At 39.5% G+C, this 288,358-nt stretch overlaps 3 protein-coding genes across 8 annotated transcripts; 2 read left to right on the plus strand and 1 right to left on the minus strand.

Moving 5' to 3' along the window:
* Window positions 1–10,779: 10,779 nt before the first annotated feature.
* MYRIP (myosin VIIA and Rab interacting protein) lies at window positions 10,780–215,665 on the plus strand. 4 transcript variants are annotated; one of them, XM_058804823.1, is made up of 19 exons: window positions 10,780–11,010; window positions 24,760–24,909; window positions 102,719–102,940; window positions 161,106–161,242; window positions 162,898–162,981; window positions 163,586–163,683; window positions 163,997–164,077; window positions 165,637–165,786; window positions 177,999–178,176; window positions 179,072–179,167; window positions 182,634–183,283; window positions 190,539–190,778; window positions 199,298–199,360; window positions 205,300–205,494; window positions 209,265–209,426; window positions 211,059–211,163; window positions 211,260–211,320; window positions 212,096–212,214; window positions 212,903–215,665. In XM_058804823.1, exons 2-19 carry the CDS (start codon window positions 24,800–24,802, stop codon window positions 212,933–212,935), a joined length of 2,784 nt encoding a protein of 927 aa, XP_058660806.1. In that variant the 5' UTR covers window positions 10,780–11,010; window positions 24,760–24,799; the 3' UTR covers window positions 212,936–215,665. The 4 variants fall into 4 exon arrangements, with proteins under 4 accessions (XP_058660806.1, XP_058660779.1, XP_058660798.1 ...); XM_058804796.1 differs by lacking the exon at window positions 179,072–179,167; XM_058804815.1 differs by lacking the exons at window positions 179,072–179,167; window positions 211,059–211,163.
* Window positions 215,666–217,059: 1,394 nt separating this feature from the next.
* Window positions 217,060–222,148, minus strand: LOC131567732 (prolactin-releasing peptide-like). The gene is made up of 3 exons (XM_058819456.1): window positions 222,120–222,148; window positions 219,173–219,341; window positions 217,060–217,588 (listed from the first exon to the last, which is right to left on the minus strand). The coding sequence occupies exons 2-3, from the start codon at window positions 219,318–219,320 to the stop codon at window positions 217,410–217,412; spliced, it is 327 nt and encodes a 108-aa protein (XP_058675439.1). The 5' UTR covers window positions 219,321–219,341; window positions 222,120–222,148; the 3' UTR covers window positions 217,060–217,409.
* Window positions 222,149–231,032: 8,884 nt separating this feature from the next.
* EIF1B (eukaryotic translation initiation factor 1B) lies at window positions 231,033–239,551 on the plus strand. Of its 3 annotated transcripts, none has more exons than XR_009276014.1 (5): window positions 231,033–231,316; window positions 233,470–233,633; window positions 234,329–234,430; window positions 235,007–235,192; window positions 236,557–239,551. XR_009276014.1 is itself a non-coding variant. In XM_058825413.1 (4 exons), the coding sequence occupies exons 1-4, from the start codon at window positions 231,286–231,288 to the stop codon at window positions 235,049–235,051; spliced, it is 342 nt and encodes a 113-aa protein (XP_058681396.1). In that variant the 5' UTR covers window positions 231,034–231,285; the 3' UTR covers window positions 235,052–239,551. The 3 variants fall into 3 exon arrangements, 1 of the variants encoding a protein (XP_058681396.1); XR_009276012.1 differs by having other exon boundaries at window positions 231,034–231,316; window positions 235,007–235,236; XM_058825413.1 differs by having other exon boundaries at window positions 231,034–231,316; window positions 235,007–239,551.
* Window positions 239,552–288,358: the final 48,807 nt, after the last annotated feature.

Genomic DNA, 288,358 nt, shown 5'->3' on the forward strand with positions numbered 1-288,358 from the left:
TTGCTGCTGGGTACATTGCTGGTGCTCTTTATTATTCCATTCAATGAAAAGCTAACAAATCGTAAGTATATGTTATAGTTTCCTGACTGAGAAAAAAAAAATGACAATTCAATTTGAGAAGCAAAGTTTTAGTAGTCAGTAGCTCAAAAATGCACTGGAATATTTCACAAGGTAAAAAGAAACTATTTGCACATATGAAATGCTGCAACTCAAAAAATATAATCTTCTGAAGGTGTATAAGGTGTAATATCCCAGAAGACCATTAAAGAATCTTTGAAATAATAAAACATAACAATAAGCAAGCTAGTAAATGTAGTCATATACGGATTTTGAGAAGTGATTGAAGTTATCACTGTCATCCATGATAGATTTGGTACCACACAGGCAGAGAGGGGTAGAATAACTCGCACAATCAGACCCTACAAGAGAAGGAACAGTCATTTATGATAAAAAACACCGAAGGAATCAGAACTATAGAGTAATGAGGTTTTCTGAGACTCCTTCTTGGTGCCACTGTTTCAAATGTAGTTGTTCTGATACAAATTCAGATATCACTCTCCTTGCACAATTCTCATTTCCTTGTAGAAACAGACGTGACTGTCATTTCCAATGTTGTGTGTTCTTTCCTTCCCTTGGTGTCTATAATATGTGTTGCAAAGTGTCTGAATCTGATTGTGTTTAGTTTAAAATGCAAATAATATCAAACATAACAAAAATTTGAAGCAAGCAGCATGATTTTACAGCAGAATGCAGATGACTCTCTCAGGATTGGCTCCATAGATAAGCAATACCTTTGGGAAGATCTGTCCCCTGCCAGGGCCATAACAGGGGAGCTTCAGAGGAATAGTCACCCTTGATTTCTACCCCAGAGCCTCAGAGACCTTTTATATCCTACCTTGGGTCATTACAGACTGGGAAGAAAAGAATGAGATGCTATGCACCATGGTAATTCCAGGGCTACATCGGGCTTCAGAGCTGCATTGCAGTGTCCTGATGTTGCTGGAATTTCTATAACAAGGCCAGAATGCTGTTCACTGCTTTGGGATGGAGCCTCTTAGTTAAAAGGAGATCCTGTGATTCTGGAGTGGAATGCCAAGGAGGAATTGAACTTTGGTCCAAAAGAATGGTATGAACTCTCCAAAAGTGATGTGGGACTCCTGTAAAATGAGAATTTGTTGCTGCTGAGAGCTCTTAGAAATGTTTTTAGAGATATTTTTCTTCCCATACATCTGTACAATTTTGTCTTTCCCGAATTCAGATTTTGATGGATGAACTGGTCTCAACCAGAACCTTGGCTGTTTCACTGTTGCTTTTTTCTTGTATTGCTGAAACAAACTTTTTACGTAACTTTTACTTGAAATAATAAATTCAAGTAGTGCCATATGTGAGTGGTAGTCCTGCAAAATATGACACAAATTATGTCACAACACAGTCACACAACGGAATTTAGAAAGATGTGAGTTTATTTTCTGCCTACAGGAGTCATTGACTGTAGTCTCTCTCATCAATTAAGTACCATCTCTCATAACATATCAGGCACAATGTAAGCAGAAATGGGAAAATTGTAGATTATGTGATTTTTATCTCTTCATCTAGTGACTTTAAAGAGACACTGAATGAGTGTATGTGTATCCATACATGAAGATTCTCTTGGTCAAGATGCCGTATTAGCTACAACCTATTGGGAAAAGACTTTAAAAGCTTTAGCAGATTTCCTGAAATCTACGAACCTTTCTTTATCTGAATGGCAGAATCTGTGGTCTAAACTTAATTTAATGCTCCAGTGAAAGTTAGAGAATGGATTTCCCCATTAACAACTGAGCACCAATGTATTTCATTTGTAGTATCCGTTTTCCCTTTCCCTGAGTTCCTGAGATTTGAGATATCAGCTTCCATGAGTGTGTGCATCTGGCTCCCTATAATTTTCTCAATAGGCAGGAATGAATGTTGAGGTCCTACAACTGACCACCAAAGCTGGTGCACATGTCCTGCTCCTGAACTGCACTTGGTCAACAGACTGAAGGAATTTTATTATTCATGTAGCTGTAAAACTGTATGCATTTCTGTCTTCTTATGAATAATTCATCCTTATCCTCCCATCTGCTGTTCAGAGAACCTCACGTCACAGACAAAATTTTGTCTGGGGCCTACAGAGATCCTGAATTTTCTCTGCTCATCCCTTTGCATTCCCCTTCACTTCTCCACTGCCAAAATATCCCCTTCCACCAAGTGGAGAACCTTGATAATGCCTTTGAGAATAGAGTAATTTTAAATTCTTTGGTATTTCATATGGAGATGTTTTAAAATGTTTATGCATGTAGTAGAGATAAGATTAAGTTGCAAGAAAGGGCAATATTGCTGCACGTGAAACAAATGAACCTCAGATATAAAAGCTAAAGTCTTACAGCAACACTGCCTTGACAATTTATTTGCTATTCTATTTGAGGGTTTGGTTGGGTTTTTTTTTTTTCAAAGAGTTATAGCTTGTGGTAGAGCTATTTGCATCAAGTGCATCAACAGGGTATAAAAAGTGTAGCTGAAACTATTCCTGTTAGTGCCATTTAATATAGACCATTGAATAGTTTTGAAGTAGTGAAGTCACATAATGCTCATGGTGTATGCTGGGTCACTACTAGTAGTTGCTGTGGAAACCTTATTGTCTCTTCTACCACAGCAGCGCATAATTGTAGCAGGTTTGTTCTTTCAAGGACTACATTCCAGACCATTTCAGAGAAAAAGAAACATTAACCTTCACAAAATGCAGTTTCATTAAAGGAGAGCAAATTTCTCCCCTTTCTGTGGCAGGTGTGGTAGTGGGAGTGAGGCTGCATTTCAGAGGCCACCTCAGGACCACTCCAGCTTTGCTGTTCAGGCACAAGGATATGAAGCCTACAGAACCAGGAACACTTGAAGTAAAATGGGCTGAATTCTCCAATAAGAGGTATGGGCCATCTGCTCTTCCAGAAGTCAAGCAATCAAGCAGTGATGGCTGTAACAGCTTTATTGCTCATTGATGGAGGCCTGTTCTAAATGGGTTTGCATACTGGGAGGATTCAAACAATGCCAAATTGTTCCAGAGAACCTGAGCAGCACACATGCTGCACATGTGCAGCACACTGGTACCAACCGACACATGGAAAACTCCATGAAGAAACCTGCCCAGGAAGGCTGTTGATGGCCATGCTCTTCCTACATGTATTTAAAGAAATATTGGTCTGCAACTTAATATTTACAGTTGGGGACTAATGCTTGCCCACCTGGGCAACCATCCTATTAGCCTTCCCAAGTCCTGCTGTGAGGGCCACAGGCATCTTTCCTGACACAAGAGATGCTTGTCAGCAAAGAGCTAGAGCATAAGAATAATTCCTCATAAGAATGACAACAAGAAAACAACTGAAGGCTTTCAAAGTGAATGCCAAAGGGTTTTATTTATCTAAAAGCTGTTGGATTAAGATTTGGCTGCAGAGCTTTCTGTTCCTTGTATCACAGATGGTATCACAATAAGACTTACTATTCTCTGTGCTAGACCCTATTTCAGTAAAAATTATCTATAATTGTTTTAATGACTTTGTTAATGATTCACAGATATCTTATATGCACTATTTACTCATCTGTCTTCATTACCCCATGGCCTAAAGTGGAGATGCCACCAAGAAGAACAACAATAATTGGCTCCCATAGGAAAATGAACAGCTCAAGCTCTGCAATTAGAGACTGGTCTCTCCCCCTTAAACACTTAATTAATAGATATGGGTATTCTAGGTTTTAAAATTCTAGTGATTGTATTTTTATACATTCACCAGGAACTTGGATAAGGAAATGAAGCTCAGTGTGTAAATATTTGTCTAGAGAGACACACCCTGTTGGTGTGTCTGAGAGCTGAGAGTTTAAGAGATGAGCAGGGAAACAGGACATATGTAATCTGGGCCTGGGTCTGCTGGAGGGCTGGTGTATGCCAGTTTGCACACTGGAAAAGTGTTTCTCATAGGAATTATAAAAATGAGAAATTCCTGAAGTCTAGCTGTTGCTAATTTGGGCAGAGTGGAAGGGGTTAAGGAATAAGTCTTGCAGGGCTGATGCTGGTCTTGCAGAAGAGGGCATGAGTGCAGTGCCTGCAGCCCTCTGCAAGGACAATGCAAGGTGAAGTGACATGGTCCTGTCAGACACAATACCTTTAAAACAAGATGGAAAAGTAAAACGGCTGATCTGAGGTCCCAAGGCAGACACAGAAAAAAGAAACTTGTGTGTATTTGGGACAATCCCTGGAGGATTTGGTTTGAATAAAACCACACAGTCATTCCTGCAGCTTGTGACAGATATAATCCTGCTCCAGTGTACCCCATGTTCTTTTGGGGGTAAATTAAATGAGAAGAATTTTACTTTGTATGTGAGAAAGCACCAAGTAACAAACTGATTATAGAAAATCCAGGGAGAGGAATTAAAGCATTCATGGGGTAAGCTCTTTGGAACAAGCACAATGAATTTTCTATGCACAGAACAAGCTCAAAGGGTACTGAACATAATTAAGGCATGTGAGAGGTTGTGCAAGAATATGTCAAACAGTAACATGATTAGATGTCCCAGCATCAAACACATCTACTTTCACAATACTTTGACTCAGTCTTTTTCTGGAATGAGGCGCTGGTAGGCAACTTTCTTTTAGTTGCTTTGACTGTTGTTGCTATACATTTGCCGCTAAGATTTGGGTTTGGGAAGAGAGAAACTACCTTTCTAAAGAATCATTGTGGAAATAGATTTTGTTTGATGATTTTTATTTTAATGTCCATCTCTGCTAGATGTATCATGGAGAAAATAGTCTCAAAATATCTGTTACTTCTGCTCATGGGGAAACCTTACCAGTCGTCATATCTAACTAGCAAGGCTCAGAAACATTAATGAACTAGCCTGTGTCATTAGCAAAGAGCTTGCCTCACTCTCACCAGACATTTTTGCTGTTTGAAACATCAATTTTTTCCTCAGCCATGCACTACTGATTCTGAACAGATGAATATCACAGAAGAAGGGACTTCAGTGTAAGATGTCTGCATAAAAGTTTTGTAAATGTGGACAAAATGGTACCTATTTCCATCCAATGGTCTAATGGGAAGGGGAAGAAAGTGAGAAAACTTTTTCTCTTTGAAAAGACAAATTTTCTCTTTGACTCAGAAATGGTTAAACCCTATATCCCCAAACAATTGGTTGGAAAATTCAGCTGATCTGGTTTTGTTGACCTCATTTCCATGTGGAAATTACTGTCAGGATTAGGGTTTCTTTCAAAAAGAAAAAGAATTTCTGAAAACTACTTCATTCAGGATGTACTAAAATATAAGAAGTTAATAGAAAGTATTTTAATTTTGACTAATCTTCCTTAAAGGAATTCACTGTTTTTGTACTGACTAGAATTTTTAGGGCTCTGTTCATAAAGATTTATTTCATTATTGCTGGGGTTTTCCTTGTAAAATATCAGCATATAATTATATAATGTATACTATATGCATCTGAGGATACTTTTTCTGTGTAGAATTATAATAAGGGACAGAAAAGCATTTAACACTACCACCTTCATTTATCAGCTTTAGCCAAAGGCAGTTGGGTTGATGACAACTTAGATTTTAATAACTTCAAATAATGAAAAACTTCAATTTATTTGAATAAGAAAAGAATTTTATAGTTGTTTTATGAAAAAAAAACCTTCTAGAGTGTATTCTTGTAGTCTGGGTCTAGGTATCAGAGGTGTTAAGTAAAACAAAAAATTCCTGATTGTGCTAGAGAATTGAAGCAATGAACCCAAAAGAGAGCTGCAGGCATAATAGTTTTAGATGGGTTTGTTTTAAACCCAAAATTTCACAGCTGTCTGTTGATTCTGGTACAAAGAAATCAAATGAAGCTGAAAGAACATATCACTACACAAGAGATCAAGAGCTAAACCCACATTTGCTCCTGTTTGTTCAGTGCTTGAATCTGTGAAGGCAAATCCTCCTTAATATGAGCATTTTCCTGTTTAGTTGGAGACTTGCATGGTTTTTCTTATTCCTCCCCTGGGCACCACAGAGCTTTTTCTCTTTTTTTTTTTCAATTTGTGGAGAAGAGAGCAGAGCTGAGCCATACTAGAGATGCTACCACATCCTCAGTGCCACTTTGCCCAGGACACAAATGTAGCTCTAAAGAAAAAGCATCAGTGGACCACATCCCTCCTGCTGCTTGCTCATCCTCGGATTAATGACTAAGAAGGAGTTATTGCATGAAAGGTGGGGCTAAATGGAGAAAAAATAAACAAAGAAACAAAAAACCACCCCCTGAGGATGAAGGACATCCTCACATTGTTTCATATGTTTCAGCCACTGCCAAGAAATGAAGTCTGTTCTTCAGGGAAATTGAAGACGTCACCACACCTTTTTAAGAATTTTCTTTTTACTTGCAGAAATGTAGGAACTTAATGTTGTTGCCCATACCCATTTAGTGACAGTCATAAGAGAAGAGCACCAAAAGAGTCTTCATTTCTTTGCATGCAGCTTCTTCTGCAAACACCTTCAAGCTTGCATTTATGCACCCAGAAAGAATGAGGAAATCTACAGTAACAGCAGCATCATGTTCTCTTCTACAACTTATTAGCATTCTGATTATTCCCATTCTTTCCAATAATCATGGAAAGAATTTCTCTTACTAATTATGTATCGTATGTTTTTTCTCTACCATCTCTCTTATGAACTCATATTCCTGTTATTGCCTTTTCATTGACCACAAAACCACAACAAAAATAACAAAAAAAACCCCTCCTTTCTGTCCTCATAAAATGTTCTTTCTGCATTAGTTACAGTTTGTCTACAACTGTTTTCATCCCAGTTGTGAGTGTTTGGTAAATTTGTGTCTTTTCTAAGTGTTAGCTTGCCTGAATTCTGTTGCTGCTTGGTAAATACCAAAACTTCCTCAAGCTCTCTCCCTAACTAGTGTAGGTATATAAACCTTATCCTGTCTTCTCTCAGCTTTCCTTTTACTCTTTCCACACTTAGCATTTATCAGAGCTCCTCCATACACTGTGAGGCTTGTGGGGCAGGGAGCATGGCTGTTGAAATTTCCAAAGGAGAGTCATCACAAAATGTAATATCAAATGTTATGCCCTATATACTAAGTAGTGTTAAAAATGTGTCCATTCTTTTCAGTTCTTTCTCTTCGTACTCATTTTCTTATGGCCTATGAATAAATTAAGTATTTTAACTTATTTATCATAATACTTTATGTTTTGCATGGAAATTTTGTAAAATTATTTACGTTTATGAAGTTCTTTAGGACCCTAAGATAGAATGTTACAATGACTTACAAGTTATTACCATCAAATTATTGTTACTTAGACTTTGTGAAAATACTCTGAGGTCTTAAGAGATCAGTTGAAATTAAGAGAAACTTAATTGCTTATTACTGTCTTCATTTGCTGCCCTAAGATACCAGTAGGCTGGAATAAATTCATAATTTGTCCTTGTGGCTAACATAGCATCTGGTGGCAAATCAGCAGGTATTGTCCATATTTGCATCTCCAATTTCCCTATAAAACTCCATATTTTTATTGAGAAAGTTGGGACACTCAGAAAGCAAGCTTCATAAAGGCCTCCTGGAGTGGTCTGTGATTGTCACTGAATAATCCAGCATGACTGTGCACATTGGCTAACATCATATTTCTGCACCGCCCTGGGTATCCTCTGAGGGAATACCAAACCAGCAAAAATCTTATTTTCCCAAAAAACTATTTATTTGAAGGTTTTGCAACAATCATATGCTGTAAAAAAAAAAAACTGGCCAAAACTCATGATCATACGAACTGTGCTGCAAAAATATTCCTATGACTAGCAGCCCCATTCCATGGATGCTGAGGGCAGAGAGTTCTTTGTAGAGTGGGACCTCTGACCCAGAACTGCTGTCCGGCTAAGGCAGGGTCCCACAGGTCCTGGCAGCAGGCTGCCCTGACCTCCTTACACCAGTGCAGCCTGCTGGTTACACAGCACAGCTTGGGGACAGCCTGAAGAGTCACCTCTCAGCCACTGCAGCCTTGTAGCCACTGTTATGGCATCACCGGATTTAGTGCTGAGCATTCCAAGAAATACCAGCCTGCTTATTTCAGTCTGCATTTGGATGACTTTTTTCTTTATGGAAAAAGGCTGTATTGTGACAAGAGAAACTTACCACCAAGAAAACACACTATTTTCTTGTCCTGCACCCCATTATTACTGGATCTACCTCCCATTTTTACAAGATTTTTCCCATGCTGCTGCCTAAACAGCACCATGGTTGCTGTTACTACACGTGTTCCCTGGGTCCGACTTCTTTTTTGCTTGTCTCCCCACTGAGGTTATTATCACTGAAAGAGTGCATGGTCTGTAGTTTATCTTAACTGTTGTTAATATATGGAGAATGGGGAATTTCAGAGCTATAGGATGTGAAATAAGTGTGCAGGGCAGTCTTCTTTCCCTGATGACCACTCACTCTTGCCTGTATCCCTTGCACCTCTCAGTGCCCTGCTCCCCTCTGCAACTGCCAGGCACTGGCAGGGGAAGGTGCTTGGGCATGTGCTGCTCATGGGGTAAAAATTGCCATGCCATCACTAGGGACTTGCCTCTGGATAGTTTCTCTTCCTTTGACTTCTGTTTATTCTGCAGGCTTATTTAGATACTTATTTTTATTAGTCAATGGCTGTATCTCATGTGATTTCAGGGAAAGCCTGGCATATCTCAGTTTCCCCATCTACCTATCCCTTATGATTTGGCTTGTAGGGGTGAAAAAGAGATTTTATGCAGGTTTGGGGTTTTTTTTTTTTTTTTTTTTTTTTTTTTTTGTTTTGTTTTGTTTTTTTTTTTTTCCTACTGTGAAACACCTGCTACAGATGTAAAGAGAAGCTGTTTTCTCTCCAAGTGAGACACCAAAACCTGTAGATGAGGACAAATAGAGCATCTAACAAGTAAGGTGGGGAGACATACAGTCAAATTGAGAATTCCAGCACAGTATCCACAAGGTAATTACAGTATTTCTTCACTTTTGCATGGTTCCCTTTCCCCTCTTTCAGCGGCACTCTGTCAGTTGTTAGCGGCTGGCTTATCTGTGTCACTGATTAATGCCCTCCCTGTGGAGTACTCTTGCAGTAAAAACATGTAAATGTAAAGATGTAAAAATATACTGATTTACATGTAAACATGTAAAAATGTATTGGTTACTGTACTGGTGTGGAATGAAGGGTCTCAAGTCCAATGCTTTATCTCCAGTGGTGAAAATGTGAAATATTACCCTGAAAGGAAAATACACTCTGTGTACCTAACTGCAGAATGTTGAGGCAAGGGCGAGACATTACTCTTGAACTCAGTATTAGCTTAGTAGCTTGAGTGTGAGGAGCAGGATCTCAGACAGTTTTATCTGTTTAACTTCATTGTTGTATAATCATAAGAATTACTGGTATTGGTGGCTGACTTTAAAACATTATTTTTCCTGTGTTTCAGCTGGAATATTGGAGAGGGGCTTCTATCCAATTATTAAAAGTGCTCAAGTGTGTTATCGCTTACTCTTCTAACACAGGCAATGCGTGACCTGTTGTTTAAGTCAATCCCTGATTTGTTGCCATGTCGTGTTGCTCTTGAAAAAATGTTACTGCTGAAAATGACTGCTTCTTTTTCTTGTTTTATTTAAAGAAGAAATTTCTTCTGTTTGGGAAACACTGAGACATGTATTTACCAATAGATGTGTTTGGGAAATACAAAGTGATGTCTGATGCAGAGTACTTCCTAAAGTTGTTTTTGTTTGTTTGTTCTTTGCATACACATTTAAAATGAATGTGATGTCTGCCTCACAGAGTGGCACCCATTTCACTAACAGAGGCAAGTGTAGGTTAGCATAGAAGTAAACGTTTGCTAAACCAGTTAATTTGTTATACCGTGAAATTCATGTAAACAAAAATACTCTCCCAGAAAATGTTTTCTTTGAACACTTGCCAAAGTTTATTGAATTCATCTGTCTTGACAGAGCACTTTGGCTGAGATCAAATAAGTCCATACCTTGCAGTGAACAGCTGCAGCTACTTTAAAATGAAGTTAAGCAAGCATGGAAATAAAACACAACAACAAAAAAAGGGGAACGAAAAATAATACCAGGAGAAAAGTAATTAGCCTGATACAATAAAATCTGCAGTGATTCAGGACATAAAAAAGCGCTTCCACGTTACAGCAGTGACTCACAGATGAGCTGAGCGACTGACCAGGCCGCACCTTCCTTACGACTGCCCGGTGCGCCGCATCCACACGGATGGAATTCTCGCCCGTTCCCAACAAAACGGCCTCTCCTTTCCTTTGATAGACACCCGCCACGGGCGGCCCGCACCCGGCAGGGCCCGGACAGGCACCGCCGGGCAGCACCTGTGCCGCTCCCGGCCAGCTGGGGCTCAGGTGGCGGCCGGGCCGCAGGTGTCCCCCCTGGCCGGCGGGTGTGACAGTGGCAGGCGGCCCCGGGGCACTCGCCGGGGCGGCGGGAGCGCGGTCCTTGCCTGTCGGGGGCGCAGCTTTGGGGATGGATGCGCACCGGGGCGCGGAGGTTCGCGCAAATCCCGCCCCTGCCGGCCGCGCCGCCTCCGCTCCTGCCCGGCCCCTTGCCGGCGATTGGCGGCAGCGCCCGGGCAGGTGCCGGTGCGCGGCGGGAGCTGCCGCCGCTGGCACCGCAGCAGCACTCGGCGCGTCCGGCGGGGCGGGGAGGGCTGAAGGCGACAGCGACAGCAGCGGCGGCAGAAACAGCAGCAGCAGGAGGAGGAGGAGGAGGAGACAGCGGCTTTCGCCTTGCACCGGCCGGTGCGGAGCGGGATCGGGGCACCTGTGCCCGGCGGCTCCGCGTAGCTGGTGGCCGGGGGCCGGCGCGGGGCGGCCGCAGACCCCGCTGTGCATGAGGGACGGGGCGCAGCCGCCGGCGGTGCCTCTGCCCGTGCCCCAGAGCGAGGCGCTTCCCGCCCGCCTGCCATTGCGGTGCAGCCCTCGCACTTGGCCGGGGGTGAGTACGGCCGGGGCTGGGGCTGGGCTGGGCTGGGGGCCCCTGCCGCGGCAGCGCGGGGCCGGCCGCGCCGTGGGGCGGCCTGCGGCAGGGCCGAGGTGCGGGGCCGCAGCGCCCGTCGGGGCCGGCCGGGCTCGGGCCGTGGGGGGCCCCGCGCCGCTGGGGAGGGGCCGGGCAGGGCCGGGGGTCCGGGCGGGCCGGTGGCCGAGGGGCCGCCGCTCTCCGCGGCGTCCAGGGGCGAGGCGGGCCGCTCCTCCGCGGCAGCGCGGCATTAGGCTGTGTTTTAATTACCGGACAGATGTCTGAGCAGCTTCGTGGTGTTCTGCTGGCCGCGTGGCTCTTCGAGCGCTGTCACTGCAGTGCATCATCATCATCGTTATCACTGGAGTGTTTTACTCTGATCAACTTCCCCGGGAGCCCGGGGAGGGTTTCAATGTGGCGCTGCCGCTGTCCCCGTTTCGTGGGAGCATCCCGCCACGCTGCGCTTGTAATTTATGCCTCAGACAGAAGCAGCGTGCGTTTTCCTAGTATCAAGGTCAGTTTATCGTAACTGCTGAGGAAAATACCATATGGCTCAGACTGACTTTTCTTAGGGAATCTAATTAAGTCGGAGCCTGTGTTGTGCTGGGATTTGTGTTATGTTTCAGACAAGCGTAACCGAATTAGATTGCAGAATGCCTTATAGCGCGTGTGTCGCTCCTCAAGCGTGTTTGCGGGGACATTAACTGTAACTAGCAATCTGTTTTGACAAATTATGCTTTTTTTGCCTCATACCTACCATTTTACTATTTCCTGCGTTTCTGAAAAGGTGGGTAGCTGCCTCCCTATGGAGCCAGGAGTTTTTTATAATAGGCACAGCAAAGATTTTAGCAATAAAGGCTTTCACTCATTCCTTTTGTAAGCCTTTTCTGGAAGGCTAGAGAGTGAGAATGGAAGGATAGTTAGTCTAGTTCTCATATTACCAGACATCTTTCTGATTTTGATGGACTGTCATCAAACTGGACAGGTGTTTACAGTTGCTTATTTATGGTGATAGCTCTTCTCCGTTAACTGCTTTGGGACCACTGACTAAGCCTCTGCTGTTAAATGTCAAACAGTAGTGTTTGCTGCTTAATTCTACCTTTAGGAAATGAACAGAGCTGTGCAAAAAGCAGAAGATGCTGTATCTTGTACGTAGCCCCTCAGGCTACTGCCATACCTGTCATTGCTCAGGTATTAGATTGTATCAGAGTGTATTTACTGATGCCTTATGCCTGAGCATTTTAAAAGGTACTTGGCTCTTGTGTAGCCTTCCTGGGGAATTTGTCAGCTAACTTAGTACATTGCAGTTAGAAACAGGGGAGTAGCCCTCTCAATACCTGTGATATGTTAGTTAATTGCCAGTGGTGAGAATGCACACAAGTCAGTTCCGCCCTGGTAGCCCTCACAGGGGTGAGATGTACTTAGAGCACTACCCCCTGTGACAGGATTTGCTTCTTGGACCTGCTGCATGTTCAAATGACACAATATTGTCTTTTCAGGCAGGGTAGTGCCTTTTTGTCTTCGTCTGAACTACTGCTGTCTGGATGTAGAAATCCGAGTTAGAACTTTCATTTATTTTCCTGAGTTGGTTTCTTGCTTCCATGCTAACCTGATGAATACATCTGAGTGCACTACATAGCGTGTACCCAAGTGTATGAGCACAGTAGGAGTTCACCCTTCTCACTTCATAGTTGCAGTAAACAGAACATTTGAATGGCTTGTATTTAAGTAAAGAAAAAAAAATCCCCAAAGCATGCATGGGTGATGATGGAGCAAGGCTGTATGTACCAAGTGCACTATTGTTCACAAACAGTACATTGGTATGAAAATGCGACTCCTTTGTATTGCTGCCAGCGTTAACATGCCCTATTGTTATAAGGCTGGAAACCGTGGTTTGGCAGTGTAAACCACCTTAACTTGCCCTTGGAAAGCTGGACAAGTTGAAAGAATCTAGCTGAATATAATTCCATGAAAACCACAGGGACAGCTTTTCTCTTTGAGAAAACCCATTGAATTGTTTGAGCAGATTACTGCTGCCTTCCTGTGGAATGCTTTATTCACCTTCCTTTTGGATTCAGGTAGGTTATTTTTTTTTTAGATAGATTCTTAGAGATAATAAAGGCTTCTGACTTACCTGTGAACCACTGACAGCCAGAGAATAAAACAGCTCCAAGTTTCTTATACTCAGAGATTTATAGCAGCTTACTTTCAGAAGAAGCTTTTAGGGCTTAAGGATGAGGCAGGTGAATGCTATATTTTGGTGTGAAGTGAAACACACCACACTATTCCTCAATTTACCAAAGAAACTTCTCCGTTATGATAAAACCAGGCAATTTTACAGAAGGGCTAAATACAGTGTAATTTGATATGATTTTAAGCAGTGGTCAAATTTTGCACATTTCTCTGTGAGATTAGTCAAAGATGCTTGTGTCTGAAATGTTGTGGATTTACAGAAACTGAAGAGGAAAACCTCCCATATATATCTGATACACCAGGAAGTTCTGCCACTCATGTGGTAGGCTAGTGATTATGATGTGCTTGCTGTTTAACTTTCAGTTAAAACATGCTATCTTTTTTTTTTTTAACAATCTTGTAGACAAATGCCGTGCTGTATTTTTTAAAACTTCATTTTCTGTGAATCAACATTATGTTTGGCATCCTGTGTCCTGAAAATAAATAAATGATGCACATGTAGTGGAAAGCAGTTTAATCATAAACATTAGCAGCTTTATCATAGATGAAGAGGGTATAAAGACTGCAATGGCTTGATTGGTCAAAAGCTAGTATCAGCATATTGCAATAATGACAGATTTTTAGATCTTATGCATACTGTTTAGGGAATAGAAACACAATAAATTTCCAAGCCAATATGTATTAAATTTCAATACCACAGCAATGTATTTATGTGTATATATAATACTTCTTAAAGAGTGTTCTACTAGTAAAACACCTCATGCAGCAATTTTTTACTGACCAATTACCTCCTGAACTGAGTAAAAGAAACAAAATCTCTTGTTACTTTTTATCATTTTATGCTTCATTTACCTTTTGATCCATTGATGATCAGAAAAAGAAAAACTAATATTGATGTTTGGTATTCAGATTATTGGAATTATTTCTATCTACTGGTTGTTTTAAGATATAAAGCATTACCACAGGAAGTGAAATACACATTCTTCAAGGCAAAGTATACCTCCAAATAAAATATCATGCATTGGGGTGGAGCTGACTACTGTGGAGATCAGTCTTGGAGAGACACTTTGAATGGCATTGTCCCCGTTGGCTCATGGTAATCAATTCTGGAGTTTTCTGGAGTTTTGCTGGCATTGAGTTTGCAGACAGGCAACTCTATCCTGTCCTCTTGCTGAGCACCCAAGCTCAAGTTCTGCTATATAGCAGTTTCAAGAAGCTCTTTCTAGACTCTTTTTTGCAGAATGTGCTGCTTATTGATGGAGAAGAATAAATGGGGCAGCCGTAGTTTCTGGATTAAGTCTGTTTAAAGGGTGCAGAGATAATTTTCTGTAGAAAGTGTATTATCTTCTTGTGATAGCAATCTGAAGTGTAGGCTCACTCAAAAGCTGTTAAAGTTCATGGCGTTCCCACTGTCTTTAATGAGTCTTGAAGCCAGGCAATATCCTGAGGTCTTTGGGTTCTATTAATAACCAAGCAATCCCTTCCCCAGCACCCTCCACCTGTTGCCATGCAGAATAATAGGTGGTTCTGCTGTTGTAAACCAACTTTCTGCTGTTGGAGGAAGACAGTACATAATCGGTTGTTTTCTTTCTTGAAAGCAATATATGTTTATAACTGGTGGAATAAACTTTCTGTTCTGCTCGTGATGAATTTTATCTCTTCTGAAACGAATACAAGAGCTTATTCTTTGCTTATTAGGCATTACTTGTGGGACAGAAGATGTTTTTAATGGGGTTTTCTTCTGGCCCCTTTTGAGCTGTATGAACAGGATTTTGTGTCCCAGGATAATAAAAAAAACCCACTGGTTTGTGTCATCAAGATTAATTGCTACAGTGTGGATGTGCAGTGAATGATTTAAGTGCAGTTGACAGGGATGCAACTAGCACTGACCAGAAATACCTCAAATTTCAGGGATGCACCTATTTTTCTATCCATTGTTAAACTTGCAAGAAATTGATTACTTTTTTTTTCCGCTTATGAGAACTGAATCCTTTTGCCTCTCAGGGATCATCCCCAGGAGTGCTTGGTGTAGCTTTCTGAAGTTATCTCAGCGCTTGCATCTTTCTGTCATAAGTGCTTTGATATTTGTTTGACAGACCGTGACTTGGATTCAAGTTAAATCACAGTGTGTGAATTGGAGCACCATCAGGTTTCAAAAACAATTGAAGGAGCTTTGAGGAGGATTCAAAAAGGTGATGTTGTTTCTCACTATCTCAGTTGGTCTTGATCTAAAAGTGACACAAATCATCCATGTGTTGATCACTGCAAGCAGAGAAACCATGAATTGAGTCCCAAATGAGCAGAAAGCAGTTTGCCTCTAGAGGAGGACAAGCCTGATTATTCCGTCTCCCACTTCTTTTCTAATGTTTAATGATAAGGTTTCAAATTCCTGCTCCAAGGTAGTATCACAGGTCAAAACAGGCAAATCATTGGAAATACTGTGGACTTGGGTTCCACACATGATTAAGTGAGGAGCCCTAGTTAGTTCCTAAAGGTGGTGGCTTGGCTTGATTATGCTGTTCAAATAATAAGTTCTGTGGGACTCAAAAAGGGGTGTGTGCTGGCTGGATGATTTTCTGGGCCTGTAGGAGGATGAATTGGTTCTGTAGTTAAAACTAAAGGAGCTGTGATTCTACTCCAGTTTAGTTCCAAATACCAATGAAACAGCAGTCAAAACCTGACACTGAAGTTGGCCTTTGAACTCCAGAGAATAACTGACTGTGTATTCTGCTTGAATATAAACATGCTTTATTTGTATAAATTTATGATCCAGAACTTCAGGTGTGTGTTTATTGGTCTAGGCTCAGGTTATCTCCATTGTGCAGTGTCAATACAAAAAAAATCAGCTGAGCACTGGTCCAAAGCAGAGTGTCTTCTGAGTACAGTGTGGAGTAGGTCCCAGTGTCAACAAACGGATCCATTAACTCCCCCACCTGGCAGATTAACCCAGGTATTTTGGTTTTCACAGGCTTTGTAAAGCTCTGGCTCTATTTAATTCATGTCTTATGTCACTTGACAAATGGTTACCTAAACAAACCAAAGACAACCTGCTACTGAAACCCTTTTTACAGTGCACAGGGCATACGGTGTGTGTCAGCCAACTGCAGCTCGTCACAAGTCTAAGTGAAATGGGAGATGTGGCTTTATACATTTCACTTCATTGTTGTGTATCTTGTGATTCTTGCTTCTTTGAGGGTAAATCACGGTTAGAAGCATTTTGCAAATGTCACAGTGAATGTGGAAGGCACAGTCTTAGGAATTTATTTTAGCTTTTTATTTTGTTAATTTACTTGCTAATCTGTAAAATTCAGTAATTTGCAGTGGGGTTTCCTGTCAGTAGTTTGAATTAACAGTGATTTACTGTATTAAATTTGTTTTCACATCTGGCAGCACTAGAGAATACTGCCTCATTGTGGCAACTGCTGTTGGAAGCATTTTCTTACCTCTAAAAATAGAACTTTTGTCTTTCTTCTAGTCCTGCAGGAAGATTCTCTCAGTGAAAGTTTAGTTCTTGGATAAATTTTAATTATATGTTCATGGGTGGTATTTCATAAGAGGGATGAGGGATATCAATTAGTGCAACAGATGTTGTAGGGAAAAATACCAGTTTTACTGTATAGGATATTTTAAGTGTGCCTGTGGTATGTTTGCGTATTGGTTGGATTTTATGTTATGGATGTTTTAGTAGCAGCCAAGCAATCCACATTTAATTGTTTACTTTTGTAGCTTGCAAGGATTAATCACAATATGGCTTTCAAGTTATGATGAGTTTCTTATTTTGTCATAACTCTTTTGCCTGTATTATTGAAATGCAGAATTAAACTCAGATGCAAAATCTGTACTGCTTCCAGAGCTGTTTGACTTTAGACAAAAGCTTCACCTTTTCTCTCTTTTTTTTTTTTTCATATTAAAGCTGTTAATAACTCAGATGAGAAGCCTTGTCACCACTTAACTCAATAGTGATGCTTTGGCATTGTGGAGTTGAAAAACTTATCTTAGTGAACCTATTTTCTTGGTTAGTTTATTGAATGTTATCTCTAGTTGCTCTAACAAATAGTGACTGCTGTGGTATAGGGGAAGGCATTTAACTTTGATACACATACTTGTCATGTGCTGCTCCACAGCTTGTACGGCAGGGGACCTTCTGTATCGTTCAGTTGCCTCAGGTCATACAGGAAAACAGGATGTTGGCATCTGAAATAGGGATCTGCACAGTAATATCCAGAATGGGTCAAGTTGGAAGGGACTATCTGGTCATCTGGTCCAGCATCCCTGCTCAAGCTGGGCCATCCTAGAGCACATGGCACAGGATTGCATCCAGGTTGTTTTTGAGTATTCCTGATGAGGGAGATGGCACAACCTCTCTGGGCAGCCTGTTCTAGTGTGTGATCACCTGCTTGAAGAAGCTCTTCCTCACATTCAGGTGGAGCTTCTGACCACCAGTCCCTGTCCTTTGCCTATTGTGCGGTTTGGCACCACCGAGACAAGCCTGGAAACATCCTCTTGGCATCCTCCCCCCACACCTTCAGATACTTACAGGCATTGATGAGGGCTTCTCCCACTTGTCCTCCACAAGGAGGGAGATAAACAATTGAGCCTTCCCAGAATTAATATGGCATCTGACCTGAATTTTTCTGGGTGCCAGTACTAGATTGGTATTTGCATATATTTATACTGGTAAAGTAAGTGCTCACTTCTCTGTCTGCCTCTTAGAATGAGAGAGAAACCCTGCAATTCTTTGAAGGAACCAAGAAGTATTCACTGTTTGTTTCATCTCCCTTCAACCTATGTAGCTCATTTGAGCGTGATTGATTGTGAAATGCTGGGACTACAGGTGTCTCAGGAAAAGTTGTGGCATGTGTAATGCAGCACAGGTGGGTGAATGCATTTTTGCAGTCCTCACTCTTGAGCTGATGCTGAGGGGAAAGGTAGGAGTACAAATGAGCTTTTTGTTTTGTATTCTTTTCATGCTGGCTCAATCTTAGCAAGTACAGTGTGAAGCCTGATTTGCCAGGTGTGTTCTGGTTTGTGTTTTGATGCAAAGGTGGAAGAGGCATAACTCAGTTCAGTGGCTGCTGCTCTCTCTGTGCAGGGAGTCCAGGCATATAGAATTAAGCTCTGAGCCCCAATTTGCAGGTTAGGCATTCAGAGGGAAGCCCTGCAGTCTTGTGCTTACAAATGTGCAAATTTCTGATTGTGTTGGACTGTTTGGGATCAGTTGCATTCCCTAAGTGCACACGCTGGCTTTCTTGCTGGCCTGTGAGGATTCACTCTGGAGTTGGTTGACAGTCCATTACAGTAATGAGCTGGATTTCATGCTTTAGATTGAAGGCACATGGAGAAGAGGCAAATCATCCAAGATACAATTGTGTGTCAGCACATTACTTCTCCAATTTTGTCTTTTTCTCCAAGCTGTCTTCTTCATTTCTGGAAGAGTGATAGTCAGTCTCACACAGTCAGAATATTGTCAGACCCATCATCTTTACGCACTCTTCCATAAGACAGTTGCTGTTAAATAGAGAAAATAGAACTGAACATGATTTGCCTAAATTCACATAAACAATGGAAGAGGAGACTGAAGTAGAATGAGAATATATGCTAACTAGAAATCCACTTGCATGTGAAATATGTGAAATCAGTATATGCCAGATAAGCTATGATCTTCAGCAGCTGCGGGGATTTTTGATAAGACTTGACTCAGTTTTACCAGTGAGAAAATTATTCTGGTCCATCAATTTAGCTTTTGTATCACATTTTGAGTCCCCAGTGCGATTTGTACTTGTGTATTAGTTGTAGGCCTGATACATAAGTCTAAAATGGTCATTAGTTGCTATACAGATTCTCTTTTTTAATATGACTTTTTTTGAACCCTCAGAGGTAGATGACAAATTAGGTTCTACAGTGCAACCTTTAGTCTTTTCTAAATTTTTTTTTATTTAAATAAAATAGGTTCTGTTTTTTTAGAAACACTTTTATGTGCTGTGTTCTGCCATTAGGAGAGTGCTATCCTTATATGAGAGATGCCATTCTTTCTTGAATGGAATGGGACTTCACTAATATTTTTAATTCTGTGTCATGGTTTAACCCCACCAGCTACTAAGAAGAAAATGAGCTCTATCCCAGCTGTCACATTCTGCTATTTCATATTCAATACTTAAAATAACATAAAATATACAAGCAAGAAGAAGAGCGTGAAACTCCTGTTTATTTCCTAAATAGCTTAAAATTTAAAACCATGCAGTACTAACCTTTGACCTGTAAGGTTTAAAGTTTCACCCATTATGGTATGTTCCAGCAATATTTTAGATAAATGTACATACAAGTATTGTAATAACTTGCATTAATAAGAAACATTTCTCCCTGAAGGAACTGAATGAACTTCATGTTTTAAAACCTGCTGCTTCACCCCTCACACTCCCCAGTGGAACAAATGTAACTTTGCTCAGGAACTTGCCAGCCATTTGTTTTGCTGCTTGCAAATCTCTCATAAAATTAGTCCAAGGCTGAAAGCAAGATAATTTTTTTTTGCTTTGGTTGTAGACCAGAAAATATGTGCAGTAAAACTCAGCTAAAATCAGTGTGGGTACAAAGAATAGCATTGTCTTTGAGATCTTTATCTTACATCTCATTTAAAATGTGATGCACCAGATACGAGTCAATCCCATGTTGAAGTCAGGTGGGTTGTATTTAATTTTTCAGTCAGAGGTGGCCTTTTATTTCTGATGAGTATATTTTCCCTTTTCTTATTTTGAGACATTTGTTCATTTTGAGTGTAAAGAGAAGAATACTCAGTGTTTTTTACTCAAGCTTCTAGACATTCTTGGAGTTTAAAAAAGATTAACAAATCTGTGGCCAGAGTTAATTATGCCTCATTTCGGACTTAATGATGTGCTAGCTGTAGTAGAACTTACTTTGGACAGTGATGTTTTTAAAATGTTGGCTTGTGGCTGAAGTCTGTTTTATTCAAGTGTGTTGACATAACTCAAAGCACTATTAGCTTTTATTTTTCAAATTAAGAGTATGACATTATGTCACAGTTTCGTGATATTTACTTTTAAAAATTATCATAATGACTTCACATGATCAAAGTAGCAATTTCTTTTGGACAATTCAGTAAACAAAACTTCTTAAAATACGAGGGTGGTGAAGGAGCGCTGTTGAGGACAAGGTGATCGTCTTCCTCTCTCTTAGAAAGGTGACTATATTGTATGATTTGAAAGGGGAAAATGTTCACCAGCAAGATTATACAAGGAATTTCTTATAGTACTAAAAGAATTCTGGAAAGAATGACAAGAAAGATTGAGTAGTATTATTTGGGTCCTGACAGACTGCTAAAGGAAGGCAAGATGAGCTTGTTGATGACAGAAGCAAAGATATAATTGCTAGTAGGTTTCTTCTTGATCTTCTTCCTGGAAATTTTCGAAGTGGTAGAGTAGCAAAACAGAGTAGAACAGTTCTGATTAAGAGTTTGGTGACTCTAAAGCTGAGACTATGGGGGGGGAAGGTGTTGTATATGAAATATTTCAATTGCAAATGACTGGGTTGAAGGAGTTTGTGGTCTTGGTTCCTCTGGTGTTACATTTCATCAATGCACATCAACAACATTTTAGAGCAAAACTTATACTGTCTTGTGACAACCACTGAAATGTTGATTTAATATGTGCTGAGAAATTGAAAGAATTGTAGGATATTCTTGTTTAGAGAGCTCTTTTCCAGATACCCACTGTATATACCCCCCAAGCCTTCTCTTCTCCGGGCTGAGCTGTCCTATTACTCCCAGCATCACTGCCTGTGAAGGGTGCTCCAGTCCCTTAACCATGATTGTGGACATAAGTATCTTTCTTGTCCTGGGAAAGCCCAAACTGGACACAGGACTCCAGATGCAGCCTCACTAGTGCCGATTGCTTTGCTTCAGCATAAAACTAAGAGGTCTGTGTTGTACAATATTCAGTGTGACCACTTGCATAATTAACTTTATGATGTAGTTCTTTGTCAAGCCAAGAATCTGTCTTAAATATTAGTTGTCACTTAGCCCAAAAAACTTTTTTTTTCACCCAACCTCCCAGTAATGCTAATTATCTGCTGAGACTCCAAGTCTAAACAGCTTAGCTGTCATATGGGTGAGTAGAAAATGCACTACTTGCCCTTGTTTCTTGTGTTGATGCCCTGGTGTGTTAAAACCATGCATTGCTTGCAGTTCTTGAAAAACATTTCATTTGCTTGTTTTTCTTTTTGCTGGGGTTTGGTTTTGTTGTTGAAGTTAAACTCAAGAAAGGTTTTCAATGTGGAAGTTTTAATTAGATTTTAAAATAGACTGTAAGAAATGTGAAGATTAGAGTATTACTCAAACAGTACCCAATCCTGTTTTGTAACCCTAGGCTTTTCTGTTACAGTGTTTTAATTTGTTGAATAAAAGTTTTCTAGGGAGTGATATTATTCCTTATAAAGTCTGTGAGATCTTAGATTTTGTATTCAGTTTGAGATTTACCAAAGAAGTACTCATGAAGGCAATCATCTGAACAGCCTCATGTAAGTTATTTTAATTCAGGCCAGAAGTTATTTTAGGCTTAGAAGCTATTTTGTGTGTTTTAAGGTAGTTTTAAGTGTAACTTGTTACATTTTCTCTAGAGGATTTGCCATTGTGTATTTCTAAAATGCATAATCTGGATCTACCACAGAAAGGACTTTTGAGAATTGTTCATAAATATTTATAAGCTGCTGTGATACTCCCAGATCAGAGGTGATTTAGTAATGTGATGAAAAATTATTTCCTAGGAAAACATACAGCATTCCTTAGAGGTTAATGTAGTATTGGAATGCAAACTGAGAATACCATAGAGAACTAAACCACATGAAAGTCTAAAGTTAAAGTTGCTTTTGATTTTAAAGCATATATACTTGAAATGAAGTCTTTGCCAGCCCCAGAAAATCAGAGGTGGTGGGGCTGCCCACTTATTCCCAAGCTTAGGGGTAAACTTCCCCTTTCTAATACATGGTCACAATTGGCATTGGCAGCTGAATCAAAGGGACAATTTTCTTTACTGGTGGACCAGTTTGCATCTGTGGAAAAACATTATTGGTTTTTAAACAATTTCCAAAAGGGTTTTGATGAAGACCTGAAGGGAGAACTTATTATGAAAATGTTAATTACAGTTGTTGACTTTATGCTTAAGATACTAGGAGATCAAAGATGAAATTCCAGTTACCTTTGTCATCTTGTGTCTCAGAAGACTGTAGCCCTAGCATGCAGGTGTCTCTACTGGCTCCAGGAATTGCTTAAAAAGGTTTTATTTCCTTTTACTGTGCATCTTATATTTTCCCTTTAAGTGTATATGCATGAAAAAAGTTACTTGGAAAAGCCCTGCTTACTTCCCCATGGATGTGGCTCTCCTTTAGTGAAGCCCTTCCATGATTTCAGAAAGGCAGAAAAGCACTCAATTGCTTTCTTTGGGAAGAGCTGAGCAGATATCCCTAAGCCTGAAGGGAAGGATGTGTCCCAGGACATTTCATGCTCTTTGAGCTTCAACCTGAGTGTTACCTCAGCAAACCCTTTTCTTTTCCTTGCCAGTGCTCAGTGAGGCTTTGGTGCAAGAACTGTAGGTGAAAGGACAGAGGAAAATCTTAATATTTCATTGAAAATTTTGCGAAGATTTATGCACATGTGGCATTGAAACAAAATCATCTTGCCAGTTGTTCCTCGCTATGTTTTAGCCAATCTTTAATTTAAACATATATTCTTGGTCTTGCAAGTGAGATTAATGAAGACTACATACAGCCCTTTGTTTCTTTGGCACTTTTCTTCTATGCAAATCAATTTTTTTTAGAAACAAATTTTTAAAGCCTTTATTAAGTACTCATTGTCATCCTCCCTAGTAGATTCAGAGTCAAGCTAGAACATTGTGACCTTTTTTCATCTGTATGGGGAACATATATCTTGTTGGAGGCATCTTGTTGTCTTGATTTCACCTAAGCTTGTATACCATCAGCTTGGTTTTAGTGAAGTGTTGTGTTCTTGAGCAAGGAGTTTAGAATAAACTTCATGAATAGCTTAACCAAAACAGCCTAACCAAAAATACACAGTTCCCTCCTTTTGTGTGTGTGTGTGTTTTTCTTGTTTGAAGAATGGTAATCAGATAATTGTAGAAAGGTAAATATTGTACTAAAAAAACCTCCACCAAACCAACGAAAAAAAAAAACCAAACAAAAGCCAACCAACCACATCCCACATCATTATCTGAGTAGCAAAAGAAATGTTGAGAAAATAAAACTGACTTTTTCCCCCATGCTTCTACTTGCAGTAGTACTTGTAGTACTTAATTGTATGCCTTAGCAGTTTTCCTTAGAGGTATGGTATTTTTGAGCCAGGACCAGCTTAGGTGCTTTACATAGTAGCCTCATCCACTTGCCACTCACCATGGATGAAGAGTCAGTAATAGTTTCCTCTTGTATTCTGTGGTAGGAACTGTAATGTGTTCATGGTTATTATGTACGTTGCTGAGGGCTCATAACAAAGATGCAAAGACTGTCTTGTGCTTCTGAAGCTGTAACACAACATGGAGATGGACACCTCCGTGATTGCCCAAATAATTGCATAAATCAAGTGACACAAGTTAATACTGAGAGCTGAATTCATGAGAATTCAATTAAATGAGTAAAAGTCATGAGAAAATAAATTAGAACAAACTTCATTAGTGAAACTTAATGGACCAAGCTCTAGTTCAAACTTTATAGTACCTTCAATTCACACATAATATTAACTACTTCCTTTTCTCCTCCAACCTTATAGTGGTGACATCTAAATATAGATAGTGACATCTAAATCTTTTCAGTCACTCTGGGAAATTAATTTAAAATTTATGTGCTTACTTTTATAAATGGTGCTTTAAAATAATTCCTGATTTCTTAGTTGGCAGTATAAAACATTTTTGAGTGTTACAGCAGAATATGTTCTCTGTTCATAGACAGTGGCAAGGATTGCACTGCAAGCAGTTTTATAAAATCTTAAGAAATGTATAAACCTGATTTGACCTGACTTAGTTAAACATTTTCCTTTTTGAGAGCTACACTGAGGTCTGACCTCAGCATCTCTTATTATCCCAAATAATTTATCTTTTTCATTTATATTTGAATGGGGGGTGATTGCTTTCAGTGTGTGGAACCTGCCAAATAATTCTGAAATAAATCCTTCAAGTTGTACGAGGGAAGTTTAGATGGGATTTTAGATGTGATTCCATCACTGAAGGTTTGTCAAACATTGAACAGATTGCCCAGGGAAGTGGTTGAGTTGCCATTCCTGAAGGTATTTAAAAGATGTGCAGGTGTGGCACTTAGGGACATGGTTTCATGGTGGACTGGGCAGTGCTGGGTTAGTGGTTGGACTCAGTGTAAAAGGTGTTTTCCAGCCAAAAAGATTCAAATGTTTTCTGATGTTTATGGCAGCAACTTTCTTTTTGTGCCTGTGATCTCCACGCACTTGTGAAAACTATGAGTGCTTTCAATTTATTTTTCTATTTTATTTTCTTTTTCTGATTTCAGGTGTTCCTTATAGTTATTCATATCCAGGACCCGGTGTAGAATGGGGAGAAAACTGGACCTTTCTGGCTTGACTGATGAAGAAGCAGAGCATGTGCTCCAGGTGGTTCAGCGAGATTTCAGCCTCCGTAAGAAAGAAGAGGAAAGGCTGAGGTAAGGATAAAAACAGGATTAAAAATATTGGTGTATTTTGATTATGACAAACTGGCTTTGGAGGAAACCTGAGAACACAGCTTTTTTGTGGTGTTCTGTGCATTAATAATCATTCCTGTCACAGAGGCAAGAAATATTCAAACTCCTCCACATGAATTCAATTACTGAGTAGTAATTAATTTCTGCATTGAGTCTGTCTGAGATTAAACCACAGAAATGGTCTCTGAATCACCTGTATATATCTCTTGGGTAGAGGCTAAGTAGTGTTTGACGTAACAAAAGCAGAAGTTTATGTTAAGAGAATTTTTTCCCTGCTGTAGTTAGTTCCATTTTTTTATTCAGAAACTTTGTTTACATACAGACATCTGAAAGTGAAGAAGTTCAACCCATCTCTTTCCCCCAAAGCAGTCAATGGGATGTGTTGTCCATTGTGTTGAGATAACTTTGCTTTCAGTAGTCTGTGTACAAAATGATGGCAAACAGAAATAATCCAGAAGAAAACAGATGGAACTTGTTGGCAAGGTAGCTGAGGAAATTTGGTATGTGACAAGGGGACTATGGATAGAGACCTGAATTGGTAGATGCACTATTTTTCTTTCTAGTTTCAACAGTATTTCCTTGAATTATTATGCCTGATTTTTTACTACTTTCTTTGAACACATAGTTATTTATTATCCAGAATGCTCTGAAGTCTCTATCTATGGTTGGCAAATGCAAATTCTCTTACTGTGCTACTTTTATCTCAGGCATCATCTGTTTCATTTATTATCAAGCTGAAGTCAACCGAGCAGGAAGATGACTGAACTCAACAGAAAACTAGGCATATATACCATGTGCAATTGAAACTCCCTCACCTGGAACATTAGGAGCAAGAAATGTGTCTTGCAGCATAGGCCTACTTCAGTTTTAGCATGCTGTGAAAGTTCTTGCTTGGGTTGGTAGTGCAAGCTTGCTGCAGGGAGAAACAACTGCATGAGGATGGAACACAGATTTTTTGTTGGTTTTTTTTTTTTTTTTTTTTTTTGACTGTTTGTTGTACCATAGATTGTTCTGATTACTCTGGTAATTTTTCACAACGCAGCCAAGAGATTCTAGAAACGGCTTAAGGAGGGTGAGTGTGTGAGCTCTGTCTGCCTTTTTGTACCATGACTGGTTGTATCTTACTGGAGCCAGCATACCACATCTGGGAAGTGCTGGGGCATCTCGCCTCTTCTGTAGGATAGATTTATAGTAGGAGGAGGAGGGGCAAGGATGAAAGGCCTGCACACAGAAAATTGACCGGAAAGCCTAGATAGAGAAAATTTCTGCTGGTGTTTGTGATTTTCATTTTGCTGCTGAAGTTTTTTGTGACACCTAATTTTCATGACACAAGTAGAAAGCTGGTGTGAGACGACAGCTAAAACACTGGGAAGGTAGGTGTATTTCAAGTATATATGACTTCTGTCTTCTTACAAAGTTATGCCTTTTGCAAGTATTAAAGTATGTTAAAGTGCTGCTGTATAAGGAGCTGTAGTGACGAAGCAGAAGTTCTGAAATTCAGCTGTTATTTAAAATATGAATTTAAGTAGTTTCGATGACACTAAAATTGCAAGCGAAATTCAAATCTTACTTCTGACTTAAAAGCTATGACCTTTTTTATTTTCCTTTTTTTAAATCAGGCTACTCTGGTAGATTTTGGTTGCTTCGTTTGCAGCGCACCTTTTTGTCTTACTATCTGATTGAAAATATATAAGAAAATTACATGATCTTGCTATAGATTAGATTTTTCAACATGTAAGAAAAGAGATTAGATTTGCTTTGATGTTCTTGGCTCTATTGTGTTTGTATTTAGAATGCTATCAACTGGCAAAGTTTACCATATAGTTTCACTTTAGAAGTGAAACTCTTTAAGGATCTGTAATCTTTTCTGAGATAAAAAAGCTGGCGCATATATATATATATATATATATATGTTAGACTTTTAGACTTCTTTTAACAAATTCAAAACCAAGCTATATCTAAAGGTATGGTTTTGAATTTCTTTTTTTTTTATTCTTGTAATTAATTTGTGGTAGCAGCATTAAACTTTAAATGGAACTGTTGAAGCTTTTGCATGTGATACTTTCTTAAAATAGGGTTTCAGTATAATTCTTCATATCATTGTTATTTTTGGGTGCTTTTCCCCACCAAGATTTAAGTAGCTCTTTCACATATCTCTCTCTGTATTATTTCCATTGGTAACAATTATTTCTAAAGATCAAGAAATACTTAAAGGAATATATGCTAGATTTCCACTGTATCAGGAGAGTAATGAAAGCTAAAAATCTGTGAGTGGTTGATAACTTCAATTTTGCTTTTCTAATGGCAGCAGAACAGTTAACTAGCATACTACAAGAAGTGAAGCTTATCTTTGCTTCTGATAAATGTTTTAAGGTGGTAAAATAACAAATGTTTTAGAGCTAACATTCCAATGTTTTTTATAATATTGCTGGGTTTACATGCTAACTAATTTTTTTCATATCCTGTAAACAAAATGACACAATGCATGGAGAAAGGCCATACTGGTGATTTGCATTTTCTGCTGCAAAGCTGTTTTGAATTTCTCTGCAGTGAGGATTTTTGCAGTGGTTCTCTAATTTAAGTCTTTCTCACACCTATATCTCTGCTGTTATCAGACAGTTTGGTCTTATACATTTTGTGACAAAATTACTTGGCTACAGCTGGTAAGATAACAATAAGATAAACGTGTACATGTTTAGTGAGTAGTGGTTGGTTTGTTATGCCTTACTGCTTCGTATTGTTTTAGTTTCTTTTTTTGCCATGGCTTTCAACCTGATATGAGATTAATAATACTTATTGTTCCTTGACACTTGTTCACTCATTATCTTTCTGGTTTGATTATGTGTTTGTTGTTGTCTTTGGCAGTAGTGTTATTTACCCCTGTGTTACTGTAGTCACCCAGAGCAATTGTGGCTAAAATTATAACACAAACTTGCAAATGGATGGGCTGAGTTTACTGTGAATCGGTTGAAATAGACAAACGAGGCAGATCTGGTGTAACTAGGAAGGTGATTAGTTTGAATTTCTTGGTGTGTATGCTCAGGACGACCTTGTGTACATCCCTTCTGCCACTGAAGCTCTGCAGGCTATCTTTCAGCTCCTGGGACACTAAGAATCATACATGGCTTTTTGAGGAAGTTGACTGGACATGCTAATGACTTGTTTCCTCATCTACAGATTTATTAATCTTGAATTTCAGACTGCATGCAGCTGCAGAATGTCAGCAGTGGAAAAGACTGGACTGTGTTGAACATTAAACATCTAATATTTTAATATTTTGCTGTGCATAACATCTTTGTTGTCTGCAGTTCAGGAAGGACTGTGTCCTCTTTTTTTTTAAATGTTTATTTTTTTGAAAGAAATGACAGAGGAGAGCTAATAAGAGCTTCCAAGCCCAAATGCTTGTGTGTGAGGTAGGCTTTATACATAGCCAGATGTGTAAAAGTGTTTGCTGTCTTCTATTTGTTGCTTGCTTATTCAGTTTTCAAGACTGCCTAAATATGCCACTGTTTATTCTCATCCACTGTGGACAAAATCAAGTCGCCCTTTGGTTTTGTTTTTACAGTTCCTAATGTATTTATAACACATGTATCCATTTGTTTTAGGTCAGGAATGCTGAGAAGTCAAGGTGTTTTAAATAACTGAAATTATAATTTCACAGAAAATAATTATAATTTTGTGAAATTATAATTTCACAAAAAATAATTTCACAGAAAATAATTGTGGATCACCTTATTGTGGTAGATGTTCCTGATCTGTTATGTTTTAGCCATGTGGACAGGTTGAAAAGTGGCTGTTCTGATTCTAGCATTCAGAGTGGGTGCAAAGGGAGGCAAATTGGAAGGTCAGAAGGGTTCAGGCATGGAAGGACCTTAGTGGACATCAGCTGTAAACAGAGCAGACTGCAAAAGGAGCAGATGCTTTACCTGTCAGCAGCTGCTTTACCTTAGGGGGCCATGGTTGGAGTGACTTAAGCTGTCTTTTTGTAGTCATTGGCTAAGAAGAGTTTCCATCACCATAGTGAATGCTGGATCAGCCATTGGCACGCTGGTGTTTTAGTGGTAAAACTTGCACTGGGCAGGGATGAAAGTGCTTCTTTGCAGGCAGCAGAGCTCTCTTTTGTTTGAACCACTGCTGTTAATCACCTGAGAAGATGTATTTATAAAGAAAAACTACTGACCTTCTGGTGCCACATGGGTATGTGATCATAGCACTTTAACAACTTAATATATTGATGTGGGGTTTGCTGGAACAGCACAAGGGAAGTGTTGAGAACTGACTGTTGCCCACAGGCAGAAACATCACCATGTCTTGCTTGATTTTGTGTCTTTCATAGCTGGGTTGCTGTATATCAACTTTGCTGCCTTTATTTATAAAGTCACATTTTCAGTTGTAGTAAAGGCAGATGCAGTGATTTGTGATCAGTTTTGCAGAAGTGTTTTATTTGCAGAAAAAAATGAGATGTCTATGCTCACAGGAAGGCCCTCTCTACTCTGGTTGTTCTAATTACCTTTTTAGCCAAAGAATGAGTAAGGGATTAGGACAGAGATTTGTGCAGAAGATTATGAAATGGTTTAAATTACTTTTACCTACTTTATTCTTTTTGCTCCTTTTGCAGCATATCCTATTGTAGCGTGAGTAGGCCTGTGAAGAGGCTTCTGAAGAAACGTACTTGACAAAACCCAGAAACCAGTTTGGCACTTTCTTGTAAAACTACAGTAGACTTCAGTGTTTTTACAGTATGTGTCATGGGTCTTGTAGTGGATAAAATATTGAACTCCTTCCAAAGCTTGTTAATCAAAATATTGCCAGTGTGAGTAATATCAAACTGGCAAAATGCCAGTACAGACATTTGGGTAGCTATCTGTTGATTCTACATATCAGTCCTTGTTCCTCCTTCCTGTGGCAGGCTTGTACTAAATACCTTAAACCAAACAAAAACCAATCAAAAAACCTCTCCTGTCTGTTTTCCCTCTTCTTTCCTCCAAACAATGCCATTTTATAGCTGTTTTCCTAGTGAGGAAAGAACAGGAGATTGGTCTTGTTGTGTCAAGCTTCAGAGTTCCAGCAGATGAACTCGTTGATCAGTACCTTAATTGCTTGCAGTGATTTCATAAGGTCAGCCTTCCTGCCCTTCACTCTGATGAACAGTGTGGGGGAAGCCCATTATGCTGACTTTTAAATTTTTTTTATTTGAGCTGGTAGTCACTGTTCTGCTTCCTGGGTTGTCCTGACAGATACGTTCTCTCCCTGTGATAGAAGGTCTTAGAGCAGTTAGCTCCTCTGAGAAAGTTGTTCTTTGTGATTCTCGTGTTAAAACAGCTGCACGCTTCTCCAGTGTAAGGTTCTGCTGAGCTGTCATGAGTTTAGCACTCATATGCCTGGAATTATTTTTGGCTGCAAGAAATGATTCATCAGAATCATAGCTGCTGAATAAATAGATTATTTTGCTAGGGCTTTGACTTATAAAACAGGATGATTAAAACATATGTAGGGCACTACAGCTCTTCCCTGGAAGTAAGGGTTTATTAACAAGATTAAGAGCAAGACATCTTTTCTTTCTTTTTTTTTTTTTTTTAATAGCTTATCACCAGTTTTGTTACATAATGTTCCAAGATGCAAACCTGTTTTCTAGCTCATGCAGCCTGTCAGGATTAAGAGTTGTCAGTAACTGCATCTGTGTACTAGATGCTTAACCCTGCTACTGTGTTGCCCTCTCTCAACAGCTGTGTTTAATATTTTAACAGCTATCCCTTAGCAGTGTTCTCAGGTCAGGATAAGTTGCTTATCAAAAAATGGCTACTTGGATGAATTCTGCATGCAAGTCATAGCTAATGGTTGCTTTTGCTGCAGTCAGTAAGGGTGCACTTCAAAATTCATTTAGAAACTGTTAGTTGCTGCTAATTTCAGGAATTTTGATCCAAGCGTGCTGCTTGGTATGGGATAATGCCGTGATTGGGGTTAGACAAGGAAAGAGGTGTCTCAGCAATGATGCAAGGTCTTACCTTGTGCAGTGCAGCAGCATTTTGAGTCCTTTCTGTGGTTTGCCCAGAACTCCCTGCTTTGACACCTCAGGGTGCAAAGGTGGTGTCTGTGTAGGTTCTGCTGACTCTGATGTTGATCCCAGCCTCACCTGTAACTGGAGAAAGTGATTGCAGCTGACTAAACAGTAGGATCTAGTTTATGCTTTACAGGAGAGAAACCAGGGCACTGGGAAGAATCTGGCCTTTGAAGCAAAGAACTGAACAAAGAATCTGTTTCAAGTTATAGATTTGGGCCCAGTTTTTTTCCTGATTAATGGAGGAAAAAATGCCAGGCTACTTCCAAAGAGCAGCTTATGCTTAGTTGCCTCTAAAACTAGTTCTGTGCATCTTGCTTTTGAATATCATGGGAACTCACCATGAAGTTTCTTGCTATCTGAATGGCATGTAGATGCTGTAGGAGAAGTGCTGATGGAACTTCTCAACAAATTCTTTCTGCCAAGTATTTGAATATAGGCAGTGCCAGATGTGAGTTTTGGCTTTTTCAAAATGTATGTACAAATGCAGCTTCAGCTGAGAGGAAATTCTGGTGAACCAAGCATCATCTCTCATGTTTCTTCATGCTTATGAAAAAGTGCAAAAAAAAGCTTAATTTTAGGGAATATTCAAGAAACTTGTATAGAAAGAAATGTTTCCAGCTCACATTTTTAATATTGGACAGGCCATAAGCGATGTAGCTGAAGTACATCCCACGTTCAGTGTGCCAAGCTTGCATAAACTGTGGCTAAGTATTTAAAGAAAGCAGCATGATGTCACAGAGATGTTATAAAACTTATTGCACAATTTTTTTGTGTAATTTGGTCTTCATTGTGGGTTATGACTAATCAAATTATTGGCTACAATTTAGCTAAAAGCAGTGAGTGTTCCTAGTGATAATGAACAGCTATAATGTAAAATCAATATTTAATCTCCGATGTCTCGTGTATGAAAAGTCTGAGTTGTCAAACGTGACTTGTCGTAGTAATCTTCTTTCACCTGACTGGCCCTGCAGTGCAGGCAAGGGATGTTCTCTTGCATATGAACGTCTGTCTTTACAGTTTAGTCTATCTTAAGTGTTAGTTTATCTCTTTGCATGTTATTATAGCAGTACAATTGGTAGTACTTTGAAGTTGTGGCAGAACATGTAAATAAACATGAGAAAAATGGCTGCATAATGTATTTTATTCAGGATTTATTCTTCATATTAGATTTTAGAGAACAGGGATGCTCTGAGTGCATTTCCATAAAATGTTCAATAACTTGTAAGTAGTGCCAAGTGTTACAGTTTTGAGGTGTTGAGCATATTAATATGCTGTATTTAAAATGCGGGTTGGGTTTTGGTTTTGGGGTTTATGGCAGAAGAGATAGGTTTTACTGGAAATTTCTATTGCACCATGCCATAGGCCTGCCCTTGTCTGCGCTAATCTGGATGGAACTGTCTGAAGCTGCAAGCCTTCCTGTCTTTCTTATACTCACCTTTGGTTCTCAAGAAAATAAGAAATACTGCTCATGATTATGAGGTTAGCTTATTATGAGTCTGAGCTATGACTTTTCATTTAGATGTGAAATTTGACTTGTAATCCCTTTTTTTAGAAATATGCATTATGGAATTGTAAAAGTATACTTTTGAGAAACACTGATGATTCTGAAAGTAAAAGAATTTTGTTTCTGCCTACAATATATAGAAGTATTATAATATTTCAGAGACAGGACATCTAAGGAAATTAATATTGACTTGATTTACTGATGTTTTTATTTCCAGTATTGTTGGTGAATCAAGGGATAATATTTGCTTTGCTTATTTCAAGCATTTCCATGCTCTGTGTTCTTCATAGACAATGAAATTTCTCTCGTCATTTTTTGTGGCCAGTTCCTGTGCCCTGAATTTGGAGTAAAACCAAGAACAGCTGTAAGAAACAGCACAGGAAGGTGACAGAGTGAAAAAGGGCTGCTGTGAAGTTCAGTTGCCCTTGCAGCTGAGCAACTGACTATGGAGCTGTATCCCACTGCTTTTTGTTATAAAAAGGTGCATTTTGAATACTTCCTAATACTTCTTTTCTGAAGCCTATGAAGAGCTGAAAGCATCTTGGAATCCCCATGACAAATAAATCTTCTGGATTTAGATAAAATTTCTGGGTGTGGAAGGAGCACTTCGGGAGGTAAGGCTGCTGTACTGAGGAAAATTGGGAGTTTTGTTCACTGTGCTGAAGCTCAAGGGTGTATGTCACGAGATCTGCCTCAGCCTATTGAATCAGCAGAGGTGAACGCTAATAAATTGCTTTGGTGACTTTGTATTCACCTAAAACCTTATCCTTCAGGTTCTCAAGTACTCTTGTCTTTTGTGGCTTCCTTCTCAAAGCTGTGCCAGAGGAATAAGCTGTGCTAAAGGATATGTGGTTTTTAGAAATTCGTCCTGAGTCTAAGAATCTGTGTCTTAGGAGGTCCGTGGAAAAAGAGCTGCTTTATAAATCACTTGTGCCAGGCTCTTCACTGTTATACTTCATTCCAAAGTGAACTATTGCAAACTAGAATCTGCTTGCTTTCCAGAAATGTCACCATGTGTTGGTTAAGGGGAGTTCAATTTTTAGTGTTTATAATAATGTTCTGTGTTTATTGTGAGTTCTAAAGACTACCAGTCAGCTTCTGTGAGGAATGGAGGTGACTGAGTTAAGGTGTATATTAGAGATCGGTGATCTCTGTTTCCAAAATGCCGAAATTTTCAGCATGAAATTTTCTAAATGAAATTGTTGAACATTTTCAGCTAAAGGAAAGAGGGATATGCATGTGTGGGAGAATACCACAGATGTCAAAACACTTTGTCAACACTTCCAAAGTGTAGCTTCAGAAATATCTTTGGAGATAGTTTTTAACTGTAACACATTCTGCCACTTGTTGGTTCATATTTGACGTAAAATGGATTTGTTTTGGTTACTTCTGTGAAAATAATAGAAAAAGAATAGTAGTAGTAGAAATTAATAAGTCAAGTTTTGCATTTATAATATTTTAAACATACAAAAATTGTCAGGTGTATCTCAGCTGATGGTATTACTCAATATACCACAAAGTTTTGCTGCAGTGGGTGTTGCCTAAATACATAAACCTACCCTATGATAAATACAAGATAATTGTAATTTACCCTTGAGGGGTACAGTAAGGAAATTCATGTTTGCCTAAGGGAAGGAACTAACATATGGACAGTTACTGCAGTCATACTTTTTGCTGTAATTTAACTTGGGATAAGTTGTTAATGTACTGTTGCCTTTATTTACAGTTGGTATATATTTGGCTCTGTGCCTGAGGCAAGAGCAAGTCTTTGAACTGCCCACCAGAGTTGTTTTTTATTGGAATGAATTATATCTGCTGTCTATATTTGCTTATGCATCTTTTCCTTTATTGATATAATAATTTGATTCTCTTTCTAGTTATAACTTCAGGTTCTCTTGAAAGCAGTTGAACTCAAACATACTTTATAAGCTTTTTCCTCTGTGGTACTTATTTTATCCATTCTGCTATCCTAATTCCATAAATGAAAATAAAAATATCTCTATAAAGCTGGTTTACAACAGAATTAGTATCTTAGAGCATCATAGTAAGTCTTCATTAATGCTGTTTTTCAGTGCATTAGGAAGATGCAACCCTAGTGCTAGTTTATAGCAAATTACCTGTGGTTCTTGGTACAGTTTGCGTTACAATTTGGCTAGTAAATATTGGAAGGTGTACTGCAGATGATAAGGTGTTTCTGCAGCACATTCAGCTTGAAATGATATTCTAAATTTATCTTGGTTTTGTGAAGCACATTGGAAATGGAATGAAGCACAGAAGTCAGTGTTTGCATCTCAATCAAAGTCTAAATCAGGAAGTAATTTAAAAAGATGTCTGATGGAGGTGGCAGGGATTTCATAATTTTTTTCTGCTGTACAGAAACACTCTGATTGAGCTTTAACAAAAGAATGTTTAATTAATCTCTCTTGACTACTGTGTAGCATTTGTCAGTGAGGGTGGCTGATTATGTGCTGGTGGCATCTCTCTCCTTTATCCCTCTTCAGTTTTCATCAGTGCATGATGGTCTTTATGGTTTTTCTCAGCATAGCACTAGGAGGGAGGGGACCATTGTATTTTGGTAGAAGATTTATCATTAAAGGGGGGAAGGTCATTAGTGCTGCGCTGGGGTTCTGTGGTTTCTATAGTTCTCGAACCTGCAGGAAATGTTGAATTATTTGCTTCTGTTTTGATTTTTTGGGTTCTTTTTCTCATTTGCTTTCCTGTTTAAGAATAAAAATAAACTTGTGTTCTTCCAGAAGAATGTTGAACATATGATGAATTTTAAAGGCTTTTTTGGAGCTGCATGTAGGCTGTCAGTTATCCTGGAGATAATCCTGTGGTAATCCTTCCACTATGTTGGTCTCACAAAAGAATGAACCTGTCTTTTCAATTGATGTTCCTTCAGTTGATAGCAAGATGTCACCTATGACTATCTTTTGAAAACTTCGTTTTATTGGATTGTGGACTAATGTGAAAATAGTCACATACTTGTATGGCAGGTATGGAATATCTCTTGTTAGATAGGAGACTGTAATCTAAATAATGTCACTAGTAAAGAAACCTGCTCCATGCCATGAAATATTGTTTGGAGTTTCTATACGTGTGATAGATTTTGCCTGTTGTTATTTCACTGTTAGACTATTACAGGTAGCCAAATTTAGTGCATAAAAGGGGAATGTGAATTTGTGTTTCATGTATAATTAGTTGGTTATCTAGATAAAAAGTAATTTTGTTGTAAATCAATTAAAATTACTGTGAATTTGTATTTATTTTACTTTCATATTTTATGCACCGTGGTTCTTGAGAACAATTCTTCATGCTAACATGAAACCTAGTTAGCTAGTGTGGTCTGTGAACTGACAGATCTGTTCTATGGTAAGTGGTGAATGTGTGTAAAATTCGGTTTCTTCAGTTTCAAGAAGGAGCTCTTAAACAGTTTATAAATCAGTCCAGGACTGGTAAATTTTCTGTGTCTCAGCAAGCAAAGTATACAGTAGCCTGAGCATTGTTTTCTTCTCTGCCACGCGGACTTTTCATTTCTTTCCCCCAGGAGCTTTACTGTTCTGTCATTATAATACAATACTAATAATATTGACTATTTACTAGTTTTCTACTAGTATAGCATATAATGAAATGCTAATACACCCACACTAGCAAAGTGTGCCTTCAGATTGCCAGAGCAGGTGAGAAATCAGAGGAAGACAGCCTCTGAAATCAGAGGTTTATAATGAGTCAGACATGTGTGTTCGTGTTTGCTGTTAACACAGGCTGGACTTGCAGCTCTCCAGAGATGCAAACTTGTGATTTAAAAAGCTAGCTTAGAACTTAGGAAGTAGCCCAGTTTCAGAAAGGCTGGACAGAGATTGAATTAACTTTCATGTGTTTGCAATTGTCTTAAGCACCGTCTTTTGGATGGCACTTCTGTCAGCAAACTGTAAATGAGGGTTTTCCTGACATAGAGTACATCAGCTCTCTCTAAGTTCCTGCTTGAAGGAATTTTTAGTGTTTTATAGTGGTCTCAGGAGGAATAGTCTTTAAATCCTTAGATTTGCCAAATTTTAGTTCCTTTTCAGGCTGGTATTCTTATATTTTTGTATTCTGAATAAAAATAAGGACAGAACACAAGTATTAGTAACACAAATGAGGATAATTTTTCTTTCTAGTCAAACAAAATATTATTCTAGGCCTTAGTAGAGTGTATGATCTCCAAGAAGTGTTTTTCTGGTTGACAGTTCTCTCAAACTTCATTTCTTTAATCAATCGATGAAGCAGTTCCAGGCACTCTCATGCAAGCCATTTCTGCCCTCAGGTAATGTAAAAATATGCAGCATTCCATTAATCAACTTAGGACTCAGTTTCATAAAAGGAAGGCAGTAACTCCACTGTCACAGAAATTACTTTGTCCACTTTTCGAGAGTACTCTGCTTTGACCTACATGTCTCTGGCTAAGTTGATAGCTTTGGCATTTTTGTGATAACACAGACTATTTTTCAAAATTTTCCCCAATCTCATGTTTACAGTAGCTGAATTAAGTAAGGTATGTTTCAGATGCATATCAGTAATGACTCCTGCTAGGAATAGCAAGTGAGACTGCTGGGTTCAGTAGTTAAGTGGTTTTGTATGCTATTGAACAGGAGATTCCTGACAACAGGAAAGTCCTGTAGAGGACTCTTCATTAAAATGTTCTTTTAAGCAAATAGTCCTGGCCATACAACATCTACTTTTAATGAATTATAGCAGACGATAATGTTGCAAGAGGAGAAGGTGATATCATCACTTTGAGCAGAAATTATGATCTTAAATACATGTTGTCTTGGCATTGAAATCATTGCTGCTTTAGCATCAGTTATTGACATTACCATTAATTACAATTAATGTGATGAGTAAATCAGCAGTACATAATTGTAGTGTATATGAACAGCTAACAGTTTTTAAACTGCTGTGATGCTTTTTTCATTCAGAGGAACAATCTTCAAATACTGATGTTTGCTGCAGAATAGCACTCAAAAATTTGCAGAGCATTTTAGTAATGTATTTGATGTCTCCACATTTAACTTGCTTAATATGGTGGCATTTTCCTTTGATTAGTTTGCTTCATCATTTTACACTTTGTAATGGTGATTTGGGTTATCTAAGACAAGAGATATTAGGAAGGAGACAGAAGAAGAAAGAATATCTTTGAAGTCACTGTTATCTAGTAAAATCTGATGTTCCCTTTCTTTGCTTATTTTCTCTTGATTTGACTGCTTCTGTTGTGGCTGGCTTATGAGTTCAGCTCAGTTGGCTTTGCATAGATTAAACTCCTCTTCAGCACTATGGATTTCTTTCTTCACTCAAACGAATACGTTAGTTTTAGACAGCAGCAATTAGCTTGGAGGATGTAAAGTCAAGACCTAGTCTTTTTTTTCTGAATAATAAAAACCAAACCATGAGGTACTACAACTCCAAGATACATATATATTGAAGTCTCTGCATTTGTAGTTGCCTAATGTAGCAAAACTTGAGACCAAAATAGCTTACTGTAGATGGTAATGGATGTTAGGCTTCATGAAGCAGTCAGAAAATGAAGCAGGCAGAAATCACAAACACTGTATCTTTTTATATGCTGCACATTTTGATAAAACAAACATTCTCCATAGATATCTGTGGTGAGAAAAAGTCTGTCAGTGCTGATTAGATCTGTTGATACATGTTATATGGGTTGTCTCTCTTTTTGAACTCTTCATTTGTTTCCAAGTATTCTGCTGTTTTGCAAAGCTTTAAGTTGTGCTCTGTGTTCATTTTTACCTACATGGCCCGTGAGCTACTATTTACTACCTCATGTTGATCACACCTGATGCACTTCCTAGAGAAGCATTTAGGTTGCTTTAATAGATAAGCAAATGTTGAGAAGATTGCACATATTGCCATAGTTTTAAAGATTGAGACAGAAAATATGTTTGTATGGCCATAATAAACGACATAATAAATACAGTTGTATTTTTTGCAGAACCTTTTAGTTATATAATTACTCTCTCTGTTATCAATGTCAGAAAAGGCAATGAAAATAGTACATTTAAACAAAGCATGTGCATAGTCCTGATGATGGGTTGTTTGAAAGTGGATGTTGCTTCCTGGCAAGAATCATTTGTCAGGGTGTCCATTTTCCCTCTACCTTTTGAGAAATCTGGTGAAATTACCCAGGAAACTGAGTGGAAGGGGAGCCTCATACAGAAGGAGCTGTGCAAAGAGCAGCTGTCATTAAAAGCAGAAAAGCCTGTTTCCTGTGTACCAGAAGCTAGATGCCTTTGGCATTGGGGTGATCCTGGCTGTTGATTTAAAGCACTGGGGGTGTAGGAACTTTCTTCTTGTGTCGGGAAAGTCTCAAATGGCACTAGGGTTTTGTCATGCTATCCTTCGTATCCTGCCTCATCCTTGGCTCATGAAGTGTGTAGTAGGGGAAAAGAATGCACTGATCTCACTGAGTGCCTGTGTGTGTGTACACGGAGGCTTTGGGGTGTGGTCTGGAAGCTCTTCTGTGTGATGCCAGAATGGACTCACAAATCTGTCCTACCTTGGGGAAGAGAGGAAGGCTTCGCAGAGTTTGGCTGACTGATTTAGCAAGGTGTGCTCATGTGTGACTTAATGAAACCCTTTAATGTACCCCTACTTCAAAAAACTTGAATGAAAAAATTCTTATTCAAAGTTCCATATTCACTGTTTCTTGGTATTCTTTTATCAAATGCATTCTCTACCCCCTTGATACTAACTGCAAACTTGACAGCTGCTGCAAAAGTTGGTCTGAGTTCTTTAAATTTGATTCCTTGATGTCCTTTTAAAATCCCTAAAGCATTGGTGAGATGGAAGTATTCACTTATGCAACCTTTTCATCACCAGTAGGGTTGCATGACTGTGAGTAATTAGATTTTTTTGTAGAATATTGCACAAGAAGTAATAAAGCCATCTGTGTTTTCAATTTAGCAATGTTATGTCTTCAGGGCTTCTGAGGAATAAGAAGTTATATACTGATTTTCATCAAACAAGTATGAATACTCACTGGGAGAGAGTCTGCAGTATAAAAAAAATAAGAGAGCTGTGTTTCAACTCAAGTTAATATTTCTGGAACCATTATCTCACAAAGCCACGCCTGAGATAGTAGCACTTCAAGAGTTAAAATTTTAGACATAATGAGCCTTTTGTTTAAGACCTGTTATTTACAGTTGTCCTAATTAATATTTTTAGTTTCCATGGGTTAGATGCAAATGAAGTACCATTTCTGTGTCTGTTAGCTAAAATGAGCCTATCATATGAAAGGCTTTAGCTTTCATTACAGACCTAAATCTTCAATAGTTAGAGAACTGGGATTGTGTCTTTCATCTATCCATTTACAATTGTCACTCAGTGTTAATTACAAAGAACAGAATTGTCACACAAAAGACAATTTTTGTTGATTGCAAACATGCATATTGTGTGTGAATTATGTTAATGTTTACCATACCTCAGGGGGTTTCCACTAGCATGGGCAGATAATCTGTCATTACCTTTTGTAGCTAAAAGTGAATTGGTTATTTAAATGGTTAACAGTGAAGTAGGCTTTTAAGGTCTTTGCCTACTAATGTTTGTCTTGTGTGAGAAACAAAATTCATATAACATTGCAAATTGTAGTATAAATACATCAAATGGATTTTTTTTTTGAATTTCTGAACTCATTACAAGGATTTGGTAAGACTCTTCCGGGTGATACAACTGCATTTTCCCCTGTTTCCTGCTTTGGGCAAATGCAGTGTTCATGCCTTCAGTCTGCTGTACCTTTTTGCTAATGAATGACAGATTTGTTTATTATTTAGTTACTGAACGCAGCAGTGGAGTGTAGGCATTGTATTGATATCTGGCACTGAGGCAGTGTTTCAACATTCCGTGTAGTTGTTATTCTTGTTAGATCTATGAATAGGAGTAGTTAGCTATCATGGGGATAATACTGTAAAAACTTTATTTCTCATCTGAAGGGAATTTTAGATGGCTGAAGCCTTTATCTTCACCAGCAAATGACTGTTTGAAGAAGTTTATCTGCTTATATAAAAGAAATGGTTCCAAACTCAGTCGATAGTGGCTAAAATACTGCTTTGAAGAAGGACAGGCGTTCACTTGAATGTTCTTGAAGCCTTGCCATAGGCCAGTTTTCCATCTTGACAGAAAGAGGAGAGGGACTAATCTTCTGGGTCAAGACACTCTTCCAGGGACAAATCAAAGCTCTGTTCACTCACTTGCATCTTCCTGTACTTCTTTCCAGCTGGTCTGGTATTATTTCATTAACTCTGAAAGGAGGAGAATGGAAGATTGTAGACAATTAAGGTAAATGATTCCTGATAATGAAGAGGTGGGAGAGCCTGCTTGTCTCTCACCTGTCTCTGCTTACTGGTAGGAGGTTGAGAACACTTGCATAAGAAGGGTCGTTGTTGCATTTACTGCCACATTCTCTTTTCTCCTTCAAAAACTTTCCTTTTTCCCTACAGATCAGTGTATCTCCCTACAATCCCCTACAGATGGTTGTATTGACTGGGAGGTGTACCTTGTAGTTGTTAATCCCATGAGCATGTTTTGTTCTTGCCTTTTGCTGGAGGAGTGAATGCCTGTTCCAGGCACTAAAGAGAGATCAGTGCAGCAGCACTGGGCCCCACCAAGCACAACTATGGTCTCAGGGCTGAAAGGGACGTATTCCCTGATAAATCCCTGCAGGGCTTATTAGCTCCCAGGCAGTACAAACAGGACTAAATTGTTTCTGGAGTTAAACAGATTTGTTGTGCTCCTGACTGTGCTCCAGCATGGATGCAGTCCTAGAAAAAAAATCTGTGAAAGTGCCTATGTGAAAGAACCTTGCGCCAGAGAACCAACTGCTGTTGTGTAAATGGTGTTTCACTGAACTGTGTGTAAGGGAGGAGATAAATCACCTCAGTTATTGTCAACTCAGGTACTAAAAATACAACGCACCCTACAGTAAATAGCTTTTCAAAGACCTCTGGTTAAAGAAGGCGAGAGTTAGTAACTTTTCTTTTTACGTCCAAAGGATGGTATTTCCTACTCTGTGTAGAAAAAAAACCCCTAAAACATTTTATGTTCCTAGGCAAAAAGAACTTTGCTTTTTTGGAGTTCTTCTGTCATCTTTCAGAAACACTTGGGGAGACTAAAAGAAGGGCAATGTCAGTTTCTCATTTTTATGTGCCTCATCTTGTTCAATAAGAACTTCAAATGTGTTGCAGTGTTAAATAATGTATTCCTGACCTAAGAAAATTGAACTTGGCTCTTTTGAATGTAAATATTAAAACATGGCTGTGTTTTAAAAAAATGTTTAATATTGTAAGCAGTATACACAGACTCTTATTGCTTGCTTTCACATAATTAGGTTGATGTCAGCTATAAGTTGCTCATTCAGCTGGAAGAATGGACCTTTACAGTGTATCAGAGAAGTCTTTCAGTTTGGTGAACTCACCAGAACTGAAGTTGTGCAGTGATAATTGGTTCCAATACATTTAGCTGCCAAGTGTGTTAGAGTGGCCTTTTTTGAAATGTGAGTCACACATCCCTGGCAGGATAAATGCAGGATCATTAAGGGTTATTTAAGTTCTATAAAATCCTCTGTAATCAATTTGATAGTACTTGAGGGACCATAGATGACAGAGGCATGGGTCAGAGGGAGTTCAGAAAGGTTTCTTTGTTTTGGGGAAATAAGCTTAATCTGAGTTGAGTGTGCTCTTTGTTTTTCCCTCATCCCCTGCAACTGATTTTAAACCAGACTTCTGATAGAGCCTTTTATAGTAAAAGTACTCTGGGAAAATTTTGTAGTTCTTGGAATAAAGTATTTCACGAGACAAATGCAACCTTCACACCTCTGGCATGTTAGTGCAATTGCTCTTGTCTCCATGAAATGTTTCTGATTGCTGTTGCAGCAGCACTGTTTTGACCTCATCTCTCTCAGCTGATCTCACTGCAAAGCTCTTCAAAAATGTCACATTCATGCTGTATGTCTAATTCTTATCTGTTTCTGGTTAATCTGTGTGTGCTGCCAGCCTCTCTCCCTTGCAGCTTTTCTTTCCTGAGCATTTGAGCATGAGTCAAGACACAGAAGAGGGTTGAACTTGTCCAAGGAACGAGGAGTGCTTCTCTTGATGTAGCCAAAGGGCAGCTCTAGTACAGTGTAAATGGTTGTGCATTTCATCTGAAATTAACACTGCTGCTAGCTGCTATGTTAATTACGCTAATTCAAAATTGGTCTCAACTTGGCTCTGCCTCAGGGGAATGTGTGGCAAAGGAGTTGGTTTGCTTTGTGGATCTTTGATCCTGCTCTGAAACTAGCAGCCCTGTCTGGTTCTGAACTGCACTGCTTCTTGGAGGTCTCCAGTCTGGCTACTGACCCTTCATACAGGAATTTGAAACCAGACAGGTTCAATGTAGATTGATGAGAGGCTGGTAACCAGTTTAAGCATCCTGGGAAATAAACATGATCCTCATCTGGTAGACTTGCAAACTTAGCTGAGCACATTCTCGACCTGAGGAAACCAGTAGTGATCTGTGGGTACAAAGACTGTAGCTGGGCAGAGACCTTTACTTAGCAAGGGATTAGCTGGGTTCAGTGACCTGGGCTCCTGCCTCAGTTGTCCTGAGAGTGTGTTGGGGTTTTCTTTATCTTCTTGAATTGAGTTAGGACTTTGGCATTTCTTGAAATAAGCTTATGTATCTGATTTAACAAGGTTTTGTTCTTGCTCTTTGTAGTATTAATAAAAACCAAAGGTTTAATCTTGAAGACACAAGCTCTATGGAACCATGCACGCATGGAGATTTGTCAGCTTTAATCCTGTACGTGACCTTCTCAGTAGAGCATAAGAGGACCATTGTTGCTGTCTTGGCTTGTACTCTTTACACATTGTAGCAATGGGACCAGTGATTTAAACTTCAGTTTTTTCCTTTATGTATTAAAGAATTCTGTCAATAAACTATAAACTCCATTTTAATTTTAATTAGGTAATATATAAATTAGTATTTTTTGCTTGCATCACTTCTCCCCCAAATTAAGGATATTCAGTTAATAAAATAAAGAAATGTTGGAACAGGGGATACTTGGCAGAAAGAGAGTTTGTCAAGTCAGAAGAGTTCCTTTGAGGGAATGGACAAAGCAGGACAAATAAGTTTTCCTGTGTCAGGCTGCAGTAGAGGAAGCAAAGGAAGTCAGATTAGTGTTGCATACAGATTTTAGTGTGTGAGTGTAACTTCAACACATTAACATCAGTGCTAACAGCTAGAAGAGTTGGGACAAAAAAGTTGGGGTAATAATCATATAAAGGTGTGAATGTTTTTTTGTGGGGTTTTGGGAGAGAGTGGGGGAGTAGTAAGACCGGCTTCAACCTGAATATAATTTTATTATGTCTGTTTTGCTACCCCCTTTAGTTTCATTCTGTTTTGCTATCATGATGAGTTCTTACTCATATCATTCAAGAATTTGTGTATTTAATACTAGTTTTTTCACTTTGAGCCTTTCCTTCATCAACATACTGTCTTGTTTTCTAAGTCTTAAAAATGCTAAAAGATACTTCGAATCACATTCTTTACATTTTGTCATCAAAAAAATCTAAAATTACAAGAGGCTGTATCTTTTGGGGAGCATTTAATGCATAGATATTCCTGATCAGAATGAGACTTTTGTGAGACTTTTCACAGGTGGAGTTGGTCATTGCATTGAATCTGTCCTTTTTTATCTGTTAATTGTGATGTTCATTTCAAAAATGAAGTGGAATGTGCCTGTAAAGAAAATATATTCGAGCTTCATGTTATATGTGCTTCTGCTTAATATGTTTTTATTATGTTTTTTCATCATGTTACCAAGAATTAAAGTTAGTTGCTGGCATACTGACAGCTTCATTCCCAAGTGGGTTTCAGCATCTTTTGCTCTAAAGTATTGAAAAAAAAATTTGTGTTTCAGAGGTGCCTTATCTTTGATGTTTGACAACCTCCACCCTCAGCTAAGAGCATTGAAGTGCAGTATTCTGTGGGCCAGACATGTCATGCTTAACTAATGCCTGTGAAACTCAAGCATCCACATCCTCCTTTGAGAAAAGATATATTCCAAGTGACAGGTTGTCTATAAGTATATGTGTTCTTCTTTTAAAGTCTGGTTGGGACATGTTCTCTGCCAAGCTGCTGACCTTGGTATGAATACATCTATAAAATGTGATTTTAGAATACGGTGTTGGAATAGCAGCTATTGTTGAAAAATAGATGGAGGAATTGAGGTTTTGATTTTCTTCATTGTCTTCCACTAAATTTCAAACCTTTAATTTTTAATGTTTGGGAAACACTTTAAAGTGTGGCAAAATCTGTCAAAATAATAGTTATCTTTCTAGTAAACTGAAGTGTGTGCTGCAGTAATTCACAGCAGGCATAGTTGCAGCAGTTCATTTGATGGACATTTAACCTTCTACCCATTCAGTAGAAGTATTACCTGACCTTTTTTTTTAAATTTCAGTCTCATTACACGAAGGCCACAGGGATAATGAATGTATTTTTTTATCTGTGCTTCCTCAACAATTTGTTGTAGGCTTCTGAAGCCCCTTACAAAGATGCGGCAACATCCCAATTTGTGCTGTGTTCCCAGTGCAGTGGCTTTGGGTGAAACTGTGAGCTGAGCACTGAGTGGGCTAAATTTCCTGTTGTTTTTCTCAACTTACAGCATCCCTGATCTCTTGAGGTAGTGGTAGGAATTTGCCTAGGTGAAGTTCATTTGAATACAATGTCCTGTAAAATCACTCTTCCCTTGTGTGCTGGACTAGCTGTGGCCCTAATGCCTGCACTACTCCCAGCGCATGACAGGTGCCTTTGGCGGCCAGGCACACCGTGGTGGCAGGTGCTCTTCTCAGCAAGGGTGGCTGTAGAAGAATGCTATCTTTTTTTAATACATGGCAGTTAATGGCTATCTTTCTGACTGAAAGTGTCAGGAAGCAGATATGTTAAGTAAAACTGTGTCCTTTCCCCGCCCCAGCTACAGGTAATTTTGTAGTGAGTAACTATTCTTTGATCTGTTTGAAGCTGGCGTGTATTATTCATAAAGGCTAGATTGGTTTTAATAAAGATAATTCTCTTCACATAACATAGAAAAAATTACTCATTTATATGGTTCAGGTTCTTTGAATTCCTGGGGCACTGGTCGTGAACAATAGCTCAGATATTTTAGCTTTTTTCTTTGTGTTAAATTAAATGGTCTGGATTTTTTTTTAATTTTATGTTTTTAACTAGACTCCTTCTATAATTAAAAATGTCTTTTGTCCTTCCTCCTTCTATGTGTTGGCAAACATCCACAAAGTTAAATGGAAGCAGCATGAAGTAGCTAGCAAGCTTGAGATGTCCAAATTTCTTTCTCAGCTGCTTTTGGGACACATTTAGTTCAGGCTCAAGCTACCTTTTAAACTAATGACTGTTGGGAAAATTTCTCTTGTAAGCAAAGCTGATATCTTGTAAATATATCTATATAGATATAGATAGACGGCCTAGAGTGGTTTATCAGCCTTCTGATACTGGTGGCTTCTGACTACAGCATGGGAGATAAGGGGAGCTTCGTACTGGAGGTACCTTATTGAAGAGTGAAAAATACCCTGAAGGTCATCAAGACTGTATCAGGGGCAGATTTCAGGAGTATCTTGAAGCTCTAGCATGAGATAGTGTAATTAAAAGCTGACTCCTAATGTAGAATTAATTAATGACACATTCTGTCTGAATTAATGTATTTCCTGACACTTGTTAAACCATGCAAGCATGACATCCTGTGGTGCTACTTTTTTCAGTAGAGTGCTCCTTTGTTTTTAATTGGAAGTAAAAATAAATTTCGTTGTCTGGAAGAATTTTCTCATCATTGTTTTTTCCATGCATTAGGCTCAGTAAATGAAGTCAGGGGTGCTTCCTAGTCCTGTCTCAATAAGAGACTGTATCAGAGAAGTACTGAGTGTTCCTAGCTCTGATTCTCTGTCTGAGAGCTGAAGGCACAAATGCTTGCACAGCAGATGAAGTATATGACCCCACCTCAGTTAGGAGATGCCTCCTGTAATGTTACCTTGTTCAGGAAGGGTGCAAAATTGTAAGAGTTGCATTTATCTGTGGTTTTAGAAATTTTTTGGGGGTTCCCCCCCCCTCCCCCCCCCAGAATCCTGGGCATTGTAATCAGAGGGCATTTGTAGAATAGCATATATTCTGCTTAGAGTTGTATAATAGAGCCTATGAGTTTGAACCTAAGCAAGATGTTTTGGGTAGTCAAACCAAATTAACAATTAAATTCATGTGAGACCTAGAACTGCTGGTGGGGCTGTTCCAAAAGTTTTGATTGAATGCCTTGGGGCATGAGGGAACATGTTTTCATGTATTTGTTTCCAGATTTTTATTCCATCAATGATTATTAATGGATGACTTTAAATTTACAATGAGGAGAAGCCAGTGATATTTAAACTGGCATGCTCTAGATGGGTATTTCCATTCAAATGCACTTTAACGTGAAAATTGATGAATTAGAGTTATTGTATTAGGTGATGCATTATAGTAGTCTGTTAAATCTTCATCTTTGTACTGTGCTTGTCCAGCTCAGGGTCTCATTTTGGAAACAACGTGGTCTTTGCCTGTTTAATCTTTGATGGATGTCTCTTCTTGTTCTCTATTTCTGCCATGGGTAGCATTTGTCCCATGATAATTTCATGCTTGATTGATATTGCTTTATTAATTAACCTTGCCAGAGGCTTATTCAACACTGTGATTTATATTTAATATCAAAGCATAGTAAGAAAGGGAAATTTTTTGCCTTATTACTGCAAAAAGTAATTCTCAAACATAATTTCATCCATCTTAATTAAAGTATTGATCCAACAGTAATGCTTAGAATTTTGCCAATCCATACATATTGAGCCACCTTCTAAAGATTGCTTCATTGATGAGACCTACAGCTCAGCATTTAGTAAGATTGCTGAGGTTTAAACACCATGAGAAATTTAGAGTGCAGTTTATCCTGAAAATGATAAATTGCCATACTTCTTTCATTCTTAGCTGCTGTTCACAAAATCATAGCATGGTTGGAAGAGACCTCTGGAGGTCCTCTTGTCCAATACCCCTACTGAGGAAGGACCACCAAGAGCCAGTTTCCCAGGGCCATCTTCAGTGACTTCTAAATTGCTTCAAGGAAAACTGCACATCCCTGGACAAACTAGTGCTCTCTCTCTCATGGAGGTGACTGCTGTTTCCTGATGTTTAAGGGTAACTTCCTGGGTTTCAGTTTGTACCCTTCATCTTTGATCTTGTTACTAGGAGCCTCTGAAAAAAGCCTGGCTTTGTCTTCTTGGTGCCCTCCTTTCAAGTATTTATGAAAAACTGATAAGATACCCCACTGGGCTTTCTCTTCTCCTGGCTGAACAGAACCAGCTCTTTTTATAGGAGAGGTGCTATAGTCCCTAAATAGTCTTAGTGGGCCTTTGCTGTACTCCTCGGGATGTCCATCTCTCATTTGTACTGGAAGCCCAGAACTGTTTCTTATGGATATCATAAATACCCCATTTGTTTCAAGGTTTGATGTCCACATTTTTAAAATGGTAGCTAATAGATGGCATGATTTACCCATAGCAATCAGTCTCCTGTAGGACTTTTTTTTCCATCAAGAGAGGAGAATAGCAGCTAGTCCCATTAGATGTCAGCGGGATGTCTCGTATTTTGCATCTCTGTAAAGCTAGTCCCACTGACAAGATGCAGCTCTTATGTGGGTCAGCAGGCAGGCTGACTTTTCAGGAGCCATGGTATTGAGAGGTGGTCCTTGAGGAGTGATGCTACTTACGTGGAAAGTTATCACATTATGTATGAAAATGGCTGAGGAAGAATGACCAGACCTCAATTTGCCCCTTTTTCTTTTTACTGAGGACCCAATTTCAAAGAAAAAAATGTATTTTGAAGACAAAGGTCAGTCCATTTAATAAAGTGCCTCAAGTGGAAAACTTGTTAATAGCTTTGAGAACACAAGTCAGAGTAAAGCTCCTTTCAACCTAAAAGCTCCTTTCACCAACCTTACTTGGTGCTTCTAAACTAGAACCTTCCTGTCTGCACAGTTGCTTGGGGCTAGTTCTGTTGTAGAGAGCTGTAAGCATATTTTTTATCCAGGTGAGTGCTTGTTGCTTTTCACTTTTGTTTCTAAGGATAGGTGTGCAAATGGTCTCATACTGGTTCATTTTGCTCTGGTATGCTGTTACATGAGGATTAAATCAAAGTGTGACTTGTAGGCACAGCACAGCCTCCTGTGAATTCTTTGCAGAAGCAGGACTCAGTAAGTTTGGCTTTCTGTGCTACTTGGAGCGTTTCAGTAGTACTCTGCCCTTATTACCTTCCATTTGTGTTTTGTTCTCTACTTTTTTAAAATGTTTATTTTAAAAGGATCAATAATAAAAAATTTTGCTATAAAATATTCCTGCTACTGCATTCTGGAAAGTGTAGGGAAAGATATGCTTGTGTTCCTTCCATAAAAGCTGGATCATCATTCTTATAAATCCTTCTGCTCCTGATCACTTCCAATGTGACGTCCTAATCCTCTCCATGTGACACACAATCCTTTTCACAGCAACCAATTGTGAAAAATATTTAGGATTCACAACATTAATATAAATTGGGTTTAGACCTAATTAATTGTCGTTAATTATTAGATGTTTATTTATAGGGAACAGAATTTTAAAAGTTGTTGTGAAGGTACCTTAGGCATATGTTACTTTAACATTGGCAAGTCAGTTTTCGCTGTCTTTTTTTCATTTATTGAGCTCCAGCTTTTTAGCTCAAAAACCATTCCTCAACTGCATATAATCAATATTCTCAAAATACAAATGGTCACTTAGGTACGGTTGACTTGCAGCAAGTCATCCTGGAATACTAATTCATAGTGCCTGAAAGACCTACTGCAAAAGCATTTCTTTCTTATTGAAAGAAAATGAAAACACATTTCTCAGGTTTGGATTGGGTTGATTTGTTTCTTGTTGGTTTGGTTATTTCTTGCTAACCAGCCGTGTTTGTGTATTGCAGTTACTGCTTATTTGAACCTCTGTGATTTATCTTTTCTTGGCAGAAAAGAATTTATGCTCTACTGTGTGCCAAGGAACTGTCTTTTAGGAGTTTGGTCTTTTATGATCTAAAAGAACTATTTATGCCAAACAAGCATCTGATCAGAATTTATGTGGCAAGACTGAGCCCTAGAGATCACTGGAGAAGTAGCATTAAGAAGAGTGAACAAGCCCAGAAGCTTTCATATTTTGTATTTGCATCAAAAATGAAAAATTAAATAATCGCTGTAGGTATGTGGTTACAAACCTTTAGTAAATAAGTAAACTAGAGTGAAAAAGATTATCTAATATATTTTACCTATTTAGCCAAACAACACCAAGCCCATGCATGTTTGATATGTGTGGAGTTTTGTTACCACTCAATGATTCCAATTCTGTAGTAATTTAAGAGTCATAGAATGGTTTGGATAGGAAAGGACCTTAAAGATTGTCTAGATCCAAGCCCCTGCCTTGGGTAGGGACATCTTCCACCAGATGGGGTTGCTTAAAGCCCCATCCAATCCGGCCTTGAGCACCTCCTGGGATGGGGTATCCACAGCTTCTCTGGTCAACCTCTTCAGTGCCTCACCACCTTAATGTCTCTCTCAGTTTAAAGCCATTCCCCCCTTGCCCTGTCACTCTATGCCTGTATTAAAAATCCCTCTCCATCTCTCTTTTAGCCCCTTTAGGTACTGGAAAATGCTCTGAGGTCTCCCAGAAGCCTTTTCTCCTCCAGGCTGAACAGCTCCAGCTCTGTCAGCCTGTCTCTGTAGCAGAGGTGCTCCAGCTCTCTAATCATCTTTGTGGCTCTCCTCTGGACTGGCTCCAGCAGGCCCGTGTGGATCCTGTGCTGGGACTCCAGAGCTGGATGCAGCTCCCAGATGGGATCTCACCAGAGCAGAGCAGACAGAATCCCCTCCCTCACCCTGCTGCCATGCTGCGTTTGATGCAGCCCAGGATTGGATTGGCTTTCTGGGCTGAGTGCATATTGCCAGGTCATGTGCGACTCTCATCTAGCACCACCCAAAGTCCTTCTCAGCAGGGCTGCTCTCAATGGATGTTTTGCCCGGCCTGTATTTGTGCTTTGGATTGTCTCAGCCATGTGCAGGACCTTGCACTTGACCTTGAAGAAGTTTATTCTATTATTTAGAGGGGATGGACTTAACAGACTTAGTTGTAGAGGTGCACAACATAAAAATCTTTTTTTTTTTTTTTTTTGGAGGTGGGGAGGAAAGAAAGGATGAAAGGCTTGAAATTTCTAGTAATCTTTATTAATTAAGGATAGAAATACTTTGCATTGCAAAATCGAGTCCATATGTAATCCTTGAACTGTTGTGTTACAAGCACACAATTTTGTTTAACTTGCATTCAGTGGTCAGCAAGTTTGGTCTTCATAGTTATGTCACTAGTTGAACAGTTGAGCAGTGTCTCTGAGTTTTTAAAGCTTTTTATTTTTTTGGACTAGATCTTATGTGTCATTTGCCTGAGACTGAGGAATGATGGCTGTGAAGCCTTTTATTCTTTCAGAGCAATTTCTACAGTGGAGGTAGTGACACTGCTGTACCGTTTTTTTACTTTTCTCTAATGTTTTGAGTTATACAAAGGATTTTAATTTTAAAAAAGAAATAAAAGGAACAGGTAAAAGGAAAGGTGCTTGGAGTCAGGATGAATTATGTTGAAAGGTAGAGGCTCAAGAAAATGTGTCTAATTAAGGGTAAAGTCTAAAAAGAAAGAAAAAAGCATCAGAAAGCTGAATGAAAGATTTGTTGAAAATAAAAATGCTTCCTTTAAAAAGTGAAGGCAATATCCCCTGAAGAAAATGGAAAATATGTAAACCCTGCCCTTTTAAAGACAAAATAACAAAAACCAACCCCCTAAACTTGTGTGTAACAGCTATTGATACATAATAAGCAAGAAGAAAGTTTGCCAGGAGTCAGCAAAGCTAATAATTATTAAGATGAAAAGGAGCTAGTACAGGTGGATAATGTGATTGCAGCACACTTAATTTAAATATTTTTTCTTTGGAGTTCATATCTGAAAAACTCAAGAGTGTTTGCTCCATTGAAATATTAGAAAAGAAGTTGCAATATGTTGACAATTTTTCATTATAGAGAAAGATTCTTGTGACTCAAAAGCAACCATGAAAACTTTGAGTTTTCATTATTTAAGTGGGGGCTTTGTGTTTTCAGTATTTAAGTGCAGATGGGATAACTTTGGTAAGTACCAAGCACTTTACATGGTGAAGAAAGGAAAAAACTTACAAACCATAACCTTTAAATTAATAAATCAGCTGTTGCCATTAAAGAAGGACTTATGTCTTAGGAACTGGTTCAGTACTCAGTAGTTCTGGACTATCTAGAAGGAATCTAAAAGGATGTTGATGATAGACTAGTAAAGGAATAGAGAACAAATCAGAAAACTTCATTAGTACAAATGCTTTAATTTCTACTGCATCCACATTTCAATATTATGCACTTCCCTAATGTTATAGTTATCTTTAAAATATGACAGCAGTAGTAAATAAATAGCAAAGATTGTCATGCTTGATCAAAGGTATGGAGTATTTTCTGTCTGAGGACTAAAACTTAGTGGAAAAAACCCCAGCTGTTTAGGGACAGTTTAAACAGGCTTTCAAAACCCTGAGTGTAGTGAAGAGTGTGAATATAGACTTTGTTTTCATCATTTTGCATTGGTGGTGTGAATTATACTGCATGGGGAATAAGGAGGAAACAAGTTCTTTAAAAAGAGCAAATGAATGCCAATGACTCTTCCGTCAAAGACCTGAACCTGTTTCTACTGGTGGTATGGCCAAGATTGTCTACAGAAAAAAAAAGAAGATAAGATCTGTAGGAAGAGGTTATATCCTTCATTACACCAAAAGTCACAGTCACTAAAATCAGACTTGTCTGAAAAAATTCTTGTGTGTTGGAAATACGTGTCCTCCTTCTTCACCTCCCCTGCTGCATGAGCTCAAATAACCAACTTGTGGAAGTTACCATGGATTGAATGAACATGTACATTATGTTTAAACTGCATAGATTAAACAAAGGTAAAGCATTTCTTTAGAACACAGATTTTCTTGCATCTGTACCTGGTTCTTCTAATGAATCCTTGTCTCTCCATGACAGTGTGAGCATTGCAGACTGATGGGTTTGTGTCAAAGGCTCCATTGTTTCACTCATTTTTAATCTCTCTGGCAACTGTTGTGCCAGTAATGCGTTTTACTGTAATCGTGTTTTTAGGCTTTACCTTTTAAGTTTGACAAATATTTAAACTGATTATCCCCATTTCCAAATATGTGGCCTAGTTATTGATAAAGGCTAAATGTTCTTAACATGCCCAGTTTTGAAAAGCTGTACAACTCTGTACGGTGTGTAACAAATTATTAGATCCATATTTATGGCTAGCTGTGGTCCGACAAAAGCTCAGATGTCTTTTGTGTTGTTTGCATATTTCTCTTGAGAAAAGCCAGTCTATTCTGAAAGAAAATCTAGTTGATATGTTAGATAGAGTCCCTTTAGAAAGGGAATTAAAGGAGGCCTACTAGTAAGCAGGGATGTCTGTGAAGCATCTAGTCTTTGTACCAGATATAAAAACTGTTACTGCATCAAATGGCAGAAGGATCTGCGCTCTCTCTGCTGTTCTGTAGGTGAACATCTTGCAGCTAATCCTTTTCTTCTTGTCCCTAAGACTGAACCAACTTTGATTTTCATTCTGCAGTTCCCCTAAAGCTTAAATATATGGCCTGTAATCTTTCAGATTTCTAAGTCTGGAAATGATACTGTTCTCCACCGGTTAATCTTTTAAATATATAAATATAGCAGTGTTATTTTAAGAATAATTAAAATAGTCTTGTTTAATTAATCACTGATCTGAACAGATAGCCCTCTGGCTTGTCAAATTATTTTCATTAAGCATGAGTACTGTTAAGAAAAAGATAAATTGCAAATTTATTTTGGTTTTCCTTCTGAAAGTTAAAATCTGACGTACTTATTTCCTGAGGGGTAAAATGGACCATTTCAATACTCTTGTTCACCAAGATCTAAAGATGAACAGTACATCTTGCTCATCCTAGTGTTTAGATGGCCTGTCAGATTTCAATTCACTTAATTATTTTCTATTTTTTCTGCTTATATGCATATGTTTGTTCTAGTTGTTTCTGCTATTGTGTTGGTCTTTTCGACTCTCAGTGTTTTGATTCCTTCCCCACTTAATGTTTTCAGCTTTTTGACCTGTAATTATATGTGGTTTTCCTGGTTTTGAATTGTACTGTTCTTCTGTTTTACAAGAACAGCTTCTGGCTTCAGAAATGTCATGCTTAAGCCTTTCCTTCCTCCAATTGTTGCTTACTTCACTGAGAAATAAAGAAAATCTCAACTAGGAAATTGCTTGACCCTTTCACTCACTTGCAGATAATCTTAGTTACCCATACTTGTCAGGTTGGAAAATTGTGCAGCTTTAATTCTTAATTCACAAAATACTTATAAAGGTATATGGAGTTGACAGTAGTATTTTTATGTTTTGAAAAATACATAGAACATTAAGTCAAAGAAGCAAACTTTTAGTTTGAGAGAATAAATTTGAGGATTTAAGTCATTCTCTCCTTGCCCCTTAATCCTTCCTCAAGTGGGACAAACACCCCTGTGAGATGGGCACTGTTGTGCTGGATGTGGACAGCTGCCCAAGCTGACAGTGTACCCAGCATCCTCATTTTCCTAGTGCACCATTTACAAGCTCACCTCACTATTTAGTTACAAACATGCCTTAATCTAATAGAAGCATTTATATCCTGTTAAGTGTAAGGAAAAAGTTATACTTTTACATGCCCAACCTCCAAATGGGCTCCTGTTTCATGATCTCAGGGGCCAGACAGCCCTTGGTGCTTTGTGGACATGATCCTATAGACAGAAGAATGCTTTGAGTAAGGCCAATATGGATTCTAGCAGTCACTATTAAGTAATGGCTCAGCTACAAAGGGCAGACTTATTTCAACTGAAACTTTCAATTGAGGCAAAGAACTTCTAGTGTCTTGTTTAGTTTTATTTGTTATTTACTTTTATTTCACTCTAGTTCTTATTTGGAGAGCTGAGTGTACAGTGAGACTGTTCAGAAATTCCCTGTGGTTGCTACAGCTTTGAATAAATTTTTAGAGTAGGGACAGGATTAAAGTTGCTTGCCAAAGTGGGATTTTCTCCTCAGCTCCCACTGTTGGTATGTTTATTTCCTTGAGTAGTTGGTGCATTCAGGGTGTCTGGGTTATGTGTGTGTACCTGTGTTACATCTCTAACACCGGGAACTGGATTTGATTCACATTTTACTGTGAAAAACTTATGGGGAAGGCAGTGAGTTTGTAACGTGTGAAGTGTGAGAGTAAGAAATGCTCTGTGCCTTTTAAATAGTGCAGAAGTTGTTCATATGAGGGTATGGGAAGGGAGAGGTTGCAGCTAGCAGTAGTGCAGGGGGAGAAGCTGGATACCTCTGTGGAGAGAGCATTCTTGTGAGCAAAGCATAGCCTGCTGATCTGTTGGCAGCTGGACACAGCCTTGGAGCAGTCTCGGAGCAGAAAACTTGGTTCTGTGTTGCTTCTCCTTGGCTGTTCTCTTTTGTAGCAGTATTAATTCTTAACTTGGAGCTCCAGAGGCAGCATTTGATTCAAAAAACTTTCTGGACATAGGGAACCATATGTGTTGCAGTTCTCACAGAGTGTAATGACAGACATCTGTATTCTGACAGTATAGCTGACAGGAAAAACCCCTCCCCAAAAAGACTGGAGAAGAAATATTGTCAAAACAGAGGCAATAAGAGGAGAAAGAAGCAGTTGGCATCAGCTGGTTGCACACACAATATTAAAATCTCTCCCTGGTTATCCTTTCCTTCCTCATCTTGGGGGACTCCCCCTTTGCTTTCCTGTTCTATGTTCTTCTTGGAAACCACTGAAGGGTCAGACCCCAGTGGACCCAGATTAAAATTGGAAGTCCTGTTAAGTACCAGTCAGCATCAGCATCTGCAATTAAGAGCCACTTGGATTCTGAATTTATAGTTCTATTGATTTTTTTTTTTTCCCAAAATAAACTCGCAGATGTTGCCATGTGGTACTTCAAAAAGACAAGAAGCAATCAGTGCGCTATATTTAAACATTGCAATTATAAATAGACAAAACTGCTGTCTTTAAATGATTCATTAAATATAAATAATGGAGCAACTTTGCCTTTTTTTTTTCCCAAAGAAGAAAAAACAAAGTGCACTAATGCTTGACTCAAATTTTACTTTGAAAAGACACTGTCAGTACTGATGTAACATACTTACTCTTAATTATTCTTTATCTCAGGATTAAGATAGGTTAGCTAGAACTGGTTGGTGACTTCTGATCATTTTTAACTGTAATTCCATAAAGCTTCAAAAATTTTATGTATGTCACAAAGCACTGGATGTTAGTATAGGTCTGAGACTAAAGAGCAGCATTCTTTCCTGTCTCCCTGTCTCAAGAGTTTAATATAATAGGACAAAAAATGAAAAGGTATTTAACACTATGGTTTAGTGATGCAAGATTTGGTTGTTAGATAAATGTTTGAGTACTGAGGCCTCCGTCTATTTGAAAGTGAAGTAACCAGCCAGTGGCTGGGGGGGAAAGAAGTCTGTGTAACTTTTTTTAAGAGGAAAGAAACACAACAAAATAATACAGTTAAATACAGAACTATTTTTTTTGTTGTTGTCATAATGGCACCTACTTGTTTCTGTGTCATATAATTTAAAATTTGGGATTAAAATGTTACAGGCATACTAACTAGTACTTCTAGAGGAAAGGGGAGGAAATTAGCGTCCTCACCCAGGTGGAGGGGGGCAGCTGATGCTGTTGGAGTGCAGTCCTTGCTCTCTTAGAGCAGCCCTCAGGACAAGGCATGGAAGGGAAGGGCAAAGGAGAGAGAGAGCATTCATTTCTGCCGCCAGGGCTCAGTGCTGAGGGCAAGTGGGAAGCATGTTCCCTCCTTAACTCTGCCTGGCAAAACTTGTTGAGTTTGTGTCATCCCAGGGTTGCTTAAAGCAGTGGCTTCAGTATTGCCTTGGGTTGCTGACTTGCAGCAGCGTTGTGCAGAGGAAACCATCCAGGTTACCAAGATTATACTTCTTTGAGCAGAGGGCATAGAAGGGGTGGGGGTGAGTGAGGAATGAGAAATGTCTTTCAGGATTTAACTGGTGCTGGTAGCTATGAGCTGTCTTCTTTACCCTTCAGAGAGAGAAGAAAAAGATCCTATGACTTTCTTTTCTGGTGTCACCCATAAGTGCTCTCTCATGGGGTCAAGATTGTCCCCAAGTTTACTGAAGTGTAGGTAATTAACTCACCTCCATTAATCAGCATTCTCCAAACAAATACTCGTGGCTTCTCTTGCAACTCTAAAAAATTTATGTATATTTCCAATCAAACAGCTCATGCAAGTCCGGTGTTTTACCTCTGCTGTGTTTGGTTCCAGTGCCTTGATGGCCCAGTTGAGTTGGCTCAGCAATTAATACACAATCTTCATCTGGTGATGGAGAGTGAGGTGGTGCTCTCATAGCTGATAACAAATCATCTTTGGCTCTGAGGAGGTGGCATAAGTTAGACGAGCTGAAATGATGGGAATGAAAAATAATTGCAAAGAGGGGATAAGCACAAAGTGGGAATGTGTTTTAGGTGTGTGCCCTGTAGGTTGCAAAATACCTGTGATAACAAAATGCTGACATGAATGGTAGAGCAAACAATAAAAAGTCCTTTTAAATGAGAGTACTTTCTTGTAAATTGTTTTAGTACTGTAGTGTGAAAAATAATGTTTACCAAAAAAAGTAAAAAAGGAAACTGTTTCTACAGTAATTTTAGAAATTCAGAAATGGAAGAATGGGTGTTAGAATTTGCTTGGCAGATTTTTGACTGGGCTCTGTTTGTTTTAAGTTAACAAGAAACATTTCTCCTAGGTTTACAGTAGCTAAATCATTAAGGTTTTTTTACTTTATGAATGTAAGTTTCTTGTTTTTGTCAATGTCCTGATACTTTCCATAGTCCTTGTGAAAATAAAATCTTCTGTTTTGTTTCTAATTATTTCCTTAGTTGAGCCAGTGAATTTGGACTGCTGTTGACTCAATATATTTTGTTCCAGCTTATTTCATGTGGGTGCTTTCTTTTTTTATTACACATTACAGTGTGTACTGTAATGAACTCTTTTGTATCAAGTTTGCAGTTTCTACTTCATTTAGGGTCAAATGAGACTTTGCAATGAGTCAATTTTCATTCAACAATGTCTCCTTCCTGAAAGATTCCATCATTTTGCTTTCATTTACTTCAGTTCTTTCTGCAGTATTATATGCAGTTAAAAATAGCATCAAAACCATCTCCTTTAAAATCACACAGAGTGCAGAGAAACCTCTCTGTGAACAGTGAGAGCCTGCTGTGTGTCCTCTCTACCACTGCAGCACCAGCTCCCCATGTGTTTTCCTATGGCTCCCAGGCAAGGAGCAGTACTGGAGGGAGCTCTCCTGGTGCTGTTGGGGCACTGGGATGTTCCTGCTGCCAGGCCTGTCAGTGATTACCAAGTCAGCAGGGGAATAGCTTAGCTTTCACTTTAGGCTAAACAAAACTGCTGTCCTCTCTGTTGGAGTCTGACCCTTCTGGTCACCTAATGAACTCTGTGCAGTCTTGACTTTACTGCTTACTTTAAAAATCTTGAAACCTGCTAACAGTCTCAACTCATGTAAAAAATACTGCTCTGAGAGAAACATCTTGCAGCAATCTACTAAATGCAGACAGATCCAGATTTTTTTGTCCTAGATAAGAGTATTCAGATGCTCTTGGACACAGCCAGTCTTGGGATTATGCTGTGTCTGTTAAGAAGTGCTTCTTCAGCACAGAGATTCCTTCAAGTTTCTTTCTGTTTCATAAGTTTGTCCTTCCTATTCTGTGTCTTGACATTGATTATGTTGGCAAAAATTTGTTGGTCTCTGAGTGTTCTCCAGTTTTGCGAAGATGAAAATGTTTTCTACATATTAAAATTGATTGGAAATAGACTAATTTCTGTGTTTCATCCATTCAGTACAAATTTGATATGCATAGGCATAATTTACAGGTCTAGTATATCATTGTAATTTGAACTAGAAGCAATGACATTCTGTTTCCATAGTTGCTTCTTAGACAACTTAGAAACAGTGTAATTTTTCTCTATATAGAGAAATGTATGATCTTGTTTTACAAAGTAATGGATCATTTTTGACTGTTCCATTAAGGAGAGAAAAGGAAGTTAATTATCCATGATATTAAATCAATGTTTATTCTTCAGTCCCATTTAGCTGAAAGGTTACTGTTAAATTTTTGTGTTGAAAGTAACTTTCATTAAATTTCAGTGCGTGGCTATGTAGGAATTCAAAACACAATAATAGACTCCATGTCCTTCATTCATACTTTCTTGGAGTAGGGATATGGTTCACCAAGGGGAAGTACAAAGTCTTGCACGTAGAGAGGAGCAGCCCCAAGCACTGATGTATGTTGGGGGCTGCCCAGCTGGAAAGCACCTTGTCAGAAGAGGACCTGGTGAACACCAACTTGAACGTGAGCCAGGAATGTGCTCTTGCAGCAAAAAAACCCCTAATGATGCTCTGGGCTGCTTTAGCCAAAGCACTGCCAGCAACTTGAAGGTGGTCATCCTCCTCCTCAGTGCTGGTGAGGCTGCACTTGGAGGGCTGGGTCCAATCCTGGACTCCCCAGAATGGGTGAGATATGGGCGTACTGGAGGGTGTCCAGTGAAAGGCCACTGAGACTATTAAGGAACCAGAGCATCTCTGTTATGGAGAAAGGCTGAGAGAGTTGGGCCTGTTAAGCCTGGAGAAGAGAAGACTCAGGAGTAACTAATGTACCAATTTCTTATAAATACCTCAAGGCAGGGCACCAAAGGGGATGGAGCCAGGCTCTGTTTGGTGCTTCCCAGTGACAAGATCAGAAGCACTGGGCACCGACCAAAACACAGGAAGTTCCCCCTGAAAATCAGGAAAAATTCTTTCCCTGTGAGGGTAACTAAGCACTGGCACAGGTTGCCCGGGGATGTGTTTTGAATTTAGAATCCACTGTAGTGAAAGCAAAGCAGAAGTGGTAGGTAGCTAAATGGTGTTATACAATAGATTAATATAATGGAAAAGAACAAAATAAAGAAGTAGCATCCTGTTGTAGAACTCTAACATGTACTGTGGTAATATAAAGGAACAGGAACACACAGGTATGTGTACAAGCATACATTCACTCATTCTGGGGGCTTAATTATGCAAAACATTTTATAATTAGGAGCACTGCCTCATTAAAACTAATTGCAGAATATAAAAGTTTAGAATATCACATACATTCATCACTCTTTAGGAATGAAACTACTGACAAATAATTAAATTGCCAGTAATAAAGCCATACAGCGGTTAAAAAAAACCCTCACTGTAATTGGATAGGATTTTGCTTTGTGATAATTAGTAAAATATGAGGAATTTTTGCTCTTTAGTAACTTCAAATGAAAAAGACAGCATGTCTACATCATCTGTATTGCTGAGAGCAATGGATATCACAGGAATATCATCAGCAGAGGAACACAACAGCGGAAAGGTACACTCTGTGCATCACATTTTTTGGCAATGACTTCACAGACCCCTTCCTCCACAATTGTTTTCAGCAGACTTTGCCGTTTACATTAGTGTTCCTATATTTAAAGAACGAAATAATTATTATACATTGATGACAAGGGTATAAAACTTTTTGCCTGAAGATCACAAGTTCAAATTTAAATGTAAGTGGCAATGACAGAGTAGTTGCCCTCTGCTGAGCAGTCTGTCTTAGAGGGGCTCTTGGTCCTAGCCTCGAGCTCTGTGGAAACATGCCCATGTAACACATGGCATGGGAGTGATCAAGCTTCCCAGAGGGTATGAATTAAACAGGCATCTGGACACTTAATTATTCTCTGACTCCTAAAAAGTATGTTTATTTTTGAAAATATGTGGTCAGAACAGCAGTCAAACTCAGATGGATTGCCTCTGAGTATTTTTTTTGCCTTGACTCTTTCTGAAGCTGAGACATTATATGAACACAAGCTCAGAGATGTGTTCATGCTTCTTTAATGTAATGCATAAATGGATGTATTAAGTGAGATATGTTTAGGGAGAATTAATTTTTCATGTGTTTTACTTCAACTAAGTTTCTCCAGTAATGTCAACTTCAAAGCTGTCCCGACTCTTATTATTCATAAATAAAATGTCTTGTTCATTATTATTTATAAATTTTTTAAAAGAGCAGTTATGTGGATGAGAGATGGGTTTTTTTCCCTATTTAAGTATTAATGAAGAGTTTTTTGCTTTTGTCAACCCTTTTTTATAACTGTAATTCTGTGGCCAAAATGTATTCTTGTAAATGCCTCTTACACACTTTTTAATCTGATAAAAATATCCATTGACATGTTCAAGTTGCACTAGAAAAATTCGGGGTTAAAACTGGCTTCTAGAGCTACAACTGCAATCTTCCAAAAAGACACAAAGCTTTTTAATGTTACACTTCTTCTGCCTCTCACTTGTATTTCAAGTAGGTATTTATTAAAAGGCCTCAATGGATACACCTTGGGCAGTACAAGAGCCCAGCCAGGGCTACACCCAATATGAACCCAAAATACACGACCGGTCATGAGGTCTCTCACTTTTATAAGTTCTGGTCCATCAGCATATTGGAATTAACTGTCCCATTATAGCTTTAGATTATGAAGTTCCATCCTTCTTGTTTTCTCTTCAGTCTGCCATTGTTTATGATCTTGGGCCTGAAACTTGGATCAGTTGTCCTTGGTCCTAAGCTAGAAAAGGAGTTGTTTTGTCTACCTATGCTGGGAAGAGAGCTTACCATCCCTTAATATGAAGCTCAGAACTACACACTAAAGCAGCACAGAATCAAAAAAATATAGAAGCTAAAACTCAAGGTATCAATTGGTTCTGAGGACAATCCTTCCTGTGCTGTTTCTTCCTTTTTTCTTTTTTCTCTTCCATAGACAGTAGTTGCCGGTATACTCTTGTATTGCAGATGTAAATTCACAGATGTTAGAGAGGACAGTGTATTTCTAACTCTTTGAAATGATATAGAAATCAGTTTTTTTAATACTGTTGCTGATTCCAGAGGCTTTATCAGATTGTGGCCCTTATTTAGTTTGTACTTTATCCATGCAGAGAGAGAGAAAAAACGTTCCTGTCCAACATTTTGACTATTCCATCATGAAAAAATAAACCACTGTTACCAAATTGATAATATACAAGGCCCTGAACACAGGGATGTGCATGGGGTTTTTTGCTGATTAAATCATAACAATTATGTTGAAATTGGAGAAAAGAGTTAAGAACATAAAATTAGGCAGAAATTAAGAGCATGGAGGTTGATTTTGCTTGTTGACAACAGTGTTCCGAAATGCTGGAAGCAATGTCTGGAAATTGTTTGTAAGTTGTTAATTTTTTCAAGAAAAGGCATGATAAAATAAAGAAGTTAAATGGAAATAGTTTATTCTATGAAGATACTCCTTACTGCACACAAAAGTGGTAATTTCCAAATAGATATGCTTTAGTTTGTGGTGTTTTCCAGGGAGATTTCTCAGTGATGCTAATTTGGGAACAGTGCAAGAGAGAAGGGTAAAATAGCTGAGATTTACAACTGTGGTCTACTGAATTTTTTAATTTGTTTTGTCAAAGCTGAGTCTCGATAGTTTCCAAAATGTGCCTGTTCTCAGTCTGCTGCCATGTCTCAGCTGACTCCTTCCAGTTAAATATGAATTTTTCATTGCATTAATTCAGGTCTTTTGCAGGCTACAAAGACAAAATTAATCAAAACACAAATTTCCAAACATAGCTATTCCAACAAAAATTAAGGACTAGTTTGTCAGTTTGAATTCACCTTTTATTTGGCATTTCAGTATGTAACATATTCTAGTCATAAGTTATGCTTCATTTGTCTGGATTAAAGTAGGGATATCTCTTACTATGGCAAATAGAAGTGTGTTATTGGCAATGACAGTCTCCTTGACTCAGGATTGTCCTGAGTTTCCCTGACCAGGTCTCTTTGTTATGTTCTGCACCCTCTACCAAATCTGTTTATTTCCTCTTTTATTCCTTTCCCTGCCTGTGAATTTCAGCCTTTTAAAAACATGCCGAATACATATTGTGAGCATTTCATTTTAAGAAAGGTGGAGAGGTGTAGAAGGTACCTTTGAAAACCAGCCTTTTTTTTGTAGACTTAATAATTTTTATTAGGTAGATGTTCTTTTTATATATTTTTTTTTTATTTCTAGATCTCAGATCATTCCAGTTGCTGCTGCAGACTGTATTTGCTTGGTGCCTATATTGCTGAAAAAGAGTACCTTACTCCACTTTAAGCAGCTGACCTGAGACCTTACCTGTGTAAAGCAGGGTTATTTCAGGTGTTTTTCAGGTTGTTAGTCAGTGCTTTGTGGTTTTGCTGTAGTATTGAAAACATTGTCGCCTTGTATTCAGGTTTTGCTATTCTTGGACTGCTCCACTGTTGTCTTCATCTTGTGTTTGCACTGTTGATTCTCTCTGTGTAAGTCTCCAGCCTTGGATTTGTCCCTTACTAAATTTCACAGAGGTTTCTCTTCAGCCAATTTACCAACAGTCTCAATTATGTTGAGTTTCTTCTGAATGCCTTTGTCATCTGCAAACAAATATATTCTTTCTTCAGCCTCATTAATTAACAGTGAAGAGCTGGCAGTACCACTTAATCTCTCTCCATTTTGAGGGGTGTGTTGGCAGCATCTCTTTGAATGGCCAATCCATTCAGCATCTGTATTTCTTATTGTCAAGACTGTGCAGCACAGATTAGTTCGACTTTATTTTTAATGTTTTTTCATACATGTCATCTAAATGTTGTTTTTACTTCTGAGAAGCTGCAGTTTCAGCAACAGAATGTAAGCAATGATTATCTGCTGATGTAGAATGCAACAGGTTTACCTGTAATTTCTTATCTTGGATGTTTATAATTAGTAGTCAATGAAGAACCGAGCTATCTCGGACAGAGTCTGAGAGAGCTACCTTTGTTATCATTTTTTTCTTTTCTATTCTTAGCTTAGCTAGCTTTCTGAAGAAACCTTTCCTTCTATTCTTTTTAGTATAGTTATAATGTAATATATATATAATAAAATAATAAATCAAGTCTTCTGAAACATAGAGTTAACGTTCTCGTCTCTCCCTTCACCTGAAAACCCCTGTGACCACTGCCACAAAATGTTTGTAAAGTTTTGTAGAGTTTTCATTAAGAAGTAAAAGAGAAGCTTTTTTGAAGGTGACTGAAAAACTCAGAGTTAGTTCTTGCTGTAATAGTCTTGTAAAAACAGCTTTTTCTCTCAGACGCAATTACTGGAAATTGTGTAAGGGGAGCTGATTAGGTTAGATTTTGCTACAGGTTGATTGCACTTAAATAGGACATGGTAAAAAAATTAAACTCTTGCCATGATTTCTTTGTTCTGTTAGAAGCTGGGTTGCTGTGACTAATCTACATCACCCCATTCACCCTCTGAATTCTGAAGCAATTTTGCTTCCATGTTTGTCATGCTCATGAGAACTCCTCAGTCCCTACATTAGCCTTGAGGAGCCTGGTTTGCACCAGTGGTCTCACATAAAAATAGAAAATCCTGTGACCAGAGCTGAGGTGGCGTTTATACAGAAAACTTAGATGTCTGACCTTGGGAAAATGAGTTTATCCCACACCCTTTGGAGATACTTGAGTTCCTTCCATTGATTTCCTTGAAGTAAATGTCTAAGTGCCTCTGAAGGGCCAAGCCTGGCTGTTTATTTTGAGTAGTTGAAGTTAAGTAGTTGAAGGCTGTGCTCAACACAGACATGGAGCTCCCTGCCATTGCAGGCAGTGATGTTCAGCGATCACATCACCATGTTTGACTGAAATCTGACTCTGGATCAAATGGACTATGTAGTACCCTAACACCAAAGTAAGGACAAAAATACTAAATGGCAGTCAGGTGCCAAGGTCTCCTGGTTCATGAAAAGTTAAAAGAAGAGGTGGGTTTGTCTGTACTATAGACTTTGGTGCTTAAATTGTCTCATCAGATTCTAGCTGATAATTTTCTTTAACTTGTATGGGTTTTGATACATCCTAAGGGATATCCAATATACCTGTATGTTCTCTTTACCTTATTGAACATCAGATTTGCTCACAAAAGGGTTCGTTCTTCCCACAGAATTCTTTGTCCTTTTTTTTTTCCATTTTCATAAAATCTTTAGGGATTTTTAGAGAAGGCATCTCAATCTTCAAAATGTTTTTTTCTGGGTGGGATAGTCAAATTTGTGTAATAGTAGACGTCTTTCAATACTACTGTGGAAAACCTTCCTTGACTTGATCATTCCTCATTATGTTCATATTCCTTCCTTTTCTCATTGAGTTGTGTTGACCTCCATCATGTAAAGAATGAGTGTACGTGGGCTGTGTCCTTGCATATTTTGTGAAATGTACTTTTGATGCAAACTATTTCAAATGTTTTGAGAGGTCCTGCAGAGACAGCTTTCTTCTGAAACTACATTTGACTTCTGCTGTGAATGTGATCTCTGCGTATTCCACTGTGAAAAATGTTGAAGACCTGGATGATTTCTTTGTAGTCCCTTTAACTCAGGTTTAGAAAATAAAGTGTTGCCTTCCTTTTTTTTTTTTTGAGATATTTATCTCTTGAATGAATCCCGTAGTTTGTATTGGCTTTACTCTGACCCAATGAAGTTGCCTTTGCAACAGGTGATTTCTTTCTATATCACTACAATGCTAATTAGTATGCTGGGATTATGAAGTATCACCTTTATGACTATAGGAAAACACAGCAGCAGTGAGCACAGATCATTTTGTTTCTGCAGCTTTTATTTGATAATATTTTAGTTAATTATAATTTGGGGAAAGATAGCTTGCCTGCAAGCAAAATTCACTTGTCTGCATGATTTAATTAATAGTTAATGATATCAGAATCTGTATATAATTAAATTATGCAACCACATTTGTGTGTAAATGATTCCTTAAAACTGACATTTTAACATTGATAACCTCAGGAAATAAGAACAGTTTTGTGTATTTTCAGCAGCCTTCTTGCCAGGCTCAGGAGACTATTTCCTCCTCTTGCTGAAGGTGATAGGTGTTTGGCTGGATAGCACTGTGGGTTTAAAGAAAGCTGTTGGAATCAATGTAATTCCCCAGTCTGGAAATGACATGATGCTGTTGTTGAATGTCAAGAGCTGGCTGCATGCTGTTTGTGCAGGGACTTAGCCCCTTTCTAAGGCTAGCAGCTGCTTCCCTATCTGCATTACTTCTTCCTGTTTACTTTTAAAGCTTTGTAGTCTTTGATAAACACCAGAGTTGTCTATGTATCTATTTCACTTTAGTATGTACTTAATCTTCAATTGCATTAACATCTGCATACCCTGTTCTCTGCAGCGTTCTATGCATCCCTGAGACTTTAGGATAGCCAGGTAAAATTGGGGTGCAGGTCAGAAGACAAGTGGAGGCCAGAAGACAAGAAGTGACTTGTCAGATGTTGCAGAGGAGCTCTCCATAGCGCAGGTTACTACCTCTGGTGTCCAGGCCTCAGTTCAAGCTCTCAGCTTGCCTATCCCCTGCCTAATCGTCCTGAAACAACCATTTCCAAGGTACTGTTTTCCACATATTGCAAAATATGTGGCTGAGGGATGTGTTATTATAACGATGGTGCTGTCCTTTGGACTTCAGAAGTATAAATAATAAATTCTTTCAGTAACTGGTTGAAACAGGCCAGAAAGTATGGGTTTTTTCTGCCTCTTTAAATGTGTGTATGTGTGCACGGAGAAGTCACAGTACATCATTTGCAGAAGTAGCCTGTTTTGCCTGTCTCTGTTTCAGATCTATTTTTATGTACTGCTTTCATTTCAGGGTCCTGAATAGCACTGCTTGTTTGTGAAATTGTGCGTATTCTGTATCTTAAATTTCTAGTGTATCTATATTTGTACCCTCCTAATGAAAGTGTCATAAATAAGCATCCTTTAAAGATCTGGCACATTAGGGATGTAAAAGCAGATAGAACCAAGCTTAGAATGTAAAAACTTGTAAAATAGTGCTCAATGCTTTTATACCAAAGAAAGAAACCATAAAAAACCCCACCATAAAAGCTAACTCTCCTTTGGATTTTTGACACATAACATTTTTTCCCTTTATATTATCGTATAAATTTTTCAACCTAGCTCTCATGATAGTGGAGTAATTGGTATCTTGAAAATGAATATTTAATGTTTCTATTTGTTCTATGTTCTGAATTTATTTGTTAACTGCAATACATTAAAAGGAACATAGGGGAATGAGGATTGTTAAAACTAAAAGAATTTCAGAATTGTTTCATTTTAGATGTGTTTAGCTGCAGATCACTTTTTTCACTCTTTTTTTCTTTCTTTTTTTTTCCCCTTTTCTCTAAGATGAGTAGCTGCTCTTATTTTCGGACTTCTGTAATTCTGGAATGTTAGCATTGTCTGGGTCATTTCACATGTAACTGTCCAAAGTATTCACAGTAATATTGATTGGGAGGAGAAGAATCAAAATTCTGAAGTTACTAGAAAGGGAAGTGTTATGAGGGATTTAATTTAACTGAGATCAGCAGTTACAGTGGTAGTAAAGGGGTTAGCTATCCCTCTGTTGCACAGCAGCTCTCCCTGACATGCATTGAAGCCACATTGGAACTGGGGGTTGTGTGCCATCAGCTTGATATAGAGGAGGGATAAAAAAATGCAAGTCTGAAGTTAAGGTAGGGTGGATCCACTGCTTTGAATAAAGGGGAGTGAATATTTCTTACTGTTTTGCCACCTGTCCTGGTGTATAGGTGTATTCAGTGGGAGTGAATGTGATGCATCGCACATCTCTTCAGAGGTCTGTGGTACAGAGAAAAGGTGAGTGAGCAAATGAATATGGTAAAGCCAAAAAGACAGATGTGTGGGGAAGTTTGGCTTTTGTAAAGGTGGTTTTGTCTCTTAAGGTTGAAAATGTTTTAGACTGAAGTGCAGTGGTGAGCTCCTTGGGTGGGAGGATGGTTCAGGCCTGTGGATGGTGAGGTCCTCCATCCTCCCTCAGCAACCTTCCTGTGAGCTATGGAGGAGGAAGAGGAAGTGAGCCAGATGTGCCTTTGGTAAGGTCCATGTGCAGTTTGTTCGGCCTTATTTCTTGTCTTCTTTTTTCTGCCCTCTGCATGCCTGTGTGATTTAGGGCAATGCAGATGTGGAGCAAGCATGGAATTACTGTGGAGCAGCTTTATATGTTCTTCCTCTCCTTCGCAAGATTTTTGAAACACTCCTAAGATGCCTGTTACAGAAAAAGTAGCTTTTCTTTATTCCTGGGGTACATAGTGTACTCAGAGTTTTCTAGCGTCTATATACATTATTCAGACTCTATACAATGGCAAGCAACCAGCAATGTACGTAATCATAAGATCAAAGAGACCTGGAAGAGAGCAGAAAAGAGGCTGTTTCCTCATTAAATTTAGAGATAAGGACATAGGCAGAAGTTGAAATGAACGTTTTTCATTAGGGAAGAAAATTAATCCTGCAGAGCATCCCAACTGTTTGCCTAATACTGCCAGGCTTTAAAGTGCTTGCAGCGCTTGTGTTCTGTGCACCTATTTCCTTCATAATGCGCCTTCCTTGGGCAAGATAATCTCTGTGAGAAGGGGACAATGTGACCCAGAAACAAGGCAGCTCTGGTCTTGGGAGAGCTGGGAGAACATTGTGAGCCCTGTGCCCAAGTGGTTGTGTGGGTCTTGGCAAGTTAAATCTCTTTGTTTCTCAGTGCTTTGCCTAAGCAGGCAGGGCAGGCAAGGCCGGTTAGCAGCACAGTTAAGGTTTCTTACTCTCCACATGTAGAGTGCCTAGTACAAGTTATTTCTCACTGCAAAAGGCCTACAGTGACAGAGGGAACACACGTTGTGAGCTGTGCAAAACAGCTCACAGTTTCAAACAGACCCTCCTGGACAAATTGTAGTGTGACCCAGTTTGTGAATAAGAAAATCAATACTTACTAATGTTTTTAATACTTTAAACTCCAATTTCGTAACTTTGATCCTTTGGTAGATCCCCAAATGACAAAAGATTGCGATGGCTAACTGGAGAGAAGGGAGGCAGTGGGATAACATGCTGGTTAACTAAGTAAATGTTGTAAAGAATGTGCAGTATTTTCCGTTGTTAAAAATTCTAATTCTGTTCTCCCAGGTAAATTTTTCAGATTTTTTTATTACCCAAGAGAATGGAATTGCAGTTAAGCAATATTAAAAAATACGTGTTATCTACCTGATAGGCCAACACTGTTGAATGTACATGATTACATTTCCACAGGTTTTTTCCCGAGTTTGTAATGTTAATAACTTCTGAATTGTTAGGTATTTTGGATGTTTCTTACTGAAAGAAGCAAAAGGTTTCTTAATGGCGAAAGTGGAAATAAAACTGCAGTCCTAGAACAGGCTTTCTTTACTGAATTCATTCTTGGAATGAATCTAGGATGTGTGCATTACCCTGACTCTGTTTTTCCCTTTTGTGGGACAGCTGGCACTATCGATAGATATTTTGGAAATATGCAAAGGAGTATCTCCCAAGCTGAGAAGATTTTACTTTAGTTTAGGAAAACAGTTTAAAATAAATCACATGCAGAAATTTGGACCCAGTCATATGCCAAAGTCTGTATTTACATGGACATTCAGATGCTTATGATGACTGTATGGAAGTGTGCCATCCTACAAATTAACTCTCTTTCCACAGTTATTAAAGGTATCATGACTCAGATCTAAGTTTTCAATCCATGCTAGCCAAAAACAACAAAAAAAGGTGAGATCTAATAATAATCTAAACTGTATGATAACTTACTATTGAACATAATGGGAGGTCTCATTTTCTCTGCAAAGTAGATATTTTACAGTATGCAACATCCCAAATTCAGATGACCATATTTGCCTTATTAGGATGACATTTGCATGAAGTTGAACACACTTTCAGTAGTTTTTAAGTGGACTAATGGCAGTGGTAAGGTTTCATAGTTTTTGGGGCATAAAGTACCAAGTATCTCATGCAGTAATCAGTATGCTAACTCCATGATCTTTTTCCACTTCATTGGTTAGCAGAGGAGTTTAATAATTCAAGCTACCAAGTTCTATTATTCATGATGCAAGGGATGGGAGATTTCCGTGAAAAATCAAAGCTGCTTTATATATAGGTGTCAGAGAGTTGTATTTCATGTTCAAGTGTTGACCATTCCTTCTGGTTTACATGTTTGAGCATAACCCACTCAAAAGGCTGAAGACCCTCAAGTGTTCAGTGAGGAAGCAAAACACAGCAACAATATAACAATATTTTGGCTTCACAAAGCTCTACTGCTAAGCAAGTCAATGCAGAATCAGCCTTTGCATATGGATAGAATGTGATGGAGCAAAAAGCATATAAACCCTCACTAAACACAACCAGAGATCAGGAAAATTAAAATATTACTATATTTACTAAACATAATTTGAGAATTTTGCTCTATTGCATTTGATCAAAATTATTTAATTCGGTTTTGAATTTTACAGTAAATTCCATCTGGGTATGTGTTTGCTTTAATGTTGTTTTAGGTTCTGTCTTGCCTCTGGTATAGTTTTTCATCTCCATGAGATGTGGCTGAGTGGGGTGTCTGCCTTACTCAGGAAAGTTACAGTCTATATCACTGTGGCCTTGGAGAACCCGAGAAACCTTTATTATTTCCTAAATGGTCCCATTTCAAAGCTGGAGACTGACACTAATGAGGTGACGTAGTTAAGCCCACATGTATTCAGGAAGGACTTTATGAAGATGAATCTCTTCAACCCTGATAAAAGGAACAGCTCCAGTGCAAGAGAGGGTCTCTTGTGCCCATGTGGAAGGAACAGGTATCAGAAAAGCTGATCTAGACACACTGTGGGAGCAGAGCTTAATATCCTACAGAGGCAACTCAGCCTTCCCACCCTTGTAGGTATTGCCCTGAACGCTGCCCCAGCTGGGCCCCTTTTCTGGTTCTTGCCCACTCTGAGTCTCTAAACTGGTTGCTGTCTTACTTGATAATGGAGAAAAATGCCTGCCTCCATAAAAGATGATTAAATGCCCTCTACCTCTCTGAGAGACATTCCAGTATGTAAATTTAAAGGGATTGTCAGAAAAGCATTAAATTTTGTTAACAAGTCAGATAATTTCCATACTTCCATGTCTTTGTAAATGTAGCTTAAGATTTTTGAACTCACTGAATGTGTGATTATATGAATAGAATATTTTTAAAGGCCTTTTAAAAAAGGAATAGCTGAAGTTTATTGCTATAGGGGATTTATATTTCTTGCCCAAATGTTACCAATATTTTTACTTACCTGCATGGAAGTGAAAAAACTCTGGTTTTCAGCCCTAAATAGCCAGACCACAAGGGTTTGAGCCTGTTCTTATTAAAAGTGGATACCTTTAATAGAAGCACCTTTTCTTTTTTTTCCTCCTCCAGAGAAATTATGCCAGTGTATGCTTGTGAGATGTTTAATGAAAGAACACTGTGAAACTGTCTGGTAGATTAATGCAGCCCCTAAGGCTTATTTCTATATGTTAAAAGTAAAGGAGCATTTCTTGAAAATTTATTATTATGTCTGGGTGGTGGTGAGGAGACTATGCACAAAGTGCATAGTTGAAAATAAAATGAGACTTTGTTTTTTCTCTCCAAGCAATTTGAAATGAAAGAAGCCTGAAGCTCATCAGAAGTGCTTTAAATAATGAAATTTGAGAGATTGTTTATTCCTGTATGGCAACAGCAACATCCACATACTCAGGGTTCATGGAGCTGTATGTTTGTCTCATAAGGGCAAGAGGAGATTCATCATGTAAAGGCTTGCAAGGTCATTCAGCAAATGACTGCAAGTTTAAGAGTTACTAAAGCAATGTGCAATTTCAGAAGTAATTTTGTATATTTGTGTATCTGGATGTTATGAGTAATCTCTGCACTGGTGAGTGACTGGCTGGAGCTTACACTGTTTTAAAGATGATGAGAATGTCTGAAAGTTTATCAAATGAGGGCGTGCTGATTTATGTGTGGGGGTGTTTTTCCTTACTGGCAGTATTACTGTGATTACTTAATAGATACTGTATTTTTAGTGACAGTGTGGAGCCTTAGACTTACCACCTTGAGCTGAAATGTATACTTTTGGCATGTAAATATAAGGTTCTTTGAAAGCAAATTATAAAAAACGCAACCAAACAACCAAAATCCCCACAATAAGTTCCAATCTCTTTAGTTATTTAAATAGCAACATTTTACCCTGTTCTATGGCATGGTATTTATTCTGTTGTATTAAAATCAATTTTCCTTTTGTTGGGAGCTGATATGTGTAGAAATCCATCCAGTGGAAAAAAATGCAGTTAATTATAATTACTGTTCTGTTTGCCTCTGTTGGCAGAACAGTCTGTGTTCCACATGTCCCCTCCATACAAAGTAGAACTATATATATTGTGTAATCCTATTCACTCTCATTGTGAAACAGGTGACTGCTGAGTGGATTTTGTGGGTTTATCTCAATCCATTCTCTTAGCAGGCAGTATCAAAAGATGCACTTGATATAGCTGGCCTGAAATGCTGAACATCATGTACCATAGAATTCTGGAGTAAAACACAAATTTGAGTGTTTTTGTAACTTGCATTGAAGTTTCTATCACTTTAGGTTTCTGGTAAGATTTATTTCCCCCCCAAGCTTTTGTGTTTATATAGGCTAGCTGGAATTTTATAGGTACTTGTATGTGCTTTGAACATATCATGCCAATGCATGCTACAGATTCTTTGTTTCCTTTGCTTTTGGATGAAAGCAGAAGAGGACTATCTTGAAATAAGACAGATTATTTTTCAGAATATATTTTGAATCATTCTGTGGCTTTCTAGTGTAGCCCCCTCCTGGTGTTCGCTTAAAATGGTCTAAATTTCATATAGGTATTTATTTTTGGAAACCATACAAGTAAACTCCCCTATATTAGAAAACTAGAAAACTGAACAGTGGTAAAACCTGCTAGTTGCCCTACTCTGCCCTATATATACATATACGTATATATGTATGTATGTATGTATGTATATATGTATGTATATATATAAACAATTGAAATATTTAGTTACAGAAGTGAAGATAAATGAAGTGGGGAAATAATAATTTCTCTGTAACCTTTCAACATTTTTGGCTTACTTTGTAGCTGCAACTCAATGAAATATTTGAGGCATGTTCCAACAAGTTTAGATCAGAATGAAAACGCATGAAAAAAAAAATCCATAATTGTGAATTACCACATCATATTCTCATTCTTAATTAGTCCTTTCAGGTTCTCTAACTCTCCTGAGATATTTTAGTTTATCCTGCTGAGCATTTGTAAAATTAATTAGGCCTTTATGGCTTGACCTTCTTTTATTGAAATTCATTTAAACAAAGCTGTCATGAGTAATTATAGGTGTACATTTGTAAGAAGCAAAGGAAAAACTTTTCATCTTTGCCTCTTTATTGTTGAATGTTTTACCTCTATCAAAAATTAAAGGTACATGGGTTTGATTGACATTGTGTAGCAGTTTGCTGTATGACAAGACTCAGGCAGCATTTAGACTATTAAAGCAAGTTTTATTCAAACTCTGGAGATGAGAGAATGTGGGGAACATGAATTTCAAATAATCACAGACAGGCAGTCTTCATCCATCTAAAGGTTAAAACCTAATTCCATTTTTGTGTGATACTAGAAATTCCATTACATTTGTGCTCTTATTTTTGCAGTGTCAGACCAGGGTGAAAGTAGGGATCCTTCTTGGGCAATTTCAGTGCAAGAAAAATAAGAGTAACCTGAACTCGGTCAGCTACCTGAGGAAACACCTTCTAAAATAAAGTGTAAAATGATTGCAACTTCCTATTGTAGATTTCCTCTATTTCAGATGCTATGCTATTCTGTATTGCAGTTATCTTAAATATGAATTTTCAGTTGCTTAATTGAGATGTTGAATGAATGAAGTAACATAGGGTGGATGCATCTTTATTGCTGCTTTTGATAAGTCAGAATACTGCAGTTATTCCTGAAAAATCTGATCAATTTGGATAAGTAGGAACTCCAGGCTTTGGAGGGATCTTGAGTTATTATTCTTGACTGTTTAAGATTGAAAGTAGCTGTGAGGACTCCATCTCTTTAAGACTGATACCACATCAGACTTCGATTGTAGTGTTTCAGTGTTATCCATTTTCACCTAGCATTCATTTCTACTGCAGGTTTCAGTGCTTGATGAGTGATCTTGCTCACTTTGTTAACCCTAAACTGCTTTCTATTTTCAGGAAAGCTTTTGCATGTTACATAGAGTACTTTTTGACCTCTTCTCTTACCATTCTGCATATGTGGTTTCAGCCTAGGCAAAGTTGCTTCAGAATAATCCTATTTGTGTGATTTACTCAGGAAATATTTTCACTGTGTGCTCAAAAGATCATCAAATGAGTGAATCAGTGAGGTGCATAGTACAAAATGGAAGGCAATATCTTTAGAGTACATAAAAATAGGATAAAGGCTAATTTCATGGTTGGTATGGAAGAAGTAGCAGAAGTAATGAATTTTAGTTACATAAAGAGCTGTTGGATTTCAAAAAGCTTTTTTTTGTTCATTTTGTAAAAAGTATTATGTTAATTTTTAATATACCGTGTCATGTCTGTGCCTGTCTTCCTTTGTAAAGATTAGTCTTATTGAGCTGATGGATGTGCATAATGTGTACACTTGAGACAAAGAGGTTAAATTGTCCTAATTCCAACCTCATTAAATGTTTGTCATGTATTATTAGCCCCTTGGACAGACAATAAGTAAGTAGATGAAATCTGTTGTGCATTTTCCTTTCCATTGTGGCCTTTAGAATGTGGGGTGGAGGAAAAAAGAGAAGATGGGGTTTTAAAGTTTATGTGTTATGGACCTGATTGTTAAGCTTACAGAAAGCAGGTACTTCCCCCAGTATTTTAACTTAATTCACTGTATCTGCTGTGACATATCATTCAAGCTACTACCTTACATAGTCTCTTAGATACAAAGCTTGCTTTGGCAGATGCTTAGTAAGTGTGGAAGGCAGTGGCATGAACTCCTGAGAAAAGGATGAACGATCCCTGACAGTCACATGAGAAGAAGGAAGATCAGCGTGTATTGAATTAAAAAACATGAACATGTGGGTTATTCCCATTTCCTCATTTGATCATTTCTGATGTACGGTGAAAGTGGCAGGAACTTTTTCAGTAGGTGTGCATCTCCCACAGCTTCTAGCCTGAATGCTTACTGAACAGCTGCTCTGCAACACGGAGAAACCTCAATTAGACAGGTGAAATAAATGCAATGTGCACCGAAGAATGAGTCTGAAATACCTCAGAGGTCCTGCAGCCTAGCATAGTCAGGCTGATGTGTACTGCACAGACTGAATAAGTAAAAAATTGGAATATTGGAATAAGAGAGGGGATAAACAGCTGGTGTTAGGTTATGAATTAAACTGTTAAGTTGAAGTGAGGTTCACATGGAGAAACACCATTAAATGCTGAGGGTAGTGAGACCTTGTAGTGCTTACCTGCAAAAACTGCAAGATCTCCATTTCTAGCAGTGTTTTGGAATAAGGAAATACTCACTAGGAGCTGTACAGATGTAAGTGAATCAGCCTTGGGGGGAGGCATGAACTAAATGTTCTCATGAAAATGCTTCCTTGCCCAATTTGCCATAACTCACCTTGTATAATGTAGGGTGATTGGTTGCCTAACACACACCTTCTCAAAAAGCATAAATTTCTGTCTCAGTGTGTCAGGTGCAGCACCAAGACAGACGTCTCAGCTGCCTTGATCTTTGCTCAAGGCACTTCTAGTCAGCGCCCTTTAGTAGAACAAATGACAGGAGGTAAGACACTGAAGATAACAGAGAAAATTTGTATTCAAAAGTTGTTTGAAATTCCATGTTTTGAGTTTTGAGTTAAAACTATCTTTTAATTAAAAAGAAAAGGGGGAGGAGGAGTAGAAATACAGGTGCCCAGATATTGTATGGTCATATTACTTGCGGAGAAAAGTGTCAAATTTTGACCTACATGCTTTTTATAACTAATATCCTTTTGTCCATCAGCCACGAAAGTGAGTCTGGTTAGAGTCTGGTTTGATGAAATACAAAGATCTACAAATACTTAATGAAACATTTAATTTAGTCTCTTTTGTTTCACATTCTTTTCAGTCTTAATACATCTGCAGCAACCAAGGTTGCAAGTAATTACAGCCAAAGCTCCCAGTAGTAAAATGTCTTGGTATGGAAAATTAGTCGAATGAAGTTTTAAGGTATCCAGCACCAAAAGAAGGGAAATGTTTCCTCATCTAACCACTGTGAGAAACAGAACCATGCCATGATCTTTTCTTTAATCTGTGAAGTACAAGTGGTATTTCAGTGTGTTCCAAAATACACTGCTAAGATGTCAACTGTGGTCATTATCACGATGTAACTTCATAATATCAGTGGTCACCAGGCATGGAGTCTGTTAATAAGCTGTGCACTGTCCTTTCCCAGGCAATTAGTCCAGGCCAAGAGCAAATTACGGTTGTTGACAACTGGCTGTCCACATGAACTTACAGCACTGCACTCTCCTGCGTGTCTCCACTGTGTCACAGTATTGACTTCTTTGAAATTGAGAATTGTTCTGAAGTTGCTGCTTTATATTAAAAAAACAACAACAACAAAATTCTCCAATGGCCCAATTCCCCATCATGCCCACTTGTTAGAATTTAATTTCTTTAATATGTTCTAATGTATCCCCATTCCATGTGTAAGGAATTGGGGGAAAGCTTTTCTTTTTTGTTGTTAATCAGGAGTGATACTTCTGATGAGGAAACCTAGAAAAGCTCACCCTCATGGTCTAATGGACCTTATCTAGATCTTGGGTTAGCCTGTGCTCTGACCCTTCTTAAAATGGCATGGCTAGAGGCAGCCAGGATGGTCTTTTTCTTAGGAAGAAAAAGGCATGACTTTGACTCTGCTATGAACCTCTTTTTCCCTGCTGGAATTTAATAAACTCAGGATTTTTAGTTGATGAGACATATGGAGCTATTACAACTTGGCATCTGAACAGCTACTTTTTTCAGTACAGCAGAGCTTTCATTCTTTCTTTTATAATAAAGTGCCAATAACAAAATAAGTGATTTTATGCGCATTTTTCTTGGTACTGAGTGTTTTCTTTTCCCACCATGTTTTTTGTCTTATATTTTTACATTTCTGAGGTTGTTGGAATTATGCAGCTAATCATGTTACAATATGTGAGAATAAAAGTCTATAGTGAAAGTAAATATGAAATCAGAATGTTATAGCGTGTTATTTCTGATCAATAAATTCTCTCATAGGACCTACCTAAATTTAGTGTTAAGGCACCTTTACTGAGTTGCTTTATTGTACTGAGAAAAAGAGGACATTGCAGAAGGAGTGATGAAATAACATTAGTTTTTGAAGTATGTTTTGTGAGTGTGGCTGTGTGTTTCACTGAGTTTTAGACACAGTGTTTGCCAGGATTTTACAATATTTCACATTTTATTCATTTAAAGAAATACAGAATTCACCTAGTGTACCCATAAAGAACAAAATGAGAATTGTCCCTTAAACTGAGATGCATGCAAAAGTGAGATTGCTAACATTAGTTTTAATTGCAATAGATATTTTTATTACAGTGATGCTAACGCTTTGCCTGGGATTGCATTAATCACAGGGTTTAAAGGGCTAGAAGAGACAGGTTGTGTGAACTTTCTTGCTGGATACTGAGATGTCATGCCCCTGGATCTTGAGTGTTTTCTAATTGTACTTTTTGAAAGGAGGACAACACATTTGTTCACTCTGGTACAGCAAAGGTGATAGTTCATGGTTCGGGGCAGACATTAAAGAAACTTGATCACACATGCAGTGACTTGGAGATGTGCTCTGTGAAAGTCTTAGTCCCAAAAGCAAATGCCCAAAACCTGTTCTGCTTCCTTAGAGCTGAGTTGTTAAACTGCTGGGATTTTTTGCTGCTGAATTTGCTGAGCTTTTATTTTGCAGTGGTCTGTAACACAAATATTAAGTGGCTTAAATGAATGCAGAACTGTAGCTTTTCTGTCTTACTGGATGTGGAAATCAAAACAACATGGAATCAGGAAAATTGTAGCTTCACTGCAGTCACATCAGCTCAGGTACAGATGCCCAATGTTATAGCTAACTCAGGTATCTCTGTTTGCAAAGCAGCAGAAATTGCATGGAATTTAGTGTCAGTGCACCAATGTATTTATGAGCACCACTTTTGGGGGGTGCTGTGCTGCCGTGCATGTGTGGATGGTACTGGCCACCCTCCTAAAGTCAGCTTGAACTCCTCAGTGTAGTGTTGATGAATGTGAAGCAAGGTGTTAAACTTCCACCTGTCAACATAGTTCTCAAGTGTCTCAGTGTTCTTGAGAGGGGTTAGATAATAGCAGGTAAGAGAAGTGCTCTTGTAGCAAGGTATGACTCAAGGCAGAACAGTCCTTGTGAATGCCTGACATGAATCCTGGCTTCAGCCAACCCTGTTTGCACTGCTGGGAAACAGGAAAAATTGTAACTTCCTTGAAATGGACACATTTCCACTTACTATCCTAATAATTAAGGACAATTATGTTAAACAAGGCGTTTAATATAAATTCTTCCTCAGAGGAGAAGTTTTCATATTTATTGACTAAGTCTGTATTTGCAAAAAATTACAATCTTAAACTTGCAGTTTCTGTTTTTGGAAGTTTTGGCAGCAGAGCTGCGTGTAACTTCACCTACTCATCTGGCCAGCATCCCATGCAAAGGACAAGAAGGTTTTGCTGCTTTTTCCTGTGAGTTAGGTTTTGTTAGTGTATGCATCCTTCTAAACTCTGCTGCTACTGAAATATACTCCTTTTTAGCATACACCCCTGTGTATGCTCAGCCAAAGCTTGTAGTGCCATCTACTTGATACACTGACAGATCCTAAATTTTGGAGCTAAGGCAGACTCCAGAGTGAGACAGAAAAAGATTTCTGGGATTAGGATCTTGGTGTGTTCATAGCTGGTTTGCATTCTGGGCTGTGAGCCTTGCATTTGATGGCTTCACATTTGGCAGGTGACATTTTTAGGAGCAGTTAACATCAGGGTGAGGGAGTGTGCCTCGTAATCCAGCCTGGGGCTCTGAGGGAAGGTGACAAGACTGTGTGAAAGAGAAGCCATATGTTGCTACTCTGACTTCTGCTCTGTGCAGCTCTCTCTTCTAATATTGTTACTCCATTGTGACCCCATACAAGCAGATGAAGCAGGATTATTTTCAAATTCCCAACACACCTTTTCCCTTTACTAAATGTAATGCAATCAGTTGACGTGACTCTTCATGCCAGTTGGTTCACATGAGCAAAAGTTGACTTCAGTGTGATTCATTTGAACCATCCTAATTTTATGTTATTAAAAAAAAAAATCAAAGATCAAGCAAAAAACCCACAAGAACTTCACAAATTCCTTTTCCTTTTCCCTTTTCCTTTTCCTCTCCCTTTCCCATATTTTATCCATATTAACTCACAATAATTTTAAGCATCAATCCAGTTGTGGTTACAAATCTAGTGATATTATCGCATCTGAGGACTGTGAATGCTGCCAGGACATGGCAACTGGGCAATCTCATTATGTTTCCGAAAGAGCTGGACACACAACTTGTGCTCTGCTGTTTTCACAAGCAGGTTAAAACTAAGTTTTTTCAAATGTGCTTAAAGCCTGCTGATTGGGGTAGTGGTTGTGGGTGGACTATACTGGTTTAATTTGGAACATAAGGAGACTGACTGTCCGATAGAGCATATAAGTTGTATCAGTGTTAATTTTGTGTATGTTAAGTTACTGGTTGTTTAAAACAGGCAACTTTTAAAATGTTAAGTTAAATAAAATTATTTTCATCTTTGAAGAGTTATGTGAGCTATAAACTGTAGTTTGAAGCTCAAAGATCACAAATTGTGCTTTTCTGAGTATTATATTGCTGTAGTATTTGAATGTTTTTGTGATTCTTAAAAGGGAAGGAAGGAATGAAGTAGTCTTTCTTTCTTCTCCGTTGATAATCAGTTTGTTTAGAAAGGAGAATCTTACTCAACAAAATCTGAGTAAAAGTCTGACCAATGTATCAAAACAGCTGAGCTGCTGTGAGACTGTAGGAACTGATCATCTAAGACTGTGGGAACTGATCATGTAAATTTTGCCCCTTGATTTGGTAAGGATTGGTACAGCATTGCTCCTCATGTCAAAAAAAAGTCCAAGCTTGAGCTGGCTGTCATCTCCTGTTGCTCGATACACTCCTTCTCAGACACAGGAATCTTGCATATTCAAAAATCAGGAAAAAATCCACAACTAGTGTTGGACTTTGATTTTGGCCTATGCAGTGCTTTGGTATTTTTCAGAGAGGTTTTCACTCGGAGACAGTGGTGGTGAGAGTCAGCTGTTTATGCAAGACAGCAAGACCTGCTGGGGAGCATCTTTCCCTTCTCTTCTAGGGCACTGTGTCAGGAGCTGAGTGGGAGGGTCTCTGTCTCAGTGGGTTTCTTACCCTTTTTCTGACTGGGATGGGGAGCTTCACTTGCCTAAAGGACCTCTGAAGAACTTCAGAGTGGGATTTTACATGTGGCTGGTTCTCTTCTTCTTCTTACTCTGGTATTCATGTTTTTCAGACATACTGCTTCATTGCAAAGGGGCAGGGTGGAAGGGCATGATAAGAAATCTCTTGCACTTGCCACACCCTGGAAATGCAGATTTGGGAAATGCTTTCTCTGCATCAGAGACAGTAGGTGGAGCTGTTTGTTACACACTTGCAACCCGCTCCTTCAAAAAATTAGACTATCAGACATGTCATTAAGAAACAGTTTTCATTTTTACTGATGGAGTGATGTATCTCAGCACTAGGTTGATCACCTTAGGGATCTGAGATGCTAGTTCTTTAAAGATCTATCAATTTAGAAAGAAGAGTAAACTGGTGTTTTAAAAATAATGCAGCTTCTTAAATGCTGTTTTATGTGTTGAGTCTTTCTTCTGCTATTAATGCAGTTTTCCATACAGATGAAATGGAGCAGTTCTGTCCTGCTGTGCTGCACTTGGCTCTTCCAGTTTTGTCTTCTTGTAAGATTACACAGATGTTTGTGATTAAAATGCTCATATTTTTAATATGATTCATTTTATATTGGTTATGTCACAGTAGTAGAGTTGATAATTTACTTTTTGTTTTGTTTTACCATTATAAAAGATTTTTTTTTTAAATGTAGTCCTGTGGAGGACCAACATTCTTCTCCATAGCTCCATTTTGCAAAAGTGATGTAAGTTGATTTTTCCTGTACCGAACAAATAGAAATCCAGCACAAGTATCAGCCAATTGACCTTTGAATAGTTTCATTTGTGTACAGGGGCTCAGTTTGATTTACATGAGATAGAAGAGCTTAGGCTCAGAAAGGATGGACCTGTTTGGATATTACCCTTGATTTTCAGTTCTATGAGTGAGGATCAGGTAGATCCAAAGAGATAATCTGGATACTGAAGGTGGTCCAGGAGTTTTCTCTGAGAACTCGCGTCACTTACAAAGATCCCCGACTCCTTCTCTCTTTGTTGAGCTGCTGTGCTCCCTGCTGGGCTCTTGGAGGTGTTCTACAAGAGCTTTCTCAATCCCTTTGGGTAGCAAAATCAAAATGTTTGGCTTAAGGGAAACTGACGTGATAACTGAATTTACATCGATACATTTATGTTGCCTGCTTGCAAGGTTAAAGAGCAAAGTTACTGAACTAAGCCATTAAATACTTGGTAGTAATGGATACTCTTCTGTTTTCTTTTGTTAATTAAGCCAATAAAATCGTAACTGCAGTTTCCTTTGCCAATCTGTCCTGAATAATAACCTTTGATATAAATGAACTTCTTTCATATAATAGCCTTCTTTCCAGTGTTGGCAGGTGAGAAGATTAAAGTAAGCATATAATTTAATTTTCTGCAGCAGGTAATGTAGCAGAACATTATAGTGCACAATCAAGAGCACCAGCAAAGTATTAGTTGCAGTCTTTATTTTCTTGGTGTTGCACTGGACACCAGTTAGTAAGGTTTATTGGTGAAATAATCATGTTTACTGGAGAAATAATAAGAAATTAACAGCAGTATGTTATTTGCAGAACTCCTGGGTACTCTTTCTTAGTTAACTGTATACTCAGTAAAACTATTCTTGGAAACCAGAGGGATCTGCCTTTACAGTATTACATAACTACCAGCAGAAGTCAGGAATCTGAAACTTTGAAAAAAAAAAAAAAACAGCAGCAAGAGCAGCTCAGCATCTCATTTTAAACCCAAATTACCTAATGACTTCTAAAGCGAATTACTCAGTAATGAAAAAATAGCAGTGTATCATTCGTTATTGCTATTATTCATCTTATCATCGGCTCTGGAAGACTTCAGGGTGTTCCATGAATACAGGATTGTATCTTATTCCAGTAATTTGAAAGCTCTTGCGTAGGTGATGGTGTCTTTCTGTAAGCCAGTGATAGTAGATTACTCATTTCTGAAATACATTTGGCATTTTTGTGGAATGTGATTATTTTCATAAAAAAAGGATTTCCTGCAGGCATATCCCCTTTGATTTTGAAAATTTGAGCAAAACATTTGGCCACAATTTTGGCATTTTATGATTTATGAGGAAAACAAATTGAGCTGCTTTATGGAGAAAGATTTGGAAAACGTGGTTAGAACCAAACCAATAAAGTCGTGTTTGCTGATTTTGCAGAAGAGCTGAAATGGTTCTTTGGAGGTGTAAATTACCCCATTTGTATTGATTCGGGTGGCAATATGGATGCTCTTAGTGGTAACTATTTTTCTGGCCATCAAAATGTTTAGGGAAAGAGAAGTAGCAATCTATTACTAGGACTTCAAAGGAAAAGGAAGTTTCTTTGTAGAATGACTAGCAATTCAGTTTTGATTACTTCCTTTGGTTTTCTGTAACATGGGTGACTGAACTTGCTAGTGAATTGGTACATATAGTAAAGTGCTTTTTAAAGATGGGGAAGTAATTTAAATAAAAAAAAAAACAATGAGCCAAAAAACCTCAGAATTTTATGCAGATCTACCAAGAGGAGGATTTTCTGGAGGATTTCTGAACGAGTCTGGTATCTGAAGAGGAGGATGGAAAAGGAGCACTACAGGAAGATAAAGTCAGTTAATGACTGCAAAAGAAATTGTTTGCATTGACTTCCTTTGGGTTTTTTTTTGTTTGGTTTTGGGGTTTTTTGGGGTTTTTTTGTTTTTTGTATTTTTTTTTACTGGAAGAGTTTAGAAGAATTTTCACATGAGTCTTTCTCTGTGTGAGGGCTGCCTTAATTGAAAGTGTCAACAGAAGGTTTTAGACTAAATCAGTAAAGAGAAATAGGTCTCCAGAACCAGATGGCAGTTGCTCACAGGTTCTACAGTAACTCAAAAATGAAATTATTGAACTGTGATATGAAAATAACATCCTAAATTGTTCTTGATACCAGGAAAATTAATGGATTTTATATGTGATGCTACTTTCTAAAAGGGGATGCAGGAATGGGCAAATTGCACACCAGGAAGGCTGATTTCTATACTCAAAGAATAATGAAATTGGTAAAGAAAACAGTCATACTCAAACCAGGAATACTGGGGAGGAATCCACCTGATTTGGGAGGTAAAGTCACTCCTTGTAAATCAAGCAAAGGACCTTGAAGGGTCTGACAAATGTGAATTATGGTGATCAAGTTGCTGTACTGCACTTGGATTTAAAAGGTTTTCAGTGATGTCACTCAGTGGAAGCTCTTGAGGAAAGGAAGCTGTTGAGCAGTAAGAGGGGATGTATTTTGTGGATTGAATACTGATTTTTAAAAATTGGGCCAGGCTGAAAAATAGGACTAAATAATCACTTTTCTTAGTATTAGATTATTAGTGGATTTCCTTTTAAAACTGTGTAAGAATAAATCATGATATAAGCAAATTTGCTGAGAAAAGTTGCTTCTGATCCTTAGTCACTGCATGGGAAAGCAGCATGTGAGACTGTTGATTTATTCAATTTTTTTAAATAACTTTTTTAATGGAAACACACTGGTGTTTCCTTTAAAAAAATTATATAAAAAACCTTAAGGCCCTCTCTTGTGATATAAATTTTTTGATAGGGAGAACAGAATCCTTCATAGGAAAAGCATTAATGATCATCTTAATGTGCATTGCTTGAAAATTTTGGGCCCAGTTTGTGATTCATGTTGTTGTTACATTTGGGAAGATAATTTAAGCCATTTGGGAAGATGTTAAAGCATTTTTATTCTGCTTCTCTATTCAAATGTTGATAGCCATTTTTGCTTACTAAAGTTTGAAAAGATTTGTGACTGAGTCACAAATAGATGTGTAGAAAATTATTTATTTAGGCCTACACAGAGCAAGAAAATGAAGTTACTGTAGCTTAAAGTAAGTTCTAAAAATGGTTTCAATTGTAATATTTTCTTCAATAGAAGCTTAAATGTGCTTGGGAAAAATATCTCTCTTATGTTGGAGGAAGATAAAATTTTCTTAGGCATGCCTGAATAATTTGAACACAAGAATATGTGATGAGGTTCAGAAGATAACCTCGCCACCATTGCTAGTAAAACATTTTGATGTGGTTTGGAGTTCAGCTAATTTTATACAGGCTGCAGTGTTCCATCTATGTTTTGGTTATTCTGAACTATATTTAAATACAATTGATTTGTTAACATAATGAAAAATATTTTTAGCTGTTTGTTATGTTAGACTTTAATTAATAGGATGAAAAATTATTATAGATTTGGAATCACCTTACATTTAAATAAAAGTATGTTTTCAATTTTTAATGCCATTGTCTCTAGCAACAAAGAATAAATTAAGATGCATCCATTATATATATCTCCTATAGTACTTTTCACTTGCAGGTGTGATGGTGCCTTAACAGAGTAAATGTTGTCATCTCCATTTAGCAAATGAAGCAAGAGGATTGTATTATTAAGGAATTGGGTCCAATTTCAATTAATACATTACTGTTTGTTTAAACATTTAAAAAAAAAGTAGCCATAACATTTATAGTTTATATCAAACTCTGTGTGTCAGAGTTAAATTTTGCATCTTGAATTTTTTTGCTATTTGTTCTGCCTAACACCATAGTATTAATTGTTTTGATTTCCAGAAAATGTTTGAAAAAAAAAATTCCTATTAAAACAGAAATAAAGAAAAGGTCATGATGTTATGAGGAAGTTAGAAATAAAGAATTGTTAGAGACTAGAAACTGCAACTAAATTAAGGAGAAGGAACAAACTGTGAATTTTCAGCTTTGGTTAGAGGCATGTGGGGCTTCATGTTAAAGGGCTTTTGTTCATTAAGTTTTTAAACAATGGTTTAGAAATGAATGACAAAGTCTGCAGAAGCAACAGAAGGATTTCAATCAGGTTAAGTCAAAGCTGTCTCCAAGGATGGAGGTAATAGTTTATTTCAAGCTCTGACTGGATTGGGATTTTTTGTTTTTAATTTTTTGGGGTTTTTGTTCGTTTGTTTGTTTTTAATTGATTTGGTTTTAATTTTCCCCCCTCTATTTTTTATTTCTTTTTTGCCCTTTTGACAAATGCTGGGCAATGTCACCTGGATAGAGGAACCTAGCCAGGTGTGTTGTAATGAGCTCCAAAACTCATGGGAAATAGATAGGAAGATGCCTCATCAAAAACTGTACCTGAGGCAGGCACTAGAGGATGTAAAAATTATGATGAATGTAGTGCTGATGCTCTTGTAGTTCCACTGGCAATCTGAAGGTGCCTTCTTGCCTAAATTGGTTTGCTTCTTATCAGGACAGAAGCTAATAGATAGTAATGAGAGCTTTCATTAGCAGCTTTCTTGTTAAAAGAAACATGAGAGTTTGCCTTACAGAAGGGACAAGAAGGGATACAATTAAAATACAGTACACAGTATAGAATTAAGTGTTCTTGTAGTTCCTTTTGATAACACGTGTAACATCATCAACTTTACACTACATAAATCCAATTATTTTTGCATGGTTAGGCCAGGGAATTCATTTTTCTAGTAATTCTGTGGTTAATTTTTCACAGGATTTTTGAACAAGCAGACAAGCAACAAAAATTCATGCTCCAAGTCCTCGATACAATAGCAACTTTTGGAGAATAAGACTGTTTCTACAGACAGGAGCAGGGAGGGAAGATAAAAAACCCCAAACTTTCTTTGTTCCAAAAACTCCTTCCCATCCCAAGTGTTACATGGACCATAGTCAATCATGGAATTTACTTCTCAAGCCTAAAGTTACTCAGTGCACAACTGTTAGTCACTAAACTGAAATATGGAGGGGAGGGGAAAAAGAAGGAAGAATATGAAGATTTAACCAGGGAGGTAACCTGATCAAAGAGAGGGAGGTATGTGTAAGCTTCAAAGTCTGTTACAGACAGCCCAGAACGCAGCCTTGGCAAACTGTTGTAATGCTGATTTCAGGTTTTGATTATTCATTTCAAAAGAAAAAAAAAATGTGTGAAATTTAATTCTGAGATGGAGTTTTTAAGTGAAGGATGAATGAAAAAGCTGTTGAGATCAATTACTAGCTGTTGTTTAAACAATTAATTGAAAATATATTTTAAATATTCAATTTTAAGTGATAAAGTCTCCCAAGCTTCATGTATGTGAACAATCCAAATTCTGAGAGCAGAAGGGAGAACATGATAATGCTGCTGAATAATAGCAGCAAGAGCACAGCATACAGCAAGTGTTCCATACATCACCTGCTTTAGACAAATGGATTTGGGCTGGCATGGAAAAAGCATGGTTTATGCAGGAGCCTATTGATTTTTATATATACAATAAATTTCTGTGCTAGGGTAACCGATATTTTTGCAATCTGCCAATGAATTCTTTGGTCTCTGGCAGACAATTAACTATATCAGGTGCTCTAGGGTCAATATAAAGGAATGCACTCAGTGCTCTAATACTCAGAAGGTGAAATGAAACCTTTAATAGAGGCAGATGATTTTTCATTAACTCAGAGTGAGAATTCTACTGGAAAAGATCACTGGAAATCTAAAAAGAAGAGTAAATTAACAATATTGGAGAATATGAAACTATTTTTTCCCTAAAAAACTTCACAAGATAGGTTTTTGCTTCTGCTTAAGCAAAATGTGGCATATTCTGGTTTAAAATTCATATAGGGGAAATAGTAACAGAAGTAATATGTGTTTAGCAGTATTTGAGTAAATAAGCATTTTGCTTAGGAATGGTGAAATTTCCAGAGGGCAGTATTGTAATGACACCTTCCTAGTTCCTTTTCTTTTGGCAACATTTGGCACTGTGAAATGCAGTGGGAATTGTTACTGCACAGTTAGGCCTAGGGTTAGATGAAGTAAATGTTGCTGGCCGCACGTCTCCAAAGCGACATTGATGCTCTCAGAAATGCATCAGTTGCCATGACTTCCTTTCTGGATGTGCCAGCACAAAGCCTCTCATGACAACAGGTGTGTGCGTAGTTACTGCTTGTAAGTGTTATGGGATGAATTGCTGCATTAGCAGAACACAGAAAAGCAGGAGGGGCAGAGGTGAAGGCTGAAGTTGTTCCTCTGTGCAGTGTTACAGCATGTGTACTGTTAGCTGATGACTTGCAAACATGCAGGCTGTTGAAGGGAAAAAATAAAGGAACTGCAAAATAAATGTTATTAATAAATTTTCAGTGCTCCAGGAAGACAATCCTAAGTAAAACATTGAATCCCAAACAGTCTATTTTAATATCATCTCCAAGCTGGAGAAAGATATCCCCGTGTGTGGAAGAGGAATATTTTCACTGACTTGAAGGGAACTTAAATAGCTTGAGTTACTGAATTATATAATAGCCCTTAAGGAACCACTTTCAATGGTTTGATAAAATGGTACAAATCAGGATAACTGGCAATGGGATGCCAGAGATGTCTTAGAAATACCAAGTCTACTAATTAAAATCAATGCCATTGCTCTTACAATGTTTTTCCTTCCAAGCAGCAGATCCTGTTATGCTTGTTGTATTTCATGTAGTGTGTAATATTGAGATACTGAAGTAAGTGAATTTTGTGTCACTCATATTAGGTTACATACATTCATACCAAAGTGTTGTAGGTTGTACTAAATGACTTTTACTATGCTCTTGTTTTATTGAAGGGCAAAGCCCCTCTCAATCTCAGATGCGACTCAGGGTGCTAATTAAATTTAGGTGTCATGGTTTTATTCTTATTAGGTTGTTTGGGGCTTTTTTTAGTAGTGTTAACCAGGAAGTCAAAATGACTCACTTGTGCTTTCTTGAATAGAACATTAGACCTCCTTAGATGAAATACACACTTCTCCAGGAGGTTGGGTGGAATTTTGGTGGTTGTAATTGCATAAACACAAACGTAACAGGCATATAATACTTATTTTAAAATGTCTCTCCAATTCATGTAGCTTACTGTTTTCTTACTGCATCTCTGTTTCTTTGATCTTTTACAAACTTGCCTTTATATTCTCCTGATTAAATAATAAATATGGAAATTTCTACCCTCTTGTAAACAAATATTTTACTGTTAAGGGTTTTGAAGAAGTCATTGAACGTTTCAGAGATTATTGGAGAAACTTCTCAGCTACATAGAGGAGAGGCAATTTGTATAGTTTACTTCAGCACAGCATTTTATTTTACCTGGATATTTATAATGTATATTTATATGTAGTATAACTTTAGAATAGAAAAAAATGTGCAAATATTTTTGTACAGTGTGTTGAATATAACCCATTTGAATGGAGTTGGACAAGAGCTGATATTGTACTAATTAGCAATAGAGAGGAAAAACTCTATTTGATCTGTGCTGTTGTATCTTTAAATTTTGAGATATGCAAAGAGAGAAGAAGAGAGGAAGAAATTTAAGGGGCTTGGTTTTCAAGAAGGGCTAAGCCTTCCCTGAAAAACAAACTTCAGTAAAACACCTGTCATTTTACATTGCATAACTGAGGAAACAAATATCTGATCTTTAACATCCTACTTGAGTTATCTGCAGTACATGAATGGTATGATCTAATATTCACATATATCTGTACCGACAGGCTGAAAACATTCAGAATGAAATTTTGAAAAATACGTCCTGAACACAGAGTACAAATGACCAAATCTAATAATGACATCGGGTCTTCTATTGCTTTGCATTGCTTGGTTGTGCTCTGGGGTTTAGCTGGGCACTGTACAGCCAAAAATCTCTGAAACTGATGCTAGCTTTTATAGCATCACTATAATTATTTATTTATTGAGTGTTATTTGAGCTTAGTCTGTTCATTTTCTAGCTATTGAGTGTAGCTGATGTTGATCTGTCCCATGTGAGACCTTAAGTGGTATTTTTGCCAAGTTAGAGATTAAGTTTTTTAAGTGTGCTGGGGAGCTTAAATGTATTTGTAGAGTAGTTTAAGTATTTCTTGGGCACAGATTTTGGTGGCACTGTTCAGAACTGAACTGAGCTGCAGTCAAGGGAATCTTTGTAACCTCAGTGTTTCTTGCAAGGAGAAAATATTTCAGATGCTACAGCTTTCTCCATAATTGATTATGTGTTTTAGAGCCTGTGCATACTTTGCCTATATAGCAGAAAGAGAAATGCTTTGCTTTAATTCCTTGCTGATTTCAAATAATGTTTTTTATAAATCAGCTGCTCTTCTCAAGTCAGCTTCTGGTTTTTGAAGTAAAGCTTTGCTTTCATTTATAAACTGCTGATTGTACTCAGAGCTTTGTTTTATCTGCTTTTGTAGTTGCACAGATATAACCAGAATACTAAATTCCTCTAAAGCTTTTCTTCTTTTTTTGTCCCCTCAAAGGGAGACTCCTTGATTATAAGTATTGCTGCATTCCAATTTGTGTTCCATGGCTCTCAAAAATGTTATGTATAATTAGCCTTTTGCTTTAGGAATGAATTTGTGCAACTGTTTTTCTCAGTAAAAATAAGTACCTGTCAATCAAAAGATTTAGAAAATTTTTGTGTTTGTAGGTCTGTAAGTTCTAAAATACTGCCTTTTTTGTTTCTGGTTTACGCAGGCTGCCACAATAACTGCAATTTGCATGCCTGGCCTACAATGGTGGTTTGAAACCACCTTGAAATGTTTAGGAGCAAAGTAGAGAACTGTGTGAAAAATCATATAGTCTTGTATGTGAAGAAAACCATCATCTTCCTCTCTCTGTATTTGCTTCTGTTTTTTCTACTCTTGACTGAATATAAGTGGCTGCTAAACTGCCAACAACTAATTCTCGCTTACTTGCTTCTTCCACCCCTGCTTGCGGGGAGACCTACTTGCCTTTTCTTGTGATCCACCTTTGATCTTCTGTGACATATTTTCTGAATTTAGCTTGCACCTTTTGATGTTTGTACTCCAGACAGAAAATACATAAAAGTGTAAAAGCTGTAAAGAGTGTGGCATGAGATGGAAGTGAGCAAACAAACAGAAAATGAATGGTGATTGCTTTGCTTTCTGTGGAAGGGAAAGGAATGAGAGAGCACCTTCATGGTTAGGAAATATTTCTAGAAAACATAGTTATACCTTTTCTAAGCAGTAAAATCTTGGTTAAATATGAATTTTAGAACTGTTTTGAAGGAGATCTCCACTTGCATTTCTCTCACCCTTTAAGCATCCAGTTGGTCACTCTTTAGACTTTTCACTTTAGTATTTGCAACTAAATGTATAAAACTAAACTGAGGACTTAATTTCTTAAAAATAAATATTTTGTCAACACTAGAATTTTAAATTGTTAATTGTATAATTTTTAATTATACTGTAATGGTTCCCACTGGAGGATCTTTTTCCACTTTGTAAAAAACAGAAACTTGCAATTTAATTAAATGAACTTTGATATTTGTTATTAATCAGCCAGTATTTCACTTACAGAGGTAATCCCTTGTGACGACTTAATCATTCAAGTTTTGAAGTCCTGAATTTATGGACATGCCAAGGCTTTTATATTCTAATGATTTTGAAAGATTAGTATTTCATAGTTACTCTTTTTTTTCCTTAAGAATAAATGTTGGATTTCGAGAACAAATTGTTAGTTTAAAAGCAGTAATTCTCCTTTTGATGTATATAATTTGAAGTCACTTACAGTCACACATCAGAAGCAGATTTCATCTGTAATTCAGGTGATGGTGCATCAGTGCAGAACAGGGCTTTAGGAGGGACTATCTGCTGACACTTCTCTGCCCACAGGCTGTCACTCTAGCTGCTCTGTCCGGAAGGTAAATACCAGCTACCTATACCTTTAAGGAAAGCAGCTTGGTAGAGCTTTGGTTTAGTTTGAAAGCGTGGTAAGGGAAGGAGGAATTAATTGAAGCACAGACATCTGCTATGTAGCAGAAAAGTCTGAGAGAATGTGTTAGTATTTTCCTGAGAGAATCCCTAGATTACTCTGTACCCATTTTCTGCTGCTGAATAAAAACTGTCAGTCTGGCCATCCTCTGGTACTGTATTTCAGGCCATAGCTACAAAGGTGTAGCTTTTGTCTCCTTGTTCCATTACCCTGTCTGTCTTCTTGGGCCACAGCACTCATGAAATTCCAAAAGTGACGCCACTGTGAGCCAAGGCAGTGCTATGGAAAATTAAATCAGTTAACTTCAAAGGTATTTCAAACTAACTGGTGCAAATTAGAGTCCTATTGGGAATGCTTTATAAATCTAAATTTTAAGTATGACAATCCAGAATATGTCTTGAAATGAAGTGGATGTATGATACATTGAACTTCCAATGTTATTTCAAGGGAAATTTTCAAAAGCCCATGCACAAATCTTCTGGCCCAGTGATTTCTTTAAAAAGAGAAAGAATTCCTAATCAGAAGCTAGCCTACTCCTCCTCCTCAGTTATTACAGCATGGTTTACAGGCTGGTTTTGGTGTGCACAAACTAGATTCCTTCTGGAAGTAACTAAATCAATGTTTCTGAACAAATGAATCGCACAGCCAGACAGGTTTAGACTATGTGCAGTGCAGTAATGTTTGTTCCAGGGAATACTGTCTTCCCTGAAGCCAAGCTGTGGATCTACATGCTGTGTAGGTGTAGTCCTTCAGCATTGTCTAGTTCAGGCTACTGGTCTGCTCTGGGTGCAAGCAGATCTGACAAATTCAGACATGGCCAGAGGGTCTGCGGCAAGTATGCCAAGCAAGTCTGGGGTCTGACTGTGCCATGAACTCTGCACAGGGGAGATGTCTTCCATTTGAAGAGAGGAAATGCTCAAGGGAGAGAAGAGAGGCATCAGATATCTGAATGGCAGTATCCACAGAAGAACTGAACAGTAGTATTTGAAACTCTTTTATTACAGAAAAAGTAAAAACAAAATGACATTTTTAAAATTCAAACCACATTATTTTAAAAATGGTGAGGAACCATTCTGTCTTTTCCAGATGCGCACCACCTAATTACCTTTCTGAATTCTAATTGTGAATTAGGTGAATTTCCATTTTTCAGAAGGTTTTGTGTTATTTCAGTTGTTTTGCCATTCACCAAAAACATCCCACTGAAGTATGTTTGGTGTACTTCAGATTGATAGGAGCTGAGTGGGAAGATCAGACAGCACAAACAGGCAGAAAGGAGGAATGAAAACGACAGCTTTATGAAGTTCCCCTTCGTTCATTTCCCTCTGGGACAGATCACTGACCTTAGCTTTCTGTGTCTGGCTGAGGCATGCTATCAAGGGCTAAGGAAGATTTACTGGCATTCATGGAACTGTAGGAGCATCTGCACAAGAGGAGTTTTATTTATCTCTAGTTCCTTAATATGTTTTTTATCTGGTAACCTGGCTTTCCTCTTCTCCAGCTAAATTGTCTTGTCAAGGACAATCCATACTACTATGTTTCCATGGGGATGGGGTAGGGAGAGTACCAGGTGGGTGAGAATCCTGATCTTCGCTGTCAAGGTGTATTGAATAATGCAGTTTAGCTATAAGTGTATGCATGCTCACACACATATGCAGAATAAAACTAAATAGTGGCACTTCTAGTCACAGCTACAGAATAAAGATGATTATTTTCTAAATAATTTCTGAATTATTGGGGGCTTTGTTTGTTTCTTGTGGTTGCTTATGGATTTACTTTGTCTGTTAGTGTATATGTTAAAATACCAGTAAATTTTTAAATTTGCAGAAACATTCCCATAATGAAAAGCTTCCAGATTAAGTTAAGAACATCAACTGTAATATAGCAAAAGTGTTATAAAAATGCTAACTGAAGATCATGTCTTTGTTAAATACAGGTGTTACTATAAGAATAGTAAATGCCAATATTTTTTTAAAGGACTACCCAAAATACTTGTGTTTGAATGAGGTGGAGGTGCTGTCTATATTTCTTGGACCTTTGTAGACATTTGTCTGGTTTGTAAGACACAATATGATACTGCATTCAGAAGGTATCGATATTGTTGGTATGAAACACACCAGGGTAACACGTCATGTTAAATATAAAATATATTCTGTGAAAACAGATTCTTTTGTCTGCCAAAATATTTTTCTTGTGTACAGTACAGGTGAGTGGTAGTTTTAAGCTTCTAAGTCTTTGTCTTTAAAACAAACAAAACCTACATGGAATATGCAAATAATTTCTGCAGTTGAGAAGATAATTGTTTATATGCTTAAATCTGTAAAAATATCAAGCTGCTGGTTTTGACACATACTGACTATTTGGAATTGGAGGGCTTGCAGTCTTAAAGCTACTTGAATTGCAGTCTCTGTGGAATATCAAAGAAGTGTACTAAACTCTGTGTTAGGAGCATGGGCAGTATGAAGAGGAGTTGGACTGGGGAAGTGGGCTTTAGGAGCTGTGTTATGCAGACTTATTGAAAGTGGAATGTTGAGTGCTACAGTTGCAAGGAATTCACTCTGAGACCGAGTTAATGGGAACATTGTGGTGTGATCCTAGGATTTCACAGGTGTCTCACCTGAAACAAGCCCATGGGAGGCCTAGAGCATTCGTCAATGCCTTCTGCTCTCTTCTTGTGCCACACTGGGGCGCCAGGGGCTGTTGCAGAAAGTGGTGAAACACTCAGTGGACGTTGGCATGGGAGGATATGTGCTGATTTGTGTACTTCATTCCCCATGGAGGACTGTGGAGGACAGGGCTTTCCAATTTTCCCATCCCACAACAAGGCCCTTGAGTAGGCAGCATCACTCATCCTGTCTGTACACAGACCAGGATGAACATCTTTGGCTGTTCTTTCTAACAACACACTCACAGTCGTCTGGCACTGACATGCCAGGCTGTGAGACCCAGTTCCTCAGCGAGCTCTGCTGTTTGCTCTGCTGCCTGCTCTTGTTTATTCTGCTGTGTGATCTGTGGGGAAGGGTCAAGTAACAACAGCAATTCTAGAACAAATCTTTCTATGCCTGCATTGCTAGAAGTCCAGCAAGAAAGAGGGAAGAATGACTCATAGTGAATACTTCAGTGGTTTTCAGAGCCAATGTCTCAGTTACTCTCCTGCTGTACACTAGCCAGGCTATGAATTGTGCTTTATGAGGTCAAGCCAGGTAGCACTGTGAAAGGAGCACTGAGAAAATTGTTTAATGTAGGAGGACTGTTTCTGTTATTAAAGGAAGTTTTTCAAGTTAATATGGGCTTAAAATTGGATTCCCAAGAAAGGTAGACTTACAGATGCCACCAGTGATGCAAAGAATGTATTGCATGTAACTATGATGGAATAGTATGTACATTTAAAAAAATATTTTCACTAAATATTTTTGGGATTTTTGAATTGAAAAAATGCTTTATTTTAAAGAATGCTTGTCTGTATTTATCATTCTCTAGGAATGAACCTGTACTGAAAGTCAGGACCTGATAGGAAAAAAGGTCTCCAGGGAGAGGTAGCAGGCAGTGAGAAATACACTTCAGGGAGAGCAAAATTGCACTTGTTGAGAGGAAATGACATAAAGGGAAATGTAGCAATATTTGTGTAACTAAAAATCACTGTCAAAGGTGGAAAAGGAAAAAACAGGAAAGTGAAATAAGAAAGGTGGTAAAGCTAATGATATTTTGCCAGGTTGTTAGGAAGTTTGATAGGGTAGTACAACATAAAGTATTACATGTTTGTAATCTAAGAGGAAAGTGCCCCAAAATGCTACTGTAAATAATAATTTAAGCTTACCATTTTGTAGTCACATTGTAGGGCTGTGGAACATACTGGCAAAATTATTTTAAAAAATCACTCAGATTGTAGTGGTTAGTGGTTAAATATGGACATAATAGGGGAAAAAGGAGAAAACTTTCCAGCTTATCACTTGCAGTTGATGTCCAGTATGGATACACACCTTTTGATCATTCTGAGTCAAACCCAGGATTTAACCAGAAGGTCCTGTAGGATTTAACCTGCAGCAAAATTGCTTGTCCCTGATACTGACCCATTATTTCAGCTCAGACTACTGTACCTTACTGCAGACCGAGCTGTAACTGAGGTAGGAGAGCAGATGAGAAAGAAGAATGAGGAGGGGAAAGTATGTCAAAACCCAGCTTTATTTTCATGTCCCATGTAGCAGTAAAAGAATGGGAGGGCAAAGGAGTCCGTACTCATGGTGCTGTCTTGAAAAAGATCATTTCAGCTTTCATGTGGAGATTCCAGTGTCCCCAGAGCTCCCCAGAATATCTCCTCTGTAATTCAAAACCTGCTTCACCCTTGCTGCTCCACTTGCCCACAGAAGGTTTCAAAGCCTAACAGTTAGATGTGGTGCACGGTCTGTGCTCCTGTGATATCAAACATGACAAAAGAAAATGGGGTTAAATGCAATGTCCCTTGACAATTTATGGGTTTATGAAGTGAGAAGGAATTTAAAAGAATACCAGTATAGTATTTATTTAATTTATCTACTGTGACATGTCATTCAGTTCCATGATGATAGACACTGACTGACAGTGCTTGTGCTTGCAAAAGAAAAGGAAACTAATAGCCATTAGCACAGTGTCAAAGTAATACAGCAGCACTCACTCATTTTGTGAAACAGCTTTGCCTCAGCATGAAATTGTTATTGGAGTAGGATAGAACCTGGTATGACAAACTAGGTACTGGTCTGGGGCAAGTACACCACAATTTATCTTGGTGCTGACTCTTTCTCTCTAGCAAATGCAGTGCCTGAGCTGTGTTTTTTGACAAGGGTAAGTGTTGAGTATGTTGGCATTTTTCTGATTCTGTCAGCAGTTTAATTGGTTCAGCTGTGATTAGCACAAAACTCCGCAGGTTAGTCTTTACAACATTTATTTTATGGCACCTAGTAAGAAATATTAAGCTGTCAAGGCAGTTTTTTTTCCCAGTGTAAGAAATGTTTGCAAATCTTAAAAATAAAAAAACCAAAAAACCAACAGTGTTTCCACTGTGATGGATTTCTTTATTTTTAGAAAGAGATTGTCCCCAGATCAGAGTATAACATATATGCAGTATCATCACTGTTTGCTCCTACTTTGATGAGAGAAGGAAAGAAAAATATAAAAAGTGAGATTTTATAGGAATACATATTAATATTATAGAAATTTAATTGTATAGAAATTAAAAACTAAAGAGGGGAAAAAAACCTCAAGAGATGCTGGTAAGATTTTAAATAAAAGAACACAACCACAGTGAGAGTAATTGGACTGTGAAATATTAATCTTCCTGATTTTTGTACAAGTGACTTACTCATAACTATTTATGAGTTTCTTAGCACTCAACTCTCCCTATCTCCCCCCGAAGATTTTGTGTTTTGCTTTTTTGCTTTAGGATGTTGTTACTTCCATCACACCTCCCCCTTTTCCCCCCATTTATGGTACAGTCCCTGCTGTCTAATCCTCCCGAAAAATGTCAGCTACCGCTGCTGGACTGATATCCCTCTGAAGAGATTAAAGTGATGCGTGTTCCTCCAAGGCTCCCCAAATGCAAGTGGTGTGCTTGCACGTGTGCTAAGCATGGCTTTTTGATAGTACCAGCAAAGTGTAGAGCACTATTTCATGTGCTAAGTGTTAAATATAGCACAAGGCACAATTGTGATAGTATTGATAAGAACTTAGGAAAAAAGGCCTTGATTATAAGATAATGAATTAACTTGGCATTTGCTATAGTACTATCCTGTGCTCCACTTTTTCAGAAGAAATTAGAGTTTCACTAGGGGAAATTTAGCAAAGACATAAAAAACAAAAGGGTGGTGTTTCAGTACTGTCTGGAAGTTGTGTTACATGCCTGTCTTGATGGAGAAGAATTAACTACTTTAGAAGAAGAGGCAACAAAATGAAATTAGCACTGAATCCTGAGAGAGTAAATAATGATGGAGGCAAATTCTCCCTAGTGGGAGAAATTGGTTCTTACTCTGTACGGCAGAGGGAAAAGGTGTATGACTCTTTCAGCATAGAGCTTCACTCCTACTTGCACCATTCCACAGTTTGAGACACAAGAAACATGGAAGGGATTAAACACTGAGCAGCTCTCCTTGGCAATTCTGCCTTTTTCTCTCAGATCCCTGCCTAGGAGTCAGGCTTATAAAACTTCCACTGAGTGTTTTTCCTAAATGTAGCAGCGTTTTACTAACCTGGTTGATGCATTTTTGAGGGTTTGGGAGATTGGGTGAAGAAGAGAGGAAGTAAGGGCTGAGGTGGGAACTACTTGTAGCTATCAAATCTAGGACCTTGATTGTCAACTTGAAAATGTGTGAATGGGAGAGAAATTTCAGTCATTGTACTGGTAATCAAGGAGTAAGAGTCTGTCATGTTCTCCACAGATTAAAAGATCTTTACCCCAGCTCTGGCATCTGGTACACATCTGGCAGGTTTAAGGAGAGTGGAAATGGGAACACTTAAGCCACTTAATAGGAAAATCCCTTTGTCCTCCAGCATTGTAGATTAGAGGGTACTGGTAAAACCTCTATTTTCAGGTGATATTTGTAGCCCAAGAAAACTTCTAGCCCAGTACACCAAATTCTGATTGACTGTGCGAGTGGAAAAACATGAGGTGCAGTGGTAAAAGTGGTCTCTCTGGAAGGCTGGAAATAGGGATATCATCTGCTCCCCAGAATATGCAGAAATCCAGATTTTTTGCTAAGCAAAAGGCCTCCATAGCTTGTTATGCATAGATAAGTATTAAGGATGCCTGAACAGAAAAGCGTCTGAAGGTGTTCTCTTCTGTGGAGGGAAAACAGCATTTTAGCAGTTTTCAAACTAAGATTGAAACGAGTTTTAAGATGAGTTAGTGATCTTCATGCACTGCTCTGAATCTATTCTGTGAAGTGAGACAGTGCAAACAAGTGCAGGGAAAAGAGACAAACAGCTACCCAGCTGAGCAGAACACTGTTCTCCTAAGAAAAGCACTTTGCAGTGTGTGCTGTGTGTTCATTAGTCTTTGAAGTAAAAAAGGCTCTAAGGCCAATGAATAAACTGTGGCTTATTCTATGAAATAGGTGTAATTTGAATTAAGAGGATAGGAAACAGAAGAAACAGAAACCCCCATCTGTAGTACCAAAGGAGAAAGTTTCTACCTGTCTTTGTACCTTGTAAAAGCACTGCGTCTCTGTTCATCAGGAGGGAGAGAAGTGAATCTAGGAATGTTGTCCTTCCATTTTCCTCTTTGCCTGCACAGGCAACTAGAATAGATTTAGCCTCTGCTCTACTGGGGAAGATAAAAAGTGTTTAAACAGCAGGAAAAATTGTACTTATCCATCACTTAAGAAGGCAACAGAGCAAATGAGAACCAGTCCATCTGGACTCTGCCTTTGAACTCCCAGGTTTAAACTCCTGAAATGGAGACTGGTGTGAGACAAGAGTAAGATGGTACGGGCCAATAACTGGTCTCACTGAGCTCCATTTTGGGGAGCCTGACAGACAGACTTGGTTATACAGACTCTGTCTTGGAGCTCAAACCAGCTATCAGATTTTCACCAGGAACTGTTCTCTTTGTTATATGAAAAACAGGGGAATTTTTAGCTTTTTGTTGTAATACAATTGCCTGTTTTATGGACTCCTTTGCATTGCTGCACCCAGAGGTTTAGAAATTTATTAGAGGAGAAGGCGTTGTTCAGGCAAACATCTAAAAATTGTGTTTAAACCTGCCGGACACTAGGAATAAATTAACCATACCAATGGAAGCTATTTAATGTATGTTTTAAAAAGTCACAAAAACATAATAGGTGGTGAGGGGAAGACATCTATTCACCCTCAGAATATAATTGAAGAACCTGCATCCAAAACAGTGTGATGGAAAGTGTTCCTAATCTGACTGTGGGAATTACAGGCCAGGAGTCTATCACCCAAAACATTGACTGAAATTAATTACTTTTTTTTAAAACACAAACTGTGTAAATTCATTGATAAAAGCTTCTAGAAAAATCTAGTATTCACTTGCATATTTTTGAACTTATTTGGAACTTGGAACTCATAAAATGTTCTTTGACAGAATTGGTTTTGGTGATAGATAAGTTGGATATCTATTGAGTATTTTTGGCTTCTTTTGTACTTGGAAGCAAGTGGTGAAATGCAGTCGCTTGAGAAAGAAAATGAAACCCAATCTGCGATTCATTCACACAGCAGGAATGAATCTCTTCTCCACAGGTGCTTATTACTATGTTACACATAACCGTAATAGCTGAGCCCCATCAGTTGTGACTTCCAGATCAATTCTGTCATTTGTCGTTCCCACTGTTCTGTGCTTACCCCAACAGGCACGTTTTTTGTGCAGTTGTATTTTGTTGCTTGTTTTATTTGCTCACATATTTTCTGTGTATACATCTGTGAATACATTACATTCCCTCCCTGGGGAAGTAAGCACACACAAATACAGATTCATAGAGAGAGGGGCATTCTCCCTCTATTTTCTGTCTCATTCCCCTCAGCTGTGCTTTGTTAGGGGAAACTGTGTTGCATGGGGAAGAAGGGGCACTGTTTGCAATGACTAAAAATAGCTTTAAAATATTCTTAAAAATAGACTAAAAATATTAAAAATAGACTAAAAATATTCTTAAAAATAGCTCCTGCACCAGTGGCTGTTGTATTTTTGGAAACAAGTTTCACTTTGTGACACAATCAGTTGTTGCTGGCTGCTGCCCTTTCCTTAGACCATTCTTAAAATCTTCTTGCACCAGGTGATTTGAACGTCCTGAAAGTAAAGCCTGAGTTTTTCAAATGTGGGTGCCTTGAGGTTCCTGCATTTCAGTGCAACAAACTTTCTCAGTGTGTTAGCATTGATGCCTGCATTAATCATCCCACTCAGGGTGATCACCCAGATGGAGTTAAGTCCAAGTAACGTTTTCTCCATATTGCTCAGAGTGTATCAGTGCCTACTTTTCACTTCAGCTAATTTTCGTCTAACTAGGAAGGCTTAATTGCCCACCAGAGTTACACAGCACTTTGCTTTCATATGATACCCATATTTTGCTTCCAAGGAAAGAGTGTGGAGAGGAGCCTTTTGGCTTCAAATGACAAGTCCAGTTGACAGTCCCTTTTGCCATTTGACTCCTTATAGAATAGCCTTTGGCAAGGCGGTGTGTGAGAACCTTAATTTGTTACAGCTGTCAGAGAGACGTGCATTGCTTTCTGTTCTGCCTGCTTTCCTCTGGAAATGAGGTTTTTTTCTGTCATGCTCTCCCTCTGACAGGCTGTCCAACCCTATCCTATTTACTTTTTTAATCCATTGGCCAATTTTAGTCCTATTTAGCACTGAGGCAGATGCCTTAATGATATTGAGTTCTACCACTGTAATGAATACTGGCAGCCAGATAGAGGAGAGAGATGTAATTAATGCCTATTCTGATGAAAAGATTTCAGTGTGAGCTCAGCTTTTTCTAGGTATCAGGCTTTATTAGCTCTGCTGTGAACAAAACTGCCTGGGTTTATATTGTAAGCATTATTGTAGCACTTTAATTGGTGGCTTTGCCTCTGTGATTTATCTTGCTATCATGCATCAGAGCCCTAATGAGGGTTCAAAATGCCACTGAGCATGACCATGTTGAGTATGTGGGCTGATACCACCAAGCATCAGCATTGCTAAGTCCAGGAGATAACAGAACTCCATAAGGACAAAAATCTCTTCTTTCATTACTCCCTCTGACCCTGACTCCTTAGCTGTTCTTGTTTTATGGGAGGGCCAGTATCTGATGCCTGGGGTTTCCATCCTGAAGCAGAGATTGCAGCATCTTGGGCTGCCAAACACCTTTCCATGCCAGAAATCCTCCTTGAATCATACAGAATTGACCTTCACCAGCTTTTGTCCTGGGAGCCGGGGTTCCTGCCTGACCTTCTGTGCAGAAACAGTGCTGTGTCTCATCCCATTGCTGCAGAGCAGCATGCCTGCTGTGGATGGAGGAGCAGCGTGGAGACAGTTCACTTCCTCCCTTGTTCCACTAGAAAGATTGTCCATGTAGTACCATGGAGGGAGTAATGGAGATTAGGAGAAACTAGTCTAGCCATCCTATTGAATCTCTGGGATAGTTCTGTCAGTTTACCCAAGGAAGCCAGTTTGACGTGCATAATTCAGACATTTCCTGTCTCAAATGATAATCTCTTACCTTCTGCATCTTGCACATTCTGTAAAAATGTGGCAGAACAAGCATGTTTTGCCATCTGGACAGAAAAAAAATCATAAGGATTATTTACTTGAAATTGCAAAAAGTATGTGTTTGAGCACCTAGTCTTATTTAGTCAAACCCTTGCACAGGGTTTGAGCAGCAACATCACACTTTGTTTCTAAATTTTAAATTTATTAAAAGGCATATATTGGGAATACGCTTAAATGGGTTGTATGTGCAAGTTCAAAAATTATATGGTTTAGATCACTGCTTTACTTGTCGTTTAGATTTGAGGTTTAGAATTGACCTGTCAGATTTTCATAAAACAGGCTGGTTTTATTTTGAGTTATGAATCTGCGACAGAAGTGGCAAATAAGGTGATACATAGCCTAGTAATGTGATTCTTTTTAAAATTCCAGGCTTGGCTCACAATGATGTTTATAGATGATCTTGGTTAACTTCCTGAATAAGTATGCAATAAGGGTATTCTTTTATTCGTTTAGCAAGATATTTAAACATTAATTTAAGAGTAAGTCAGCATGTCATGAATAAATACTCCTGCAGCTTAGACTGCTCTGTGGAACCTCTAAATTTTATTTAGACTTTTGTGTTACTCTAGTCATATAAGTGGTTTTTATCAGCAATTGGAAATTGTAAGGTACTCACCACTAATTCTGATAAATAGAGAGAATGAATGTAAGTATGTGCACACTGTGTTAAAAGCTTTTATTTTACTTGTTTTTCATTGCTTTTTATTTTTTCTTCTCATAGAGTATGTCCTAGTTGTACATGCCAGAAGATGTGTGATGAGTTTGCAGATCTGTCTGGCTTCGCAATTCTTCCTTCTGCATGCTTTTTTATTATTCCTGTCATGGAATATATTGCCTAATTTGTAAATATGAAAAGCACCATAAAATGGGGGATAGCAATATACTTAATACCATGCATGCACAATTTATGTCAGTTTTTTAAATAAATGAGCTCTTCTGTTGGAATACAGGAACCTTTGTGCAGAGTGCCTACAAACACTTTCACAGTTAGCAGTTGTCTTAATATTGGTCCTAACTAGTAGAGCACCCAAATCTCTTTGAAATGAAGGATATCATTAATGTTGCTTGACAAATTAGAGCTATTATGAATAATATGACCCTATGGATCAGAACAAAGCAAACTTTTTGTTTTCAAAACTATCGGTCAGAAGGATTTTTTTATTACTGTGCCAATCTTTTTTACTTCCATAAAGTGATTTTTGATTTGTAAAGGGTTCTGAGAGTAGCCCTGATTTTTCACATGGTCTCTAGCGCTTGGCACAGCTGGAGTGCCTGAAGCAGCAACCTGGCTTTCCTTAGGGTTCTCTCTCTGGAACTGAGTAAAGAACTAAGTCTTGGTTTGTGACTCAGAGAGAGAGTTTAAGTGGGTTGGCCATGGGCTTTGGGCTTAAGGGAACATAGGAATTTTTGTTTTCCAATTCTAAATTTAGAATATGCATTTCTCATATTCATTTCACATCTGCAGAAGTTATTTGAAGAGTAAAACATGAATATGTGGAAAGAGGGTGAAGAGTTTCCATTGAAATTTTATGTTTTTGTTCTTTTCCTTTTCATTGCAGTGAAATGAAGCAGAAGTTGGATGAAGAGGGCAACAAGTGCAGCATCCTTTCCAAGCAGCAGAAGTTCAATGAGCACTGCTGCATTCGCTGCTGTTCCCCTTTCACATTTCTGATCAACAGCAAGCGACAGTGCCAAGACTGCAAGTACAACATCTGCAAAAGCTGCAGCACTTACCAGAAGAAGGAGAAGGCTTGGATTTGCAGTGTCTGTCAGCAAGCAAGGTAAAAGCCTATTGTTCAGCAACTTGTGCAAGGCACCTGGGGCCTGACCTGACCTTTTCCTTGTATTTGTCAGTAGTTAACGCTGGTGGGATAGGACATGAAGTACCTGTTTATGTAGAGGTTGATTTATTCCTGATGTGCCTGGTTTTTCTAGGGGCTAATTTGTTCTGAGAGTGTTTGGTTACCTGTTGCATTTTCCGGGCTTGTTTAGCTGGACTGATGTATCAGCAAGCAGTAACTGGGCATAGCTTGTGCAGGACTGGGATGTCCTGAAACACCTGGGTTACTAATGGAACCTGAGCACAGATGGTGTTAGGACAGTTTGGCAGCTAATTCCCTTGATGGGTCAGAAATGGAAGGAAGAATATTTGTAAATAGATCATCCAGCTGTGACTGTGTTTTAGAGTGCTTTCTAAATGCTTTTCTTATTGGTGGGGATGCCTTGAGCTTACTTTGGCAGGTACCCAAAGAAAATAGTGGTGCAACCTGTTATAATTTATAACATCTGCTAAAGAATATGCTGCCAGGCTTCTATTTGCAGAGGGTATCAGGGATTTACTGTCTCACCCCTCTGAGGTTAGCAGAGCCCCAACATTTAAAGATAGCACCAGAAAAACAAAGCCAAACACTTAACAGCAGCAGAGAAATCATTCCTTGAATGTAACTGTTATAGTCCTTGTCTCCAAGTTCCAAAAGCAGCTGTAGTTGTGGTGACATATTACTGACCAAAATCCTTTAACTCAGACAAGAAGAGTGAATGAAGTAACTCAGTTCCTTATGGTTTAATTTTTACCACTGGTCACTAAAGCTGTTGAGCATATGTGACAAGAATGGCTGTTTATTCTTTATCTTTCTGTTTAGTGGAGAACACAGGATGAGGACAAGAGACAAGTCCCTTTGCAATGCTTTATGATACTCCTGTGCTCACCAAAGCCATACTATTCCCTCTTTTTTTCCCATTAACACCCACTTGAAATTGTGGAATCATTAGGTTGGAAGAGACCTTCAAGATCATTGAGTCCAGCCCACGCCCTAACAACTCAATTAAACCATGGCACAGAGTGCTACATTCAGTCTTTTTTTAAACACATCCAGGGATGATGTCTCCACCACCTCCCTGGGCAGACCATTCCAGTACTTCATCACTCTTTCTGTAAAAAACTTTTTCCTAATATCCAACCTATATTTCCCTTGGTACGGCTTAAGGCTGTGTCCTCTCGTTCTGTCAGCTACTGCCTGGAGAAAGAGACCAACCCCCACCTGACTATAGCCACCTTTCAGGGCATTGCAGAGAGTGATAAAGTCACCTCTGAGTCTCCTTTTCTCCAGGCTAAACGTCCCCAGCTCCCTCAGTCGTTCCTCACAGGGTTTGTGTTCCCAGCCCCTCACAGCCTCGTTGCCTCCTTTGAACTCGCTCAAGCATCTCAACGTCCCTCCTAAACTGAGGGGCCCAGAACCAGACACAGCACTCAAGGTGTGGCCTCACCAGTGCTGAGTACAGGGGAAGAATGACCTCCCTGTTCCTGCTGGCCACACTATTCCTGATACAGGCCAGGATGCCATAAGCTTTCCTACAAGATCTGTGAATTAAGTTTCTGCCCTTGACACAAGTCCTTAAAATCACAGAGATCCCAGACAATGCCAATTTCCAAATGTCAGTCTTTGAAAGCAAAGGTGGCTGTGCTCTTTGCGGCACCTGATCCTTCTCTGCTTTTTACCCTGGAAAACCTACAGAAACCCCCTTTTCCCTGGTGAGGAGACAGATGAATGACAGGAGGATCTTTTCCAGCAACTCAGAGAGCCAGTGCTTGTTTCTGCCTTTCATGTTGCGCCTCTTTATTCCGTTTATCCTGCGTTCGCCCATATGGGCAGAAGCACAGCAGCCAGGTTTGTGGATGCTGATGAACTGCACTTAAAATATCTTTTGCTGACTCCACATAAAATGTCTAAGAAGAATTTAATTTCAGAAGAAAAATCTGTAGCTATATTATAAAAATGCTATTTCTGACCCTTGAAGTCACGGCTTTGCCTGTAACTCAGTTATAAACATTTTCTTTATTTATGAGACTTGAGACACAGCTTGAGTTATTTTTCAGTGAATAAATTAACTAACACTGTTGCTAATCATGTTATGTTCTGGTTTATTGGACTGTGCTACTTACAAATCCCTGTAGGTAGAGGGGGGCTAGTATTCCTCAGAGGTTGCTGGTGTATTTTGATTTGGTGGGGGCTTTTTTTTGTGCTTATGGTGGGGGGGGCCTGGGTGGTATAACATTTTGGGGTTTAACTCTCGGTCAGCATTTCTTCCTGGGTAAAGCACAACAGTATTTTTGAGTTCCTCTCATCTTCTCAGTGACTTATCCCTCAGGTGGACTCTGTTCTCCTGCCTCTCCCCAGCTCCTCTGCTTGTGTCTTTTATTTTTAGGTTTGATAAGGCAGCACAGGTAGTGGAGGTGGTTCTTTAGCTGTTATTTGCCCACTTATCTTACTGCACAATAGAAAATGAGCTCTAGTGCGGTAGAAATATCTGAAGACCATGTTCTACACTCAGGAAAAGCTGTCATGGTGAATTAGTCTTTCAAGGCTTTACCCCAGTGGAGATACCTGTTCTGTTGATCTTCATCTTCCAAGGCAGACATCTACATTAGCATTGAGCAGAGAGCAAAAATTCAGGTCACCATTTGAAACATAGAACATTTGTAGAAAATCAGTCAAAAAAGTTAGTCTCTGCTTCTTCCAAAAGCAGAAAACTCATCAATAAGCCAGTGAAAACTTTGGTGTTTGAATTCCTTTAAAGCACATCTTCTGTTGCTATACAGCTTTTAAAAGTTAGAAAGTGGGCTTGGTATGGAATCTCAGGCTCAAAAATGTCTTTACAGCAATTTCTGAATTAATCTTGTGAAGAACAGGAGAACCTTACTTAAATTTCCCAGTTTCCCAGATTTAGCACACATTCTGCAAATGCTTTTTGATTTAGGTTTTTCTCTGAATACTATTATTAATGTTCTCAGGGGCTTCGCCTCTCATGTGTATCTTTTTAGTCTGTAAGTACTCTTTGATCAAATTGCATAACACTAATTTCGAGTTTTTGATTTCTGTCTAGTTCAGTTCCAATTCTTGTGAAGCCTTGTACAATGTCTCCTTGTTAGACATCTGTCAGACAATGCATTTAGGCAGCTTGCTGAGATCAGTACTTTTTAAGTCCTCCTGCCTAAGCTGATTCCAGGCACAGTTTCTTTGCCCAGTGGATTAATGCTTTTGATGCCAGACACAAAGGTTCTTTGCTCATTTAGTAGAAATAAGACATGCTTTATATGTGTCTGAGACCACTCTTCTGTTTTCCAAGGAGCCATATACCAGAACACCCTGCTTGTGGTATTCTGCTTTCTATTTCAACTCTTGTAGTAATAAAAATATTCTTTTTAAAAAAATATTCTTTTTAAAATAATCCATTAAAATGCATATTTTTGCAGGTTTTTTAAACTAATGATTTTTTACTCCTGGACTGATTAGTATGAGTATATCGAGTCCAATCCAAAATAAGGTGTACAAACATCTGGCTGTCCAGCTCAGCCTTTCATGACTATCATGCATGAATTCCCCTGCATTCTTGGTTCACTTCTTCTGGTCTCACCATCTGTATGTCAAAAGATTTCTGTCTCTGTTGTGAGTGGGAGCATGGGCACCTAATCCTTTCATGCATTCATATCCATCTGTCCTGTGATTTTCTCACTTGTTCTCAAACGTCTTGCTCAGGTGGTAAGAATTCATCACTTAGTGGACTCCTGCTTTGCTTTCATGATCCACGCCATAGTGAGAGGGTCTGCAGGAAGTCATTGTTCTGCTTTGTAAGAGCTGCTTTGTTGGTGGTGGTCCTTTGCTAGTAAGAGTTACTAAGATACAGAGACCCAGACACTGGTCCTTTTCTCCTTTATGTCATTAACTACTGAAAAGCACAGTCATGCTGCACATACTCAGACTTTCTGCAGTCAAAGTAGTGTTTTAGGTGGCTCAAACTGAGTCTCAAAAGTTATCACACTACTTACTTGCAGCACAGATTTATTTGAATGTTTTAAGAGAACTACTCTTTTTTAAAAAATAAACTTTGAGTTTTGTACACCCAATATAACTGCTGCTTTTAAATAGAAGAAAGCAAGGGTATGGCAATTACCTTCATCAGCTCTTCAATGAAGAGTTATTGTTGAATGTTCCTTACATTTTATTTTGAGTTTTTTGGGGTGCCTTGTTGAATATAACCAGACTGTAACAATTTGCATCAGTAGAAAATGTAATTGTCTTTCTGGAATTTGATAATTAGTTAGGCTACTTAGATATGCATTAAGGTTTTTGATGCACATTAGAGTGAGATTTGAGAAAATGCAATAAGGTCTAGTCTACCTGCAGTACTCCGTACATTTTTCTGCAACTGGCATGAATTGGGATTAACACTAAAATGAAAATGGAGCAATGCTTCTGATAAATTGAAAATTGCAACAGAAAATAAAAGTCTAGACTCACTTGGCAGGCAGAACGCTCTTCAAATAAAAAGGAGCTTTGCCAGCCTCAGGAACAGTCCTAAATAAAACCTTTATATTTCATAGGGGTTTTTTGGAGGGCTCTATAAAACAATGTAATGTGTTTTAATGTCAGCAGAACAAAGCATGTATTTGTGGAAACATGATAAAGTTGAAGTTAGCCTGACAAAAGGTACATATTTTCTGCTTAGCTGATGCAAGTTTTAGTGTAAAACTCTTTACAGTCTCTTCAGGGACAAGAAGAAAAAAAGCACAAAATTTGAGAAAACCTTGATATGGTACTCGAGGAAAAGTAATACTTCTAGTTAATAACTGAACTTTGTATTTGTTTGCCAGTGCTTTTGACTGTAACAAAAACAGTTTCAGGACTTAGTTGTGGAAAACTGATGAAGATATAATGCTGCTTAGCAATTTTGTTTTGCTTTGAAGCAGGCTCAGCCATCTGGTAAAAGGAAGCCAAAATGTATTTTAGGTAGTCTGCCTCAGCCACAGCTTGGAGTTTTGTATATAGTTTTGTGACAGTTGCTATTTCTGTTCTTTGAGGTCCCTGTCTGACATTAGTGAGAACTTCTACAGAACTTGGAAGCTGTGACATTGTCAAGTCAATGCCAGGAAATGTGTTTCTGCTTCTGAGATGATAGAATTGTATAGGAACATTCACTTGCTCTGTGGCATAGCACACAAGAGAAAGTTCTTAGTTCTACCATGGGCATGTTGTCTTCATTTGACCCATATAGAGGTCTTGTTTTGCCTTTTTGAAAGTTCTCTGAATGATCCTATTCATATTATACTTAAGGGATTTACTAATTTTAAGTAAATTGCGGTGAAAATTATTCTTCTCAGCTGTATATACTTGTAGAAATTGATGCAATTCCTTCCAAAAATGCATGTTGCTCTATTCAAATTTTTTCTTCCTCCTTGTCTTGCTATTGTCTCTCTGTTTTGTATCCTGTTGCTTGACCTCCTTGTCCTTATCATGCTTTAGCATCACAGTGGATCATAGACACCACATCCTTTTTCTCATTGTGCCTATGAAGAGCAAGGACAAGAGCTTTGATTTTGCACAGAGGCCAAGAACAGTCTTTGGTTTATTCAGTTGTTCCCTAACTGGAGGAGGAGAGAGAGAAATGTGCAAACTGGTTGCTTTGACAGGTTCATCTCTGCTGGGTTTTTTGCTATACTGATCTGTCTTAATTATTTTGAAGTATGCACTGTGAAGAATTTAGTTTCTGCTAGACAGAATAAAGCTGAACTTGCATAACATACAGCAGACTGCAATGCTGCACTTAGCTTTAAGAAAAGTATCTAAAGATGGAATTGAAGAGGAAAGTAGGAAAGAGAGGTCTATTAAAACAGCTAAATACAAGGGCTGATTAGGCAATCTTTTCTAGCTTTAAGTAGCCTTGGAAGTGAACATGTGTCTGAGTGCATGGAGGACTAATCAGTGTTTTAGAAACTCTGGATCCCAGTTTTAGCTGTCAAGTGACCTTGGGGAAACTTCCATGTGTCAGGTTTCCCCCTGTGCAGAATGGATTTGATGACCCTGAGCTCTTGGAGGTTAGTGGTTAGAAAGTTAAATGCTCTGGTTGTAAAGTGCTAAGTATTATTAATGTACTGTTATTGGAGGAGTTTTGCTGCAGTCAGCATGCCTAAACCTTTTTGGATTTCAGTTGCACAGAAAGGTAATGCTTGGATTCTTCTGAGGAATGAATGAGGGCAGAATATCATGGCTGTACGTTCAGTGTTAATATATAAATGCTTGCCTGTGTTTGGCTTCACCTATCTTCAGCAAGTCATGGTAAGAAAGGCTATTAAACATTTTCCCTAGTAGTAATAAATATTACATAAATAGTGTGCAAAAATATTGGGACTGCTAACCTGGGAGGAGCTGGATATTGAAAGGATATAACACAGTTCTTCCACATAGTAAGCAGCCTACAAATTATAGGTTGGACTTACTTAGCCTTTCAGTTTTGCAAGAGCTGAAAGAGTCTCAGTGAGGGTGACAAATTAAAAGCTAATTAAAATTGCACAAGATTCTTTAAGTATGGGCACTTAATGTCATTTGGGAATATCATGCCTTACAGTAGCTGAGATGGAAAATATAAAGTATCAAGCACAGCTCATGGAAGCACTTCCCTTGTTACAGTTCTGCAACTGGAACTTCCTGTGCTGTTCATCATAAAATGTATGTAATAAAGCAGGAAGCCATGGTGTGGCTTACACTCTGGAGGTAGCTCTAAGCAGAGCAGAGTGCCATTTCACACAGGCATAGCACTGAACATTTTTTTATTATCACTAATGAAAGATTGCTACCTGGTTTGATGTATGTTTGTTTCAGCATTTGGTGAGTCTCCATGCTTTCTTCTGTTGCATTTGTGCAACCACCACGATTTACCAGTTGGCCATGGTTAGCAAATGGGTTTTTTTCTTGGTGAGAAAATTGGAAAACCTCTGGACTTGCAGCTACTGGCAATGAATGGCAGTAATAAATGTGTCTTTCCTCTAGCTAGTGCAGTTTGCATTATTACTATCCTAAAATGTTCTTGTGTTGCCAAAGAAGTGAGAATTTAATTTGTCATCTTAAAAAAGATTGACCACATCAATAAATAAGTTACTCTATGTTCTTATTGTTCAGGCCCACCTTTCACATGAAACAGATGCTGAAGCACTGCTTAAGTGTCTCCAATAAGAATCTATGAGATCCTACATTCACATGTTCTATCCTGCTTCTGCAGCTTGAGAAAAGGAAGGTGGAAAAAGCAATTGTGTCTGACAAAGACGAGGTTTTACAGACTTGTGTGCTGAATTAAGTGTTTGGGTTTCTTGTACTTTTTTTGTAGTAGCATATCTTTTCTGCATTGAGGTTTTTGTGAAGTCTTCTTTCAGATAGGCTGTGCATGAATCTGGTTGGAGAGTTAATTACTCTTCTTATATCTTCCACTCTCAGCTTTCAAAGTATGACCCTAGATTTGGGGATCATGAAATAAATGGAAATGGTTATCTGTTAGGTATTCTGGAACTATGTTTCATGCATTTTCCTCTTTTACTCCCCACCTGCATCTTTTGCTAGAACTGTCCATGTAAACATCTTGTCCATTTTAGCCCAGGAGCTAACAGCCATCTCTTTCATTTATCTTGTTTTCACAAGCAGGATCATGTTAACATAATGGAAAAGCCATCTCTGTCCTAAAGCCGTCTTTGAGTTTCCACCCCCATTCGTTTCAAGTTGTTTTATCCTTTTTTAAAATTTATTTTTGCAGAAACAGCTTCAAAAAATGAAGATTGAATTTTGACATCGTTCCTAAACAAAAATTGCCTAAAACCAGAACCCTTTTGTTTTCAGAAGTTGTGAACTCTTTGGAAAGAGTTTGATGTTTGATCATAGCAAAAGAAAGCTCTTGTTTTCAGATTAGTATTGGATTTTTAGTGCACTTGGGATTTACTTTGATAAGTTGTTTTCATCAGAAAGGTGCTATAATAAAAATGAAAATTCTTCACAGTAACTGGAAAATAATGAGAGCCAACATAAAAATAATCATAACACATATGTCTTCCATTCTCCTCATACCCCCACATCCCTCACCAAAATACTTGAAACTTATGTACCTTTCTGGGAATCAGCATGGTGTGGCTTTACAGCTTGATTTTTGTCTCTAGAGGTTAGAAGCCAACAGGGAGTTGCTGACAGTCTTTTGAAGGAGTTTTGTTAGTCACTTTTTTCAAGGGCTGTTCTGTGATGGAGTGGCCAGAGCCTTCCTGCTTTCCTGAATGAACACTTTAGCCTTGGGAAGGAATCTTTTTAAGGTCATGAGATGGGTACAGCTGCTGGATCTATAATACTGCTTGTCCTGATCTTTTTGATTTGAAATGCAATAGCTCTAAAGTTTGCTGTTGTAATTTGGCAAGTGATGTCTCTGTGCTATGTGTGGGAGTCAGTGCCCATACTGGTTCATTTTTGTTTCATCTCTGTTTCTCTCCATTGATGTGAAGATTTGTGGGGTGCTTCTCCAGGCCTCAGACTGAAAGAACCTTCCTTCTCTTCTTATTAAGGCCCCAAGAGATAATTAATATTGAATGAAAATTTGTTCATCTTATTAGGAAATACTGTTTCCCATGATCCTACACACTCTGAGGTTCTATGTGAGAATTATAGCGTAATGGAGATGTCATGGTTCACATTGTTCTCAATTTGTTGATGACAGATTTGCTTTGTGTTAATGTTTTTTCCTGGATACCAATGTAGGGGCTTGTAGAATAGTGCCTGGAGTATGGAAACTTGAATAAATGCTTGTGAAATAGAGGAAACACATATAAAGAATGGTAGAAATTGCATCAGGAATCACAGTTGTAATCTTGTCTCTGATGTATTTGCAGGACTTCATAACCTGGGGGTTTTCTTGAGCTCTCTGTATCTCAGGTAGTTGCAACTGTCAAAATCACTTCCAAACTCTGGCAAGATAAAAAGTGAATTAATATCTGTTAGCAGCCAGAAAAACATTATGATGACTTGTCCCAGTCCTGCAAAGTCACCAGTAGCCAGGCCTGTTTGTAATGACAGAGCATACCTTTGATCAGACATGCTTTTGGAGATTGTCCCGAGGGGAAAATATTGAAGAGTGCTGTACTGAGAAGTGTGAATGCAGCTCCACTGTGAGCTACATCTGGAATGACCCTGCCTCCTGTGCTTCAGAAATTCTGAGCCATTCATTTATGGGGGGGGGGGAAGTAGTTCTCTTACATGTTCTAAAAAACCTCACATTACAACTGGTGCCTTTCAGTCTTTGGCATTGTGGCCTATCACAAAATACCTTCTTGTGTTTTGCATCTAGGATCCCAGGGCAGTTAGATGTAGGGGAATTTAAAGCTAATGTTTTGGAACATGTCTGTACCAACATTGCTCCCTGAAACTCCTGTGAGTATAGACCACTCACACAGAAAACATACTTAACTCGTGTCTTTGTTAGTCACATAGTGTGGCAACAGTGGTTATTCTTCTCATTGTGGAAGTTATAATTAGAGGTTGAATATTCTTGACAGACACCAGCTTTCAAAGCAATCTTACATAGGGTTTGAGTAGAGAGGGTTGGTTTTTGAGACGTGTGAAAGCATACTTTACTGAGTCCATTCCGTGCAGTACATTTTAATGCAGTATTTTCTACTTTTAAAGTGTTGGAGTTGCTACCAAAGAAGGTGGTTCTGGCAAGAGAAACAGCAACAGAGGAGAGTGAAAGAAGATTGACAGGAAAAAGGAGGAGGGTGGGGAAAATAGTACAATTGTAGTTTGAAAAATTAGTCATGTAACGTGTCATTGTAATTCCCAACTGGCAATTAAACAGCTCATATCTGCATAAAGGATTAGTAACACTAGAGGGTAATGTTCAGGAACCTGAACAGCACTTCCAGTATGTACTTTGCAAATGGTTTGATGGATACCTGCCTCACACACACTCCGTAAGCTACCACATTCCAGTGCTTAATATAATTTACAAACGCAGACTTCCAGCTTTATAGGTAGCTGGCTATAACTTTACAATATGTTGCATTAATAGACTTAAGGGAAAAAACATTGGGACGGCCAGCTGGAAAAATTACACTGTTTATTCTTCCTGAGGTCAGGGTTCTGTGCTAGCTGCCAGGGCTGTAGTGACTGGGGCTGCAGCAAGCTCCTCTCTGATGATAAGAGAGGTCCACGGTGAAACAGGGCTAGTGATTCACAGCAGGTTCTGGAGGGCTTGCAAAGGCAGCAAGTGAGAGCCTGAGAAAAATGCAGAGGTAAATTCAAAACAATGCACATTGAGTTTTCTGTAGCAATACCACTTTTGTGATACCATATTTTTTTTTTTGTGACAGCTCACTTTTGATAGGATTAGTGGATGCCAAGTAAGCTTCTCAGGTGATCAGCATGGACTAGCTACAATAACAGCATCTAGAGTATTCTGGATGTGAAAAGCATTGAGGAAGGAGTTCTGGAACAGAAACCCTCTTTGATCTCAGACAGCCAGGACTTCAGCCTTGCAGGCTTTATCTAAATCTGCTGACTTTCAAAGGGATACAGAGCATTGTGCTAAATGAGCGTATATGTCATCTCTGGAAGGTTTGCTACAATTTTGGCAGTGTCCTTCCCACAGCTGCCATTGCTCAGATGCACCAGTTACTGATATTAGAGCATCATGTGAGAAAATTACTGCCTCGAAATTCTGAAGGTCAGCTTTCCTTCTGATGATCTCTGTCTAAAGGCAGCTGTGTTACACTTTACATGTCCCAGGTCCTTTTTAGTGAAATATAATAGATGATGATGGTAATTTAAGTGTAGAATTTCTTGGGAAAGCACCTCCTCTAAGTTCTGCTCAAGTTTAAGGCACAGAACAGCTGATGGGTGCTACCAGAATGTAAATACAGATCAGCACTGCTTCTGAGCTCTCTTATTTTACAAAACAGTGGGGTTTAGCCTTTTCATGGGCTTTGTTAGCTCCTATCACACAAAGATTCTGCTTCACTCAGTTCACATGTACCACGCCAGTTATTAAAGCGTACATTGAAAAGTTGCCACTGCAGCATTGCTTAAGCTGAAAAATGTTGTCAGAATTACTTTGTAAAATAAAAAGTGAATGTATGTCTTCTCATTGTTAAAACCAGGCAATGACTTCTGAATTGTGTTGAATCTCATGAGCTGTCTGATATTTGCACAATTTTCATTTAGGTTATGAAGGCATCATTGTGGCTTTCAAAATTATTTGGACACTTCCGTTTTCCTGGATGGTTGCTGATGCATTCTGTGCATTTCAAATGTCTTTGAATGGTTTATAAAGGGCAGAAGAACTTTAATGTAACTTTGATGTATATTTAAAGGTAGAAAATTAATACATAGATTCTGCTATGGAGGAAAAGAGTGTTTCTTCCATCTCTCTATATATCTTATATCATAGATATATATGAGGACTTTTAGAGTTTTTTATAGTACTTTTTATAGTACAGGAAGGGAGGAAGTATTTTTATTACTCTGTAGGTGACAGAATTCAGGTGAGGAAGTAGAAGGTGGGTGTGGATTCTGCTTCCTGCTCAGAAGGTGCTCACCATCTGGTGTTGAGTAGGTCACTCTGGCTTTCCCTATTTTGCTCCATTATGAGAGAAATGCAATCCCTACCTTGATAAAGCTCATGTCAACTCTATATATATATATATATATATTTTTTTTTTTTTTTTTTTTTTTTTTTAAACTTGCTGTCATACAAACCTGGAGCCTGGAGTTTAAATAAAAACCGTGGATGTGACAGGCTCCATATGGGAAATTAGGGTTTTGGAAGGCTCCAGGCTCTGGTAAACTTACTGTGTCTTGAATGAGGAACAACATATACACGATCCACTTAACTAGGTCAGACATTTTAAAACTTTTCTTCTTCTGCATCCTCTGTAAGGATCAGTCCAGAGCCTCATCTCTTCTATCAGAAGGAGAGTATCTCCAGTCTACTTTTATCTATTGTCCTTATTGTGTGTCTGTGTGTTGTTCTGTGCCTGACTTTAGCCAGAGTCTGCAGAAAGGCTTTCCAGGGCAGTAGAGCATGTTACTTTGTTTTACACACAAGGTAGGCCCGTGTTCAAAAAAGCATCAAGGTGGTTCAGATTTTGCTGCCCTGGTTGCTGTAACATGGGAAAACACTGGAATGGTAGGGAAACAGAGCTGGGGTTTCTGTCTTCAGATTAAAAAAATCCCACACCTGTAGACTTTTAAAAGTTGGTTCATGCTGCAGTGGTGTGTTTTTCAATGCTCAAGGCAGTGCAGTTTAACCTGAGAGAGACCTGTGGGAAAAGCAACCTTTCCTGTCCAAATGATTGTCAAGTGATCTGAGGAGAGCTCACTGGAAAATTCCTTAGTGGAGAACACAGCAGATGGGAAATCTTGATCAGAAAAAAACCAAAACATAAAAATAAAGCCTTGCATCTAGCGAAGGGAAACACCTCCTCCGTAGTAGCTGTCTTTAGCTGCTAGATTTCATGGGTTTAATAATTTTTTAAATAGTGAAGCAAAAATCTAAATACTATGCTTCTTCTGGTTATCACATAGACATTATCATACATTCTGATTAACAGACTGTTTCAGGCTCTTGATTTGGTTGAAATTGGACAGCTGATACAATAAAATCTAAAAATTGTTCTATATTGAGATTTTTCATGAGTAGACTGGTCCATTGTGATGGGATTTCTTAAATCATAGCAAATCTTTTTCATGAAATCAGATATGGATATATCTTATACAAAAGGAAACTCCTGTTCTTTCTGGGAAGACCAGCAGATGAACATTACAACGATGCACCTGGGAGCCAGGCCAGGAATGACAGCTTAATAAAAGTGAGAATTTAGATTCTGTAAGGGAATTAATTTCCTTTTAGCAGGGCTTGTAGATATAGAGTGAGGTAACTTATATCCTACATGTTTCATCCTGTGTATTTCAACTAACTTCCATTGCTGTAACATGTATAAGAGAAAACCAGCATGTAACAAACACGATTCTTGTCCTCCATTAGTAAGACCTGGATCATTCTGCAGATGTGCTTTGTGTATTGAGGAGGTTGTTATTTAAGCATTATTGATAGAACCTCCCAAATTGTGTTATTTACATTTTTCAAGAAAAAAGACAAAGAACTCAGACACTATGTGAGGGGAAAGAATTAGCTTAACCAGAGAATGCTTTTAAATGTGTGTTAGCCAGATTTTCCTTAGTAAGTGGGCAGTTTCTATTGAGGCAAGCCAGAAAGCATAACTGCCTTACCATGCTTTTGTGATAGCTTTCTTGTGCTAAAAATGTCTTTTGCCTTTGGTAGCAAAGATTCTGGCAACTCTAAAGAGATCTGGGGTGGGGAACCAGGTGCTAAGTATCTTAATTGCTTCTCTGTGATGTGACTTCTTCTAATTCTGTCAGAACAGCAACATATTGGTTGTTTGGCTCTTTTCCCTATTTGACATATATGTAAGACAAACAGAAAACCATCTTTTTTCCTCATTTAAAATGACTTGCTCTCACTAGTGCACCCCCTTCCTAGAGGAGGTAAAATGTTTCTTGGTACCAAAACCCACATAACAAATCTTCAGAGCTCCTGCACTGGCACAGTGCTGGTTCCAGAGCACAAAGGCTCGCTCCTTTCAGGCACAGATCTCACAGGTCTGTTCTGCTTTTAATTCTAGCTGAATAATTGTCTCCAGATGCTTCTATAGATTCATCTCAATCTGAACACTGCCCTCAGAATAAATGCAGCATTTACAGCCTTGGAGAGCCTGCAGAAAGTAAAATGCTTCTACCATTATCGTCACTGTTGGGATTTATTAGACTGCTGCTTTTATGCCTAATAATTAAAAAACCTGCAGCATCAGGGGATATTGCTCCAGGTCTGAAATAAATTAATTCAAGCTGACATCAAGATTTAAATGAGCTTTGCTTTTTTTTATGACAGGGAGCTGTACCATCTCACTTTTTTTTTTTTTTTTTTTAATCAAGTTGCTAACTTAGTCTGGATTTGCAATAGAATTTTTTTTTTTCCAAGAGATAATAAGCTCCTGTGAGGTGAGTTACCTAGCTTTCTACTTTTCCAAAAGAATCATTTTTTTTATTATTTTCCTCCAGTTACTGCTGTTTTCATAAGTTTACAGTGAAAGATCACAAATTAGGGCCTTTTGTGGTTTACACAAAGCCTCTGCAAGATGTCATTTGAGGTTCTTTGTTTCCTTTGATGCCAAGGATTTAGTTGTATGTAAAAGTACCATGTCTAAATAGCTTTTCTGTGTATTTACAACCTCTTTGGCCTCATTACAAGAAGGACATGAGAAATGTTAATTTAGGATATTTAAAAATCCACAGTGGTGCTGTCAGAGGGAGGAAAAATCACCCTGAAATCAACCTTGCCTTTCACAGTCAGTGTGCATATATCTAGTGGGATCATATGGTCCTGATTTAGCTTATATAAATAAATATGAACTATAAATAAATATTCACTAACATCATCTGTGAAATTTACTTGATGTTATTATGTCAATACTGTTTGTGTTTCCATAATTGAAGTTAAAATGAATTAAATATTTGAAGCAGAGCTCCACTAGAGTGATACTTCACAGGAGGTATCTTTCATATTGCTGCTAAGATTAAGAAATACATCCAGGGGGTTGATGTTAATATTCTGAAAATTTTATAAGTATCTTGATTAATTTTAATTTAATCTAATTTAAAAATTATTTCTCTCCATAATATAGCATAATGACAGAACAGAGCAAGCTGTTCAGACTTCCTATTTCACTGAATCACTGAAGCCTTTTGTTACGTAAGGCGAATTTCCTCTTGCCACATGGTTTTTCTGCCATTCTCTATTGAAAGTTTATTTTTCAGCAGGGAATTAAGACATAATGTTTCCCTGACAAAAACTCTTAAAATCCCTTTGCTGTCTCAAAATTACTTCCCCTATACGCTTCTGTTCAGCAGAACAGTGTTTTAAAAAATGCACATTACTCACCGATCTCTTGAAGGGAGTAGATCTTAGTGCTCTCAGGGGCAGACAGCAACTTTGAGCTATCCCTGCTCTGTTCAATATCCACATATTCATCTTGCACTCCCAAACGAACCACAACTTTCCGTGTGCCACAGAATAGTATGAGTGGGAATGAAAAATATTCTTTAAAAATCTTAAACCTGGGACTATGAGCCTTACAGGACTGCAGACTGTGATTGGTACTGCTTTTAGCTCTTTGTGTAGTACTGCTTTGCAGCTACATACCTTAATGTAGCTGGATCTATTTGGGATGTAAGTTGACCTTTTAGTTTGGTGGGTTTGGGATGACAAATTTGCAGATTTTTATTGTTTTTTTAACTTTAGTTTATTTCTACAGACTCTTGACTGCAATGCTAGATTGAAATAGGCTTAAAATTTAAACCCAAATGTTGAAATTATAGAAGGGGTAAAAAAATGCCTAGATTTTTTGAGGCAATTTTGGCAGTTCATTTCCCAGTAAAAATACTAGGTATTTCATCTTGTAAATAGTAGGTCAGGTACTGGGAAAACTCAGAGCAAATGAACACACAAGTGAATGAATGCAAAGAAAAATGTAATGTGCTCTGCTGAGAAATTCCATTCTTTATGATTCTGTGCTTACACCAGATACCTGCTATTTAAAGCTTGAGCCATTTTCCCAGAGACCTTCCATTTGTCATTGGTCTTTGATTATATTTCCTTGGTAACATTTCACTTTTCTGTTTTCCCATTCTCTAGCTTTACCTTGAAATAAGAGAGCTGGTTATTATTGAGAAAAGATACAGTTTAAGCCAATTTTAGTGCTTCTGATTTTACCAACTTTTAGTGCTTCTACTTTTACCAACATTATATTTTATCAGCTAATACAGTATATTTACTCTTTGCATCAGCAGTGATCTTGTTGCCTTTCTTTGGTCTTAATGTTTCTTAAAAACCTTTTCAGCATTCTGTAGAATCTTGAGGGCTGTAAAAAGAAAATCTCTGGGATTGGTTAAACACAATCTAATGCTCTAAGTATCTTAGAGACATAAAGGTGTTTAAAGAGCATTTTAAGGTGCACTGGTGAGCACATGAGAGATATGTCTTGCAACGATTAAGAAAGAGGACTGTGAAAGGATAACTCAAACACATGCATTATAATTCTTTTCAGTCTGTGATTTCTCACTGGTTTGCCCACAGGACATCTGACTTACTGTGGTCCTGGTGCAGTAGAGAAAAAAAGACTATCTAGAGGTTAAAGTTGTTATTTGTTTCATTTGTTTCAGAAGCTGAGAGTAATGTGGTCAATAAGCCAAAAATTGCCCTGGAGGCACAGCTTGTATTTCTTTACAGGAATCTTCACAGCTTCTGTAGTCCTCTTGCAAAGAAAAGCCCAAACCAAAAGAAGTCTTCCTTGTTTGCTGTTAGAGTGAGACCTGTGTGCATCCTTAGCAATGTCTGCCTGTTTCTGCAAACCTTGCAGGTCTTTGGCACTGGAGGCCAGAGGAGCAGCAGGTGGTTGTTACCCTTTGAGAGGCAGCCTGAGAGTAAAACGTGGTGGTGCTTTGTCAAGTTGTTTGTAAGAGATCTGTCAACAGCAGATGACTCAGGCTCTGCTCCTGCCTTTGCAAGGGTGTGTGCTTCAGTGAGCATTTATTTTTACATAGAGTGTGTTGGCAAAGTCACACCATGCTGCAAAGTCTCTGTAAACTTCACTGTGGTTTCTCAAAATCACATCATTTTGCCAAGGTTTCTTTTTTTGTTTTCATGGAGTGAAAATGCACAGACTTTCTGGTATCTTTCAGAAGTTGTCCTCCAACACATGCAAGAGCAAAGTTTCTCAAGGAAAAAATCAGAAGATTAGTGTTTCCAAATATGTGAAAAGTGTGTTTCTAGCCTCATCATTAGAAACTGCAGAACAACATTGATATTTTTTTCTAAATATTTGATGTTAGACAAATTCCTAGCACAACACAATTCAGAGAGTTGAAGTTTATCAAAGTAATGAAGAACAGGTGGAGATGTCAGGTAATCTTAAGAGAGTAAGAGTTAATAATAAGCCAGTTTACAATATACTTCAGGCCTTACCTGCCCAGCTCCTGACAACCTGTAACACTTCCTACCACTGACGAGAATTTTCCTTTCTTACTGTGTGTTTTCATTGGTAACAGCAATTCTCTGATTATTGTACCCGTTTTGTGCTTAGAAGCTAATTGCATTACAGGGTATATTTATGTTTCTCTACACTTAAGTAGATGGTTTCAGCGAGGGAGCCACCATATAAGGGTGTCACACTGCCTTGGAGCCATATTGCTTTCTGTTCTAATTCTGCTTGGTTTTGCAATGTGTTTTCATTTGCTGGAAGAGCATTAAGACACCAGCAGGTGCTGGCATACAGCAGAAAGCAAGAGTCTAATTTCCATTTCAAGCACATTTTTTTTCCTAATTTCTATTCTCATAATGGGGATCAGGGATTTATTTGGGGTTGTAAGATGTGCTCTGTGAGGCAGTAAAACCTGGTCCACTCATTCGGCTGCATCCTAATTAAAATCTTGGAGTACATTGCTGTAGTGGAGCCACCCATGTGCTGTGGTTAAGAACATCCATTCAGACTTTGGTAGATCAGATTGTTTTGCATATTGTTCATAGATTGTTCTGCATGTTGCCAGGTTTCAGGCTTTTCTGGGCAGAAATTATCTCCTTATACTTTTTTTCTCTGTTGTCAGGCATGGTGGGGCCTTAATATGGATAGACTTTCTGCAGAAATCCTGTATGATATTGAATGGCAAATTCTAGTACTGTTTTCCTTCTGGAAGGTAGCTTGCTCTCCTCCTCACAGCCTGCTGTGGAAATTTCCTTTAAAGCCTGAAAATCAGTTTATAACCTTAATTAACGCTGAGCTGGGAGTTGTTCCATCATGGATTATTTGATCATGTGAATGTGGCTTCTCTTATGTTTGCAAGCCAGGCTGAACTCAAGATCCTTTTACTGCTCCTGATGATCAATTAAGTGTTAACCAAGAAAAGGAAAATTTAGTAGTGGGAGAGATTTACCTATTTTGAATTTAAAGGTGACATTGGAAACAGTATACCATATTGAAGTTTTACTGTGAAATCTTAATCCATATTTCTCCTCTCTTGTTGGCAGATTGGGTTTGTGCCTAGAGTAACTAGACTTTTCTTTTGCTAGAAACTAGTGTTCCAACAGAATGCTGCACATCCAGAAGTCCTGAGAAACTTTATTTTACCATAACCAAATATGCCCTTTCCTGTACTAATTCTTGTAACAAACTAGCCCACAGCAGTCTGCTTTGTAGTGTGAAAACCACAAAATTTAGTTTGGATTTGTTTTTTGTGGTATGGCTCTTACTTGCTTTCTTTGGTTACACTACAGTATTTACCTCAAACTGCAAATTTTAGCTATACTGAGGTAAAATCCATGTGTCTATCCACACTTAAGAATATGGTGGACTTAGAACATAGAGAAGGGAAACCACAACTTCAGTTTTCTTCCTTTACTATTGCTCTGTGTTATGGAATTCATCTGTTTTGGAAAACCTCTTTTTTTACCTTTGCCATCTTACTAGGAATTTTAATGTTTTGGGTTTCTTTTCTCCAGGAAATTACACAACATAAATTTCCCAAGCTTGGCTTTGTTTGGTTTTTTCACTCTAGTTTGACTAACTAGGAATTTTTACGTTTTGGGTTTATTTTCTCCAGGAAATTACACAACATAAATTTCCCAAGCTTGGCTTTGTTTGGTTTTTTCACTCTAGTTTGACAATGTTGTGTTTTGAAGTGTTGCCATGCTGTGCAGATTACAAGAGGGAGCTAGAATTGCCATAGCCAGAGGTTTTCATGTCTGATTACTGAATCTTAAGACCAGTTACCATACCAACATTGTCATCATAGTACAGAAGTCAATATTTTAGCTTGTAAGATGCGTTATAAATCTAGAATTACTGATTTCTCGATCAACTCTGCCTAGGAATAGTGGAATTTTTATTCTTCAGATATATAGTTTTCTTTTTCTTTTTTCCCCCAAAGGAGGAGCAAGCACTAAAAATAATATACATTGAATAATATGCTCAAATCTGTCAACTTATATTTTAAGAAAGTTAGAATGTTTTAACATTGGTAAATTAAGTATTTAAGATACTTTTCTTCCTTCACTTATGGAATTCAGACATGTCAGTGTCTGAATGTGAGTCTCTACCTTTCCTGTATTAATAGCTGATTGTAATATCTTCATAAATTGCAATGTTTCACTTGCATTTCGGAAATTTCTCTGACTTTTGTTCCAGACATGATTACTTCTGTAAGGTAGTTTCCTCTCCTTTCTATAATGAAATGAGTTACATACTTCCCTTCAATTTAATTTCTTCATTTTCACTTGTAGCAGGAATGAGGTAAATGAGTGCAGTTCACATGCCAAAAGGGGGAACAGAGTGGACTATGCACAGCAGCTGTCACAAGGACACAAGATACAAAGGTGAATTACACCAGCTTATTAAGGAATTAATTACTTGTCACATTTAAGTCTTAAGACTGGAATTAAATTCTTCAATTTGATGCAATCTGTTGTTGGCAGAAGGAGAGAAAGCACACCAGGAAGCCATGGGGAGATACTTGCATACATTTGCACCAGCTGTAGTTGGGTCATTGCAAGCAAACTGTGCTGTTTATGTACTGAGGCACCAGCAAATCACAGAGTCATTGAGGTTGGAAGCAACCTCTTGGGATCATCTTGTCTAGCCCCACTGTTCAAGCTAGAGCAGGTTTTCCCTGAATGTATCCAGCCAAGCTTTTAGTATCTTCATGGAGAATCCATAATCTCTCTTTTTGCAGCCCGTTACACTGTTCTACCACCCTCAAATGGAAAAGAAGTGTTTCCCTGTGATTAGATACAATATTTTGTGTTTTCATGTGCCTGTAGTCTCCTGCCCTATCACTGGACATTACTGAGAAGAGCCTGGTTCCCTCTTTTTAATTTCCTCCTATCAAGTGTTTATACACAATGATAAGATCCCTCCAGTAGTCTTCTTTTCTCCCTTAAAAAGAGTCTCTGGTCTTCCAGACTCTTCATCTCCCATAGATGGTCCAGTTCTTAATCATCTTTGTGGTCTTGCCCTGGACTTCCCAGTAAGTCCTTGTTTTTCTTGTACTGGGGTACCTAGAACTGGACACAGTGCTCCAGATGCATCCACATCAGTGCTGACTAGAGAGGAAGGATCACTTTCCTCTGATGAGGATGATTATCCTAATCAGCCCAGTACGCTGTTTTACCTTCTTGTTTTTTTGCTGTGATAGTGTGTTCCAGGCTCATAGTCAGCTTCTTGTCCAGCAGGATCCCCAAGGTCCTTCTAGGAAAACCTGCTTTCCAACCAGTCAACTCTCAGACTCTACTGGTGATTTTTGCTCTTCTATCAAACCAATCATCTCATTGAGGAAGGCAATAAGGTTGGTCAGGTATGATTTCCTCTTTGTAACTCCATGCTGACTACTACCTTTTTATCTTTCATGAGTTAGGATATGCCTTCCAGGAGAATTTTCTCCATCACCTTTCCAGGTACTGAGGTGAGGCTGACCAGCCTGTAGTTCCCTGAATCCTCCTTCTTGTACTTCTTCAAGATCTGAAAAACATTTGCTGGCTTCCAGTTTGGGGTATGAAGGCTGAGTGTGTAGTACCAAGGAGGTGTATTTATGAACTGAAAGAATTCTGTCTGATTTTGTTCTGGAATTAATGTAGTAAAATATTGATGCATTTGAGAAAAGTTGTTGGAATGCAGGTAATTCAATTCCTGTTCCATGAGGACAGCCTGTGTGGCGGTTCCTCCTGCTGAGTCCTCCAAGTACTATGGCATGAGCTTGTTAGTTTATCTGAAAAACTGCTTCAGGTACACATTGGTGGAAGTCTTGTGTTTGCAATGTCTGAAGTGACACTGGTGCAGCCCTTTAGAAATGTAGATGTAGGTCTTTTGGAAGACTTCACTGCAATTACAGTGGCATTTGTGGGGGATGAAAAATTGTGCTTTAAAAGGACAAGTGCCCTGCAGGTTGGAGTGGTGTCGAGCAGCCAGGATCTTGATAAGTCGTCAGCAGTAGTTCATGTGCAGTGCCACGTTCTGCACAGAATTTCCCCTGCCAGTTTGAGAGCTATTGCAGACACCCACAGAGTCTTCTTCAGGGCCAGATCCTTCCTCAGTTGCTGATGGTATCTGACCTCAGCTGCATTCTTGAGCTGCATTTGTTGTCCAGGTTTGCTCTGGTAAAGGCACTGATGTTTACAAAGCCTTCAGAACTGCAGTAACCCTTGTTTCTCCTGGCAGAGGAGTGGCTGGTAGTCAGGGTATGCTTTCCAGTCCCTGTGTCCAGGGGCCTTGCTCTCTTAGCAAAAGTTCTCCATGGTATTGTTTCTAAAAGTGCTTGTGTGGCCTCGATTACAGTGGTTCAGTACAGTGACATTGTCATCATGCTTTATTTTTAAAAATGACAGCAGCAAAACAGAAATACCAATTCAATGTCACATTCGCCATGGGAGATTGAGTCTAGTGGAGAGAACAATGGCCTGACAATCAAGGGGTCAGCCTCTATTTTTGGTTTGCTGGCTGACTGGCTGCATAGCCTTGGGCAAATTGCTTTCACCTCTCTGTGCTTCTGCTTTCCCTTCAACTCCCTGCCTGTCTTTTTCATTTAGATGATTAGCTCCCCTAGGCAAGGAATGCCTCTTGTTTGTACAGTTTTCTGTGTTTTGTTGGAGGCCTTGGGGTCTCCAACTCTAACAATAGGGATTCACATCACTATTACCACTTATCTCTCATATACTGTCCTGAGTAGCCTAGTTTTCACAAAGGGATGGATGTTCCTGGCCCTTGTGTTAATAGTGTACAACGGGGAGCTATAATGACAAGAATCTTCTATTTTTGATGTGTCAGAGCTATCACATCTCCAGGGCTTAGATCAGGACTCGTGCAAGTGTTGTTCCTGCTGATGCTGGTGTCACTCACAGGGGAGTGTGGCGTGTCCTGTGCTAGTGTAGGTGGCCTAAGTGTGAGATGTGCTCAGTCAGCACATGGTCTATCAACCAGCTGGCTGTGTGTATCTGCAATGTGTGCTCATGATCAGGCCTTGAGCCACATAGCAAGTTTTGGAATAGTTGATTCCCTGTGTGATCTGTCTGTATTGCTGTTTGGAGTCTGGAGTAGCCAAAGATCTTACACATGGTTCGATCTAGATCTACAGGAGCTAAGAGAGAGAATAGACAGTACTGTCCTCACTCAGGGCTGGTTGGAGCCATGCTCTACTGTGTTTGCATGTAGAAGCAGACTAGGATACCCACTCTTAACTGGCTGCTGTAAAGGTAAGCAGCATATAAATGCACTGAGGTCATGATTTCCCTAATCCTGACTTGTTAGAGGCATTCAGCCTTGAGGCAATGCTCTTCTTTTGAAAGATTTTTCAACAATTGTGTTTGCCTTTTCTCACAGCTGTCACCAGAGCAGGCACTGCCTATTGGGCTGATATTTGTGTGTCAGTTCCCTCACAAGCCCCTTCTTCTTTCCCATCCAGAAGTCTCCCAATTGGGCTCTGTTGTACATTGCTGTGACACTCATGGTCTCACATTACTTGCTGTTCCTTCCTTGTGAGTTCTCAGTAGTCTGTGTTTAGCAACAGTGATGCCTTAGTTTTAGCTTTTATATCTTTCAGATTCTGTGCTGTTTTGGTGTGTAGTTCTGAGCTTCATATTAAGGGATGGTAAGCTCACTTCACAGAGTGGGTAGGCAAAACAATTCCTTTTCTAGCTTGGGACCAAGGACAACTGATCCAAATTTCAAGCCTAAGAGCATAAACAGCGGTGGACTGAAGAGAGAAAAACAAGGATGGAACTTCATAATCTGAAGCTATAATTGGACAATTAACTCCAATATGCTGATGGACCAGAAATTATAAAAGTGAGAGACCTCATGATCAGTCATCCATTTTTGTGGCCATTTTGGGTTCATCTTGGGTGTAGCCCTGGCTGGGCTCTTGTACTGCCCAAGGTGTACCCATTGAGGCCTTTTGATAAATACCTACATTATTCTTTAACTCTGTCCAGCCTCTGTTCTAGGTCAGCCTTCTCAAGGCATCAACAATATGATGTCATTAGGGAGTTTCTTCTTCACATGCTATGCTATGTGATGTTCCTGGCAGTCATGATTTTATTATGGATCTTGTGATTCCCCTTAAAGCTTCAGTGTCTATAGTAATGGAAACTCAGGCTTCTTTCTTAAAAATAGTGGTGATGCTCAGCTCTTCAGAGCAGAAAATATGATTCTAAAATACTAGAATATTGAAGCAATAAGTAAAAATACATCAGTTTGTTCTATTTCTTATACTCTGAGTTTTTAAAAGGTCAGCATTGACAGAACTAATTACATAATGTAGGGGAGAAATTATAACCTGCTGCCACCCACTGTCCATGCCATTTTAGTGGTACTGAACACCCACCTCCCTAAGTGGAGGATACACTCACTTGATAGATCCATATCTCATCTCTTGTCGTGGCAACAATACAGGCTGGGATGTGTTCATCTTCCAAAGCATAATATGACTGTGATGATTTCACCAAATACATGTTCAAAATGGACAAGTATTATAATAGGATGTGTCAGTGTGTTTTTAATTTGCATAGGAATTAGCATATATAAGCCACATGGGGATGAAAATTCTCCCTGAAACTTCTCTGAGTTATTATTACTGGATTACAAAATATAGTCATTACTATATCATTGTGAATACTATTAATACAATAACCATTACCATTGCTTTTTTAAAACAACTAGTTGTAAGTAATATTGTTGTTTTAAAGCTATGGATGAGGGAAAATTGGGGTCATATCCCTTAGGGCTGGTCATTAAAATCAGCATGGACAAAAGACTGAAGTAATTTAATAGTTAGAATTCCCTTAAAAAGTCTACTGTTAGCAGTAATATGTATGAAAGCAAACATTTCAACTCCTGTTGTTTAATGCAGAAGGTGCATTTATAGTCAGGTGCTGGGGCTGCCTGTGAGATCACATGTGGGGGTTGCCTAGGATCCAGCCCCAGGGCTGGAGGAAAGTGCCAGAGCCATACACTGTACATCAGCTCAGCCCCTGGAGCTGCCTGGGAGCTGCAGCAGGGGATGCCAGATGAATAACCCTCATGCTCAGCCTGAGGCTCAGCAGGTCTTTTACACTCCACTTACATGATGGCTGGATGTGCCTTGCACAGATCTGATAAAAGTCTGATTGTCTGGCACATGTGCTGTGTAGATTTGCTGGCTTTTTGTATATGCAGAATAATTTTTCATCTCTGTGGTCACTTAAATTACTGTTCAGTAATGGGCTGTAAACAAGACTGTCTAAGCACCTGCAAGGGTTAACGTCTAAGTTGTTTGTTCATCATCAGAGGGGAGAAAATACTGAAGAATACATTGGAGAAAATGGTATCTGTAAATTCTAGCAAAATTAAGTGTCAAATGAATCTTGAGGAGGGGTAGTAGCAAGACTGATTTTGCAATTAGATTTCAGGCCAAAGATGTTATCTCACACCATATTGCTGTTTGTCTCAAAATGTACATCACATTACAGGAGCTGTAACAGGGAGGTGTTGCTATTGCTATGGGAAATGTAATATTTTGCATTCCCTAACATTGGTTATTTTAGCCAACTCCCTGTGTTAGATCTTACACAGTATCTCAGAGCCTTAAAATCTTTGGTGTGCCTATCCTTGTGTGGGACCCCTGTGAAAGAGAGACATGCAGCACTCCGTAGCTGAAGAGAGAAGCAGCTTCCTGAGCCTTTCCTTCCCTTGCTTTCCCTGACACCCCCTCCTTTGCTTACACTGGCACTTGAGAAATTCTCTCGTTATTCCACTGCAGGCTGCTCCGCTGCGTGTGCTGGGGAGAGGAGCGCTGCTGAGAGGAGCTGCACACACTGCGACTTCCCTCCAGCAGCATCCTTCTGTCCACCTGCAGCATCAGAGTTCAGCTGGGAGAGCTGGGAATGGGGGCATTTCTGCTCCCCCCACCCTCTGCCTGCCTTCTGAAAACCTTACAGTTCTTCACTTAATAATGAGGAGTACATATGCTGTGAATAAAATATTAGTGCAAAGTGGGGAATGTACTTTAGGGATGTTTATCCAGAAAGGAATATGAAGCAAAGCAGGAATAGAACACAGTTACTACTTCAGGTAAATCTGCTTATTGCTTTATTTTTTACCATTTCTAATGATAATACCCATATCTTTGTCGTGCATGCTAGTACAGTGAGATGACTTCATTCCTTGTGCTGTGCATCACTGTCCTTGCAATGCAGTTCTTTCAGTTCGTAACATTAGTGTGTGATTTAATCATAGGATGGGGAGTACCTTGAAATATTGAATGCTGAGATGCCGTGAACATGACAAAAATTTTAAGGTTTGGTTTGCTGAACTTGTGCCAAATGTATCACAATATTTATCTGGACTATGTAGGGGGAGCGTTGATTTTCTTGAAGATGCTTTGATTTATCTTTACATTTATAATGACCTTAAATAATGGTTTGAAATAGCTTATTCCCCTAATGCAGACTTTAAAAATCAAATCTGGCAACAGAGAGGCTTACATGAATAAAATAATTTTACTTCTTAAATTTGTGAGTAAGTATAAATGTTTAATCAGTGTTTGTTGGCACTGCTAAAATCCCAAGCAATGCAGTGCTGAACTGGACACAGCCGTGGCAGGAGTTTCCTTGGACATGCAGATATGTTGAGAGCTCACTGATGTAGAGTAAACTACTTACTGATTTGATGATGTTTTAATGATCCACAGTGTTCTCTGTAACTGATGTAGAACATGTTTCCTTCAGCATTGCATCTATTTTTTTGTATTGGCAGTGTTTTGACAAACATTCTGTAGTGTTCCTGCATATGTTCTCTCTTAATGCATTTTAAGTGTATTCTAGGAAGCAGAATTAACATTAAACACTGTTTTCTCCTGCTGCAGTCATAACACAGGTTTTACAAGCATCAATGTGAAGTCTTGCCAGATGCATCACAGCATCTGTGTTGTGACGGTGGAGAAGTGGTTTGTTATCCCACTAATGTAGGAGGAACCACCACTTCTGAAGTGAGCAGAAGCTGAAATGTTATTCCACTGCATATACTTAAGCATAGGTAATGGGAGGATAATTTTCTCTTCTGTGTTCTGCCTTGCCAGCTGCAGCATCTTCAAAATCTTCGATGTTTATTTTTATTGTAGGATGGACAGCAAGAAAAAAAGAAGTTAGGCATGTTTAAGTAACTGATTATTTTGGTTAATTGAGAAACATACTCCTGTTCTATCCACACAGATTTAAAGGATGTAATGTCTGTCTTGCAACTATAATCAATTTAAACAGAGGGCATGCCATGAGAGACTGTACCTTGGGCTTGTTACTGCTGAGTTGTTCCCATCTCTGCTGCCTGTGCTATGGAGATGATCTTTGTACTGATCTTAAAAAATAGGGCTGTGAATAACTGATAGTTATTCATAATTCTGGAAGCAACAGCCACTGTAGCTCTGACTGTCAGTAGGAAAAGTAGCTGCAAAGATATTGAAGAAACTCTAGCCTGGGGATCTGTCATGGTTTGAGAGGAAGTGAGTTTATTGGGATGCTGTGGTCAAACCAATGGGTGCTCAGATTTGAATATTGACACCTGGTGTGGCCACTGGGGACATGGAAACGCTTCTGAGAACACAGGGATTTAAAGCAGAGAACTTCCAGGAAATCTTTCTCTTGGGTTCCGGCAGGGAAACAGGTCATGGGGGCACTGGCATTGCGCCAGTGTCAAACCATGACAGGATCCCAGTTTTTATAATAATAAAAACTTCCCTGGAGTTTCCTCTGTTGATATCCACTCTGGAAAAACAACTCTCTTCTGGCTCTGTCCTTTGCCAGGAGGCTAATTGGAAATTTCTGCCATCTCTGCCAATGCTTCTGCAATTAAAAGGGAAGGCCCTTGTAATGGAAAATATACATGAGCTGCTAGAGTGTGCCACAGGAGTGGAAGGCTGAGGGGGAGACCAAGAAACCAGCTGTACCTTTATAGGCCCAGGTTAGCTGCAGGGGGACTTTGAAAGGATGTGAGGTCCACTTGTTTGTCCATATGAATTTTTGGCAGCTGGGTGAGAGGCACAGGCAGGGCATGGGAGTTTGGAACAAAGTTCCTGACCTGCCAGTCAGGAACTCCTGACTCACCCTCTTCCCCAAGTTTTATAATACTTAGCACACCCACCAGGGTATTGCTCTACTTCCGTGGCTCCACACTGTATGTGGTTGGATATTCAGTCTCTGTCAAGCGAGAAACTAAACACAAGGATGTGGCAGCAAGTTCCACTAAAAATATTATCTTTGTTGAACCTTTACAAGCAGTTGTGCAGGTGCAGGATAACACATGCACCAGATTTGAGGCGATTTTAGTTGCATCCATTGACATACTTCCTTAATATCTGAGTTGTCAGGGGAATATTAGATGCAGTACAGAACAAAAGGGCTTGCACAGTGCTTTGGAGAGGAAGCAAAGATGAACCAGCAAAGTAAGGAAAACAAAGGGGCCAGATTTAGTTGCTGATGTATTACGAGTATGGATTTACCCTGGAAATGCCTGGGAAATGTCTGCAGTGGTGCAGGGTGCTGGCAGGTGTCTTTGGAGCTGAGCTCTGACATATGCTAAGCACTTCTTTCCACCTGCTCCTCTCTTCCACTCTCACTGAGAGACTTCATGCAGCCTGTCCTTGGCGTTCAGTTGGGTGCAAAGTGTAACAGCCCCATGGTCAGTCAGGTATCTCCTGCTGTGCCATTCTCCACCATCTTTTGACGGGTGGTTGGACCTGGCCTCTGTTTTCCCTATAAAGTTTTCTTTGCTGAGCCTTCACTCTTGGGAAGCCTTAAAGGTCATGGCAGGCTTCTGGCTATAACTTCTGAAGAAGGACAACGAGGAGAGAGAGAAAGACTACAGGGTCTTCAACTGTCTCTGTGCAGTGGAATTGGACTTCTGGCCCTGCTCCTGCCCTGGCTTCAATAGGAAGAAAGTAAAAATTGTGATTGTGTAACTGGTTGCTCTCACAAGTGCATTGTTATTTGTCCCCAATAGCCACCTCTGTTATCCAGTGATCATCATAATTCTTGCGGAATTAGAAAGCTAAAGGTGGGTTTGTGGCTCATGCATGAATTTAGGAAAAAATCATTTGAATCTAAAGAAAGAAGATCTGCTTGGGAATCATAAAATCGACACAAAGTTACCCCATCCTAAACTTGCATTTCAAAGGAAATTACCAATATACAGAATCTTTGAATACTGGTAAAATAGCAAATGATAGAGGTGCTATTTTAAAATATATTGATCTGAAAGTGATGTTTGAACATAATCTGGAAAGAAATACTTGTAATACTTTGGGGTTTTCTTATGCTCTCCCATGCAGGAAAGGACTGAACAACCAAAAGTCTCAACAGCTGCAATCATAGAGGGCCAAGTCTCATCATATACATTTGTTAACTGTTTATATAATGTTTATACAATGACAAACTTAAGGTACATTTCCTTTTCTGCTTCTAGTGAGCTTCTCCAGTGTGTCTCCAACTGTTAAATATACTTCACTATATGCAAAGAAGTTAAAAGCTATAAGAATGTTTGTGTATGTATGGTGGAAGATGCTTACTGTCAATTCATACAAACAGCAGACTATTTTATGTATGGTCTTAGAGGAAAATACAAGTTATGGTTACTTCTATGACTTAACATATATGCACACACATATATAAAATATGAAAAAGATATGGAAAAACCAGGAATTCTGATGGTGTAAATATAGGAGAAAACTCATCCAGGTGGCTAGATATGAAATTTTATGTCAAATATTATAGCCATTTACCAGTAGTTGACAAGACAAAAACCTGTTAGTTGATTTCTTTTATAAGAGCTGGATAATAAATTTAAATAAATAGAGAACAAGCACTTTCCCAGCACTCACTGAAGAATGATGCCAAGAATACAATTAATTTTGTTACATTGCTCCAGTTAAGTTTATGAATGAAGCAGAACACAAAGGTCTTTCGTGCACAGAGCTGAAGTGTATTGTAACTTACTGATTAGTCACAAACCTATTTCCATATGCCTTGATGTATTGCTATACTGTGTCACCCTTAGAGGAGCTAATCATAAACAAACAGTCAAAAACATTTCAGTCATTTAGTTATTTGCTCTTAGGATGAGGCTGATGACAGCCTGAGATGCTCCACTGTATCAGACATTATTGGCCTTATTTTAGAGCCTTGCAGTGCAAGGCAAAGCCACCAGCACATTCAGAAGGGCAGGTTTGCACCATAAAGTTCCTGCTGAGGGCTGTATTCCAATGGATGAAACAGGTAGATGAAAAGGTAAAAATACATAAAATAATCACATGATAATGGATAATAATTTTGTAGTCTCAGTGACCCAGCTGACATTTCCCTTACTTTGATAGAATAACTAGACTGAATATTTTTAGACACTGTGTTTCTAGTCACTCCAATCCCTCTGAAGAGCTTCTTTGGGTAAATTGAAGGATAGTGATTTTGTTTGTTCATTTTTTCCAGGCATTTTTGAGGTGAGCAGGAAATAACAATGAGCTGTTAATTTCCTTTGGGCTCTGAAATAGTGTGTCCTGTAAGAATTAATGATTTTTTATCACAAGCATAGCTCAGAAGTCTCTGTTGCTATACAAGGCTCCTGAGCAGGAAACAAGTACCAGATAATTGCATGTTGTCAGTGTTCAAGTATTGAGAAAAATAAGTATACCTTACAGCAAAAAAAGGAAAATGCATTGATTTACTAAGGCAGAGTTAAAGAATATCTGGGCAAACTGCTGTATTAATTATCATCAGTCTTGAATTTTTCCAATGTTCTTTTACTGTGAAATGTATATAAAGCAGTAGCAGTTCTGTTCCAAGGAAAAAATATCTGTCTTTCCAAATCTAAAAATTTGTGCATATTCAGTTTAAGTTTTTTTTTTTTTAATAAAGAACTGAGCTAGATTATTATCACAGTTAAAATAAGACATAAAAGTAGTAAGAAGGAACTTGGTTGCTAAACAGAGTTTGTTAATTTTGTGACTGTAAAATCTTGCTTACATCCCCTTTAGCCCCCTGTGTCCTGGATTTCCCTTTTATAAGTGTGAGCAATAGTATTCCCCACCACTGTAATGCAGGCTGGGCTTCTCTGGAAGAAATCATTGTTCAGAATTAGATGTAATTCTGACTTGTTATGCCAGTTGCTGGAACATGTAATTCAATCTGCTTTCATGACACTAGCTTCATCAAATTCATTATATTGACCCTAGCATATTCCTGCTGAGGTTCCTGAGGGTAATATCCAAAGTGTCAAATATTACTGCTTCATCCTACTTTAAATGCAACCTGTGTTTTTTACCCCCTTTTCCCAACCCCCAGGTTATTAACTCAGAAATTTTGCCTTTAAAGTTGCAAGAATTGTTTTAAGGAGAACAAAAAGCCAAAAAACCCCTGAATCAGTTTTATTAGATTTATCCTTTTAATGAGTGCAGCTGCATATATCTAATTGTAATTATTGAGTTCTCCAACCTCCTCTTTGACCTACAAAATATTAAATATGCTCCTGATAAATTGTTAGTCTTTCAGAAAAGGTAAAACAACCTTAAAATCTGTAATTTGTTAATTGTCTACAACTTGACTAAATGCAAAGTTTCCCCTTGAGACATAGATAGCTGATATTATTACAGTGCTCAGATTTGGTCAATGTGCCAACTCTGCAGAAAACTAAAAAAAGAAATAAATTTCTCCTTTTTTATGCAGACTAAATGCAGCAACTAAACCCTTGGCTGTGGTTCTCAGATCATAGCCTGCCCTGGGGCTGGTGCATGCTATTGGGAACCAACTGGCCTCTGCAGTGGATCAGCGTTTTTGTGTTTTATAGGCTAATCTAAAAATCTCTCATTCCCTTTCTATGCTTGAGATGTAAAAGGCATCAGGCCATGTCTGGACAAGTGGTTTTTGCCTTTTGACATGGCACCTTGCTCCTTCTTTGCTGGCGTTAAGAGCTGGTTGTGAAACACCACAGGTTCTAGACCATGGGCTGATTGAAGTCCAGGTCTGTCATGCAAGCATTATCGGTGCAGCTCCTTTTACAAACTTCTAGCTGCAGCTCATGCTTTGTGGCAAAAAAAATTCTTCCATATGCTAATTGTGTTTTTCAGCAAAAAAAAAAAAATCTTCAGTCTGACACGTGTTTTTTTTAAGATCTGTTTCACAGATAATCTTGGTGGATTTGTCTGTAGCTTTTTTTAACCCACATCTTCTGTCATGTATAACTCTCCTTTTTAGTAAGTCTCATTATCCCTCACTTCAAGGTAAGAGCTGGTCCACTTCTCCCTGTCTCTTTCTATAGGTGTGTTGCAACTTAGATTGCTTAAGACACTCAGATAAGATCTCTTTGATTTTAAATATATTTCTGATCTATATTAAGTGGATGTATGAAGGGGCTACTCATGTGCATGTCATGCATGTTTTATTCATTGTTACATTTTGTTGGGTTTTTGTTGTTTGTTTGCTTGTTTCTTTTTTTTTTTTTTTTGAGGGAGAAGGGGATTGTAATTTAGACACATTTAATTCACAGCTTGGTGGTCTGTACAAGGAAGTTAAAATTGTTTCTTCCAGTGTGTCATCTTTCCTTTGACAGCCATAAAGCTCAGCTCCCATCATAGTGCCCCCATTTGTTCATTTGTGATCAGTCACCCTGAGGAATATGGTCTGCACTGGCCAACACATTTGAAAGGAGCTGCTCAGATTGTATGACAGGACAAGAGACTCGTGTTTCTCAGTGCTGCTGTCACTGAGTTACCCTGGGGTGACAAAAACTCTCCAGTTGCCTCCTAAATGGTTGGGAGCTCCTAATCCATGAGCTGCTGCTGTCCCTCTTTAGAGTCCCATCTAGTTTGTAATAACATCGCTTGCTTAAAATTATCCTAATTGTGTTTGTGCAGGCCATTGGGGTATTTGCAAAGTAGTCTGATCTCATAATGGAAGCAAAATCAGCTAGAAAACCAGCTGACTCTATGAAGCAGTTGTGTTTGGGTCCTCCTAAAGTTGTATTTTTAGCTTCCGCACAGGGTTATGCAAAATCACCAAACTTTTCATGCAAAAAGTAGAAGAAAATATGTGATTCTACTTGGTCCTAAAAAAAGGTTAAAATAATAAGTCTTAAATAGAACTTACAAGTAGGGTTTGGATTTCAAAGGGATGGCTACAGCAGTTAACGTCCGCTAGCCTGCTATGAAGCCAGGCTGGATTGTCTCTGACAGCCAAATGCTGCCAGTGTGAGCAGTCAGTGACTATTGGAAAGGCCTTCGTTTCCCTGAAAGGAACACAGGGAATTTTTTTGTGACACTATTTGATCAGAACATATAGTTTATTTACCTTCTGCTCAAAGTTAAAAATAAATGAATAAATAAAATTCTGAACACTAAATGCATTTCTTCAACTACAAAGTTAAAAAGCATTGTGAGAGGCTATACTAGGAAATAATGTTGCTACTTCATCTACCTCTAAAACACATTTATGAAAACAACTGAATATGCATTTTATGGAGAAGAAGTCTTAGTTGTGTACTTAAAGTTAAAATCTAACTGCAGAAAACTGGACAACAAAGAGAACTGTCAGAACATAAGGAGACTTAGAAAGGCATTGCCCCTCATGAACAATTTTATTTTAAATCTTTCCTTCCTCACTTTTTTGACAGCATGGGAATAACATGGTAAAAGTAGGGCATCAGAAGAGAAACAGTAGGAGTGGAAAAGTTCAGAATGAAAAATCTGGAACAAATGCAGAAAACCCAAAGCACTGGACAGTAATGGCAAATTATTATTTCAAGAGTTGATTTTTTTTTTTCATTTTATAAAGTATTACCTATAAAACCTATACTAGTTGAATTGAAATATTTCAGAATTCTGGGTATGAAATGACTTAATAATGTAAAATAAAAAGCAGAACTTCATCAAAGAAAAGTTATTTGAAGATTGTTTCTACATTCCCCCTATCAGCATATAGATTTTCACATTATAAATGTCTGTAGACATTTCAATTCTGAATATGAGCTCATCATATGGAGAGAGATGAGTGAGTGTGATCTGAAGGGCTCTGGGATGTGGTTTATGGATTTGCAGTCTTTTCTTAAGTTTAAGAACCAATAACAGAGTTCTGATAAGGAAATAGTCTATTACAGTTGTTGGTATTCTTCTGTGGTTTTCTGTAGTACTGTGTCAGCATGGTGTGATTTCAGTGCTCTTCCCTGGTTGTAGCTCAGGGGCAGACAGTTGGGGCTTTGGTGTTTTGGTGGGATTTTTTTTTTTAACACTCTATTAGAGGAAGTGGTTTTAAAAATTCCTTTAGCAAGTTTCCAATTTCGCTGGATGCTTGCAGAGACCAGTAAACTCTACAGCATAAATCAGAGAGGGAAGAGTTGATAACTGACAAAAGTGGGGTTTGTTCCCTGTGAAACAATTTATGAGCACATTTGCTTTCTGGAAGCATAGGGTAATACCCTTTACATATGCTCAAGAATAAATCTTTCTAAAGAGACACAAAGGCAATTGGGGAATGAAGGAAATGTGAAGTGAAGCAAACACAGCTTAAAGCTAGTCCTGCCCTTTTGCATCAGGAGCCTTGCTTCAAACACACTCAAGTTTAGTGAAATTTTGAAGTGCTCTTGAATACCTTGAGGTGTTTGGCAGCACTGCTACACAGAGTGCAGGTAATTCAGGAGAAATCCCGACCTGCTCTGTGGTGTTTCTGACTTCCGGAGGCACATTTGTACCTCCTGAACACATCCAGTGTGGGAAGCCTATAACACATTCATTGACTTTAAAACATGCCTGGGAATTGGAGTTTTCCTGCCCTGTTTCCGTAATGATCCTACTTGATCCACAGAGCTTCAGTAGCTTACTAACTTGACCAGACTGGAAGCATTATGGGAGCCGTAAGAGAGAGCTCAGGCAAATTCTGTAGCAAACAAGTGGGTGCAGGGAGAAAGCCAAGGCTGAGATTTTCTCGCTACTAATCATATTACGTACAAAAGGAAATCCCAGTAAGAAGATTTAAAGAGAAGTGGGAACAAACAAAGATTCTGTTTCAGATATTTGTGTGGCCTCTGTAGCACAGTATTTCATAACCTTTTATGTAATTAGTAAGAGCAGGTAAGAAGAAAGAGATTATGTTGTTTTAATAAGCCCCAGTAAAAAGAAAGGGCTGGGTCTAGAAACTCCATCTGCTGAGCCAGTCTGCAAGTCTGGGGGTGTTTTTTTGGGAGGGAGGAGTATTGCTGGTTTTAATATCACATCAGGGATGGACACTGATTTGCAATTTGTAAGCAAACATGATTCTGTCATTAGGGCAGAGAAAGGGCTATTTTTAACTTTCTTACTGTAATGCTTCTAACAAGCTTGGCATACTTGTTGCTTTTCCTGTATCACTCAAGCTGCTGCTATAGCTTTGGCTCTACCTTGGCTGTCATCATTTCTTGTTGAAAGGAGAAGTAACACTTCTTTTGGGGAACAGTTGCTTAGAAAATTTGATATGTCCTCTCTTTAGATTTGTTAAATAAATTAATCACATACATTTTATGTGAGAAAATCAGTCTCTGTCAAAAACCATGATGCCAGATGAGAACAACATTTTGGTAAATAGTCTGTTGGATATTAGGTTTCCTTTCTATTACTTGGAGTGCAATGAAGAGATTAAGAATGTCTAAGTTACAGGAGGTTGGCTAGACAAAATGGAGTTTCTGAAGTAGACTTTCAGCAATGACCAAAAGATCCCTAGTGGCTGAAAGTGCTTATGAACTTCATCAAAGTTACCTTTTTGGGAAAAGATTAAGGCATTCATTTTGTGTTGTCTTGTATTAGAAAATACTAAATTTACCTGTATTTTACCAGTCCAGTGCAATTCTTGCATTCAAGGCATGGTTCTTCCTGGGGTTGTTCCAAGAAGTTTGTGCAAAATAAGCAAAAATAAGCTAGGAGAATGTGTGCACTTAAAATCCTCCCTTAGTTCCTGACTTCTGATAGCAAATCGAAGTCAGGGAAAGCAGCACCATCCATTCCTGAAGAGGTTTTTATCCAGAGGCAAAGTAGGAGCCACGGGTTTCATGGATGCTGGTGACAGATGCTGCTGCTGCTGCACAGGGCTTGATTTTTTCCATGCTGGAAGATGGTATCATTGCCCCTTTGCTCACTGGATCATCTTTTAATCTGAATTATTTATCATTTGTTCACTGTCTCTTGTTACTCAAAATATTTATCGCTTGGCTATAAAGTATTATGAAGTTGAAGGAACTTGGTTTTGTCAGATATGAGAAATGCAACAACTGAATGATGTTCTGGCATGTTAGGCCCTAAATTCTGGTGTAGGAGCCTAGGATTTCATCCTGTTTAATTTCTGGAGTATTAGGAGAAATAACAGCAATTCAGGCTTGTGTAGTTACCTTGGGGTTTCTGACAGGGTTTCAGTTGACATTCATGCCAGCCCATGTCTGGCCAGTGGAGGAAGATGCTCCTTGGTGTCAAGTGATTCATGTGTGGCTCTGAGGAGCTGGGCTTCCAGACAGCCTTAGTCATGCAGAAAACTTCTCTGCTTCTCCAGGGGAATAAGTGGTACCACTGGAAGAATAAGCCCCATTTGATAAGCCTTTAGCAATCAGTCTGTTTCCATTTATCTGGGGGTGAAAAAGTGCAAAAAAAAAATGAAGTTAGTCTGTTTCTCTTTCTTTACCAGCTGCCTCATGTCACTTTTTATCTCTGGCTCAGCTTGTCTCTGGAGTCTTCCTCTAAATTGTATTGCAGACAGCAAAATAGGAATTGTACACTGTCAGTAGTCCTCAGTTCATTTACTTCTTGCATCATTGAGGACCACAAGAATGGCCTCATGTGGCAGTGTCTGTACTTTTATAATCCCTCTTATTCACTTGTTACTCTGGGTCATTTGATAAAAAACTGTGCCTAACACATTTGTAGTGGATTTGCTTGTCTCCCATCCCTTCCCCTGTTCCACCAGCAGTAATACAGAGCTGGTGAATGACTTGACCAGTCTTCTGTAGAGGCAACACAATGTGTATGAGCCAGAGGGCCACGTGCTGGTACAAGCTTCTCAGATTAATCCCTTTGTTAGCATCTGCTGGCACATGTTTTTTAGCAAGTGCCAGATACCTGGGTAATAGGTGGAGGAAGGAGTAATAGATGGAACGAGTGTGAATTTCTTTCTCCCTGTGACATAATGACCTTCGGTGCTGCTGCAGTTGGTGATGTGTTGCTCTGTTTGGTGCAGATGTGTGGATGTGAGCAATGGATCTATGCCCCTTTCAGCTTCATCACCACACACTTATAAATCAGCAGCATGAGGGAGAGTGTACTTGTGCCTGGTAACACACAGGTCAACAAACTGAGATAGGATTTCCCTTTTTACACATCATTGTTTGAGGACACTAAACTCAAATATTTTCTTTCCTTTTAGCATCTCTTTCCCTTAAGTATTTCTGTAGGATTTAAATGTAAGTGCTAAATGACCAGGTTGTTTGGGACTGCTTGTGTTGATGCTGCTGAAGGATTCTGTATGTTTTGGAGGCTGGAAGAAAAGCATGCAGTTGATTTGTCAGATGCTTTACCTAGAAATTAGGCACTGTACCTATGCCATACTCCACAGTGCTCAGTGCAGCCACATTTGTAACCTAGTATCTCTCCATTCCCATTACTTTATGGGAACTCTGGTTCCTGGAGAATTCAGCTTCTGCCTGATGTCCTGTAGTGCAAAATTTATCTTTTTGCGCATGCATTCATACTTTTTGTTTCTGCAGAAAGGCCACAAACAACAATACCAACGTATTGTTGTTAAATTCCTACAGCTGAAAGCTTGCTGGCCAAGGTGAGCCCCCAGATTTTTTATCTAAAATAACACACTCATGCTTAAGTTATGCCCTCTCAGTGGACAGCAGAAGCAAAGTAAAAAGGAAGAGCCTGTTGTCACTGCACCGTACTCCAAGTCTGGAGAGTGTTAAGGGACAGAAAGTATCTACTGGAGTTCTTTGTATTTTTTCCTGGTGGACCTGCTTGTGTTTTGCCCAGCTCAGGGACAGCTGATCCACCAGAAGCACTGAGGATGCCTGAGAATCCATGATCCTGGGCTTCCAGGGGCTGTACATCAATGCTGCATAGTTGGTGAGTTTTGCTGAAGTCGGAGATGCCACTGATTCTGCAGGCCCTGGGCTAGTTGGCTTCTCACAGTGAAGAGCCCTGGTACACAGGCAGCAGCTCTGTCCGTGTTGGGCTGAGTTGGTAACTGCAGTTCTCAGGGGAACTCAGATCTAATGGCAGTAAAAAGAAAGGGAGCAAGTCTGAAATTATAATGGAGGAGAAGTGGTAGACCTGAGACCAAGGGAAGACAAGCAACATAACTTTGGTACAAAAGCAACTCGGTTTGAAACTGAAAACTCAGCATCAAACACCAGTGTGCACTTTGTCTATCTTATTCCTAAGATGAAAAACAATGTTACTGTTAGTGAAGATGAGTGTGACAAGTGATAAAGAATTCATTGGATCTTGTTGCACTGCAGGCTAAGGATAGCCACCACTCTTATTTCTGGGTTACTGATACTGCTGGAGAGAGTGCTAATAGCCTTGTGCCTCCGGTGCAGGTCTGAGTGCCTCTCTAAATAGTTGCTACTACTTAACATAGATTTCAACATGTTTTCTTGAGAATGTCCCTCTCTGGAACTTGCATGACTGGCAGCTTTTGGAATTTGTGATTTGGTGGTAACTTTTCCATTCTTCTGCAAGAGCTTTTTGTGCATTTTTACTTATCAAAGGCTCCAGTAAAAGTTTTTAGTGAATTTTGCACCTATGGCAGTGTCTTCTGAGGCAGAGGAATATATGCAGTCTCAAGAATGAAGTTCTGATTATAATGACACCAAGATAAATGTAAATTAGTGTTGATGCTAACAAAGATGTTGATGTAGAATAAAGAGGATCAGCCTATATGTAGGTTGTTTTTTTTTTTTTTTTTTTTTAATTGGAGTGGTTTTTTGTTCTGAGATTTTATGGTACTTTCTAATGAAGTAATATATCTGTTCATTTTGGACATAATCCTGGTGTTCTAGAAACCAGCTATGTAAACAAATAAAGCTGACCCATCTATTCCAAACAGCCAAGCTTTGGGAATAACAAAACATGTACAACTTTGGTATTAGAAATATCTTTTAATCTGTAGGACTGTAAAGATATGATTTCTATTCTACAGAAATCTTGTAGGTTTATTTCCAAATGTTTCCTCTTCTACATAAAAGAGATTTACTTGTTGTAAGAAGGATTTTCAGAACAAATGCTTTGAAATTTTTCTTGAGTAAAGCAGTAATCTTTACTCCAAATTCAATATTTCCTTTTTACCTTTATATAAGTTGTATAAACTAGCACAGTCTTAAATTCTCATTGCAATAAAAATGCAATAAGTGGAACAGAAAAAAGAGTACTTAATATTGTCTATTATACTCATCTTGCAAAATTTTAGCGTGCAATCTTGTGGTCATGTTTCTTAATCTTTAGGTATGTATTAGGAATAAACTATTTTAATATTATCTGTTTTCTGTCTTTTGGTGTCTGGGACAGAGAGCTGTCTGTCACACAGAACATTTCTTGTTTTACACATGTATATTTATGACTCATGAACTTTCCTTGGGTCCACATATATAAGGAAGAATCCCAGTTTTTATCTTTAAAGTCCAGCTGCACCTTTGGTTTATCTATTCATGACTATTGAAACCACAAGTGCCTGACAAACTATACAAGTGAGTCAGCTGACAATTTAGAAATTAATTTCAGAAGCTGCTGCTACAAATCACTTCCTATCAAATATCATGAAATAATTATGGTCCCAATACTATTCTGAACAGTCTGGCTGAACTTTGACAGAAAGCATGGAAATGACATTTAATGAACTGAGGCAATCATTAACCTATCTGTCTCTGTGATACTCCTCTCTGACCTCTTGTTTAACCAAATAGATGTGCACATTGTTTCCTATGATAGCTCTCTTCCTGCAAGAATTCATAGCGAATGCATGTGTAATGAGCTTGTCAAAGACACTCATTCCAAGTAACCTTCTGAAATACATAAACCTGTATAATAGTCTGCCAAAACAGGCAGACTACCTGTTCAGACAGACCATCTGATCACTGCCTACTTGCTGTACACCAGCCACTGCCAGTCACCTGCTGGACAACCTGTCAGACATGCCCAAAATCTGTGAGCTCGCCCAAGGGGTGCAGCTATCAGTGGATGGTGGATGTGCTAGCCTGCCCCTGGCTGAAGTGCTCTTGCTTGCCAATGAGGCTGCTACGCTAACACAGTTATGAGGAGAGGATGAAAGGAAGTGTAGGAGAAGAGAGAGAAGCTCTGCACATAGTAATTATATAGCCTCTTTAATTGCTCAAGGTTTGTGAGTGTTCTGTATCTAATTCTACAGAAGAATTCTAATTCTTCTGTATCTAATTCTGGATCAAATTCTAAAATTTGAAAATGCTAATTTTAATGTTTTAATGTAATGGTTGGACTCTGGTCTCAGGGGTCTTTTACAACCTCAACAATTCTATGATTCTGTGAAATATGCTCCTTGGAATCTCTCTTCCTAAAAGAGTTAACAGACAGTATTCAGGGCTAACTGAATAACTGACACTAACTGTCCTGAGTTAGTTTCAAAATCAAACATAATCTTTCACTTGGAAAAAGACAATATTTTCAAAATACAAATTTGAAGTATTCCTATAAAATTGCGGTTGAATTTCTTATTACTTGTGCATTCTCTGTGGTTTTTAACGTGCTCATCAATGCCATGTAAGCACTCTAGCCTCTATCTGTGACTTTCTAATGGCAGTTCTTACCAAAGCCATTGCAAGTTTTTGGCTCACTCTGCTTTTCTGTAAAAGGCAGCTGTTTAAGATATATTTGCTTTTGTTGAGAAGGAAATTATGAAAAATGGCTTCAGCACCAATGGGTGTCTTACAGCCACCTGTGCTACTTCAAGTTCTCAGCACTCAGACAGCAACAAAAGCTGTGATAGCAGCTGTCTTTACCAAAAACAAAAACCATGAGTTTTAAGAGTAGAGAAAAGGCAGTGGTGGAAGCAGGGAGGGTTGTTCCTTTTATATGTTTGCATCTGTCAGAGTATTTTGGCATTAGACAATCAAGACAGTGAAGAGGAAATGTTGCAGGACACTGAGGAAGGTCTAAATGTCAGTATGACTGTGGTTAAGTTGCTCAGAAACCCTTTTGGGGTGGACGTTCATACCAAAGTGCTTCATCCACCTATTTTTAGGTGCATTGATTCATACTTCTGTGATTGCCATCCTGAACCTTCTTCATCTGTTAAGAGAACAGAGGTTGCAAAATGCTCTTCAAAAAACACCTGGAGGAAGGCTGAGACTAAGACTTGCTTTTGCGTGCTCCTGTATGAGGCATCTGCTATCTGTGATCCATAAAGGGGAGCGGAGCCTGCTTCTCTTCAGTGGCTCTCTAGCCGCAGCTCACAAAGAGAAAGGGTACCCGGGTCTTGCACCTGAGACTCAGGGAGAAACAGGAGCTTCCATGGAGCCATGAGAGATCATGGAGCTGGTGCTGCTCCTGCTTAATCAAATGCTGCCTGAGCTCAGGCAGGCAGGGCTTTGGGAAAGCCTCAGGAGAGTCATAGCTGCCAGCTGAAAGTTCATTCATTGAAGCAATGGCCAGCTGAGGATATAAGGTGAGGTCGACTGCTTCTTCCCTTCAGCCAAAACAGCCCATTTGCAGGCAGCATGAGTCCCTACATCCATCTATATGGATGAAGAGAGGTGATGAACTATTCGTTTTCTGGCTGTGACAAAAATTACTGTCTCTCAAATAGAAGTTTGGCATAAGGCCACAAAAGACCTGTTTCTGGAGGAAAGGATTATGAACAGTATATAGGAAACCCCAGAAAAGATTCCACCTGCTGGAACTTTGTGTCTAAATATCTCTGAAAGAAGGTTGGGTACAACAGAGAAAAGAAAAACCAGACAGACGTGCCTCTTGTCTTTTCCTTACTTAATCCTCACAGTCTCAAGTCTTTGCGGTGTTAATGTGTCCAAAGAAGGGCAATAGAGCTGGGGAAGGGTCTGGAGCACAAGTCTTCTGAAGAGAGCCTGAGGGACTTAGGGTTGCTTACCCTGGAAAAAAAGGAGGCTGAGGGGAACTTCATTGCTCTCTAGGACTCCCTGAAAGAAGGTTGCCCAGGGTTGCCAGGTGGCTGAATCACCATCCCTGATAGTATTTAAGACGGGGCATTTAAGGATATGGTTTAGTGATGAACTTGACAGTGTCAGGTTAGGAGTTTGACTCAGTGATCTTAGGGGTCTTTTCCAATGTAAACAATGCTGTTCTGTTCTGTGGAACTGCTTACATCTGGGTTTAAAGAAACAGCTGGAAGCAACCTACGTACAGCTACATTAAAAAAATAATAACGAAAGAGTGTGTGTCTCACTATAGTAACTGGCACTGTGTACTCTAATTTTTTATTTCTCTTTTCTTGTTACTCTATTCCCAAATTGCTAATTAGAGTCAACAAATTGGCTGTAGAATACAACAAGACACCATGTAGTCTGCCAAAAACAGTGGCTGGCATACAAATTTGATGATGTGTTTGAAGACCTAATGTTGGAAAAATCCTTCCATCTTCTCTTCATCCTCCCTGTCCTCCTACTGAAGTGACTCAATTTCAAAGGCAGCCACATATTGCTCCTTTGTTGTCAGAGGTTTGTTTAACAGAAATTAAATCCCCCGTGAAAAGCTTGGATTCTCTACCAGTTAAGTTTCGTAGTTTTGCTAAATAGCCACTAAGTGCAGGCCCTGAGTGAAGGGAACATAACCCAGCTGAAGTGGCATGATAATGGCTGTGGTAGTTTGGCTTGGCAAGCCTTGCATGAGCCTTCTGTAGCTGCAGAGTGGCGTGTGTGGAGCTGCTGCAGTGCTGTGGTGCTGCACAGCAACGCATGTGTGCTGTGCTGAGTGTCCGTGTGCTCCCTCCCGTGCCTCACAGCTCGCATGTGGGGGAGTCTGGAAAAGACTGTTTAGAGTGGGACTGGAAATTCCAATTCTTTTCTGTACTGAATGGTCTGAAATGACTGTATCAGTTCCTTCACTTGGTTTTTTGTGGTGATTTGCTATCCTCATATCCCCATGTAATGGCCAATGACTTATAGTGACTGATTTGTTCTGAATTCACACGGTGATACAAAGGTTAAGCAGAGTCCTGATGTTCATTTACCAAGTATATTTTTACTGGCACAGTGGCAGACACGTTTGGATATCAAAGATACACAGAAATTTCTGCAAGTATTATTTTCCAATGGGATCAAGACTCATTATAAAAGCTTTTCCTCAAAACAACATGCTACAGGTGGGTTCAGAGGTGACATTGGAGCTGAGGGTGGTATCAGGAGGGAGAACAGTTCCCTTTTCTTCTGAAATCTACTTTATCTAGCTTTCAGTTAGCCTAGGATTCAGTAATTTTCAATAAGCCCAAACTTGGAGTGATGGTCTTGTTTATAAAAAGGGAATATAACTAAAAGCATTCAGCTAGGCTGACCTGACTCCTGCTACTGTGGAGTCTTGGGAAATGGAGCTTTTTTGATCATAGTAACTGAAAATATTTCTAGAATATGTTTCCCCATTGATAATTATTGTCTTGGGGAATGATGATCTTTTCTGAATGAGGCAGCATAAGAAACCTTACAGAAGCCTGTACATGTGGGCATGGAGCTTTTTCTGTGTCATCCCAAATCCTCTGAGAATAATAAGGCAGTGTTTGGGCCACAGGGCACACAGCCTTGCATGAAGGGATTTGTATGGCAGGAGTTTGCTGGGACACACAGTATGTGTTTGTGGCTTCCTGGCTGTAAAATAGGAATGTCTTACTGCTCTGGTACATTTTGGAGCACAGCAGCGAAGCTGTTGGAACAGAAGCAGTGCTAAGTCGGTGTAATGCAGATGATCACTTTTCAAGATTTGCATCTGCCATCATATATTCAGCCATTAATAATTCTTGCTGTATATCTTAACTAAACAATCTGCAAAATCCTTGGCTGAAGGCTGTTTCCAAGTTCAGATATGCTGCTTGTCTAGTGGATTTGGAAGGAGATTGCATGCATTGTCACACTCTCTTATTCAACCCTTTGATCTCACTCAGTTCTTCATGCGTGAAGATTTTGAGTGTTGGTTTCCTTTTCTCTTCAACACAAGCATCTCATGTAAAATATCTAATCTGAACAAATTGCAGATATGAAAATGGAGCTTTAAGACAAATGTTTATTGGCTCAGAATTGGAGAGGGGTCAACTTGAGTGGAAAACACAAGCCTTAGAGTCAAGACATATGAATTCCTTTCTCATTGATTTCCAAAGTAACTGGAAGCAAGTCTTTTGGTGCTTCAGTGAATTTAAAGCATATTTGGCCCTTTATTTTATTTGCTACTTGTGATTTTGGTTGGCTGCCTTTTGGAGATCTTAATTGCTTTAAAATTACGGTGTTATTGTCAATGAGGTAGTAAGTTATTTGAAACTTACTGTGGTATATTGTATATAGTTATTGATTGTAAAGAGTAGTAAAAAAAAATATAAAATGTCTATGTAAAATATTTTAACTAGCTGCTTTACCTACCATGGAATTGTTGCACTTTTTCCCTTACAGAGTTAACCTCTAAAAAAATTAGGAGTTGGATCATAGGTTGTATCACAGGATTAGTAGCTGGCTCTGACCTGAAAAAAATACTTTGGTTACTTTTAATTAAAGAAGTTCTTTGTTTTAACTCTGTTTGTAGACATTTTCTGGAAAATCTCTTTTCACTACCTGTGTTTTTGTTTTCACTATACTTAATAAGTAATCCCATTGTTGCAGCTTGCAGAGTGTTTGTTGTTATTATCTCAGATTGTGTTATTTAATAGTATTGAGATGGATTAGATGTATAATACCCACATATTTTAAAGCAGCACTATTAACCTGTCATTATTCAAGGTATGATTCATTCTAGGAGTCAAATATCCATGTAGATCCTTTTATTATTTTACTTAATTTGCTGAAAGTAGATAGATACTCCTGATACTTTATATTAATATAGCCTCTTAGTTTTGGGGACTGGTGGAGAAGAATTACCTTTTTTGCCATGTTGAAACTCAAAGTCATGTGCATTTTTTTTCAGATTTTTTGTGTTTTTCCCCCTTCCCTGGTGTTTCTACTCCTGAGGTCTGTAGTCTTTTTCAAAAATGAGCTTATGAAGGAAATGAGAAAGAATATTTTTTTAATGAAAGTTCATCATAACTAAAGGAAAGTGGAGGGGAAACACCCTAGACTAGTCCGTATTTATTTGTTTGTTTCATATCTAGAATAAATAATTGGTTTTATGTTTTCACTTTTCTTTACAGTTACCAGATTTAATGTATCCATATGACTCCTTATAGATTAATCTGTCATCTTAAAGACTAATCTGTTCTGTGTCTCAATTATATGATTCTTTTAATGGTTTTCTGTGTCCAAAATAATTTTAAAATTGTTTTGGTTGAAAATATGTGTGCCCAATCCATAAGAGCATCCTTAAATAATTGTAATTTAATTGTTTTCTCATAGGAATTTGTGTAATGGAAATTACTTTAGCATCTGCACTGTCTTTGTAACAGGGTAAATGCAGAATTGCACCCTCTGTGGCATAAAATTAAAGCAGTATGTATACTGGACATTTCATATCCTTGGTTCTGCTGGCTGGGTGAGTTCTTGTAGTCTGACCTCCTAAAAGAAGGTTGGTTTGTTAATGAACCAGCACATACACTGGGAACATTCTTAATGCACTGCCTTCTGCCTGCCTGCCCTAGTACTCTGCAAATTTGTCTTCAGTTATGCAAGCAAATAATTTATCCTACCTTCACATTGCCCCAAGGAAAGGAAGAAGAATGGAGAAAAAAGGATGACAAGAAAAAGGGGGGAGCAGCATGAAGTTACCTATGGTGACTCACAAAATTGCCACATATGTGCAAAGAAGGAAGATTTTCATGTTTTTAAGGCATCTACTTTAGCTGTAGAGGGTAGACAGACATGCTCCCCCCTCTGTCTCCAACCCACTAGGGCTCAGCAGCCATTTAGCAGCTTCTGTCATGAGCCATATTAGCGGCTGGTAGTTCAGACTACAACCAGCCTGCTCAGTGGGTGATGCTAGTGACTAGGATTGCTTCCCCAAAAAAGTGCTGTCAATTTCCTCTTCTCTGTGAGAGGAGTTCTGCTTGAGAATTGGCCTAAATTCTGTCTCCCTTGAAGAGAGGTGAGAGTAAATGATGCCTGAGAAATGAGAAATGGCTTCTGTTGGCTCCATCCATCTCTCCCTGTGATCACCACACACAGGAGGCATGCCCAAGATACCTCCTGTTATTGCAGTGTGGCCTCCTCTGCCGCTGCCAGGTGAAACTACACAAGTGTCTCTATGCTGCAATTCTGCATTAAATCCCTGTCTTCACTATGGGCTTAAGCAACATGTTTGGAAAAATGTTAGAAAGAACTTGATTTCCTTATTCTTCAAAATGACTTCTGTGGGTTTCCCTCAATGAGAGTTGAAAAGCTATATAGTGATATTTTATGCAGTTAAAGCAGGAAGAGACATCTGGGCCAAATAACATAAATCCTTCATCTGCGAGACATTAATTGCAGTTTGATGGGAACTCAGAAATTCTTGGTGTGGATTTCTTCTGTGAGTGAAGCAGGGGCTCTTCTCTGCTGAGGCTTGTGGATGTAGCTGAGGAGGGCTTTGATGTTTGCACTCCATTCACTGCCAGCAGCTGAAGGCTGGCACCAAGGGACTCAAAGGGACACTGCACACTGGCATCAACGTGTGCATGACCAGGGCAGCTTTGCAGCTCCTCTTGTTTCCATCCCTCCTGTTCATGCACTGATTCTTCTAGTTCCTCCCCTCTAGTTTTTTCTTAGTTGATCAAACTTGCTGATATCACATGCATCTTCTCACAGCTGGGTGGCCCTGTGAGGATACCCCCTGCCTTATGCAGATGAGAATAAGCTGGCCTTGGAGAAGGCAGGAGAATTGTATGGCTTTGAAGATTTCTGCTGTTAGGGAAGTGAATCCTCTGGACAGCTGATCAATTTTACCCAAAAGCAGGAGCAGTTTTGAGAAACAGCTGTATTTCTCTGACAGTCTGGCTAATTTGTGCTTGGTTTTTTTATTACTCTGATACAAGCATTTATAAAAACAGAGATTTGGGTTTGGTTTGTTTTTTTTTTTTTTTCATTTTTCATTATTCAAGTAACTGAAAATCCATATGAAAAGTACATTTGTATGTGTGCCCAGATGTAGAGCCCCTGTTAGTAAGGCCAGCTGGGATTAAAGTCTCATTTGTATAATTTATATAGGCTTTGGAATTTTTCCTACGGTTTTCAGCTGTAAGCTGGAATTTAGCTTTTGTCAGACTACTAGACAGCTTGCACAATAAAGCTTCTAACTAAAAATATTTTCTGTGCAGCCCAGAAAACCTCACCATTTTAAATGCAGTGACTGTGGAGTTGGTTTGAAAAGAAATTATTATAAAAGAAGAAAAAAAAAATCCCAACAGTCATGCCCTGGATGTTTTAAAGTTTTAATCAGTGAACTCCATGCAGAAGTAGCACAACAGATAGAAAAGCAGAAATGGAGTGGTAAGTAACTTAGGAGGCACATTCAGGATGCTTGGGATGCTCACAGCAGTAGAGTACCCTTGCTCAGCAGCAGATACTCTCTGATGGGTTGCCCTTGGTCCGTTTGGGAAGAGCTGCTGAGGTGCAGTGAGTGGCTGAGCCCACCTCCTGGGGCTGGCCAGCTATTCTACTTCTGCCCATTTTTCAGTGTAATTCAAGGGAACCTCCTTGCTTGAACTGCTGGATAAACACCTGAATCTTGTCTGGATAGTTGCTGTCCTGGGTGCAACATCACTCCATCTAATTCTTCCTCCTACCACAACAGGAGGGTGGGTAGCAAGGAAATACTTTCCTTACACCTCCCAGCGAGGGACCTGCATGGGAAGATTTGGAATTGTCGTGCTCCTGCTGGATAGCACAGCAGTGCCTCCAGTGTGTTCCTGAAGCTTTTGTGGCTTGTGGAGCTGCAGAGCAACAAGAGTGTCGTCTCACAAAGGGCTCGTGGAGTCACTGTGTGCACAGCTCCTGGAAAAAAGCAGTGCAGCCTACTCCAGCAGAAGTTGGGCTTGTGGGGTGAGGTAACCAGTACAAAAGATAGGAACTGAAATTGCATCTCTTCACTCCCCAGCAAAATATTTTTAATATTATTTTTCACTTTTTTTTTCCTTCTTTCTTTCTTCCCTAAATAATCTTGCAATGAGCCCAGCTTTCGCTTTGATTTTGCGTGGTGATGAATCTTCTCATCTTTGCTGGCATTTCACAGCTGTTTGTTCACAGCTTTCTCCAAATATGAGAACAGAAACAGACCCTCCAGCAAAGGATTGTTATCTTTTTGGTGTTCTTGAGCTCTATATTAAAAGCCCTGCGTATTTTTCTAATCAGGATTACAGAATTAATTTGCATGGTTTATCCTCTGCTGGTTTTTTCTGATGGGGCAGAGTTTGTATCTTGTTTGTGAAAATTTTTATGCTTCATCGACTTTACTTTTAACATTCTTCACCTGTTTTTCAAGAATCTGTGGATTAGAAATGAAGTTTACAGCAAGAAAAGCCTTCACTTAGGTAATCTGAGTAACTAATCAAAGTGACTTTATGCTCTGTAGTTTCATTTGGTATCTGCTGTGGTTATGGAAAACATTTCTCATATGGATGAGTGAATGGTGCATTTATTCTTAGCCATTTATATTCAGTTGTATTTTGACTATAAATAACTTTTGTTTCAGTAGCATGAATGTAAAGTTCAATGAGCAGATGTTCCTGAGGGTGTGTTGATGTTGCTCTCTGCATTCAGAAGTTTATTTACATAAGGTTTCCGTATGAATTTTTGTTCACTTCAGTAGGTAGGTGCAAAGGATAAATTTGCAGTAATAGCACAGCAGGAAACGAATGTCTCTCCAATTAAGAATTTATGAGTATCTGTTGCTGTTGTTGTTTCTTAAGAAAAGCAGCAGGATGCATTCATTTTGAGGTACTGTCAGTGTGGATTTTTGTTCTTTCTGTGTGTCTCCTTTCAGAAATCTGAAATAAAAATTAGACTGATGCATTGTAGCAAGTAGAAACAAATATGACAGGGACGGCCAATATATGTGTGTTCAGTGTAGCTGTAATAACTTGTTTTGATTCATGTTTATTTGCCTTTTGCTTTAACATGTTGTGTGCCTGGGAGTGTCATAAATTCACTAATGATGCAGTATTGATTAATTCTTATGATTTGCCTAGGAAAATATCTGGTACCAGATGGCCAGGATATAAAATTCCTTTCCTTTGAAAAATTCTGCGATATTAAAAATGTATTTTATTGCAAATAAAGATGAGGGGAAAAAAGAAACAAAACAAAAATTTTACATTAAATTAAATTTCTGAGTGAAATTACTTAAGGGGGAAGAATTGTTTCAGAGGTAATATTTTTTATTTTTATGATTTTTGCATCATGCATAAATTCTATGGATCATATACAAATGTTGGGAATGATTCCTGAAAAAAGCACTTTGAAGCGAACATGTGGAATGTTTCATTTGTGCAGTATCTGAGTGTTCCAGCTTTTACAGAGTGGTTTGGACTTGTTTCCACTCAGTTTCAAATATCCAGTGGTTACTTACTTAATTTTCATGAGGGTTGACAGGTAATATTAATGAGCTGGGCAAAGATCTGCATTTTAATGAAAGACTTACCAGGGAAATACTTGGCAGTGTGGTGAGGAAGAAATTTCCAGGCATTGAATGAAACACCTAGAAGGGCTGAGAAAAGAAGGGGACAAGTTCTCTCTTTGCATTTACCCCTGTGGTGATGGGGACTGCAGACTGGTTTTGGCCGCTGAATGATCTACACTGGCTGGCAGTAACGTCTGGGGATTATTACAGATCAACCCAGAAGTGAAAGCCAGAGTCAGATGAGGAGAACTGGGCTTTTTTTGCAGGTGGAGTTGGTAGTGTTATGGATATGGCCATAAGGCTCCTTGTGAGGGACAGGCTTCATGGTTCCCTTATGTGGCAGAGTCATTTGCTGATCAGTAACAAGGTGCTAACAACTGAGTGCCAGTGAGAGACACTCATTCACCTCATTTAAGAAAGCATCATCCATGTAATTACAGGTTTAAAGAAAAAGTGAATTGAAAATAGCCTTCACTTAGTTTGGCCAGCTTTTTCTAAAGAGTTGGCAATTTCTGTGGCTGTAGTCTCAGCAGGACTTTGAGGGATGAGTGACTCAGGGCATTGTGTAGCCCTGATTCAGGATCAGGGTGGCATATCTGGTGCTCTCAGTGTGGGATGTCATCCACTGGGACTGCGCTGTGCAGAGTCACATCCCCACAGTCATATTTGGTGTTCATGAAAGAGTGCTGGTGTGGCCTCTGATTATCTGTTCTGGGTCTGTGTTTAAAGAACCATACAGACCACTTGGGTATTTTCTTATTCATCACAGGGGGAGAAACAGTGGGAATGACTGGATGACTAGAAAACACGATCTGGGATGAAACAGGATTCATTAGCCTTTTTTTCTTTAAAAAAAAAGTAGAAGGGAAAAGAGCAAACATCTTAAACTGTCTTGTTTAAATAGAAACAAGGAAGGTTCAGCTTAAATGTTAAGAAAACCTTTCATTATTAGGATAGGAAAACATTGGTGGATGGCTGAGGAGCTCTGCAGCATCAGCAGTCATTACGAACAGGCTGCCTGTGTATCTGCAGGGAGTGATAAGAGGTATAGCTCATAATGTTTGGGGGCAAGGTGAACACCAATGTGATCCCACTGCTTTTATGGCCTAGAGCCCTGCCAGAGAGGCGTGAAAGCAGCAGTAACTTTACTGCAAGCTCCCCTGCAATGCAGCCTTTTGAACTTTACAGTTCACAAGTCAGCTCTGAATAAATAAATATCAGTTAACTGAGACTCTCTTTACAGGGCAAAAATGGGGAAAGAACATTCGCTAATGGCTGAAAGACATGGCAAACATTCTTATAAGCACGTTGTTATGGCAAACTTTTATTAGCTCATGCTGAGATAATGTCAGGAGCTGTATTGGATGTGGCCTCTTGCATCTTTTACTGCGGTAGATGCCTGAAGAGAGGTCCTTCCCCTTCTTAGGTCACTGCTGTAACTGTTGTTAGCTCTCCACAATCATGTTTTCACCCCTGGAGTTTATAGTCAGCTAAATTACAGTGAACCACTGGGTTTGAAAACCCTCTTCTTTTTAAAAATTGACTTTAATAACTGCTGCAAAATCTGTATTTCACTTGTGTTACCCTAAAACAAAACATGCTTTCTGTGAGCAGCAGGTCATGTTAATATGTCAAATACACATTTATTTGTGAGCCAGGGAATCGTGACCTACAGCCTCACAGGGAAAATACAGGGCAAAATAGCTTAGTTAAACGCTGACATGTTCTACTCTTGTGTCTGTTTTCCTACTGGAGGAAAGACTATCACAAAGATTACAAATATCAATCAATCTTTCTCTTTGTTTCTTTTATTTAATAAAACATGGGCTAAGTCTGTGATTTTCTTTTCACAAGAGGTGCTGTATCTTCTCCTTTCTAGTTTTCAAAAAGGCTGTTAGAGGCACAAATGTGACTTCTGATTTTTTCATACTGGTTGCTGTCCAATAATTGAATGATGTGTTTAAGGATCAGCAATCTCATGGTTTATTTTAACATAGAGTAGATTAGATCAGTCTACCACTGGGCATATGAGTGAAAAACCTATGGTACAGAGAAACATCTGTGAATGGAGAAGGGGTTAGTGGATTTTGCATACCACGTATTTAAGATATTTCTGCTTTTTTAGTGAGCTTTGAAATGTTACTTAGTAGAGGGAGATGTGATTCTACACAAACTTTAACTCAATTTGAAACCAGCACATTACTTGCTGGTTTTCCTCAGCTGTTGTACAATGCCTGTATTTTCACTAAAGCTTTCTCCCCAGTTTTGCATGCTGGTGTTACACAGCTTTGCTGCAGCATCTCATGACAAGGCATGTATGGGGCATCCAGATAATTAGGAGGTAGATGTTAAAGTGAAGAAAGGCAAAGTATCCCTGTATGGCAAGTGACTGCAGACTCTGATTGTCAGAGAGCTTTGAATGGGCCAGATGTACGCTGAGATTCAGGTGAAGTATAGCCAAATGTATGGAATATAAGTCCATCCATATGTGTCTTTTGAGGCCTTGGTTGTTGTAGTGTCAAGCACAGAATCCTGAACTGACCAGTGCTGAGTGTGCTGAAGGCAGAGTCTCTGCTTACAGGAGCTTTCCTGCCATCTCTTCCATGTCATTTTCAGTGGCCAGACACAGAGTACAAGGCTAGGTGAGCCTTTTATTTGAGCTAGTATGACTCAGTATCTTATTTTTATGAACCAGCAGTCACTTACTGTGACCTGCTTCATAACACAGCAAGTGATTCCTGCACTTTGGCACATGCTGCTGTGAGCAGTCCTTGTCATGTCCCTTTGGAAAGGCACTGAGACTTGGTTTAAAGGGCCAGGGTGGTAGAGGTTTTAATACTTCCCTCAATAACCAGCATTAGGTGAACTTGTCACAAGTTTTTGTCTTTCTTCCATTCATGAAGTATATGTAGGTTTTCTGAGTAAAACCTACTCTGTTTCCCTCATTCAACTTCTTGACTGCTGATTTCAAAGGTGAAGGAGACAATGACCAATTTGAGAGTTGCACATACTGCTATCTTTCATAAACAAACAAATCTTTGCTTCCTCTCTGCTAACCTTAATTTGTTATTTCCTATGTGTTGTTCCACGTTAAAATTTAAAAACCCAAACTGAAGCAGCAAACTTCTCAATGGTTAGGAGAATGTGGATTTTTAGGAAATACCCCATGTGGTACTGTCCTGGTGGTTGAGCTCTCTGAATAATTAACCTGCTGTAGCCTGCAGTGCAGTTACTGGGCCAGGTTCATGTCTGCTGCACAGGAAAGTCTTGATTTCACTGCCAGGGACATGCACAGTTGTTTTGTTCCCCTTGTGAGAAAGACAGATGATGTTTTCAGTGGGGTAGACAGTTTTCATTCTGGGGTAGGTGCTTTGACTCAAGAGAGTCTCCCCTCTGCTGTTAGTTGGATTTTGCTGACTGCACAGAGTGAATTCATTGTGCCCTGCCGTGGCCTTTCCTGTGACACACCTGCATGGCTCAGTGTGCTGTACTTTGACCTGTCACAGTGTAATCTGTGTACAGCCCTTTGCTGTGGGTAATTGGAGGAAGGCATTTTCTGGAACAGCACTTCTTGAGAGATGGGTGACCTGAAGAATGCCATCAAGAAGAAAATAAATTGGATTTCATCTTAAGGCTTGGGAAGGAAGTGTCACAAAGAGTTAACAATGGTGTGCTGGGATAAATGATTAGGAACTGTTTTTCCTGTGTGAATAACTGCCTTTCATAAGCAGGGGATAGATGTAAAACAATCAGGGAAGTGCCCTCTTGAAATAACATGAGCTTAGCCAAAGATCCTGTTTAGGGCTTCAGGGTGCTGAACTTTCTCAATATATGTGGGGCTTTAAGTCTGATTTTTAAAAAACTGAGCATTGGTACGATATTCATGTGTTACAATGATTCATCCTGAGGGGAATGAAGGTGAACCTGGAAGTAGGTTTGATTTCATTGAAACTGAAAGAAACTAAAAGACTTTAATTCAACAATTTATAACAAGCAGTACATTACAATCTCTAAAGTATCAGCCCAAAGGAAAAAGCAAATATTGCTATTGGCAGAGAAACAATAGTTCAGGATGTTGAGTTTGAAGCAATTTTACTCCAAAACTAGTAAATAAGAAGTGACAGGTTAAATCTTAATTGTTTCTTGGGGCACCAGGTTGAGGCCACTTTGTGCTGGGAAATGGAAACAAAGGCCTTGAGCTTCATATTGCGTGTGAGTCAGTACAGGGAGAGAGCCCGTGGCAGGGGCTGTGACGGGCAGCGTGCCTGTCACAGCTTAGTCTGTAGTAGCTGGAGTTTCCCAAGCACTGATGCATAACATGGCCCTACTGCAGCCAGGGGGAGATGGATGTGCAGCTCCCCAGGAGGGACCAAGGCTTCAAAGGATGTCAGTCCTACAGCAGCAGTCACCCATCTGTGGGGAAACATCACGGTTAAAGGCAGGAATGTTTAACTGCAGCACAGCTCTTTTTCCAGCCCAGCATCTGGCTGAGCAGGGCTGCTCTGGGGGAGTCATGTCCACCAGTGTCCCAGCTCTGACAGAGCTCAGTAGTCAGTCTTATCCTGGCTCCCACCCCCTCCATCACTTGGCTCCTGCTGAGCCTCCAGGCAGTTCAGTGAGCCCAGGGAATGCTTTCAAAGAGTGAAAACTAAACATTGATGTTGCTCTTCTGCTGACGATTTGCATTTCTAATATTTCTTAAGTTTGATGTGGTTGTGTTGTGCTTTGGAGCCTTCCCACAGATGAGCAGTTCTGACCCGTGCATAGTCCTGTATTTCAAAGAGGGGGTTTGATCGGCTTTTTAAATTTTCTTAATTTTAAAAAATTGTCACATCTGCAAAAGTAAAAAGTCCAAGAATTGTAAAGCAGCTCCATTCCTGAGTGAAACTAATCACTTGCTGAATGCAGATCTCGAGTGACCTAAGGCTGGGTGTTGTAGTAGGTTATGGGTGCAGTAGGAGAAGCACGGGATGGCATTTGAGGGACTAGAATACTTTACTGGCCTAGTGTCAGCACAAAACTATGGAAGATCTCTTGAGGCAGGTATGAAAAACTAAAAAAGGAGGCTTCATTTTCCAGTGAAAGTCAGTAGCAAGGAAAATCCAAGTGATTATGTGTTCACCCTGACAAATGAAGTGTTTGTAAGATTTCAGGAAGCACCTCCTGACTTAGAGAAACTAGACTGCTGCTCAGTAAGTGACTAGTTCATCTTGTGGGGGGAAACTTCTTACAGAGTTCATGGGAAAACAAAAACATGGAAAAAATGTGGTTGTAAAACCCTTCTTTGTATTATGAATAGAGATTAAGGTCTTACATACTAAATTGGTACTACCTTTTAGAGAAAAGTACTTGCAGAAGCTTCATATTGCCTTTACACCAAGTAAAACCTCTCAACTTTTTAGAAGAAAAAAGAATTAAAGAGGTAAATCAGACACTAAAGAATCTCCTATGTTTTGAGTACTGTGTGAGTGATGTCTTTCACGTGATTGTCTTCTGGTCATCACTGATAATGAGGGAGGTGGTTCATGTCCCCACTTCACAACACAGCTGGTGTACTTTTTTTCCTGAAGGAAAGACTAGAACTTTACTATTTGGGTGCTTCAGGTGAGAAGTGTATTGAATAAAAATTGCAAAGATGTTAATGGGCTTATCCCTTCTCATGGTGCTGCTTGATTAAGACAAAGACATTATGGCACTAAAAAAAGGATGGGCTTTATAGTATTTGTTCAAGTTTTAATGTTAAATCAAAAGCATTTTCCTGGCTTTCACACTTTCTAATAAGACAGAATTTTAAAATCACAGTATTTTCCTCTGCCAAAAGCACTTCAAAATGCAACTCAAATCCGTGGCAATATTATATAACATAAATAATGTCCTTAGTGTTTAAAGCTATTTTTCAATAAAGACAGAACAGTCTTTGTTGCACATAAAGAGCAAAAAATGGCTTCAACCAGTCTTGCTTCTTTAAATTCAGACAAATAATATCCTTTAAGTGTGAGTTTTTTATTTCACAGAGAGAACTTGCATACTTTCTGTTGAGGCTAATAAGGGAAGTGTTTCATTCCAACAATTTAATGCTAGCACTGTCGCAGACTTTCATTATTCTCGACTCATGGACCGCTTTTGCAGGAAACAGCTTTAAAATATAGGTCAGCATTAAAGGATTTTGAAATGAGGTGAAAATGCTCTTATTTCTCTTTTGAGTGAGTCCTTTATTTTAGTATCTATAAGAGAAGTTCTCTCTTCTCCAAATCCTTTCTCTGTAGGAGGAATCAGTAGGGACATTGTGACTTATGTGAAAGTTAAGAGGCTGAAAAGCTTTAAAGGAGGCATTGTAATCTGTTATAAAACATGTTCAGGACCTAGGCATAGATTTGGAGTGTTGGTAGCTCTCCAGCTCATAGGAGAGAAGCATGAAATTATTAGATTACTCACAAAGTGTTAATCCTGCAGCAATGAGGAAACCTAAAAAAAAAAAAAAGAAATAAAAAAATCCTTGTGTTTACACCAGATTAACTAGTACAAAGAGGCAAGCATCTCCTTTCATGGTTGCTTTGAGATATATACTCTCTATCCTTTTGACTCTTCCGAAGTTCACGTACAGAAAATATTATCATTAGAAATAAGAAACCTCTTTTAGTTGCAAAGCATTCTCACCTCATCAAGAAACCAGTGCTGTTAACTTTCTGCTTTTATACAAGTAGTATTGATCAAACCCAGAAAAACATGGTGACACAGGGAAAAAGATGAGGAAGCAAGCTTGCAATGAATCACATCTTTTGTTTTCCCAAGCTGCCAGGTCAGCATTCATAACTGGCTATCCTAACTCACAGAGCATTCAGAGATAGGTGACTCTCTCTTTTTTTTTTTTAATCTTGTCATTCTGTCTGAATATTAAGAACTGGGTCTTCTTGGCTTCCAAGATGACAAGTTTAGCATTTAGAGCTGGTGCAGCTGAGGTTACTTGGTAAACATGCTGAGGGAGTTAGTGAGGATCTTCAAAGCCCTGAAACAATGCATTTGAGGACTCCTAGTGCTGTGAGTCCCCTAGTGGTGATGGTGCTGCAATACTTTTTTGTGGACAGCATGGAGAGCACTGCATTTACTGGGTAGAAGAGCATCCTTTCTGGTCAGTAGCTCCTGCTAAGCCATATCCTTTTATCCTTCATAATGATAGTGACTCTGCGCTATTGACTGAAATCTTACCCTGTCAGGTTCTGTAAAAACTCAGAGGACAAAAGTGACAGAAATTCAGAAAGAAGAAGACAATATTCTGATGTAGTTTACATGAGAGCAATTGTTTCCTGCCCACAAAGGAGGCAGGTTCTCAAAAGGCCTAAGAATTGCAGGTTTGGGAGAGAAATTTCCCTCCATCAGATTCATCACTGCACCACAGTGAAGCTTTGGTCAGTGGGTCAGGTCTTGGACAGGCATCATAGCAGATCTCTTAGTGGCAACATTATGGGGATTCAGAAACCCTGTACTTCACAGACAGACCAAGGCATCCTTCCCATTGTTTGTGCTCTGGATACTTTGTTTCATCAGAGTAGTTTCTGCACCACATGTAAGGAGGTTTTCAAAAAAAAAAACCACCCAACAAAAGATTTTTGCCCATGTAACATGTTAGTAATATTTGTACAGTGGTGAATATTGGAACTAATCAACCTCCTGGGAACCATAGTTAGGCTTGGGATATTACTGTGCAAATAGATGTTAGAGGGCTAATATTCTTATATTATCTGTAAACATCTCTCCTGCATCTAATTGCTGAGACAGAATGCAGAAAAAATAGCCTTCTGTTCCATTATGAGCTTTTTCTTCAGTTGTCTTCTGTAGAGCAGCTAATGAAACTTTAAGGGTTCACAGTTTGAATATGATAGGCTTCAGTGATTTTTATTTTTAATTTCCCACTGCTGGTGTTTGTTACTAAGCACTTTCTGGTGATGACAGGCAAGTGGACTATATCATGATGTTTTGATTTTCATGAAGTGGATATTCATTTTTATCATAAAAGTCTGAATTCAGACTGGAAACATGTAGTTGAACCCCCACGCTCAGCATGTTTGTTTGTTTTTTGGTTACTGAGAATCTCCTGAGGTTTGGTGGTGCTGATTAAGAACTACATTTCTAGTCTGTCAGTAGGTGACAAAACAAAAGTTGTTCATTGTCTCTTGCCTTGCACTTTACAAAGAAAAGTTCAGAGTCCCTGAAGGAAAATGTAAAGGTGACAGTGAGACTGTAATTTTATTTTGTTTTTCAGCATGGCTCTAGGTTTAAAAAATCGGGTTAAATCATCTATATATGTTGAAGTCTGGAAATGCTGAGAATCTGGCCCTCCTGGTGGTGACACAATTTCTTTAGGAGTTCATATATTGACACTGGGCACTGACTTTAGCCTTTTGTTCTCCTAAATCTGCTGTTAAGAATAAATCAGCTTTAATTTATAGATAGAACCCTAGGATTCCCCCCAGTGACATCCTCAGTGGGAAATGTACAGGTCTGCAGTGGATTTCCCTGCCGTCACCCTGAAGCTGTTTTTGCTTGGGAATGTGGCACAGGTTCTCTCCCTGCACTGCTGAAGGTACAGGTGGAGCAAGTTGCCACATGCCACACTGGAAACAATACAGGGCTTGCCAGTATCTCGTGGCTTTTTAAAGAGTCTGAGCTCTGGGGACAGGTCTGTTAAGATGAATTACTTTTGTCAGTGTCGATTCCTGTGGAAAGTGAGAAGGCAAACTTCAGCTCATTCTGCTCTGAGGTCCTCTGTTAGGCCTTGTCTGCTAATTGTTTTACCCAGATAAAAGCAGTGATGTATTTTTATGTAAATGGAGGGGTTTTGTGGCACATTGATGGGCTTGTGTTCTTACGTTATCTATAAATCTCTGTAATTGAAGGCTATTTTTAAGCCCTGTGCTGTTTCAAGGCTTGTTTGTATTTTATAAGAGGTTGTAGTGTAAGCATTATAATGTAAAAGGGGAGACAACCTCCTCTGATAGTACCAAAACCAAATAAACCCTTGAGTAATGTGAAAAAGGTATTTACTTACAGCTTAACCATAAGTAAATGGTTTTTTTCCTTGCTGTAGCATACCAGATACTTGCAAAGTACAAACAATAAAGAAAGTATCCAGGAATTAAAAGGTTTGTGATCTGAGGCCTAAAATATTTTTCCCACATTTATTTGTTGTAGAATCATTCCAAATATGTAGTTTATTTTTCTGTTTTAGGCTCCTAAGGACCCAGTCTCTGGATTGGTACTATAATAATGTTAAAAGCCGCTTTAAGTGTTTTGGAAGTGCCAAGGTCCTGAAGAACTTGTACAAGAAGCATAGACTAGAGAGTGGACTTTGTCCTGATACAATAGGTAAGAATAGCTTTGTTGATTTCTTATAAGATTTATTCTTATCTGCTCTAACACAGAAGCTGAGACAATGGAAATTCTGAGATTATTTCAAGAGAGATTTTTAAACACAATTTTCTTGTTTGTGAAAGAAATACCTCAGTGGAGAGAGAAAAGGATGAAGTGTCTAGAGAGCTGTTTAAGAATTCAGACAATGTTTAATCTTAATTATGTCACTGATAGAGAAGAACTGTCTATAAAGTAAATTGCAGTTTATATTCTAGCTTGTGTCCCCACATTTTTCAGTTCTGAGTAGTCAAAGAATGATGAAATAATTTTGCATTCAACATTTCACCATAGACATATTCCTGCAGTGTTGGAGGCAAAATTTGATTAACATGAGATACATTCAGTATCCAAGTTGACCAAAATTGACATTTCCTTACTTAGAGTTTTGCATATTTAAGGATCTGAAACTGGCCACGTTTTATTTTTGTATTGATGTTTGTAAATAGGTAAAAGATACTGATAAAGTATTGGCAACAACTTTTTGAGTGATGACACGACTCACTCCTAGCTATGCTCTTCTAATGCCCCACCCCACAAGAAGAGTGATTGGAGTCAGAAAATGGGTTTGAAGAAGTGAAGCTTGCTGTCATACTGGTAAATTCAGCAAGTTACTTAGAACACAGCTAGCTGATTATTTGGCATTTCACTGGATTTATTGAACCAGATAATTTATTCTTGTAAATCTTTTAAAAAATTGTAAAGAGACTGTTACTTTTCCGTAGTCCTTCCTTTGTCTTTTTATGGTAAGTATAGGATGGTAAGTAGACTCTCGAGTCCTGAGTGGAAATTTTAGGTGTTTATTATGAAAACTGACATAAAAGCTTTTAGGAACAAGCAACCTAGTTATTAAATTGTGATTTAATACTGTTTTTCCTTTTTGGGTAAAAAATTTGCATTTCTTGAGAAGATTCCTTAACAACTGAGAACAAATCTGTGTGAGGACAAGCAAATCTTGTTTCAGTTAGGGCACAAGTGGGACAATGAAAGTAAAAACTGTGGCCAGGGATGCTCCCCAACTTTTATAAGATGTATTGCCTTTTTTTAGCCATAGTCTCAGTGCTTGAATGGAAGTGTGAACGATGCAATGATGAGTTGCAGTGGCATGTGCACTCTCGGTGAGACCTTTCTAAGGAAGGCCTTTGAGTCTAAATGTCATTGCTAACTTTCTTCTGCTATCCCTGTGACTGTTAAGTAAACCTTTTGTTCCCTTTGAAGATAAATACTAGTATAGGTGTCTGGGTTTTGCTTTATTTATACAGCATTGCCCTTTAAAATGTAGAATCTATTTCTACACCAAATGCCATAGTAAAGTCAAATTCCCTGTACTTAACTTCTGCCATGTAAGTTTTATGCCTGGTAGCTTCTTTTTTACTGTAGTAATAGTTTTTTCTATTCAAAATGAATGAGAAGTCTTTGAGATGAAAGCAGTCATGTTTTGTACAAAAGCTGCTGCAGTCATGATTTATCCAACAGCTACAGCTAGGAGGAATTTTCCAGTTATCCCCCATTGTGTGCAGTGCCACCATATCTTGAGTGAATATTCTAATCTAATAATGCCGTGGTTATTAATGGGTGCTTCTTATAGTAACACATGATTCTGTCCTTTTTAGCAGAAGGAAGTCTGTATGAAGGCAGCTTTGAGAATGAAGGAAGCATTTGTGGCAGTGACTCTACCTTCTACCAACAGACAGAAGGTATGCTGCTAAAATCTCATTTGGTTGAAAAGTAGTCCTTACACTTTGAATTACTGGGCAAGTAGCTTAGAGTGCTGGGAAGTCTTGCCCACAGGTCCAACAATGTTTTGTCAGAATCATTCAGCAAGACTCTTGTGTACCATGCTGGGACATCTTGCATCAGCATTACACTTACTACATGCCTATTCTAGTGTGATTTTCTTAATGATCAGGTTTTGTTACTTCCCTCCCATTTCCTTTCCTGTGCTCATATATTTTTTTCATTCTCTTTCCTAAATTTTGTTGTTCCTGCTTAAAGGAACTTCACAAATCTTCTTTCAATTATTTCCTCCAAATTATTTTGCTGCAGTCTAAAATAAGCAACATGAAATATATAATGTTTTATTGTATCTAAGATTTACATTTAGACAGAAACTTAGAGATTGCAACAAATTTCTCTGTCTTTTTTATTTCACTGTGCATATTTATGGATTGAGGAAATAACTTTTTCATGAACAATTTAAGACTGGAATATGTGTCCAGAATATGAGTCTGAATTTTGGAGCTCATTATGCAAAATGTACATATATAAAGAACATGGTATTTTATCTTATTCTTCATCTAGGACACAGCATGATGGATACCCTTGCTGTGGCCTTACGTGTTGCAGAGGAAGCAGTGGAAGAAGCTATTTCTAAGGCAGAGACCTACAGTGACAGCCTGGTAACACTTTAAAAAACAAAAGTATTAATTTAAATAGGACAATCATGTTTCTTTTAATTTGGGTAATGGTATAAAGGAAAACCGCTTTTGAAGTAGTGACTGTCTCATACCTAAGGAGCTGGGCATGGATTTTATGAACTGGTATCCAAGACGCACATTGCATTCCAGAAGGTGACATACACTTTTTGACATGCCTGTCATTTTTTCCCACAGTGCCAGTAGGGCATATTACCCATTTCCCAGTCTATACGTTTTCTGTGGGAAGACTGTTTTTATGGGATTTTAGTAAATACAGATATCCGTTTTCATGCAGGACAAGCAGAATGAAGCTTGTTACTTGCAGGAGCACAAGGAGGACCTCATAGAAGAGCTGGCCACAACCATTGTGCAGAAGGTATGGCATACTTTTTCCCCTTATGTTTAATGGCCAAAACACAGTGTTTTAGACCTGAAACGCTGCTAACAACAAAAAAAATGACACCAAAGTAGAAAGTAAAGTAAATGAACTATGACAGTGTTGGCTTCATCAGCTATGTCTGACAGACATCAGTTTATAAGTAAGATCAATCCAGTACCTAACCTGATGTCCTACATATTCAAAACTGAGAGGTACCACTCCCTGAGTGATGCCCTTTCTTGCAGCGAAGTTCCTTGCTTGATGGAATTTTACATCTGTATTTCACTTCCCCACAGGCACAAAGTTTTCTAATGTCAAGAGGTATGGCTCTGGACCGTATACATCACTTCCTAAAAGATATAGTGACCTGTGACCTGTGATATATTTGCCAGTGACCTGACCATACCGTCTACTGAACCTTGCAACATGTTCAAAGAAAACAGCATTAATCATTAACACTGAATTCTCTTAATGATGCTGTGCAAGAGAAGCTCAAAAATCACATAACCCTTGGCATGTCTGAATTTTGTGGCTTTTAAAGTAAAGCTCATTCTTCTCCCTGCAAAGCTCATGGTTGGCAGAATGAAAGTGGAGGGCTAGTGGGAAAAAAATACCCCCTGAGTTTGTCTGGACAGTTCGGAGTAAGGCAAGATGAGCATGAACAGAGCACTGTTAAGGTCCTGTTATCAGGGAAGTAACAACTCTGCTAAGTTGGTCTCCTTCCATGTGAAGTAAGCTAGGTGCCACATCTCTGTATAGACTGTGGCATTTAACAGTGTATGGATCACACACTAGAAGAGGAACATGTTGTTTATAATGCTGTCAAGAAAAGCCAGAAGAGCAGCAGCTCACTGGAAAATAATCTGTCTTCTTTTTAAGGGTGACGTTAGACTATCAAGTAAGTCTGTTTATCGAGTGTTTCATAGTCCAGAGCCTCTCTCAGCCAAGCTTGAATTGCTAGTTTTTGTCAAGAGCTGCCTAACAAGATCTTTTATGCCATAGAATAATGTTCTGTAGCTGTATTTCAGTTGTGGAAACGAAGTGTAGCAGGATATAATCTGTCAGTGTAGGGAGACATGAACTCTCTCTGTCTTAAGACGGTGTAGATTTTCAAAAATAAAAATAGTGTCTAGAGACCTTAGACCTCTTTGTTCTCACTAGAACGTGTCTGCGTGTCATGGGAGCCTTTGAAATTCCCCTCATATCTGTATTTTGTGTTTCTTGGCAAAAAGTCTTGTCTGAGAAAATACTTGACACTTCAATGCTGCTAAAGTGTTACTGTAGCAACAGGTTTCTATGTTTATGTAATTCACCTCTGGTATTCCTACAGGCACTGTTATATATTGCATCGCTGCTTATGTGCTTGCAAGCGGTAGGACTTCAGATGAGAAGTAATTGCATGAGCTGGAGCTAGAGCAGAGAAAAAGTCAAATGCTTTTCCTGGGGAGCTTTCCTTAAGACGGGGTTCATTTAGATCTTCCCTTTATGGCTCAGACAGTATTTCCCCAGCAGCATTTTTCTGTCCCCTCCCACCCCGTTTCTCCCCTACCCTGCAGATTATAAAGAAGCAGAAGAGCAAACCCGAGCAGGCCGAGGCCGACTTGGAATGGCCGCCGTCGCGGAGCAGCGGCCTGGCGTCTGGCGCCGTCTCGGACCAGAGCATGCTGACATTCCCAGGGAGCCGCAGGGGCTCCTACACCTTGTGGGTGAGTGCCACTGCACAGCTATCCCTGCTTTCTGGGGCACAAAGCCAGAAGATTGCAGTCATGGATAAGTATACTTGCTGCCTGGAATGGTACGTAGAGACTTGCAGAGAACAAGCATTAATTCTGTGTCTGGACAAGCTGTCACTCAGTTGCATGCTCTCCTAACACCCCATGGGCCATGGAGGTACATGACAGACATTGTGTTGTTTTGGTGACTGTGCTGGGGAGGAGTAAGTTTGTGATATGAGCAGTCTCACTGCTTGATTTGAACGCTAACACGACTCAATGCTTCAGTGTTTATTCCTCAAAACAGTTTTTCTGCTCACTTTTATGTAAGTCTTCGCTGACTGTTATGTTTCCTTTTGTATAAAGTTAGGTTTCTGTAATGTTTCTTTTTTTCCTTAGCCATCTTACAGAAAACAGCCCCCACCAGCAACAAAAAAGGAAACTCAGCTGCAGAACACCATTTATGTCTTACACTAAAGAGTGTTTCCTCCTTCCACTTATTTCTCAGCACAGTGTCTTTATCTCCTGCTATAAAGCTGAAGAAAACTTGACAAGCTGCATTAGTAACAGTTTTAAAGGAGCAGCAAGTAAAAAGCAGTGAAAATAAGCTGTAGGCTTGGACAAGCACTTTGACAATCAGAGAGGGAAGACAGTGACAGATGAGTTAGTTCCAGTGCATTTTGACACTATGGTTTAAGCTGCTGCTCCCAAGTGTCCTGCTGCTGTTCCAGTAACCACCTCTCCCCCCCTAGGCAGAACCACCAGAACTGAACGTGGGCTATGTCCTGGTTCTCAGCTAAGTTTGCTCACTTACACTCCCAGTGAGAACAGATCTATGCCAGAATATTGACTCTGGGCCAGAGTTGCTGAGATACAGACTTGCATCCTAGTCTTCTGACTGTTTGCAAAATGAAGGGATACTGCCTGTAATGTCCCACTGTTAATAAGTGATCATAAGTTAAGGTGAGCACAATTCAAGTGCTTTGCTCTGTCCCTCCTAGACAAGTTGTTTGTGGAATATAAAGGCCAGGAGAGAGAGAGTTAATTTTGTGTCTGACTCAAATGAGTTTTCTTTCTTAAGGACAAGACTCAGAAATACGCTGTTCAAACCCTCAGTCATTATAACAGAAGCTGTTCTGCATTTGAAAAGTTAACTTTGAACTCAACACATTTTGAAATTCTCTTCTGAAGTAACAATTTATTCCTGATTTTTTTGCCAGAGGGAGGTTCATCAGTCTGAGTAGTAGTAGACTTTGTGAAAAATACCAGAAAAGCAGAAATGTCGCGCTAAAGTGCAAACAACTTCAAAACCTCTCTAGCCATCAGTCAGTACTAGAGATCCAGACGTGTACAGTATTTTATAAGGACACTCCACCTCTTTGTACAGGGTCTTTTGCCACATTTTTCACCATTTATTCCAACTGTCTTCCCAGAGTGTTTTAAGGAACACGAATGAATTTGGCCATCTGCTGTAACTTGTTTCATCTCTCCCATAAATTTAGTTTCTGCCTTTTGCTTTGCTAGGGTTATGTTATCTTCTTCTTTTCTCCTTTGAAGTGTGTATATGTTTATTTTAGCTTTGCTCTGAATAGAGGAGATTTTTATTAGTATGACCAGACACCCTTATAAAGGAAGTATCATCCTGTCACTCCCATAGCTAAGATAGTTGCACTCGTGTTAGGCTGTTAGATAGCACAATTAAAGTCACTGGAAAGTCTACTGAAAGGCAATTTGTGCAGAGTGAATGTAGAGCACTTAGAGCCTGCTTGATTCTCACCAACAGTGCTGAAACAACTCAAATTCCTTTTCTGAGGTTGCTTTCCATTCCACTTTGTTTTCATTCAGCGACAAATGGGAAGCTGCATCTGTCAGTAGATTTGCAAGACTAAACCACACCACTTTCTCTTCTGTATATTGTGTGACAAAGTTATCTTTTCTACCAAAAGAATTGCAATTTTTTTTTCTTTCCATAACAAAACCTAGCTTCTACAGAAGCTGGCAGAGAAGCCCTATGCTCATTCTAGGCAAAGCTTCTTACTGCCTCCCAGAAACTCTTGAGTCCAAGTCTGTAACAGCAAGTCTTGGATTCCACTACAATAAGTGAAGTTTTCTTAGTTCTTAACTGATGACATTAAGTGACAAAAAACCCCAAACTCTTGATTTCTTATATACATCCTAATATTGATCTGTGTGTGATGACTTAGATTAGGCAGAGATCTGCCTGTAATGATAAAAACTTTTTAATATTAGTACACAGCTAACAAGGGGTCTCCTGCAACAGATTAATTAGCACAGGTGTTCCTAGTGTAACCAAGGTTTTTGTGGACAGACACGGTAGCCACAACAATCCAAAGGGAAGGAAGAAGAAAAACAAGTTTTCATTTTTTTTCTATCAAAGCTATCCAAGGAGACGATTACTGTGACAGTTACGTACATGAATGTGTTTCCCAGTAAAGGTTATTTAACTAAAACTTCCCCTGTTTGAGTATTTCTTTGGTATACAGGCTAACAAATTAGCAAAGGCAGGATAGATTAAATCAAAGGAAAGAAGAAACATGATTAACAGAAAGACATGCCGGGGAAAGGGAGGTAAGGATAGCAAATCTTAAGGCAGTTAGAATTTCATAATTTAATACTGAAAATTTATCTTAGAGGAACTTTTTTTGTCTTCTGTGCAGAAGATAATATATGTGGTTTTGCTAGTGCAATGAAAATAATAAGATAAAATACATGACAATTGTATGCTGTACCACTGGCCTTTAGAAAACCATGTTTATTGTTGCATTGCTTTTTATTACCAAAGTCACTTCTTACAGAGTCAGGGGGTGCTGTAATAATCACAGATATCACCTTGTGGTTTCACCTGCCAGGAAATTTTTCTTTTTATCACAGCCATTTGTGTACAGCTCATCCATATCAGCCAGAAACTTCCAGTGGTCTCAGGAAGCCCTGCATTATCTCCCTGCTCATCCAAAACCACTTGCTTTGAAAATGTGATTAAATAAGTAAAAATTCCTCACTTTCCCCTTCCAAACTAGAGTATTGATTGTTTAACTGCAGTACTGTGGTGTGCTAGTAGCTATAGACATTCTCTTCTCCTTTTTTTTCCTCTTAGATTTCTTTGAGAAACTTCACCCAGGCTAAAAATAGTGAAACAAGGCTGAATATTTTATTTCCTCATCTCATAAAAAGATATGGATGGCACCATCTGTTTCTCATTACCAATAAGCAAAGGCTGTGCAGTGTTGGGATAGGAGGAATGCAGAGCAATGGGTGGATGCTCCTCTGTTCTCTCAGTCCAGTTCGCCTGCCATACATCACTGCCAGCCAGAGAGCAAACGACCAGCTGGCAAATTGTATCCCATTTAAACATTGATGGAGTGAAGGCACCCTGGTGTGTTTTAAGTGCTGTATTAGTGGTCTTTATTTTACAGCATAAAGATTGCATATATAAACAAAAGCTCATCCATAATTTATAGTATATAAAACAGCTAGGGATATAGGGAGAAGGAGGATTTCATTAAATACACATTATGATGCATCTCAGGGGAAGCAGAAGTATACTGGTTAAGCTAATTTTAAGGTCCACAGTGTATTGCAAGTTGTTTATTTTTTCTTCCTTTTTTTTTTTTCCTCCATTTGATTTGTTTTAAAGAAAAGGAAGTTTCCACAAACTTGAGGTTTAGCACTGCTTTGGAAATCTCCAGAGGTTTTGCAGGTGCTCTGTACCTTTTAAGGTTTCTCACAAACAAAAGTGCTTGAAGGAAACCTTTTTGAGGAGGAATTCTGTTTAGCAGTCATGCAGCATAGTGGGAGAGGGATTTCAGATGTGTGAGGCATAGCACTGTAGATACCAGCTGGCATCAGTTCCTACCTGTCAATGACTGCATCAGAAACATCATATTTATGTCTAATAAATAAATGTGTCATGTCAGAGGGAAGGTGGAGCTTTTAACTTTTATACAGGAGCTGGCATCAGAAGGTTGCATGGCGTGTATTCCTGGGACCTACTTCCAGTGAGGCAGGTGTGCATTTATCCAGAAGTCCATCAGCTGGATCCCAGTGGGTTATTTGCTGTATTGTTTCCTTTGAAAGAAGCCAAATGCAGTGCCATCTTTGCACAGAATGGGAAAGAATAGTGCATTTTGAGATGGAAAAGCATTTGGTGTTCTAAAATTAATGTGTCGTTTTCATTAATATTTATTATTTGAAGATCCAGCTTTCTCTAAATACTTTCCAGGTAAATGATTATACTGGCATCTGCTGACTCCACAGGTGACACTGTGACATTGTAATCTCGGTGGAAAAACAATCCGGATTTCAGATTAAGAAGGCTCTGTCCATGGTAATCTGGTTGATTTCCCTCCTTCCAATGCTGCAGAAGGATAGGATGCAACTAGTCTCTGATTCTGACTCAGCAACTAGTGCCAGATTTCAAGGCTCAGGTGGCTAAATAATCAGTGCAAGGCTAAACACTACAGCATTGTTGTCTTTTAAAGTTGTCTGTGTAGTTTGAGTTTGTAATTCGTCTTGAGATGTGTCTCTAGCATAACATTACTGATTTTTGGTTTCACAGTACTATCCATCCAATGACAAACTTCCAAGACAGTTTTGGATGCTAGCTACATGATCGAGCCCATGCAGGCCTACATTCAGCTGCATTGCACTTACTGTCAGCCAGCCAAGATAGGTTTTAAGGCATGCAAGGGAATAGGAGAAAGGACAGAGAAGGGTGGTAATTGTATAATGTAATTTTCCAAATAATTAAGCTCATATTTTGTTCTTTCAGCTTCATTTTGTTTTAAAGATGCTATCATAATACATTCCTGGGTTTTGCAGAATTTTCAGGTCTAACTTAAAACCTGTGATGCTCAGAGCTGGGCTGCCTGACAAACCTTACTTTGTTTTTAAATTAAATCAGGGTGTATATTGCCAGAGGAAGAAGTAAATAAACTCAGAACACTTGAGGCTTCCTCTGGTGTTGAGTAGGGCATACAATGATTCTCTCTGATGGGCGAGTGCTGTGCTCAGCGCAGCTTTGTAGATGAGGGTCAGAACAGGACATGAAAGGCTGTGCAGGGAACTGAGACACCTAGAGATGGATAAAAAAAGAATAATGTGTTTAGTGAAGAGTATTCACTTGAAAAAGAGGTGTGTTTATATGTAAGGCTGCAGTTAGACCTGAAACATGGGTGCTAACTCACCTCCTCCCCCTACCCTCTTATATACAAGCACTCTTCCTGAGAGATGTGCTAGTAGCAAAGCAAAATCCTCCTGTCCTGCACCAGAAGCAGGGATCTGGCTTTTGCTGTTCCTGTTTCTCTTCTGCAAGTAAAATGGCAATACTGTCACCACTGGATCCTAACTGAGCTCTCAGTGTCTTCAAACTGGGAAGTCTTTTCCCTGTTCTTAGTTTCATTTGTTTAAGTTTTTTCAGGACATGTCATACAACATTCAAAGTGTGGGAGAAGGGAAAAAGAATGGGCTCTGGGGGAACATGTGAGGAGCAGTAATGGCTAAATGAATAAGAGTACCTTGTAAAGGCATTGCATGGATTACAGTTGCATTGGTATATGTAACCTCTGTTCCACAAACTTCTATAGACTTGCTCACATAAATTCATTACATTGATCAAACTATGGTATTTTATGCTCCTAGCATTTCCCTAAATTGTTAACCTCAGAAGTACAATAAAGGGATGTTTATACTCATATTCTGAGATCAATATGAAATATCCATTATTACTAGCTTACAAATTCCTTGCAAACAAAGCAGTAGCACTTTCACATGTGGGCAAGCTTTTTTTCCTTTTTTTTTATGCTATGGGTGATGGTGTAGAGCTACTGGCATGCCTACCAGCATTTGTTGAGGAATAACCTCTTGTCTCTCTCCCTTACAACCCTCCTCTCCATCTGGTTAATCAAGGTCAGCTAATCTGAACTGACCCAAAATAAATGTGCACCCAAATGTGGCTCTACATATTACCACACAGCTGTGCATTCGTCCTCTGACAGACCCATTCCTGATAAGCTAATCATTATTTTTGAAGTATTTTTAAAGGAGCAATGCTTTTAAGGGAATCAGATGTCTAAGAGCCCAGTAGAAGAATGGAAACAATCATTTGCAACCAGAATATGTCTGTCAGTAGTGAACAAAAAGCCAGCTTGGGCAGACCCTTGAAGGACATATGTTCTAAGCCTTTTGCAGGAGAGGGACCAGTCATCTTTGTTTTCTCCCAACCTGCTGTTCAAGGGCTTGCCCCATGGATGGGATATCCATAAGGGGTGGTTAGGAGGGAATTTTCTTTCAATTGAGTGTGAAAATCTGCCTGTTCTTGCCCTTTTTTAGAAAGTTGTTAGCAGATCCTTTTCCACATACAAGATTAACTAAGGAACAGATGCTCACAACCCTTGGTATTTCACTCCCACTGCTAGATGTCCTGACTGCATACATTTGAGCAGAGCAAAAATCACTTCCAGGATAAATAGGCTGTGGCAGAGTGGCATCATTTGCAAGCTCATACTGTCTCCTTCCTGGTGTGGGAGTTTTCTTACCAAAGGATGCATAAGCTGTTAATGCTTAGGGATTGCTACTGTATTTGCTACCAGACCTACTGGTTCTGTCTGTGCATTGATTGCATTCACAGAGCACAGCTGAGAAGGGGATTTGCTGCACCACTGGCAGGCATAGCTGCAGAATTTGCAAGGGAGCAGAGGGGATCAATAAGGTTGCATTTAAGTCATCTGAGTTTATGTATCAGTTCTAGGTTGATTCCCTTAATAAACAAGGTAGTCCTCAAAGCCCAACTTAGCGGCTGCCACTCAGGTCAGAGCTTGCCCAGCACAGGATTCAGAGTTTTGCCCAAATCCAGAGGAACCTGCCCTCAGCATGGGTGTTGAGGTCCCTGTGCCTGCAGGGGCTCCTACTGTGGTGACCCTGCAGCTGCCCTGTGGCACCCGGGGTTCCCAGTCCCTCCTGAACTTGGGAGCGTCCTTGACCTATTCCAAATAATTGCAGAATAAATTACTGTTTCACTAGTTCTATCAGAATGAAGAGTGGAATGTAAGAGTGGAAACAAGGTGAAATTAGAGGGAAGTGGGGGAAAAACATGCATGATCCAGTTCTAAAGTCCCATCAGATGGTTTTGTGACCTCTTTTGAATTACCATTTTGGCTTTTCTTTAGGGGAAAGAGGAATTCTTTTTCATCTTTTGGTGAAAACCCAAACTTCTTCATCTTTTATTGCAAAATCTTCATGTTGTCTCTCTAAACAAAATGCATACATATAAGGCAGTGTTTCAAGGTAAAGAATCTATAGATTATCAACATTAGACTCAATATTCTTTATAATGGTTTATAAAGTTGTTCTTGCTTTTGGTTACTTGTTTTGCTTTTATTTATTCTGTGTTCAGAAGAGTGAGCTCGTAAATTGTTACTGATAGAAAATGGAATATTTATATTTATTAAGTAATGGAAGATGGGATTATTTTTATTCACTCCTTCCTTCTTTAATCTTCACAAACTACTTTGTCTTTTTAATGTTTTTTTTATTGAATACCATCAATGAATGATTCCTTTTAGTTCTAGTTTAGTGAAAAATGAGAGTTCTCTCCATCCAAACATTATAAACTATGCAACAGAAATCCATGAAGAGGAATTTAAAAAAAAATAAAGGATAGTAATGTGTCTGTAATTGAAACAAATATGTCACAGGAGGTGCCACTAGGCAGGATTTGGTGGGGAACTCATCTAACTCAAGTGTCTAGAAGTGCATGTCAATACCCCAGCTGTATTTTGTGAGCTGTGCTGCACTGCCCAGCACTCCAGCGTGCAGCACCTGCCTCTGAGGGGTGTGTGCAGAGCACAGCAAATGATCTGCGGGGCTGCAGTGCCATCTGCTGATGCACCAGTTTGCTGCAGAAACCAGCGGCGTCCAACTGCAAACGTACAGGGCAGCCTTGACATTTATAACACATAAATACACCTAAAATAGCACTTGGTGGATGGCTTGGGGTTTTTGTTTGCTGAGGAAGCAGAACTTCTGGCTAGGAAATGCACCAAGTATCTTTAGCTCCTTTCTTGACATCTCACATCTTTATAAATCAAAACCAAAGTTCCTACATTCCTGCCTTATTTTGAAAATGGTATCTAGACTCCTGTATTTTTTTGGACACTTTCAGTTCTTCTGCCCTGAGATCTTGATGCAATCCAAGCATGTAGGCAGTTGATAAAGCTTGAGGGACATGATTCCTTCATTTGGTCAGTAAAAATCCCTTGTTCCAAACCAAACTGATCTAAGAGCCTATCAGGGTAGCCAACCTTACCTCCAGTACCTCTGTGCATCCATTCACAGGGAAACCACATGGACCATCAGCTCCCAGGCAGGCTTCTCAAGCTTGCTCCCTTATTTTCAGTGTTTTGCTTCCTCTACAAATGTCCCCAAGGGAAAGACATCTCCTGTGGCTCTACAGATGACCTGTTTCCTCTGTGAAGAAGAGAAGCAGTGATGCAGCACAGTAATGTGTGCTTCTGCTGCCTGCACAGGTCAGTGCAGCAGTGAAGTCACCCACAGGGAAGGAGGATGTAGCCCATGCTGCAGCTGCAGGGCTGGGGAGTTAGTGGTGCTGGCTGAGTTTAGGTTGATGCAAGTGTGCCAGCCAGGATGAGGGCTTTTGCTGTGTTGCCTCTCACCAAATAACTATCTTTCTAGTTTGCTCTTGATTTGCAAAAACAACAAAAAGAGGTCTTGAGGTCATTTGCATTTCAGATAGAGTCCTGACTCGGGCTACTAATTGATTGGAGATTAACTTGTACACAAACATTTGCTTTTATGCTCTGAAAAATACAGTCAATTTAGACTGGATTGTTCTCATGCCAGGATGTGCTTCTGTCCTGTTCCTACACCAAGCTTGGCTATTGACACGCCTTTTTTGTGTCATTATCAGTGCTACCAGTGATTTGCACTGCTCAGAGATTAATGTTTATGCTTTCTTTCCACCCCTGCTTGTCTGAGTAAAAAAATTCTATTATCTCACTTCAGCCCTACATGAAACTAAATTTCAGAACAAGAAATAACCTAATCCTCCACTTTTATGTATTCTTCTTTGGAATTGGAGCTTATCAGAACATTGGTACTCCTTGATCATTTCAGTCTTGCCAGATACAAGATCTACAGAGACCTGCAAATGTAGTAGTGAAGAGTGCAAGTTCAACAACGTCTCCCTTTTTCAGGGTCTAAATGTAGGGGTGCAGCCAAGCTATTTTATCATGCCATTACTTTTCTCTCCTTGAGCCTTCTGTGACATTGAACCATCCTCAGTGAGAAGAGGTAGTACATCTTGCAGAGCAGTCCAAGACAGATTTTATCAAAAATTCAGACAAAGTGTAGAAAATTAATGAGGATAGCCTCAAGCTAAGCTTTGGAGGCACCACAAGCCTTACTCCTTGCTGTATTTCAACTGGATTTCCTGGGAAAATTTCTTAGCAGTAGTTCCTGCCTAATACCAATTTCCTGCTCCACAGAGACCTTGCAAACTGTGGAGAGCAACCTTCCTCTGATCGACCCAAAAGTTTTAGCACACAACTTTAAAAAATCAGCTTTTCGCTAGATAAGCTTGTTTGATTATTTCAGATCCTAGGCTACTACACCACGTGGGACTGTGTCCACTTTCTTTTCTCTGCTTCCTTGTTTTTCAGTTCCTTTCATCCTTCAGGCTGTTCATCTTCTTCTTTTTAAATCCTTCAAGCTGTTGTGTCTCTCCTAGTTCCTCTGAGGGCTTATCTGCCCTATAGTGTGGATGCACCTGAGCTGGCTTTAAATTGCTCAGGTGCTGCTGGCCACAGCTTTGCTGCCAAAGCATCAGCCTGGGAGCAGGAGTGCCCAGCTACTTCAGGAGGTTTTGCAGCCTCTGCCAAGTTCTGCCTTGTCAGGGTTAAGCTGCTGGCAGGTCTTAGGTGAGTTGAGAGCAGAGAGCAGATGCTGCCATCACTGTGATGGCATCACTTTGCTGCGATGTTCATGAAACAGTGAGAAGGCACACAAGAAGCTGCCATTTAAACAAAACAGGAAAGCTGTCAAACATAAAGATAGCTCTCATTATTGGAGTCTGTTATCGTTTTACAGACTAAAGTTCTTCCTGGTATTATTCTTCTTAAAGATCCAGTTCTTTGTGTAATCATGGAAAATAGATACTACTGATTGAACTGTAGGCTATTCCTTCTTCTGGGTCTTCAGCATCTCTTATCTCTCTTGTTTGCTATATGCACATGGAAAAAGGATGTGTCCTGAGAGAATATTCATGGACAGCCACCACGACTTGCTGCTTCCAGTATATAACAACTTTAACACAAAGATTTCAAAAGATGCAGCAGACACCAGAACTAATTTATTGAAAGCGTGGCAAGTTTGGTAGTTCTAGCTGTACAATGAATGAAGTGAACGACAGCACAATTAACACTCAGCAGAGTTCAGGTGGCAAATTTGTGGCAGAATTGTTTAAAATATCCACATATACTGCCAGGATGAAATCAAAGTTCATGAGCAAATTCCCTATAGTGAAACAATTTATGTACCTGTATGCATTGCATTGAATTATTTTATTTTATTTTATTACTTTTTCATGGTTGAGAAGGATTCAGATGATCTTGATCAGTGAAAGATCTAGTTCAAGGTTTGGAACAGACTAAATGCACACTTGAATATGACTGACTTGGAAAAGTGATGCACCTGAAAGATTCCCTATAGTGAAATTACTAAACTTGTTGTGAATAGTTTATATCACTAAATTTGTCCAATACATCATATTAGGACCTATGTCTTTGTATGGACAAGATTAACAAAGTGGTAGCTATAGAAAATATAAAAAATATCTAGTGCAATAATTTTGGCTTTTCTTCATCAATTCAGAAGCCAAACTAAACCCCTGTGCTTAATTGAGTTTCCTTTTACTGCTGCGCCAAGGATACAGGAAGATTTGCAGTTAATTAAATCTTCTGGCATGGTACATGGGTCCCACAGAGGAGCATTTCAGATGAGAGGAGGTGCAGCCAGAAAGTGGTATAAGTGTGGCTTTCAAGGCAATGCTTATGCTGTCCTGGAAATTTAAGGGACTTGAAAATAGCTGAAAGGCAAGTTCTCCTTTACCTCACCTGCACCAGTGCAAAGCAGATCTCTGATACAGGCAAAGACTTGCCCTTTTGAGAGTAACAGATTAAGTTAATTATTTGTGATTTGAACATCACTAAAAATGTACAAGGATTTGAGAGTGCCAACTTGGCCTGTGCAAAGCAGCTGAGCCACTTGAAAACCTGGCACATATGGTCTTCTACTGACTCTGCTGGGAAGGCAACTTGACTCAAGCTCTGAGAGCCTTGTCTCTCCAGCTAAATCTGTGATTTGATATGCAAGTGTGAGTTCTGTTGAAATCAGCAGGACACTGACAGGACTAAAAGCTTTTCAAAACGGGACAAATTTAAATGTGTTTTCTGTAACTGACTTCTCTGTGCCTAGGTCAAAACTAAAATGTCTGATCTGTTTATGTGGAACCAAAGGCAGGTCCCTTCCCCCTCAGTAGCAGTCAGGCTGATTAACAATTACAACACTATTTTATCTTGTTATGCCTCGAAATGTGACCCTCCTAGAACTAAACAGATGTGCAATTGTAGACTAAGTTGACTTCATTAGTAAAACAGAATAAAACTGCTCAGCATATTGGGTGTTATGTATGTATGTCCTAGCAAACAGAATTCTGCATTAAAATCAGTTGAGTTACATATCTCTTTCTGGGGAACAGGCTGTTTGTTTGCTTTTTTTTCAATTTTTAACTTCTGCAAATTGTTACACCAGATGGCCTGTTGAGCCAACAATAGATCATCATGTCTCACCACAATGGGATCCCTTTCTGGCTAACTTGAGTCAAAGCAGTTCGATATCAGTCCTCACCAAGCACATTCCCAACAACTTCACCTTAATTATTTCTCTCCATCTGGTCCATGGTAGTATAAGCGATTTCCTGCCTCTTTGCATAGCATCAGAAATGCACATAAATAAGCAATTTAATGCTGAATTCTTTTGAATACATTAAATCCCATTTGTGATGTTAGCAGATCCCACACTTCCATGGGTAACTGAATACTAATTATGGTAAATAGTTGAACAATTAACTACTTCTGTTTTTAAATTTCACTCTCTGATTTTTAATCCCACAGAGGTCTCAGTCTGCATTCTCCCTGGCTAGTGAAGATATGGCCAGTAAAGGACAAGACCCTGCATCGTCTGTGGCCGAGGCCCTTGGGAGGCAGCAAAAGGGACAGTCCAGGAAGCAGAAGGAACGCAAGCACTCTGCTTTGCCCAGCTGGAAGAGTGTAGACAGGCTAAATGAAACAAGTAAATATTTCTAGTACGAATAAGATTCTTTTTTTGGTTCTCACTCGTGTGGAATAAATACAACTTAAAGCAAGGACCTTCTCTAGGGCATTTCTGCTGACCTTTGTGCTTTCAGAGGTCACATGTAAAATGTCTATTTGATGTTGCCATGTCACAATTTCATTGGGCTATGTTACTGCTTATTTTAACTTTCTTTTAAAAAATTTATTCAAAATTCGGGTCTTTGTGAAGTTGATTTTAGACTGCTACAAAGTTTAGACAACTGGTTTGGATATATTTCAGGGCTTCTAAGACAGAAGAGCTCAAGGGCCTTTCTTTGTCATTGGTAACTTGTCCTCCAGTTGAAGGAGTTTGCAGCCCATTGTATCCCTTCCATGACACAGGGTTACTGTTCATGAGCTTTTGTGGTGAGCCAGTCATTAAAATAATTCACATTTAGAATTCCTCCTTACAACTTTATTTTCAACTCTGATGAATTCACAAATGCAGTGTTCTGTGCAGCCCTACTCACTTGTGCTTCCAGACTTGTCTCAGGAAGCTGTATGTGTAGGAACTCCACAGACCAGCAGCTCCCCTGCATCTGACTGCTGTCATCATGCATTAGGTATGGATGTAATATGGATGATGGATAGTGAGCAGCTTTTCAAGTCAGCTCCATTCCTGCCTGAATCAGCACCCTGGATAGAATGCAATTCCCTGCTTACTTCTAGATGACATAAAGACAGGTTATAACTGTAGAAGATATCAATGTGTATAAGCATCTCAAGGGAGGGTGTCAGAGGACAGATCCAGGCTCTGCTCAGTGGTGCCAAACTATAGGATAAGAAACAACAGGCAGAAACTGATGCACAGAAAGTTCTACCTGGGTATGAGAAAGAACTTCTTCACTATGCAGGTGACCAAGAGCTGGAACAGGTTGCCCAGAGATGCTGTGGAGTCCCCTTCACTGAAGATATTCAAGAACCTGGATGCAATCCTGTGCCATGTGCAGGTTGGTTGGACCAGCTGACCCACCATGGTCCCTTCCAACCTAACCCTTTCTGTGCTTCTGCAGTTGTGGCTCCTGCTCTTGGGGTGCTCCCATTTTCATTGCCTCTCTTGTTCTGGCTGAAGCATTTGCAAGGCCTCAAGAGTGTAGCACTAGGCAACTCCCTCACCCTAGTGTTGGTTAGTTTTTACCCCTACAGTTGCACAAGGAGAAGAGTTGAACTCATTGCAGCAGCATTCCCTGGTTCCAAGTGTTGTCATCCCGTGGCAGAATCTGCCCATTCTTGCTTCTTCTCTTGTAGCAGCTGTAGAGCCATCTGACCCCTGTAGCACACTGGTTCATGAAGCTGCACAAGCAGAAAACTTCTTTTGTGGGGTGAGTTCACTGGTGCTGTAGCTCCCACAGCTGCCCCACTAGGCACTGGCAAGCACAGTTACAGTGTGTGTTTGGGTTTGGTGGCGACCAGGGACTGGGGCTGCTAGGTGTTCAATTTGTTTATCTGTAATGCCAGTTGGTAACTGGGGAGACTGAAATTTAGACAATTTCAGTACTTCTCCTCCCCCATGTAACAATAATATTAAAGTAGCATTAAAATCTAACTTAACCAAGTATGCATTACTCTGTGAATTTCTTAACCAGACCACTGTCAGAAGTGTTTTTCTCCTGGGCATTTTAGTGGAAGGCCTATTTTCAGTAAAGCAGTTAATTTGCTCCTAAAGTTTAAGCACCCACTTGAATCTCATTGCATTCAACTGTTGAGCAATTTAGTATTTAGCAATTGCTTAACCACAGCCGAACGACAAATTGACCCAGGTTTTTTGGGCACTCTACGCAGAGGATTTGTTCTGCTTCTTTCATCTAAAAACACATTTGTAATGAAAGTGTGGTGCCTATTGAGCTAATAGTAAATAGCTGACACTGCTAATATCTGTAAAAAAATGGTCTCACCTATGCAGTATTAAGCAGCTCTGTATTATGATACAGAAAACAAGAGAAATCTCAACAAAGAGTTTGGTGTGGTAACATCAATGGGCCTTTTAGCCATGTAGCCAAAAAGTAGTTCACAATTGATTTTGGTTACAGTTCATAATGGTTTAAATGGTGACTCAAGAGCCTTTATCAATAGTCTTACAATGAAACTTCTTCAATCTTTTTTTCCTTTTCACATGAATGAATTATAGCTAATGCCCAAAGAATTGTGTGGGAAAAAAAAACATTCTTTCAAGTGATTTCATTTTGGAAAATCAGGAAGGGAGCACTTGACATTGTAGAATAAAAGTGGGATAAAGCTGAGTCAGCTTTCTGAATATAGAGGTCTCAGTTGCTTTCTACCCTGTTTGTCCTCTAAGATATAATCAACTAGTATCCTGTCCTTTCTTCACTTAATTGAGGTTGGTAGACTGATTCTCATGTGGTGTTGTTAAATAAAATAAGGGAATATGGTTTGGAGGAGAAAAAAAATTTTGTGGCTCTCCATTACCTTTGTGCAATATGGTGCAGCTGATTTCAATTCCTGTTGGAGATTTATATCCTGCAGAGCTGTTGGCTTTGTTTGAAGGAACAATGTTTTAAGGAAAGTTCTTTCTCTCAGAGGAAGTTCTTTCTCTCTATAGGAGAACCCTATACTTAGATTAGTTGGTATAGTTAAGAAAAGTAAACAAGCAGGAGTTTCTTGTGCTTGATAGCTTCTTTGGATTTTTTTTTCTCCAAAATCAGAGGTTAATATAAAAAATTACTAGTTCTCCTTACACACCTGACTTCAGTTATATCCTTGCTTGATCAGTGCTACAAGAGAACTAGTATTATTTTGATTTCCTTTTAAGCAGGAGTAAGAATTATATTTTCTCAAGTTCTCTAAATTGACTTAAAACTTAGGAAGTGAAAACAAGACAAAAAGATTCAAATGAGTAAGAAATGCAAAAGTTGTCATAAAACTCTCATAGCTCCTAAGTTTAATTACAATTTAATTTTTGTTTTGTGTTTTTGTGGGAGTGTTTTGATGATGGTAGTGCACGTCTGACTGTTTTTTTTTTTTTAAACTACACACAGTTTACTGCATACTAATGTTCTTTATGAACAGCTCCAGGGAAAAAGTAATCTTCATTTCATCCTAGTATTTGTAACCATCTAATGCAAAATGCCTAATTATATTCTACAACAGACCCAGATACTGTGTCCATTTGAAAATAGTGATGTTCTGCTTACATTATGAGAAAACTAATGGTTTATATTAAGTATTTTTGTAGGTTTCTAAAAATAACAAATTTGAACCCATGGGAGGAATCCTTAAGTCTGAAAAGTTCATTAAATAGGCTGGATTACTGTGTAAATCCATGGCATTATATATTTTTCAAGTGCTGCAGAAGGCAGAGTCATCGCACATCCATACTTCCCAGGAGGGGGATTTTCAATTTTGATTGGAAATTAAATCTAAATTTAGAAGAAATACAATTCTCGGAGTTAAGAGAGTTAAAGAGCGCTTACTGGCTGTATTTGTGACTTCTTTTGGTTTTTATGTTGGAGTTGTAAAACATATTCTGAAAGTGTGGAAGGATACAAGAGCAGTAGTGCTTGTGTCAGAATCAGCACATTTGGTATTTAGTCTGGGGTACAACAATGGCAGCCATAAGCAAGAGTCTAGGAGAGATTAGGACAAAGTAAGTATTTTTCATACTGCCTCTGGGTAGGCTCTGAACCTCTAGAACTGTCAATTTAATTACTATCTCAGCTAGAAGTGCTTTTCTGTATTCAGTAAATTTTAGTGGATTTCTTCTCCATGTTCATAGCCCTCTCTGTTTTATCACAGATAATTTCAAGCATCCACAACAACCTTAGGCAAGAAGTTCCATAGGTCTGGTATCCATTGCATCACACTACTTTATTTTGTTTGTTTAAAACCTTGATTTCTCTAACTTTATTTCATGCCCTCTAGTAGTTAGGTTGGAATAGATTTCCCCATCTCTTTTAGCATGTATTCTTTCAGTCTTCTGTCCTCCAGATGGCAGAGCTCTGGCTTACTTAATCATTCCTTGAATGGACACCATTTCAGAACCTGGTACAAGCTATGTTGCTCTTCTCTGATTCTTTATCCATCTTTCATTTTCAATGTGGGGGACCAGAATTGCACACCAGAACGCAAGACATTTGCAAAACTCAGGATTTATGCATGCCTGTGTTCTTATGTTCCATCAGTCTTTCCTAACCATTCTTTTAGAAAAAAACTTTGGTCCAAGTACTCTCCCATTTTAGTCACCACCATGACTTAAAGTGGTGGCTTCTAAGTAGTAGGGCAGCTTGGCTTTCAACATGGGAGAGTTCACGTGGCAGCAGCACTTGCATTTTGGTTTTGTTGAAACTTTCAATCTTGTTGAAAGTTTTGTTGAAACTTTTTGGTTTTGTTGAAACTTTCAATCTGTGGCAAGTAAAAGCAGCCAGTGTGATCACAGCTGTTCTCGTTTCCTTTCCATAGGTCCACCTTCTGTTTTCCAAAGCACCGATGGAAACTGGGTGGCTTTGCAGAACGTCACCCTGCCTCGTCCTCGAATGCTGGCCAAACCAAAGAGTCAGGTGTTCAAAGCTTTGGAGAGCGAGTCCAGCATTGTGTCTGCCTATGATGAGATGGGCTCGGACAGCGAGGATGACTATGACTGGCACGTGGCCTTGAACAAGCTGCGGCGGAGACCCCGGCAATTGCCAGACGACTTCTATTACTCCAATTCCCAGTATGGCACCGAGTGGGCTTATGGCAATGATCAGTACCAGGCAGTGACCTCCCCCTCCTCTGGGTTATACACCAACACGGAGACATTGCTCTCCGATTCGGAAACATCTTCAGTAAACTCTTCCCAGGAAGCTAAAGGACCTAGCAAACTTCTCTGGTTGCAAAGCAGAACTCAAAGTGATAGGCCCAGAATGGAAAAGAAGCACTTCCATGGAGAACTAGATGTAAATTTCAATCCACAGGCAACTAGCTTGGAGTATTCAGACAGCAGTGAGACTGAAGGAGTCCATTATGATTTAGAAAAGAGATCAAGAAGGTGGAAGAAGAACAAAGCCATCTCTGAAGACTTATGTGAAGAAAAGAATCAGGCAAAAGCCAACAAGATGAATTTAAGTCAGGTAATTGTGTTTGAGCTTACCAAATGCATTTTCAAAAAGAGCTGGGCAAAACTAATTAAACCATGCTGGCAATATCATGTGAATCATGAGTGGGAGGTGGAGTGTTCTTGCAAGCTTTATCTTCCTTATGTCTCCTAAGTAAGAAGAAGAAAAAGCAGGGTGTTAGACAGGCTTTACCTTTTTCTCAAATAGGCCACTTTCATCCAATCAAAGACTTTGTTAATGATGTAAAATACAGTGCTCTTAAGAAAAAAACCCTCAGGATTTGTCAGCAGCTGAGAAATGTTAATTAATTAATCACTTATTTTGTTGTGCTGGGTTTTTTTTTTAACTTCTGTTTTCTTGGTATAAGAAATAACTCATATGCCTGGAAATCTGCTCTGCAGTGTCTACAAATAATCTGGTAAGGAATAAAGCTAATGAGCAGCAGAAATTCAAAAAGGGCTTTTTGTGAAATCCAGTCCAAGTGATGTCTGTTTTTAGTTGGTCATCTTAAGATGAGTTCTGATGTGATAAGGCGAGAGTTTGCAAACTGCTTCCATTTAAATAATTTGTCTGTTCATTAAGAAAACAAACAAAACCTGAAGAAACAAGCAAAAACCCCAGACTGTACTATCTCAAACTCCAAAAAATTGTTCATACAGCTTGAAGACAGCAAACATTTGATTTAAATTACAGGTGGATAACCAAAAAGCCAAGTCTCCTCTATTTGGAGTTTGTCCAGACCTGGGACTGATATTAAGGGATCCATTTGTTCCCCAGAATTTTGTTGGCAGTGCAAGCACACAAGCTCAGGAGAACATTGACCCCTTGTCCAGTTCCATTTCCCACATCCTACCCCTCTTAAATCCTAAAGCTGCATCATTGCTGCAGCAGGGTAATAATAAACCTGAAGCAAGGAACTGAGGGCTGGCTTCTCTCTGTACCTTTGATTACAAGCAGCCTGATTCAGTCTTAAAGCTATCTGACCAAATTTAGGATGCCTGGAACAGTTTTTCTTTCCTTGTGCTACTAGCCTGTATTTCCTATAGAAAAACATCAGTACAGCTGATTGTAAGTCAATATTAGGATTCTAGATTTCAGCAGGGTTTTAGTGCTGGATGTCATTAATTCTGGACCCATTCCATCTGCTTTTAGGACAGAGTGTGGGTGTTCAGGGTGTTCTGTACTGATTCATTCACACTTATGTCCTCATATATTTAAAATCAACAGTTCTCAAAGGGAAGTATGATGTAATATAATGTGATCTGATGACACATCATTGGCCATTATTGACTTCCTGGAACATCAGGCAGAATTACAAGGCTTTACAGGGACTGCACAAAGATTATATCTTGTACACAGACTTCTGCATTTAGCTTTATGACTTTGTTTTCTTTCTTTCGTGACCTCTGTGTGTCTGTATTCATATTGTGGCTTCCTAGTCACAGTAGACAATATACAGAGCATGGAAGATCAGAGCTCACAGAGAAAGTCCTGGAGACTTTATAGAATCATAGACTCATTTAGATTAGAAACACTTTTAAGATCATCAAGTCCAGCTGTTAACCCTGCACTGTAGGGCCGACCACAAAACGTTGTCCCTAAGTGCTGTGACTACATGTCTTTTAAATACCTCCAGGAATGGTGTATCAACCATTTCCCTGGGCATCCTTTAGCATCTTAGTGTGTGCTTTAAAGTGAAAAATTAGTGGAAAATTAGATACTTCTTTCCCAAGTCTTTGTGAGTTGCTTTGTCTCTTATAACCTCTCTGATGTGCTGAAAGTGCAAGATTCAGAATTCTAACCCTCTCTCCTCTTCATTTTACCCTTGAGGCTAAAAGAGGCTCTTCCTTCTCCCTTGCTTCCTCAGCCTCAGTGGGGCAAGCAGAGGCACAATGCCTCCAGATCATGCCACTGTTTCCAGAGCAATGAAATTCTCACTAGGAAGTTTATGTATGGGTGGGTTTGCATGTATTTATTTGGTTGAACAATTCTAGGAAGCAAGTAAAATTGCAATGTGTGTGAGGAACCTGATTTAATGTATGAAAATGAATTAGCCAGACATCATTTACAGTGCTCAGGTAAATGAGATTAAAGGGATGTCAGAGTTTCATATATTCCCCAGAATGATTTATTGATCTTGGTAAAATGATTGATTTGAGGCTGCAGCAGGGAGAGCCCTACATATAAACAGTTCTACAAAATTATAATGCAGGTGTGTAAAGAATTACAGTGATACATAGACTTAAGAAAGATTGACTGCAGGATCTTAAACCAGGCATAGCTTTTTTCACATTATGAGATTATGCAGAGATTGCAGAGACCATACAAACTCTTGTTGAACCAAGATATTAGACAGTAAATAACTGATTATATGTCAGTTGCAGTAAAGGAACACTTTTTCAGTACTTCACTGCATTGGAATATAATCTTATTTTACTGCATTGTAGTAGTAAAATGATAATTTGTTAACCATTATGTTTTCTTCATCATTGTAGAACAGGATTTCAGTTTATCGGCCTAAAAGTTGGGGTTTCATTTTTAATTTTCAAATAGTGAAGGTTCCTTTCTTGTTTTTTACTCTCCAGGTTTCTCAGTGAGATGAAAACAAGCCCTTTTTCTTTTTTATTCTGAGTCTAGAGAGTTGTAAGCAGTTATGGAACCTGCTTACAGTTTCTGGAAAAACTATAGTCTGTTCATAACTCATAACTGAATTTCACTTTAAAATTGGGTATTTTTTAATCAGGATCCAATTCCTAGAGTAGGATAATGCTGTGGCATTTAAAAAAAATATATTTTAGACACAACAATGGAATGCCGACTTTGTGACTGAGATAGAATTTTTTGTTTAAAGTCTTCAATGCCTTAGAAGGGGAAACCTGAGAACAGATACCAAGATGTGCTGTATCTGTGGAATTTTTTGCTTAATGATAAGTAAAAGAGCAAGCTCCTTTACTGAGCTGTCTGTAAAGACACCATAAACACAGTCATGAAGCAAGATATGAAAACTGTCCTGATAAAACCAGTCCTGCTATAAGTAATATCTGATTGCTTATATACCAAAAAAGACATATTTCTGAGGGGACTGAACTGGAAAATGCAACCTTGCTTTTAATGATTATTTTTCAAATTGTAATTTCTTACAAAAAATGGGCACTTAATCCACCAATAATTATCTGCTTTTATTATTAATAATTGTAATAATAGTTGATACTATTAGTAATAATGATTATTGACTCCCATTATCTTTTTGAGAGAAGGACATGACTGTTGCTTAATGTAGCTGAAGTTCTTATGTTTCTGATGCAAACTGGAGTGGCTTAATTACTTCAAGTGAAAGAAGTGCCCTCATTATGAGTTTGCTTCTTTGATCAGGAGCCCCCACCTGTTAATTACAGCCCTGCAGCCAGGTAAGGGGTGAGCACCGTCAGGCTGCCTGCTCCCACGGGATGGCGCTTGGGATGTATTCTTTGAGAACAGCTCCCTGAAATCACTCTGGCTCTTGATGAGAAACTGCCTGCAAACCTCACAGCTTGTGTATTCTCCTGAAAATTTTCGTTTCCAATTTTTGGTTTCCTATATGAAGGGAACTTTCTCACAGGAATTTATAGTTGAACATAGATTTTGTTCTGGAGCATCTTTTTTTTTTGTATTTCATTTCCATCTACTCTGATTACATTGACTTATCAGCAATTTGTGTGCAAGGATTTGGACACTTTTTGTGAGTAAAGGTGTATTTGTTGTTTTCATTGTCTCCTAAAAGACTTATGCTTGCATAGAAACACTTGATTTTCTTTTAGTGAAACTGGGGTCATGGCTGTTTCAGTCTGCCAGGCCCTCACAGAAACTCAGTTTTCAGATAAAATGGTAGCCCTTTATTCTTGTTTGCAGTTATTAGCATAATGTATTGCTGATTGATGCAAATGGGAATTTACACACTGATTTGTGTAATGGCACAAAAATGTCATTAAACTTACCAGAAAGAGTGAAAACATGAACAGTGAAGTAAAACAGAATTTAATGGATCTATTCACTAATAACAGTAGTACCTTTCAGTTTATTTATTTTATTGTTTTCATGGCTGCTAATGCATTTTTTAACTTGTCAGTCCATGAAAGAGGTATAATCTCCTCACAAATAATTTTCTGCCACTATCTGAAAAGCCCAACAACAAGTCAAGCAGCCTTTTATTAACAGAAACCACAAAGTGCAGCAGTGTAAGGTACCATTATCTCTGCATGTACACAGGAATTAACAGCTCTAGCCAATATAGATAATCCACCCACTCATTTAAAGGAGGCTGGAAAGCTAAAAAATGGGTTATAGACATACCTGAACCCAGTGTAATACAGTCAATACTCTCAAGAAACAAATGTATTCAAAACACAGATTTAGCTAATGCAGAATGAGACTCTGGAGTTGCCAAGGCATCTCATTACTTTCATCTGTGCTGGCAGACCTAGCAAAAAGATCTTTAAGTTGCTGCCATGTGTGATTCTGTGAAGCCTGGTATTTTTGGGGGATTGGGAGGAGTTGTCATATTGCTGTTGTCAATACAGATTCTTTAGATTAACTAGTGGTGCTTCCCATGGGTGTATCTGTGCACTGCTACTCCAATAAAGCTGCTAAGCAGTTAAAGCTAAGCAGATCTATTTAAGAAGCCCCCAGAGGACTGGTGCATGTCCAGCTGCACAGTGAAGTCTGTCAGTACAGAAGTGAGGAGGAAGCGTGGGAAAATCCACCATTCTGGACTGCCGGCCTCCCTCACTGCTCCACTAGATTTTATATACACATCTGTAACCTCATTTGAACCAGGATAACAAATTCTTGTCTGTACAAGATTGATCTGCTCAAATGTCTGCATAGAATGGGATTTTCTTCTTTTCCTTGAAGACTTGATCTCAAATTAAATCGTGTTCAGTCTTCCTCAACACTGCTAGAGTAAGCCCACACCCCTAGTGCAGAGCTGTAATCCTAAACCAGGTTTTGGTAGATCAGAGCTGTACCAATTTTTGAAGGTACCAATTAAATAAATGGAGGTCACTCAAGTAAAGAGGAGTTCCATTAATTAGCTTAGACTAGATACCAAGCTATAAATACCTCAGGTTTAATGAGCTGTATCTTCACTAAACTGTAGTCTCATAAAATACAAGCATACAGTTTGTCTGGGCTTTCTATCCTGTATATCACATAAATTAGGATTGTTTCTTTCCTGGGTACAAATTGATGGACTGATTGATTCAGCAGCAGATTTCAGGGGTATTTTTAATAGTAGCTTAGTGACTTGTGAGTATTGGTCATTTGGCAGATTGTTGTTTGGAGTGTATTACTGATATTTGTAATGAGTTGTGGAGTGATGTGCAAGAAACATCTGAAGAAAACTTCCCTTGCAATTTGAGGAAACATCGTTATGGTAGAGATTAATTTAAGAGGTGAAATGCACCAGTTTTTTACATGTATATAAGAGAAGGTCATATTATAAAACTAAAGTGAAAGCACACTGGTTTTAAATCTTGTTTTTGATCATTGAACACCTTTTTAGCAGAAAACGCTTTTTATTTTGCAGAAGCTGATTGTTTGGGAAAAGAGTTTCAGCATAAACCCATGGTTCCCCTTCCATTGTAGCTCTCAAATTTCTGTTGTTCCTTCAGATCCTGATTTTCTAAAAGGGCCTTCTGCATACTGAAAGTGAACTATAAAGGAATAATTTAGTTGTGTAATTGATTGAATTACAAATAGCTGCTGACAAAAATTGTCCAGAACACTGTGAAAGTGCTGAACACTCCAGTATAGTTTACTGTATGAAAGATGAGAACTGACATTATGAACATGGTGTGTCAATCCCTTAAAAGCAATTTGGGGGTATGGTTTGTGAGGGAATGGGCAGAGTTAACATTTCCTGTGAGAACTGGAGGTAATTGGTTCATCCCTGAACAGTGCTGCTACAGCTGCTCCTGTTTATGTATTTCTAAATGAATGGAAGACAGAACACAGATTTTAGTCTCTCCAGCAGTGTCTGGTCTTGTCACAGTATGAGAACCTAAGGCAGATAGGAATAATTTCCTCTCTGAGAATTGCTCCCAATCATCCTCCTAGGCCTGCTGAGATGTGCCTGCCACTCTGGTCCCAGGCTGAATTCTTCATAGCCACCTTCTGGGTGGTTTTGCACAACTATGTTCCATTTCAAAATATCTGTCACTTTTAAACCTACCTAATACCATCTTATTTCATGGACTTGGCTGAAGCACCAAACAAGCTAATGATTCAAAACTTTCTCTCAGCAGTCAGCAGGGAGAGAACACTTCCAGAAGGCAGCAAATGCTATAGGTGGAACAGGTTGCTCTGGGAGGTGCCTGTTTCTCTCCAGGGACTGTAGTACAAATCAGGGCAAATTGGGTCCTAATCAGACAGCACAGATCCAGAAAATTAATTGATACATACCTGGGGATTAATTTGTAGAACAACTATGAGATATTCTCAGAATTTGTCAGCAAGGACTGACAAAACTATCCCCCTTTCAACCTTATTAAATGCTGGGCAAAGATTTTGCTTTTCTTCTCTTCAGCTTCCAAGGGGACTTGTGGCCGAGTCTGTAGCACCCACTGTATTTAACTGACCTTTTAAGTGTTTCCCAGCTTTAAGGATCCAAGACTCAGAACAGAAGGTGCTCCTGAAGACTGAACTTGCTCCACAGAGGTTGGCATTTGGAAAAAAAAATCATCTCTGTAGAGGATCTACTTATGCAAATAATCACTGGGAAAGCTGACAATTTAAGCTACATCATGTAACAAAAGAGGAGTTTTTCAAAACTTGTTTCCAGCAGTTTTTAAGAATAACATGGATAATGCTCAAGACCAAGCAGTCAGGGAATGAAAGCACAGCTTTCAACTGAAACCTGAACACAACTGCCAGGTTACAGGTTATTTCATTCCCACACCACACTTTTATCTGCACTGTCCCTGCAAGGGGTGGCAGTGCTGGAAATACTAGCATGTATTATTAGTTGCACACAGATACATAGTGATTTTCAGTTCCTTTTTAGATAACATGAAAGTAAGAAGGAATGATGAATATAATCCAGCAAGTGTTGGTTTACTGGCATTCCTCTTTTATCAGAACACTTAGTGTGCTTTCTTTCTGGCTTTCCTGCAGAGTGATCATACCTATATTTTCTAGAAAGCTAGAAAAATATAGCTAGAACTAAAATATAGCTAGAACTTTTTCTCTCTATGCCTACACAGGATTTTATATGGTTTTTCTAATGTCTTTGTAGGATTTTGATGATTTATCAGAAACAGATGTAAGCAATGAGGATCAGCACCATGATGTTAAGCCTGAACTTACGGAGGATGAGCTTAAATCCAGGTTATTTCAGCTTGCTGCTAAAATGAGTGACAAGGAAACATCATCTGGTGAAGAACAAGAGTCAGAACCTGGAATAGATCTGGAAAACCAGAAGGAGAGTTTGTCCTCAGAGGAAAATGGCAGAAGTATCCAGGAAGAGTTAAAGAAGGTAAGTGGTAGTTAGAAAGGAGTAGGAATAGTACTGTAAGAGTTAGAATGCAAAAACGAAAATTCTGGCTAGAAAACTGAACACAGTTGCTTAAAAAACGTGAAGTCCTTTATACTGGTCTAAGCCTGAACCTCTTGTTCAGATAAAAGTTAATGTTTTCCTCTCTGTGAGGAACAGAAAGCCTACAGCATCAGTTCCAAGCAGGGAACTTAGCCTGTGCAACAAAACTGTTAACTGGGTGATATTAATGGAATTATGTCAACTTATATTAACTGAAAATGGACTTACACTTTTGGATTTTAAAAGCATATCCAGTTTTTCTTTTTTTGTGTCCTTGCTAACCAGTGGTTTTTTTTCCATCCTTTTAGTTGCTCCTCTCTTTGTAGTATTATCTAGTTCATGCTGATGACATAGATTCTTCTTTTGCATTTCTATAAAAATATTTAGTGTTTCTTTAAAGCTTTCCAACCCTGTTGCCCTGTCAGCTAATAGGCTTCTGAGAGTAGTAACATTTTCTAATGAAACTGAAATTTGGTGTCAGTTCTAATAGTGCCTGAGATCCTTCATTTGTGCCATTTCACCCTTACAATTTAGATACCAGATTTCAGTGTCACTCACAGGATTTACCACCTCCTCTCTTCCCTCTCTACCTCTGAATTTCTCTTCAGATTGTGTGGTTTGCTTGAATTTAGTGCTAGAGGAGCTCAGTGGTGCCCCTTGCCAGTCAAGTACTCTAATTCCTTAGTTCCACTTAGGTTTATTCTAGTTTGCTGCATATCATGACTTGCCTTTTGGGGTATTGTGTGCACAGCAGCTCAGCTTTGACAAGGAATGTGGACAACTCTCTGAAGGAAATCTATTTGTCATAATTTGAAAGATGTTTTGTTATATTTGTTATATTTTTCTATATATTTTGTATATTTTGTTATATTTGTTATATTATGAAAGGTGTTTAGTTCATTATATAAAGAGATTATACACTGGGAGTTGAAAACAGAATGGAGTAATCCAGGCAGATGATAGAGGTGCTGTCCAAGAATACAGGAACGGTGTCACAAAAGCCAGTGCCCATCTGGAGCTGAATGTGTCCAGAGACACAAAGGGGGAAAAAAGTGTTCTACAGGTCCATGAGCAGCAAAAGGCAGATGAGGGAAAGCTGGGCTCACTACTGCAGTGATCTGGTGACACAGAACGTGGAAAAGACTATTACACAACGTTGTTTTCACCTCACTTTATGGGTAAGATTTTCCCTCAAGAGTCCCAGGCCCCTGAGACCTATGGGAAAGCCTGGAGCAGTGAAGGCTTGTCCTTGGTAGAGGAGGATCAGGTTAGCAGACATTTCAAAAACTGGGATCCGCACATGTGCATGGTGTCTGATGGGGATGCACTTCCAAGACCTGAGGGAACTGGCCCATATAATTGTGAGGTTTATCTTTGAAAGATCGTGACAATCTGAGACATTCGGAGCTATGAGTATTGTTTATTTTGGCTTTAACAAGACTTCTAGCAGTCAAATGCAAAGGGAAATGCAAGTCCTGAATGTGGGAAGTGATTAGCTTATGCATCTCTGTTCAATGAAATTGGTGAGACCATTTTTGGAATGCTGTGTCCTGTTTGGGGCTCCCCAATAGAAGGTACACATGGACACACTGAAATGAGTCCTGTGAAGGGCCACAGAGATGATTAAAAAAATGGGGCATCTATCATATGAGGAGAGGCTGAGAGAGTTGGAATTGTCTTTTGAAGAAAAGAAGAGAAGGTCTGGGAGAATTTCTTCAATGTATTTAAATATCTAATAGGAGAGAATGGGGAGTGTTTGTTATGGGAAATAAAGTGGAAATGCAACTCTTTCCTCCGATAGGAATGGAAACAGTGGGCACACACTGAAATACAAAAAAATCCCATCCAAATGAAAAGCTTTTTCACTGTGTTCCTGTTTAAATACTGGAATAGGTTTCCCAGAAAGATTGTAAAGTCTGTGTTGTTGGATATAATCAAAATCTGACTGGACAACAGCCCTGGGCGTGTGGTTTGAGCAGAAGAGTTGGACTAGGTAATCCCCTTACATTCCAAATATAAGGAGCATGTGACTTTTTGATTCTGAGTTATTTAGCCATGGACTACACAGGAGTGTAAATACCTTTGTTATCACGTGTGCAAATACCTCCATGATGTACACACAACCTTTCCAAAGAAATCACATAAAGGATTTATTGTCAGGGCTTGTTAGCAGCATTTAATTTATTTTTATTTGTTTTGCCAAGACGAAACAGCAATATCACATTATTCAGCAGCATATGTCGGCTAGCTGGGGTTATAACATTATGCAAATGAAATCCAGAATTAAAGGCTGTAAAGAGGACTTTCTGAAATGCTCCTGTATAGAGAACTGAGCACAGAAAATGCTGAATGTATGTTTTTGGTGTACTTACTCATCTGCATGCATCTACAGAGTGATATTGGTAGGTTTTTTCCTCTCCTAATTTTGCTATTTCTTTCAAATTAGTATGTCAGTTATCTAAAATACAGCAAAGATTAATATCTTTTTCCTCAGTAACATTTTTTTAAGTTTTAAAAAAGTGCTTACCATGTTCAGCAAAAAAAGGAATGCTTGGAGTTCCTAATCCTTTATTTGATTTGGATTAAAAAGTTATCTTCATTAATGGTCACAGTATATACTCTTTTTGTCTATAATAAAGAAACCAGAATACTCCAGTATTCTTCATGGTCTGGAATTCAGTGCAATTGGCAGGGAAACCTTCTCCAGGTGTAGAGAAACAAGCACCCTGCTTTCATTCTTATTCTTGACAAGTCTTTGAGTTGTCCTTAAAGGTACTTTTAAATCATCTGACATGTGCCTTCTCTCTGGAAAGTTGGCTGGCCAACATCTTACCAGGAAATACTGAAGATGACAGTGTATAAAACCAGCTGGAGCTTTGGCAGTCTAAAATACAGACATACCCAAACTCATAAAAGATGCAATAACTTTAGGATGAGTAGATGTCATGTGAAAGACAAGCATAAGAGAACCTACTTTCAGGCAACCAATGATTTTAGATGCTTTCAAAGCCAGAAGTCCCAATATGCTTTCTCTTTAAAAATCCTGATTGTTGGAAAATGCACATTTGTAGGGATTTACAGATCTTTCAGTCCATCACTCACCACTATTGGCCAGAGGCAGCCTCCTGAGCTGGGCATCAGGTTTCAAATTAAATATACAGAAGCATTAGTTCAGCATTGTAGGAGCGATGGGTGGTAGGACGGTCGGGACAGATGGAGACGAGAGATCTCCAAAGCCAGGTCTTGGAACTTGGGGTTTATTGCAAAGGGCCTGGGTGCAGGGGCCTGCTGGGAGCCAGCCACAGCTTGGAGCAGGCCCCAAAGAGGAGCCCAAAAGAGCGCGTGAGCAAGAGAGAGCGAGAGATTAATAACAGCAAAGTGAAAAGAGGACAGAAGAAGAGTAAAAGAAGATGAAGTTCCCGTTACAATACAATACATTTTCTCTGAGCTGAATATTATAATTCTCACTAACCAATCTAGTACAAGATACAAATCCTGTAGCATTTACATACAGCCTATAAGAATCATTACATTACTATACTGTGTTACATTTTAAACCCTAAAAACTACTCTGTGGACCACTTCTGCCAAGCTGGCAGGGTCTGCTGTGACCCTTGGACCTGCCTGCAAGCAGAGGGTATTGTTCCATCAAAAGGGGATTACCTTCAGTGGCCATACTGTTGTTTTCCCGTTGTTCAGTAACTAAGGCTTGGTATCTCAAAGCTTGCTTTCATTTCAATCTTGCTTATAGTTTCCATATACTCAAAATCTTTTGCCAGGCAATCATATTTATAAGGGTTTTGTGTTTCATCTTCCCCAACACTGCACCATTAAAATGAGAGCTGGAGTGCCTAGATTCTGCTTTTTGTTCCTGAACATAAATACTATACTTTAGCCATCTTGCTTTTATTTTAGCCATGCTGCTTGTCTTTCTTGGTCTTTTATCTTCTGTTCTCATAAGCTTATTCGGGAGCACTTCAGCAGCTTTAAATTGCTGGGAATTTTTAGTTCTTGTACACCTGACCATAGGATAAGACTTAAAAACATGTATTGTTTTTGAATCATTGGAAATTAGGTACCTGGTGCTTAGCTGACCTTCACCTGTCTGCACCATTAAAAACCAGGGCTTCTGTTTTAATTAGAATTTAAATAGAAACTGGGAATCTCACGTAATCACACATTGAGCTGATGCTTTTAAAAGGATATTTATATATTATTATCTGAAGCAGTGGTAGAAGTGGTATCCTTCATGGAGAGTTAGCTGAAGTTGATTGGCATTTATGGATTCTCAATTCTTGCTTCAGATGGAGGTTTTGAATTATATGTCTGCCTTTAAGATGCAAATTTAAATATGATGACCTTTGAGTTAATTATTTAGTTCATCTGGGATACCTGAGGATTTAGGTCGGTATTAATTAACACAAGTTAATTTTGGGACTTAGACTTAAATCTTCTTAGATTTTCAGCACCTTCATTTTCATTATCCCTCAGTTTGTGATTGCCTAAAATGGTCTTGTGGAGATTCACAGCTCTCATTTTAAAACAAGCATAATCCTGCAGCAGGCTTGTTTTTATGGAAAATATTTTGTGCTTCTTAAGCTACAGAAGTAATTAATGGTCTTTCTGGGGTATTCAGAGCCCTGAAAAGTCCACTTGTCTTATTTGTGCAGTGAAAGGCCATGTTTTCACCAAAAGTCGTGTTTAGGGTAGAGTCAGCCTTCAGCCCCTCTAAACTTCAGGTGTGAACAAACCAAAATTAAAATTGTACAACTGTTGTCTTAGTGAAACATCTTTTAGTAGCGCAAAGATTTGCACAATTCTTTCTGTCTTGCTCTTTTTTTTTGATTGATTGGTTAGTTTTTGCTTTATTCCACCAAACCCTATATGAATGCCTAAAGAAAAAAAGCAAAATGTAAATTCTCTTTGAAGTATCTTAATGGCACTGATCCTGAGAGTGGCAAGCATGATAAATGGAATGTGTTTAGTTCACAGTCTCCTCCATCCATTCTCCTTCTCTTTTAATGCTTTCATGAAGATAAATTGACTGGGTCTTTATTTCATGGTATATCCCAGAATTACATTCTAGAAGGCTATTTTGGCAGGTTGCAGTTTGAATGCAGTCTATCCCTGTGACCACTTTACCAGAAACTATGGAGATTATGTTAAAAAACAGATTAGCCCCTGCCATTTTTTCAAACATAGCATGAAAATTGAAATAGTTGTTAAAACCTTACTTGTGTTTTTTGTCACCTTCTACTTAGCACTACAACTTTCTTAAGATATACCAATGAGCAAGCGAGTTAAACTTCCATAGTAATGTGGAGTTTCCCTCCTCTTTGCATTAGCTTGATGCAATGTGCTGTGTGCTTAAGGAATTTCTTTAAATCCCTTTATGCATTTACTTCTGCTCAGAGAATCTTACAACCAAGGCTTAGTAACTTTGTTTAAATCCTGTTGTTGTCTGTTGCCATTACTACATGACACAATAGCTCTTCTCTGAATGACAGCCTCTAAGTGAGTTTGTTAAGTAGCACAGTGGGATCCTGTTTCCTAAGTGAAACCTCCCAAGTCTCTTGACAGTATGAATAACAGCATAAATCATCTTTTCATTAAATATTTATGCTTCCATCCTCTGGAAAAATTTTATTCTTCTTAGGTTTTAAAAAGATTTATTTTGGGGAAAGCATGAACTATGAATAACGTTTTCATGTTGGTTTTTGCCAGAGGCCCATTTCCTTTGTTTCAAGAATACATCTTGCTTTTTTCACCAGGTAAATTAGCACTACTCAACTACTGGCATAATGAGATTGAGACTTATTAGAAAATCTGCCTGGCTTCTGTCTTTTTAGCAAGAAGAATAGCCAGTAGCCGTGCATGTGGGTGCATGTTCCTACAGAAGAGAGGGCCAGCTCCCTGGTGTGTGTGTTGGTGGCTGTGCCCAGGGCTGGCCTTGGAGGGGATGGCCAGGGCTCAGTAAGGGAGGTCAGGCAAGCTTGGGGCTCACTGGACACAGTCACTGGAGAGACCTTTGCTCACAGCCTTGATGGAGCTGGAGAATGTCATTGGACATGCACATGCCAGTGAATCCCTCCTGTACAGCACAGACCTGTTGAAGCATCACGGCAGGGATGTCTGGGAGGCTGACACAGCAGTGCTGGAATACCAAGAGCCTGTGTCTCCTGGTGGCTGGGCTTCTTGAGGCATTTGTGCTGGTGCAGGCAGTGTCCTCACAGAAATGGTGTCGTAGTTTTTGTGATCATTATCTTGCAACAGTTGCAAGATAATACATGAATTCCTGAGTATTTTGGCTGGTGTCTTGGTTCAGGAAGGGGTTTATAGAAAACTGCCATCCAGCTTCATATGCCTAAAAGCTTTAGAAGTAAAAGTTTACTCTCTGAATAAAAGTTTCTAAAGGAGAACCAGTGGATCACGTTGTCCAGAAAACACAACAGCGTAAGTACAGTAGCTTACTAAATTGCTGCTATTATGGTAGTAATGCTGAACACTGCAGTACAATGATGTCTTCCTGGGTTAAGAGCTTGGAAGTTATTTGTGTGTCTGTTGTTTCACAGTTTTGTGTGCAAGATGCTCAGATTAATTCTTGTGTTTTCATAGATCATTGCTTTTAAAATTATGTTAATTATCTGGGCAGTCTCCCAAAGTCCAGGATTGAAAACTGAATGTGGACAGCATTGTAAAAAGTGGTCTTTAAGGTTTATGAACTGCAGATAGTCTATGCACAGGATTTTCAATGACAGCAGAGAAAAAAAATTGGGTTACAGAAGGTGAAAAGCAGTATGAGACAAGAATCTTCACACTTGGCTAATGGATCCAAAGTTTTAAGTTCTCAATTTATCAAACCAGTCAAGTATATGTTCAGCTTTAAACTGAGGTTTAAGTGGTTTGCTGGACAAAATTCCCATTCAAGGTGTTTCTCCAATGTATTTGCTATTATTAATCAGTCTTTAGTATGAAATATCAAGCTGATCCTAAGTTTATTTTGTTAAAATGTGAGTCTTCTGTTTCAAGCATCAAGACCATGAACATTTATTTTTTAAAGTTTCCAAAGCAAGAAGGGTTGTTTGTGTACCTCCAATTCTGACACTTCCTGGGCTCAGTACAGTTGTGTAAATATGGATGTAGATAGACCATCTGAGATAACTTAGAGCATCCCACAGGATCTTAAGCTGCTAGTCCAGAAGCAATGTGAATCTCCCAGGTCCATGTCATATCAGACAGTATTGTTTCAAAATCCTCACACACTCCAAGCTGTTTCAAATTGTACTTTGTCTACCTGTGTTTAAGCAACTGAATCAAAGCCCTGTTGGATCTACTAGTGAAGGGCAGAAGAGGTGACACTTCAGCTGCCTTCACATGGGGAATGCAGTATCTTTGTAAACAGCTTTTTTCTTATAGTCTCAGTTCTGACACCTGCCTGCACGCTCACCCAAGCCAGCTCTTATAGTGTGCATGCAAGGGGAATCTCCTTCAGTTCTGTCCTTGCCAAAGATTTATTTACTTAAGGAGAAAATGTCCAAGCTATTCTACAGATACAGTTGCAGAAAAGCAGTGAACATTAGTGTAAGCTGCTGGAACAAAATAGTGGAAAAAGAGTAAAAAATAGTTTTTTTACTACCATTTTGTCTTCTTTTGTAAGCTGCCTCAAGACTGGGAAGTGAAAACTGAGGTCTTTCAGATGTAGCTGAAAGAGTTTCAGGGAAATGCTACTCCTCAGCTGGAAGATACTTCTGTCACAGCACAGCCAGCAGGGCAGCTGTGGTTTAGTCATTACTTCACGGCAAAACCAGTCAGTTCAGTTTAAACAGGCCTAAGGAAATTAGGGAGATTGCTATAAGCCTACTGGCTGGTCACTGGAGACTTGTGCTATGAAGGGTTTTACTTGTTTGTTTTGGGACAGTGAGCCCAGCACCAAAGAGTAGGAAGTGATTTGGCACAAGACATCTTGCTTAACTTAGCCCAGGTGTTTCTCACATGGGCATCTGACTGTGGCATAAGTGAGGTACAGACTCTTTGGTAACTACTGTCCAAATTGCTACCATGTACACTCCAAAAGTGAAGATAGCTGGCTTTTCTTCTTCTTCTTAACACTGCTGCAAAAGTGTTTTTCCATTCCTAGTGACACTTTTTGTGGTGGTAGAAATAGTATTTTCCCTCTGATTCATTTTATAAACCATTGTGTGTGATTTGCAATTTCTGTCTCAATGAAGTCTGTTAGTCTAAATCTCATAAATAAGATTAAATTAGGCATTGCTTTATTTTAAATATTTTAGTAATCAATGTAAAATTGAAATTTTATGCTATTTTAATCTTGGTAGTTTCTTTATCCTTGCTGTTTATCCTAAACTTCCCTGTAAGTCTGAACCTGTATAGTTGTTAACCTCTGTAGTTGTTAATATAATTTTTCTGCCTTTTTATTTAACTGCTTTCCCACTATCTAGGAAAAACAAAAGGCTTTTGATCTCCATTTAAAGCTGCAGTTTTTATCCACTGTATTGCAGCAGGTGAGAAAGCTTTGTTTTGTTTGTGTCTTCTTACATCTCTTATGTAGTAAGAGATGCATTAATGTGATATTGAGGGTTTCCACATTTATCAATCAACATTCTTAAACTCAAAATGTTTTCTTGGAAATATCAGGCCTGAAAAATCTTACCTTTTGGCCACAATCAATAATCAGTGCAGAAAATAATTTTATAATCACAGTTAACATGTGGAGCAGACTGACTTCCTTGTTTGGCCTTGTGATGAAAATTTGGTTTTGTCAGTAAAGAAGAACAGAAGAAAAAGATAAGGCGTAACTTTCTATTCTCATGTACTCACCTATATTAAGAAATTTAGAAGGAAGTTTTACTGACCATAGTGGTCTTCAAAAATCTTTCTAAGTTCTCAATTTAAAAAATAATTAAAACCCTTAATTCATTGTACAATTTGTACAGTAAGTAGATATTTTCTCACTTTGCTGCTAGTGACTGTTGCTTATGATTCTTTTAGGCAGAAAGAGGCTTTTATATTCTGTGCTATTTAAGTCTCAGCTTATGAGGATCACATAGTAAAAATATTTTCATTATATTCCCTGAGCAAATATATGCTTAGCTTATATTTTAAAATACCTGCTATTTTTAGTATGTCATACATCATTCTCTCAGTTATAAAATAAGAGTAACTTTTTTGTGTTAGAAGTTGATGCTTAATTTAACAAGACACTTGTGTCAATTTTTTCTTTTTTCCTTGCTATTAGTTTTGTCCTATGAGTTTTAATCATCTTTTAATTATCTTGATTTTATTTAGTATAAATATCAATGGTAACATTAAAGAAAAAGTGTTTATCCAGTTGCGTAATGTCATCAGTATGTATGTGTCCATTGTATATCACAATCCTGTGTAGATTTTTAGATGGGAATATTTTAATTTCTGACTTAGCCTATAATATTTCACCTCTTGGAAAATCACTTCCATTCTCATGATTAGAGGCAACTTGTCTCTAGAAATAAGGCATTAAATATTAATAAGCATAACATCTGTAACTATATTAGGACAGTGGATTGAATTAGTGAAATGTAATATTCAGCATTACCTAGCACAGTCAAAAAGAGAGACTTTATTTCTCTGTGTTATACTTTGGAGACTATCAGTAGAATAGCTCTCAGCCTGTAAGATAATTTGGCTTTCTTTTTCTAAAGGAATGCCCATAAATGAAGATATTGATGATAAAGTTCAAGGCAGGTAATCTTAAACTTACAGAGAAGAGTAATTCTTTGATATCACAGATAACCATGGTATATTTGTCTGCCATCAAACAGGCAGGCAAAATTTAGCCTTTTTTTCCCCACAATTTTCATGGTAATGAGTGGTTAGGGCTCACTGTTGGGCCAAAGGTCTTTGGAAGGTCAGGGTTGACAACTGCCACAGATAGTTGGGCATTGATGGCTCTTTTCTTCCCACACTGTGACTTGTGTCCCAGATTTCACTAGCCTGGGAAGGACTTTCATTGGGCTTTTCAGGGCCTTCTCAAAACTCTAGAATGAATTCCCATAGGGTGGGGAGATGAAGGAGACAGGTTTGAGGTTTGATTTTGTTTTCACCCATCTTGAATTCAGTCAGGTTACTCTGAAAGGATGAGTTAATCAGTGGCAAAGCAAAACTTATCTTCTCCCCAGCTCCCCTTAATTCCCTATAAATCCCTATAAAAAGAGGGATATCGACTGTGACTCAGTGCATGATATAACGCCTTGACACTGGAGCTAAAAATGATTGCACCACAAGTCATCAAGGATGTGGTCAATACTGCCAGGACTGCTAGTGATGGAAAGGTGTTCTTGCTCTACTTCTTGATCTAGCTGTTGATGTCACTGTTCTCTGTTGAATTGCAGGTCACCTCCTTCCACGATCTTTAAAAAAGCCTAATGATGGCATCGTAGTGGCAGGAGAAAAGAAAACAATAATGACTGAGTACAATGGGCAGAAAAAAATAGTGCTAGTGATAGAGAACTGAACTATTTTAAGAGCATCAAAAATAAAAGTCATAATGTTCATGCAAAGGAAAAGATGTGAAAATGTCACAGGCTGCTGAGATGCATACAAACACTTAAAGCTCACCTGCTGTTAGCAGTTTGGGTACTTAATATTGCTTCAGTTTTATCATCCTGTTTTCCTTCTCTTACATGTGCAAGAATGCAAATACTGGTCTATAAAGCACTTCCCAGTGTAGGATGCTTGAGTTAAACAACACAGGAAATATTGTCAGCATCAACAGGGAAGGGAAGGGAAGGGAAGGGAAGGGAAGGGAAGGGAAGGGAAGGGAAGGGAAGGGAAGGGAAGGGAAGGGAAGGGAAGGGAAGGGAAGGGAAGGGAAGGGAAGGGAAGGGAAGGGAAGGGAAGGGAAGGGAAGGGAAGGGAAGGGAAGGGAAGGGAAGGGAAGGGAAGGGAAGGGAAGGGAAAGGAAAGGAAAGGAAAGGAAAGGAAAGGAAAGGAAAGGAAAGGAAAGGAAAGGAAAGGAAAGGAAAGGAAAGGAAAGGAAAGGAAAGGAAAGGAAAGGAAAGGAAAGGAAAGGAAAGGAAAGGAAAGAAAGGAAAGGGGAAAGGAAAGGGGAGGGGAAAGGGAGACAACAGAAGGAAAGGGAAGTGGCTAACAGTCAGCAAGACCACTTTATCTTTAGACCACTGAAACATAACAGGATTATTTTCCATCTGTAAAGTGGAAAGTATTTGATCTGATATTTCCAAATATCAGTTTTTCAAGATTTTTGTTATATTCAGTGCAAACATGTATGTATGCTTGCATACACACACATTTTTAGCATTTCATTGGTTTTAAGACTCAACCACAAAGAACTCAGAGAAATCAAGAATATTCTTTTGACTGTGTTCTTAACATTTGGCGACCATGGGTGTTAATTATCATAAAAAAGATAAATGCATGTTTTCCTCATTCCATTAGATGCTTAGTCTCACATTTAATAAAAAAAATAAAGATTCTTATAACTCTTAGAAACATTCATACTTGGTCTGCTGCATGGATTTGATTTGAGAGTGGTGGGGTTAATTCAGAAGTAGGGTAGCACAGCTGAAATCCGAATGCATCCCAGAGTTTCAAGAAGAATGGTTGCACTTAGCTTTCCTGTGCTGGATATTTGTACCAGAGATTGCTTTCTACATCTACCGCATCCATATTAGTTCTCTGACTTGCTTGACAAGACAACATTCTGTGTCATGGCATGACAGCTGTCCCTGTGAGTCACTCAGAGGTGTAAGCAATGACCTGTCCTGCAAGGGCAAGATAAATCAGATAATCAAGAGATGTTTGGAGCAATTTGAAATCCACCTACCAGGATGATCTTGATGTTTCTGTGTCTGTGAATTTCAGGTGATTTTTATATGATCTTGTAAATGCTCGGTTTGACATGGGTGGTCAGGGAAGGGAGAGATTTGTGAAGTACTAAAACCCTGCAATTCATTTTTTTTTTAATTTATTTTGGGTTTTTCCCATTATACATGTTAAATAATTTTATCTAGTGTACCTTACTCTATTTGCAAACTGACCATTTTGGAACATGATCTGTTTTAACAGCTTTGGATAGTTGCTCAAAAGGAGGGTAAAATCATTTAAAAAATCATTAACTGAGTATCCAGCTTTTTACAAATCACATTTCTGCACCTATGGAGGATTAGCGTGGACATTTGGAAGCATTTTTTCACTGTGAGGTTGCTCAAACATTGGCTTCCTAGAGAGGTGGTTAGTGCCCAACCCTGTCAGTGTCTAAGAAACATTTGGACAATATCCTTTAAGGACATGCTTTAACTTTTGGTCAGCCCTGAACTAGTCAGGTAGCTGGACTAAGTAAGCATTCATCACCTTCCAAAAGAAAAGTTATTCTATTCTATTCTATTCTATTCTATTCTATTCTATTCTATTCTATTCTATTCTTTCCTGTTGAACTACTTTTCCCCTATCCATTACCTATTAAGAAGCTAGGGTGTTTTTCACTCAAAATCTTGATTTCAAAAAGGTATCTATCACAGACAACTTTACCTGGAAAACAGAAAAAATATTTTATAGGAATTGGTCTGTGAAAAATGCCAATAGGGATTATCATATTGTGGTATAAAAATAACTTTTTCTAATTTAATTTAATCTTTTTTTGAAATTGATCATTAACTACAAAGGATAATAAAAAATTTAAGAAATAATGAACACTAAAGTGAGGCTACAGTTCTTGAAATGGAAAACATACATCATTGAATATGATGAAGAATATACAGTGTCTGGCCTTCACCCTTTTTTGTTCACTACTCACAGAATATAAGAACTAGGTACTTGTAGAAGTAAATAATACAAGAAAGTAGCATTGATTTTTCTCTTCTTTCCTATAAAATTATTGATCTGATTTTAACCTAATTGGCACTTGTGAAAATAAATGGAGTAAAACCAGTAGTCTTTTCATAGGGTTCAAGTATGTGTTCTCAGTAAGAGTCCCAGGCCTGCTTGTCTGGGGCTGTGTTGACTATCCTAACAAGCTAAAGATGGAGTGCTGTAGCATACTGTACTTGCTTTGTTCTTCTTCTCTTTAATCTCTCATTCTAATTATTTCTTGTAATTCAGATGAGTAATAGTGCTAAAGATGCCTTAATGTATTGATACACAACAATTGAGCATGTACTGCTAAAAACGTAGCTTTTCAGTAGAAGTCTTACCTAGAATAATAATGGACTGCTGATTAAAATAAAGAAATAATGAAAGTAGGTTTCCAATTTACCCCATCAGAAATTGTGGGAATTAAAAGAACATTATTTCTCCTGTATCCTGCCTATAGACATTTTTAATGAGTTATACTCTCCAGTACCATAGAATTTACTGTATAGAATCCAAAGACTGTCCATTTCCTCAGTACTGATCTGCCGATACTTTGTTTGTGAGAAAATTTAAAGACAGGTGAGCCCCTAATTCACATGCATAAATATTTGCAGGTTTGAGGAATTAATTAAATTTTGATTTAAATTTTTCCACACTATCTTTTAGGAAAAGCAGCTGTAAAGGTATTGCACATATATTCAGTGACAGTAATTTTATTGGCTTCAACAAGTTTTGGCTCAGTCTCCAAGCTGTATAGTTTGGATGTTGAGCTTGGTGCTTGAAGGTACATCTGGTGAAATTTTTTTCCTTCATCAGAGAAGGTCCTGAAGCTTAAAGATATGTGAGAATCATAAGAATCAGGACAGTTAATTACAAATTACAAGTAAGGAACATTGATAAAAAGGTTTTCAGCTGTTTTTTAAAAATCTATAAAACTGCATGCTTTTCCTTGGTATTTGATATAATTTATTCCATATTAAAAAAGAGGTAAATTGAAATTAAAAAAAAAGTAAAAGGATACAAGTGTTTGCACAATTATAGTCAATCTTTGTTTATTTGGGATGATCATTTAGTTCATAGTAATCATTTTAGTAAAATGCTATCCTTACAGGGCTGCTGAAGATTGCTTTTCCATGTTTGCATCCACAATCAAATGGCTCTTGTGGATACAGACATAGATGATTGCATATCTCTTTGCCAGTATCCAAAAAGGAAAATTGTGTTTTAAACATGTTTAAAACACTTTTGCAAAACCAGCTTTATGTAGCTCATGTAGAGTTTAAAGCTGGATCTTGTGTGCTCCTTTGGGATAAGATTTGGATCATCCCTCCAGTAGAATTCTGTTGTAGAAGAATTGCATGTGTATGTTACTTTGCATGCTGTAGCAGTGTGGGTATGTGAGAAAGGGAAAGAGGAAAAGGCAAAACAATTCCAATTCCATTACATGGTTCTTGAAGTGTCTGTTTGCAGCAGAGAACCATGGATATGGTTTTAGCATGGCTAAAGCTGGGGCTAGTAGAAGGTGATTTATATCTTACCCCTCTGTGCTAATTTAATGCTGTTGTTTTCTCTGTCTGTTCTTGTAACAAAATAGAAGTACTCTGCTGTCTCTCTCTGCAACATATCTACAGAAGTCCTGAAAGTCATCAATGCCACTGAAGAGCTGATAGCAGAATCCACTGATCCCTGTGACTTCCCAGATGACGTTCAGGACAGAGGGAGAGGAGCCCTCCCACTGGGCACAGATCCTGTCAGACTCGATGAGCAGCTCACCACGCTGGAAGAAAATGTAAGGAGGTGAATCAGTATGTGAAAGAGTCACATGTGTGTGTGAGAGCACCTGTTTGTGTGCACCAACTGGAAAGGGAAAGCACACGGGGCAGCATCAGTGGATGTTCAAAAGTAATTTGGGGTTTTTAAACAAATACACAAATAGAAAAAAAAATGGTGTTTCAACAGTGCTTAAAACTGTGTCAGTGGGGGGTTTTTAATATGTACTCTAAATATAGAGGGGAGGAGGAATTGGATGCTTTGGGGTTTAGAAGCTCTATCTCAAAAGCTCATTTATCCCCTCCACGCCTCTATGGCAGTGTGGCTGTGCCACACCTGGATGAAACCACACATTTCCCAGTCTCAGCACCACCTCATCACTCCAAGGACAGGTGGAAAAAGCATTATTTCTCCAGTCACACAGAGAAGTGGAAAAGCTCTTCCTCCCCCCTACATCTCCAGCACACCGTGCTGAACACCCTGGAAGCTGGAGCTGCCTCCTGTACTGCTAGAAAGAGCAGGCTGGAGAATCTGAATTAAACAAACATTTGTTTGGTGACATCCAAATCATCCATCCTTTTTCATGAATACCTGCAATCTGCAGGGGAAAGTACAATGCTGAATCATAGAAGGAAGTCACTACTCATTGAAAATTTTTGTGAATCCAATTAATGGAGTTGGTAGACTTTTAACTTTCTCTTCTTCCCACATTCAAGTGCTCTTTCCCTTCATTAGGAGCTCTTAAAATCTCATAGGAATCTGCACTGTCCCATTATATCATCCTGATCAATTCAAGAAAATAAATCCTCGTTTTCTTTAGCCCCAAGAAAATTTTCAGACAGAATCTCCTCTTAGAGGATAAAATCAGTTTTCTCCACAGAAACACATTTCCACAGCAGCCCCAGACTAAGAACTGGGTGGAAGATACTCTATGACACTAAAAGCCAGTCCTGGCACTGGACTCTCTCTTATGAAATAGTAAAGTATCCTAAAGGTCCAAACACCACAGAATTCATCTGGTAGGGGAGTGAATATAGAATAAAAATCCAAGTGCATGCTGGACCACATCTTGTAAAGAACTAAGAAATTCTGCAGGACAAAGAGCAATTTGGGGAAATCTGGTCCTACATGTTTTTTCTGTGGAAAACTGTATTGTAAACTATCTAAGGTGCATGTTTTGTTTTTTCCCACAATTGCACTTTGATAATCCCTCCCAGCAATGTGGAGCTTTGGCATCTGTGATGCTGTGGCCTCAAATCATTCATTTGGGCCAAGCATTTCTGACTAGCAGACACTGGACACAGAGGCAGAGCATTTCTTGCTTTGGCTTTGCCCTTGCTGCCGCATTTCTGCTTTAGCTTCTCCCATTTCTCTGCAGAATTCACAAGGTATCCAGCACAGCCTTGCTGTGTCCCCACAGGACATCTTTCTCTGTGCCACACAGGACATGAAGTAGATGACAAAATCTTCACAGTTTGAAGGTTTCACTATTACACTCCATGGTAAAGAGCCTTTAGAAATCCAGGAAACCATAAATTTTCCCATTGCAGCTGGGGCCATATCTACATGAACCACATCCTCTTTGCAGCAACTTCTGCAGGAGGATCTGGGTGTTTATAAACACTTTGTTCATTTTTGCTCTCTCTAGCCTTTTGAAGACTCTGCATGCAACAATGTGGAGAATGTAGGGCCATCTGTACAAGCAAAAGGTTGGGGTTTTGTGGAAGTTGTGCATACCTAAATGACAGTAAAATAAGTCTCCACAATATAAATATGAATGTATGAATCAGGGCATCATTTAGAGTAGACCTGCAAGAACACCATTGCTGTTTGGAGTGCAACAATTGTCCAGGTGAAGGGAACATTCTTAGAAAAATATTTTCTTTAGCTCCAGCTGGAAAATGTTCATTAACATTTCACAAATATAGGGGCTGATTGAGTTACAGAAACACTGATGACCTTTCTTTCCCACATTTTTCTATCAGTCCCATTTTCTTTAGATTTTCTTCTCCTTCTTGAAAATAACATCTTACTGTGCAGAGATTTTTGCCACAGCACTTAAAATGCATCTTTTCTTTAACTTTCTAAAGATGCTGCTGTTCAAAATGTTTCATTTCTTCTTTCTTTAAGCTTTTAGATGTGACAGGGAAATCTAAAAAAAAACCTGTCTTTTAATCTGAACTGGCTGCAGTATATCATACTTAAAAGATGTATCATTTAAATGAACAGTAAGAATAATTAAACCACACTAAAGCAGGAGCATTTCTGTTTAAATTATCATGTTGACTTTATGGACCACCTGTATCCCCAGGTACTTCAGCAGAAATTTTACATTAGATCACTTATTTCTTTTTGGTATGTTTTTCAAAGATTTCATGCCTGCAGTTTGAAAGTGTTCTTACAAGATTTGGTTTGTACAGATGTAGTGATTTTGTTTCTTAGCAAAGTCACGTGCTTGAAAAAAACCTATCTACAACTGATACAAAGAAAAAAGAAAACTATTTCAAGCAATTAAGAAACAATAATGAAATAGAAAAGGAATAAAAAGTAAACAAATTTCAATCTGATCATTCTCTACCATTTTGATCCATAAAGTCACAGCATTACCATAAATTATTTGAATATCTCTTATGTCAAAGGACTGAATGATCCAGGAATTGTGGGCAGATGTAATGACTGGAGTAGAAGATGTATGAAATGAAGGTATTAGCTCAAAGATCTGCTTCAGATCCTGTTTGCTTGCCCTTTGTACCCTGAAGTCAGCCACAGCCATGTTTAATTCATGCTAGGTTTGTAACAACCTGGTCTTTACTACTATTACAATGGGGAAAATCAGAATATGTATTTCATTTCCACTGTGCTGTTACCAGCCTGATGGAAACAAGTCTCTTGGCTAAGGAGTAAATGGGCAGAAAGAGCAGTATTTTTATGTGGTTCTACACAATTTTAAGCTCAGATGTCAAAAGCTAATGCTTGAAAATTACCCTCTTCTATACACCAGTGACCTCCATGTACCTTAGGGGGTTTGTGAAATAAAAGAAACTATAAAACAGAGTGTATGACTAATTACTGCTCTGAAGGGCTGAATGGGAAATGAAACCTTTAGCTGTAGTTATAGATACCAGAGGTGGGCCAAAATTGTAAGAGTTTTTCATTTTTAGGGAAGAACTCTGAATTACAAAGTCAATAATTCTCTCTTATGTGGCCCAAATAAGCCTGTTGATCCTCCACAGAGTCACTCAAAGGCCCAGGAGATGGGAAGGTTTTGCCTGCTGCCTGTTTGGGTGAGAGCAGGATGGGATGGAAAATCCTCATACATATAAGCACATTTACTCCATAGGAAGTTAATAACTATTTGCTGCTGAACAGTTATTCATGCAGTTTTTACAGCCAGAAGGCATCAAGTGGGTTAAAGAAACACAGCTTTATATGAGGTGTGATCTGTTGCCTTCCCTTTGTGGACTTAGGGTATTATGCGATTGAATGTCAATAATAAAAAAGCAAACTTTTCAACTTTTTTCTTCACTAATCAATCTGGAACAAATCTGATTTGGAATACCATTGTAGCTCCTATGAAATCTGTAATGCAGCCACCTCATTCGTCCCTTCTCTTTGTGGATGTGTGTTTTTCAGATTATTTCCCCATGACTTTCCTCTGCCAGGTAAATCTCCCTGTGGTGGGCTAGCAAGCAGGGAAGTTTGCAGGCATGATGGAAAATGCAGTCTGGTCAAACCTGCATGCCCACAAACCAGGAATCACTGACACCTGTCCCCACCTTGGCCCTGCAGGTGTACCTGACAGCCAGCACGGTGTATGGGCTGGAGGGGCAGCTGAACAACCTGGAGGACGCCGCACGCAAGATCAACAGTGTTACTGAGGAATCTGAGCTGGCCGATCTGGAGGATCAGGTGGCCACAGCAGCTGCCCAGGTTCATCATGCAGAGCTTCAGGTGAGGACAGCAGCTCCTCTCCACCTGCAGGTTTCACACTGCCTTGCCTAACACCCACCTCAGTGTACGCACTTTGAATATTCTTCTGTACTGCCATAGTCTGGTGATCAAAGGATGCTGACTGCATCACAAGCTGAGCGGAGTGTTAACTGAGCTGTGTAACTCAGCCCAGCCAGATGTACTGTATCTCTTTATTTCTTCCCTCAGCTTGCTTTTGGACATGGCACTGCAGAGCCTCTTACTGCAGTACTAATGCTGGACTGCTCCTTGCTGCCAGGCAGCTCCCATGGTGCGCTCTGTGTCATGTGCGTGGCCCCGGTCAGACAGCAAATAGAGTCTGAGGCAGTTTGTCTAATCAGCACTTTCCAAAAGATGCCACTGTTGGCAGCTTTCTACCAGCAAAGGCCAATAGCAGCCATAGGCTGAGCCAAGGACAGAGCCTAGGGCTTGCATGCCTGCCATGGGATTTAGGTGCTAAGCAGCACACATCCCAGCCAAAGGCAAGAACTCTTGTGCATGGTGATCTAGCACCACTCTAGCAGGCTCCAGAAAGCCTGGGGCTCAGAACGCATTGCAATCTGGTGCTAAAAGCTGAACAAGATAATGCTGCCAATCCTCAAAGGGCTGACACTGCTTGCAGCTCTCTGCCCAGTCTGTACCCAGCAAGATGCCCTGACATGACTCTGTCAGGGTTTAATGGGAAGTACCTGGTGATTTTACTTAGTGGAAGTATGCTCAACTCAGGACTGAGCAAAGATCTGAGAGCCTGATGTGTCTCTGATGTCAGAAGTGCTTGGCAAACTGGCAGTGGTGTTTTTTTTGGCTTTGGTCACTATTTTAGGGTAAATCTGTTAATGGGGGTGAGAGAGAGGAGGAGAGAGGCCTAAACTATGCAAAGAGGCCGATGGAAGATCTTCTGCAGAGTGAAGCCAACTGTGGCTTCTGGAGTCATTGTGAATCAGCTATTGGGTTATATGTCTGACTTCTCTGACTCTTCTTTCTCTTTGTCAATACTTGTCTCCACTACTCCCAATATCAGACTACTTTTCCCTGGCATTTTGTTTACCATTCAGTATTTTTATATAGTGTATGCCTGCCTTTATGCATGCTTGTGTTTAATATGCATATACATTTGAACTATAAATACTTAAGAGCAAATGTTTAGATTTTGTGACAGAGGATGTACTTTGCACATGTATGAAATTAATTTTGAGTTAGGAAATGTGTCCCACAAAGTCATTGTTTGAATGTAGCTCTTTAAAAACACATATTGAATGAATTTGGGATTATGCAGCTAAAGGTAATCGGGAGATAGCAGATGCAGGTTTTCTCTCCTCCTTTCTTTTTTTCCTCAAAAGGAGTAAAATGCCTCTTCCTTGGAGTCACAAGGTAGGTTGGATTGTTCTTTTACTCCATCTTTACTAACAAATTATGTCCCTTTTAATGTCAGGACTAAAGAATGCAGGAAAGTGTCAGAATTGCTGAAGAAGTTAGCCATCTGTTTATATTTTCTTATTAAAGAGGATTTTACTGGGGGAGGGTTATTATTTCAGTAGTGGCATCCACAGTAATTTTAAAACTTCTTTTCCCCCCTCCCCATCTGTCTGTCTCTCTCTTTTATTTTCTTTGAAGATTTCAGATATTGAGAGCAGAATATCAGCTCTCACTGTTGCAGGCTTGAACGTGGCTCCCTGTGTTCGCCTGACAAGGAAACGGGATCAAAAGCAAACAAACCAGGTGCCAGAACATTATGTAGTATTCAAAAAATACATTGGGGAAATCTTGCCTCTTTCTCTATAATGGAATTGAGTAATGCATGTATGTTGTTTACAGATGCACACAATAGACACATCAAGACAGCAGAGGAGAAAACTTCCAGCTCCACCAATAAAAGGTGCGCCTCAAGTGTTCTGTGAATGAGAGGGACTCTCTTTCTAAGATTCAGTAGAATGTACAGGTCAGCAAAGTAGGGAAAAGTTTAAGTCACGAAATGAGCAGAGAATGCCTAATAGACTGTCCCATCCTTCTCATTTTCCATGTACTTGCATTTTATAAAATACCCCTTTGTCACATTTAAAAACATCACCACTTTCTCTTCAGTGAAAGTTGTGACAGTGACAAGTAAACAAGAGCAGAGGCAGAAGGCTGGAAAAAGCAAATGAGGAATGCTGAATACTTGCCCTGCAAGAGGGGGGCTGCTGCTGCAGCATGGCTGGGCACCCCACAGCGTGGCTGCCACCCTCCACAACACACCATTTCCTTAAAGTCTGCATTTGCTGATTTCAGTCTGTATTAATGGCTCAGCAATATTCCTGATATGTCAGAGGATGGCTGTGAAATGTCTTTATAAAATCAAGCAACTTTTTTCTTTCATGATTTTTTGTGGATTTTGGCTGGTTTTTTGGGGGGGTTTAACTCTGCAGTGCATTATCTCTGAAAATTCTAGGTTTTTGTTCACTGCACTATTCTTTTGTAATTCCACTGGTTGACATGGCCTCAAACTTTATCTGGAGTACCACAGCCTGCTGGTTTTAATTTAAATTAAATCCAACTTTTCTCATACATCTTAGGGGAAGTTTTATCTCTCTAGAAACTGTGACTCTTCAGAAGTATTTTTATATCTGCTTCAATCTCTTATGTGAAAAATCTCCCCTTTTGTATTTTTCCAGGTGAAAAAATAGATGGCTCTCCAGTTACCACTGTTAGAACGTTTAACAGAAACTTCATGCTTCAAGGATCTCTAACACAAAGAACTAAAGAAAGGAAAAGCACTGCCAAGGACTTAATGGTAAACAAATATTTTTAAAACTCTGTTAAGATCATTCAAATAGAGAGATAGCAGTATCTGTGTAGGCAGCTGTATTTCAGTACCTTCAGAAATCTTCTCTTGATAGTTTGAGAAAAAAAATAGTAGAGACTGCTGAGGCAACTCTTGAACAAATATGACTAGTGTCCTGGAAGACATCTGACTATATACTATAGAATAGCAGCTCCTGAATGTCAGCTTGTGATAATGTAGCCTGGCTGCCAGGTCTCCAGGAATGTGCTACCCATATTTTTTAAAGAATAAATAAATTAGTTATGCCCTGCATTTCAGACTTCTGAACCAGACCCTCACAGAACCAGCTGTGCATTGTAACTTGGCAGGTGAGAGTCACCTTGAATTTCACTAATTGCTGAGAAATGTTCAGAGGTTATCTAAGTTGAATTTAAGGGGTAGACAGGTCACACATTGGCTCTGCAGGATTTGAACAAAGAGGCTTCACTCAGGACACCCAGGACAGCTGTCAGTCATTTCTTCTGCAGCAGCCATAGAGGGATAAGGGAAAAAGCTGACTGTCCCAAATCAGTCTGCCACAGGACATGTGGGAAATACGTGAGGAGGTGAGAAGGGACAGGACCCAGCTATGTTCTTCAGCAGGTTTGTTTAGTTCTTCACTCATGGTTTTCTTCTTTCCTGTCCCTCTCTGTTCTAGGAACCTGCTATAGGATCTGCTGTGATGTACTAAATGTACTCTTCCCTACTGCCAATAACACACTGCCTAAGGCTGTACACTAGAGTGCCTTTTCTTAACAGCCATTGTGTATGTCCAGCTGAAAACGGACCCTCAAGAACCCACAGAGCCTCAGTTATAGGGCTTCATTTGGATACCTCACTGAGAAAGCTGTCCAAGTCTTCAGCATTGTGGTCTGCTACAGGAAACTCTGCCTTAAAGTTCTCAGAGGACTCTAGACAGGATGCTATGTTTCAAAAGCAAGGCTCCACATTTTAAGATGCACTTTTCTCCCTATCGATTGTACTAAAGTATGTAGTCTTTAAACTGCAGTATGTTTTTGTACACTCAATCAGTCATAATTATAGGCCAATTAATCTGCCAAAGCAGACCTGTGATCCATATTTGCTGGCCTCTTACTATTCATGTGGGCATCTGTCTTGTTGAGCAATAAGAACAACTCTGTGCAGTGTGTGCTGCTTTTCAGCTGCGTGGAGGGAGAGGAGAATTTGTGTACCTCACTCTGCTCCCAGGGAGTCAGTGGAAGTCTTGGGAGGGTTGGTAGGAGGAGGAAGAATTCCCTGTTCTCTGAGAGTACATCTTGCAGATTGAATGTTCCAGCTCCATAGCTAGGGATATTGCTCTAGGCAGCAGGGGTGTCATGCTGAACCAGGAACTGGTGGCTACACATGTGGAGCAGATGTCTGCTGAGTTGGGATCCCAGTGTCTGGAAACATCTGAACACTGTTAAAGAAAACCCACACCTTCATATGTCTTGTTCTTGGCACCATTGTCCACTTGGTGGTGGCCAACCGTGCTGCAGTTCAGAATAAATTGTGTCCAAACCTTTAAGATTGGAAAAAAGAGGTGAAAGTGTTGGGGATCTCTGCTGACTGACTGGCGGTTGAGGGGTGGCTGCAGCTTGCAAGAGATTCCTTTCTGATGTTTACTGGTGTTTCTGAGAAGGAGGCAAATGTAGCCCAGACATCAGCCCCTATACTAATCTGGAGCCACCAGAGAGTAGCTGGAACCTTTGCTGGTGCCAATGGACCCCACTGTTACTGGACCGCTCTGAATTGGATTGTGAATAGTAATATTCTCTCTTTCATTTCTTGAGACCCTTAACAGGTGAGTCAAACTAGAAGGCCATTTGGCAGATGCCCAGGAGGGAGGATGCTGTTTACAGGGTGTCCCTCTCACCCTTTTGTGGGAGAACATTGCAAATCTGTGCTTTTTTTTGCTCTGAAGAATACAAAGAAGGTAGTCAGAGGAGGTGATAAGCCAGTGAATCCCTTACCTTCCACAGCAGTTGCAGAGCAGGTACCCAGGTGCAGATGGGGTTGATGTGAAATGTGCTATGAAGGAAAGCATGGGCTGGCAAGTTCCCCTCAGCATTAAGGACTGCTGAGCTCTCCCAAGAGCTGTGGGTGCCAGGAAGGAGGAGTTCCTTCATTCCCTGGGCTCCCAGTGAACACCCACAAGCAGAGTGCCACATGTTACCTGCCATGCAGCAGGAAGGCAGTTCCCTGGGACACCAGGCCATGAAATGTCTGTGGCTGGGCAAATTCCTGCAAAACGGGGCAAATTTCCTGACTAGGCTGGATTTAGGGCGTAGAGTGGGGAAAACAAGTAATGGCTGGATGGGTTGATTGGAAAGACGGTGCCAGTTGCAAATCTGCCATCCACATTTGACATCTAGCTTGTCAGTACTCTGATGTCCAGCTGCATGTGAGGAACCCTTGGAATAAATACAACCATCTTCCCACTTAAAATACATAAGTGTGACTCCATTCCTTCGAGGAATTTTCATCTGCCCAAGATCTGACCCAATGTCTTCATTCTGGGTGAAATTAGGCCTTCTTTTACTCTCACACAATACTAGTTCTCTGAAATTGGTTTGCACAGATGTGAGGGAAGAATTTGGCCCACTCTGTTTAATATATAAATATATATATAAAACAAATAGATTTTATTTATATGTGCAATCCAGAAAAGGAAATCAAACAGAGTAGGATGCCTAGTAATTTTTTTGTTTTTCAGTCTCCTCTTCCATTGACTGTTCTTGTGTATGTATACAATACATTCCCAGGTTCTGGTTTATGCAGGTATGCGTGTTATGAAATGTCATTAATGGTGGTTGGTCTGCATATTCGTCTAATAAATAATAACTAATATTGTGTATGTAATATCAATACAGAAATGACTAATTTTAATAGAATAACTCTCTGGCTTTTGTTCTGTTAGTGTAATTTAAACAAGCCAACAAAGTTTGGAGTAGGTTGTTTTCCTTAAGAGGCATGAAAAGCAACTATTATCGTGTTACAATGTTAAAATATTCAGTCTTCTTTGACAGACAAATGTGTACTGTGTAGGCATTGCAAAAAAAAAAAAAAAAACTTAAAAAAAAATCCCACCTGCTCTAAGCATTTGAATTTTTACAAATGTTTATTGTGCCAAATACGTGCAAAGATATAATTTACTGTTTTAAAAAAATCATAAAAGCATATGTTATAGCACACAAAGAATTATTTTGTCATCAGGTGATTTCAATCTTTAGTGTTAATATTTATATTTAGATTAATTTTTATAAATGAAAATATTTTAATGGGTAAAATGAAGACTATATGACCTATTTGATTAAGTTTGAGTGAATATTAAGCTTGCCTTGTTGTTGTTATCTGCATACTCACCAAGAATTATTGTCAAGAGAAATTATAAAAGAGTAAAAGCGATTTATGAAAAGAATGCCTTTTCAACGACTTGATTCATAAAGAAAAAGAAAAATTTCTTCTCTGTTGTTTGGATTTATGTGCACTTTGGCCTGGAAGCATGCAGAACTCACAGCCACACATGTGACACCGTCACAGCTGGGACACAGGCATCTCCACAGGGCTGCCAGGGTTTGCCGAGAGCAAGGGCACACGCTCGGTTCACAACTCCTCCTCCTCCTCTTCCTCCTCCTCCTCTAGGGCTGGGGTGGGAGGAATCCTGCTAGGAACATGTGCTGGTAAGTCTTCTCCAAACCATCGAGTCTGTTGGCTGAAATACCATCTCAAGCAGTTTCTCAGGCAGAATTTCTTGATCTCTCTCTGGGATTGCTACAAAAACTGAGCAAGAACCCTGCCAATAATCTTGGTCTCGCACTTCCAAAGTTCCTTGCAATGAATATGGATCAAAATATTTATGAGCATATCTTCTCCACTGTGAAAGCATTCAGTAAAATTGGTGTGTTTTAAGTAATAGTTTGGGTCAGCAGCTTTGTTGTATTATTAATGAAAGTAACTCCCTTATTATAATAAAAACCCATCCTTTCCTGACAGGCCATTTGCAAAAAGAGAAAGAAGGGTTAAAATGTCTGCAATGGTTAATCCAGCCATTATTCTGTTTTAGTAGTAATTCTCACAAAGCACAACTAGAAGTGGAAGTCCATTCAACTTTATCCTTTGCAGAATGATTCATGGCCTGGATTTAACCATCAGTTATTACCTAAGTTGTAAACTATCTTTTTTGGATATGAGCTATAGATAAAACTGTATTATTCCTGCCAATAGTTATTAATCAAGATGAAACACATTGTAAGTAACACTTTTTATAAAAGTAATATAACAAAGGTATATTAACATGAGTAAATAGAGGTATTGAGCTGCATCTCCAGCCTTATTGATATGGACTAATGGAGTAGATAGTACATGGCTTGTGATCCTCAAAGAGCAACTTTAACTGACTCAGACAATGTACTTGGAAATAATTACATTGTTTTAAAGGGAATCAGTTCATTCAGGCCCTTGCTCCTTTTGGATTATGGTTTCTGATTATATGCAGAAGGCACAAAACTACTCCAAGGAGTTCAATTAGCCAATTTTTTTTTTTTCTTCAGCAGGGAGAAAATACTTATCTTCAATAGGAGCTCCTCTTTGTTCATTAATATATCTCTCCAGCAGTACAGGAAGAATTGTGGAGGGCCAGTGGGCACTTCAGCAAGGCATTCTTAAGAGTGGATGTTAACAATCTCTATAAAAGCTACACACAGAGAACCAGCATTTCATGCCATTAATGCAGGTACATTAAAAATTGGTAAGAGCCTTTTGTCTTTCTTCCAACCATTGCTTTTTATTTTTATATATCAACAGCCATTGACTTTGAAATGTGACAGGAAGGTTTCATGATACATTTAACACTGTAGAGTTTAAATCCCAGCCCAAAAGCCATGTGGGTTTTGGATAAACCTAGCAGTAAACAGGACTGGGAGATGGCTGGGGATGCACAATGAAGAAACATTTTTATAAGCAGTGGTGGCACTCAGTGCTGGTGTCCATACATTGTCTTTTACCTGCACCCTGAACATATTTCTTTTTGAAGGTACTTGCACAAGGAGCAGAAAGAAGAGCAGGGTGTGATTGCTAGGCAAAAGCAGAACTGTAGGTCTGAGGTGCAGGGGAGGACACAATTCAAAGAACAGAGGTTGGGTTGCCACCTTGGGGAACAGAGATCACCAGTCACTGTCCTCTGTGTCCAAGGATTTTTGCTCCCACAAAGCATTCAAGATGAAATCCAGGTGTCTGCTCACAGGCCTCAGGCTGCCACTGCTGCTTCTCAGCTGCCTCTTCCCAAAGCGACCGATGGGGCGAACACCGCGGCCCACATACCAAAAGGGGTCGATCTCAGGACCTGGAATTCAAAGCATTCCATGAGGATGTACCACTGTACTCGGAGGCAGTGCTTTCTGACCATCTTGAGGATGTTAGACAGCTTACTTGGCGCCCAGGAGAAAAAAAGAAAGGAAAGGCCATAGCCAGACACACAGCTTACTGGTGGCTTTGAGAGTTACTTTCCATATGTAGAGCCCAAAGGAAGAGGATTCCATTGCAAAATTAATTTTATCCATCTGGGCTGCAACCTGCATTTCTAACATGAGCCAAAGGCCCATCCAAATTTTCTGCAGTAGGTACCAGGTACACTATTTCTACAGGTCAACAAATTCACTGGATTGCAGAGGGGGTTCCTACATGAGAGGTAAACATGAAAAGTTAATTCTTGTTCACTTAGGAAGTTGTTTTCATGGATGACTAATTTTTTTTTCTTTTAAAGTTCTGATTTTTGTGGTTACTGCACTTTTGGGGCAGGTCTGCAAAGATTTATAGTTTTATTAAAAGACTATATTAAAAAGAATATTTAAAAAGCATTAAAGACTATATTTTTAAAGATAGAGCAGCAAGGAAATTCTAAAACATGTTGGAGATGATGCCACCCTAAAGGAAATCCCAAATTATTCCAGAGACAGACAACTGTCAGGAATAGGAATAAATTACAATTTAAGTGCATTATATATCATCCCCATCACATGAAAGGTTCTTGACTGAGACTTTCTTGTCCCTCTACTCAAGGGAGGAGGAACTTCCCCTGTGCATTTTGATGCTTGAATAGCGGAAAAAAATCACCTTGCCTTTAAATTTCTCTGTAAATCGATCTTTTAAGTCTTTTAGCACCATGTTTAACAGCCTTCCTGCTCAACAAAACCCAAGAAACTTTCACCTGTGTACCTAAAACCTGAAGTTCCCAACACCTCTATTTTCTTTAATGGGGAGAGGTGTGGCACTGAGCCCACACAATTTACTGTCCACAACCCCTCTCTCCCACTCCACCTTCCATTATCAGCCTATACTCCGTGGGGAAGATGAGATTTCTTGGTGATTTTCTCAAAGATCTTTTGGATTGTGTGCTAGTTTAAACTTGGGATACATGGTGTCATCCCCGACCTGGATACTCTCAGTTCTTCACAGCATCTCTGAATGGAGATACTTCAACCACTTATATTTGGACTTTCAGAAAATTCAGAGTCCCAGACAGAACTGAAGATGTCTGTAAAGTGAACTTAAGCTCCTGGGCCATTACTTTTTTTTTAGTACATAGAAGTAGTTGTGTACGTCTACAGAACACAGCTGAAAATTTAGTGCTTAAATATTTGATGTATACCTCTTTACATTTTCTTGTCTGTCCTTTGCACATTAGTATCTTCTCTGATATTTATCAAAAATAATGCTATTTGCCTTGGCTAATTAAGGGCTGTGAGAAGGACATGAGGTTCTGTATATGCACTGACAAGTGCAAATGGAAGCCCAGGGCTTCACACCAAGGTGACACCATGGAAGCACCTGCGTGATTTGCTCTTGAACTTTGCCTGACAGCCCAGCTCTGATCCCTCAGTGCAGCACAGACTCTGGGGTCACCATGTCAGGTGAGACTCATACTTACTTCTGTTGTCTATCTGGTGTTTAAATGGCCTGCTCTGTCCCGAGGCAAAGCTGAGCGACACCAAGAGCATCAGGACATAGACAGTGACTAGCTTTAAGTGGTTTGGTGACCACTGGGCACGTGGTGTCCAGGAGATTGGATGCCACATGATGGAGCAGTTCTGGGAAGGCTGTAAGGAGAAGAGTGAACATGGGGAACACATATGAGTTAAAGCTCTCAAGGTGAAGGAATGTGTCAACTTTAACAGTATGTTCCCATCCATCAAAGCCATTTCATGGCTCTAAGTTTTGTGGAACACTCATGCTGGAGATGTCCTGGACATTTCTGTTTGAAGGGAAAGGTTATGAAATGGGCCATCTACTGAGGTAAGAACTGGAGAGTTTTTCTCTCCAGAAGTGAAAGCTTTCACAGGACACTTGAGTCCTGTCCCTGAGCTCACTGCTGATTCTGTATGGCTCTCTGTATAACCACAGGCATTGGCCACCCAAGTATGTTTTAGCCACTACCACCAGCATCTTCTCCTTGCTTGTAAAATGTGTCTAACATTTGTGTTTTACACACTCTTTTTACAACTAAATGCATTTCAGTATGAATGGCAATGCTCCTCTTGTACCATTACCCCCTTTTTTGCCAGCATGCAAAATTACAATTTACAGTTACAGTTTCCACTGGTAGATGTCCCAGTCCTATAAATGCACGCAGATGCAACAGAATGAGAAATCCATCCTAGCTTCTGTAGGATGGGCTGAGCAGAACAGAAGGTGCTGAGCTGGGAAAGTTGCATCCAGGAAGGGGAGGGAGCCAGGCTCTGGTTACCACTGTCTCTTGCATTTTGTACAAGCTTCCTCATGGCAGCTCTCCCAGCTGTCACACCAGGACAGTCTGTCTTGTGACATGCAAGGTCTGCCTCTGCATTTGACATCCTGGAACCTCTGCCTATAGAGCAGGAGCCTATTTGCTTAAGCATCATGTAAGTGATGTAGACATACAGGTAGAGAGGCTGTAGGAAAACCTCTCAGCTGTGCCTACACAGTGACTTCTCTTTGTGTATAGGTGGAATTTTTCCCCAGTTGCTGCCAAAATCTTAGTCTGCTTTCAGTAAAGGCAGAGCAGGAATGAAAATCTTTGATGCAAGATGCTCCCAAATACACCAAACAGGCAACACAGAAAAAACACATCAAGAAGTTGGTTGTGTCTTTCACTAAAATGCAATCAAATCTCCTTCACCCCTAGTATTCAGTGAAGGTTTATCAAGGGTGAAACTGACAGTGGCTTACCAGGCAGCTTAGAGGAAAGTGATTTTAACTCATGATTTCAGAACTGCAAATTAACTTTTTCTGACTTGAAATAATCTCATGACAATCAGGATTAAATTGTCTTAGCATGTAGAATTCACCCACATGGGGTGAATTCTGCCTTCAGCTGGGGTACCTCTCCTGCTGCTCCATTTTTAGCAAAACCTTAGGTTCAGGGAGGCAAAAAGAAGGTGTTTTGAGGCATCTCTGTGGTGTGTTTACAGGGCTGCTGACAGGTTTTCCCGATTACTTGCTCCCTGGTTTTGTGTCTTGGGGTTTTTTGGGAACAGAGTTACAGAAAGAAGAGCTTGCCTTGAGCTCATTGTTGATGGAAGACAAAAATACAGGGAAAAGCTTTTAGCACACAATTTTTCCTAAGCACTGCTGTGCTTCAGTCCCCACCAGCTGGTCCTGTGCCACTGCAGCCACTTTGAACAGCACTGATATATATTGAACTTTTTGTTCATACCCTTCTCCTGGCTAGTGTTTCTGTGAAGCATGTCATTCTCACTGCTCCTCAATAAGTAATATGCCACCCTAAATAATCAGGGCACTCAGCACGTCTAATCCTCCCTAATTTTTCCTACACTTAATTGTCCCACCACTGTTTATATGGGAAGAAACAGAGGCTGAGGTACTGCTACAAACTTGATCCAGAGCATTTCTAACACCCAGCTCCATCTTGTCACTAAGCAAAAAGCCTGGTTACCTATGCACAGACTTTTCAAGAGTTGTATGGCTGAGATGGTCTGTGATCTCCTCAGGTCCAGACCTGCAGCTTCCTTCCAAAAGGAAAATTGAAAAAGAACAAGACCTCACACAGTCAAGCTGAGTGCCTCCATTTTCAATTGTTAAATAATCATGAAAATTTTAAAACTGACTAGTTGCAACCAAACTTGACACAATTAAAAGTTTCAGGAATAATTTTGCTCCTGAAGCTCAGCAAAATTCAGTGCCACAGTCATTTGATCAACTTGCCACTTCTGCTTGGTGCCCAAGCAGAGTCTTTAAACTTTGGCTGAGCAACATCTGTGACAGAAGTCTGGAACTTTCATCGACATCAGAGGGGAAAATTAAAACCATAAATGAAGCTACAGTGAAGTAGCAGTATCACAGCTTGCCATGGGTCTGCTTCACAAGGAGTTGGAGATCAGCCTGGCTCTCCCTCTGGGCACACAGGGCTCTTATCATACCAAACTCAAGCTCTGCTGCAGATGCATCAGGTACACCCCTATCACGGCTGTCCTCGGAAGACAAGATGCTATTAACTCTTTACACCCTGAAGCAGCATCTTTGTTGAGATCAGCGGCTGTGTACACCCCCTCGGATGGAAAGCTTTCCTGTTGGAGGCAGCCCCAGGGATCGGAGCCCGTGTGAGCGCAGGCCCGGGGCGGGCTGGTTCAGGGCCGGGAGGTGCGGGGCTGTGCTGCGGGTCCCGGCCGCGCTCTGCCTGCAGGCACAGCCTGCCCGCGGGGTCAGCCACCCCGCCTCGGAACGGGCCGCTGCGCTAACAAAAACTGGGCAAAAGTTACTGAGCACAGGGCACAGCTGTGAATGTGAACCCGGGTAAGCTACAGCCCAAAAGGAAAAAAAGGAAATTCAGCAAGAAAGAGCCTGGACAAGCGCTGAAGCAGACAGGGGAAGGCACTCACCTGCGTGCACAGAAGCTGCTGTCAGGTAGTCGCTGCTCCAAGCAGAAGCAGGGCAGCTGATGGGGGCATGTGCCTTTTATACTGGAGGGAAGTGGACTTGAAGCAGGGAGGGGGAGTCAAGAGGTGGGCCAGCAGGACGTCAGCAGTACCGGCGAGCAGGATTTAAATTTACAAAAGGAGGGGTAGGGAGAACGGAGGCTCTGTTAAAAAGCCACTGATCAGGGCAGGGAGCAGGGGTTGAAGGCAGGGCCAGGGGATTTTGGAGGGGGGTGGCATGGCAGGATAGATGACTGAGTCCCCAGGCCCACCAGGAAGGCAGCAGAGGGAAGGGGGCTGCTGCCATGTCCCTATGGGGGGGGGCGGGGGGGGCATGGACAGAGGGGAGCAGCTACATCTGCAAAGGACAGCCAAGCTCTCTGTGCTGCCCAGCCGAGATCTCTGTCTGAAGAGCATGTCTGCAGGGGGAAACACTCGTGGCTGAGGATGAGTTGTGAGGCGAAAGAACAGATGGACAGTGGGGAGCCATCAGAGCCAGCAAGCTGGGACAGGCAGTCCACACACTCCTTTCCCAGCCCTTGTTCCTCTTGCTGTTGTCCGATCTTTGCTTTTTCCTTAGGATCTTGATGGCAGCTCTTATTTCATTCAGCCCCAACCCACAGCTGGGATCAACCCATCCATGCATATGGTTTAAGTCACACTGCAACACAGCACACAATTAGCTGATTAAATAAGTAGTGATTCAGTGCTTAAGCAGGCCTTTACTAGTTTTGTGGCAGAGAAAATTTCATGTGCATGAGGCCAGCATCTCAAACAATATTGTATTTCCACAATAGGTGTCTCTTCTGAGTGGTTATTTTTAACCCTGTCTCTTGACTAATGTGTCACCACGGCCTTGCTGTCAGGGATCTTGCTGCTCTGGAAGCTAAGCCCTTGTTTACTCTGGAGCTTTGCAGGGGAGAGCAGCTGAACTGGCAAGTGCTGCACTTCTTGGGCACCATCCTGCAGAGAGGCTGAGATGTGAAGCGTAACTGGGCTTACTGGGAGCCACAGGCCCTCTCTTCACAGACCCATGTTCATGTTCTGCTCCTGGTGAGGTACCCAAAGGAACACTTTTAAGGCTGTGCTTTGAAAGGGGGCTCTGAGGCCTGACCCCACCTGTAAACTGAGATTGCATAGGAAATCCTGCAATCCCACTAGGATGAAGTTCAGTAGCAAATATGTTGCATTTTTCTATAAAGACACTTCAAGTTGGGAAAACATCAAAGCACAAATAATGCTATTTCATTGTAGGCACCTCTCAAAAGAAATGAAATTATTTTATTTGCTGTGGGTAATGTGTAAGGTACTTCTATGAGGAAGCATGATGAAATGTTGCCTGGCCCTGCCCTTACTCACCATCCAAGCACCAAGTACCACTGGGAGAGTACAGTCACTAATTGCAGGGGTTTTTCATTTCTGTATAATAGTTTGGTTTATGAGTACATGTATGAACGAAAACTGTAAAGAAACCTGAGAAAAACTCTTCCATTCTCCAATTTGCCCCCAACAGCAGCTAAAAGAAGTGTCTTCCTCATCCAAGTTTTCAAGAGTTTACTCAGACTACTCAGGATCATAACTTCAAAATATGAAGAGCACTTCAAGTCCATGGTAGCACAAAAGGTCTTCCTACAGCTATTAGAATCAATAATAGATATACATGCTTTTCTCAGAAATCTCCTTTTAGCGTGTTCCCTTTGAACCTTGAAAACACTCCCTACCTAAAAATCAATCAGCGTCCAAGAACCAGGCAGTGGCTGTGCTTCTGCCGTGCTAATTTTGTGTGCATGTGTGCAGAGGGTATCTTCTTAGTAAATAAAACTCTTCATGGCTTCTCATTGTAGATCTTTTCCCTTACTGCTTTTCACATTCATTTTGATCAGAAAATGTGAGTATCTTTTCATGGTCCCTAGTGGGCAATTGCTGGACTAAAGGTTTCTTTTCTCCAGGATATACAGGATATGGGCTTTTCTTGCTTTGTTGTTTTGCTAGTGATCCTATCATCTTAAAATAGAAGCAAAAGTTTTTTTCATCCCATTTACTTTTTCTAGTCCTGCTGACATTGCAATATGAGCCTTTCCACAGCACAGATAATTTTCACTGATTGTCACATGCATGGAAGTTGCCATATAAAACAAAATTATGCAATGTCTTCATATTAAGAATGTTTGCCTGTTGGTAAAGATTGCTTGCAAAATAATACACCATATAAAAATACCAAAAAACATCATTATTAGGAGAGCCAGCATTTAAAATGCTTTAATATTATCATCTACCTTCATTCTGGCCTGAAGCTGATCCAGTGCAGTATCTTGGTTTTGACAGTGGACAACAAAGGACATTTATGGAAAAGTGTAGAAACAGAGTAGATTATTTTTACATTCCTCACTATACTCTTCTCACAGACCCTCAAGGCCTGTGGTCCAGAAACTTCCCAAACCAAATCTTTATGTGTGGTACATAGCCCTTGATGGGCTTTCTTCTCTTTCACTGTTGCTTCCTGAACCCATGTAAAAACTCAACATCACAAAATTCTATGCCAAGGATTTCACAGCTCTTTCTCTGCTACAAGAAGGATCATGGCTGTGCATCGGTTCTGGACACACTACTTGCCACTTTCAAGAGCTTTAATTTTCTCTTTCATTCAAGTATTTTCATTTTCACTTTTAATCATTCTGACTTCATGAAAGGGTACTGTAAAATGTTCTCAGCAATTAAGACAAATTATGTGACAGCCTGTTTAAATGAGCCTCATCAGGCATTTCTCTTACCGAAGTAAACTTTACTTCATTCTCATTCACTGGACATCATCATTTCTATCTACCAGACCACAAGTGAACCACCACAGTGCTAGGTACAGTACCCACAGGCTTTCACAGAAATCATCCTGGCTTCTCAGGGTCTTTTCAGGCAGCTGTGATTTTATTTGATTTTGTTACCCCATCTATAGCAGGGCAGATGCTTTGGCTGAAAAAAGCAAGACAGCTCATGCAGCACAGCAATGTGAAAGCCACTCAACTTGGGAGGAACTGGGAAAGAGCTGTCAGGGGAACCAGGGTTGTGAAAGACCAAACCAGAAAGATTATCTAGAGGACAGCTTGGTCTGTAGTGAAGGTGCAGAGGTTTGTGTGTTAAAGCTTCCATTCTTTTCCTGCTTCTGAGGGAGAGGCTGGGCACATGCTCTCTTCTTTATAGAAGATCCTGGAGAAGAATTCAAGTCCTGCCTCATGCACAATTAAAGACGCCTGCATATAGAATTCCTGCATAAGTTACGAGCAGGAACAGGGCTGAGCCAGGTGATAGCTGGAGTGTCTCAGTGGGAAGGCTGACCAGGGATGCCCCGGGATGCAACTAAATCAAAAGGCAGTAGTAGATACACAGGTGTCAAGGGCTGTGAGGAGGAAAGCAACTTCCCAAGGTAAGGAGAGGTCAGGCTTCTGGGCAGGGAATGCTGAGGGGGATGAATGGAGATGATAGGAAGGTATTGCCTGGAGGCTAGAGTGACCCAAGAGGGTCCAGGTACCCTGATGCAGAGAAATATTATTTGACAAGACAATACCAGACCAGAAGCCAACAGTGAACTACAGTTTTGATGACAAAACCTCCCATTTAGTTTTCTCAAAGAACTAATCCAAATCTCCTTTTTTCTGTAATTCTTTTGCTGGTCAGAGCCTTCTAAAAACAGAAGGTGAAAAACCACAAAAGCAAAGACATTTGATGCAGTTGGATGGAGAAACAGCAACTTTTTTCTCCTCCAGCTCACCATTCTTATTGTTTCACATACCAGTCTGGGAGAAGTTTGCAAATGCCTTGAACTACTGCCTGACCTATGAATCTGCCCAGCCTTCTGTAGTGGGGTGGAGGTCCAGTTGCACTAAATGAGTTTGGAGGGCTTATGAAAAGTTGTATTCAAACCTATTAGAAAACCGTGTCAGTTCAGTCAACTACATGAATAATATCTAATAACATCAAAGAAACTGTTCTCTACTAATATTCAGGTTCAGAGAAAAGCCAGGACTGGCTTTATTTTGGAGCTACTTTTTTTTCTAATTTGAGAAAGAGGACCATCTAGTGGTTAATGCCAAACTTATCATCTTCTTTGCAATCATTATTGAGCAGGGAATGAACCCCCCACGTTTCAAATGAAAACATGTGTATCTCACGTAACTCTGGCTCTCTTGAGCCAGGCTGGATATCCAGGTGTTTATCATCAGCACAATTTCCAGTTAGCCTAGGTATGCTTAATGGGACAACTTGTTAGCAGCTGGGCAGCTCAAGCACAGGCTGCAGCTCAGGACTTCAGCCACAAGCCCTTCCTTAGCTCACTATAGAGGCTTTGCACCAGAGTTGGAGCTTGGATGGAAAAATACAAGTCAAGCTTGGCATGGTTACAGCCACTTTCAAAACTATTCTGTTGATGGAAGAGGGAGGATTTCTTCTGGCACTTTTGCTATTCTTCTTCCCTGACAGAAAGCTACTAGGCAGCCTTCTGCACAGAGGTTTGGGATGTGCAGATTCCAAATGCAGTGGGATATTGTAGGTAGTCATGTAGTGAGAGCAGGGAAGATTAAAGTTCAAGAAGAAGAATCAAGGTTGGAAATATTTTTGCATATCTCTCAGGGATCCGGCGCTTTGACATTATTTTCAGAATGCCAACGTTAGGCCAGCATATGCTGGCTTCTGGCGCTGGAGTGGAGCAGCATTTGTGCATAGAGCAGTTGCACTGCTGGCATGCAGGATGGAAATTATTGCTGCTACATACCATTTCATGCCATTTGCACATTTTGTGCACAGTCACTTTGTCAGGCAACTCAAACTGCTCTTTGAACACCATGTGCTTCAAGCAGTAATTGGGTTTCCAGGCCATTGCAAGGACAGGTCAGCATGCAAGTCTGACATTTCTGGTAAGGCAGGCTGCAGGGCCAGGAACAGGAGATCTGCCTACCAGAGCAAGCCCTAATTAAATTCAATTTTGGCTTTGTAAAAGCTCCTAAGGTATAAAACTCAAAATATTGGAGTGCTGCACCTGAAAAAAATAGCACTATATATTGAAACAGTGTCTGTAGAAAGTAAAAAACAATGTTGTTCATTCTGGTTATTACAGAGGGGCAGGTGCAGACAAGGGTGGCCTTTTACATGCACACAACCAAAGACAGATGCCATACAGAGTCCTAAACTAAAGCACAGGTTTAGCCCTACTGCATGGCTGACTTTTTTTGCCTGATGCAAGGCTTTCTCATGCCATTTCCAGCCTATTTTTCCAACACAGCAATCCTCTGGAAAAACAAAGTTTCTTCCACTGGTCTGGGTTACCCATACTCAAGAGCACCTCAAGTGTTTCTGAGAATACCCAGTGAAGGTAAGGTTCTGCACTAGAGTGACATTTTTTACTAAAGTGTACTTTATGGCTTTAGTATGTCATATTTATCCTCTGTATGTCAGTAAGCCCCTGGTTTTAATCCCTGAGGCTTATCCAGTCATAAATAACCTGTAATGATTCACATACAGCTTGACAGATGAACTAAAATACAGTAAAAGGCAAGCAAGGGGATCTCTAATTGCTATTCATAACCAAGTCTTGCAACTATTACATTTAAATAGCTTGAAGCTGTGATCAAGTTAATTAGAGATGAAGTTCTTTTCTGGCACTGTAGTTGGCAGGTTATACGTTAGTCATGGAAAGACTAGAGTCTCATTCCTAAAATACTGCTTAAACCCTGATGTCTAATATTAGTGAATGAGATTAACTCCAGCCTCAGCTCTAGGACGATCTGAAATTTAACAGTTTTCAAAATGTGAAATTTAACAGTTAAGTAACACCTCTTATCTTTACTTAGGTTTTAAACCTATTTTAATTGCTTCTACCTCTTTTGCTTGCTGCAGGTCCATGTCTCTTTGTCCCCTTTCTTCAGTCTGGCGTGACTGGAAGCCCCCCACAACCAGGACTTTCACAGTCTATTGCCACAAGTGACTGCTCAAGAGCAATGGGAAGGACTCAGTCAGGTCAAAGGACCTCAGGACAACTCTCCTGCTGAGGGGCAATAGCAGGAGCAGCACATCTCCAGCAGGATGCCACCTGCCTCTGTGCTCAGATACCAAAGTTTGGTGCAATGTGCTGGCACAGACAGGATTTGTGTCAGACCTCAGTGATGGATGTGACATCGAGACCAGCAGCTCCCTCTGAGGAGGACAGCAAAGGGAGAGTTCTTTGCACTGACACAGCCCCACAGAGAACCCGCCAATTCACATGGACATTGAGGAAGACTGCCAAGAGAACAATGATGGTGTTGGCCACCACCTTTATTTTAATTGCTGCACAGTGCAGGCCAAGCTGTGCAGTTGGGGGTTGTTTCCATTCCCTCTACAGTTGCCAGAACTATTCATTGTTGTTTCAATTTAAGGATAACAAAGTCACATCTCTTCTTGGCTTATAAAAGGAGCTTTGTTGCTTCCCAGACACCCAATCTCATTTGTCTGTAAACTGTAGGATGAATTCCATAGATGCTCAGTGAGCCCATAGGACTGGATTAACTGTGCAGTGAGAATTAGAAGTGTAAAACTATTTTAAATGCATGAAGATTCAGAGTAAGCAGAAGAACTGAAACAATGACTGGTGTATAAACCTGCAGGCTCAGACTTGGGGGTTTGTGTCTGAAGATCCGCTGTTCTTCTCATCCATGGCCAGCCTTGTTCTCCTCAGTTCTCTCGGCACAACTGTTGCAGGATTATGCAAGTGGAGCAGATCTGAGGCTTTAACATTTATTTTTTAACTCAAATCAGTTTGCTGATCTGGTTCATCCCAGTGCCCCACTGACACCGGTACTGGCGCAGCCAAGGTAACAAAAAATAGTGTCTGGGAGAAAAAAAAGGATGATGGACCTGCTTTGCCACCAGGAAAAAGTTTCATGGGATGATGATGGGAGAGCAAAAGATTCAACAAAATCTTGCAGAGAGACACGGGATTTACAAAAATATATCAGAGCCAAAATTCCTTTACATTAGTAGTAATATAAGTTTTCTGAGAAAGGTTCTATTGATATCCTGGTGTCATGTTCCTGAGGATCGGTGTCCTGAGCCTCCTCAACCTTCCCAAAAGGTTTCTCAGTGTTTAGCTCTGCATCCTTAATCCACAGACATTGTCCAAACTGTAGCCTCAAGCTCTTGCCCAATCCTCCCATTACTGCCCCAATAGTGCCTTTTGCAGCTGCTGGGGAATGAGTTAAGCAAGTCCCCTCTACAGCCCATAGGGCTGTGAAAGATTTAATCAATGATGGTAGCAAAAGGTAAGCAGAGGTTTTGTGCCATGTGGCAGTGGGCTTGCTTTCCCCATGGGAGAAAGAAAAGCTTCCTTGCAAAGTGCCAGGACTAGAAACTCATTGCATACTAGCATTCATAAAACTACTGCAGTGCTGATCCAGACCTTGGATCACAGAAAAGAAATATCCTGTTGACATAAGAGGACTGAAGTTTAGCATAAAAGCCAAAACTGGAAAAAAAAAAAAAAAAAAGAAATACAGGTTCTGCCACTTCTGCCAGTGGAATTAGCTTATTGTACATCTGCAAAGCCATTAATCACCTCACAAGGATCTGCAAGCTTTGTAACATCTGCACACCATTTTAAAGGCAGACTTTTCCCACTGCAGCCCCTACACTGCTGATATCCTCCCAAAACAGGGATGGACAGTGAGTGACTGTCACACAGGAGTCCTGTGAGGCCACATGCCAGCCATCCATGGTGGCCCCGAGGGACTGGGGAACAGCAGCTGCACCCACCTGAAAGGGTGCAAAGTTCTCAGAATCACAGGATAGGTTGGACTGGATTCTCGAGATCACCTGGTCCAACCCCCCTGCCACAGCATCCTAACCTCAAGCAGGTGACATAAGAACATTTCCATGTGGGTTTGGAATGTCTCCAGAGGTGGAGACTCCATAACCACCCTAGGCAGCCTGTTCCAGTGCTCTGCCTCCTTCAATGTAATGCTAAGCTGGAACTTCTTGTGTCTCCAAGTCATGCCCAAAGTGGAGACACGGGCGGTTTGTGGGGTGCTGACTGCCCCCCTCACCACATTCAGCATTTAAAGCAGCATTTTGTCCAGTGAGGGGGGCCTGAGTGGGGAGTGGGGTTTCCAACATATTTTAATGAGGAAGGGTGAAGCACTCTCTCAATGTCAGATCAGCTGGAAAAGTACCCAAGCCAAAGGGATGTGAGTATGGAAGGGCCTCCATGGGGGGTCACCCTTACTGGGACATAAGATTCCCTGAGGGCCAGCAGCATGGAGAACACGGGGCTCCAGCAACATGGCACCACTGCTGTTGGGGATCCACTGAGGAGAAGAACGTTGTTACGAGAAAGGACACTGGGGTGCTGGAGCAGGTCCAGAGAAGGCCAATGAAGCTGGTGAAAGGTTTTGCACACAAATCAAATGGGGAGCAGCTGAGGGAGCTGGGGGTGTTTAGCCTGGGAAGAGAAGGCTCGGGTGACCTTATTGCCCCCTGCAGCTGCCTGAAAGGAGGTGTAGCCAGGCAGGGCTCAGTCTCTTCTCCCAGGGAACCAGCTACAGGACAAGAGGATGTAGCCTCAGCCTGCAGCAGGGGAGGTTCAGGCTGGACATCAGAAGGAATTTCTTCATAGAAATAGTGATTATACATTGGAATGGGCTACCCGGGGAGGTGGTGGAATCACCGTCTGGATGTGGCAGTCAATGACACGGTCTGGCTGCCATGCTGATACTTGGTCACGGGTGCACTCGGTGACCTCAGAGGTCTTTTCCGAACGAACCGACTCCGTGATTCCGCGCACCGGGCGGCTGCGGGGCCGTCACGTGCGGGACGCCATTTTGTGCGGAGAGCGGCGGGCGGCGCCCGTTGGCGGTGCTGAGGGGCGGTGCGGCCGAGGGGCGGGGGTCCGTCCCTCCCTTCACGTTTTATTTCCCTTTGCGCTTCCTTTTTTTTCTTACTCCTTCCTTTCGCTCTCGCCCTCCGGTTCGGGCTCGCTCCCCGCGTCCCTCCGCTTTTGTTACCCCTCCCTCGCTCCCTGCCGCTCCCCGCCCCCGCGTGGCACTGCGGAGCCGGAGACGTGACCCGAGCGGACTCGCTTCCCCGCAGCTCCAGCCTCTCGCCGCAGAGTCGCATGTCCTCGATCCAGAACCTCCAATCCTTTGGTAAGAGCCGCCGGCACTCCGCCACCCCCGCAGCCGCTCCCTCGGCAAACCCACTCATCGCCCCCGGCCCCCTCGTCCTGCCCCCGGCCCCGCCGTCCTGCCTCCGCCTCCCGAGGGCCGCGGGTCCCCCGCCCCGCCGCGGTGACATTGAGCGGTGTCGCCGCGGAGCTCCGTGAGGCAGCGCCGGCCGCTCGTCCTTGTCCTCCCGCTCTGCCGGCCTCGGGACGTGCTCAGTGTGTGCGGCGAGGGCACCCCGGGCGGGAGGCTCAGCCCCTCGCTGCTCCCGAAGGAGGTGCTGCCATGTTCTCAGCTCTGACACCCCTTATCAGGGGCTCGTATCCTCTGCTGAGGAAATAATTTCATCAGTTACAGTTCGTTTGCTGCCGCATCTTCTCCCCAGCAATGTCCCAAAGCGCTATACAAGCCCTGCAAAGGTTATTGTTTCTATAGAGCGAGCTACGCAGATGGCAGATCGTTTGTCTCCTATCAGCGGGGAAGTTTAACCGTGCCGAGCCAGCGTTCTCCTCCTGCCTTATCTATAAGTAGCAGAAGTGAGCAAGTTAGCACTTCATACAATAGTCTCATGCTTTTGGTCACAGTTTGGACTCTAATCTTCTGCACGTATAAGCCATGAGAGAAGGTTACGTTCAGTCATGATTTGGGAGTCCACTCTGTGCTTAAGGAAGGTGCCGCCCCAGAGGATTTGTTTAAAGGGATCCAATGTTGACACCTACAGTGCTAGCTTATTTCCAGCCTAGAGCCCTAAACTCTGCCAGGCTATCTTGGCTTATCTGTAACCTAGAGTCCTGAACTCTGCCAAGTGATCCTCACGTCCAAGTCCTCTTTTTCTTTCACTTTTTCTTTCACTAAGATTTTCTATTAGTGTTTGAGCCACAAGCTCACAGGGAAAGCTTGTGGGCAATAGTAAAATTCAGCATGGTTTAACAAATTCCATAGTAAACTTGATCTAGTCAAGGTTCCCAATGCTGTACTTGTTTCCTGTGGTGCTTGAGTCCTCATTATGTTTTCAGTGTCTTTAATGCTCATGACATTCTTGTTTCTACAGGGATCTGCAGCTGAACTACTTTTTGTGCTTTCTGTTGCAGTTTTATCCATTTGGGGCATTTCTTTCTAGTGGATGGCAAAACTTGACCAGTGTTTTTAGAGCTGAGTTTTGAATGGAAGTTTGGGAAATTGTAGCTTGCATGGCTATTGAACCTACATGGGCTCTTAAATATTGTTCTGATCAGTACAAAAAATTCCTTGTGATTATTCTTGAAAAGTAATAAAGTACTTCATGCTTTAAGGTTTTTTTGGAGCTACTGATTAGGACATTTGTAGAGCTGTAAAATTTCTTGATTGAGTGTTAAGTATTTTTTTGTGAAGTACAGAGTATAAGAAGTGTTAACCCAGAAGCCCCCTTCTTTCTAAATGTTTTTCTGTTTTGTCTCTTCAATAAATGCTAAGCTTGGAAGAATTTGAGAACTGACCTTTCTTTAGTCTAAGCCTAAATTCATTTTGTTACATTTCTTGACTAAAGCTGCTGACTGGAGGAATTCTGGTTTACAGGAAACCTCTGATATCTGTTAGAGTGTATCTCTCTTTTATTTCTGTTAGTAGCCAAGAGTTATATCCATGCCTTAACATACTGCAAGTGTGGTAGTTACCACAGTCTTTTGTTCTGGACCTGTAAGGAAGTGTCTGTTCTAGAGCTTTTCTATTTCTCTGTTCTTATCAGTTGGTCTGATAAGAGATACAGTTGCTTTATTTCACTTTAAATGTTTGTGGCTGTCTAGAACTTATGTGCATTTGATGTTCTCTCAGGACCATGTTTTCAGGTTCAGGATTTACAGTTTGCAAGAAACAGTGAAGCAAACTGATACTGTAGCAGCAAATCATTCATACCTGGGAAGGCATGGAAGAAACTGTGTGGTAGTTGAGAGGGCTGTCCTGAGTGTGTACTGTAATGACATTTTATATGGCTGTAGAAAAAGCACTTTGGTTGTAACAGTGTGTTTTTAAACAGGGATTAAACATCAAGATGATACCCTGAGTACAATAATAATATTCTGTGAAGTGAAAACCTTCCTCCTTAGTTTTGAACTTGGGTGTTTTCCTTTGTGGGAATTTCATGAGTCTCTTTCCTCCTGCAGACCCCTTTGCTGATGCAACAAAGGGCGACGACTTACTCCCGGCGGCGACTGAGGATTACATTCATATAAGGATCCAGCAACGGAACGGAAGAAAGACACTGACAACTGTTCAGGGCATCGCAGATGATTATGACAAGAAGAAACTTGTGAAAGCTTTCAAAAAGGTAAAGTTGCTGATTTGATTTGATAATGCTTATATGTAAAGGCATAAGATAGCTTTTAATACTAAGTAACAAAATATTTATTTCACTTCATTCTTTCCAGTGCACGCCACTGTTATATTCAAGTCCCTTCTCTTTCTCAAAACACCTATCAGTGTCCAGTGACACTGATTTTGCTAAAAGGTTAAACATTTCTATCTTAACAAGAAGTAAAAAAAAAATATTTTGAATGTTTCTTTTAAATTTCACAGATCTATGGCTTTGTTGATATGAAGAATAAAATCAGTTTAAAGTAGAGCTGATTTTTATTCCTGCCTCTGTTACAGCTGGGTCATTGCTCAAAATAGAGGCCTTTAGTTTTGCCAGGATAAAAATACTTATTTTAAAATAGTGTGGAGTTGAAAGGCTGTATCTTATGACTTTGTTTTTCACTCTTGCAATGACTGTTGGCCATTTCCTTCTGCACAGTAGCTAATCTTGTCATTGCCTGAATTTACCATCAGCAGTTTAGTTTGTGTATGTATGTGTCAGCAGATATATTCCATTTGCTCTCAGAGCCAGTAAAATTGATTTAACCTTTGCCTGGCTTGGCATCAAAATAGTAAGCAGCTTCTGAGACAAAGTTCTTCTGAAAAGACTGACTAAGCACAATCACAATGTACATCAGATGTCTTATAATATGGATGTTTTTCTCTTAGAAATTTGCTTGTAATGGTACTGTGATTGAGCATCCTGAATACGGTGAAGTTATCCAGCTGCAAGGTGACCAGAGGAAGAACATTTGCCAATTCCTCTTGGAGGTGAGGGACTGCAGATAAATATCTAAACCTCTGTGGAAGCAGGAGGGTGACAGGTGGTACTGATGCTAATTACCCAGCCAAAGATGGCCACTGTAGTTCTTTTGTGTTTTCAGCCAGAAAGTAAAATGACACTTGCAGTATGAGAGTAAGCTGTAGTAGGAATCAAAGCACTGTAGAGTGCCTTTGCACTGTTACAACACACCACTTGTTCTCTGGCAGTGCAACTTGAGCTCTGTGCTTGTAAAATCAAGTGTTCCATGCAAACCATAATCGTGAGACTGAAAACACTGTAGAGGAAAGAGGCAACTACTCTGATGCAAATGATAATGCAGAGTTGTTACACTGTCAAAAGATAAGTCCTAGGACTACAGAACAAATTAGATTTCTGATAAGATTTTGTTTAGTCAGTTGTTCTGCTTGGCCCAGAAACATTCTGTAAACTACAAAAATATTTCATTGAATGTATACACTGTATAGCAGTTTCTTTAATCAACATGTAAGATTGTGATAACTTGATGTTGCTGTAATTGCCTCAGTATGTAATCTTTACTAAAATACATTGTTTCTCTCCTTTAGATTGGCATTGTCAAGGAAGAACAACTGAAAGTTCATGGTTTCTAATATACCTGTACTCTTATGAAGAACCCTGCAGTATTGGTCTTACCTATCCTGGCTCTTCTGTGAAAAATGAATCTTTGCAGTGAATGGACTTCCCCATTACCTGAACATTTACAATTTGATTTGCATGACTTCATGAAACAGGTGGTGTGTAGACTAGAAACACATAAGAAAACTTCAGTAAGATGGTAATAAAGACCCTTGTGAACTTTAACACATTTCCAATGGAAATGTATTAGTGATGATTGTTCAGTTTAGTACTCTCCACCTGAGTTAAATGTGTGAGTTTTATTCAAATAGTGTGTGTTGTTGCTTAAAAATAAAAGTTTATTAATATAATTTCTGGGATATTTGAAATGCTTTAGCCTAAGTTTTGAACTAGCACTGCAGCCTTGCTGAAGAATGGCTGAACTGCTTTATGGCAAGTGTAGCTCACTGCTGTTTGGAGAAATTGGAAAATCTACATGATTAAGTACTAGCTGATTAATCAGTAGATAAGCTTGATGTGATCTTACCCTGTAGCTGTAAGACTAGAGCTTTAAAGCCTGTAGTGTAGGTGTACCTTAGTAGCATCATAATAAGACATCAGTTGTTTGCTGTCTAAGTAACTGGATCCTCTCTAAAATGTATTGCAGTGACTATGAGGTATTAGTATGAAGCAAAGTAGGGGTAAGGCAAGCTGAGCTCCTCAAGGCAAACATTTGGGCAGAAGTCCCAAAACATTTGAAGGAAGTGGATGGGATATTGTATCTCCTCTGTCGCTGAGTAGAGGAAAAAGACATTGTGTTGGCTTCTGCCATGAGTGTGCATTGAAAGTTGGCAAGCAGAGTGCTTGACTGAGCTGGTAGTGTTAGCTGCAGGAGCAGGGAAGGGAACAGGGTCTGCACTAACCTTCTCCCTGCTTTGAAAAGTTTTCCTAGGATTGGGGGTTGACACGGGGAGTTTTGTATTCATGTTTGAGTATTACTACAGAAAGCTGATTTGGTTTACTTTTCTAGAAGGCAATTCTTTCGGCTTTACTGGAGGTTACAATAGGTTTGTTTCACCATGCTTGTAAGCTAGTTTTAGTTAGCTGTAGTCATTTGCTATTCAACTTGTAGGATATGTCTTGTGAAGAATGACATGAATTCATTTGGTGAAACAAGCAGATGTTGTCTTCCTTTGGAGGTAGACATGGAAATTTTTTCTGAAACAATTCAGAACACACTGAGCTCCAAAACCATAACAATAGTGGGAAATGCTTAAAAAACTTGATGTGATATCATGCATTTTTTGGAAAGAAAGAAAGAAAGAAAGACTTAGCAGTAGAGATATGTCTCTAATAACTTCGCCAGAAAAAAATACTAAATTGATAAAATAATTGTTTACTACCTAAGTAGTAAAGAATTAGGGAAAACTGTATTAATTAATATCACATGTACCTGTACTTTATTTCCTATTCATATTTGCCTTTCTAAACAGAAATGTTTCAATTTTAACTCATTTGAACTTTTTTTTTCTTTTTTTAGATTTTTGAGTTCAGAAATGAATCCTTAAGGCACTAGCAACAATTAGGGGAGCATTATGGGATGATTTCTTTCTCCGTCTGGTCTAGACAATTGCACTTGTAAAAATCTAGTCTCTCAATCTCCAGAAATACTGCCTGATGTTACAGATCTTAACTGTTCCAGAGAAAGGATGCTCCAGAAGATGGTATACTGTTAAGGTGCAATACATTCAGGAGGAGGAAATGCCTCATGCAAAGCATAAAATACCCACATACCAAATGGAAATCCAAAAATAAATCTTATGCAAGTCTTGTAGATGAGCAGAATAAAGTCATTCTAGTGCAAGTTTACCTAGTATTGATTCTTAACTGCTGAAGTAATCAATCTTTTGGGGGTACATAGCAATTAGTGTTTTTCATTTTATTACATGCCAGAAAAACTGATGTTCTCATTTAAAGCTTGTTCTCCTGCTCAAGAGGCAAAACAACAGTATCTTCTGTTTCACTGGTATTATACAAGTACTTCTAGTGGGCTCAGAACTGAAGATTAACAAATGACTCGCAGGTCTCGTGTTACTGAGTCAGTCTTCATTTCAGATGGCATTCCATTAACTTTTACTACCTAAGCTTGAGTCATTTCTCCACAGTCATTCTACTTGAAACAAATAAGAAAAATCTTTGATTTTCTTCCTCCTCATTTAAAAATCCTTTCTATGGAAGGAACCTTGCAGTTGATAGGTGGGTTGGGTGGAGATGCTCATGTTTTGACCTTTGAAGGGCCAAATTATAAGGAGATGGAATAAGACGTAACACATTTGAAGTTTTAAAGAGGTGAGATTTGTTGTGGCAACAAACCAGTTGATCTTTGTAGAAGGAAAGCAGAAATTTTTGTCCAGGGGTGTTTTAAACTGAAGCAATGTTTCTAAGACTGCAATTAGCCTTGGTACAAGCCCAAACCTCTTTGTATGTTCTAGTTGAAAAGCTTCGACAATATAATGTTTTGTCACCTTACTCTGAAACTTCTTTGTCAAAGCTAAACTTATTTGGAATACATATCTATGTTTTAAAAATGCTGAAAATGAAGGCTTTGGAAAAGGACTTGTTAAAATGCTGCCACAGAAATCTGTTTTCTGAATGAAGGCACGTTTCAATCTTTTCATCTATTTGAAAATAGGTTAAAAAATGTTGAAGGATGTGGCCCATAATTGCCAAGGCAGTAAAAATGAGCTTATGATAGAAAACTCTTTTGAAGTCCACTAGTAGGACTTGAGGCTGGCCAAGCTCAGACTGCAAAAAATGAAGGCTTTTTGTTGGAATGTTGTGAAGTGTGCATTCTTCAGACCTACCAACCAAGATTGCCTTCTTAGCGATACTTAGGCTTCATCTCAAGGTGTTACTGGATGTAGAAGCATGTTTTGAATTCACAGCCTTGTGCATAGTTTTATTAGGCTGTTCTAGCTGACTCTGAGCTGATACCTTGGAGTAAGGTGTTGCATAAATAAATTCACTAATTTGTCTGTTCTGAGTCTGCATCTACTTAATGCAGCTATGAGCCCAAATGCCACTGGCAGTTCTTGTTTGTAGAATACTAGATTTAGTAATTTAAGTTTGTAAGATGCCTACTTCCTCTCCCTGTGTGAGCTATCAGGCCCTTGACTGTCACCTATGGACTTCTAAATCTGACTGTGTCTCAGAGATTAGCATGAGGAGTACAAATATGGGCAGATAATTCTTGAGTGGAGTAACCTCTGAAAAGAGGAGGGCCTGGGCTGTGTGTGCATGCTATTCATTGCTTCAGTGGCTTTGCTTGAACCTTTATTCCTGAATTCCATTTTTGCACAGCCTAAATGAGTAATGTTTTGTTTTGGAGAGCTTCTTTGGAGGAGGAGGAGGAGGGAGCTAGTATAAAAAGCTGTCTTAGGAAATATGTTTATATCCGAAGTTTGTTTTCATTAACTTAGATTCCTGGACTGCAAGAGCTCTGTAACATTGTTGTTTCTCTGTATCTTTAAAAATCCTAGTTAAATGTCCTTGGAAGTCTGACTTTTAAGGCTCTAAATAAATCTAAAGCCATTATAAAACTCTAAAATGCAAAGTCATTGAAGCTTAAGTTTCAAATATTTGAAATAACAATTAGGCAGAACTCATTTTTTCCTATACTGCCATTCTGCTTATACTTGGTATGTAGTTGCCCTGAAGATGCATGTGTTATTTACAGCCAGGCAGTAATCAGATATCCCTGCTGTAATGGCATACCCTGTTTGTAGGTTTTTTTAAATTTTATCTGATGTGCTGCACTCTTACAGGCTGTACCACTCTAATTTTGCAGTATAGGACAGATGTACCTGTACCTGTACTGACAGAGTTCCAGTCAGCAATTAATTCCTTCATCCTTCTGCAAGGCTCTAGTGTACAGGGTCCATGTGTTACATCTTTAAGTGGTCAGTAATTCCTCACACTATGTGAAAATGTATACGAGATCAATATTTAGCCTGTTAAAGGAGGGGGAGGTGTTTTCTACAGCTGACTGTGAGACACAGTAAGAGTTACTGTCCCTTGTATCTGTTCAGTGTTGCTCAGTGTCACTGAGCATTCCTCTAAGTAATGTGCTGCTGCCACTGGGGAGATGGAAGTGGGCTTAGAGCGTTGTGTGTATTTAAGCACTATGACTTTCTGCATCCATACTCAGTCAGGAATCTGTCCCCTGAGCATGGCAACATGAAGGTTGTTTTCCAGTTGCCAGATCAAAAGCTCTTGAGATCATTAAGAGAAAAATGGCATAGTTGTTTTATATTTGCTGTATAGATGTTTCATGCCTACTGTTTCCCATTTAGATTAAAAATACAAAAATAATCTCAAAAGAGGATTTGTACTTGGCTTGCCTTTTTTTTTATGTTTGCTATGTGCCTGTTATTGATCTTGTAATGAAAAAGTCTTAACCTGTATTGCAGTATTGCTACAGAGCTGAGACAACAAAGTCTTTTACAAAAAAAATAAAGTGTTCCAGTGTTATTTGATGTATGCTTTTCTAAAACAAATGGAATTTTATGCTGTTTTTAAGGAGGATTATATTTTTTGGTGAAGATAAACATAATTTAATAGAGATGTGTGTGATCCTCTTGTAAAATCAGCTTTGATTTCATACAGAAATGTTACATTTTCTCCCTTAAATTTCTAACATAATCTGTGACTTGAAAATACTGTGACTTGTCCTGTAATATTATGGCTCTAAAACAAAATGATTGGCTTGAGGTCTAAAACTTTGGGTAGAAGAGGATCCCTGGTTGGTCTAATTTCTTGAATAAGCAAAATGCATAGTATTTTAGAACAGAGCCAGAAATGTGCTCAAATTGGGTTTCAGCTCTTTTAGAATATCTTGCATCTGTGAAATTTGACAGCACATTTCTGAAATTAATTTGGGGCCTGATTAAAAGGACTTGTGTATACAATAAATGGGGTTATTTTTATTATTTTCTTTATTTTTATTTACAGCCCATTTTTGCTGTGATTATGCAAAAAAAGAAAAAAAGATCAAACCTCAAATTAGAAAACCCACACAATGTATGATCCAGGCTCAGCTCTCCAAGTAGCTGAATTCAGCAGATGTGGTTCCAAGTGGAATGGTCCTGCTCCTCACTGAGAGGATTTAGCTCTCAGTGGTGTTTGTGGTCCTTCTCACCATCAGACAGGGGCACAGCTCTGCTCCTGCTGTACACTCAGACAAGCCTTGGGTGTCACAGGACAGCTGACCCCAGGGAAGGGGTGGTACCAGGGTTGTTTAAATGGTTCTCTCACAAATGAAATGTTGCCCTTTTAGGTAGACCCAGCAAATTATAGAAATGCATTGATGTGTAATTGGACAGTAATTCTGGGGTAAGAAGGGTTAAAATGGTCTATTCCCAAGGATCCTGCTGGGAAGATCTATTGAAGAGCAGCCTCCATCACAGAGGAAGCAGCCTTTAGCTACTCTCTATCAGGGAAACTTCTGTGATGGGATGGCTCCTGGCTGCACCCAGGGAACAGCCTGAACAGACACCGGAGTGAGCACACCTGTACTCGGTAACAGCGGGGAAAGACGGCCCTGCAGACTGGTACATGTCACCATCTGACAGTGTGTGACCTACACCTGCAACTGAGTGCACAGCTGGAGATGAATTTCAAGGTACAGAACAAAAACACTGTCCAGGTTCTTTTAGTAAATAGTAACCCATAAATTAATCCACACATTAGTTAAATTATGTGAGTATTCCATATGACTTCCTTACATGCAATATTGAGCAGAGAGTATTTTCTGTGCTTAAGTGCCTTTCCTTTCAGTAAGATTGTTGCAGTGATATGGAGAAACTTTCTGATTGTCCAGCAGTGGTCTTACTTCATTAAAAATACTGTGAACTTTGTTCTGTTTGAAAGTAGCTGTACCTGGAATCTTCACCCATCTCTGTCATTTGTGATGTTTATAGGGACACTGAGGGGAGAGACCTCTTCTTGTCAAATTGTTTCATTTGTCCCGGTAGTAGAAGTCAGTTCCAGTACTGATTTAAATCACCCTGAAACTAGATCATCCATTGGTAACTCTATGGAAGATAAAAATTTGTTCTGGAGAGGTTGTGGGATGGAGGTGTTTGCATCCTGCTTCCAAGCAGAGCAACAGAGAGCCCTTCAAGCTGCTGCCACCTGAAGCCAAGCCTGGACGTGGCAGCATCTGCTGCCTTGTGTTTACACTGTGCAAAAGGACCTGTGCTATTTCCAAGTCTTGGCTACTTTTCCTAGTGGTTCAGACTGATTCACAGCTGGGTCTCCGGTGGTAAATTCAAAGTACCAGAGCACTCTGGTCATGGGATGTGGCCTGGCCACACAGAAATGGACACTACTGTCTGTGTCCCTCCAGTCATTTAATTCCTTTTGGTCTGTCTGATAAGCATTCTGACTTCAGGGCAGTACCCTCTGAGGAGGGAAAATTGCCATTTGTTGGCTATGGAGATTACAGGAATAAAACTACAAATCATCAAGGCCAACATTCACCTAAATCACAGGAGGTGATCTTTAGTTTCCTATTAGTTTCTAGTATCTTCTTAACTATTGCAATTTGATTTTAGGCTACTAAGATTCACATTGTGGTATGTTTTCAGGAGGAAGGCCTCAGGAGTGCTTTAAAGGAAAGCTTAGCTTAAACAACTGAGCATAAAGAGACAATGTTGGGACCTTCCAAGTGCGTGAGTTAGTTGTTATATTTTTGTAATGAGGCTTTTAAAATTGATCCCTGTCTCATATTCACCTAGAGACATTTCCCGCCCAGAAGAGTTCCTGCTGCATTTATTTCAGTTCCCTAAATCAGCCCTGAAGCAGTGCTTTTTCCCAGGTCCCCACGTTGAATCTTTTGGAGAGCCTGCTGCAACTGGTGCTGCTCTGATGGGCACCAGGAGATTGGCAGTTGCCTTTGACTGCCCCAGGACAGGCCACCACCTCTGGCTGCTGAGCAGCACTGCTGTCGGATAGAAACAACAGCAGTGGCAAAACCAGAAACAAGAGGGTTGGTGATTTCTCTGGTGGTTTAGTGACCTGACAAAGTGGCTGCTGGGAGCAAAGTGATGGATTTTTTTTCCAGATACTTCACATACACCTATCAAGAGAAATATCCCTGGATTTAATAGCATTCAATAGACCATTTTCTCAGGATTGTGTCTTGCAGTGCTGAGGCTGGCAAAGCATCCACTGACTTTTATTTTTCAAAATTTTACTTGACCTCTACTTTTGAGCTGATTTTTTTTCTGTTCACTTGAATTTGGACCACAGGTGGCACAGCTTCATTTGCTCAGACCAAAAATTCTCAGAAAACCAGCAGCTGCCTCTACCCATTATCTCCACACATTTTTGTCCATGTGAGCATATTTAAATATATAAATTTAGTTTTGGACATGCAGGCCTCTGATACATGCATAAACACTTCTCTTGATGCCTTCTTCAGATAATATGTTCTACATTTCCTTCTGCAGTCAAAGAAATGGATCTTTTTTAGGTCCTACAAAGGTCCAGGCATGAATTAGCACAGAATTCTTTCTGTGGTTGGGCTGTGAATACTTAGGAAGTCTAGATTTACTGAGGAAACCCAGAGCAGGTGTAGATTGTACAGTCACACAAAGTCTGTTTTGAAAGAGTAGGCTTACACATTTCTGCATCTTTCATGTGATGCATTATGCAGGCACATGGTGGGTTTCTGTCTAATCCTGCTTGCCAGTCCCTTGTTATGTTCTGGAGGAAGCCTGCCTGTGCCCTCTAAAGAAATGAAAGCACAGTGGGAAGATTTGCTGCTGCTTCTGCTTTGATCCTGCAGAGATAAGCTGTTGAACTCTGCGAACTGAAGTCTAACACAAAGCCAGGCTGCAAAGCAGTGTAGATTGAGCCACCGTTCCCTCTGCTCTACTGCTTCCATCCTTTGGTTCTGCCTTGTCCTGCAGGTAAGATCTCCAGAGCAGGGCCCATATCTTAGTCCTGTGTAGGACTGAATCACCAAGCACAGTGACCCTCTGTGATCAGGGGACTGATATATAAATGTAATGAGTAATTTAGTAGTGGTAGAAATGAGTAAGTAATGGATCCAGCTACTAAAGAAACTCGTTTGATCTTTTGACCTCAAAGTGTTTTTTTCCCCCTGAAGACATTTGCCCTTTTATGTGTTTTTTCATTAGTACTGATGTACATTTATCTTGCTTGCATTCTTTGTACCAGAGCAAAATGTTATGTCAATTAATGCCATGTCTCTGTAGGCACTTTTGAAATGAATGCTATAGAACATGAGTTGAGGAATGGACCTAGGGGCATCAATTCAATCCTGCAAAACATGCAAGATTCTTTTCACCTGATCTTAATTACAATTTTTCCTTAAGCCTTTTGGCTTATCAGTTTGAAATATGTTTTAAACTATGCTTATGTAAGCATCCAGCTTGCAGTTTTCAGTTTCTATCCCTAGATGTCACTGGAACACAGCATATGCTGAAAATAGTGACACTGAAGGCAGGGGAAATTACTGTAGAGCTTAGATAGGGGAATGTGGAAGTAAAGATTTGGTAGAATTCCCAGGTGGTTGCATGCATGACCCATGTGCAACCGTTCCCCAAATTACCTCTGCTTGAGAGGTAGAGGATCTGGAAATCTGTTCTTTGATCTACCCCTTCCACAGCAGCTGCACATCATGGATGACTCCTAGCTCAGTGCAGGAGCACCACAGAGCCCTGTGCAAGACGTGTGAGGAAGGGTCCTGTGCACCACATCAGCGAGAAGAAAGGAATCTACTGGGAGAGGCAGGAAACAACAGCTATGGCTTCATAACAGGTGAAAGTCAGCTCATGGCAAAGTGTCCCAGAAAGAGGCAGACCTGCCTTAGTGCATCTCCAGAGTTTCCACCAACAAGTGCTGCCCTTCCTCAGACAGCAAGCCTGCTCTGGGGCATGAATCATCAGTAAATTATCTGCTTTTAGGGCTTAAACAGTCACTCCTTCTCCACTTAGTTCTCTGCTGGCTGAGAGAAGGGACGGCCTTGGGTCTGGTGGAATGAGGTGGAGAAGAGCTCAGTGCTCGTGTGCATGGAGGCAATGAGAGTGACTGCATGCCAGACCCAGCCGTGTACAGGAAAGAGTTGTGATGATCCAGCCATTCACAGCCATTCAAAAACATGGAAGAATTCAAAGGAAGAACCTTTAAGAATCAGAAATTTGTACATGATGGGCCTCTCCAGTGCCACTCCAGGCTGGCTGGTCCCATGAGGGTGTTCGAGTGGATCCGAGTATGGACAATGTCTGGGAATCTGCTCCCTTTCCTTACAGCTGCAAGAGTTTGAAGCAGACCATTGGATATGGGCTCTGCAAATGCTCTCAGCCATTTGAATTTCAGTGGAAATTTTTTCTTGAAAGGAGGTTGAAACCAGTTTTTTAACATCTATAGGATCAAAACTATAACTGACTTTCATTAAAACTCTCATAGAAGAGAAAAATGCTCTGATTTGGTGAATACTCCTAGGACTTTTGCTAAGAAAGGATAAAAGTTGTTACCACATGATCTTTAAGGAAGTCAATTCCTTCCTGAGCTGAAATTGTGAAGAGTATTCAGCACTTGATTCAAATGTCGTTGTGAGTCAGAAGCAGACTTTCTCTTGACCTTAGCAGGATTCAGGTAGATAAAGGGAGCTTTGTAAAACTGAACCTTCCTTTTGTACTTTAACCTTTTTTATTATTATTATTATTAAGAGCGAAGAATCAGCTACAGTACAATGACTAGCAACATTATGTGATTAGAAAGTATGCTGTGCCCACAAGGCTGGAGTTTCTGAAACTCTGGAGCCAGTTATGTATAATTGGAGTTGACTTGCATGGAGTGAGAACCTGGTTCACGGGTGTGTGATTGCAGTCAGTGCCAAGACACAGCTCCAGAGAAACATCTTGGTAATTGGAACCTGTTTTCCTAAAATAATGTCTCTCCTTCTGATTAGAGAACGGATGTATCTTTGCAGAGGTGTACAGGAGTATAAGCCAGGCTGAGGGATGGAAGGAAACAAATTGGCTTTTCACCAGCACCTGCTGGAGTAACTCGGTTGGTTCCACCCCCACAGAACTGAGGGTACATTCCATGAGAGCAATGTCCTACCATGCAGCTGTAAGGGCTGGTTCCTGCCCAAGGCCCTGCCTGATCTCACCTTTGTAAGACCTCAAACCACAAGTAGCACACATAAATAGCTCGGGTCCAGCAGCCTCCCTGCTGCCATCCTTGCAGCTGTAGTACCGAACAAGCTCTAATCCAAAATGTAGCCTAACATCTTCAGCTCACATGTGGAGGGACTTGCCAATACTCTGTGGGGAATCTTCCACATAAATAAATAAAAATACATACATAGCATTTCCTGCAACATAAGAAGGTACTGAATGATTTTTTTTCCCCTGATACTGTGGTATACTGGTTCTGTTAAGGACAGATATGTGGAAAGTTCTAGCTGCCAATGGAAATATTAGCCCTGAAGTAAGGGGACTTTTTGAGATGCCTTATTGCCTCTTTCTTTTGAGGCTTGTAGAGTAGGCCAGGTCATTCTGCATTGTAACTCTCAGATCTGGCAACTGTAGCCTACTGCATGCTGTGATCCCATGGACACTTAGTTCTGTGAAATAATGACAGCTGCCGCAGCCACCTCATTGTTCCTGGGGCAGGAGCGGTGATCTCTCTAGAGCAAAGTGCTAAGACCCATGACTTGAATGGAAAAAAAAGGAGAGCAAAGCAGCCAAAAGCAGAAAACTGGCACTGAGCTCACACCCCTGAGACAGAAACTTGTCCCAGCTGCATTCAGGATGGTCTTGAGGAGCAGTGGTCATTTCAGGTGAGTGGCTTCACAGCAGTATTTAACCTTCATGCACATTAATTGAAGTATGTCACACATGGTAGAGATTTAAGAGTCAGAGGGCCTTATGTGATCCACGGGGGTCCAGTCCCCATACCTTACTGGATAGGCATGGCAAGCTAACTCAGACATGTAAATGTAACCAAATTCTACAAAGCTATCTGCAGCTGAGGCTCCTCTCACTGTGCAGAGCTCAGATGAAGCCTAAAGGGGTTTTCTAATTTTCTGTATGAAAAGAAACATGAAGAGAAAGCTTTAGGCTTACCTGTTCCCCACCAAGATTTACATGTGAGGAAGGATCTGGCTGAGCTACTTCAGAGAGAAAAAAGGTGGTCTATCAGCAACGCCAGGAAAGAGGCTATGATTTTGTGACTGACAAAGATCTACTAATGATCATGCCACTGAAATTAAATTATGAGTTGCTTCTACTAAGAGTAAACAATTGCAACTAGTTACAATACTAGGAGTTGCTCTCAGACCAGGAGCCCACGGTAATAGACACTGTGTGACATTACAAGATAGTGCCTGCTTCTCTCCAAATGACTTGAACAGTCAGCATCGTTTGTGGGTGTAGGAACAGAACTTCAGAACCACCAGGTTTGATGGTATAGGCCTTACATGATTCCCAGCTCCCTCCAAATGTGAATTGAGAGATGACAAAGTAAGCACAGACAAAATCCTGATTCTGGAGTCAGTCCCCTCCCATTGACTTCACTGGTGGTTGTGCACAGCCAGGCATGGATGCAGCCCAGCTGCTGCTGCACCACCTTTGGAAACTACCAATATTACTCAAGAACAGGCTCCAGTGAGTCTCTTAGGTGCCTGAATGCCCATTAATTCCTGTAGGACTGTAGGCACCTAAATATATTTCTCTATTTGACCCAAAGTTTCCCTAATCCTCTCACTGCCATCCCTTTCAGGAAATTGAACGAGTGGAACTGGCTTGTTTGTTTGGGAAGCAGAGAGGTTCCCTAGGAAGAAAGGACATGCAGATGTGTTATTCAATTCTGGAACATATTCATTACAAGATACAGAATCCCAAACCAAATAATTTGCAGGTCAGATGGATTAGAGAATAATCCTTAATGATTTCATTCCTGGTCTTTACAGATTAAAACTGTAAATATAACTTGAGCATTTCAACTGCTGCAAGCAACTCCTCATAAAACTTAGAGACCAATCCCATCAGTCTAGATATCAGAAAACCATTTGGAATTACATTTAAACAGATTGAATTGGATCAGTTTATTGAAGTAGTGCCCTTTTAAATGTTGTTTGGGCTCAGTGCCAGTTGCTTTTTCAATATAACATTTTTGTGTAGGCTTTCTCTCACCTTGCTAAAGCCAGAAAGATACTTCAGTGGGGGTGAGCTTGGTCATGCACTGAAAGTGTGATTCTCTTACCTGCTGGGTAAGGTCTGGCTGGTTTCAACTTTGTTACAGAGATTCCCACCACAGAGACCAGAGAGCTGTAACCTGAGCTCTGCAGCTCTCCTGAGGTCAGGAGCTGCACGATGGAACCCAGCCCATGGCTGACTTTCAGACCAGTAGACCTGGTGAACAGGTATCCTGAAAAGAAATCTGTCTTTAGGAGAAGCTGTAATACTGGAGAACATGGATACCAGGCTCAACTGGTCTTTTGGAGTCTATCCATTGAATTCTGGAAGACACCATTCATAAGTCATTTTACAGTAATTTCTTTTGAATGCAAAATAGAGAGTAAAGGTTTCAGATTTGGATTCACAGCTGGGAACACAGATCTAAATCAATGTTATTTCTGCCCCCAAATTGGCAGTCATGCAACAATTTTGACAACTGGGCAAAAGGTAGCACTAAAGTTGTTTTCTCCCAACTGAAGAACTGGACTGACTTGTATTGCAAAATAGAGGGGTTGTTCAGAGGACTTGTGGCATTGCTTTAAAAAAATGTTGATGATTGAGACCCAGCTGGAAACTGATTCCTTGATCAGCTTTTTTGTAAGAAAAGAAATTAGGTCTGGCTGTCGTTTAGATGACAAATTGAGGTTTCATGGGACTGGTAACTGTTCTGGAAGGCATGGAATGGAGTTATGCTGGAGGTTAGATCCAAAAATCACAAATTGTTCATATTTTTGAGAAAAAATATTTTATAAATAAAACTGGATACATTTAATAACCCAGATAAGCAGGGCCTAGAGTGATTTTAAAGGCACCTTTGCATTTTATCAAATTTCCAAGATTTTGCTCCTTTCTTTACCAGCAGCAAGTATCCCTCCCTAGCATGTTGTCAATGTCCTCTCTTCTTACCAAAATCAGCAGTGTTATTTGGGATTTTTCCTGCTGAAATAGTGTTCATCTGGTCACCTTTTTAATCTCCTCTGACTCCTTACTATCTTTTACAAACCTTGATCTTGTCCCTCCAGCCCCTTTTCAGCAGGAAAGACAGAGAGCAAAAGTGACTTCCTGATAGTTCCTTGGTGCTGTGCCAAGATTTGAAATTCAGACTTATGGATTCAGGGAAAGGGATTGCCCCATGTGTCTGCAGGAGACCTCTCCTAAGGAGCTCTCCTAAGGAGCTGGGGGAAAAGATGCAGGGTTGACACTTCCATATTGCTGGAGGGAGAGCATCAGGCAAAGTGATGGAAGAGGTGGGAGGGAAGGGGCTGGTCAGCGCTGTCCATTATACGAACTCTGGAAACAAAATGAATGCCTGCTGAGTCAATAAATGCATCTCTCTTCAGCATTAACAAAATACTTCATTCTAGACAAGCCCAGTCTCTCTTCTCTGTCCACCCCCACCAAAAAAAACCAAATAACTGAAATAATCCTGCAGAGCATGAAATTTCCTTGGAATAAAATGTTTAATGTCTATTTCTACTCTTACTTAGTTGTAAACCAGAGGTGAGTAATTGAAGAGCTACTGGTAGTTATGCAATAATGTTTAATGAACTGAGAAATTATCTGCATGTAGGAGGAGTAGTAGCTCTCTGCATATTAACCTCATGAGCTGGTTAGTGAGAAATGAAAATATGTTATGGGATGGATCTGCAGCTTTCAGTCTTCAGCCCCTGGGCTGAAGTCACTCCTACCATAGCCAAGCCAGGCTTGCAGAGAAATATTGCTTAGGTCTGACAGCTAATGACAAAACCAGGTTCCTTCTCAGTGGGTTCTCTATCTGAATATTAAATAATTTCTCTACTTTTTAGCTCTCCTGAGAATGCCTAGCCATGGAAGTTACTGCATACCTGGGATTTTAGCTTCATTGTTGAAAATGGTATGTTTAATCACAGGGAAAACAAGTGCTTGTGAGGTTACCCTGCCCTTAAAAGCAAAATCCTAGAGGAGACCAGAGGCATTTTACCATGGGATAAACTCAGCAGTGGCTGCAGCTGATGAAGTTACCATTATGGGTTAATTCCAGGTAAAAGCCATAGTGCCCCGTCACCACTGCTGTGCCACAAAGAGAATTATATTAGGCATTGGTGAGTGTAAAAGTTTACACCCTCAGATGATTTTGGATTTACTGACTAATGGGGGAGATTGCAGAAGGGATGGACACAAAGGGAGGAGTACTCCCTGATATTAATGCCGCTGGTGCAGTATGTGGTCCTTGTTATGCATTGAGAGAGGTTGATATAATTTTCAGCTCCCCTCCTGAAATGTAGCTCTTGGAAAAGTGTGAGTGAACAATTGCTTTAGAAAGGCAAAATCTCTACAAAGAAGCCGGCATGAAAATGGGGACCTCCAGATGTTTTCTTTCCAGTATTAAATAGAGCTTTTTCTCACATTTTCACTTGGGCTGAAGTGTTGGCAGCTTTCATTTCAATGCCCAAAGAATGTAAAAAGCCACCTCCATTGCAGATTCATTAGTGCAAAAGAGAGAGAAGATTAAATCTGGAAGGGGAACTGAATGACCTAGTTCTAGGCCTTCACAATGAACACCCTTGGTCTTTTATCTGCACAATAAGCTGGCTTTTCTACAACACACTAAATAAAATAGTTGATCTGGCAAGAGGGAAGAAATATTATGTTAGAAAAATGGCCATTAGAAGTATGTGCCTCAGCTCCACGAGTAAACCAACAGTAAATATTCAGTCACCATACATGCAATGAGTGTCATCTGAAAGCCTCAGCTTTCGTCCATTTAAATGAAATCCAAATTCTATTTTAGAGTGGTGGATGTGGCAAAAGCACAAATTAAAAAACTATTTTAGATTCTCTTGGGCCCTAAATATTAATTTCTATAAATAGTGTTGGCTGTGGTAGTGGTCTGTTGCCCCATTTGTTCAGTCTAATATTCACACCAGTGTTTAGTGCAGTTTCCTTTTGATGAAGTTTAATTTCTGTGGCTTTTTGTTCTATCAGTTACAGCTATGTAAAATTAAACTGCAATTTACTTATAACACAATTACGAGTTCTGGTCAATTAGAATGCAGTTAAGTGCTGTAAAAATCCATTATGGCAGAAAGGAATGCTGAAATAAGAACTTGGAATCTCAAGTGAAAGGACACTGCTGTGCCTGTGCAGCCCCCTCCAGGCAGTTTGAATTCAGCATATCTAAAATACAGACATCAGCCTTCCCTGCCATTTGCCAGGATGGGGATACCTAAGTACCTTTCTCCCTTTTGCCAAAGACCAGGGATTTATGGCCACTGTCTTTGAATACTTTACCAGGTGGACTTTTCTCCTGTCACTCCAAATCTGGCTGGTGAGAGGAGGCCAGGATCACTCCTTTATGTTTCCCCATAGATTATGTAACCCAGAAGCCATCAAGGTAACACACAGCCATGGCAATACCCCTCAGCCTTCTCCTGTGGGATCTTTGGTCTGAGACCTCCCCCAGGGCCTGGGACAGGGCAGCAGAGTTTGTTTGCCACTACCAGCTGGACCCCAAAACAGTCACTCACACCCACTCAGCCTAGAGCTGAGCCTCTGCCAGCCCCTCTCCTGGAAGCTCCCAGGTGCCATGGCAAGTGTCAGCTGCTGGATCCAGAAAGGATTAGAGCTGACTGCCAGCCCCCGTGTCTGAGAAAACACGGTTGTTTGACTTTTTGCCCCTGCACCCCTTGCCAGCAGTCACAGGGGACACTGGTGTTTGTGGGACCCTCAGGCTGCAGGGTAATGCTGAGATGAGCTGAGCTGGGAAGGATTTAGCTGGGAAGTTCCTGCAATGGGGCAGGCAACTGGTAATGAACCAGGAGTCCTGATGTGGGTCAGCAGGTTCAGGAGAATCCATGCTCAAATGGAATTAGTCTGATACACTGTACCAGCAGGAGGTTATGCAGTCTGGGCAGACATTAGATGGCACTAAAAACTGCACATTTCAGGAGCTCATTCAAGCAAAATAGGATTAAGACCTGCCACTGCTTTCAGGTCACTGGGAAGCAGCCTGTAGAACTGAAAATTATAACCACAGCCTAAAAAACAATTACCTAAGACATCTTCACAGACTATTTGCTCAAACAAATTCATTTTCATTTGGCCTCTAGTAAAACTATCCAGAAGAACTATGAAAGTATTTTCAAGGGGTTACTAATCACGGGTGGTACATTGCTGCAGATGTGAGGTGTAGCTTGTGAATGTCCTTAGACTTTACAGGGCAGGGCTCCTGGTGCAGGCACCTCTGGAACTGTAGGGGGTTTTGAAATGTCCCTGTGGCACTAGATAAAAGAGATGCTTATTGAATTGCTCTCACAGTTGTGAATCATAATGGTAGCTGGTCCAGAGACATCATTATTTTATGGCCCACTGATTGAAGCTTAACTAAGAGTTTGAAAATAGAAATATTCAACCAAGAAGAGGGTATATTTATTGCATGCTTTTTCTTGTAAATGGGGAAGGTCTTCTGGCCAGATAAATCTTTTCTTCACTTAGCCATGTCAGAGCTAACAAAACCAAATGTTATCAACTCACAGTTTAATTGCAATGCTGGTAAGCATCGTGATAGCTCTTAGGGTTTGGTTTCTTTGGTCTATTTTAAAGTCAAAACAGCTTGTAAAGGTAACCAAGTATAGGAGGTTTTGATTCTTTTGTTCACCTGGTTTGCTTTTACATAAGTGGTTTACTCCTTCTGCTTGAATGAATGAATTCTTGAATGAATGTAAAATCTTTGCCCCAGAACCTGACAGCATTTGAAAGGTGGAGTTGGACAAGGTTTTGCTCAGCCCAGCCAATGTAATCTACTCTCTGAGGTGCCTGATGAGGATCTCAGGGCAGGCTAATTTAAGGATTCTTGTTGGGGATGGAATGTTGAAAGGCATGTCATATGGCTGAACCCTTTTCACTCTCACGAGGAACCCCTGGCAGATGGGTCACACTGCTCTTCGTGTACAAAGGAGTTGCATACTGGTTTTGTGCATTCATTCATCTCTGGCAGTTTGCTTTCTGTAATTCTTCAGCATGAGTTTCGATCTGTCTGTCCATGTTTAGGAGAGCATTTGCTGGCAAACAGCACAAGTAGAGGGGCAGTGGACACTGAGGTGCTGCTGTTTTCTAGCAAAGTAATCCCTGGCAGTTTGTGAGCAGTGTACTCGTGCTCTGTTCAGGGCTGAGAAAAACCTTTAGCTGTCTGCCCCTTAGTGAATTAGATGGAAATGAGAGAACTCTCAATCTCTTGAAATCAAACCTTGAAGTCTTTCCAAACACTCTGAGCCTGGCTTTTCACCTTTTCACAGGAGGCTGCTCTGACAATGCAGTCATGGAAACTCATTTTTATTCCATCTGAGGAGTCCTGTAGTGGGTAGCCAGAACAACCAGGAGTGAAACATATGTGACACAGTTGGTGCAATATCCCATGGGAAGCACAGGTGGGTGACACAATACAGGAACCTGCAGGCTCCACTGCCCTGTGCTGTGGGGCCCTGGAGGCCACTGTGAAAATTGGCTGCCTGAACCTTATTTCAGTGAGGGTCACGGTGAGGTTTGTGTGAGTCTACATATTAATGAGGCAGGCAATTACTGCCAGAAATCACTCAGCATTATGTATTGGTTGGTTCTCATGTTGGAGAGCTCTAAAATGTGTCTTCTAATTTTATTCACCTAAGCCAACTATTAGCTCACATGAAATCTCTTAGGAGAAATCCTTAAATTTAACATACTGTTTTTTGTCACTGAGTTGATGGTCAATTTAAGGTGTTAAGGTGATGTATTTTTTTCCCCTCAAGTGTGAATTTAAAGCATCTTTAAGTAGAAATTAGTTTTCTGTGTTAATAGTTTCAAGCAGCAGTTTTAACTACAAATCTTCTTTTCTCATCCAGACCTGTCTCTGTGCAGCAGAAAGCTGCATCAATATCCTTATGTACTGCAGCAGGCCAGCTGGATAAATGAGTGCATCTATGGGAATGAAGCAACAATTAAATTTTAATGTTACCAAAAGATGTAAGAACAGCAGGAAGCAAAAATAATGACAATTTGTTATCATAGCTGTCCTGGTATTGTTTTTCAAAGTTAGTATTACTTTTATCAGTACTTTGGTCCCTTTCCTGCAAATGGGACCCTTCTGATAACAGCAGCACACTGGGGGCAATGCAAGCAGAGAATATGAGTTAGATCCTGGGCTGAAGGTAGGAAAAGAAGGGGTTCTGAGAAGGGCACACAACTTACAGGCAGGAGGTTGTGAAAGGAGCCACAAATAACTGAACTACTTAGGATGAAGGGCTTGCACTGAGGTCTCTTTGGCTTGCTCCAGTGTTTTCCTTTTAAATCCATATTATAATGGCAAGCATTTAAAAACACATGCACAGAACAGGAAGACTGCAGAGGCCTTCTGTCTGTGGGTTGTGTTGAGACAAATATGTCATCCCTTGTTTGGATGTGCGCAGTAACTACTAGGTGCATTTCGATGTAGATGGCTGTAAGTGGCTATTTCCCAGGGTTTACAACAGAACATGAATTTAGGTGGCCACATTGATTCATTACCAGCTTCCAGTAAGATAAAGTAAGATAATGCATGAAGTGAACATGAAAATCAATAAGGCAAGCAAAATGAAGTAGCTTGAGATAAGCAGGGGGATGCAGAAGAAATCAATGCAATTCAGCTACTATGGTGGTGAAACAGAGTCCATAGGAGATCATATTAAATTCTTAAGTCAAATATTTCAAATACTGATCTGTAACATCACCTGTGACAATAACTGTAATAGGGATTGGCATCAGTATATTCACATGATTGCCATGAAATCCTCCAATCAGTGAGCTTTTCCTCCTACAAATGATCACAGAAGTTTATGGCTGTGCCAGGTTGTGTTTTCCAAGAATAACCTTTGTATATTTAGTATAGAGAGATTTATTGATAGAAGATCAAATATTAACCTACATTTCATGACCTGGAAAAAATATGCCACATTAAGAATAAAGACATAGACTCTCATCTGGTTGCTGGTTGTGAGTGTGCTCAGGTACATAAATAAATACATATATAATACAGCAAAGTCCTCTGATCAAAACTGATTATTCATTTAATTCTGGCCACTTGCTCAGACTTTTTGGAAAGACTGTGTATTTTCAATAGGAAAACAGACTGAATGTTTTCTTTCTCCACTTTTTTTTTTTTTTTTTGCCTAGTTTCCTATTTTTGCGAGTAGTCAGCTTGACACTGTGAGAGGGAAGGATTTTCTTTCTTTTTCCACCTAGGACCATGTCATACAATACATTATCAACATCTGATTTTAAATGCACAATGCAGATTGTACTTTTCACAGTATTTCTCCAGTGATCACGGGGTCTCTCTCTCTTGTTCAAAATTTTTGGGTCACACCACTGAATAGTGGTTATTAGATTTTATTAGATTCCGTTTGCATTTTGAAACCTCTCTTTAAACAGTCTTTGGACAAATTAGACGTAGTCCGAGCATGGTTGAGCTCAAGAAGTATAATGTGAAGGCAAAGGTGTTGTGTTACCATTAAAAAAAGTATTTTTTCAGGAGGCAACAGAGGCAGCAAAGGTCTGATCTAGCACCCAGTGAAACAGCCTGGCTGCTAAAGCCAGAGTGACCCTTGCACCCAGGATGCCTGCAGCTGCAGGGCTGAGATGATTTACTAACACCATCAAGAAGATGGAGACTTGCCTTTTTTGCAGGCATTTGCTAGTGAAGGGGAATTCCTGAGAATATAATAATTTTCTGCATAGGTCTGCCATCAATTCTGGGGGCTTTATTTTATTAGCTTTTTACAATTTCTGAAATAAGTAGTCAACCTTCATTTCTTCTAGCTTTTTACTCATCATCATCATCATCATCATCATCATCATCATCATCATCATCAGTCTTTTGAAATCTGTTAGCCATTCTAACCTTAGTTTTGACAGCTGAAACTAATAAAATGTCCTAAAATCCTAGAGGTTGTCCTACTAGGGCCTTGCAGCAGCAGAAAAAGTAAACTCATAATGTGTATTATTTTCTTCTCCTGAAGTCTGCTGCCAGACAGTTTACATCTGATTTATTTCTAATACCACTTGCTGTTGTGTTTTTGCCTTCCACTGGGATATAGCTGGCATTTTTCCCCTGGAAACAGATTAACATATATTTTTCTACACTGAGCAATATTTTAGTACCTAGATGTAACACTGCTATAACAACCCCCCTCTGTGTTGCCTTTGCTCCCATCATCAGAGAACAAGTACTTGTTTATGCTGAGGTTCCCATCTGGAGATGTATCCAAATTCTCTTTGAAGTTTGCCTTTTGAAACTTAGGAGAATCCTGCCTAGGCTGGTGACTCTGTGGTAAGGGCTGAGGTTGTCTTTTCTTGAGTCTGTAATGTGAAGTATTGGAATCACTTGTCAATCACTTCTCTTTGTGTAACATTTCTTGTGTTGCTTTTATTCTTCATTTACTTAACTGTTTGCATGCTTATGACTCATTTAATGTCTAAGGAAAATAAAAACATCCCGACCACACTGACTTGCTTCTTTTCTGGGGCAGGTTTGCAAAGTTTCCCTGCATTCCCAGCTTATGTCTTGGGAAACTCTAAATATAAGAATTAGCCTGGTGATGTGACCCAGCTCAGGTGCTTAAATGGAATTTTCACCCTTAGATGTACAGCTATTTGGGATGATGCTTCCAAATGCAATAACTTAGTTTTCAGACAAATAAACAAAAGTATGTCCCAGTTAGATTTTGTTTTTCAATGAAGAGATCATAACTTTTTACAGAATACATCTTATGAAAACTTTGCACTACATAATAACCTTTGTGAATAATTTGATTGTACTTTAAACAACTTTTTCAATGAAATTTTTCCAGGAGACAAGTTTTCATTCATAAGGCATCAGTGAAGGTATTTGTGAGGAATTCACTACTGTTACAGACTTGGCACCTTATTCATTTGTGTTAGAATGCTGCTTCTTTGCATCCAATGTTATCTAAAGTATTTCCAAATACTGCCATCAAATTGTATTCTTGTAGTTATAGAGAGAGTAAAATTGGCTTTTTTTACGCAGATACAAAAACAATAATTTATCTAAGCAAAACTAAAGCACCAGCCATTCCAAATAGCTCTTTTAAATCGACTTTCCTTCTATTACCCAAATAGTGCAATTCCTCAGATTTTCACTGCTGTAAACACAGCTGCAATCCAATGTTACTGCATTCATTTCAGCTGCATTACTCTGATGTGATGCAACCCAATGATAGGATAGCACTTGCACTGAGAGACATGAAGAAAAAATGGGAGCATTTCCATCAGCAAATGCACTAATTTAGCAGCAGACGTGAAGTGTGGCATTTACAGGAAATTTAAACAGACCTCTTCTTTGGAAAAGGTGTATCTCTGTATGTGCATCTTAACTAAACTTATCTCTGGTGACATTTGTAATTCTACCTACTCTAGATTTAGTGTGAGAAGATCATATGAAAGCCAGTTAATCTTGTCTTTCTTTCTCTTTCTTGGGGAATGTATGGTCTTGGTGTATTTTAGGCAGCTGTCTGAAAGTGAGACAACTGAAAAATTTGTCTATCCATTCTATGCACCAGAAGCCACCTATTTGTGACTTGTTATTTGCAGTCTCCCATCTCATGCTGGCAATTTTCAGGAAGGGAGCCAAGTCAGAAACCAGCCCTTATTTCTATCACAGCAAAGGGAAGACATCACTCCCATCCTTCTCCTTCACCTCTGCATCATGCACTGGAAATTAGGAGGACGGCAGGAGTGAGTCAGTGTTCCCAACTCTGCAAAAGTCAGTCTTTCCAGAATATCTTTTGAGTGTCACTCTCCTGTTAGTTAGTTACTGTCAGGAAATAATGCATTGGCCTTAAAATAAATCATCTCTCAACCTATCCCCACGCACACATATGGTCTGCAGTCTCCCACATCTTGCTGGGGTTTACAATACAGCAAGGGGAGCTGTGACAGAGCAGAGCCAAAACCCTCAGGGCTTTTAGTCTGATCAGCAGGACAGACAGAGGTAGAAATGGAAGCAGGAGCATCCAAAGCCTAATGTGACCATGGAGGTCAGGAAAGTCTTTGTTAGTGGCTTTCTCACTTGCCAGAAAGGACCTTGTAAGAATATGACTCCGCAATGAGTTTCCTGAGTATTTTGACAGAATGGTTTCCTGTCTTGATTTAGGGGGAGCCTTAATCCAGCATCACACAGTCAGGTTTTTAGAGGGTAGAACAGGAGCTCCTGTAAGTCTGACAGAGGCCATGACTGAAAGCGTATTTGCCTTCATTCTCTTTCCAGAGATGCATTGCCTTCTCTTTTCAGAAGCATACATTAGTTCTTTAATTTAATTTCAAACAGCACAGAGAAGTGATTTCTTTGAGGCTTCTTCTCTGCAGAGCAGAATAGGAATCACTAATCAAAGTTAGAACTGTGAATCATGATTTTTTTGCTTCTCTGGCTCAGGTACAAAATATTTTAGGCTTTCAGTCTTATGGCCTGCACTTGCAGGCTTTCCCAGGATGTGAACACCTTGTGCCCAAGGTGAGCAGCACTTCATGGCTACCCATCAGGGCCATGGAAGGAGACAAGTGTGCCCTCAAAAAAAATACTAGTTTTGGGCTAAAGGAAACTTCCAGCTGCAGTAAAAATGGGCCTCACTTTGTTACCTGTGATGGAGCCAGGCTGTTTTACACCAGTAAAGAAATTAGGAACCAAGAACAAAGCAGCCTTAGGAAAAGACATATGGGAGATAATCATTCCTGTTTCACCAATAACACAGTCAGATTTAGAGCTCTCTTTATGTGGGGGCACTCTGCTCTTACCAGTTTAACTGGAAATCAGAAGACTCCATATTCTATAGATCAGATCTACACAATGTTTGCTACTCCTTGGGGAGGATCTTCATCACACAAAACTCTGACTGCCTTTACAGACACCTCTGTGTGTTTTCTGGGATGTCCTAGGCAACCACAAAGCTCCAGCACTTGAGCATCCATAAGCTTCTCATAATTTCATTAAACATTCATTATATCTTCAATTTGCATTTCCTATAAATCTTTGTCCTACTCTATGCTTCATTTTATAGTAATATGGCTTTTTAAATACTCTATTTTGGAGGCTTTGGGTTTTTTTGCCTTTTTTTTTTTTTTTTCCAGAAGAGGGAAGGAAGGTAGGGAAAATAAAGGCAGAGATTCTGCTCAGCAGGGATGCTTAGCATAGCTTTATCTGTAAAAATGGTGAGAAGTAAGGAGGAAGATAGGGAAGGCTTTGCTGAGACATATTTTGGATGTGGTGCTAACTGTGGTGTACAAAATCTTGTCCTGTGGTGAAAGCAGGAGGATGTTTATCCTTCAGCTGAGCCCCCCAGCTTGTTCATCCTGCACTGAGGAGGCAAAGGCTTGGCAACAAATACCCCAGTCCCATGGTCTGCCCTGCTGCTCCCCAGTTGTGCATGACCATGTTGCTCCAGAGGGGAATTAAAACAGCTCCCTCCTGTGGGATGTGACCCTGTGTCCCCTCAGGCTCTCTCTCACGTGGTGCTCAGCAGCTTTGCCACTGCGCAGATTTTGTGGGGCCGCACCATCAGCACTGAGAAACAGAGCACAAAATAAAACACAGAAAGCAGGTTAGACAAATTTTGGCACGTGATTCTTATTCCTATAATGATTCCTGTTTGGAAAACATAGTTCTGCACATACCTTGTTCTGCACATGCACTGTGTTAAGACACCTCTGATGAGGTACAATTTAGTTGCCCCTTCAGCAGAGTGATGTGCAGACTACTTTGCTCTTTCCAGGAAACATCAACCAGTGAGGAGTGGAGCTAGAATTCCCTCTGCCTAGTCCAAGGGTACCTTTTGTGTATCAGGTCCACTTAGGCAAGTCTGAGCAGCCTGTGGTGCCTCTTCTGGACTTTTGTGATGGTGAGAGTCCAAAAACTGCATGTAGGCAAGTATATAAATACAATAACCCCTCCTAAGAAGTCCTAGAAAAGAAATGTTGTTCTGAAAAGAAATAAAAGTATGTTATATAAAAAATGGCATTGTTCTTGATTTTTCCTTCTCTTTGTGAAATTGTCTCTTATTTTCCAAAGAGGAAATACAGTCCTTAAATTAGATCTCACAGGGATGCTGGCTCCAGAATTGTGAAAATTAATACACAAGCAATTAAATTTGAAAACAAAAAAAATCCCAACAATGAATCAGGAAAGAAGTCACTGACATTAAAACCAGAGTTATGCAAATTCAGTCATAAACTCTCAGCCAAATTTAGGAATTTTTTTTATTTTTAATTCACTTCACTCTGCCATCAGAATCCTTCTTGCCTATTTTCCCCCAGGATAGAAGTCCATCATTAAATAATGGATGCATAAACCCCTCTTTTTATTTTTTCCTCTAAATAAAACTCTTTATAGTAAATACTGGAGAGGAGCAAAAATTAAGGATGAAAAGAAACTACAGTGATGGTAAGTGACAAACAAAGTCAGGGCTTGAAGAATTACGTTCTCTGAATTATACTGATCTTATTTGCAAGGTCATTATATGCATCTTTGTTTTAGACTTCTGGAGAGTCCTACACATAGAGAGAGGAGTAAAATACAGTCTTCATTTGATGTGAAGTACACTGAGTTTTGATTTACTTGTTTTTTTATAAGGAGCTGGAGTCTTGCAGTACTACCCTGCAGAATCAGTAAAGCCATCACTGTGCCATTAGCAAACAAACCCTCTGAAGCCATCGGAAAGTGGAGTCATGAGTTCTTCAGGTAACTCAGCAAAATTATATGAAATCAAGGGGGAACTGCAACTTTTCAGGGTGGCTGGTGGGCTTAGAAATTTATACTTTGGCTTTAGTAATGTTTGTACTTTTGCTATTCCACCCAAAAGACTTCAAGTGATCAGTATGCACATTACAGCCTGGACTGTGCTGCTCAGTACTGGGATCACCCTGCTCTGAGCAGGCCTTCACAGTTCCCAGGCAAGGTGTTCCCTTCTCCCTGGGGAAGGTACCTAGTGTCAGACTGACTGGTATTTTAAAAAGTCATGGCCCATAGAGATATTCACAATTACCTAGAAAATATATCCACAGCTGTCAGTGTAGCTAGCTAGTTAGAAACATGGAAAAAGTCGAAGTTAAGTAGGTGTAGATTAGAAAAAGCCACAAAAAATCTTCTTCAGTAATCTTGGCTTGGTTTTTCATGGATATGAGATGTGACACAACCAGATCTTTGGCATGATGTGTAATGGACTCAGCACCTTTTGGTTTTGATTTCCAGGGAGGTGGTGATAGAGCAAGGGAACTGCTGCCTCTTTGGCAATAATGGACTCTTCAGAGCAGAGTTATAGCCGTTCATTTTAACTCCAGGAAGATCTCTATACATTTCAGCAGCTCAGCTGTAATTAAAAGTAGTAATTGATAGAGGATTAAGGCTATATCATTAAAAATTACTTGACCTTACCACCATAGATTATTAGATTACTGAAGGAAAGGAGACACTTTCCAATAAGACTCTTTTACTCTTCCAGATTATTCTTGACAGCTCCTGCAATGAAAATGTCAAGATAGCTATGTTGAATGCCCTTGAATTAACAAGGCACATTATCATGTTTGCAAATTGTTGCCAAATTACACTCATCAAAGGGGTATTTTAATCCATTGATTGTTGCCCTCACAGTAATACAGAACTAAGACTCTGGAGATGGATGTCCTTGTGCAGTGGCATTTTTGTCATGTTGTCAAATCCCCTTAATCTTCCTTTGGTTCATCTGTGCTCCTAAAATACCTGCAGTATTACTTGCATTTCTGTAATATTATGTATTATTCTGGTCTAACACATATTATCTATGCAGGCTATAAACATTGAAAGTGGCATTAGAATTACAGGCCCTTTGTAGCGGGGATGAAGGCTCTATTGTCATTCATTTTACAAAGAGATTAATTAAAGAACTGCTGAAAGAACTGGTTAAAGAGCATCTTCAAAATAATTAAATATAGAGAGTCCTGCATTAGCAAAAGACTGATTGTGGTAGACCAGAACAATATCTGTAGAGTTTTGGGTTTGGTTTTTTAACATTTCTAAGCACTGCATAAATAACAAGCATTGCCAATTAGTAACATTTTCACAGTCTGTCTTGTGAGACAGATGATAGGTAGATAGATAGATAGATAGATAGATAGATAGATAGATAGATAGATAGATAGACAGATAGATGGATGTATAACAAAATTTATATCTATTTGGGGTTTTTTTGAGATTCCTATGTAGATTGCATAGAAATTTCACAAAAATGTGTGTAGATAGTAGTTACACATTTTACTCAAAGCCCTACTTTGGCATCTGAGATTTGTATGAACATCTCAGTTTTCATATCAAAGGTATTCATGGCCCCTGAGATCAGGAAAAGGACATGTTCTTACTCTTCCATTTTCACTTCCCCCTTTTTTTCCCTGCAAAAAAATAATAATGGGAAAGTAGAATACAAATAAAAAAATAAAATTTCTTTTCTTTTCCTTTTGATATTTCATGATCTGTAAATTGATCTCATTTTTGTTAAAGTCTTTGTAAATACAAAACTCAGTATGCAAAACTGGTCTCCACAGCAGAGATGTTGTTGTTTACAATGTGTCATCTCTTCAGCTTTTAGCAAGGAACAAGCTCAAAGTAAGCATTATAATGCTGATAACTGTAACAGGAAGAAGCACAACATGTTTTTTTATCTAGAGCAAAGTAGAAGGGGTGCTGATGCTCAGAGACCAAGACTAGAACAGAAAAATACACTATTTGAAGTGCCCTGCTTGGAAACTTCCTTTAAGAAACTGAAAGTTCACTTTTCCTAGTTAATCTGACCTTTGGAAGGAAGGTGAAAATTTCTTCAGAGATGACCTTGATCTCAGTAGGGGATAGGAGGGTTGAGCTCCCTTTTGTCATCTTTCTTTCCTGTGTGCCAGGTAGCTTTAGATACTTCTCTTAAGAAACTCAAGTTTTAAATCGCCTTCCTGTGCCAAATTTTAGATTCAAGAAAGCAGATGCATCATTGCACAAGTGAGGGCCTGTATGTGGGGCCCCAATGATACAACAAATATGTGGAGAACCTTGCATGGACCTGGGGAAAAAAGTACAAAGATGTACATGCACCTTAAATTAATAAAAATAATTTCTTCATTCATTCATTCATTCATTCATTCCAATTGATCTTCTTATTCTGAAAGCCCTGGGCCTGGAGAAACAATATAGCTTCTGCAGTATTCCAAGATAGGCCTATTTTCTCACTGAAATTTATGTTCCAGATTTGCCACACAATGCCTAAGAAAAAAAGGCAGTGGTGATTATCAGAGCCAGCCTGTAATCAGGAAGCAATTTTATTCAGACAAAAACCAAGGACAGGGGTTGTACTGTCCTACCCCACCTGGTGTGCATCTGCATCAAGGAGATGCTCGACCACCTGGGTTTCACAACCCTTTACACCTCCACGGTGGCAGCAACCCACAGCCAATTCTGATTCATAAAACAACCAAACCATTAAGAGGAAGGCACACTGGCCTTTTTTTTCCTCCAGGAGCTCAGCATTTCAAGTGACACAGTACAGCTAGGTTAGTGGGGAACCTGGGATCAGCCCCTTCCACAGCGCACATTGTGTTTCAATATATTCAGATATCTACAGGTGCCTTCTCTTCCCCTAGGTTACAGATCTGCAGAGATTCAGCACAGAGAAAATTGGAAGGTGCAAGTGACACTCTTTTCTGGCACTGTCAGAAATGTTGGAGCTTTTTATTAACCTTATATCAATCCTATGAATCCAATGAATGCAAACCCTGAAATAAATAGAAATACAAAAATCACCATTTCAGCTTGATGTGTGGGGTCTCTGATAAGTAGTCTTTTGTGAAACCCTGTCATTCACTTCCCAAATAACTGCTATTTTATAGTACTTTCAAGAGCTGGCTTTTATAAGCCATTTCTTATTATTATCCACTTATATTTTTCCTGTACTTGAAGCACCAAGAAGCCACTCATTCTGTAGTCCCTGCATCCACCCTGCCAGCATCCCAGCAGCACACAGCATGCATATGTATATTAGCCAAGTGGAAAATTCCACTGAATGGGAGCTTTCATAGTATCCTTCCAGGCTTACACCAGTTTCTGAAAGACAGGGGAGTGGAGGTATTCACTTTTAATGAAGTAGTTTGCCAAGAGCATTCATCTTTCACTGATTCCTTCCCTCCTTCCAGATTCAGTGGGATAGCCACATGTGAAGATGGGCAGGACTCCTATTTGATGCATGCCCATGTGTAGGAACTAAGAGCCCTGGTTTGCTCCCTGACATCTACAGTCCAAAGTCTGATTTATCTTCCTCTCTCAGTTACAACTCTAAGAGATTACTCCCCACCCTCCTTAGCCTACTCATCTTTTCCTTCCTGCCAGTAACAATTCATGTGATTTCACCTTAACTCCCAGGAGTCACTGCAAGCCACCAAACCCTGACAGGTAAAAGTGAGCTCTTCGGATGGAAAGGGAGCAGCTCAGACTTAGCAAATGACCAAGGAAGGGATGGAGATGCAGTGATGGAGATGCAGAGCAGATATCAGTCGGGATGGATAGGCACAATGTCCTGCTGGCCCAGCCACAGGGAGGTTGAGAGCACTCATGGATGCAGGTGTGTGCTTGCTGTCCCCACAGAGCTGACACTGGGTTTGATTTTAAGGACCTGAAGAATTGCATCTGAGGAGAAAAAAAAGGCAGCAAGGGAATCCTGTTAGAGGAACATTAGGGTTGCTGAGAGGTCTACATGCAAACACCTAGAAACAGTGATGCTATGTTACTCTGCAGGAGTGTGACAGGATCCTTCTGAGCACCTGCACAACAATGTGAGCTTGAATGTTCTGCTTGCCAGTGATCGCTCTGCAGCATTCCTGCCCTACATAAGCAGCTGCTTTAATACTGGACCCAGGCTGAAGAATAAGAGGAAGGGATTGCAAGTGCATAAAATATAATACACAGTAAGCATAGGAGTGCCTATTAAAAGCTTCTTCATTCCCCTTCTTGCAGTACAGATCCAAGCAAAGCATGTGCCTCTAAAACAAATTAACGGTAGAAGGAGCTACCAACAGCATGAAAATAAGCTGCTTAAAAATCCTGCTGTTAAAGAGACACAAGCTGGGTCTGTGCTGTGATTACACACAAGTACACAAGATGATGCCTGACTTAGGGCATCTTTAACTGAACACAGTCCCTACAGGAAATTACTGCAGTCAGCCAGCGCCATTCCGTACCCCAGTCAACACAGATGTAGCAATAAGGCAAGCAAGTGCTATGGCAAGCACAGAGCCTGCAGATTAATAGCAACACAGTAATAACAGCTATGAATTCAATCTAGCACATGCCAATCCAATCTGTGATTATCTTGAACCCTTTGAGCCCCACACTCGACACCAAGAAGGGCTGTTGTGGTTTAACCGCAGCTGGCAGCTAAATACCATACCTCTGTTGGGATGGGGGTGGGAATCAGAAGAAAAAAAATGAGAAAACTTTTGGGTTGAATTAAAGTCAGTTTAACAGGTAAAGTAATAGCTGCATGCACAAGCAAAGCAGAACAAGAAATTAATTCACCCCTTCCCATGGCAGAAAATGGTGTTCAGCCACCTCCAAGGAAGCAGGGCTCCATCAAAAGTAAGAGTTACTTGGGAAGACAAAAGTCATCATTCCAAACATGACCCTTTCTATCTTCTCCCCTCACTTTATATGCTTAGCATGATGCCACATGGCATCAAAAAGTCTCCTAATTTTTCATGAGCATGGGAAAGAAGTATGATGCTACAGTACTGGCAATAGAGAAGGATCTAGAGGAACATGATGAATTGATGCAAAAAAACACAAACAAAAAACCTAAACACCAGTGAATCTGTAGCAAATGGAAATTAGGAAAATGATGAAGCTGCCACTGTTATTTATGAAAATCATCACAATTTCTGGGTATTATTATTATTGCTACAAGGCTGTACTTCACGGAGAGCAGTGGAGTGTTTTCCTGATTGCATGAAGACTGCATGATCTCTGATACAGATCTGTGTACCAAATTCATACCATTCCTATGTCTCATGTTATCAGCCTGTAGCTCAGCCTAGCATTGGTGAAAATCACATTTTTATGTAACAATGGAAGAAAAGGAACTTGTCTTGCAGTCCGGCCTTCTCACTGAGCTCTTACATAACCACAAGTGAAAGCAATGCTCTCTGCCAATTTTCTGGCATGGTCTCACTTTATATTCCTGGCCCAAAATACTACTGTGTGACCCATATCATCACCCTCAATAACTACAGTATTTCTGGCTGGGTTTGACACTTAGCTGCAGAGCATCCCTTTTCCTGCATTCTTTTTCAAAAAATGCGAAAATGGAATCTGGACTAATCAAACCCTGCTGCTCACCACCTGCAGCAATTTCCAGCTTTCAAGGCTACAGTGGCAACAGGAAAGGCTCATCAGGACATGGTAACAATACAATTGCTTCAAACCAAGGGTACAAATACTGGCCACATCATCACAGGGAGACTGCTTCTTCTAAAATGAACTCAAGGCTAAATACCATCCCCTTGCAATTATTTATGTAATTATTAACTGGGAACAGATGTGGGACAAATCAAGGCCAAATGCTCAGAAATGTAGCTATTGCTCTGCTGGGTCCAGTTTACAGGAAAGCCTATGTAGAGCACATATTACCAGTGCCACCTGCTACTCAGAGGACCTGACCATTGGCAGACCTAAAGGGGCAAGCTAAGAGTGAAACCAGCCCAACAACTCCAAATCTTTCTCCTTTTCTTTAATGTTTAAGATATGTGTTGGTTGTAGCTATAATGGAGCCTTCTCACTTTTCTCTAATCCACTGGAAGGGAAGATAGATGCATAAAAAGTTTTAGGAGAGCTTCCTCAAGTCATCAATTTCCAGATGATGAAGCAAGTCCTGAGCTTCACTTGAGCAGATGAGTTCATTGTCTGTAATCATTACAGCAACTGGGGAAGAATTAAGCCTATTGTAGAAATGGGCTTCTAGGTGAACAAAACCACAAGCTTCTAGGGGAACAAAAATGAACAAAAATGTTCTTGACAAAAATCAGGTGAAACTTAAACACTTACAAGTTTCTAATGAACTTAAAACCCAAAGATAATTACAGTATAGGGAGACAGATAAAAATTTCAATTTTGCTAATTTCAAGTCCCAGACACTTTTTGAAATACCCTACTTTTCAAGATGAAAACTTTTTGCTTTGGAAAACATAATTTTTTTACCTTTTAGCAATGATGTAGTGAAACATACAAGGGTGTTGAATCTCATTGGGTTTTAAAGCTTTAACAGGAAATTTATTTCAGTTGATGCCTCCTTATAGTAGGTTTTGGTTACTACAGATTGGCCCTTCCAAACAAAATATCATAAAAAACTTTTCTCATCTCTACATAAATATCAAAACAGAATTCATCACAAGTGCCTAGTTTTAGGAGGAAGCAACATTAAACTGAGTTTTGTATAACTCTTCTAAAACACCTACATTTGTTTAGATACACCCGAAAATTTGATTTCAGGTAAGTGATGGGAATACTGAACTCCAGAGAAGCTGACTGGTGGTGCCTGCTGCTGCACCCTGTAACAAAACTTGGCTGTTTGTGGTTTCTGAGTGACAGGTTACTCAGTATCGAGAGGGATTCGAGCAAATGATGGAGAATGAGCTTTGTTTTTGCTCTGACTGATCTGAAGGGAAACTTCCCTTCAGCTCCACATGCTGTGCCTCTGTTGTTCTCAGCCAGTTACCTAATGAGGATGAGCTCCCTCAACTATATTTTTTTCAATCAGATAGTCAGTATTATGCAAATATTCCATTATTCCCCAAAATCTTGAACACTGGAGAAATGAATTTTTGCCTCCTAGGAAAAAAGCTTCCTCTTTCTCACTTCTCTCTTCCCCTCTCTTGCCCTTTCTCTTTTTATATGGTGTAATGTAAGCTTTCCCTCATTGCATCCACACACAAAAGAGATGAGAATCTATTGCACAGCTCTAAGCTAATTTACACTAGTTAAAATTCTAGCACTGCTAGATGATAAAACCCCTCCTTAAATTTAAATAGAAACGCATCCTTAAGACTTAAAAATGAAATTATGTTTGGCATTGAAAAAATATCTTTCTTCTGACAATCTACTAACAGGAAACAGCGGGAGATCACAGGAGTTTATCTCAGCCAATGCAAAAAGTCAGAAGAAGTCTGAGCTGACGTTTTCCTCCGGCACATGCACACAGACACCCGCCCGTGCTTACGCACAGACGCCGGGACTCGCCTTCCTAACAGAAGGAGCTCACTCACACGAGACGTGAGCAGGAAAGCTCCACAGACCTGCAGTTCCAGGGCAAACGCATTTCTGCACAGATGTGCCTCCCAGCATTTCCAAAGATCTCATTACTCTCAGCCAAGTACAAAAAGAATATTGCACATTTGATATTTGGGATACGTGGTGTCACCTGTTACAGCAAGTGCATATCAAGCTGTGATTACAGATGCAGCCGTCTGCTCTAGGGTTTAATGTTGTCATCCACAGCACTGAAAAATGTACCCAAGTGCTATGTGTGTAATCTGTTATAAATAATTCTTGTCCTGCAGGTTATTCAAACTCAGAACTGCCCTCTGCAATTAGTGGTTAAAGATGAAAAAGTAGGAAGGGATCTGTTTAAGACTGCAGCATTTGAAGTACATATACTCTCAGGAGTAATTGATTCCCATAACACTTTTGATTCAGTAGCCATGAACTCACTCACAGAAAATGATATATGCATACCTACACATGTATAAATCACTGTTGTCCTACATCAAGCAATTTACAGGAAATGAAGTCTTGATAAATATTTACACAATTGTGGAAAGACTCATATTTTAAAAATTAATAAGTAAACAATTTTCACAGCAACAGCATGACTAACTTCTACAGGCAGCTATTGCTGCTGTGGGATTCAATACCTAATTGTCATTTCCTTCACGGTGTGCTTGAACTGCAGGAAATATCTCATTTGGATATAAGAGAACCATTAGTTCCTGGATGCCAGGACATGAGCAAGGCATCATCAACTAAGATTCAGAAAAGATCATTTTTAACAGATTTTAAGGCTCCAAGGCCAACAAAATAGTTCTACCTGAGAATTTAAGGAACAATCTTACATCCTGTGATTTCACATGGGATAGCTTTAATTTGTTTTTGAACATCCTAGCAAATCTAAAGACTATTTTTTCAGGAATTGTTTAGAGCATATTTTCCAGCAAGGTCTGATAGGGTTTAGACAGCTGTATTTGACAAGTTCAATTAGCTGGAACTATTTTCATGGTGATCCATCTGTCCTTTAAATCAGTGATTGAAAAGGCCTGACAGATGGTTTGTGGTTTGGTTAATAAGAGGAAATCCTTAGCATCATACTTCATGTACTTTAGGTCTCAGTCCCCACCAGGACCAGGAAGAAGGCAATCTTCCATATTCTGCAAGAAGAAGCAGAAATACACCAACACTGGGACATTCAGACATTCAGGGGCAGCCTATGGCCATTGCAGCTGTCTGAGCCCACAGGTGAAATCATGGAAATACAAGATACAAAATTCAAACCACAAGATCAAAATTCCCCACTACTGCTGTATGTTTACAAGACATGATGAAAGGAGAATTTATAAACCTATGTGGACAGAGAGACTTCAGCAACATTTTGGAGAAGAACCAAACAGCCCAGGGTAAAGAAAGAAGGGAATGGCTGTGCCTACTTCAACTGACCTAAACAATTGCCCTTTGATATATAACTCCATTTTTAATATGTCTCCAGGACAATAATGTGGCTCTTACAGGCCACGCGCTTTCAAGAAAGCCTTTTGAAGTGTACTGTTTTGATCACAGCAATCACATGGGTTCTTCAAAGCAAATCTACAGCAGGGAAAGGCAGGTGAGAGCAGGGAAGCCCTGTTCAAACAGGCTACGCTCACACAGGGCATCCAAGCGCTGCCACATTTGTGCTGGGAATCAGCCAGAAACTCTAGGCACCAGCAAATGACACCATGACTGCTGCCAGCACAAACATGGCTCTGGTCATGCCACCAGCAGCCTCCACTCCCTGGCTCCCTTCCAGCCAGGCGTGAGCTGCCATCTGCCTGTGAGCAAGACCCAGATATTGCCACCAACTTTGCTATGGTTGGAAAAAGGAGGCTCTTCATGCTTTCCCCAAAAGTGGGGATATGAGTTCAGAGGGGTGGTGAGGTGAAGGGAGGTAAATTTGTTGATATGCAGCACTTGCTTTGCTTTACAGAGCTTAGAAAACAAGCCCACCAGTACACAACAAACTGCCTGTATAAATTCACCTCTTGAAATGAAATGCAGCAACACTGCTGTACCGCAGGTGCTAACAAGTTACAGCAGAAATTGAATTTTCTCATAGAGATTCATCATTTTCTTTGGGTTTTATGTCCTGATTAATGCAGATACTCAAAAGTATAGCAGCATTCAGATTCCAGTGCAAGGTAAAAATCTGAAATCCCGGACACTATTTCTATATCCCAGCAACGCAGAAGTGTCTTTTTCATGTGAATTTCCGTGTACACTGGTAAATGCATTTTTACAACATATTTCTTCCAAAATTGTGAAAACAGCAGAGCATGTGAGGAAGCAGGAATTCATCTCAATGTCAGTGCCAGTAAAAGGAGGATGGGTTTCTTTATTAACAGCCATCCTGGTTGGCAAAACAAGTACAGACACAGTCTGGTCTCTCCAGACTGTGAGGTCATTATGGAACCCCGGGTCTTCTGGAGGACATTCACCATTCTTCTCCATCTATCACCCTGGATAGCTCCCCTCTTATCTCAGACAATGGACTTCAGGATCTAGAAAAAATATGTTTTCTGCATTTTCTTTAAGGGTCAGTGTGGCAGATAATGACCATCTCCTTCTGTAGGTCTCCCTTGGTCACCTCTTGCTCCATCTGAGGTACTGAATGCAGGCCCAGTACCTCTCACTGCTTTTCATGGTTTGCAGTCCTCACAAAGGACTGCAAACCATAAAAAAAGATCTCACAAAGCTTCTGTCTAATAAAGGCTCCAGAACGTGCTTTCAGGAAAAAGCCCACCAAGAGTGTAGGGAGCAAGAAAGATACCTGAAGTGTGATAAAGGGAGAAAGAAGTAGCACAAAGGAAAGGTAAAAAATCAGTTTCAAGATGTTGTGTGCTTTTGGAGATGTAACAGAGAAAAAGAGCCAGGCAGTCCTAACCTCTTTAGGATGAAAAACTGAGGGACTGTAGAAAAACCCATTTTTGATAATGAAGTTTGATTCATCTTTGGATTCATTTTGGCTGTGATGGGCTTCTTTATCAACACACTACATTGATGCAAAAATAAATTTAGAAGGAATGAAACAGAGGAAGAGGGGAAAAAACCTAATAGTCAGGAAGAGTGAAGCCAGGTTAACTGGCCTTTTATTACTTGCTGCTGTTTTCCTCTCTGCAAGTGATGTTCTGCTATAACTCCAATGCATGGATCAGCAAATGGCAAAGTCCATACTGTGCTGCCATTAGAAAAACATCCATATGATTTTAAGTATTTGTAGCAATCAGATTCCTGAGGGAGAGGAAGGTTGGGAAGAAATCAAAGGAGTAAATGAAAATAATTTATTTGATTGACTCACTCGTCTTTTTTCTGAATATAATATCAAATAAACTAACCACGTTTTCCCCTGCAAATGAGTCATTATCCAGTTGTCTCTTCTGCAGTGACTCTAAATAAGGGAAAACTGCATGCAGAGTGAATGAGGTAGAACTGTTTAATAGTATTCTATATCATATTTTAACACATACTGACATTTTTTAGCTCTTTTTCTTGCAAAAACTTTTCAGCCCGGTAAGAAGAGGAGGAGGAGGAGGAATTGGAGGGGGGGAAGGCACTTTTAAGGTTTGGGTTTATTTCTCATTATCCTATTCAGATTTGATTGGTAATAAATAAAACCTATTTCCCCAAGTTGTGTCTGGTTTGCCTTTCATTATATTTTCCTTCCCCTGTCTAGCTGAGGAGAGGAATGATAGAGCAACTTCGTGGACACCTGGCATCCAGGCAGGGTTAACTTGTCACCAGGGAATTTGGAATATTTGTACTGGCTTGCAAACATCGGTTTATTCCAGTTAAGCAGTCAGGTTTTTCATTAGGAATGCCACCCTATTTTGTGAGGTAGTGCCATGACTAGCAGAGCTTTTCTGAGCTTTAACAGGGAAAAATGTACCAGTGTGGGGAGAGGGGATTTTTTGGATTGTTCACTCATATGAAGCAATTTTTGCCCCACAGCTTTGAGCTACAAGCAGGGCTGGTTCTAACACAGTCAAGCCTCCATAAACCACAGAGTAGTCTCACCCAACAGTAACACTGCTGCTTTTCAAACAGCAGAAGATAAATAATGAAAATTATTACTTTCCCAGGCCAGTAACCAACACCAGTAGAATGCTCTGCTTTAGGAGGTGGGGGTTTTTTGCTATATACTGATCAGTAGAAAAGGGAACAGTACTTATTGATGCAGCAACACTTTCTCTCTGATAATTTATGTGTGGTGTTGCAGGGCCTGTATCAAGCCAATGGTGTCTATATGTCAAAACTCAGTGAAAGGAAAGCAGGGCAAGTACAAATTTTCATGGGAGCTTACTTGGAGGCTTTTTATTGGTTTGGATTTCTTTTTTTAGTATTTTTATTTTTGTTTCATTTTTCTGTAGCACAAAAGCAACACAGAAACAATGCTAAGCAGAAACAGGGATAAGGAACTAAAAAATTAAAAAAAAAAAAAAAAGAAAAAGAAAAACAAACCAAAACCCCCAACAAAACTAAACAAAAAACTCAACTGTGACTGAGAACAGAAGGCAACATTTGTGATAGAGAGCAGAAGGCAGAACAGACACGAGACAGTTCATAACAGAAAAGGAGGAACTTACAGGTCAATTGCCAGAGAATGTGAGGCCAAGAATATATCTCTGCTAGCCAGGAGAAGGATGCAAAACACAAGGGAGAAGGGAAAATAGTGCCTGAAAATCTCCCATCTGGGAAGAGAAAGATGCTGCACTGGAACAATAAAAAGTGAAGTGCTGAAAGGCTCAGAGGAAAAGCAGCACTGTTTGTGGCTTTGGCAGGGAATTGGGTTGTAGGTCTTTTCCAAAAGAAAATCAAAAACTTGAGATGAGGAAGGCAGGAGCTCCTTTCAGACTGGTGTAATGCATAAAATTTTTAGGGAGTTCATTGTGATTTCACTTACTATAAGATTGACAGTCTACAGAAGGAAAACTCCCCAGATCTCCTCTCTACAGCCTGACACTGCCACCCCTTCCATTTTGGCCCTGTTTGCCCAGTTCCAGCTCAGTACCTATGGCCAGCTAGGCTGGGCATTTCTTTGGGTAGGAGTGTGTGCAGCCAAAACCTCTGTGGCCAAAGCAGGATGGAAACCCACCTTCTTTCACCCCCTGGGAGAGTGCTCTGACCTTGGGTGGGGTAGTGTAAAAAGTAGGGGTCCCACCATATGCCACACCTCCTCCTTCTTATTTTCTGATGCGTTTGTGTGGCCATATTTATGCACTTTATTCATATAAAAAACATCCTGACATCTGCATCCTCAGCAGGCAGAGAATTTCTAGCACAGCTTTGTAAATCCTACCCCCTTACACAAACTACTGGCTACTGCCATGCTGATCACCATAACATCTCTCATGGGCAGGTCCCATGTAGTTATTTTAAGTAAAAAAGAGAAAGAAACAATTTCCAAAATAAGAAAAAAATCCTAGATCTTGGTTTTGTGGCTTGCACTGCATTACATCATGCTTCTGTGGAGCAGTCTTGGAATTGCCCAGTGCCAAGGGGGTGGGTGGAGCACTAAACATTGTGATTTAAATCTGACTTCTCAGCCAAGTTCCTGTTGATAATATTAATGACAAGTCTGCATGTTACTGTGCTGCTAAATAAAGGTGGTGTAATTTTTCCAGCAAGATTGCTTTTTCCTGCTTGGAATAGTTATATTATTATTATGTTGTATTATAGTTACACTACTCAGCAAATATGACCAGAAATACATATTGTAAATAGCTTTTCTGGATTTAGTATATAAGCTCAATACTGCTACTGTTCCTGTGAGAATACATCTGATGAGTAGTAGGAATATGTATTGAATAAGTTATTCAATTAGGGCTATCAGTATTGTGTAATCACAAATTAAATTTATTAAATACAGGTCATTTCCCCTTGTTGCTTAACCTGCATTATTCATAATGCAATTGTCTGGGCACTACTCTGTTGAGCTTATCAGCACAGTACCTCATTTCGAGTTATTTTCTTATACATTATTTTAATTTCTGATGCATCCTGAACTGAGATCTGATCTGAAGTAACAAGCCTCTGAGAGCATCCCTGTTCCTTTCATGAGGTGCAAGTGAACCCAAGTGTAATGTGGGTGATGCAGTCTATTGTCTAATGCAGCAGCCCACAAATCTCACTGTGCTAATGACACCAGCCATCAGTTTGGTAATTTGAAAGTGAGCACAGGATCAAGAGCTATAGACATATCAAGTTACACAGCATGTTAATTATGTGTGGGAGCAAATATAGTGCCTTGTCTCACTCTGAGGTCCTGATCTTTGAGTGTCACTTTTTAATGCCAAGAATTAATCAGAGAGACGATACCTTCTGTGAAAAGATATTGGTACTGACATGAGTGAGGGGAAAAAAGCAGGCAAGCTTTAGGAAGTAAAAGCCTGTCTTCAAATCTGAAGTGGACTTTACTGGATTTAATGCTAAATGAGGGTGGAGAATGATCATTCTGAATTTGAGTATGTCAGACTGGTTGAGTGAGGTGGTGGTGTTAAGATGAAGGAGGCAATAAGTTTACTATACTCTACACAAGAGACAGGACTGAGACACAAAGTATTTAAAAAAGAATGAATACATGAATGAATGAATGAACGAATGACTGCTTATGAAACATGAAATTGGGCACAGAGACACAGGAAATGCAGTTTGACATAAAATGTGTGTGACATAAATGCAGTGTGACTACAAAGTCTAAGTGACTGATTTTTTAGAAGGGATTATAAAATGACACTTCAAGCATCTTATTGTAGTCTAAAGCTATGTCATCTGGTAAGACTTTATTTTTTAGGCTATGTCTTGGTGTGAACCCAAGCTCAGCCATGACATAATAATAAACCTTCTCAAGGAGCAGTCACAGTCTCACAGACTATTTAGGGCACAAGGAATGTGTTCATTTTGAACAGGTCTATTGCCTATATAATCCCATTGGATCCAAACTTCACAATTTGACTTCAAAACAATAGTTAACTCTATAAAGCCTTGACAAGTTACCAGCAGCAGTGTAAAATGATCAATATTGCAACAGAGCCTGCAGTCCTCACAGTTTAGAAAGGGAATTAGTGAAGGAAGTAAAATGTTCTCAGAGGCATCGAAAATCAAATGCAAATTTCAGTCTAAAGGTCAAGACCAGTTAACATTAAATACAACCTTTCATACGCCATAAATGCACTGAATATATTTCCATTTATTTTCATATAGATAAAGGACTTGCATTCACTCACATTTTAAAAGCAATTTTTAAAACAGTAACTCTGTATGTAATGCTCTGGCTCCATTAACTCTCTTTTGTATAGTTTTGGGCAACAAATCTGAGCTGTCAAGGGTGTGGAATAATTCAGCACTTCATTATAACTTCAGAAACACAGAACATTTTACCTTTGCTGGGTTTTGACATCTTTTTACACAAAAGCTTTCATTTTTACTTAATGATTGCAATAATGTTATATCCTAAATAGAGGATATGAATGTTCCTAAGCTCTTTCTTGCCATACTCTGCTTTTGAATCATTATCACTAAACCTTCACTGGCACTATAAATTTACAGGCACAGTATTTGGAGGTGGAAGCATGGAGAAAGGAACCTTTTTAGTGGCATTAAAATGATCCCTTAGCAAATCACCACCATAAAAAAATACACGTTGCTGGATTAGATGGTTTCTTTCTCACAAACTCCATTCATGATATGGCATATGGTTTCTAAAAAAACACAGGAAGATTTGAAACATACTGCTAGGAAAGCTGGTAAAAAAACCATATCTGAAACACATTTATCCACCAGAGACTGTCAGTAGGTGTGAGGTAAGGAAAGCAAAGGAGAAAATGCCTAGGAGCCTATGATGACACACCAATTGTTTGCTTTGCTCCCTCTTTGAAAAACAGAAAGAAGAAAGAAAGCTGCTAGCATCATTCCTATCAGAACTTGGAGGAACTAGCTGCCTCTTTTGCTTGGCAGCCTGTATTGTGCAAAGCTCAGCCAGTCAAGCAGAAATTGGAATAATTTCTACTGATTCTTCCTGCTGTAAAAAGGTAAAAAGTCTTTCTTTTACAGTATAGCTGGGCTCATTTCTCATATGTTCTGTACATAACTATTTTGAAATTTTATTTAATTATGTTTGAATTTTCTGCAAAAATGCAGTCTAAATAATAAATGAATGAAGTGAAACTTTTCATACAGATAAGTAGCAAATACCAGAAGTGTTTTTCTTCTGCTGGATGACGTTTAACACTACAATGTAACATTATAGAGGAAACTTGATATTTTTATATAAAATTAGTTTCCTCTAGGGACTTGGGGGGAAAATATAAACAACAAAATTTAATTTTTTTCTGTAGTTCTGACTTTAAAAAGCTATTAAAAATTGTCTAAAGTGGCATTTATTGTTATTTTCAATTTTTTTAAACAATCCATAAACTCTAAAACAATTTTTATTCCTCTTTCGGGTTTTCTCAGCCTGAGAAAGCAACACAGTTCACACAATTAAACTGGGCATTGCACTTGGATAAACTAATAAATTATTGCATCTAAATTCTTTATTAACAGCCCTCTGTGTACACTGAAAATGTGAAGGGGTATTAGACAGAGGAATGTGCTAAAATATTAACACATTTTCCCTTTGTTTTCCTTCAGCTTGACGTTTACACATGCACAAAACATACAGGTAAGTAAAACTTTTAAATTGTCTGCTGTCCTGACACCAGTAGAAGACAGCCCCAAATCCTGCCTGGGCACTTGACTTTGCTTCTAGAGTGTAACTGAGATCTCCTCTCCCGCCTTGTTACAAGAGCTCCACTGGCGTTTCCTGTCATGGGCAGCAGTGTGATCTGCTCCTGCTCAGGTGTGGACAACCCCCAGTCCCTGAGCATTCCCAAACCTAGGTCACTCAGGGAAAGAAACTGGGTATTTCCCTGCCTAAATATCCTGATGAGGCAGAAGAGGCAGAGACCTTTGTAGAACATACTATGTGCAGGTAGAGGCAGAACATGTTTAGAGGAAAGGGAAAGGATGCTTATGCTTAGTTTTGCTCCTCATTTGGTCCTCAGCTTCCTTTTTAGATTCCCATTCTGTAGTGTAACCCAGACAGAAGCCCTTGGGAACCTCTCTATGGTTTCTTAATTCTGCCACATCCAGGAATTTTGCTCAAATTAGTGACTACTTTGCTGAAAAAGGTAAACTTTAAGCCATGTTCCTCTCACCAGTGCTAAGGTCAGACGGCACCTTTAGCAGCTCAGGCAGACTCGTTTTTGGTACCTAGTCTTCCCTACATGAAATAAAAGCACTCAAGGGACCAATTTGCATCTGTGGATTCCTGTAAGCAGCAGTTGCCTAATACTTGGAGAATGAGCATGGCAAAACTTCCACCTTTTCATAGGGCTGGCTGTTACTGGGGGAAAACAACCAACATTAAGAAAGGAAAGATACAAAGACAAAGTGCTCTAAGGATGTGCATGGCAGAGCAACCTCCACATGGCAACCAGTAATTACATCAAAGCTCTCCCAAAGGGAGAAGGGGCAGGCAGGCACTGGAGAACATGGCCAGAAGACATCACCAGCATTGTCTCTTCAGTTTGCATCAAGATCTGTTCGCTGGAGATCCAGAATAAATATCTTAGATTAAGGAGAACTTAGAGATGTTAATTGAAACTTCCTGGGAGATAAATGTCAGATTTCACCTGAAAAGACATGGTGGAATTTTTTCAGGAGGACTTTCTCTCCTCATAATGTCAGGAGAAAGGAGTAGGCCATGCTGGGGCAATATTCCATGGGCAGTGGCTAAAGTCCCATGAACAGAGATGTTCCTAAAGCTGATATTTGGAGGAACAAGGCTTAGCAGTCTGGTGGAGTTTCCTAGCTCTTCAATGGGGAGGTGAAGAGAAGCCCAGGAGAATTTACCCCTTCACAGTGTTGACAAAACATTAAAGCTGGGGCAGCTTATACAAGCAGGAAGACAGGTGCAAAAAATACAGTAACCTTTCTCACTTGATGTATCCATGTGAGCAAAGTAAAATATTTACCAGGAAAATATAAAAGAGAATCACCTCACTTGCTGAAATATTCAGTTGTGTTTCAAGGGGACTTTTGAAATATTGATTTGGAAGGTTTTTCCAGGTGAGAAAGACACAATTGTTTGGCACCCTCTCCCAGGAAACATACATACCTTGTGCTTCATCTCCTTTTTCTGCCCTTAGGCATTCAGTAACTTTTGGACTTGTCTGTCCACGCCATCCTTGCTGGTTTTCTTGATTTCACCTGAGACAAAAGAAGCCATCTCAGTTCACAGAAGAACAGATCCCTGCCTTTAGCTATGCTACTCCTGAGATAAATCAATATATCTGCTTCACAGCATATCAGTTTCCCCTAGGTTACCTGTTTGCTATAAATGTTTGCATCTATAGATTTCTTTATGGGCATTCTGAGTACTTCCTGCCACAAAGGGAGTTGTTAATCTATTTTAATGGTTACATCCATTCCCACTGGTGTAGGACACAGACAAAGCAGCACATACTGTGACTGCCCATAAGCAAGGGAAGGGGTACAGCCCTGGCCAGACAACCTGAAGTTGCTCTCCTTCACCATCAAACCCCAGGGCCACCAAGCCCCGGGCTAGGCAAAATATTTGCAGTGTTACCATAGAAACAGTGGGCCTACAGCACATAGCAAGACTCATGGAGATGAATTTTGGCCTGCTTAGATTGTGTGCACAAGAGGCAGAACCCTCTCCTCTCCCTGAAGAGTGAAGGATAACCAACAAGCCCCAAGAAGATCTCTCAGCTCCATATATCCATTAAGGTTTACAACAGCATCTGCTCCAGCTTTGTGACAGGTTTGACACAGGACACTTCTGCACATAAGCTTTCCAACAACACTCAGCCTGCTGACCTTCATCACCACTCAAACTATCACCTTTTTTCTCTCTGGCACAGTGCTGTTTATTACACCCCTTATCTTGCTGGAAATATATAAGCATCTTTATGTATTTCTCACCACTTGAACAGACCTATCCCTGGACTGAATCAACCACAATTAAAGGGGAACATTTAAGGTTAAGAGCTACTGCATTTCCAGGAGTGACCTGGAATCAGTTTAAGCATAGCAGCAAAGGCTGTAGAAAGAAAAGGGCCAGACCATTCCATCTGTTTCTAGCTACACTTGCTGATCTTTTAATTGGACACAATCCCTGGTTATTATTACCAAAGAGAACTGAGTAGATTTTATTTTAGCTCAGAGTTATTTAGCTTAATTACCCAGCAAAAGACCTCGAGGTAGGTATGTAAAATGCAATTAGCATATTTTACTTGAGGCAGCTGAGTTGTTCAAAGATATTAGGGATTAAAGATTGCAGGAAGGTCTTATGTGTACACATTAAGCAGGCACGTGCAGTCTTCCTTTAAGCAATGTGCACCAGCTCTGCTTGAGACTTTTAAAAAGGCATTCTTAAGCATACCTTAAGAAAATCTTAAGATAGAAGAGTTTTGTCTTTCTTGTATTGCAGCCTTAGGCCAGGACAATAAAGGAATGCTGTTTGCCTTCTCTGTATGCTCAGGAGACCAGAGGTAGCACAGCTGCTCCTGTTTCCATTTGGCAGTGCAACTCCATCATTTTTTCATGGCAAGGCCAATTCTAAACTCTGAACTGTAAAAACTAGAAAAATAGTTTGAGTAAATTAATGTGTACCCTGAATTGCTCAGCAAGACAAAATGAGACTGAGACAAATATTCTTCCTTCAATGATCTGTCTATTGCTACAAATTGTGATATGTCTGCATCCAGCTCTTATTGATACTAATTGGGGAGTATCTATTAAATGCCTTACAGACTCAGACTGTTTTCCTCATCGCCTTTATGCATTTTGATGGAAAGTATTTGATTTAATGCCCACTGAAATCCACAGGAAGTCTAAAAAGGGAATGGGACACAACCCCAAAGCTGGACTACTCTGATATGGAAAAATGCTAGAAATAGTGCAATAAATAGTGCTATTGACAATGCAGTCATTAAAATAATGAGTATCAGACCTCTTGTGGTCTCTTGTGAGGCTTGTGTCAAGAAGTGGCAGCACTGGAAACTGATCCCCAGCCCCATTTCAGGTCCCACTTCAAAGACTCTGGGAACTTTGGACAAGATTTATATCAACTTCTATTTTGTAGAAATTCCCAGATTTATCATTCCATGGAAAGACACACATGCTCTTTTCTCAGATAGAAACTGTGAAATTTGCCACCTATTAAGAGAAAGTAGCTGTTCAGACAATTAATTCAGTCTTAGTGGTTCAACAAACATATTTGACCAGCTGGGTCATCTTAAGCTAGTGTTTTCTCTATCCAATATGAAAAGAAATAAAGTCAGAAAAGGTCAAATTATTACACTTGCATCAGCTCAGCTCCAGACCACAGAAAATACGGAAATGTAATTTAGGCAGTTAGATTTTACAAGCAGAGAAGAAAATGGGAAAAATCTTCAAGCCGAAATCACAAGCAGTAAAGCTGGAAGCTTAAAGGAGAAATGATGAATAAAGATTCAAAAAAAAACAGTTATTAATGATATTTTAAATCTTTCTTTACATCTGCTACCAGAAATTACTTTCATTTCTTTCTGTGTAAAGCAGTACTACTTTGAAAGATGTCAAGTGAAACTGATCAATGAGGAATCAAATGTTGATAAATTTGTAATAAGGATAGAATAAGTAATTCACAAAAATTGTATTCATCGGCTCAGAGAACTGACTCAGTTCTGTCTTTGTACAAACCATTGAAAATGAGCATGGCTGTAAATCTTTCAATCCATATGCCAATTAGGGATCCATGTCCATCTTGGAGCGGAAGAGTTATTGCACAGTGATGAATTTGCTTTGTCTACACCATGATTTCAGGAACAGCACAGCAAAATTAGATCTTCCACAAGGTGAAAATCATTAAATACCATGTGAAAATTATTTCATTCACAAGTGTCACACAGCGTTCAATTGAATGGGCATGGACAGCTCATTTATTTTAAAATATTTGTATTTGTCAAGCCTGTCATGAGAGCATGCACACTTGAGGAAAAATTGCTTTTGCCTCTGCTATACCATCTCAGACAGAATTTGTCATCTGATAGGCAGGTATTATTACCTTGGCCTTTTACACTGGCCAGGGACCTGTTTAGCAACAAATCAGTCGAGTGGGGCCCCCATCTCATCAAAACAGACAGGAAAATAAGCTTAAACATGAGGGAAAAGTAACCATTTTGACTGTGAGAGTCATCAAACCCTGTCACAGGTTACCCACAGAAGCTGTAGAGTCTCCATTCTTGGAGATACTCAAAACCTGAGTGGCTATGGCCCTGAGAAACCTGCTCTGGCTGACCCTGTTCTGAGCAGGTGTGTTGCACCAGCTGATTTCCAGAGGTCTCAGGGATCTCAGACATGCTGTGAGTCTGTGAACAGTTTCTAGCTCATGTTTGGCACCAGGAGGAGAAGGCCCTTTCCCTCCTGCCCCCACACACCACTATGCACAGGGGACCCTGATAAGAACCCAGCAGTAATCAGGGCTTGCAGTGCCTCCATGATCAGCTGGGATGACACAGGGAAGGACTCATTCCTCTCTAGAGTACACTTCAGAACCTACAGACTGAGCTTTGGGACATTCTTTAATAAAAAACTTACAAGATATTTTTTTCCTCAAAAAACACCCCAACAACCAACAAACAAACGAACCAGAACAAAAAAAGCCAACAGGAGAATCCAGGGCGATTTCTGCCTTGGCTTGCAGCTTTGCAACCTCACATTCACCACCTGTTCCTTACTGCCTTTGTGTCCTCTCCAAAAAGCTTTTCTTCCACGTCTATTTTCCATGTTTCTCCTCCATTAGGTTTTCTTATCCTGCATCCTGGGTGGCCTTCTCTATGTGAGGACACTTTCCCTCCTAGACTTACTGCTTGGACCTCACTGTCTCACTGGAACCATTCCTGTTTTATAGGCAACTGCAGCTTTGGAATGTAGAGCACACACCTGTGGGTATGTCTATCTGAATGTGACTGTATGTCCTGTCATAATGGAGGTCTTTCTGGAGGAAGAGCTTGATCTTATTGAAATCAGGTTAATCTGAAATTGGTTTTCCACAAAAGACAGCATCAAATTGCTAATTTGACCATTTTTAATCTCCTAGGTTAGATTTTCAAGAGAATGATCACTCTGCTGTCTTTGCAGTCAATGGAGATTTATCACCAACTGACCCCTTTGGAAATTATTACCTTAATGGAGATTAATAACAGTGATCAACTCATTATTAAATCATCTTACTAAGGAATTGTCCATACATTCAGGAGACATTTTGGAAGAACAACAACTCCCTCTGCATCCTGTCTCATGTTCTTGGACTGCTGCCAGAAAGTCCTTCTGTTTATTCTTCTGTCAAACAAACTGAATAAGAAATCAAAGTGTAACTCCAGAGCCTCAGCCACTTGCCTGTGATCTAGCAGGACAGACACATTCCTCTGGTCCTCTGCTCACCTCTTGCACATACTCTGTTTGCATAAATGGCACTGCCTGTACAAACAACACATGTGGGATTAGACCCACTTCAGTATCTGTCCAGGAAAACAGAAAGAACTCAGGAATTCTAAAAGTTTCTGCTTTGGATCATTTGTTAGCAGTCTCTTGAGAGGAAGCAACACTGCTGAAACACTCTAGGTTTCCAAACCTCCACCAAAACAATCACCTTGAGAAAAAAAATGCTTTCAGGTGGCAAATCCAGTGTTGGCCCCACAGAGAAAGGACTTATTTATTTTTCATTTATACTCATGTGCCTGTCAAGCAATACTCATGACCAAGTACAAATCCTTCTGAAAGTGCAGACACTCTGTATAGGCAGAGTGCCAGTCCCAGTTCCTGTCTATGCACCCTGGGTGCAGATGTAGTTAATTTCAATTCTTTTGGAATCCACAGTCTGTTTAAATATTAAATATAAACCACAAGCATTTGACAGAGGTATCACTCTCCCTAACTGCTGACAATACCGCTGTCAAACAGATTTCTCTGGCTTTGGGGAAAATTGCAAGTAAAATTCTTATTAGACTTATCTAGCAAAAAGATCTATAATGTTGCTAACACTAATTCTTTCTTATACTTTTAAAAGTTTCTTTGAGCTGAACAGACAAGCAGGAAATATAATAAAAATGAATGGGTTGGGAGCCTGGTTTGAAAGGGAAGCAAATTCTGAAAAAACTGCAATGAGATTTCAGCAATGCCTATGTGCTTCTACTACAATCCATTTATATTGGATTATTTTGTGCTTCTACTACAACCCATATACTGATTTTGATTGTCCATTATCTGCAAGCTTCCTGAAAGCACAGCTGTCTACAGCTACATTCATCTTATCTACAGAGCAGCACACGACTGAGGCACCTGAGACAACAGGAGAATAACTTGTTGGGCACTCCATGGGCAGAAAGCAAGATGGTCACTGCAGGATGTGACCAAGACCATCAAAAACCTCTCACTGACTGAGAATGGTACTCGGACTCCTTGTGGGAGAAAATGCAACTTCCTTATGGGTGCAGATTGTTATTCATTCACTCCACACGAAATAAGCCTCGAGACCACAGAAAGCCTTGGCCTTGAGAAGGATCTTTTTGTACATAACACAGACATTAAAAAAAAAAAAAAAAAGTGCTATATAATGACTGCAGTGTTTCTGTACAAAGCCTCTATATTGTACTGTCTGTACTGAATTTTACCTCTTTATTATCTACACTACTTGTCCATGATAAATTAGATTATAGCATATTAGATTATTAGATTATAGATTATAGACTGGAATGGTTTGCTGCAAATATCCCCTGGTGCTCCATTCAGAAACTTCTTGTTATTTTGTACTTGACCTCCAGATTTCATGGGTGTTCCTCTACTGAAAGGGAATGAAATGGAAAATTTCAAAATTGAAAATTGTCAGCATTCACACTTAGTTCTTCTACATCACTTCACTTCCAATGACATCTCTGCTGACACAAAGATACCCCTTAATTCCAGGAACTCTGGATGTCAGAAATAGAGGGATCTTATTCAATAGCACATAAGAAGTTATAGGGAGCTGTTACTCTGGGGAAATTTCTCCTCTGGGAAAAATTTTATTGTAACATTCATGCTTGTTATTCCTTCCTCCCCCTCTCCCCCCCTTTTTCTTCATTGAAAAAATTTCTTATCCTGGCATGCGTTTTCTTTTTCACTCTGAATAAGGACCCAATCAAAGAGGTGCAAATTATCCTAGCTTAAACTTATTTCTCTAAGTTGTTTTAAATTTGTTGCCTTTATAATTCTGCTGGGCAAGCATTAGCTCTTTTGAAGAAGTGGTAGAAAACACTAATCTTAAAAACTGTCTGAGGTGTTCAAAAAGCAAGTAGAGTATGAAGAGTTCTGTGAAAGGAAACAAGAAGAAGACAGTGTTACATACCCCATGTTGCATTACAAGCATAAATACTTTCTCCATATTTTAATACATTATGTAGTTTTTCAATTTCCCAAAAAGATCCAGTAGAAAAAAAAAATTATATATATAGCAAAAAAGGTTGACTAAAGATAAGTCATGAAGAGAAAAGCAAACTCAGGTTTTTTTAGAAAACACATTTTCTAAGGTATGTTACACATGGGAAATGTAAAAACCCCACACCACTTCTACAAAGTGTTTAGAGAACCTCAAGTTGCAGACCTTAAAAAGGAACTGCTAATGGATTTTGGGATAGCCTGGTACTGAGTACTGCTACTAGCCTGGTACTACTTTAGATTTCTAATACTTTTCTCTGAAAGTATTGAAAGAACTGAAAGAACTACTCTCTCTTTTTAAATTCTTCATTTTAATGATAATTCCGGCCTGACTTCTATCCTCATTTATTCCTACATGTGCTCACTAATTGAATACAAAGGTATGACATATCAGACAGGAGATCTTGGACATTTTGGCCTCAGTTTAACAGTATGTTCTGTGTAATAATGCAATCTTGTGCACACTTGCACACCAACACACAGACAGACACCCTCCAACACAGTCAGTGCCCACATTTATAGTCAGCCTCCTTGTCCATGTGACAATTTGCATGAAGATCTGCTCTGCAGAGAACTTTGTTGGGTTTTTTTTTCCTGGTTTTTCTCTAAATGCTTTATCTAGGATAGTCAGGACACACAGAAGACTAGAAAATCCATAGAAAATTCAGCTGTGTTTTACACAGGTAGACTTAAAGATATTAAAGCTAAAGACTAGTAGCAAAACGAAATAATTTAATTTGTAGATCTTAGCATTTGAGAAGGAAAGACAATGTATGCCAGCATTTACTTTTAAAGGCTTTGGGCAGTTTGGCTCAACTCCCTTCAACACCCCTGAATGACACTGTTTGCTTTTAATGAGCAGTTTAAAGCTGAATTTTTATCTCGTGAATGGATCACTGACGTCAAGAGCCATAATTCTGTGTCCATCTATATTTGAAAATGTGGGGTTTGGCTTTGTTTTTTTAAAGATGTCTTGATGAGATGTTTGTACACACCAAGCAGTGCATGTCCTTGCCCTAATCTTCATTGACATTCGACCATTTGCTTTGCTGTCTTGCACAAGATGCATGTTGACATTAGGCTGCCATAAACAGTTGATGATTGTGGAATTAATGGGCCGGGAAGAGAAGGCCATGTTGTAAATTTAATTTTCATTCTGGATTACAAGTTGATCCATGGCACTGCATTCTGGCTGCCCTATTGATATGGGAAGCTCAGGATTCAACATAATACTTTCTTCAATATTGTGACTGGCATTTTTTTTTAACAGGCTGGCACAGCTTTGCTTTCTCTATACTTTCTGATCAATTATATCTACTGCAGGATTAAGATATGCCATTAGAAACAATTTAAGATTGAACTGAAAGGTTTTTATAGAAAAGCTTCTTTTTTTTTTTTTTTTTGAAAGGGAAATGAAGATAAGATGTATCTTTGAATAAAGTTTGCTGTCTCTAGTAATGCCTCATAAACTTGCTTTAGCTCTTTATAGACGTTAGAAAGAGCTAAGGACTCTTTGTTGATTCCATTCAATATTTCACTGGCAACAGAGCTTAGGGTGTTAGGTGACAATAGCACCTGTTCCCTGAACCCAGAGGACAGTCTGTCCTAGTTGCTACAGAATAAGGCCTCCTTCTCCATGAGAAAGAAGGTAGAGAGCATAATGTGCTTGCCCACGCTGAAGCCAGCTTCTGTCTCTCAAACTACATACAGTGATACCTGCCTTACATCTCTCAGGAGCTCTATCACAGGCTTCCATTTTTCTTTGAAGACCCCATTCAAAATCAGTGTTTGTAAAGTCTTCTCCCATTAGTACACCTCAAATTGTTTCCTGAGAAGATAAATAGTAGGAAAGAAATTTTTCATTGTGGTCTGTTTTCTGTACATGAATGTACTTGCAGGGGTGCAGGAGAGGCTCAAGGGGAAACTTGCTGGAGCACAGTAGGGAGATTCTGGCCATTCTTGGGGGTCTTAGCAGCTTTTAGGTGCTCCTGGGAAAGTCTATCCAGCAATCAGTGATTTCCTGTGTGCATTAGTCATTGAACAATACTTCTGCAGACACTCTGCAATAACTCAGCAGATTCCTCAGTTCTTGGGCTTTTTCCCAAAGTTTGAAAACAAGGCTGTATGTTTCCAAAAGCAAAATGTGATTTTCAAAGGTGCTGGCCTGTTTTAAATAGTTTATCATGTCTAGGCTTAAGGAAGCAGGATGTTACTTGAAATGCATCAATTCACCAGGAACATAGTATCTAAAGGCTAAAGGGTCTCAGCCTGAAGCTTACCTTACAATTGTCATTCACCACAGGCCAGAAGAAAACGTTCTGTTTTCACAATGCCTTATCTTCTTTTGAGGAAGGATTTTCAGATGTGTTTTATGATCTGCTTCCCCATTACCATTTGCGGAAGGAATGAATTAGTAGTACTGACTTGCAAATACTGATTGTATCCCATAGAAAAATAATTGGTTCTGATTGCATCACTTTAGGAGGGCAGTTTATTGCTGTAGTCATGGAAGGTATACTGCTACATGCAGAAAATAGCACTAATGCATAGGGAAAAAATTGGGGTTTACACCTGTGAATGCTATTTTAAAGTAGCATAAAAAACTTCATGCTTTGCAACAACAGTTATTTCTCCTGTCAACATTTCACACTGATTTTTTTATGCACACTTGCACACCAATACACAGACAGACACCCTACAACATAATCAGTGCCCAGATTTATAGTCAGCCTCTTTATCCATGTGACAATTTGCAATAAGATACGCTCTGCAGAAAAGTTTGTGGGGCATTTTTCCTAGTTTATGTATCTCTAAATGCTTTATGTAGGATAGTCAGGACACATAGAAGACTAGAAAAGAGACTGATTTTTGTCTCTTTATTAAACTTGCTGTTGTTGGACTGAAGCAGACTGGAGAGGACTTGCTCTCCTTGGCAGCTGCTGTGTACAGCTCATGCTTTCTCAGGGCCTGGCTCTCCTACAGATGCCCCAGGGCTGCACTGGCTCCAGAGCACCCTGCCAGCTCCTACTGGCATGAGGGAGAGCAGAGCCCAGCCACCAACTCTCAGACCATGTCTGGGGGTACAGCTGGACACAGCCTCACTTCAGAGGGTGCCAGGAGCACCTTTAGCCAGTGCCCAGCCCCACTCAACACGCTCAGCTGAGCATCTTCACTTCCAGGGCTGGAAGGGACGGAATGTGGGATGGAATGTGCCAGGTACAAAGTTTCCTTCCTCAGGTATAAGGCAGCCGGGAGGAAAGCAGTGGCTGTGATGTGCCAGGCACCTGGAGGAGCGCAGCAAGATGCTGCACCTTGCTTTGAACAGGCAGGCACAAACCCTAAACATGAAAATGTCTACTCCAACTTCCTCATATATTTAAATTGCTGCTGTGTTTGTGCCCAATGACATATCAGCTTTGAAGTAGTACCCCGAATTCTTGGTTTGGGTCCATTTTAAAAGGAAGATTTGAGTCCTAGAGGCTGGTAATAACACTCAAATGCATTAATTTTCAAGCTGTTCCTTGGTCTAAACAAAGCAGAGAACAGATCAAAGGAAATGGTACTCATATCTTCAGGCATTACCTGCATTTTTCCATTTCTGGGAATACAGACACAAAAACACATGACCCAATGAAACAGATAAGAACTGAAGGGGTCTATAAGCATGGAGGGAGGAAGAGAAAGAGAAAAATGTATCAAAGACTTGTTAGAGAAGGATTCCTAAATAGACAGATGAAAGTAACATGTTTTTTCTGCCAAAATCAAGAAAAACAGATTGCAAAATAAATTAATAACAAAGGGCAGCATCTGGAGAAAAGTGACTGCATAAATTTCTGATTTATTCCAAGAGGAAATATGAGAAACCCAAAAAACTAAATCAGAATATATTGTAGTTTTAAGTTTCTCCTCCAATGATTATCAGCCTGATGAGCTGTTGTTTTCCTGTACACTGCTCAAGAGCAGACAAAATAAACTGATGTGTGGATAAGATTAATCACAACATGTTAGCCATGAACAAGTTTAATTAACTAAAAGGGAAGAAGCCATTCATAGAGGGACAACCATCTCCAAAAAAAAGCTTGCTGTATGATCTGGAAAACCAGTCCAGTCAGGAATCTGGCTTCCACATTAGGCAAGCTGGTGAAAATTATAATAAAGAATCAGTTCAGTAGACACAAGAGCAATATGCAAAG

Source organism: Ammospiza caudacuta, chromosome 1 (assembly GCF_027887145.1).
Source record: "Ammospiza caudacuta isolate bAmmCau1 chromosome 1, bAmmCau1.pri, whole genome shotgun sequence".
NCBI lineage: Eukaryota > Metazoa > Chordata > Aves > Passeriformes > Passerellidae > Ammospiza > Ammospiza caudacuta.

Bases quoted from the DNA above. Each gene is read 5' to 3' on its own strand.
- MYRIP (XM_058804823.1), top strand. From the start codon at position 24,800: ATGGGGAGAAAACTGGACCTTTCTGGCTTGACTGATGAAGAAGCAGAG. The intron at 161,243-162,897 runs GTAAGAATAGCT...TGTCCTTTTTAG, and splicing joins ACTTTGTCCTGATACAATAG to CAGAAGGAAGTCTGTATGAA. The intron at 211,164-211,259 runs GTGCCAGAACAT...TGTTGTTTACAG, and splicing joins ATCAAAAGCAAACAAACCAG to ATGCACACAATAGACACATC.
- EIF1B (XM_058825413.1), top strand. From the start codon at position 231,286: ATGTCCTCGATCCAGAACCTCCAATCCTTTG. The intron at 231,317-233,469 runs GTAAGAGCCGCC...TTCCTCCTGCAG, and splicing joins CCAGAACCTCCAATCCTTTG to ACCCCTTTGCTGATGCAACA. The intron at 233,634-234,328 runs GTAAAGTTGCTG...TTTTTCTCTTAG, and splicing joins TTGTGAAAGCTTTCAAAAAG to AAATTTGCTTGTAATGGTAC.
- LOC131567732 (XM_058819456.1), bottom strand. From the start codon at position 219,320: ATGTGGCATCCAATCTCCTGGACACCACGTGCCCAGTGGTCACCAAAC. The intron at 217,589-219,172 runs GTAAGTATGAGT...TTTGAATTCCAG, and splicing joins ACACCAGATAGACAACAGAA to GTCCTGAGATCGACCCCTTT.